This window comes from Paralichthys olivaceus, chromosome 4, assembly GCF_024713975.1.
Source record: "Paralichthys olivaceus isolate ysfri-2021 chromosome 4, ASM2471397v2, whole genome shotgun sequence".
Classification (NCBI taxonomy): domain Eukaryota; kingdom Metazoa; phylum Chordata; class Actinopteri; order Pleuronectiformes; family Paralichthyidae; genus Paralichthys; species Paralichthys olivaceus.
Window position 1 is genome coordinate 13,172,707 of NC_091096.1, and position 231,045 is coordinate 13,403,751.

Sequence of the window (231,045 nt, forward strand, 5' to 3'; positions counted from 1 at the left end):
ATGAAGCCAATATAGCCACACTGTCATCGGTAGCGAGGTCACACGATACATGCGCTCGACCAATCACGGTTCAGTCTTGATGTTTAACCCAGTTTTTATAGCATCAAATAACTAATTAAAACCTAATTTACCAGGATACTGAGCACTTTTATCAGTGTGATAATAACTACCTAAAATGACAGGAAGCATCTTTAAGGAAACGTTATCTGACAGGTACATTAACTGTTTATTTTCGCACCATATCCCATCCACTAACATGGGGAAGGCAAGGTTAATGACCTGGTCATTAACCTTGGGGGGGGGGGGGGGGGGGGCTGTCATGGCGACCACAACTTGACAGCTGCTGGTGAACCGTGCCTGTGTGGCTCCGCCCCTCGTCCCTGCAGCGCTCAGTTGTTTCTGTGGCAGACTTCAACAGCTCGTGCACCTGAACGCGACTCTGGAGGTAAAGTCTCAACTCTTTACTTACACAGATCCACTTTAGAGCCGCTGATCCGTGAAGCGTCTGCGTCTGATCTGTGTTTTCATGCAGCACTTCCACAGAGTCAGAAGTTTTCCAGCTCAGCGATCTGTGAGGCGGTGATTCGCTGGACTGAGATGAACTTTTTTCAGACATGCTGCCGCCGTTACATAATCCGCAGCTCTCCTCTAACATCCTGTCGTCATATCGTTCATGTTTACGAGTTGAACTCAAGCTCTTCAGATTGTTAAAGTTATACAAAGTTGTTATTGCAGGATGCTGCCAAACCTAAAACCACTGTGAGATAGTTGTCCAGCAGGTTTGATGATGGTGATGTATTTTTTCATTCACGTCATAAACACGTTAACATTTCTGTTTCAGGGACTAATTGGTTGGGTTTGCTCTTTGTTTTGGTGAAACCAAACTCGCCTTTCCACTTATCTTCTTATTTATTTATTTCAACTCTAGTGTTTTATCATATAAGACAATGTTTTGTCTCATAATATCTAATCTGGTCTATCAGAAGACAAAACAGTATAATTAGGATTCTGATAGTCATGTCCTCAAAAAAATCAGTTAGCATAAAGTTGACATAGACTGCCTTCATCATGCCTTATCTGTTGTATGACACTGTAACTGCTCTCCTATAGTTAATGTTTAGGCACAGAACTGAAGCTCTGCAAAGTCATTTGAAGGTTATGCAGTGTTGTTTGTGCCTGAATCAGTCAACCCTGCAAATGGTCTGAGATAGTTAATTTAACTTTACTTTCATCAATGTGATCAACACGCCCACATTTCTGTTATAGTCCCTGGTTGGTTGTTTGTGACTTCTTGTGTCTTCTTCCCACTCTAATCAATACCCCTCTAATAAAAATCACCCAATACACTGTTTATGGAAGAAAATGTTTCATCTAATACTATCTTATCTGGTGTATCTGTGATACTGTGATGATTAAGACTGGGATATCCTCCTGCAGTCACTTTACATGTAGGTGTGTTGTGTTAACGCAGACATGCGGGTGGCAGTGATCGGAGCCGGGGTCATTGGTCTATCAACAGCTCAGAGCATCTATGAGCGGTATCACTCAAGCGTTTCCCCGCTGACCATCGAGGTGTATGCAGACCGTTTCACTCCACTGACCACTAGTGATGGAGCCGCTGGCTTCTGGCAGCCCTACCTGTACGATAAGGGCAACGTCCAGGAGACGTGAGTGCATTGTCTTCCAGCATCTTTGAGCTGCCTTTGAATTTCTCTTTAATTTAGGCCACAAAAATTAAGCATCACTTTAACGGCGTATTTGTCCTGACCCTCAGGAAATGGAATAAAGAGACATTTGACTACTTGCTGAGCTGCCTCAGCTCATCAGAGTCTGTAAATATGGGTATATTCCTTCAGTCTGGCTACAACCTCTGCACCGAAGCTGCCCCAGTGAGTAGTACTTGGTTTGTTTACTTCACAGAGATGACCTTATTCACAAAACATTTTACAACTAATAACAAAGATTTAAAAAATGACATACGACAATGTCACTTCAAAGACTCATTCATACGTCTATCAATATCTGTCATATGCAACATCTGACATTAACACTTTCTAGTGTTCAGCTGTTAGTAGAACTTCAGCTGCACAAAGCATTGTGTCCTGCAGTGGACTGAAAACACCAGCAGAGCTGAGGGTTGGGTTCATGCTACCATTCAGGGGTTATCTGGGCTTCTGCATCCTGAGTGCTGTCATAATAAGTGATGTGTTCTTGAATTGCAGGATCCCTCCTTCAAAGATATTGTCCTGGGCTTCAGACAGCTCACAGAACGAGAGCTTCAGATGTTCCCTGGATACAAGTAGGTTCTCGTCGGCCACCCTATTACCCATCTCACAGTCTTCAAATGTTTGAATGTAAATATCCAACTAATATCTAGCACATTACTGGGGTTTAAAACATAATTCTACTAAGTGTAGATCCCATGCTTCCCAATAAAAGATACAAATATTTACATTTGTATGGGTAATGGATAAGTAAGTACAAGTATGGATCATTTTGTGTTTGTGACTTTTCATCTTTTTATTTGTGTGTTGTGATATTTCCAGGTTTGGGTGGTTTAACACTGCTCTCATGGTGGAAGGTAAAACATATTTACCTTGGCTCATGGACTGGTGAGTAATTAGCGTATTTCTGAAGTGTTTGTTGTGTCGGCATTTTCTTTTAACTTAATTTAACAACTCTGAAGTGAACTCTGGTCATCTTCATGTGGCGCCTGTTTGCAGTAACATTTATTACCCAATAAAAAGATAAAAGCAAACAACTGACTGCTGGTTTTACAAACGTCGTATTGATTTTATTACAAATTCTTGGTGTACCATTCGAGACTAACAAAGTCTTATCTTACACATTTAATGCATGATAGTGCACATGGACATATACTATACACTAATCTGCCAGATGTCTTTTTATCTTGAGGAGAACTGGTTCTTTACTCAAAAAGTGTATTTTTCAGAAGTACATTGTCCAATGCTCCAAATAAAGTTTTTGTTATTTTCAGGTTGCAAAAACGGGGGGTCAAATTTTACCAGAGAGAAATTGAGTCCTTCAAGGAGGTTAGTGACTGCTTTTCAATATTATACCTACATCTACAGTATTTTTCATTAAATACGGTTTCCACTGGGTTTTAGAAAGTCTAAAAAAGTTAAATTCAATCATTTAAGTCCTTATAAAGTCGTAAATATGTGAAGTATTATGTACTAAATATATTTAGGTAAGACCCAGTTATGTTAACATTTATTTATTCATGTAACTTCCTTTGTGTTTTAAAATGATTCTTTTTCTTTTGCTTTTAAAAAGAAATGTTTCTGCATAGTTTGTATTGCCCTCATGTATTGGAGTTCTTTGCAATGATACAGATATTAACAGATATACTGTAAGTCATTCTGGGAATAGGATATTACTTCATATCTGTCACACTGGAAATTGGTCTTAACTTTTATTCCTTATGATCTCAAACACGTCTTAAAGTCTTAATTAATTTAGCTGGAAACCCGCAGGAATGCTGATAAAGTTTACAGCAGTCACTCAATGTTATCTCTTGTCAAATTGTTCTCTCGTATCTTCGTTAGTTGGCAGAAACTGGGGCAGACGTTATCATAAACTGCACTGGCATGAGATCAGGAGCGCTGCAGCCTGACCTGGACCTGAAACCAGGCCGTGGTCAGATAGTGAAGGTGAGAGTGAACAGCAATCAAGTGTCTTGTTTATAGTTTTTATAGCCAACTATAAAGGCAGAGGGGAAATATCAGATGAACCGTGTTGTTCCCTTTGGTTTCAGGTGGACGCTCCGTGGTTAAAACATTGGATTCTGACCCACAACTTCAAGGCGGGAGTCTACAATTCACCGTACATCATTCCAGGGTACAATGCTCGTGACAACGTACTGACCGCAAGCAGCAGACATTCATGTTTCCAACAGTTTCCATAGGCTTGGCTGCCAATACTGGATTTTTCTTGGGAAGTTTCAGTGGCTTAAACATAATGCTCATTGCTTTGCAGTTTTAGTCTATTTCAACTTTGCCCCATGTGAAATTTGGCTAAATTACAGTGTATATTATTTAACACATTCATTCCAGCGGTGGTTGCAGAGGTCGGACCGTTGTCCTGTTACTATCGTGATGCATGCTGTCACACATCTTTATGGTAATGACCAGAAAAAACCCCAAAGAGTGTCTGTGTCTGCAGGAGTCGTCTTGTGACTGTCGGTGGGGTTTTCCAGTTAGGAAACTGGAGTGAAAATAACAACTCTGCTGACCATAAGAAAATCTGGGAAGATGCTTGCCGGCTCGAGCCCAGTCTCAAGGTGAGGCGATGTCAGAAGTTTTGCAGTTTTTAATCCGTGTTATACACATCATCAACTCACTTATTCGTTCGCTGTGAACATTCCTGCCGTGTTCTCAAATGTGCTCACGCCGATCATATTTGTAACATTTTACTGCAGGACTGTCAGGAAATGTTCTGGAAAATGTCCAGAGAATCTGAATCAGACACTCCAAATTTAAAAATTTTCAGTTTATAAATTTTAAATGATTGTTCTATTAAACATTTTAGTAAAAAGTGCCATTTCGGTTTTTGAGATAATAACTAAATTCTTTCAACACATGTTAAAGGTTCACATGTTAGAGAGCTTATACTGTATGTTGTTGTGGTGTAACCGCAGCATGCCAGGATAGTGGAGGACTGGTCCGGCCTCAGGCCTGTTCGCAGTAAAGTCCGACTGGAGAGGGAGAACGTACAGGCTGGTGCTAGGACAATAGAGGTAAACCACAACTGTTGATCAGGACTCAACACAGGAATATGATCACATGAAGCTCTTAAACACTGTGGCTCTCTCTCAGGTGATACACAACTATGGCCATGGAGGTTTTGGACTCACCATTCACAGAGGCTGTGCCCAGGAGGCAGCGAGGCTCTTCGGTCAGATCGTGGAACAAAAAGGCCAAGGTCTAAAAGCTCGCTTGTAATCTTGTGTCCCAGAGTAATGAAAAAAGGAATAAAAGATACACCCATCACACATCAGTGCCTTTACCCAGATGTTGTCTACCCCAACATCGAAATCCAACAGATGTTCCGAATGATTTATCTTTGGTGTAATAACTTAAAGCAATATAATGTGAATGTGAAAAAAGACACACTACTATTGGTGTTCTCATCCAGTATTAATTAAGAGATGGCTCATGCACATGTAGTAAAATTGTGCGTCTATCTATGAAGTCTGAGCAATTAAAAAAAACTGATACAAAGTGCTTATGAAAATGTAAATACAGACAATAGTAGAGAAACCTACTGATAATGATTCTAAAGTATAAAATCACTAGATTTTAAAGATATTAAAATGGTGATAAAAATAAAATCATGACTGTTGACTCTCTGAAATGGTGAAACAAGCTCCCCATTGACATCAGGACAGAAGAGGCTACACATCTTCTACCTTGGCTAAGAAGATGGTCTTAGTCCAGTTGAACTAATATGTTGCACTTACTTGTAGTAATTTGCAGTTAATGTACTTACATGATTCTTGCTGTTTTGAGTTTGTACCCCCATGGCTGATTGCACTTTTTGGAAGTCGCTTTGCATATAGCTAAATGATGTGTAATGTTAAAGAACAACATGATAACACTGCACTTTTACAAAGATTATTTACTATGGTGTCATACACATTTACACTCAGTGTGTTGACATGAATCTGTGCACACAGACATTTACTGCAGCTCTCTATCTCAAACACTGGCTCAGCTTTACTGTGCCAGTTAATATCCTTTCTTTTTTCTTTTTTAACAAAACGTTGATCAGTGTGATACTGGTAGAATCAGACTGGGAACAATCCGTCTCCACATCATCCTTTGTCACAAACAAAAGCAAAGACAACAACTAAACCAGATATTAATACAATATATACAGAAAGACAGAAAGTAACATCCTGGTAGATGGTTGTTAAGGTCAATGTGTACAGTTTATTGATCGTAACACCAATTTCTCCTCTATTTTAACTAGAGCTGAGGAATCTTTGGGATGTTTAAATACTCTGATTCCAATTGCTTAATACTTTAATGTTGACTTACGTAATGTTTAGGACCTGCAGACTCGTTTCATTTGTGCTACTGTTATGAAATGCTGTCGGCTGAATGATGTCAGGGATGTTATTTTGCTCTGTTGGAGATTTGTCCACTTGCTGTAAATAAATGGCCACATAACGATGAAGACTTTTGGTTATTACCAGGATAATAACTACAGTCATCACGGCCTTTTCCTAATTTCTTCAGCAGCAAACAAATATCATCCACGTTAAAGAGTGAAATAACACTGACTCAAGCAAAGAACATATTCATCACAGGAGTGTAAAAAGGATTCTGTACTGTCAGTGACTTACTCTACTGTACGTCCTCGAACTTGTGAATCTTAAGTAACTTTAATTTAATCTAATCATCTCCTGATTTGTTGGTGGAACTGTTTTTCAATCCAACGATAAACTTTTGATAAAGCCGAGTTTGTGACTTGTGTTCACAAGATAATTCTCTCCTATCTAAGCATTTATATCCAGTATTGCAGATAGAAGCAGCCTTTTCACAGTTAAGACAAGGTCTCTCAACCACAAACTGAATAGGTACTTTTAAGGGTCTTTGAGAAAAAGATTTGAAGCTAGCTCCTGACACCCTCTGTATTCCCCTGTGCTTCTCGTACATTAGAAAAGCAAGATTCAGTTACTCTGCTCTAACCTCCCATTGTCTCCACCATTTGTTTTTGCACTTGTTCAGGTCATCTGGTCTTCCCAGTCACCCTGTGTGCAGTCATACAGTGGTGAGATTGTGACAGCAATGGCGGTTGAAGACTATTAGTACAGTGACATGTAAAAATATTGTGCTGCCTGACTCGTAGGATCATGGGGTGACACTGGAGATGGACTCGGAGAGCTTGTTTAGTTCCCTCACCCCTCCTTGCCTCTTTTCTCCTCTGCGGTCACCATTCGGTCACAGCTCCGGCCGGGACGTCCTCAGCCCTGGGAGCCAGAGCTTGAGTTGGGGTTTCCCTCTGAGTTGTGGGAGGAGGAGGAGGCCCTGCCCATCATCTCCTGGCCCCACTCACGGTGGCTGGACTCCTGCAGGCCGCGGCCTGTGGTCTCAATCGGCAGTGCACAGGAGGCGACGGCAGCAACGAGGCAGCAGCAGCAGTACACTGAGAGAGCCAGGTACACGGAGGACTCCAGCATCACCTGCAGGATGAGGACAAACAGGCATCTTTACTCTTCCTCATTCTGTTCTGTACTAAAAGTAGAACATGGGAGCTGGGTGTTACCTGTGCAACAAAGGGAGTGATGAGGGCACCGACTCTGGCCATTCCACTGCTTGTTCCCAGGCCTAAAGCCCTGGTTGCTGTTGGGTAAACCTGCAGAGTAACAAAAAAACCACTGAGGAGGGAGCCTTACTCAGGTCCTGGCTCTATTTACTCAGCTATGCATCGATATCCAATAATTGTTGTATTTTACGCAATAAAGCAAAGAAACTGCACACGTATTGGACCTCTAACCTCTGGAGTGTACACATAAGCAGCCTGGAATCCTCCTGCAATAAAGGCTCTGGCGATGAATATCAACACTGTCATGGATACCCTGCAAGAGACCAACCAATACAAATCAGAGTAGAGTCCAGAATGAATCAAATGTTTTATAAAGCAGAGCCCACGTTACCTCCCAACACAACCATAGAGTGGAATGATGCACAGAGAGAAGACGAGGAAGCACAACGCCATCGTCTTCCTCCGTCCCAGTCGATCGATAGCCCACAGTGTCACCAGCAGTCCTACACAACACAAACACAATCAGTTAACTTACCTTACTTTAATTTTTACCAAATGTAAAAACAATTTTTACCTTTAATTTATGTAAGTGATTAATGTTGTGTTTTGTTAATATGTGGCTTCGATATGCCCCCAAGCCCTCGGTACACCGACATGGAAGCCACCAGATATGATTGTGTGTTCTCTGTCAGAAAGACCTATCCACATTAATGTGTATTGTTATATATATTTTTCTTATATTAGCATCATCTTTCTTTTTAATTGTCTCAGTACATCTAAAGAAGTATGAAATAATGCAGTAACAGGTATATTATTAAAGAAAAAACATTTCTTAGGGTCAAAAACAGTATAAAAATAGTAAAACAGTGTTGTAAAACAGTGATACATAAGTGCACCTATCAAGAATTTAATTCCATATTATCACTGTAATTACTGTACAGTAAAAAAAAAACAGCCACCAAACACATTATTTAATAAAAAATTTACTGGATATATTTTGAAGAGTAACATTTACCTGGGAATTCAGACAGCGTCGTCCACAGTAGATCTTTATAGTCATCGGAGTTCAGATATTTACACTCCAAGTTGCATCGGAGCTCCATCTTATTACCTTTGGACACTAGAGGGAGGCACAAAACCAAACTCAAACACATGGCCGCACGACAACACCAGCACATGAACCTCACAGCATGCATTTGTCCCATCAGCAGCAGTGCAGGCGGAACTGAAAACATTAAAGATAGCACAGTTCCATTAACTGTCCCTGTCAGCTGTTGTTGATGTGATCAGCTGCATGTCAAAATGCCTTCAATATTGTATTTCCACTGATTTCTTAAAGGATGATTTATTTGATGTTTATTTGTCCCAAATTCTGTGTTAGTAAATGTAAAGGTTTTAAGTAACACAATTATTTAAACTGTGTGTGTGTGTGTGTGTGTGTGTCTTTTAAGGTTAATTTTAGGGTTACGGTTGGTAAGTAGCATCTATTGTAAGATTAGAATCTCCAGGAAATCAATGTAAATCAATTTAATCTCCTCTGAAATTATGGAGACACAACAGTGTGTTTGTGTGTGTGTGTGACTCACTTCCACATGCGCCTCCTTCCTGAAACAGCTCTGTGGTCAGAAGCACCAGTCCATAGTAAGAGAAGGCATTGGCAAACCTGAGGAGAGAGAGACAATGAAACAATGAAAATTCACAGAGTGATGTCTACTGTACTAGAATGTACACTTTTGGAGATTAAGAAAAAAAAGGAAACCAGTGAATGAAGATAATGACTTCATGCCATTTTCTGTTATTCCATTTACCAAATAAACCACAGCAGAACTGTGGTCCAGCGGAAGTGAGAGGAAAATAAGTCTTGAATCTTCCCACGATCCTCCTGGATAAAAAAAAAACGACACATGAAATAACTTGAATTCAAAGATTAACACATAATTACTGACACACCATAATGTCTGAATTATAAAATAAGAGGACGTGCGGTCTGCAGAGACAAACTGCACCTGTCTGTCAGCAATTAGCTTTCCCAGGGGCATCGGTGCTCCGTTCTCTGTGGCGATGCGCTTCAGCGTGGCCAGAGCTTTTTCCTGGTTTCCTGTCAGCACGTCGTATCGAGCGCTCTCAGGTAGCCACTGATCCCACCACACCCCCAAAAAACAGGCACGTCAGTTGAAGGACCTGTAATCTGCTGTGCTTTTATGTTTTAGACTGATCACACCGTACTCACAAAAGACAGGATCGCAAAGATGAAGAGAGGAATGGTGGAGAGGCCGAGCAGCCAGCGCCAGCCCAGAGTGGGCATCACCAGGATCGCCAAGAGGACCTCAAACACAGTGCCCAGCGCCCAAAATATCTGCAAAGCAACCGCAGGAAGCACAAGTTGCAAAAGAAAAATTGATCTAGTGTCAAAAATGGACAAAAATGCTGGTTACAGAGAATTTCAGTGCAGTGCAGTTACAGCTGCATGTTTCCTGGACGCCATTAACACTATGGTGAGCTGATGATAGTTGTGTGTGCCGTACCTCAATCAGTAAGATGCACGTGGCTCTAGACTTCATAGGCAGAAATTCAGCGTACAGTGTCACCCTGATAAGGAGAAACACTCTGCTGTTAATCCAAACTTAAAATCATTCATCTGATGTATCAGATTAGAGAGATAAAGTGAAGTTACTCACGACTGTGGGGCTCCTCCGATGCCAAAGCCTACCAGCGCTCGGATGACAAGGATCCAACCGTAAGTAGGTGCAAATGCACTCATCAGGCCGTAGAACATTGTCCACAACACACTCATCTTCAGACCCTGCGTGTGCACGTAAAGAAAACAAACCAAGCTGCCTGATAAACTGTGGTGATCTGGCAAGGTTCACATGTCTACATCACTTTCTCTCAGAAACACAAAAGCTAAACTTCTCACAGTGACAAAGCCAGATTGAAGTTTGTCCTAAAGGAAACAGATGTCAACTCTATGACAAATAGTAAGTTATTAGAACTTACTGTTTTTCTGCCGTATTTGTCGGATATGTTTCCCCACAAAGAAGAACTGATCATCATCCCGATAAATACGGCCTGCAGCAATGAAAAGAAATGATCATGGAATTGGTCTAAAACATTTCAAGATCCAAGTTTTAAACACAGGGTCAACTGTACATTGAACGGGCTAGCTCTGGAATAAGAGCAATGTCATAGAAAATATGTTTAATAAAAAAGGAAGGTGGATGTTAGGTATAGATGGATAATGAACAGGAATTGAATTGCAAAGCCTGTCATAATATTTTCATACTGCAAACAGAACTGTAGCTTTTTGTTTTGGTGTGATCCACTAAAGTTTGCTGAATGGGAAATTTTCATTCAAATATCTTCTGGTGAAAAGGTTCAAGGTTGAATGTCTCAGTCATGGATTTGGTTAGAAAAGGCCTTTTCTGTTATCTGTATAGTTCATCTGCTCTCATGTTGTTTGATATTATACTAAAAGTAAATATGGCTTTGCAAAACATTTCTAAAGGCTTTAAATAACCATTGGTCTGCTGCCACATGGTCATCACTGCTCAATACAGGCACTTATTTCTAACCAATCCCAAAGCACTTAATCAATAAGTAGCAGGGCAGTCACATGGCACTGCAGGCAAGAGCACTTTACAACATCAGAGAGCCATTACCGATGTCAGCAGCGCCACCTCCAGGCTGGGCAGTCTCCACTCACAGTGGAGTTGTGGGGCTAAGATGCTGAGGATCATCATCTCCATGGCATCTGCCATCTAAACAAACAAACAATAATAAATATATAACTAAATAATCCTCGCAGACAATTCATTGTATGTTCTTTTAACAACACAGCAGGGCTTACCCAGGCGAGACCAGTGAGGATGGAGAGTTTCCACTGAAACGTCCCAAAGCCGATGGCCTCCACAGCATCTTCTACCATGAATGTGTCTGGAGGAAGGAGACATGCGTGAGTCTAATGTGTGAGTCTAAAGGAGTAAATAAGTTGTCTGAGATAAAGTGGAACTGTGCTCTACTGCACCATCAGTCGGATTGGCGAACTCCCGAGGTACTGGAGCTCCATCTGCAAGAGCCACAGACTCCAGATCAGTCTGCTCTGCGATCCTGATAACCTGCTCTTTATTGTCGCCATCGTCCTCGGAGCGTGTGCTCTCACCTGTGCGACGGAAACGGATGACACTGCAAACAAACAGACGAAAAATCAAACATGGACAAGAGAGTAACATGGGGTTGAACATTGGGAAGAGGTTGAGGTCAAATGCTCTGGAGAAATTCTAAATTATAATTTCTTACTAATAAGTAATAGCTTGATTATTTCTATTTATGGGTTAAACTTGCAAGATGATAGCTACATTCACAGCCAAAGTAGCTACAATAAAATTGCCATGAAAAAAAGTTATTCTTTGTTTGTGCTACGAAATAAATTGAATCAAGAAAACCAACCACTTTATCATGTTTCATAATGGTCATAAATTTTCATTCAGAATGATGTTATGATCATGGGAGGGTTGTACGGGCCAGTTTTGATTATTGGTGGGATACTCTCTCTCTATCTGCCCCATTAATTACTCCCTAGAGGGCGTGAGGATGAACATAGCTACAGTTTGACTGAGGAGTTTCAGAGGTCTGGTGCCTTCCAGTTGAGTAAAACTGAGAGTCGGAGGCTGTTGCCTAGGTGATGTGAGATTTTTCTGGCAGTGAGTTTATGAATGGGTGTCAATGTCATCCCATGGGTAAACCATGTTAGGCCAACTGACAGCACTGCATGCTCTCCTCTGCTAACCTTGTAACAGCTAATTACCCAGAGAATTGCATGTTTGCTACAGACAGAAGGTGTAATCTTCTCCCACATGTAGATAATGGTTCGTTTCTACAGGATGAAAGTCTGTACGAGAACTTGAGGAGAGGCAGTGATGTCTGAACACTGTAATTACATAACACTGCCCACGTGCTATGGGAAGTAATGGTGCTGCAGAAATATTTTATTTAAAATCTAGACTGAAAACAAAACCTTTCAATAAACTATTTTATCTGTATAGCATGGCTGTATTCTATCCTGTTTCATTTGTTTACTCCTTCAACTTATCTATAATTTTATATGGATTGTTCTTTCTTTTACCTCTTTCAATCTCTTTACTCCTTTTATTCTGCTGTTTTTAATCATTCTTATTTTGTTTGATTTTTGATTTTGAATTGATTCATTTTAATTTTGTCTCTTTGTTGTTTCTAATGTCCTTGTAAAACACCTTGAATCAACCTCTGTGTATGAAATGTGCTGTATAAATAAAACAGCCTTGCCTGGCAGATGAGTTTATAACATGTCTGGTTAAATCTCTTTTACTGTAAACTACTCTCACTTTCACTATCAAGCTCTTGAGACAAAAATCTGAAGAAGTGAATGTATAAATATCCAGCTACATAGTAAAAAAAAAACCCTTTATGTATCAACATTCATTTTCTTTATAGCATTTTAGACATTTAAATGATAAACAATTTTGAAACCTTTTTGAAAATCATTGCCATCATCCCCTTATTATTCTTCGTGGTGATTAGAAATCATCGTTGAGATGAGAAACTACTGAGCAATGTTGAGTAGACTTGCATGGGCCCACCTTGAACTGAATGTGTGTGCAGCAGGGTTGGGAATAGATCATGTTATCTGCACTGACATGACAGCAAACACAATTACAAGTTAGGATGGAAAAGTTATCAGGCAAAAATCACAATAAAGCAGCTTCCTGAGAATTAATGGTCTCCTGAGGGGAAACGCCAGGATTGTAAATAAACTGCACCACAAGGAACATGCCAGGTTTGATTCTGCTTATATTTCCTCAGGCTGAGAACATGTCTCAGGTCATATGAGTGGATACACGTTGTGATGATGGGACTGGTGCTTCTGGGGAATGTCAGGCTGTTTGAGCTGAAGGGACAAACACGACGCGAGGCTGACAGAGGGCGTCGCGTCGGACAAACACGCTGAGAACAGAAGGAACAACAACAGACAGAACAGACGAAGGCATCGACGCGCAGGCTGAGGCGTGTGATACTCACGGCAGCTGTCTCAGTTGGAACAGATCATCGTCCATGTTGCTGTGTGTTGTCTTGACGCTCCGTTTGGCCTCATCGCCGTTTACATGATCACGACGAGCTGCGATTTCAGCACCGAGGAGAGCGACAGACCTGCTACGGTGTCCGCCCCGATCAGCCAATCAGAGGCCGCCGTGCGCAGCGCGGCACAGCACGAGACCGACGCGGCGAGAGCGAGAGAGCGTGGATCAGGATGATGAGCTGGCGAGGATCCGTGGTCCACACATGATCCATCAACACACACACACACACACACACACACACAGTTCTGTCCCTAACCCTAAAACCAAGGCTTAACCCCCAGAATGTTCTCTCATTGATGGTACTGAAACAAAATTGGCCCTCATAACTATAGATAGACACAAACACACACACACACAAACAGTCAGTGATGGGACTTTACCACAATGGGCTCTTAAATAAAATCATTGATGAAACAATTTTCATGTCACTAAAAATTCACTTTTATAAAATAGCAAGAAAGATTTGTTTCGTTTCCTGCTGGTTTGACCGAAGTCCTTGCTCACTTCCCTTTTCTCTTTCTTTTCATTATAAATTATGCCAAATATTTTACAGTGACTGATACATCTATAAATCTATTTTCACAATATCCCCTGTGTCTATTTTCTGCTTAAATGTTTTACAATGACTGGCTGAATACACACTTATATGTTTTTTTTCACAATGTCTCCCGTGTCTATTTTCGGTTTAAATTGATATAGTACTGTTTACATGTAAACACACACATATCATTTTCATTATATTAACACATTATGTGTTTTTTCTGTTATACTGTTTCAGATCAACAGTGCGCATCAACCGTTCAGTCTGGATACGACACACACTTGGATGTCGGAGTGTTTTCTGTGAACACATCCGCCCCCGCCTCTTCCGCATGTCCGTGCTGAAACAAACCGCGGCGGGCCACAGTTCCGCCATGAGAGCAGGATGTTGCGCTGCAGACCTGAATCCTCTGATAAGCTCGTCGGGGAGTTTCTTGGCTCTGGACCCGTCGTCAGGTAAAATCTCTCCATCTGGCAAACAACCACTACCGGAGCTTAGCCGGTGCTCTGACCGGGGCAGGAGGAGCAGGCGGGTCGCGACGTCACAGTGCGTTGGAGCTAAAGTGTAACATGCGCAGACAGACACACACACACACACACACACACACGGGGACTGTCTGGTTTAACGCGAACTGTCGGTAAACCTGCTCACGGTGAAACGTGGCTACGATCTGTGTTTCCTGTTTGTCAAGATGGCAGCTTGAATAGTTATCAATGGAAGCGACGTAGTTGACTGAGGGCAGCCTGACCTCGGTGTGGTGGGTAAGCTAACCTGATGCTAACACGGTGCTTCATGGCCACTCAGCTGTTGGAAGGGGGTGGTGTGAGTGGGTGTGGGTGTTTTATTTTTTTTTCGGGGGGGGGGGGGGGGGATATGATCACGTATCTGGTCTGTTGATCACACATGATCAACAGACCAGTTCATGTTTTCCTAACCTGGCCACTAGGTCGTGTTGTTCTGTCAAAGGCTTTTGTTTCTCCGCAGATAAACTAATTGGATGACGAGTCATTAATTCATTTAGTTAGCTTCAAGTCACGTGTTGTTATTCCGTGTTTTCACTGCATTCAATAAAAACATAGAAGAAGAAAACAGTGGTTTTGACCCACATGGGTTTCCTAACAATTCAAACCAATCGTCCAAAACTACCGACCAACTCCATATAACAATATTCTGCACATGCAAATGACATAGATGCACAATACTTGTTATGTTGATTGAATGTTAAGTCGTTTCTATTTATATAGTACTTTACTAGTCTTGATGACCACTCAGTGCACTTTAGAGTTCAGTTTTACCACTCACCACATTCACACAGTGCATCTATGTGCTGCCCGTTCTCACTCAAACATCACTCTCATGAAACCTGCACAGACATCAGGGGCTATTTGGTTTTGGTATCTTGCCCAATGACACTTCAGCACAGGCCATGAGGGAGATGAGATCATTCCTTCAACCTGCTCCTGCTTGACCACAGCCCACCCCTAAATCAGTTGATGAAGTTAGTTTCATTTTTATAGCTCATTATTGTAAATGCTCCTTTGTCATTTGTTGAGTAAAGAACAACTTCTAATGACCCTACAAGTTAAATACCTGGGACTCCCTGCAGTCAGTTAGAACTGAACAAGCCTCTTGGATGAGAAGTGAAACTCCACTAAGTCCAGTTCACCTGTTATAAGCACCTGGCTATAACCTGACCTGGATGACTGAGACTCTCCACATACATACATACTAAACTAATAATGTAGATGACAAATCACAGACATGTTGTAAAACTCAATTTGTGATTTTGTCTGTATATAATTTTTTCAGAAACAAGATGATTAAAAACTGGGGTGTCATCGGTGGAATAGCTGCTGCGATTGCGGCTGGAGTCTATGTTTTGTGGGGCCCAATAACAGAGAGAAAGAAGAGAAAGAAAGGTGAGATTTGGTTTGCCTTCCTAAATGAAAAGATCAGCTTTATAACAGTGGTTGTGAAGCAGTAACTTACAATGACTTGTGTTTTCTTTCAGGTATGGTTCCTGGTCTGTTGAACTTGAGCAACACCTGCTTCCTCAACTCTTTGCTTCAGGGTTTGGCAGCATGTCCGTCTTTCGTCCGGTGGCTGGAGAAGTTTTCCGGTTCGCCTATGATCCAGCCGTGCAAAGACAACCAGCTGTCTAACACGCTGCTTCAGCTACTCAAAGGTATGTAAAAGCAGTCTGTCAGATGAATCTTTAGAGAGGAGTGGACACCCGGTGTTCTTTCATATTTTTGACATTTGTGCACCAACAGCTCTGTCCTGTGATGAACCAGGGGAGGACGTACTCGATGCCGGAAGCCTCCTGGATGTTCTCAGACTGTACCGCTGGCACATTAGTTCATTTGAAGAGCAGGTCGGTCATTATGCTGTTCAGTTGTATTATGTTTACATTTCTGTGTACAATATATGAAGCAGTGCTTATTAACATCTTCTCTGTTTGTGTTGCTTTATTCCCCCAAGGACGCACATGAACTTTTTCATGTCCTCACATCTTCTCTGGAGGAGGAACGGGATCGTCAACCCAAAGTCACTCACTTGTTCGACATGCAGTCCCTCGAGGCAAGTTATCATCTCCTGACTTTACCCCCAAAACCGCACACGTGTCACATATCTCCCATATTTCTTTATCGTACATGTGTGGTATCGAGGTGGATATTTACATAATCTTAACACTAAATCTGCATCTTATGTCTCTCTGTCTCTTAATGTGAACCATAGACAGTGTTAGAGAGTTGTAACAAATGAGGTACAGCCCTCCTAACTGTTCTGTGTGTACGTCTTCATTTCATACCAGAGTCTCCCTGATCAAGATGACAATTCTATGACCTGCAGAAGTCGAGGTAAGACAATAAAGCAATTCTTTATAATAGCCTATCAAACTAAACATGATAATAATATTAACTGTTTTAATTTCTTGTTTTGCAGCCCCACTCCATCCAATACCAAGTCCTTGGAAGTCCCATCATCCTTTTCATGGCCGGTTAACGAGCAACATGTCATGCAAGCGCTGTGAGCAACAAGTAAGAGTGTTTGTTTTTAGCCAGTAAAGTGAATAACACGTTAGTTTGTGTTATTTGACTTTTTACCTTCGTTTTTACAGAGTCCAGTGCGGTATGACTCCTTTGAGAGTCTCTCCCTGTCCATTCCTTTACCTCAGTGGGTGAGCAAAGACCTCAGAAACACATGCATATTAAATGTTGTTATACTATCACTTCTCACTCTGCTTTTGTTGTTGCTCTGATTGTCATAATTCGATCTGTGTTTGTCCTCAGGGTCGACCTATCTCTCTAGATCAGTGTCTTCAGCATTTCATCTCCTCAGAAACCATCAAAGAAGTGGAGTGTGAAAACTGCACAAAGGTACATTAACCACAGTGTCAATTGAATAAGTAATTCACTGAAAACCAAAGACAGGAATATTGTGGTATGTGCATTTAAATTCATGTGACTGGTTTATTTAGCATGTTAATGGTTTAACGACGTTTTTATTGAGGATTTTGTTTAATTTCGGTTTTGGATCATTTGTCCTCAGCTTCAACGAGAGTCCACAGCAAACGGACAAGTTCTGGAAAGTCAGAGAACAACATTCGTTAAACAGCTAAAATTGGGAAAGGTAACTGTCACTTCACAATATTTATTTATGTATTTATATTTTGTTATTTTTGCAAACGTGTCTGTGTCTGATGTTTTCCTCCCCCCTCCAGCTCCCCCAGTGCCTCTGCATCCATTTACAAAGACTGACATGGTCCAGTGAAGGAACCCCCATCAAAAGACAGGAGCATGTGCAGTTCACAGAGTATCTATCGATGGACCGCTACAAACACAACGTTCCCATGCAGAGAACCAAGCGGCTCACATGTGCACCAAAGCCCAAGAAAGCAGAAAATACAGATGATGTCACCCTCAATGGCACAGGTATGTTGAATTTGTCGGCTCTGTAATATCATTCTACTTCATATCACGTTTGTTTTTGTAATACATCGTATGTTTATTGTCTTTTGATTTCCAGATGCAGAACATCATAACAACAACAACAAATCTTTTTCCAATGGAACCTGTTCATCTTTATTTCTTCACTCTCCTGGTGTGAACCCACAACTCGGCCTCATGTATGACTACAGGTAACCTCGACGAAAGCAAATGATCACGGTGCAACAATAGAAGGAACTCACACATATCAGGTTATTAAGTGTTGTGGAGGTGATCAAAAGCCTTTTTGAGACGTGCAGTGAGGACCGATGCTGCCTTCATCCGTCTGTTCAAGGGATTTTTCAGAAAGACTGGACTTTTATGTTAGTGTTCTTTGTGGCTTCAGATTATAATTTTGTTAGAGAATGTGCCAAACCAGTTCTGAATAATCCATAATTATTTTTCATTCAGCATAGCACAATGTTGTGTCATGTGTCTGATCTGAACTGAAGAACCAGATTAATACAAATAAAGGCCAGGGCTGTATTCTGTGATACCATGTCACAACAAATGAACAAGAGGAACTGAACAACATCTTTCCCAACAGCTTGCTACTATGTGCACTGGGTCTTTTTACCTCTTTCCCCAACACTCTCTTCAACTCTCAGCCAGAAGTTCTCAGACCATGAAAGAATCCTGATATGCAAAAGTATAATTAATCAAGAACAACACGTGTATGATTCAACACATCAAATGTGGCACAGGAGAAGACTGAATGGTTTAAATGCGGTTCACGTGTTGTGGCCTTCACAGTCCCATGAAGTCAACTGCTGGCTCTATCTTGGCGCAACACTTTACTATTTTACTTCAATTTATCACCAGTCTGTGTATGTTTGTGACCACACTGTCTCTTCCTCCAGTTCTACAGAATACCTTTTCCAGCTCGTGGCCGTGCTGGTTCACCACGGTGACATGCACTCAGGACATTTCGTCACGTACCGACGCAGCCCTTCCTCGCATCACAGCTCCTCGCCCCTCAGCTCCCAGTGGCTCTGGGTGTCGGACGACTCGGTGCGAAAAGCCAGCCTGCACGAGGTGCTGTCATCCAACGCTTACATGCTCTTCTACGAGAGAGTGCGAAGGCTGGACCTCGCTCTGCGCTCTGAGTAACTGGACGTACTCCAGTCAAACTGTCACAGGTGTATGTGCCAGTTAAACGTTGTTATCGACGGGCAGATTATGACTCAGAGAGCAGAGAGGAAAGGAATCATGGAGTTGTAGAAACAGCTTTTTTACTTCCTGGATCACAGCAACATGTTGAAGATCACTCTATGATGTTTTCTGACATGAATTCCATGAACGGACATTTTGCCATCTGCTCTGAAAGTAGGATGCTCTAAATCCGAATGAGGACGGACCTGCTGGATATTTGACACGTGTAACTGTTTCTGTCAATGTGGCTGGTACAAAAAAACTTGACAACACTTGACAATATTGTGGATTCTATGGTAAGAGTCCTGTGTTATTTTGGCTGAGGCTGTCAGAGGTGTTGATGCAGCTCAACAGAGGTAACTCATCAGGACTCTATGGAGATGATGCTACTTGTTACATACTCTAAAAAAGACAAATTGGTCAAATTCTTTAACTCTGGTTCTCCATTGTCTAATCTAATCTGCTTAATCATTCTCAGCAGTGAACATTGTCTGAAATAGATCATGAGATATTGAATTTGATATTTTTTGTTTCCAGTAATCCTTACACTGTCCTGTTTTGCAGAGCTGCACAGTTGAGGTTAAAGTGCCATGTTGTCTTTATTGCGCAGGATTTTTTAACACTGAAACCATGTCTGCTGCAGCTGATGTGAACATAACATAAGATCTCTTAGTGAAAGCATGGTGTACCCGAGCTGTTTGACATCGTCTTTAACAAATTCATAATCTGCTTGTGGTTGAGACAGCCAGAAGAAAACTGCAGGTGTTTTGGGCAAGTAATTCTGAATATTTTTAAATTCTGCATAATTGATGACTGCCTTGTTTGCTCCAACCAATCAGTAAGAAAAACAGCCTAGTGGGAAGCTCCTGGTAATGTTTGCGATTTGCACAAATGTATATTCATGTGGGATTGTGTGTATCTGTGTATGATCTTTGAAGGTGATTGTTTTCAGGTATTAAAAAACAAAGCTAATGTGCATTCTAGATTTATTTAAGCATCTGTCAGCCTAGAATCAAGCACCACATTTTCTGAAGTGTCATTGAACACAACACTGACTCTCTTCCAAGTCGAAGAATTTTCTTTAAACCGACTGAATATGCACCGAAGAAACAAACGAGCAGTAGTTTTCAAAAGAAAAATAAATACATCATTTCACAGAGTGAACGTAACAAAGGCAGACACAGATAATAACTAGGACACAGCACAAAGCTTCACCAAGGCCCAACACTCCCCTTATATTCAATCAAGCTGCACCAAATTTCACACACATTAGTTTCCGAAAATGTTCCTTTGTTTTTCCATCAAGATGCATGAAAAACCTCCATCTCCTTCAATGTTAAAGAAAGTGTAAAAAAATCCTGGCTCATTTGCATTTTCACCAAAGGTTATTTCTTCTTCCTTCCAGTTTCAGGTTATCCATCCAGGTTATTATATTTTTGCATAATCTTGCTTACAAACAAAAGGACTGGGGTGAAAACATAACTTCCAAGGCAGAGGTAATAATCTTATATAAGATGGGGTTTAAAGCTCTGGACAAGACGAGTACACTGACTCAAAAATGAACTGCGATTCTCACAAACTTGTTGAAATTAGATCCGGGGTCATATCAGAGTACTGTCACTTCACTGTAATCACATTTAAATTTCTGAGTCTGATCAATATGAGCCTATATTTGGGATAGTCAACATCTTTCCTTCTACCACCACACATGTTAAAGGCCTAATCTAAAATCAGGGCACCATTGGTTGACTGCTCTGTCAAAATAAAGCCTGCCTGCTCTAATCAACGATGATAGTTACTGAAGAAGTTTGAGTTGGAACTTGAATGAGACAGAAATTTGACCAAAGATTCACAGAGTCCCAGCTGAGCATCCTCACCTTCACTGTGCGCTGCCATTTAATGGCTCAGCTTCAGCCACTACAATGAGAAACAAATTTTAGATCTGTGATATTGTCTATATCCTCAGGCAGTATTGACCAGTGAGGGCCTTGCCCCCACCATGGCTCCTTCTCATTTCTTGCTGTCCAGTACGATGCGTCTGAAAGTGAGGTTGATGCGAGGCAGTAGGACCCTCTTACGCACAGGAAGGCTGTGGTACCAGAAAGTGTTGGTGGGTGGGTTCATAAGGAGCAGGCTCCCGGGAGCGAGCTCCAGCTTCACGGGTTCTATCTGCCGGCAGCTCTGTTTTCCTCGAGTGTCTCTGTGCCTGAAGATGAAGTCTCGTGCTGCTCCCAGAGAGACAGAGGCAATGGGACAAAATGGGTCCAGCTCCTTTTCATCGTCCCGATGCTCACCCATGTGATCCTGCCCGTCTTTGTACCTGGTGGAGAGAGGAGCACTTTCATCAGGGTGATGCAGCAAACTGTGACCTTTGCAACTTGTGTTCAGTCATTTCTCACCTGTTTACCAAGACAAAGTTAAACGTCTGTCCTGTTGTTTTAGTGACAGCGTCCCGGATGGATTCCAAGGTTGGAGTCCAAGGACAGGCTGAACGTTTCACCCCAGAATAAGTGTAGGTTACACCTGCATCTCCGTATGTCGCCTGCTTTCTGGGTATATTGTACAGCTTTCCAAACACGTGGACCTTTGCTTCTTCCCCTTGAAAAGAAACAACCACAACTGCTCAACAGCAGCTTCAACAATATTACAAAAAAAGAGGGGTTGATGTTGTACCTGTTGAGTACTCCACCTCCTCCTCCAACTGTTTAAACAGCTGGTCTGCTTCCTCTCTGGAGAACAGTAAAGCATAATCACAGTCTAGTCCCTCTGCCTCTATTTTCTGCCATGGAACAGGATGAGAGAACTCTGCTAAAGCTGCATCTTCATCTTCATCTTCCTCATCCTTCACCCTCGCAGCTTCCAACAGTTTGATCTTCTTCCTTGGACTTCTTCTTGTTACGGCATCACAGGTGCAGGAGCGTTTATTCTGTGTCTGAGTCACAAACGTATCCATTGTAGGAACCTGTTTTCCGTCTGAGGAGCTTAATTTTACTTTTCGAGATCTGGAAGATGTAAAGAAGAATCAAACATTAACACAGATTTCAGATTAAATGTGATAAGAGCATATTCTCTGTTGGTTGGAGTCATAGACTGTATATAAAGATGGACAATATGACTTCACCCCAAGCCTCTCGATCACCACCTGGTGACCCAGCCATCTCCACGTTAGTTGACAGGACATGCACCCAATTAAATATGTTCAATGTCCATGGCTCCATCCACCATCACTACTGCGAAAACTCCAAATGGGCAATATGGTGGTATCGAATCTTGGATAAAATGGCTTTGTTTCTGTGTAGTGGGAGGAAGTGGAGATATATCATCCATCTTGATAAGTCTAAGTCTGAGTTAAGTGCATATATCACCTGTAAAGTGTATTGCATAAATGCCTCATGTATATTCTTTAAAAATGTTAACAATCTACCCAGCTACCCAGCACAATTAACTGTTTTCTTTATCAATCAGTCGGTTGAACTCTTTTGATATATCTTGATTGGTGTTATTTCGTATCTATCTATATGGAATCCAGAAAATACCCATCACATTGTCCTTGAGCTCAATGTTATGAACAAAGTTTCAATTCAACATCATGAGACTGAATAACGCATTAAAACGTGTGTAGGTAAGAGGCAGGAACCAATACAAACCTATTCTACAAAACAGACTCAACCACAGAGACTCGAACACATTCACTACATCTATATAACCGTGAAACCACCGTGGTTGTCGTACAGTTCTCTTCATGCTGAGTACCTCAAACAGTGGAGAACATGTTTCACAGCAGTTGGTCTTGAACAGAGCCCTGCTCATTATCATAATCCTAATGACGTCACTCACTGTTGGCGCGAACTACGTACCTCCCGGTCAGTGAAGAGAGTTTTTTCCAGAGGAGCCTGCAGCCGTTTGTTTTGATTAATTAGCCTCTAGTGACGTCCATTATTTTACTGCGTCTCAACAAGATGATTGGACAGAAAACGATTCATTCTTTTTTTTCGCCCGTCTCCAAAAAGCGGATTTCTAAGGATTTAAATGAAACCGAGGAGGAAGCTACAGACGCGGTGAGTGACGCTTCTGATTCTGTAGCTAACATGATAACACGCGCCACGTTGGCACAGTTAAACCATGACCATGTTCACTTTTTAAGCTAACCTAATTTACTGCAGTGTTTAGTTTCCCGCGACGCGATCAGCGTCATCCAGGCCGCGTTCACAACCACTCGTTGCAAACAGTGAGGCTTCGTCCGCGTGACGATGTGTTTCCTCCGCTTTGGACGGTTTCTAAAGCCGCCCTCACCTCCTCTGTGTTTTATCCAACACATTCAAACTATGCAGAGGAAGCGCAAAGCCTCGGAGGTGGACTCAGACCCACCCAGTCCTCCTGCTGCTGCAGCCTCCTCCGCTCAGAAGCCCCTGTCTCCGGCGCAGCAGGAGCGGATCGCCCGCAACAAGAGAGCCGCGCTGGAGAGACTCTCCTCGGCCTACACGCTTACTGGTTTCGGGGAGAGCTGGAAAGAGGAACTCTCCGCAGAGTTTGGAAAAGCGTACTTCAAGCAAGTGAGTAATGGAGTCTCCACACTGCTGCACACTGTTGCTCCCTGTGGTTCTCGATAGTTGACATCTCTTATCTCTGTCACAGCTGATGGACTTTGTCTCCGGGGAGAGGAAACGTCACACTGTGTTCCCACCCGCTGATCAGGTCTTCACCTGGACTCAGATGTGTGGCATCCGAGATGTGAGTGAAACCCTGACATTTTAGTATGAAACACTTTATTCTGGTCAGTTTTATAAATAAGGCCTACGTGACTCATCATATAACTTCCAAGGCCAAAGCAAATCATCAACAATAATCAAAGAAAGTATATTAGTATGAATATATATATATCAGCTCATAACTACTGAGGTATCCATAGGCTTATGTTCATTTCTATATTTTATGGAAAAATGAATTTAAAATCTCTGTCTCTCACTCCAGGTCAAGGTGGTGATTCTTGGCCAGGATCCATATCATGGTCCAAACCAAGCCCACGGACTGTGCTTTAGTGTCAAGAGACCAGTTTCTCCTCCACCCAGGTGAGAAGCCTCCTCAGTCTCTCTCAGTACATAGGTCATAAGTAATGTCCGAGTGAGAGTACAGTAGTCAAATTTAGTGGCGTTTCTAACAAGAGACAGATACAAAACTTAACTCAAATAATATAAACATCTCAGACGGATTTATATGTAGGAGGAGAAAGAGGTACAACACGTGTATAGGATGCAGACAAAGATGGTAACTTGGAAAGATAATGAGATTTGAGAGGCTATTGAGAGGGTCAACGCTGGTGTCAATTGCTTCAAACAAAAACATGATATACACACTACAATTTATGACATGTCCTTATCCGTTCTTCATATGTTTTTCATGTCTGAAAAAGGCTTTAGTCATTTTTGTTAAATTTGTCATTTGCAGTTTGGAGAACATGTATAAAGAACTGATTACAGACATTGACGGCTTCCAGCACCCGAGACACGGAGATCTTACTGGATGGGCCCAACAAGGTAGTTAAAAAAAACAATAGCAGCTTTAATGTTTACACAGTTACACAACAAGAGAGCTGTCATTGATTGACAGAGCTGCCATCTTTTTTCCCTCTGTGACCTCAAACTTCAGGTGTGTTGTTGCTCAACGCTGTGTTGACCGTCCAAGCGCATCAGGCCAACTCCCACAAAGACAAGGGCTGGGAGACTTTCACTGACGCTGTGGTGCAGTGGCTCAGCAATAACCTGGAGGGCCTCGTCTTCATGCTGTGGGGGTCATACGCTCACAAGAAGGGAGCTGCTATTAACAGGGTGGGTCAACACTTTACTTTTCTTACAAACAATTTACACAGAAGCTTTTTATTATGTTCAAGCATCTAAGTTTTTACACTGTTACAGAAACGCCACCATGTGCTGCAGGCCGTGCATCCCTCTCCCTTGTCTGCTCATCGTGGATTCTTCGGGTGTAAACATTTCTCAAAGGCCAACGAGCTGCTGAAGAAATCCGGGAAGACTCCGATAGACTGGACGGCACTTTAAGTTGTAATGCATGTGTATGTCTTTCTTTTGTATGTATGTATGTTTTTCTAACATGTGTTACCATTAACTACAGACCCTAACCCATACATAAGCTTCCACAATTTCCTGTTTCAGCAAAAAAAAAATGTTTTCAATGAAAGAGTTTGTTTTTTCTGAGCACCTTCTTTTCTTAAAAGCCTTATTGTTATTGTTGTGGTACAGAGTTGTATCATTTGCGTTTGTCAGTCTCCACATTGTTAATGTGTTTGTGCATACTTATTGAGTTCTTAGTTCAGCCATTAAAGTTTGCTTTTACTCAAGAGTTGGTTCCATTAAACCTCTTCTAAAACTGGAAGTAGTGTTGTCACTTGTACACAATAATTAATATCCTCTACTTGTTCTTGAGTTTTTGTTCTTTGTCCCAGACAATCAAGTGCATGACCTTAGAACGCCTTCGTACAAGGATTAGTTTTATTTACCTTACTCCTGAGCATAACAGCATCATCCTTACATAGCTGGAAGATTTAATGTGCAGGCTGACATTTTCTTTCAGTGTCTTTTTTCTCAACACATTATTCTTTGTGAAAATGTCACTGTTCAGCCTTGTGCATCTGATCGTCTCTGTTACTACTCATATCTATGCTGCTCCACATGTAAGCTTGTTAAACTGGTTGTGAAGCAGGAAAACGCTTTTAAACCTAAAGGTCCAGTGAGTAAGATTTAGGTGAAAGGAAACTATTGGCAGAATAATCCTCATGATGTTTTCACTAGTTTGTTTAATCTAATTGTATGAATCGTAGTTTTCTTTACCCCAGAAAAGACCCTTTATATTTAAATAATTTATATTTACATAGAGGGGGTCGTCTCTGCGGAGGCCGCCATGTTTTTTACATTAGTCCAGACTGGACAAACTAAACACCTTTTGAGTTTTTATGACAACTGAAGCTACCACAGGTTCTTTTTCATGTTTGGAAGGAGAGGGTGAGGTGAGGGGTGTTCAGCTGCAACATGTGATTCCAACACTAGATATCACTAAATTCTACACACTGTACCTTTAATAAAACAAAAACAAACCGTAACAGAATGGGACGTCGCCGCGTGGGCGTGGCTCCGCCGATGACGCAATGACGCAAACAGGAAGCCGAGGAAGGCGTTACTCTGTAACTTGGCCCCTGAGACTTTTGTTTGTCGGGGTAATGTTTGCTCGCTTTGCTCCGGGAAACAAGAAGAAGTGACGATGCCTGTGCAGAGTCGACCTGTCCGGGACGCGTCCTTACATTTCCGCCTGCTCCAGCAGTACCTGGTTCTCCTGAAGAAATACCCCATCCTCACCAAGTCTGTGACCAGGTCTGAAGCTCTGTCTGTCGGACTGTTCTCTCTGCAGAGCTGCCTGCTGCTGGTTCTCTGCCCAGTTTCTTCTGTGTTGCTCTTAACAATTAAAGAATCCAGTTTACCTAAGACTTTCAAAGTTAAAACAGTGCAGTTATGTTTACTTAATAACTGTTTTCACTTGTGTAGATCACTTTGTTTGCACTGCTCACGTGTGTGTGTGCACCCTGGCTTCAGCCAATCAGCATCTGCCCGGAGAACCTCCCCTAATACTGACCCATGATACATTTTTATTTCAGTGCCATGTTCTGAATTCACCTGCTGCACACTAACAGGTGTATGTGTGTGTGTGTGTGTGTGTGTGTGTGTGTGTGTGTGTGTCCTTGATATTTTTAGTGGCATCCTCTCAGCTCTAGGAAATCTCCTGTCTCAGATTTTGGAGGCAAGAAAAAAGGTCAAGCATGGAGACCCGCTCAGTGAGATTGACACAGCTGGAGCTGCACGCTACGCCATTTATGGGTAAGACTTTATACAGACACACGTCATACAAGCATATTGATGTTCCAGAGACTAAAATACTTTTTAAGGTTTAAATGTAATGTCATACTGCACTTAAATATACTGTTGTTGTCGTAAGCCAGACGCTATAAGGTGACGAGTGACGACATCATCAGCGCACATCTCCCAGCCACTTACTTTTATAACTTCTAAGAACGATCTTGTACATATTAAATATGTAGATAAGATACAATTGAGGTACAGATAAATTGTGTTTCACCAGTTATATAATATTACATTTGTTGATACATAGTTTAATGTCAATGATAGAAGATAGAATTGTTCCCAAATTAAATGAACCATATATTTTCTTTCTTAAAATTCACTCCGCCCCTACATCCATGTATTTTTATACATTATAAAATAATGTATGTATTATATGTCTTTTTATGCCTGTTGCAGGTTGATTATAACAGGACCCGTGAGCCACTACTTCTACCAGCTGATGGAGGTGTGGATGCCCACCACCGACCCGTACTGTATAGTCAAACGACTGCTACTGGATCGCCTTATATTCGCCCCCGGCTTCCTGCTCCTTTTCTACTTTGTTATGAACATTCTGGAGGTGAGTCATCTCAAAAACGCTTCCTCACAATTCTCTAAAAGAAGGTACACCCAATATTAGTCAATCTTTGTGCAAATTTGCAAAAGGACATAATGATATGGTGTTCCACTCTGTTTTCAGGCTAAAGGATGGGAGGAATTTGAAAAGAAGATGCGGGGAAGTTACTTGACCGCTCTGAAGATGAACTGGAAAGTGTGGACTCCCTTTCAGTTCATCAATATCAACTTTGTGCCTGTTCAGGTCTGTATTTCACCAGGGCCATTGTGACAGACAACCTGTTACAGTGGTTTACTCACTTCTTATTGTCAAGATTTCAAGGGTTTTAGTCAAATTCAACACCATTGTTTACTGAGGATAATCCAGTTGTTGAAACAAGACGGTCTCACACTGACACCACTTGTAATGCTTTTCTGTTTTCCTCTACTGTTTGTGCTCCTGCGTCTGTTTGTGCTCTCAGTTCAGAGTGCTGTTTGCCAACATCATCGCCTTATTTTGGTATGCCTACCTCGCATCGGTGAGGAAATGATGCTTCTGAAGATTTCTTCACAGAAAAACAAAGCAGGAGGAAACGGCTCCTTCACAGAGACTCTGTGGCTTTCAATTAACTAAAACAACTTAACCAGGCTGTTTAATGTACGACTGTTAACCTGATCCTAATCTGGATTATACATTTCACATGGTGAAGATCTTCTGAGGAACTCCTAACAAACCTTTGCAATGATGCATTTAATCTATTACAGGCTTCTGTGATATTTTGGAAAGATGACTGTAATAACAGACAATTTTAAATGTTGTTTATAATTAATTTATTCTTTTACAAAAGACTGAAATATCGATCTTGTAAGAAGAAATATTGTCTATAACTGTATGATCAAGATAGGTTGTTTGAAATCCTAAATTTGGTCTTTCTTGTCTATTGTCTGTGCAAGAAAGATTCAGGAAATGTTAGGAGAGATGTCAGTTCATATTCAGGACTTAATGTCACTCTTCTCAAAGCCCAGTTAACAGAGTTGTACTAAGTTTTTTGTCAGTTTCAAATTGTAACGATTCTCTTCGTATAGTCAGAATACAAATACCAAACTAAAGCAACGTGTTTTAAACACAACACAATTATGTGATATTGATTGCCTAAATAAAGTTTTTGAAATAACAATAAAAACTGATAATTTACACAACACACAAGTGTTACAACGTCATGAGATCTTTGTGGCAGCTTATTCAGCCTCCTCTCACATGGAGAGATATCTTATATACAGTCTGTGGGAGAGGCATGTCTATTTGTTTTGTGACTTCAACCTTCGTCTCTGTCAGGATCCTGTAGTATGATGACTGAGTCATGGATCTATTATGCTCTTGTTTTTCAGTCATCTGATTGGTTTGTAGTTGTAGACGGGTGTAGTTTGAGCTCATCACAGTTTATACTCAGGCTGACTCCGCTGATCAACACAGTTTTTGTTTCCTGACTTGTTAGTTTCCTGACTTGTTAGTTTCCTGACTTGTTAGTTTCCTGACTTGTTAGTTTTCAGTTTCTGTTCTCTCAACGTCACTCAGATGAGACAAGGCCTTGTGTTGTTAACTCATTGACATGTTGAGGCTTGTTTGGAATTAACCAGATAGTGATCCAGGTTTAACAAGCAGGTGAGGCAGAGATTTAATAGATACTGAAACAAAGAAATACTTTGTTTTATTAATTACAATAATTATCACACTGACTGTCATCCTCTTGACACTTCCAGCGTTAGAAACACAGTACAGGAAATAAAGAGACATTTAAATTGAAATTTAAACTCACTTTATTAAATTATTTACAACAGGCATAATAAAACAGAACAAATACTTATGTCATTCTTTGTGTAAGACAAAGTTGTATTGCCACAAGAAAAATAATAAATTAAACGTTCAGATCTAGTGCAAGTGTGAACATCAATTATCCTAAATACTCAAAAGACCTTCTTTAGAGCTAGTGTTTGGTTTGTCCACTGGGTCACTGATGATGGTGCAACATGACATGATGTACAATACCTAAAGGCCTAACCCAGTAAATCCCTCGAACCCAAATCTTAATAATAACTTTCTGAAGAGTTTGAATCTATTTAGGCCTCTGGTTAAATGGGCAGGCATTTTTTTTTTCAACACTTTAAACAAGATACATGTTTTAACATTTTCCTCAATATCCTTCCAAAATAACGAATGAATTCTCACGTACAAGAAACATAAATTATGTATGAGTTCGAGATCTATGAGTTTGTATGGTTAGCTGCAGATTACATGGAGGAATGTTGTAGAAATATAAAACACTGTGATTAAGGCTGTGTGATGATCAGGCCATGATCAGATAGTGATCACCTTCCTCCTCTCAGACGCAGTGACAGGTCGATGGTGCTCAGTGCTTCAACGTGGTAGTCCGACAGTCTGCCGCTGGTCATCTCCCGGCCCTGGTACACCAGCCTCTGCTGACTCTCCGGCACACCCTCCCTGCACTGGACCCTGCGCTTGAAGTCGCTCACGGTCTCGTCAGGTGTGATGTCGTAGGTGGTCAGCTGGCCCTTCTCATTCCTCAGGAAGACCTGGATGGGAGCCGGCGGGCTCGGCTCGATCACCAGCAGAGACAGCCTGGAGCCGGCATGCAGCCCGTAGGAGCCCACGGGCCGCAAGTCGTCGCTCAGGTCGGTCCGCTGACCGTTGTCATACAGCAGCCTCTGCCTCTCAGCGGGCACCGCCAGCTTCTGCTGGATGAGCTGCTTCAGCCAGCCCACCGTGTCCTGGGGTTTCACCGTCAGTGTGACGGATCTCCCGTTCAGCATAGTGATGATTATATCCATGTCTGAAACACAATTCAAACTTTTAATCATAAGTTTGGTTTAAACTTTTTGGAATAAACCTTCACAGTGTGAATGAGTTCCCTCACCCCTTGACTCGAAATAGAAACTCCTCAGGAAATCAGGAAATGTTGGTCTTCAGTGATCAGCAGGCGAACAGATGAAGCTCAGCAACAACAACACCCGCTGAAGTTTCAACTCATCACTTTATAGAGGCTGATCAGCTCCGCCCCTTTTTCATAAGATTCGTTTTCCTCTCTCCGTCTCTTACTTTCAGTTTCCATTCTCCTCCCTGTTGGGGGATGATGCAGGGACTGTGTGTGTGTGTGTGTGTGTGTGTGTGTGTGTGTGTGTGTGTGTGTGTGTGTGTGTGTGTGTGTGTGTGTGTGTGTGTGTGTGTGTGTGCTGATAGGACAAAAGCCTGGTCCTAATGAGGCCACACGTCATTGCAGGTGAGGAAGAGATTTAACAGATACTGAAACAAAGAAATACTTTGGTCTATTAATTACAATATTTATTACACTGACTTTCAGTTTTATTAACTTTTTCTTTGCCTTGCAGCTAGAGCCTCTTGCCAATAGGGGTGCTGCAACCCCCTGAACACTTCCAGCGTTAGAAACACAGTACAGGAAGTAAAGAGACATGTAAATTGACATTTAAACTCACTATTAAATTATTTACAACAGGCATAATAAAACAGAACAAATACAGCAAATCTATAGGCCCATTTATCAAAAATAAAATTTTAACATGTCATTCTTTGTTTAGTATATATAATGTGCCTGTGCAAAAAATGGATTCCTAAAATAATTCTAATTATTCATTTTTGTGTCCAACCATTCAAATGTGATTGTGATTCCATCTTTATTTTACCTAATGACACAAACTGTCCAACATGAAACTCATTGCAACCAAGTTGAACTGGAACACAGAAAGCAGAATATGGGTGGAGTAAACCTCAGGGTTCTAGAAATGTCCAGAAACTCCCGCCTCCAGCATAGCAGGAACATAGTTCAATGGTTGTGATGATGCAATCATCACAAGCCCCAAGGCAAGTTTAAGAGTTTACCATCTGATAAAGGAGTTTTAAAGGGTGGGGCTTCATAAATCATAGCAGGGGGTTTTCCAAGACATCTACAACACCCTCCTCACCCACAGAGCCCTCTGCCATGCAGATGACTCCACCCACCCGTCACACAGCCTTGTCAGCCTGCTACCCTCAGGGAGGAGACTGTGGAGTCTCCGGCCGGACCAGCAGGCTGAGAGTCAACTTCATCCACCAGGCTGTCAGGATGCTCAACACCCTCTCTGCCCTTCACACTGCAGGGCTGAGTGAAACAAACATCATTTAACATGGAAGTTGGACCCCCATAGCAACATTTACCCAACCTTTGATACATTTGACTGTACAATTTCATCACACAGTTGGTTTACATTTTTTAGCAACAGACCAGATAAAAATAGATTTTTTAAAATTCAAGTTAAAGAACATTACAACGTAAACAACACACATGAAAATAATATAAATCAATCATAACAAATAAATAGAATCAAATTAATGAATATCATCACTACACCCTTTGGCCACACATACTGCTCACTCACCTTTTTTTAAAAATATATGTTTATTGCACATTTTGTTAGTTTACAAACGGTGAACAACACAGAACAAGAAGGCACATACAAGAAACAACAATAATAATAGCAGTAATAATAATGATGAAAATAAAATGAATGATGAATAAAAAAATAACAATAATAACAGAAAAGGTAAAGGGAAAAAACAAACAAAAGAATATTAACTGAATAAGATTCTATTGAAACCCACGCTGGGGGATGGTCCTTCACAAAATAAAATATTCCTGCTCTGATTTGAGCTGCCCAATAATACCATGTAAGATTTGATAGCTGTAATCCACCTCTATGGTATGGTAGATATATCAATGAGAGCCTGAGCCTTAGACGCCTGTTGTTCCAAATAAAGGAGGAGAAGAGCTTTTCAAGAGAATGGAAAAAGGAAAGTGGGGGAGCAAGTGGAATAGATTGGAAAAGATACAAATACTTAGGTAAAATTGATATTTTCAAAACATTGATGCACCCGATCATAGACATATGTAATCTTGTCCACCTGTTTATAAGCTCTGTAACTCTATCTGTTAAGGGACTGTAGTTCATTTGGACAATTTTGTCAATGGTAGGAGTGATCTTCACACCCAAATACACAAAGCCTTCTAATGATACCAGAAAAGGAGAATGAATTGGAGAGTTGAGTCTCTAATTTTCATTCATAAATAATATTACTGATTTGGTGCTATTTATTTTGTAAAGATTCCAAAAGTGTTTATGAGATCAAGTCAAGTAGGTAGAGTGTGTTTCAAGTTAGAACAAAACAGAATTACATCATCTGCATATAAAGCTATGAGATGTTCAATATCTCCTATCTTTCGTCAGGGTCACTGGTGCTGGCAAGAGAGAACCCAAAAGCACGATGATAGGCAGGCAAGTTGCAAGGGAAGATCCGTTTATTCAGTCCAAAAACAAGCAGAGTCAAAACCAGGAGATCAAAATCAGGCAAACAAATCCGTCAAGGGGCAGGCAGGTATCCGAAGTCCAAGAAGGCAAAACAGGGTCAGAACAAGAAGGCAACACAGAGTCAGAACAAGAAGGCAACACAGAGTCAGAACAAGAAGGCAACACAGAGTCAGAACAAGAAGGCAACACAGGGTCAGAACAAGAAGGCAAAAGTGTAAATACTGGAGAACTTGGCAAAATACAACACAAGACAATCTGGCAGAGATCAAGTGAAAATGACTGGAATATATACTGAGGAACTAATGAGCAAATGGACTGCAGGTGAGGAGGTGGGCGGGGACAACCAGGTGAGGGGAATGAGATATTTGCATGGCAGGGAAGAAAAGCAGGCTCTGAAATGACAGGAGAGTTAGTGATGAGACATGGAACCAAAAGAAAAATAAGAGTTAGTGTGACTACGTCACATCTTTATTCCATTCAGGTTGATGTTTTTACGAATTGCCATAGCAAGTGGCTCGATAGCTAGGGTAAATAATAGCGGCGACAGACTCACCATTTTGATGAATGAAGAGTGAAACTAAAAAATATTAATCCCAAGTGTAAAAATAATAGTAAATGACCAGCAGCTTTTCATTTTCCTTAATATGTTTTTAATAGTTAATTTATTCTTTTACAGAAGATTGAAAAATCGATCTTGTAAGAAGTTATATTGTCGATAACTGTATGATCAAGATAGGTTGTTTTAATAATATGTTTTAAATGTGAAATCCTAAATTTGGTCTTTCTTGTTTATTGTCTGTGCAAGAAAGATTCAGGAAATGTTCGGAGAGATGTCAGTTCATATTCAGGACTTAATGTCACTCTTCACAAAGCCCAGTTAACAGAGTTCTACTTTGTTTTTTGTCAGTTTCAAATTGTAACGATTCTCTTCGTATAGTCAGAATACAAATACCAAACCTTTGTCCATGTCAGGATCCTGTAGTATGATGACTGAGTCATGGATCTATTATGCTCTTGTTTTCCAGTCATCTGATTGGTTCGTAGTTGGGCTGACAACGGGTGTAGTTTGAGCTCATCACAGTTTATACTCAGGCTGACTCAGCTGATCAACACAGTTTTTGTTTCCTGACTTGTTAGTTTTCAGTTTCTGTTCTCTCAACGTCACTCAGATGAGACAAGGCCTTGTGTTGTTAACTCATTGACATGTTGAGGCTTGTTTGGAATTAACCAGATAGTGATCCAGGTTTAACAAGCAGGTGAGGCAGAGATTTAATATACTGAAACAAAGAAATACTTGGTTTAATTAATTACAATAATTATTACACTGACTCTCATCTTCTGTCCCAACACACTAACCATTTTTATAAACTGTTGCAGACACCACATAAATAACCATTGGTGTCTATAAAGCTAATGAATAAATATAAATCATGGCTATTTGATCTGGTTTTCAATTTTCTCCTCAGAAAAACAGTGATGTGTAAATCTGGCAACCAATTCATCTTTTTGAGTTAGTAATTTAAATTTTACAAAGCCCTGTCAGCATCTTGAATTATTTCATATTAAGTCTTGAATTATATATATAATGTCAGTGTGGTGAAAATCTGACATGAAGACCATAAACTTTTTCATCAAGAGTTCAACTTCACACTGTTCAGGAGCCCACGAAGAAGAAGAAGTGTTTGGTTTTGTATGAGTGTGTGTGCTGGGAGTGTATCCACTCAGGGTCAGACAGTTAATGAAAGAGTTGGTAGGGAGGTGAGATTACAGTAAGGTCCACCAGTCCCATACAACAGATATGAAGACAGTTGTGAGGTGGTGAGAAACAGACCTGATTACTACAAAGGAACAATTGTATCACAGTCAGTTTTAGCAGTGCCACAGTGGGTCAGTGGTTTGTTCCAGGGATGCAGGAGGTGCTGCGAAAAGCTCTATCTTATAAAATCATATCAGTGCTGCAGCCAAATTCATGATTTCTGTATTAATTTGAATGGCCAATCACATTTCATATCAATGGAAATTAAAAAAAAACCATCTGTGCCACTTTTACCTCCACTGAAGGTTATTTTGTGCATTAGATATATACACTACAACTATGAATTTTAAAATGTTAGACCTACTGCTATGCTACTCTCAAGATGTTACTCAAAAAGGCTGATTTTTTAATTGATTTGTTTTATCAACTTTTTCTTTGCCTTGCAGCTACAGCCTCTTGCCAATAGGGGTGCTGCAACCCCCTGAACACTTCCAGCGTTAGAAACACAGTACAGGAAATAAAGAGACATGTAAATTGACATTTAAAATCACTTTATTCAATTATTTACAACAGGCATAATAAAACAGAACAAATACTTATGTCATTCTTTGTGTAAGACAAAGTTGTATTGCCACAAGAAAAATAATAAATTAAACGTTCAGATCTAGTGCAAGTGTGAACATCAATTATCCTAAATACTCAAAAGACCTTCTTTAGAGCTAGTGTTTGGTTTGTCCACTGGGTCACTGATGATGGTGCAACATGACATGATGTACAATACCTAAAGGCCTAACCCAGTAAATCCCTCGAACCCAAATCTTAATAATAACTTTCTGAAGAGTTTGAATCTATTTAGGCCTCTGGTTAAATGGGCAGGCATTTTTTTTTCAACACTTTAAACAAGATACATGTTTTAACATTTTCCTCAATATCCTTCCAAAATAACGAATGAATTCTCACGTACAAGAAACATAAATTATGTATGAGTTCGAGATCTATGAGTTTGTATGGTTTGCTGCAGATTACATGGAGGAATGTTGTAGAAATATAAAACACTGTGATTAAGGCTGTGTGATGATCAGGCCATGATCAGATAGTGATCACCTTCCTCCTCTCAGACGCAGTAACAGGTCGATGGTGCTCAGTGCCTCAACGTGGTAGTCCGACAGTCTGCCGCTGGTCATCTCCCGGCCCTGGTACACCAGCCTCTGCTGACTCTCCGGCACACCCTCCCTGCACTGGACCCTGCGCTTGAAGTCGCTCACGGTCTCGTCAGGTGTGATGTCGTAGGTGGTCAGCTGGCCCTTCTCATTCCTCAGGAAGACCTGGATGGGAGCCGGCGGGCTCGGCTCGATCACCAGCAGAGACAGCCTGGAGCCGGCATGCAGCCCGTAGGAGCCCACGGGCCTCGAGTCGTCGCTCAGGTCGGTCCGCTGACCGTTGTCATACAGCAGCCTCTGCCTCTCAGCGGGCACCGCCAGCTTCTGCTGGATGAGCTGCTTCAGGTAGCCCACCGTGTCCTGGGGTTTCACCGTCAGTGTGACGGATCTCCCGTTCAGCATAGTGATGATTATATCCATGTCTGAAACACAAATCAAACTTTTAATCATAAGTTTGGTTTAAACTGTTTGGAATAAACCTTCACAGTGTGAATGAGTTCCCTCACCCCTTGACTCGAAATAGAAACTCCTCAGGAAATCAGGAAATGTTGGTCTTCAGTGATCAGCAGGCGAACAGATGAAGCTCAGCAACAACAACACCCGCTGAAGTTTCAACTCATCACTTTATAGAGGCTGATCAGCTGATCAGCTCCGCCCCTTTTTCATAAGATTCGTTTTCCTCTCTCCGTCTCTTACTTTCAGTTTCCATTCTCCTCCCTGTTGGGGGATGATGCAGGGACTGTGTGTGTGTGTGTGTGTGCTGATAGGACAAAAGCCTGGTCCTAATGAGGCCACACGTCATTGCAGGTGAGGCAGAGATTTAACAGATACTGAAACAAAGAAATACTTTGGTCTATTAATTACAATATTTATTACACTGACTTTCAGTTTTATTAACTTTTTCTTTGCCTTGCAGCTACAGCCTCTTGCCAATAGGGGTGCTGCAACCCCCTGAACACTTCCAGCGTTAGAAACACAGTACAGGAAGTAAAGAGACATGTAAATTGACATTTAAACTCACTATTAAATTATTTACAACATGCATAATAAAACAGAACAAATACAGCAAATCTATAGGCCCATTTATCAAAAATAAAATGTTAACATGTCATTCTTTGTTTAGTATATATAATGTGCCTGTGCAAAAAATGGATTCCTAAAATAATTCTAATTATTCATTTTTGTGTCCAACCATTCAAATGTGATTGTGATTCCATCTTTATTTTACCTAATGACACAAACTGTCCAACATGAAACTCATTGCAACCAAGTTGAACTGGAACACAGAAAGCAGAATATGGGTGGAGTAAACCTCAGGGTTCTAGAAATGTCCAGAAACTCCCCCCTCCAGCATAGCAGGAACATAGTTCAATGGTTGTGATGATGCAATCATCACAAGCCCCAAGGCAAGTTTAAGAGTTTACCATCTGATAAAGGAGTTTTAAAGGGTGGGGCTTCATAAATCATAGCAGGGGTTTTTCCAAGACATCTACAACACCCTCCTCACCCACAGAGCCCTATGCCATGCAGATGACTCCCCCCCTCCTATTTTCTTCCTACCTGGACAGTCACCATTTTGATGAATGGAAAGTGAAAGAAAAAAATATTAATCCCAAGTGTCAAAATAATAGTAAATGACCAGCAGCTTTTTTACTTTTCCATAATATGTTTTCTATAGTTAATTTATTCTTTTACAGAAGATTGAAAAATCGATCTTGTAAGAAGTTATATTGTCGATAACTGTATGATCAAGATAGGTTGTTTTAATAATATGTTTTTAATGTGAAATCCTAAATTTGGACTTTCTTGTTTATTGTCTGTGCAAGAAAGATTCAGGAAATGTTAGGAGAGATGTCAGTTCATATTCAGGACTTAATGTCACTCTTCACAAAGCCCAGTTAACAGAGTTCTACTTTGTTTTTTGTCAGTTTCAAATTGTAACGATTCTCTTCGTATAGTCAGAATACAAATATCAAACTAAAGCAACGTGTTTTAAATTCCACACAATTATACTTGATATTGAATGCCTATATAAAGTTTTTGAAATAACAATAAAAACTGATAATTAACACTTAACTAAGTGTGATAACGTCATGAGATCTTTGTGGCAGCTTATTCAGCCTCCTCTCACACGGAGAGATATCTTATATACAGTCTGTGGGAGAGGCATGTCTATTTGTTTTGTGACTTCAACCTTCGTCTCTGTCAGGATCCTGTAGTATGATGACTGAGTCATGGATCTATTATGCTCTTGTTTTCCAGTCATCTGATTGGTTTGTAGTTGGGCTGACGACAGGTGTAGTTTGAGGTCATCACAGTTTATACTCGAGCTGACTCAGCTGATCAACACAGTTTCTGTTTCCTGACTTGTTAGTTTTCAGTTTCTGTTCTCTCAACATCACTCAGATGAGACAAGGCCTTGTGTTGTTAACGTCATTGACATGTTGAGGCATGTTTGGAATCACTGTACTATGTATCTGACAAAGCTGTTATCAGTCTTTTCTCAGCAAAAAAAACCAATGTCAAAAATGCTGGAAAAATAGATCAGAACTCTGAGTGTTTCAGTAATGAGGACCTCTCTTCCCGCTTTGGCAAAGGAATATTTCCTGTGGGAAAAAAAAAGTTCTTAATTCCTCCAATAACAAGCAAAACATGACAAATTATCTTTCAATGACCTGAATTATAATCTCAACAATTTAAAAGAAATCACAGAATCAACTCTGATGTTTTCAGGTTTATTCTCACCTGGAGGTGCCACGAAATATTCTTCCACTGTGCTTTTGGATAGATGAAGAAGTTCCTCAGCACAGTCCCCTTCTGTCACTGTGTCGTTCCTCAGGTATAAAGCCCTGAATTTTTCATGAATAAAACATAAACACAATTATGCAGTGGGCTTCAGAAGAGGTTACATTTGAGCTGTGGTTGTTGCTCATTTCTTATGCAATTTGGATGAAACAATGAGAGGGCCCACATGACCTGTCATACCTGTCCTCCAGGACTGAATCCATGGGCTCAATCCCCGACGTGTCAACCACATGAAGCTGATCTGCAAACCTTATGGCTTTCTCCAAACAGGCCAGACCCTGTTTGGTCCGGAAATCCACCAAGGCCAGTCGCTCCAGTTTGTCCACGAGGTCTGCAGGAATTTGTGTGGGCTGCAAAATCCAAGAGGTGTTGGTGAGAAATGTGTACAATTCACAATCACTTCAAAAAATGTAAGCTGTAAATAACCTTTGAATAAAACCGTTAAAGGTTCAGTGTGTAAGATTTAAGTGAAAGGGATGTTTGGCAGAAATTTAATATAAAATAATCTTAGTGATGTTTTCGCTGGTGTGTCTCATCTAAATTGTATGAGTTGTTGTTTTCTTACCATAGAACAGGCGCTTTATATTTAAATACTTTATATTTACTTCCTCTCTGTGGAGGCCGCCATGTTTTTTACTGTCATCCCAACTGGACAAACTAAAACTGATTGAGTTTTCATGACAACTGAAGTTCACCACAGGTTCTCTTCCATGTTGGGAAGGGGAGGCTGAGATGGGGGGTATTCAGCTCTAGATATCACTAAATTCTACACACTGAAGCTTTAAATCAATAAATAATATCTAATCACCAAACCCTTCCTTGACTCATGACCCAGCCTGTCTGACCTTTGGTAATCTCTGCTGTTTTATTACATGCACATTAATTTTATGAACACGTTTAATTTTTATGAGTTTCTATAAATAAGTTTCATTTAGACATTGTCATGAGTAACTAAGTCATTATTTTGAGTTTCTAAGATAATATTTTGAGTCATTTAAACACTATTTTGAGTTACTAAGTAATTATTTTGAGTTGGTGAGTCATATTTTTGAGAGTCTCTCATTATAATAACTAACAGGACTTTTTAACAGTGGCAGAAATGGGCTTCCATACAGTTTGTATCGCACATTTCTCACGTTAGCTACAGATAAACTGCTGAATACATGCTTGTACATCTTGAGGACAGATTTTGTCCCCAATCACTTATATTGAAATTAAAATGTAACATTTTCATTACAAACCTGTGTGATCATGACTGATAACAGCAAGCAAAACCTGGGCTTTTAAACTAAATGTGCATGAATTTCAAAGTCATCACAATCACCCAGTAATGAGGACATTACCGGGGGTAGTTGGTCCTCTGGTACTGGTTCCCACGTGGCAAACTCAGGCACCTGAAGTAGAGACAAACAACCAGGTAACAAGACCAACAGTAAAAGATCGTTAAAGGTTTAGTGTGTGGAATGTAGTGACCTCTAGTGGTGATGGATCATGATGGCAGCTGATTGTTGACTGCTTGACATACACATGCCTGCTCACATACTCTACCATTACTGAAGGTAACTCCTCATTGCTGCTCCCTTCATCTCTATCAGACATTTTCTTATGTACAAATACTTTAAACATTGACACACATTTCCATTATGTTACAAACTGTTTCTTCTTATCAATGTTGTAAATACTGTTATTTTGCTGATGTGTTCAGTGACATGCTGCATCTATTTCACTTCAGTCCGTCCTGGGAGAGTGATCCCTCACAGGTGGCTCTCCCTTTCTATTTTATTCTCTGTTAATATGTTATTTTGTGGTAGTTCTTCCTCACTCTTGTTGAGGGTTGAGGACAGAGGATGTCACACTTTGTTAAAGCCTGTACAAATATAATTTGATTTGAAGATTCAGCTGAATACCCCTCACCTCACCCTCCCCTTCTAAACATGAACTAGAACCTGTGGCAGCCTTCAGTTGTTATTGACTGTCAAAAAAAAACATGGCGGCCTCCACAGAGAGGACCCACTCCTACGTAAATATAAAGTATTTAAATATAAAGGGCCCGTTCTAGCTTAAAGAAAACAACAATTCATACAGTTTAAGTTGTTTACACACTAATGACGACAGCACGAGGATAATTTTATATATATTTCACCGTAATCCTACACACTGGACCTTTAACTGCTGAATAAACTAGCATGGACTGACCTTTGGGTTGTGGGGTGCAGAGCTGAACACACGTGTCCCAGTGGAGATGTGGCTCTGCCGGTTCGAGCGTCCGTACTTTGCTGTTTCAGTCGAGCTTGTTAGCTTCGGTGGAGGCCTGATGTTTTTTAGTGACAAACCACGGCATGTGCGCGTAGCAGCGAGGCTAAACACGGACATGTTAAACACAATTCCCTTCACGACTGCGATGAAGATGTAGAAAAATACAAGATGTCACATCTCCTCAGTCTTCACTAACCTAATCAGGAAGGGTTAAACCAGCTTCACATGGCGGATGCTAACGAGCCCGATGCTAGTTAGCCCAAGAGAGACAAGAGCGTTAACCTCCACGTACTTCCTTCTTCGTGTAAGCTCCACTCCAGACACGCGTCGTCGTCTTAGTTTAATACAAAGAGCGTTTGTTGAACATGTAGCAACATTACCACGTTGATTATAACATACATATATCAGCAGATGTTCGTCAAGTCTACTGAACCAATATTGTGATATCATGAACTGCCATAAAAGTGCCTCCACTATCTGATCGTCACACAGCCTAAAACACAGTGCTTCCTGTTTTGTTTTATATTCAAACACTCCTCCATATAATCTGCATCAAATCATACGAACTCATAACAAATATGTTTCCTGATGTGGTCTCTTTAAGACGCATTCCTCACCACGACATGCTAGAGCGCCCGGATAGCTCAGTCGGTAGAGCATCAGACTTTTAATCTGAGGGTCCAGGGTTCAAGTCCCTGTTCGGGCGAAAAGCTCATTTTTAAATTCTGTATGTTTTACAGTTTGAAACAGTTTCACTACAGACACCAGGCCAGGGACATGCATTTTATTTCTATATCCTCTCTTTTATAAAGCTAATGCACCCTCATCTGCTGCTCTGCTCTTCCTTTACAATGATTGTTTCTGAAAACTCACCACCGTCTGATTCAGTCCAGTTAAATTCTCACTACAATGAACATATACGTATATATATATGTATTTATATATATATATATATATATATATATATATATATATATATATATATATATATGTCTCTCTTAGTGTATAATTTGTACAATTTTATAATTATACTAATAAACTTTATTTTTAGCAGTACAATCAGGAGAAAGACACAAATAAAAGTCAACAAATACAAAAAAAGACATGAAAGCTTAATATTAAACCGTACCCTAGAATTAAATGGCATTTTATTCATAGATTGGCCCCTGGACCACCTTAACTTCCTGATAGCTGTCCACATGTCCTCCCAAGTAGCACCAGCCTTCCATCACTCCTGCTGCAGCTCAACAACTGCTGTTTCTTTTTGTATGATTTATCTAAATCTGTATTACACGTGGTGTGATGTGGAATTTTTTATTTCTATCCTATTTCTTTTTGTTTCCCAGGCTTTAGGTTTACTGTATTACCTAACAACATACAAACACCAGACCGCTAATGTGCATATCCTTTGTTAAACTAATATACACTCATCTCTTGTACTCCTCTTCTCTGCTTCTTCCCTGATTGTTTCTGAAAACTCTCACCATCATCTGATTCAGTCCAGTAAAATTCACACAACAATATATTTTTGGAAAAATAATGATGATTCCATTTTTATTTTTATTATAAGAACATATACCATATGTATATATGTATATTCATCTATATATTGAACTCTTAGTGTAGAATTTGATTGTTTTACAATACACATGTTGAGCTGGCCCCCAAATTTAAATATTAGCTACAAACAAGGCAGCATTTGGAAGAAGAAAAAAGATGTAAATAAATACATAAATAAATAAATACTTTGGAAAAAAAATGTTACAACAAATAAAATAAAACGTTTCCTACAGTAGTTAGCGTTGAGAAAAACAACAAACAATCAACAAAATTAAATGCAATTCACCATACCACATCCATGAAACAACACTTGAAGAACCACTGAGTGACGTTTCAATGGATCACAAGCATGAATATCTGAGACCAATATTAGTATTAATTTAAAACATGTATTTTGCACATCCTCTAATCCGTCCAACCATTAAAACGGTCTTATTTTTAAAATCTGTCATACTTAACCTTTCATTTTCACGCCTCTGGTTAAGTCACTCTCACACTAAAATAACAGGAAAACGCTTCATTTGATCCCTGCGATTACATTGTACCACCGCCTCGTCTGAGCTTCCATAGTCATAGCCTCCATAGTCATAGCCATAATTAAGCTGCAATTAACATTAGATTCAACAAACAGCAGCCAGACAGTACAAGACAATACAAAAATCAAGATGAGTAAACTGCACAACTTACAAAATAAAGATACAGTGGTTCACTGGATAAAATAATTTAAAAGGACTATTAAATCAGGCATGTTTTCTCATATATAAATCTCTGCCCACACATCCATAGGTCACTTAGATAATCAGATTATGATTTAACAACGGTTTAACATAATATAATCCTTATAATTCAACAACAATCTAACACAGTTTTCTCTGAGTACAGTACGATTCACACATAACAAATTAAGACATACTATTTGGTAGACAAGGCAGTTTAAGAACATTGAAAACACTGTTAGATGCTAAATCACTGGCATGGTGCTAAAAGCTAAAATATTCTTAATGTTGTGTGTTAAACATAACTGTAGTTATCAGTGGAGAATAATTGGATTTGTGTGTGCTACTTAATAAAATCAAAACCCTGTGTACATTCTTTCCATCTTCAAGGTTGGGAATATATCTAAAAATGTAAACTTGTAGGCTTTGTTAAAATAATTAATATTATAAATTATTATCACAACATACTTTTCTCATAAATATAGTCTCTGGTTAATCATCTCTGCATTTTGGTTTGAAATGTGCAACTAAACTCTCTTTCCTCGAAATATTAAGTGCACTCAGACTAAGATCAACACTTGAGGGATGTCGGACAAAAATATTTGGAAATTACAGAGATTTTCTGTTACATTTGTTTTCAGTTGAACATACTGACACATATTAAGCGTAATATTCCCATACAACTGTTGACAACACAAACAACATAGTGGATACAGTCAATAAGGCTCATAGCAGCAAGCTGTGATTGTAAGGCTTTGTGTAGTGTGTGTGTGTGTGTGTGTGTGTGTGTCAGAGCCTGTGTATGCTCACGTGTGTTTTACTCTTGTGCTGCTACAGCCACCGCTCAGGCTTTACTTGGATGGAAAAGAAGAAGAACAGCGCCATCACTTGTTTTCAATCAGCATCTGCACCTTGTACACCAGATCTCTGGCCAGGGTCAAAATCTGCTTTATGTTGTGGTGCTCAGCCATTTCTGAAAGACAGAGGAAGACTCAAAAATACATTCAGCTAATTTCAAAAGGCAGAACATGTTCACTCAAAAGAAGAAGACAGTGAGGTTTCCTGACTTTAATGAGCAAACAGGAGCAAACAGGAGCAAACAGTGGGGTGACCGATCATTTGCAGTAGCAGGTCCCAAACTTTGGGATGCACTGCCCTCTGAGCTACGCACCACCACTGACCTGCCTCTGTTCAAAACCAAGCTAAAAACATACTTGTTTGAGCAAGCCTTCAAATGAAACTGTTGTTCTTGTCTCGTGTTTGCTGTTTGTGTATGTTGGATTTGCAATTGTGAAGCACTTTGGTCAACCCTTGTTTGTTGTAAGGTGCTATATAAATAAATGTTGATTGATTGATTGATTGATTGATTAATGAGTCCAGGACTCAAATTCTGGATTCCCATATTTCCATAAAAATGTTTATTGTCAGAGTTAATGAATGTGAAGTGGTCCGTCTTACCATTGAAGAACTTGATGATGTCAGTGAAGTCCATGTTGTTCTCCAGGATGATGTCCCTGTAGATCTCCACCAACGCCAGAGCAATGAAGAGGACAAAGTGACTAGAGGAGGCATACTTAGCCGCCCAGATGGTTTCCCAGACTGAGAACACGTCTTCATACACCAGCTCTTAAAGAATCACAACAAAAAAGAAGTGGATATATTGAGAAAGGCTCTGAGACGAAACAGGGATTTACTATGACAGCCTTTGGTTAAACCTTTAGCATAAAGCAAAGTGAATTATAAAAAGAGTTTTACGCAGTCACACTTCATGATAATTATTTCATCAGCATCTCTCGAGGACAGTAATCCAAAAATAAAGCCAACTTTCAAATTTCCAAGTGCAAGTAACTGCAAGTGATATTAACAAGCTGCCAAGTGGTTTGGCATTTTATCTGCAAACACGACAAAGAGAGCGTCTCTGCTTCGTCTAATTGGCACAAAGTCTGTCACGCCGTTTCTGCCAATTTACCTCGCTTGAAGTCCAGGAGAAACCAGCGGTAGCAGAAGTAGAAGTGGGTGTAGTCTCCGTTTTGGTGCATTAGCTCAAACAGCTCAGAATCCAGGATCTACTCAGAGAGGGGATCAGAGGAGATTCAGGAAAAGGAATAATGAGTCTGGTGGTGGGAGAAAAGTGAGTAATAAAAGGATTTAGTGGTAGTGGGCCACTACAGTGTGCGTAGAGACTTTACTGTGGCTGCGTCACCTGGATGAGAGAGCGCATGTTGGCAAAGTGAGTGTCCATAGCGCCTCCGTGAGGAAAGTTTTGATTCATTCTCTTCATGAGCTCAGTGAAGCAGCTGAAGGCCATGGCCTCTGAAAGCAGCAAACAGAGAGAGGAAGTGAGTGGGAAAACTCTTTTCTGTCATTCCGTCAATATGTGTAAAAATACACCACGTGTCAGGGGAGAACAGGAAGTGAGTCATCGGTGTGTTGAGTCACCATCGTCCAGAATGACGAGAAGTGGAGCCAGCAGATCACACATGCCCTGAACGTAGCCGATGTCAAGGTGCCTCCAGATATAACTGCAAACAGAGAGAGCGAGGTTTATATCTGGCATCTGCGAGAGGTAAATGCTAATTTTTATGATATGGTTTTCAAAATATATCATTATGTAAGTTTATAATTATTTTTCTCGTGGGTGTAAATGTGGCGCAGTGGTTTGCTCTGTTGCCTCACTCCAGCCACCGTTTCACAATGAATCAAACAAAGTTTCTCAGAATATGAATATGTTGATTTGTTTGTGGTCACAGTATAAACACTGACCTCAGAGACCCTAAAGTCCAAACAGGTGTTATTTTCTCCCTTTATTCATTTTTAGAAAATATTCTTGTGTACACAAGACCATAAAATAAATGAATATGACTTCTGAGGCACACAGCCACCGTGAAGGAGAGAACTCAGCTCATCAAGTTTTAATCTCCCCTTGGAACGTGATGCAATGAAATTCTCAGCAGGAATCATTTGCTGCACATAAATGAACTTGTCCCCATAAGGAAATCACCTTGTGTGCACAAGATAACGTTATCGGACACATCTATACAGAGATTTGGTCTTAACGGACACAAATGAAGTTTTTGATTATTTGCAGGGAAGTGACACTGAAGTGGTCACAGGAGACATATTTGAATTCCAGATGTGAACAGATGAAGTTAATGCTGACACGTTGTGATTGGATCTCTCAGGACTCTATCGACCGAAGGTACGAATGTGGTTGTTATTGGTTGTTTGTCTCTGTGTGTCGGCCCTGTGATTAATGTTTTATCTACACTAACAAACCAACACCATCAACTTCAAAAAGCAGATGAATAATCTTCTGCTGATAAAAAAAAAGCTGTGCGTGTTTTGCTTGGTAATACAACTCATTACCTTCCAGCTGCCGTCAGTGTTTTACCTGCACATGATGTTACGCAGTTTCTCCAGGTTGGCAGGAGTGAAGTACCAGTAGTTCCTGTCGCAGCGCTGGACGTCCTTTTCAATGCGGTGCAGATTCAATGTGTACAAATCCAGCAGCTCTTGCTAAAACAAACAAAGTGATGACAATGAATAAAGCAAGCTCAAAATAGAAATGATTTGCATGAATGTACATGAATATAAAAATATATACATGTGAGCTTACAGAGAAGGTACCAGCAGATCCATCAGAGGTCACTTTGCTCTTGGTGTCTCCAGACCCGGGCAGAGAATCAAAGTGAGGGTACAGACTGTCCATCTCCGGCTCCTCGGACAGGATGGACTCTGTCCCCTCCGGACTGGGCTTTCCTTGCTCCTCCTCCGCGTGAGGGGCTGAGTCCTCAAAGGAAGACGAGGGCTCGCATCGTCCCTTCCTGCTCCAAGGCACCATGGAAACTTTGGCTTTGGGGATCTCCTCCATCTCTATAGCTGAGGGAGACTCATCAGATTCAGTCATGGGCTCCTCTTTCTGAGAGGCGCAGTACGTTTCTCTTGTTCTCGACACTCTGGTGTCTGCTGAGAATAGGAGGTTGTTCTCCACGTCAGCAGCCACAGGATGTTGGATCATTTTTTCTTTCCCCTCAGTCAAACAAAGTTCTTGCGCTTCACTTGTGTTTGATTCGTCCATTTCCTTCATCTTTTCGACAATCCTTTCTTCGTGCTTTGTTGTTTCTTCGATCCGGACTTCTACGTCTTTCTTGAGACTATGATCCACCAGTTCTTCTTTGGATTCTGTAGCAGCTGCTGATACCATCACAGTATCCTGACCAGATACATCTCTTCCCATTTCTCCTGAATCTAAAGATTGAATCCCTTGAATGTCTGTATCTTCAGACTTGGTTCCCTCTGTTTTAGTAGCTTCTAGCTCCTCAACATTTTCCTGGGTTTTAGTTTGCAAACACGTGTCTTTGTTGGTCATCACCTGCTCCTCTTCCAGCGGTGGAATCATGTCATCATCGTTCACCTCAATCTTGGTATCTTCTGCAGTTTTGGTCTCCTCTTCGTCCTTCACTTTGGTTTTCTCCTGGCTGACTTTTCCCTCAGTTTCACCTTCACCCTCTACTCCTACAGGTTTGACAGAGCTCTGTGATGCTGGGGTGACAGTTGCAGATCTCGGGGCTGCGTCAGGTGCAGCGGTGTCGTCTGTGCTGAGCGAAGTGTCTGACAGGCCAGAGGTGACTGAGAAGTTGCGGGAAGAGGGGTGTCCAGAGTCGGGAGAGCAGGTCCCGTTCTGCAGAGCTCCATTGGGCATCTTTGGCGCCTGCTTGGCCTCTTCGGTCTTGGGCTCCGTCTCAATCTGGTCCACCTCCTCTACGGACTCAAACACCTGAAAGAACAAGTGAAAGGGAAGCAGGCTACTCCAGGGGAAGGGATGGGAAGAAGTGAAGAACTAGCAAGGTAGATAATGCAGGGATGAGGAATATTGTGATCACATACAATAAATACATTTTCTCGTGTGTTAAGAAACTGTGGTGCGAAGGATGATGATTTCAAAAGTGATCGGTTGTAGTAAATTCATTTTGCCAGACAAAGTGAATGAAAGTGAGTTGTTGATACCTGTGTGCTGCTGCTTGAGTCGCTCTGCAGGCGAGCCAGACTCTGTCTGTCTGAGCTCTGGGAGGACTGGGACTGGATAATAAAACACAATCATACATAACCAACTTTTATTGATACACACATCTTACTTTATGCTGCCTTTACATTAAAGAGACACTAAGGTGATTTAGTTTTGCACTTAGCAGACCACACCAAGACTGTATATAAACATAGATGATGTGTCTCCACTTCCTCCTACTGTCCAGAAATGAAGCCAAAATATCCTCGATACGAGATACGAACACCGCCCCTTTTGCTCCGAAGATGTTATTTGGAGCCAGATTAGAGTGATGAAAACTAGAACTACGGAAAACACATTTTTAGGTTGGTCCATGACTCATCTGCTAACATGGAGGAGGTGGAGTTTCACTTTTGGTGAGCTTTCATGTCGTCCATCTTTATATACAATCAATGGTCCTATGATGGGTCAGGTTTCAAAAATGCAAACAAAAGCTTTTCTTTAGACCTTCTATAGTAAATGTCCATGTCTTCGACACTGTACTGGCCAGAACTAAATAGAACTTTTATTTTTCACTGCTTTACCTCATTGCTCACAGTGGAGTCGTGATGGATCATCTTCTGACTGGAACTGTCACTTGCTACCGAGGAGCACTTTGCCAAAGCTGCAGCGTGCTGCTCCTTCTCCCTCTGGCGGACGATCTCCTCACAGCCGAGCCACTCACGCATGGTCTGTTGGTAGCACACTCGGACCTGTTCGTCCACCTGGGGGGGGGCGTTAAGCATCAAGGGTCAGTGGTTCCTGTGAAAATGCTTTTTGAAGCAAAACCAAAAACAGAATCGCAGAAACGACAAACCTCCTTCCTCTCAGATTCTGACATCCCAAACTGGTAGTGACCCAGCAGGAAAGGCCACACCTCTTTACGCAGCGAGGGCTCCACACCACCAAAGTAGACCAGACGCAGCAGCTCCTGCTCCTTGTAGGCCTGAAGACACAAGACAGGTCCCACATGTAGCTGCTTTCTGATCAATCTTTGGATTTTTACTTCCACCAAGGGGGTGGGATGGGGGGGTGTTACACTTTCATCTGTTACATTTGTCTGTTTGTTTGGTACTTAGCAGGATTATGCAAAGACAATGTCTTTTTTCTTTCTTTAACATTTTTTCAACATTGTTTTTAAATGTTGATTCCTCAAAAAATAATTTATGGATCTTGAATAAAATGACGAATGTTTGGTGCAGATCCAATTTAAAATCTGGATTTAGTGAATATAAATATGGTTTCATAAGGAGACTGTTGGGCCTTGGCGGAGTTAATTACTTAAGCATTTGAAAACACTGTTCTCTCACTATATCTAATATTCAATTGGACCTTAAATCATCAGAATGAACACTAACTCTACTACATAAAAAGAAAATGTTTAAGAATCACTATTATTATTTTTATGATAACAACCAGTCTGACAGATCTTAAATATGACACCCAAGTGTTCCCCGTCTCCCCCCCCCCTTCCCTTTTTGACACCCACCTCTTCATAAATGATTAGCATAGCTGTTTATAACAATTAATAAAGTTGTCTTAATTAACCACTGGTCTTTTTTGCTTTAGAACATGTTATATCAACAGAGTCATCTCAATGGTGAAAATCTTCATTTACGTCAAACTACCATTTTAAAAGACAGAAGAGTGATGTATATGTATTATATATTATATATTATATCTTAGCTACCACCACGGTAAAGGTGTTGTGAAATATTTGTTATAGAGTCATGTGATTAATGTCCATATAAACTGTGGACGTGGACTCTGACGGGTCATTAGTTGCACTTCATGCAAACTGTTGTGAAACTAATGGTGTGAGTCGTTTGATTAGCAGACGATGAATATGGATGAGACAGAGGAGTGAAAGAGAGATGCCAGGAGTGGACAAGCATGTGTGTGTGTGCGTGCGTTTGTCTACAGCATAATGTGAAGTGTTGCAGTGCGTTGACAACACTGATGCTTACTGTGCAGTCCTGAAGGAACGTCTGCCACACTTCTGCAGTGAGCCCTTTGTAGGCATCGCACGGCGTGTCGGGCGCCACGATGGTGTGATTTACGAGGGCAGAGAGATGTGTGCGCACAGTGGACAGGTGACGGCAGTATGCCAACCCTAGTTCACAGAACAGTTCATTCATTAGTGTCTCTGCAGAAGCTAAAGCTCATTAAATTCTGATATTTAAGACTTTTCAGGAAGAAATCACGTACAGCCGTAAAATGCCCGAGAGATGATCTGATACTTCATGCTGTCGCACAGCAGCTTCAGAGGAGCCCTGCAGGAAGATAAAGCACAGATCATTTTACTGTGGTGCTACTATACTATTCTCTTTTTTCTGAAAAGAGAATTAAACTATTATTAAACAAAAAATCTAGTTCATGATTGTAGTTATTCATATTGTGTTGAATATATGAGATACTCTATCTAATGTGGACTTAACAATGGTGCTGGGGCTAACCTTTTATTATTCAAATTTTAACCGGCCTTTTTAAAAGCCTTCACCCACTTTATCTGTCTCATCACCTCATTTCCTCCACACATTCTCATGCCAGTGAGGTAAATGTCACATAATTGTATTCTGGGTAATTGCTGGCTTCTTGCATCTTTGCTACGGTTTCTTCGTTACTCTGGGCCCGTCTCTGCAGGCTTCAGCAGTTTTCCTCATTCGAGTTAGTGTGTTTATCTCTCACCTCTCATGGTTACACCCCTTGGGTGTCCCTCCATCAGAGAAGCTCCCCTGAGAACAAGAGGAACACGAGGCCTTCCTGAGAGTGGGATGCCACATTGTAGCTCCCTGATCCATCAAGTCTGGAGGAGTGACTGCAACACCAGCACACACACACACACACACACACACACACACACCAGCATTATCATCTTAAGTCATTAGGCTGCACAGGCTTTCAAAAAAACAATTACAAATGATTGGAACTCAGCTGGAAACATTATGCATGAGCAGAATTATGCTGAAAGCTCTTCAATTTGTATGAGTTTGATTCCTTAGAGCAAAGATGAAGCACATAAAAGACAATGATGCATCATGGAATTAACATGGAATCAATCTGACAGCCTGAAGTCATCATTCAATTACAGAATTACAGAGAGAACGATCAAGTGAGCAATAGCCTCTCTCAATTCAGGAGCCACATTCGATTAATCAGCTGTCCGCCCATCGCCCATTCAAAGGTTACTGTGTCGTAAAAAAAGGTTTGACACAAGGTGGCGGGACACGTCAATAAACGTTTCCGGAGGTGCAGGGCCAGGAGGATATTAGAAGCAAGGGAATTAAAACAACGCAAGCCGACAGACAAGCCGAGGTGTGACAGTGTTACAGCTTCTTCCTGTGAGCGAGGCGGATTCTTCAGGACAGCTGCAGGACCTCTTGGGGACAACCAGGGTCCCCACTTTGGAGGGGGCCTGTCCGCTCGGTTGGAGGGAGTGGGAGGAAGTCAGGTGAGGAGGATGAGTTACAGTCACTGTAACAAACAACGAGCAACATTTTCATGAACACAAACAAATCTGGAGACAGCCATGTACAGTGGCTGAGACAAACCCTCAATGGAAGTGAGTAACAACAGATGTTGGCCATGAAACGAGCAGAGTTACTTACTGTGGTCAAGTGAGCCGTCTTTTGTGAAAACCCAGACAAGCCAGTTGCTGCTTAGAATGTGATGCTATATGAGGTGTTACAGTACAGGTGTGTTCTTCCTCTTTGGACGCTCCAAGATGGCTTACTTGCCTGATGCATCCACGACTGGACCACAGTAAGTACCTGAGCTTGTTCCATTGTCACCCCGCTGCCACTCACTTCCATTGTTATTGTTCTAGTTGTGGCTGTTGCATGTTGTGATGTAGTTTCTGGATCTGTATTTTCTATTAATTGCACTTGTGTGAGACGGTTAGGCCTCCGTACCCATGGGGGCTGCTTCTGTGTTAATTTGCTTTTTTCATGGAGCGATACTCACCAAACTCTGACTGGCTGTTTGGAAAGAGGATGCGGAAGACATAGTCCGTGGCCTCGTCCTCCTCCTTATCCGAGACGGATTCTGAGGATCCCTGAGGAACTCTCTTCCGCAGCTTCGGAAACACCTTCCCCTGCAACGAGAAAAATAATGAGTTATTAAAATAACGCTAGCAAGAAAAAATTGCTAAACCCTTCCAGCCCAGCTAAACCATCCATGTGAATTAAAGATGATAAGTGTCTGTATGCTGGAGACTATTAATATTGGCTGAGCGTATGTGGGTGGTTTTAATTATTCAGCTTAGCTGCAGATACACTATTAACAGTCTGACAAAAACATCCATTCGTTTAAATAGACACTTTGTGTGGTGGAGCAGAGAGAACACTAAGCCGCACATTCATCAGCATCCCTCAAACCCATATTGCAACTAGTCAGCATTTATGTTCTAATACTAATGTCGTTTTTAGATGGATTTATTGATTTCATTGTGCTCTGGATGTGAAGCCATAACAAAGACCTCCTGCTCTGACCTTTCCCCTCTGGGACCAGAGCGGAGGGTCCAGCTGGCCGTGGGGAAGGAGGCCATTCTCCAGGCAGGAGAGGAACTGGAGCAAGTGTCCTCCCCTGGGGAAGCGCAGCGGAGGTCTCTGGATTCCATCCTGACTGACCAGCACCACAGTCCCGCCACTGTCCACTACAGCAGGCGCACAGGAAATGAATCCTTTATTATCAAATTACTCATGGGGATGTATCGCTGGACAATGATTACATTTGTGTGTAAAATGCTGGATTTCAGACTAAAGGCTGGAGTGGACCCACCTTGTTGATGACAGTGCAAGTAAACTATCTCCTCGAGAGGAATTGTCATGGCATAGTCCCAAAATACACTAAAAGACATGAAAAGAAATCAGTCAGTAAAACTAGAATGGTTCTCAGTAAAGTACTTACTTATGTCACAGCCCCAACACTCCCCTTATGAAACCATATTTAAATTCACTAGATCTGGCTTTTTATTCGTATTCCATGTTTATTTATAATTACTTCACTGTTGTCAATCTTTGACTGCCCCCTTGCTGTTCTAACATTGAAAATGTCCCCATTGTGGGACTAATAAAGGATTACCTTATTTTATCTTATCTTAAATATATATATATATAGAAAAATATCAGTCCTCTAAACATTCCTGATCCATGAATTATCCTCTAAGAAATCAACACAAAAGTCGCCTCACAATCAATTGGGATTGTTTATGTATTATCTTCAAGAATCAAAATCTCAAGTGACACTAATTTCATGGCTAACAAAGAAAGTTTTGGAGAGCGTGCATACAGATGAGCAGGCGCAGAGTTGCTATCTGCAACAATCCCTTTTTTGGTGAGGTAAACCATGCATGAGCACAGGAACATAACATGGTTGAGCGATGTTTGAAAGTGCCTCAGTCAATAAACCTTCTGCTGCCGCTGTTTAAAAGATGCTTCATCAGATCAGCAGCATCTTCTCTACACACACGAGCCCCCGGGCCACACGCAAACACACTGCATTATTCAGTAATACTCGAGTGTTACACAAGTGTTTTCTTTGTCTTTGAGGAAGCACATCACATGTTAGATATTCCTGGCATGAGGAGGATAACTGATATTATCAAGTGCAGGCTCCACTGCCACAGCTATCACTGCAATCATAATAATTCTGCACCTGCGCTCGTAGTCCAAGTCTCCAACAGAGCCGTTCATGAGCTGGTTGGGAGTCCACTTCAGTGTCATGATGTCAGCGGTCTGGTGCAGGGAGAGGTAACCTGGGACAGCCTCCATGTCGTCCCTCTGAAACAACAATGAGGATGGATGTTTTTCATTTGATGCAAACACCAGTAAAGTCAGTATTTGTAAGCCTGAAGCAGTGAGGATTGTGTACTAATACAAACAAACTAAGATATAGCTTGTTTTGTAGTAAAAAAAAAAAGAAAATAAAAGGAAAAGAAGATTTTAAGGATTAGCATGTCCTTGTATTGTTATTTGAGAGCAGGCATGGGAAGTCTTGGATGTGCAAGATTTCTTTTTTGACATGAATTAAAAAGAGTTTAACAGACATGTGATGCAGTTTGAACAAGGTCTAATTAAATACTTGCTGCCACATATACAACTAGAAAAGCACACAGGAGAGGGCATACGTCTACCAAGGCCCAACAGTCCACTTTTGAAACCACATTTAAATTCACTAGACCTGGATTTTTATTTGGATCTGAACCAAATTTGCATAAATAAAAGTCTCCCAAACATGTCTGTCTTTTTTTCATTGAAATCCATTAATTATCATCTGATAAATCAACTAAATCCTATCAGACAAAGTACAAAAAAATGATTTGAAGAAGATTTGCTGCTGAAATGGATCCAAACCAAAAGTTATTTTTTGGTTCATGCCCAACCCCTCCACAAAATGTCATGGAAATGAGTTGAGTATAAAATGAGTTCAAAATGAGATATTATTTATGATGAGAGTCACAGTTATGCATGTCTGAGTGTTAAAAAGAACTGAAGCCAGTTACCGGTTGTACGAGCACGTTGTTTTTGCCGAACAGTAGGGTCGCCCTGTTGTTCTGATGCAGCGACTCCACATATTCTCGAGCTGACGGCGAGGGGGAGGGGCGTTCATCCATGCTGCTGCTGGAGTGCCGCTTCTGGAACTTCCCCAAACGCAGACACACAACACATACATATCAGATCACCAACATCGTGAGCCAGCGGTAAACTGGTGAATGCACTGCACTATGTATTACAGCTGGCAAATCACAACACAGAAGATTTTACATGAATAAAGAGAATCTATCATTCAAATGACTGAACAAGAGATGGATATAACATTCATTCATATGCACCAGTGATTCCTCATTTCTTCTTCATTTTGTGGGTAAATACCCCATCATCACACAGCTGTAAGAAGTACCGTGGGTAATGCGGCAGGTCCATTTATTATCAGACACACAAACACACACAAAGATACACGACGAAAACTCTGCCTACTTCCCACTAATCTGCTACGACACATACACATGGGGTTAAATAAAAAGAGCGTGCACCGTGGAGTACTGCGTGACCGGATCATGACTTACACACAGTGCAGGCCTCTTGGTGGGAGAGTCCTGCCTGCAGTGGCCACCGTGGATGCGATGTCTCTGCACCAGCTCGTCAGCGGACGGGTCGGTCCAGAAGTGGTCAGCCGTCTTCATCTTGGTGTACTCCAAAGCACAAGGTCCGACTGTCGGAACAAAAGAAGACAGTCAGTTTCTGCAGTCATCAGCTGATGGTTTTACTAACCAATGATCATCACTTTATTACCTTTACCAAGGATATAAAGAGTATGATTTTGGAGGTAGAACCTGCTTTCTAGTCTTGATGACCACTCAAAGTGCCCTCACACACACATTCTCACAGTGCATCTATGTGCAGCACTTTCACTATCACACATCTCACACAGCCGTGAGGGGCAATTTGGGGTTCAGCATCTTGTCTCAGGAAACTTCTGCACGTGAAATGGGCAAAACAGCAGTTCGCCTTATGTTTCTAGGATAACTATGATATTACTGATTACTGTAATAACATCTCTGTGTTTCAGTTGATCTCACATAGTGGGACGGAGGAAATGTATATAAACAACATAAGTCTTTGGCATGGCAGGATATTTGAGTTGAAATACTTCCTATGAGGCACAGCCTGCAGAAATGGGCGGCATGACACAAGCTTGACTTGTGTTGCTCATCTCGCTCCTTCTCTATGCATCCAGTTTCAATAAACTGTTTTTGATGAAGACATCTGGGTCTCACATAACTCTAGCTCCACTGAAACTAAATGTCATTTTTCAATAGTGGGAAGCCAGTGAGGGTGATCACTTGCTCCTACCGGTAAGCCTGTTAGCACTTATTACTTCTGTCCTTCTTTTTACTTCAAGATTTACAGTGAACCAATAACACTAAATAAACAAACATTTCTTGACTGGAAATGACAAAGTGAAGGGAACCAAGGTGCCTTGAAATAAAGTACAGAGTAGAATAATGTCCTTGTACAGGCTAGAGTATGTCCTGAAAAAAGCTAAAGTCTGCTTTAGACTACCAAGATCTTACATTTTGAGCCCAAAGCAGGGTGTAGCACGATGCTCGATGACTGCAATAAATCACACAAATACTTACTCAATGTGGCACATAATTACCTAACAAAGAGGCAAGGATAGGTCCATCTACAGGGTCCATTAGAACAGCCTCTTTCTCATAGTATTTACTGGAAGACACATGTGAGAGGGGGAATTTGAAGGGACATAGTGTTCTTATAAGACATACAGCTGGATAGAATCACTGGCTCCTCTCACTGTACCTGCTGTTCTCCACCAGGTAGAGAACGATCTTGTCCAGCACCTTTTCAAAAAGCGCTGCCCGGATCCACAGGTTCTTGGCCCCCTGTGGCGTGAGGCTGGGCAGCCGGGGCATCTTACGAAGGCTGTCCTGACTTTGCAGGCTTTGACTTCGTCTGCAGAGCCAGAGAGAAAAACACGTGCAGCATGTTTTTTAAAAATTTCCATTAAGTAAAACTGCATGTGCTTGAAGCTAATGGCATCAGCGAGTCGTGAGTCATAAAAGATTATAAACATGAATTATTTAGAAGCATTTCACAATAAGAAATAGTCCTTCGGGTATATGCGGACAGCCGCTTGCTTTCAATGCTTTCGCTGGTACAAGCTTTGAAGTCTGGTGCGATGTGTGAGAAGGAACTGGGATGTGTGAGTCCCTCACTTTGTCTCGATGATCTGCTCGAGCTCCTGGGCCTTCCTACACAGCTCCTCAGCAGGGGTGAAGCTTTTCCCCACCTTCATGAAGAGTGCCGCTATCTTGTTGCTACGCAGAAAACCTGCTGCTCGTCGCTTCAGCCCATGCAGAACACACGCCTCCACTGCAGCTGTTTGGAAACAACAAACATTGGTTGGAAAATCAAAACTCTTTTTTTTGGTGGTTTTGATGCAATTTTTTGGGGGGGAAATTAATATAGTAATATAGTGTAATTCCAATATAATTTCTATATTATTCCAAAATAAGATAGCACATTTTTGGTCGTCTGGGGGCAAACACAACACTGACATGTTGCGTACATGTTTGTAAGAAACAGCTTATTTACACATCCACCAGAGACAGAGCACCGTTAGCGTGCATTAGTTTTAGCTCAGTTTCCACCAGGAAAAGAGAATGTCTCTTAACAATGTACGCATAGACAACATAGAACAAAAGCAATGACAAATTGCTAAAGTTTTCCATTGACCTTTTGTGGTCAAAATTATATACATACATAAATAAGAACAGCTTTTATTCTATCACTTGAGGTCAACCTGTCATCTAGTAATAGTCCAAAAAGACAATCACATTTATGTAGCTCCATCAGGACATTCCACTCAGTGACAATGTCCAGGGAGTTAACAGTAAATGTTTGATTCACTTTTCTGCTTGACAGTATTTAAAAAAAAAAATAGTATTAATTTTTTTATTAATCTATTATCTTTTTAATAAAATTCTCTGAATGATGTCTCAATGTGCATGATAGCATTACATCAAATTACATTAGCCATTTTTTTATGAGGTCGTACCATTACGTAATAATGTTTACGTTGAGCTTGGTTTATCCAGTAAGTCTGTGACAGGATGACACACATTTGCACAATCACCGGACTGTGCAGAAAAACAGTCGCCCTTCTGCTTTCCTCGCTCTCAGGCCTACGTGGCAGGGCCTGGAGCTGTGTTGACATTTGAGTTCTCTTTCAGGACTAATCCTGCGGCTCTGCTCACATGGGGTCAGGGGGAAGGCTGGGGTTGCCATGGTAACCCCCGTTGATGGAGAGCTCGGGCTCTGGGAGAGCTGAGCGGAGGGAGGGATGGCGGCGACTCATCAGCATCACAATCTCTTTCCCTCATCCATACTCCCTCAAACACAGCTTTCCTTCTCTCCAGCCTCCATCACCGCTCTGTAAACCTGCTCTCACTATCATCTCTGTTTAACTTCAAGCTAGACGAGAAAAGTGTCACCACCATCTTTCAGGTGTTGCTTTATTTATTTATTTATTTTTTAAATATGTACACACATCATCTTTTCTACTTTTCAGCTCATCGTTCCTCCTTTCTTTACCTCCCTGAGGTTTTTGCTCATTATCTGCCTGTGCTGCTTTTTTTCTCCACATCGTGTAAGAGCAGGAGGCTAAACGTCAGAACAAAGCGTAACATTAAAAGGTCTCAGATATAGCTCATCCTCATTGCTCTGTCATTGTTACCACTAACTAGTCTCAGATGGCCGAGAAAGATGCAGATAAAGCGGCTCCCAAACCTTCACACCTTTTTCACAGCTAATGTCTCGGCTCTAAGACACAGATAACAACTTTAATTCCCAGAGTGCCACAGTGTTTGCACAAACAACCTTCATACGAAGTGAACAGCAGCATCACTGGTTATCTAAAGACAATAATTAGCGTATCGCACAGCCGTGAAATTTGTTTAATCGCCACGGACAACGTATAGATAAAAACATGATGGTGTGAGAGACGCGGGCCGGAGTCGCCCACATACGAGACCATCAACATATTAACATCAAATGTTTTATCTATTGCAAACAGCAGCAAGCGAAAATGCTCATCATACCAGCGGGATCAGCCCTTTGTGCAGTCGCTCCTTGTAAAAACAGCTAACACAGTAAATTATCTCTAATCATCCTGTATCTGTGGCAACTAAGTGCATAAACACAAAGCCACAGTCGCTCCACTTCACTGAGACCAACAAAGAGGCACAGACACAAGGTCCTAATATGGACACTTCTGAAATGATTCATCAAACTTAAATAAGTCAATAAGTTACTGATCAATTCAGTATTTGTATTATTCATCAGATGTGATAACATCATACAGCTTCTGCTATACTTTAATGTAGTTGGATATTGTTCACTATATGGATCATTAATTGATGATGTAAACACGTATAAATCATTTATAGAAACTTTTATTAAGTTTGATACTCTATAATAATCTTATATCATATTATTCGACTTTCATGTGTTCGCGCCTACAAAAGAAGGTGAGGAGAATTGTTCTGACGTGTCATGGCTCATATACCATAAGAAGCGAGGGCTAGCAATTCAATGAACAGAGTTTCATCAATAAAACTGTAGCTCTAAATTCGACAGCGGCGATCTGATTTCCCTCCACAGCGTCTGCATTTTCTCATTTACTCTTCCCGGGCAGCTTATCAAAGTATCCAAGATGGTGGAGGCTAATTGCTCCCTGGTGAGCTGGCCGAGCTCATCCCCCATCCTCCACTCTCTCAATCACTCAGTCACTCTGGGCTGTGAACAGACCACAGCTGAAAGAGGACGTGAAGTAACAAGAGCCACTGCAGCGATCACAGGGAGAGTCAGGTGGAGGAGGAAGCTGCGGCTGTCCACAAAGCAGAGAGATGAGAGGGTCCTCCTGAGCTGAGCTGCAACGTGTCCACTGGGAGGTACGATAGTGGTAGAGGAAAAGATATGGCCCAGTATCACACTGTAATAAGAAATAAAGTCTGTGTTCTGTGACAAATTATTTTCATAACCCTCACAGAGAACAATAAAAGTATAAAGAGAGGTTTGCCTAAGCTGATTATTGGGTGGGATGGATGTGCAACGTCGTTCTCTTGCGCTGGTTTAATAAGGTTTTCAAGCTGCGCCGCAAATTCTCCGCACACTGTGAAAAGCAGATTAGCTCTGCTTGGATGGGAGGAGATCGTGATCTTACCTCCACGAAGCACAAAACATACGTGTGTACTGTACATTATATTGACTGGGAGACTGTTTTCTCTTTATAATATTTAGTTTTATTGCCTCCCCCAAGAGATTATGTTTTCATTGTGGTTTGTCTCTGAGGATGATTACACAAAAATCATACATTTTGGCGTGAATCTGGACAAAGGGGTGGATCCAGGATTTCTGTCTTACTTTCTTTAATATTGCATTATTTTTAAAGTTTTCACAGTTTTCCCATTGAATAATTCATGGATTTTGAAAGAAAAAAATCTGACATAGGGAACTGATATCTATGAAATTATGTGCAACTTGATTGAATTTAATGAGACTGTCAGACTTTAGCAGAGGTTTCCGCTCTAATTGTCTTTTACCTTTATTGACCTCATATGAGTCTGGGCATATACTGAATACCCACTACATCTTACTGTTGTCAGTCTTTCTATTTGTATAAATGTATAAAATTGTAAATTAAGTCAGAATACTCCCCGTCTACAATTGAATATTGCTTACTGGGTTAAAGTAATCAGAAAATGCTGTTTACATTACAGTTTCTTGTCCAGACTATTGTCTTGATAAAGTTCATTCAGCATATGGGTGAAACATCAAACATTTCCTTTGACTCTGAGTGGGTATGTGAGCAAACCTCACCTCCTGATATGGACATGTACTAGAACAGAATATATGGCTGTAACAATAGTAAGGACTAAACTAAATTGGAAATGCAGTGGCCTCATTGGAAATTAAAATTGACCACTACAGTTCCATAATTATGACGATTTCTTTTTTCTGTATGTATTACTCTGCTTCATCGTGTTTTTCCATGTTAGATTTCTGTCATTTGTGACGAAGGTTACATAGACGACAACATGGTGAAGGTTAAAATGAATCAGTCACGTATATGAGGTAACTGACAGATGGTAGCACAAGGTTAGACATTCAGCTCCACAGATGAAGCTTCACATGAAATTTCACAGTAACTTTCATCAAACAAAAGAGACAACATCAGTGTTCCAGAGTTGTTGAATTTGAAAAAACAAATGAAAGGGATTCATTTGTATTTTTGTTGACTCACCACAAAAAGACACAATATGACTGCTGTCTTCGTGAACAAATTTCCTGGTGACGGCTTCTTCCATAATCTGCTTCACCTGTCAATGACATAGCAGATGCTGGATGAGTCACTCATTAATATGCGACTGTCATCTCACACAGACACACACACACACACAACATGTGTATGAGAGAATAATTATGAGAGTTTATAAAACTAAAGCACGTCTGGGAATCAGGGGAGGACTGGGGGTAAAAAGTTAATAGGCAGAAGAACACAGCAGAGTGGGGGGAACGTGCATGTTAAGTTGCTGGATGAGTCACCAGCTCTACTGGGAAATGAGGTGGTACATTTGAGGGTGCTTGTGGGGGGGCTTCTCCACTGTGATCTGACAGCAGGGACAACCAAAATCAATAGTTAGGATGACTGATTAATCAATCCTTCCAGTGGCTTTGGAGACGCCCCCCATGTGTGGGCACCGCTCTGGATCTGCATGGGGACTATCAACCTCCGGACAGAGTCGTGCAGACGTCTCTAATTTCCTGCTGAGCTGTGCCTCTCCACGGTGGCCACGCCACACTGCCAACTTCATCCTCTTCCCTGTGAGCCAGCTCAGTGTTCATGATGCACCAGCTGTCAAGCAGTATCAGTTTTCACGGTTTGATATTTACACCTTCATCATAAAATTTTCCAGGAGATAAAATTCTGTCTAATTTCCCACAACGGCTCAATTTTATGGACCAATAATTTTAATATCTGGTTTACTTGCTGATCACAGATGGATTATAATACCTGTAAATTTCAATGAATGTATTACATAAATGTTTACAGTGATAAACAAATGGAATATGAGTTTAAGCATTCATTCTTAACAGGGTCATTAGAATTACAATGTATTTTAAAATGTTGTAGTAATCATTAGTCAGAAGGATGGGCTCTGTAACAGTGTCACACAAGATTGGATTGTTTTCATTGGTGCACTGCTATGCTGCATTTCAATGTTAACCTAATAGCTGCTGAGCAAATGTAGCTACAGTACAGAGGTTCTCTGAGAAATGTAGAAGAATATAACAATATGACCTTAAAACTTACTTGAGCAAAGGTAGATTCTACCACTTATAACTTAATTGATAAATGTGTCACTGATGAATGAATGAATATGAATATCTGTTTCTGGATGATCCAAAGAGTAATCCAAAGAATGAAAGGGGAAGAAAGAAAGAAAGAAAGAAAGAAAGAAAGAGAGGGAGGCAGGGAGGAGTCATGGGAAATGGAAAGAGAGGAGAGAAAGAAAGAGTTCTTCTAACTGACATTAAAACCTTGTTAAACCAGAGATTTTGAAATAATAGATATCGTGCCTCAGTATAAATAGTATTATATCACAATATATACAACATCAACTTCCCTCATCCTGACTCAAATTAACAAATGTGGCTTTTTCACACCACCATCAACAGAAATGATTCTGCAGAAACAACAGAGACTCTGTCGTGATGTGCTCATGGACAGACCTATACCAAAGCCTGCGTGCACACACACACACACACACACACACACACACACACACACACACACACACACACACACACACACACACACACACACACACACACACACACACACACACACACACACACACACACACAGGGGAAGTATATGAACATGGTTTTCTGACGCAGAGGGCTGACTGCCAACTTGAAGCCTCAGACTACAGATGTTTTTTCATCTGGGCGACAGATCAGGTCTCTGAGGAATTCATATGGTGAAGTGTCTGAGCACTGACAACCTGTGGGTTTCCATGGAGACGGCACGTGTAGCACAGCAGATCACTTCCGCCTAAGAGGATGCGACAACATTCATTCAACTCTGAAATAAACAAAAACAACCGTGGCTCCTTTAACTCCACCAACTCCATAATTTCCATCTCCAGCCTCATATAGAGACCTAATGTATATATGATATCGTTAAAATACAAAAAGATACAAATCCATAATGGTCAATTTCACCAGACTTTGTCGATGTGCATGACGTGACAACAGTCATTAAATGTCTGTGCCGCAGCAGCGAAGCCTGATGAATCTACTCTAACTAAGCAATGCAGCTTGGAGGCATCACAGAGTGATAAAAGATCTTCAGATTATTTCCAATTAACTCCTGCAACAGCAGATGCAAGGAATAAGAGGCAGAGAGAAAGCCACATCCATTAACACCCACCCTTCATTATTCATCGTCTTTGTGGCCACTGATGAATGAAGGGTGGAGGATACAGCGCGGAAAAAAAGAAGAGAAATCTTCGTCACTGTTATTCATGTTAATCCAGGCGCACACGTGGAGCTACAGCTCTGATGTGAGGCTATCTATTTGAATTACGATTCCATTGTTTGAATGATGATTTAATAATGAACGAGCAGACTATTACATGGCAAGAAGCACAAAATCAATGCAACCACTACACAGGGTCTATTCAGGAGCTCTTCTGGAGCTTTTGATTGTATCACATTATCTTCCTCTGCACATGAAGTAGCCTGTTTGTCATGGAAATGCAGACATTCAAAATGTACAGTATCTCTGAGCACTTGATGGAATTCTTATTGTAGGAGCCAAAGTTAATATTAAGCCCTTGTTGGTTCTTGTTTATTCAGGCTGCAGATGATTGTTTTATAATAACATCTGGGTAAGGTGGACAAGGGATGTGTTGTTTTTTTTACCTGTGGCTGGTTACGCACAAAGACGAGTGCTACTATATGTTTTGTTGAATGTTACATTTTGCTTTAAGTTTAACAGCAGCAAAATGCATCTTGGACACATGCATCCTTTTTTGAACTTGTCACAGTTAAGCTTAACAGCATCTTTTTTTTTTCCCATGGACAATAGTAAGTAGCTACACTAGTTTCTGTTGGTGGTATATGTGTGCAGTGGTTAGCCTCATAGCAACAAGTTTGAATCCCAGTGCTCCGGCTTTCTCCCACAGTCCAAAAACGTGCAGGTTAGCGACAGAGTAATAAAGGATAACACATTTTACATTGGCATTTGTTCGGGATATACTGGCAACCTGCAGGGTGCGCTCTCTACCAAGGACAGCTTTACAGGATGAGGAGGCAACGTTTGCCACTGAAACATTCACATGTGTACGACCAGGAACTAAGCAGCAGATGAAGGATGGATGGAACTGGAAAGGGAAAGAGTAAAGTACGAGTATCGAACAGAAATATTTTTTTTACGCTTGAGGTGGACCATAAAGCTGAGTTTCTGAGGTAAACACATTTCCCTCACACCACATTGATCTTATCCTGCAATGTGCATCAACCCTGTTTTCTCTCAATGACCATGAATGCGGAAAGTAGAAAACACAGAACAAGACTGGAGGATTACCTCCGTCTCCTCTGTCTGAAACCTTGTCAGACTGGAAAGTAAATGCTTTGTGTTTTCTAGCAGCCCCCCCCCCCCCCACTCCTTTGGCAAACACAGATGTGTATTTGCGTTCGAGTGCATGAGTGATATACACAAAGACAGAGGGAGGAGCACAATCAAAGCAAGATAGAGAGAGTGAGGCAGACGGAGATGGGTTCTGTATCAAAGCCGAGACAAATAAGGGTTTTCATCTAAACCAATTTTGAGCCAGAAGGTAATTCTGCTGCTACAGACCTTTCGCTCTCTGGATACTGAGCTATATCCAAGTATATTTGAGCAGACAGGTGGCACATAACCAGCTGGACCAGGAGAGCGTGAGAACACAGAGCATAGAGACGCCATATGGTGGAACCCACGCAAAGTTATAATAGTTATAATAATCATAAACTAATGGGAAACCAGCACAAACAACATCTTTCCTCTTTGGGGAAGAGATATCTCTGAAAAAGAGCTTTCAGTAAAATTATCAAACTAAAAGATAAATGTGGATTTTCATGAAGCTGCGGGGACGAAGTGAGTCCATGTCCAGAGTCCATCAGCAGGCTGCAATTGTGGAAAACAGTGAAACAGCCACTGGTGAATGAATCTCAGCGAGGCCGTACCAGCACACAGGAAGCAGGTTTAATCATGGGGAGGGTCTGGTCTCTGCTGATAAGACTGCAAACCAGACTCAGAGGAAAATAAATCAGGACAAAGTCTCTACTTTCCTCTTTTCACGAGATCCAGGATGTGATTTTTATCTGTGTGTTTGGCAGAATTAAAGTCATATTACTTACGAGGCAATCAGAGGTGAAACTAATAAAAAAAAGAAAAGAGGCAGAAACAGGTTAGAAAAATGAGGGGAATCAGGAAAAAAAATGAGTATAACCCTGTCTGAGAACATTGATGTTCCTCTGCTTCAATGAGCTTTTGACTCAGACCAACAGCAGTGGAAGAGGAAAGCTGTGATTACTGTGAATGTAAATGTTAAATGAAGTGTTGGTTATATTGAGAAAACCTTCCTTGAACAAACAGTGAGAAACAAAAACCTCACGTGACAAGGTTCACGTCACTGTGGAACAACGGAGACACACAATCTGATGCTCATCTATCATTTCACAATGAATGAACTATTATCTAATTTATTGCTTCAACTTTAAATATTCAATGTCTTAATCACTATGGAAACTTGAATGTGTTTTACTGCACCAGTTATAACTTCCAATCATATCACAGCAAACATAAACCATCAGAATCAAACTTTTGTTTCATTAAATGTACAATATGTAACTTCTGCCGCTAAGCGTCTCTCGATCAGAACAATGACAAAAGACCTAGTTTGATGATGTCCTGAAGCAGCAAGGGATCATGGGAGTTGTCTGTATTCATGTTTTATTCACAATACAAACTGTGTATAGCTCCTATAGGTGAATTAATTCCCTTAGTCTTAATGTTGGATTTTATGTTTTCTTTCCAGATCCAATGCAATCAGACATTAGAAGTTAACAAATGACTCCTCAGCCATTCTTCTTCCCCATATCAGATGTTAGCATCAACACCTTGTTCCTTCACGTGAAACGATGACAGGCTCTGTGTGACCTTTCCAAACAGTCAGTGATGTGTCAGAGATCTTTGTCACTAATTGTGTGTCATTTTGCAAACAAAGGACCATGAACACCTCCTGTACAAAGCTCCTGCTGGCAGATCATCCATGAAGAGCTCTTCATTAAAGGTAGTGATCTTTGATTCAATCTCTGCTGAACTCAGCTCATCTCGTGTGTGCGAAATAGTGAAGTGTTGAAAACACAAATGAAGACCTCCAGAGCAGCTTCCACACACACACACACACACACACGAATAGTTCATACTTCTATCTTAGTGAGGACACTCACCCTAACCCTATTGACATAATACATTCCCTAGCCCCTTACCCTAACCTTAACCATCCAAACTAAAGGCCTAACCATATACCTGTAACCTAATTCTAACCCTACAACCAAGTCTTAACCCTCAAACAGCCCATTGAAAGAGTGAGGACAGAAATGTCCTCTCTCTGTAGGGTCTATGCTTTAAATGGTCCTCTCAAAGAAGTACAGAAACACACACACACACACACACACACACACACACACACACACACAAATTGTGTATCCATGACTTCAGAGGACATTACTTTGACTTACACTGATATCATGGAGACTTACTCTAACCTTAGTTATAGTTACTATTTACTGAAACCTAACCTTAACCTAACCCTAACCAAACCCTAATCTAACCAAACCCTAACCTAACTTAACCAAACCTAACCTTAACCTAAAACTAACCCTAACCTAACCAAACCAAACCTAACCTTAACCTAAAACTAACCCTAACCTAACCAAACCAAACCTAACCTAACCAAACCTAACCTTAACCCTAACCCTAACCTAACCAAACCAAACCTAACCTAACCAAACCTAACCTTAACCCTAACCCTAACCTAACCAAACCTAACCTAACCCTAACCTTAACCAAACCTCACCTAACCTCAAAACATGTATCCACCTGATGTGCATGATGGGGACTTGCTTCCCGTCCACATAAGGAAGACAGGACCCGATAATGTGAGTGTGTAAACAGGTTTGGGTCCCTACAACATGAGTAATACCTGAGCCACGCACAGTCTGTGTTGGCAGAGAGATGATGGTGGTTTGCTCTGGTGCCGTAAACACCACAAACACAGACAATCTGTTTCCTTCTCCATCATCATCATGACTGAGCTGCTGCACCAACACTCACTGACAACAAAGAACATACAAAACACATTGTAACCTAGACTCCAACATATCCAGCTGCCCTGAACCTCTGCTGTTCTGCTTGTGTTCACTGCAGCCTTGTGTTCTGGTCTTTGTGGCACAGACGAGCTCTCAGCCATGTTACAGTTCGTGTGAAACTAGCGTGTGCGTGTGCACGGTGAACTGCGCTGGTTTAATGTTTGTTTTTCCAACTCGATAAAAACACCCACCTCCTTCTTGACGGTGCGCAGCAGCTTCTGACGAGTCTCTGCCTCTGGAACACAGTCACACACAGTTGTTAACAGTCTCGCTGCGTCGGATCGCCACAACACAAACACACGTTAACGATGTTACATGTTTGAAGACGTGTTTCTGTTCCCACCTGCCATGATTGTTGCCATGGATCCTGTCTCCAGCCTGCGAGCAGCTCCCCTCCCATCAGCTGAGTGGCGCTTGTTCACAGAGATGTGGCTCACGACTACACCTCAGCTTTACACACGCCCCTTAAAGACACACACACACACACACACACACACACACACACACACACACACACACACACACACACACACGCACGCAAACACACACTTTCATAGCATTCATATATACACTTTCAACCACAACAAGCTAAATAAATTACTGCAACGATACAGCAATGATATATCCTCACATACGCTCATACCTCACATGCTATTCAATTAAAATATAACAAATAATAAAACATTTAATGTAACACAGTAATAACTTATATATATAATATATATATACTGTATATATATTTATATTCCTGATCTGAAAACAAGCATGGGCTCATAAGAGGTGGATGTCAGAGCCTGTGAATTTCACTGCCATGGAAACGTTTTGTCTTCACGCCACCTTGTGGTCAAGATACAGAATCACTCGTGAGGATGAATCTCAAGACCTGCCAGATAATGTGTCTGCAAATACAATAACATTTCTTTATTTTTCTGACCTTCACTTTGGTTGAGATAAGATGAGAAGAGAAGAGAAGAGATGAGGTAACCTTTGTTAAAGAAAACTGTATAAAAGAGTAAAATTATAATTCTACGATAACATTTAATGGTTTTCCTTTCTGACACACATGATTCATCTAATACACAATAATAACTGAGTCATTTTTGATTTCATAATGCCCATAGACACACAAACAATCAACATGTCCATGGATTATAATGTTTTTAGTTGTGTGAGTGTGATTATGTTCAGGAAAAACAGTGTGAGTCAGAAAACCAGCTGGAGGAAGTCGGGCTTCAGTGCACCAGAGTCCTGGGGCTGTAAGTCCAGCTCTGCCTGGAGGACGGAGCTGTCAGGTAGATCAGGTGGAGAGAGTGATAACACAAGATGACAGACTGAGAGGAGCAGGGCTCCATGAAACTCTCATCATGTCTTCCTTTTTAATACGGGTAACATTCTCAAGTTGTCAAGACACGATTCTTGATTCTTGACCCAAACAATGTCAATATGTAAATTCTGTAATCACACATTAAGTCCTGTAATCTTATAATTTTACTAGATAGAATCCCCCTCTCTATATATTTGTATATATGTGCCAAATAACTCTACACATGATTGTCTAGCTCTTACAGAAGAAATCATTCATTGTAAATATTATTATGACATTTTCTATGACGTGTATATTTTGTATTGCTGATAACTTGTGATACATCACGTGGGTTGGTCTAAATGGATTGTGGGTATTTAAGATGGTGACTGAGTTTGAGTTTCTCCTTTTTTCAAAATGTTCTTATGGTTAAAATGTAAAAGAAAAAAGGGAGTGGAATGATTTGTTGTCATAAAATATTCTTAAATAAAGTTTAAAAAAATCCTTTCTTCATCTGCACCAAAATTAAATGGGTTCTTCTCAGTACCAGGGCCCAGACATGATTATTCAAAGTGATGCTGTCAAATGTAAGAAAGGCGTCATTCAGGAGAATCAGAATGAGATGATCATTATTATATTGTATTATCATTGTTACATCTCATTTGTTTATCAGTTTGCAACACAAATGAAACATTTTTAATTTAAATTGTCTATTTCATTATGGTGACAATGCAAATGACAACAATTGAACTGGGTCAATAAAATGCATAGAAAATATTCCTCAATAAAAAATGTTCAAAGGTGCTTCAAATGAAACCAGTCACCAGTTAAGAAATAATAATCCTGTGTCATATCTGTGTCTGTTTGCCTGTCAGCAGAGTCTGTGTGCAGGGCCACATGCACATGTCCGTGTGTGATTAGAGTCGACGTGCTCCATCAGGCACCAGGGCATGTGATGGAGGCTCCTGTCAGTCTGATGTTCTTCTGCCTGTGTGTGCCAATGCAGATTGACAGGATTGTATGTTGGAGAAGGCCAGTGCTATATGGTTTGTTGTTTTGTTGTCATGCTTTTGGCCCCTGGGGGCCCCCCACTGCACCTCAGCAGAGCAACCGCAACCTTTCTCCCATGGCTGGTTGTTTACTCTGCACCAGCTCCGAGAATGAGAAGACATGTTGAATGAGGAGGAATCCGGAGAATGAAAAGAAGAGAGATCCATCATGCACATGTACAATCATTGTTTCAGTGAAGGAGGTGAGCAATAACAGAAAGTTGCTGAAGTTATCAAACAAACCATCAGCATTTCAACATTTCCCAGCTTCAGTCAGACGACAAGTCATGTGACACCGGGCCAGACAGTTTGGCTGCTTTTAAGAGACTGTCCTGTGATGGTGCTGGATGTCTCATGTCCCATCTCTGTGTCATATCCATTTCCCAGAGTAACTTCATTTGATGCACTCTCTCCGCTCACAGACCTGCACCAACGCTGCTCTCTCACTCTCCAGTTAGCTAACTTTTCAAACTGCCACGCTCTAAAAGCCGTGGATTTGATTACAAAGTCTTTTTATTAGGTTTTCTTAATGAGTGCAGTTATGCTGCTGTGATTTTATTCAGCTGTCTTCGCCAAACTATATTAACATAGAACCAGGAAGTCAAGAGGACTCAAGGTGCTATTTATAAATGTGTGTGTCAAACGTCTGCAAGTTTAAACTGACTCTCTTTGAACAGTGTCTTCACCTTGTGCTTGTTTTCGATTTCCTGTTCATCACCTTAACATCAGTTATTTATTTATCATTACTTTTGCAATGGCTCCACATTTTACATGTGATGTATCATCTAGAAAGATACCATAGAGATAAACGACTTTACTTGATTTAATATAAAAAATAAAAACTGCAAATAAACATACATCTGGAGTTTATAGTTGTATACTTTGTTGGACAACATGTTACTTAAACAGAGCTGAGTTATATTTGTCATAAAGACATAATTTTACTAAAGACATCAGATAGAGAGGACTGGCAGTGTAAGAACTCATTACAAACTCTAACATATTCCAGAATATCATTTTCTTAGTAGAGATTAGCTCAAATCTAATCCACTACTACTTATATACAATTCTTCTTAATATAAATCACAATTATTATAGTAATTTATAATACACCTCACGATATAAATCTGAGGGGTCATGGAATTATTGATGGGGAAGAAGAAAAAAAGAGAAAAAAACAATGAAAGGATCTCCATCAAACAAATCTGTATTTTGGACAGAATTTGTCTTTGTTGAACAGTTATTAAAAATCAACTCACAGAGCTCACTGTTTTGTATAATGCCAAAGAGGTTCAGATCTAAAGGTTTCATTTTCATGTATCACTGTGAAATATGTGTTTTAATGTAGAATTCTTCTACAAACACACAAGAAACAACATGTTTGTGATATTAAAAGTAAACAAATCCTCTAAAATGTAATTGGGCACACCATAAAGTAAATACTCTTGAATGGATCAGATAATACTGATAAAACTGTGTCTAATTTCACGAGAAGGATAAAAAGTTGATTTCAGCAAATGAAGCGCATGACCTGTTTCTCTGGAGTGTGATGAGGAACAGAAATACATCCAGTATTTACTCTGCTGGAGAACCTGTTGCTTCAATGGAGAGAAAACTCAGGATTGTTTGACAAGAAGCTCACAGATGAGGTGATTATAGAATAAACTGTCAATAAGTTGTCTGAGCTGCTGTGAACTCACTGAGAATCTATTCAGTTCAACCACCTGTAAAAACTAGTGCACTCTAAAGAGATCCATGTTAATGATCAGCAGTGACACAATCGATTTAGAGCTTCTCAATCAGCTGGAGCTCAGTGTTAAAAGATGTGTCTCCACTGACAGGTCCACCTTTAATCTTTACTATACCAACTCCTCCCACTGCTCCCTGTCATCTATGCAGGAGCAACCTCCTCCTCCTCCTCCTCCTCCTCCTTGTTCTCCTCTGTGGAGCTGCTCCTCTCTGACTTTTCACAGTCCGATGCCCCAGCAGGACTCAGCGGTCATGGCCGGCGCTCTGACCCACCAGGGCTCCCCTAACCCGGGCTACAGCTCCAACAACAACGCCGTCCCGGTGCCGGCCATCACGCAGACGGACTCCAGGGACAAATGGAGCAAAAAGATGGATTTCCTCTTGTCTGTCATTGGCTTTGCGGTGGACCTGGGGAATGTTTGGAGGTTTCCTTACATATGTTATCAAAACGGTGGTGGTGAGTTGTGACCAGAGCTTCATTCGAAAAGTTAGGATTTGTTCAACCAGGAATCTTCTGTGTGGAGACGTTTGGTTTAAAAAATAAAATCATTGTCAGAGTTTTTAAATCGATCAAATATCAGAAATGATAAAAATGATAAAAATAGATAATAAAAAACTGTCCATGGTGCTGAAATGTGCGTCTGCTCGATGTCACAATCAAAGTTCACTAAAAAGTTCACTTTCCCACTTTTCCTGTGACACAGACTGGATCTATTTGGATCTGATCTCTTTTTAGCAATGGTCTTTAGAAAACAGGAGCTTGTGAGGACGTGTGTTTTTTTTGGTGGAAAAATATTACAATAAATATCTTAACTTTTTTACATTTCTGCATTTATTAGAAGTTGATATATATTATATTGGGATACATTGTACTTTACTTGTACAGCAGCAACTGAGTGGTTACATCACAGCAGCCAATCTGGTTGTAAGAGATGACCACTTAAATTACATAAAAGGGTCAAAGGATAAGATTCAAAAGACAATTAAACGTATGAATATTGGACTGAAAAGCATGAGCAGAAATTAAAAGATTTAAAAACAGAATAAAAAATGTGCAGACTTTATCTTTTAATAGGAAAATACAACTAAATATAAACAACTGTCTGTTGAGTTCATTTCTATTTTTTGAAAAGAAAACATTAATTGTACTATGTCTCTGTTCGATTAGATTCAAGATTCAAGATTCAAGATGTTTATTGTCATGTACACAGCAGATAAACACAGTTTACAGCATATAATGAAATTCTTACTTGTTTTCAATCTCCCAGCATACAAATATTATAAAATAAAAGAGTATTAAAAGAAATAGAAGTTAAAAATGTTAAAAATTTAAATTTTTACTTGTAAATCCCCTATTTGAATTGAAATATCATCTAAATATTTTATGCAACAATTAAATCAAGAAAATAAGGCCAATGAACAGTACATTTTTAAAAACAGATCCGAGAGCTGTGAAATCCTCATTCTTTGCATTTTTTTTATGACAAAGCGTGTAAGCTGATGCATTTCTGTGCAGGTGCTTTCCTCATTCCCTACATTTTGATGGCCATCTTTGGTGGTGTGCCGCTCTTCTACATGGAGCTGGCACTGGGGCAGTTCCACAGGACTGGAGCCATATCCATATGGAAACACATCTGTCCTATTTTCAAAGGTAAGGCCCTGAGCTGCAATGATGCTCAACATGCACATCCATATATCCAGTTACTTAGTTAAATCAAAACCCAACTTGCAGGCTTGTTTTAATCTTTTCTCCCCAATTTTCTGCTCTCTTTCAGGTATTGGATATGCCATCTGCATCATCGCTCTGTACGTGTCCTTCTACTACAACACCATCATTGCCTGGGCCCTCTTCTACTTCTACTCCTCTTTCAGCAGCATCTTGCCTTGGACAAACTGCGACAACGTGTGGAACACCCCAGACTGCACCAATTACTTTGGCATTGACAACGTCACCTGGACAAACTCCTCCAGGTCTCCCGCAGAGGAATTTTACACGTAAGTGCATGTAAGTGTGAGTAACAGACACAGCATATATAAATCGCTTTACAGTAACGCTCTGCACAGATATCGTCCGCTGGGGGTTTTGTAGGAGAAATGTTATTTTGGCCTCTAGACACTTGATGCTTTATGTTTCATCTCAACAGGAGGAATGTTCTTGAGATCCATAAGTCGTCAGGGCTGAGAGACGTCGGGGGTGTTCGCTGGCAGTTGATGCTCTGCCTTTTTCTCATTTTTACCATCGTGTACTTCAGCCTGTGGAAGGGCGTGAAGACATCTGGGAAGGTGGAAGATAGCGGTTGCTAAACAACCATGATTATATAGAAGATCTCATTTCTATAGTCTCTTCATCATTTAACTCTTTCTTCCACATCAGGTTGTGTGGGTGACCGCCACTTTACCCTACATCGTGCTCTTCATCCTCCTGATTCGAGGTGCCACTCTGCCAGGAGCCTGGAGAGGTGTGGTGTTTTACCTGAAGCCACAGTGGGGGAAGCTGTTGGAGACCAGTGTGAGTTGTACCCTGTTGGTTCATCAGAAACAGACACGATTCAATCATTTCTAACAAGACAAATATGACCCATATGAATGTGTAAATACATATAGACTGATACAGATAAAATAATATATTGGTAAATTTACAAAATGAATATCAATAAATTATAGAATTATTTAAAATGATAAATTTGAACAAGCTTGTTTTGCCTCAGGTAAAGAGAAAAAAGTTACTTTCACAACAAAGTTATATATTATTATTTCAATATGTTGTATGTGTAGATGTATTTACTCATGACAGATGTAGAGATGGTTTTGTTGCTTTTATTTTTCGCAGCTACTCCTTAGTAGAAAAATATAATTAACAGACAATATATCTTTTTTCTGATCTATTTCACTCCAAAAGTTAATGAATTTTACACGTAAGTGCATGTAAGTGTGAGTAACAGACACAGCATAGATGTATTTACTCATGACAGATGTAGAGATGGTTTTGTTGCTTTTATTTTTCGCAGCTACTCCTTAGTAGAAAAATATAATTAACAGACAATATATCTTTTTTCTGATCTATTTCACTCAGAGATTTTTCACAAGTGCAGATTTATGATGAATACAAAATTACAATGGAATAATATGCTCAATTTCCCTGCTTATATTTTCCCAAGAGGCAGAAATCTGTAAGACCAAATGAAACAGCCCTTAAAAGACATGGCCCTGAGTTTCTTCACTGTACTTGATGAGTAATAACTTGTTGAATCAACACATCTGGAACTTCCAAGAGTCAGTAGTTTAATATAGTGTACACATTTATTTATCTCTACCCACTTGTCCCTTTATAGTTTTTTTTTTAGATCCATGAAACACCCTCGTCTTCCTCTTGTTTGCTAAACACTGTGAGTGTGTTATGAGAATATGGATGAGATGAAATGAGATGCATAAATAAGCCACAGAGCGGCATAATAAGATGCATAATTGGTTTAGATTTTCTGCCCATTAACAAAGGCCTCCCTTTCTGTCTCACTCACCAACATCCACCGCTGTCCCCTTCTCTTTAATGCCAAGTGCGTGCTGCTCTTCAGATCTCGCTGCGTACAGCTGTGCAGCAACGATGGCTCAGACAACACCTCTCTGTTTGCTAAATTACACTCAAGGGCTCCAAGCACTAATAAGAGAAAAAAGTAGAGGATCACTGGAGGATGTTAAATCACAGAGAGGAAAACAGACATTGATTTGAATCTGTGTAAGAAATGTATATTTCTGTGCTGTTACACATGCAAAGCAATTTCAGTTGCAGTCCCAGACATTGAGGTCTCCGTCTTTTTGCCTTCTCCAGGTGTGGGTGGATGCTGCAGCTCAGATATTCTTCTCTCTGGGACCAGGGTTCGGGGTCCTGCTGGCTCTCTCCAGCTACAACCCTTTCACTAATAACTGCTATCGGTAAGAACTGCGATGCAACGTCCATGGATCTATGACACCTTAACTCATGCAAACCAATGTTTGTTGCTTAAATAGTCCTTGATGAGCAGAGGCCGGTGATTAATTACATTATAAAATCATCAGAAAAGTACATTTCATCTGCAACATGTCCTTGTTAATCATCTTAATGTGAAGTGCTTGAGGAGAAACAGGTAATAGATCCAGTTGTTTGCACCTGGAGAAGGTTTTTCACACACAATTTTCTTTCTCACCATATCGCACATACATGTATTGAGATCAGATCATACACATGAAAATGGTGTGTTAGCAGCTAATTTAAAAAGGTGGCAAAAAAAGAATTATCTGATATACTTTTACAATTAATACTTGTTACGTTACATTAGCTGAATAAAGATCACCCTACTGCCAACCTCAGAAATACACATTGTGCTCACAATATCAGGATCATTATCTGGATCTGCACCTAATCATTTCATCATTTCTATTGAAAATACCCCCAATGTTAAAAACTATTCATCTAGCCTTCAATTTATTGAATCTGCTCCAAAAGTTAATGATTATTTCTTGGCCCAAACATCACCCTTCCACCAAGTTTCTGTGCATCTTTGCGTAATCCCGCCAACAGACACAGAACAATGAAGCACGACCTCCTCTGTGAAGGTAATGACTACTTCTAGAGATAGACACTAATTACTCCATCGCTGTTGAGATTGGTGAGATGTATTTATATCTGGAATAAACAAACATCATACATGCTTCAGTGGCGTGTCGCTCATTAGTGTTGTTGCAGGTTGTCTGTGGTTACTAACAGCATGTTTTCATTTCTTCTCACAAAGATAACAAAGCTGAAGAGAGTCTATAAATGAATCCATTAAACAAAGGTCAGAGAGGTCAGCATGGTACTGACTGGTTTTCACTGCAGACAACACTGGACTACATCTCTGAAAGAAATGAAATGAACCCTAGGAGTACAGTGTTGTGCTGCATGTCCTTTAACAGGGTGTATCTTCCTCCTCAACAGTGACGCCATTGTGACAAGTTTGGTGAATTGTCTGACCAGCTTCGTGTCGGGGTTCGTGATCTTCACAGTGCTGGGCTACATGGCAGAGATGAGGAAGGTGGAGGTCGAGGATGTAGCCAGGGATAAAGGTCAGTGAGAGAAAAAAATCGAATCAATACAAGAAAAGAACTCAATTAATACTCACGCAGATCTTTTCATGCTCTCCAGGACCAAGTTTACTCTTCATCACGTACCCGGAGGCCATCGCAAACATGATGGGCTCAACCTTCTTCGCCATCATCTTTTTCGTGATGATGATCACGCTGGGACTGGATAGCACTGTACGAACTGTCAACTGAGTACATGGTGGACACAGGGTCACTTAATGCCTCACAGAAAATGATCAATAAATATGAATAAATACAACAACCGATTTCATGACATTAAATACAATTTAATTCATTAGGATTTGTTACATATCGGGTCACATATCACATTTACATTACACAGTATTAAATGATCTTCACATCAACAATACAAATAGCCTTTTATTTATCTATATTACAGTAGATTTGAATATTTTATTTCAGTATTTTTAAAAAAATTGCAAAATGACATTGGTAATAACTGTCCCTGTCTGTTCCAGTTTGGTGGGCTGGAGGCGATCATCACCGCCGTGTTGGATGAATACCCGGATCATTTCTCACACAGACGGGAACTTTTTGTTCTGGGCTTGGTCGTGGTCTGCTTTTTGGGCTCTCTGAGCACCCTTACAAATGTACGTTTTCCCACATTTGCAATAAGTTACAATAATTCAACCCCTCAGGATTATATCTACCTGAACCTTTATGTTGATCTGGATACAGTGACACAGTGTAAAAATAAAAAAGCTGAGGTCTGTGGTGTGTTGCTCACCTGGAGAATCGACATGTTATTGACAGGGTGGTGCATATGTGGTGAAGCTGCTGGAGGAGTTTGGAGTCGGATGCTCTATCATTGCTGTGGGTTTCCTTGAGGCCATTGCAGTTTCCTGGTTCTATGGTAAACAAGAGATTATTATTGATTTACAATCAGAAATGTAAATTGATCATCTGCAGAGTCAAATATATTGTTGATTCAAACATTAACAGTTGGTGGCTCATGTTTGCTTGTGCTGGTTTCAGGAATCCAGAGATTCAGCAGTGATGTTGAGGCCATGTTGGGCAAAGCTCCAGGTTTATTCTGGAAGGTGTGCTGGGTCGCCATCAGTCCTGCATTTCTGGCGGTAAGAGGTGAAATGGTCTGAGAATCTCGTCCTCAAATCAAATCAAATCAAATCAAATCAAATCAAAATCAAATGAGTATTATTCATTAAAATCATCCAGAGATAAACCAAGATACAAGAGGAAGCTCTGGACCAGTGACGGTGCAGACAGCTAACAGCTTCTTCTCTATGTAAAATATCCTCCTCAAAACATTTTTCTTCAGAATGTATATTGCAAAACTCTTGGGCAAATGTCAATTTCCCATCTCTACATACAGTCTCATATCCCTGGTTCTTATTTGCATCCGGCTCCCAGGTTGTGTTCCTGTTGACATTTTGCGATATTATATTTCTTTTTTAATATATGCAAGTGTGGCAGATATATTACAAAAGCTACATTAGCACATATTTGAAATGTCATGTGTCCCAACTGTTCTCAGTACATCATAGTGAGCTCCCTGCTGAAGGCTCCGCCGCTCACACTGTTTGATTATAAGTACCCGGACTGGAGCATCACAGTGGGATACTTCATTGGCTTCTCTTCCTTCATGTGGATCCCCATCTACATGGTCTACAAGCTGGTGTGGACCCCTGGATCCCTCAAACAGGTCAGCAGACTGAAGAGAGGGAGGACACTGTTAACTTCCTGAAACATTTTCTTTTAAATCAACCTTTAACCTTGTCCTCCTTGACGCCGTTGTTTTCCACAGAGGTTGGCGGTGTGTCTGAGACCGGAGAGGACCATACCAGACATCCACGCTGACAACCTCAACATGGCCTCTGTGCCATAGGGAGAAAGAAACACCTCAACACATGTAAAACACACACACCCGTTCCCACCACAGTTTTAAATTACAAGCCTGAACAGGGTCGGACATCATCACTGTTACCTGCTTGTCAATGTTCACAGCACACACGCACACTCTGTAAAATGGTAAATGCTGCTAAATTTGTCAGGACTCATATGAGGAAGTGAGATGTTCATATCTGAGCTGTCTGTGTGACTCAGATTTACCTACAGTCTGTCACCACGGTAGTTGACAGCTTTCACATGCAGCCATTTTCACAGTGTTGCATTCTCGTGGTTGTAGGAGTCCATGGTAAACGGTTGAGTGAGTTAACTCTTCCCCTGATCAGCTGTATTTATCTCACGTGAACAAGATGCCAAGGAAAATAAAATGTTTTTCTGTATGTTAATGACACTCAGCATGTTGTTTCTATTGCATGGAGCTGTTTTCTCTTAAGTTCGATCATTTCTGTACATTGTGAAAGATTCAGGAGATCTGCTCTGTGCAGTAACAGTGTTGCTAACGCAGCCACTAAACTAATCATGTGTTTTGTATGTAATTACATGTAATCAAATGTATTCCTCAGTGGGTTGTTTTTCCGAACAGATCATAGCATATTCTACAACATGTCAGCTAATGTTTTTCTTGTCCAATTTGTCTTTTTTCTCTTTTGCTCAGCCCACGAGGACAGATATTAAATGGGACCAAATCGAAACCAGATTATTAGTAAATTAAAGTCCCCTCGTAATTTTCTTTTTGTCAATGCTGTATTTTATATTCATACAGTAGGTCTGTAACACTGTGCTTGCATTTGCATCTCATGCATTTCCATGCTTCTGGATATATCTGCTAAAATGTTCTGTTTTTCCCTTCAAGTGTTTGTAATTGAGGTAAGTGAGGCACTCAGAAAAAGACCACCATCAAATGATAGTCTTCTCATTCTAATTATAGCATATTATTTTACATATAGAAAGTAGATTAATTGCACTTACATGCGATAGTAATTTTTGTGCAACTGTTATGTATTACCATAGTTTTTCAAATTCAATTGTTCTTCATCTGATGCTTCATTTAACTCCAGAGAGACTGTTTTTGCCTTAACTTGCCTAAATATCACACTGTTTGTATGAAACTCGTGAAGCTTGTTGTGATATTTATTGATACTGTGCCTCTCCAGACAATGTTCTCTTTCTAACTGAAGACTGATCAAAGGTTTTTACAGATTTACATTTCAATTTAATATTAGTCACCTACAGTATGTTAACTTAATCTAAACTAGAATGGAACTCACTAGAGTGTAAACCTCCGCCAAGGCTCTACATTCCCCTTATGAGCACATTGTACATTTTAAGTGATATTTATTTGGATAAATATTTTTATCCTTGAGATCAATTAATTATTGTCTGTGAAGTCAAGGAAAGACAAAACGCCTTTTCTCTCAATGCTACACAAAGTGAAAAAAAATCCTTGATTTGCCCCATGATCTGGATCCACACCAAAATGTTCCTATCCTTCCACCCAGTTTGGTGGTAATCCGTCCACTCATTTTTAGCGTAATCTTGCTCACAAGCAAACAAATAAACAGGGGTGAAACCTTAACGTCCTTGGTGGAGGTAAAAAGCGCTTCACACTGTTTATATTCAGAGAATAATGTGGTGAGTGAGGTAATGATTGTTGTGTGAAGTCAGTCCTCTTCAACATGGTGTCTGTGGTGAGATGTGTATAAATTAATTACAGTATAAATTGCCAATTTCATATTTTGTGCTTCATTTCAGTTCCAGTGTTTAAACATGAGTATAAACAAACACACAAAAAGAACAATATTTGAAGCAGATGAATTCCACTATCTATAAAAAAAAGCAGGAAACCAGATATGAGACGTGTTGTTTTAAATCTCCATACAGCGGTTGTCATGTCTTTGTAAAGGTCGTTGGTTGCTGCTGCTCACATCCATTAGATTTTCTAATTAACAAGCTAATTTGCAACATCCAGAATCCATCAACATCCAAGGGGGAGAGAGCAGCCTCTACCTTCAAATGCTCACAGCGCCCTTCAGATCTTTACTTATTCAACTGTGTGTGTGTGTTTTATTCCTGGTTAAGGCCCGACCACTTCAAGGACGACAGGTATGATGAACGTATACGGGAGTAGAGCAGACGGCGGTTTGGAGCATATGATTCCCCGCTGAGCTGCTGGTTGATAGACATCAAAGCTCTTTTGTGTCAGTGACTGCTATTGAAGTAGAGAACAGGCAAACACAGGAACACATAAAAGAGATGCTGATAAATGGAGGACGTGCCCTCTACCTGACAGGAGCAGCTCGCCATACAGGACAGCGCTTTTATTATCAGCCAGTCAATTAGGACCCAAGAGTCCATTTGGAATATACAGAATACAGTGAATGTTGGACAAATTCACATGCTGCTGGTAGAATTACATTTGAGACTTGAGAGCAAAATGTATTTTTGGAACAATATTTGGTTTAATATGAATCCACAGGTTGTTAATCTCTTTCATGTGTGGTATTGACTTTGACACATAATTCATGCTTCACATGATGTGGTGTCCCCCTGATAGAGACACACTAACGACCAATCATTTTCTTCAGTGTCAAATAAAATGGTGACAACACTCAGAGCTTAAACAGTTAGAGCGCTGTCATGTTCTAATAGTTGACATTGCATCTCCCCAACCCTTTGCTCCATTGGCTCCTTGTTCAATATCAAATAGATTTTTTATATTTTACTGATCACTTTTACTGATATATTTATTTATTTCTCATCTATTTATTTATTTTACAATATTTCCTTTCTTAACATCACCTGCATCAACAAAACAAACACTCACAACTAAATGAAAGAAAACTATAAATTATTATTAATATTATCATTATTATTATTATTATTATTACAGGCACTGTTAACACCTTGGCGTTCAGGATATTCTGTGCATACGCCTAGATGAAAAAACACACATTTATATACGTGACTTGAACTTATGACATAACAAATGGAGTAGTTATGCCATGCTTCCTTATGTTTGTTGTCATGACAATGTTCAAATCCATTGATGGATCAATAGGAACAGATGAAAAAATACCGCAGTCAAAGAGTCACATTAAGACATTAAGTTTATTATTAGAGAGGCCATTTTATTAATAAGCTAATCAAGTGTCCATAATCGTCACGACATTTAAAAATGTGTATAACTGATATTCAGATGTCCCATTAAAACAAGATCTCACACTTCATGCGATAATTAAATGCTGTTGTGAGGAAGTTTTAATTTCAGGCCAGCGTGAGTGACATTTCCTGACGCTCATTAAGCTTCTCTGGTATATAATTAAGAGCTATAAGTGTTTGTAATGGTGTGCATACTTAATTACTATAGAGGATAAAGGTAAAGGCCATAAACATCAGTCATGCAGAGGAATTATATAAGGATATAACCCCGAGGAGATTGACCTTTATATCTATTCTTCATTGCTCTTTGACATTTCCGAAATGAGAAATGTGATGGAGGCCTCACACTTGCTTGATGGTTCCCAGTAAAGGAAAATGATTTTACAGCGTGTGTACTTGAAAACACGTGAAGCTTTCTCACCAGTTCTACAACAATCAGCCAGATGAAGCTGTGATGACTGATCCAACTGACTGACAAGTGACCAGCAACAGTTGTGATCATCTGTTTAACTGTGTAAGTCATTTCTTATCAAAGATGTTCCTACTCCTCCATGATTCTAACCTGAAAATCTTTTGTATTTGTACCTGTTACTTTCAAAAAACTATTTTGTAGTTGGCTGCTGAGGATGTAAAGAAAAAAGAGTATAACTAAAAAATGCCAAATGCTTGTAATTATTTTTTTTTTTTAAATCTTTATTTCCTATAAATCATTGATAACGAAAATGTTTCCTAAAAGGACTTGAATGATTCGTCTCGTATCAAATCGATTAATCGAAGTAATTCTCTGTTATTGGAGGCAGCACTTAACAGAATCGGCGTTAGGACCCAGATCCTACAGCGGAAGAAGAAACGCCTTCCTCTCAAACACCACCATCATCATCATCATCATCATCACCACCATCACCATCCTCCTCCTCCTCCTCCTCCATGATGCTGCCTCTCCTCCCTCACATCGCCATGCTGACAGTGTGTGGTAGTGTGTTCGTTGAAGGACACACTGAGGAGTCTGAACTGACCCAGAGAGCCTACGTGGTTCTCCAGAAGCAGGACGTAGGTGAGACAGAGCTGCGGCCACAGAGATGCTGCTTCACATCCTGCAAACTGGTTGAAGTCTTTGTCTCTGCCGGTGAAACGTGTTCATTGCTGCGGTCAGTTGATCCATAATGTCTTTCAGTCCGTGATCGGTCTGTTGTTTCTGTCCTCGCAGTGACTATGAGCTGTGTCCTCTCTGTCCTGCTGCTGCTCATCATCATCATGGCTGTCTGCGTCTACAAGCCGCTGCCTCGACGGTGAAACTGTCCAGAGGAGATGAAGACACCGGGGACAGATGAGCTGTTGTCCCGGTACAACCTGCACCGAGCACCGGGGAGCTCATCGGCTGCTCCCGGTACAACAACAACAACAGACCGGAGCTGCCTGGCTGAGGAGGACACCTGTAAACTGTGCCACCTGCCTGCCATCCCCTGACACACCCAGAGAACACTGTGACACGTCAGCAGTGTTTTAAATGATGATATTATTTATTAAGAAAAAATATATATGTATGTGGGAAACATCTATCTGTTTGAATATGATGTCATTTATTTATTTAATTTGAAATGAGCCTAGTAGATGCACTGAATTATATCACTGTTTGACACTCAGTAACATGGGCTTTTGCAAACATAACACGTGTCATATTTGATTTTATTTATATTTGTTAGGACTTCACATCTGAAGGCTGTGACTAGTTTTATTCATTTGCTTCTCAGGCCAAGAGTTGGTCTCATCAGCTTATTCTGAAGGGAGAATAAAAGCCTTTAAATAAACTAAAGTGGGATTTTTAAAGTGAGAGTTGTCATTACTCAAATCTTCATTAGCTTAGCCAGACTTAACTTGTTTATTTTTTTTCTGTAAATGTGTAAATCTGCTCATGAACTTTCTCAAATTAAGTATTTTCCTATTGATTTACTCATGTGACAGATGATGCATTTATATTGTAAAGAAATGATGTAAATTATTGGATTTTGTTTGCTGTTTCTGCCTTATTAAAAAGACCATTTTAAATCAAAATGGAGTTTTTATATTTACTATTAAAAAACTACAAAAGCAAAACTAGAGCAGGAGAGGTCTTCTTGGTTTTATCTATATCACTGGAAACTGTTGATGAAGGCTTGTGATGAAATGAAATGTTTCAGCTTGGGAAAGGTTTAGGTATAGGGCCATATATTATCATCATATCATTGTGTTCTCACCAATTATTGAGCTCCGCTTGGCGTGTTTCCTGCTTCATGATTTGGAATAAAATTGTTCTCTGAATCCTTTGCAAACTGAACAAGGTTGATTCAACAAACAACGCACAGTAAAACCAGATAAAGATACAATTGGAGTAAATTTAGAAACATTTTCACTGAAACTATCATAGACCAACAACAAAATCATGACTATAACCCCATTTAGCTGCGAGCTAAACATAAAATCATTTCGCTCCTCACAAATCATTAGAAGCTTTTCATGTCTTGGAAAGATTGACCTACTTGACCTGACAATGGAAACCCACTTCAACAAGACCACATGCAGTCCTCATGGAAATAAAGTGCTTTTATTTTAAAAACAACATTTTGAAACCAACACGTTCCTAAAGTTTTAACATTAAAAAACAATTTTGCAGCTTGAGCGGTGCATTAAAGTTCTGCATTACATTAACCAAAGCTAGCCAGTCTACTGTTCAGCAGTTTGGCAATTTGATCATTATGAAAGATTTTCAGCAGAAGCCCCTGAAAGTCAGACACAGACACACAGAGAGACCTTTGATGAGTGGCAAGAAAAAGTGAGTGACCCCTGGGGAATTAGATGATGATCTGGAATTCCTCCTGAATGTTGTGCAGGTCTGATCAGCAGCTACAGAAAACACTTGTTGGAGATTATTGCTGTCAAGACCAGTCATCAAAGCAAAGAGTTCACTTATTTATCCTGCAGCACTGTGAATGTTTGATGTGCATGTTCCATAACGACAATTAACATAATCAATATTTGTGTTTAAGCACATTATGCCTGTCTGTTCTTGTGACTTTGATGAAAATCAGATCACATTTTATGACAAATTACTGCAGAAAATAAGGAGATTCCAAAGGTTTCACATAATTTTTCTTGCCACTTCGAGTGGTTGGCTGTCAGTTAAATCAAGTATAGTGGTTAATGGATGTTACTCAGCAATACCCAACATCTTGTTTCTAAGTTACAAAATTAACTCTTCAGAAAGTTTAGGCCAAGTGGTACTGCATAAAAATTCTGTGAGCAGCTGTCACTCAGAGCCAGCGATTGATTGGCACAGGCTGAAAAGACCTACATGTAGCAGGTATGCTTGACCTTTGACCCTGTGCAATGTTTTCTTCTGCTCAGAGGTCAAAAGTTGTTCATGGCTACAAAAGGCAGGCTGCCTTTAGGAATCAGAAAAAGTCTCTGCAACATTGGTTGTGTGACGCTCCTTAGGCGCGTGACATCCACAGACAGACCGGTCTCAGCTATTGCATTTTGAACAGAGGTGAAAATGCTTGAAGATGCTTGGTGACAGTTAGAAATATTTCCTGTCTGACCACAAAATCAGAGAAAATGTACAAATGGAAGAAAAAAACAAATCAGGTCAGGAAAGTTAAACCCCTATCCTTGTTGCACAAAAGACAATATATAGTTTTCCTCACAGCCATATGATTTTGTTTAACCATCTGCAGAGTGGTCATTCACAAAGTACAAGAAACTAACTCTAACCCCTTAATTATGAATTTTTGACTTTAATAACCAATCTTTCTCACTTAATATTGGTATAACAGAGTGATATTCAGTATACCATTTTGCACCAAAGTAATATTTACCAGGCAACAATTTACACAAGTTTTACAACTGATTAACAAACTACATTTCCGAAGTGAAGGGAAAATGTGTACAATTGGAACCCTGAGATTTCTATTATTCAGTGAGCCTGTGGTCCTCAACTCTGCAGGAGAACTTCCCAGTGAAAACACTGTGAGCTGTCCCTTTAGGGCTACAGTTGGGGACAGGTACTAGGAAACTAAAAACAATGCCACTTTAAGAGCCACATCTGAGTGTCAACACTACATGTAGTTACCTTGAGTGGTCAAATATTTCACTTCACAGAACCAGAATTACACAAAGTCAACTGCACTCAGGACGATGAGTCCATCAACACACCGTGAGTTGCTGATGAGATTCTGAGTAGGAAAAAGAAAATAAATAAATAAAAAGCAGAACTCACTGGAAACTATCTCAAAGAGTCCACAAATTAAGCTCGAGTGAGGAGACAAACTATGCTGAGATAGAAATATTATATAAAATGAGTATGCTCTTACCAAAAATACCTTTTGGAAAATATCAGATATTGGTAGTTTGATATTGCATGTGCAAGAACGACCTCTTACAGAGAGAATTCTGCAGTTGCATAGACAGTGGTTGGGAAGTCAAACTGAGGTGTGGTGGTTGTTTCTGGATCTGGAAAAGTTACAATATTATTATTATTATTCCCTCTTATTCCTTTCACTTCTCAGTGAGCGACAGCTGCAGTATCATCTCCAGCTCCTCTTCTTCTCGCTTCCTCGCCCTCTCCTCTTCCTCCTGAGCCCGGGCGGAGAGCTCCATGGCCAGGCGGAGGTCTGAGTCAGGACTGGAGGCAGAGACGGAGCTGGTAGCGCTAGAGGTGTCTCCAAATTCCACTAGCACCCCCTCTGGGATACTCCTAGAATGACAGTGACAGGGGAAAGTGAGATCCAGTTCTGATCTGTGGCTTTTACTGACACATGCAGGTGGAGGATAAATATACAGAGTCATCTTAATTCATGTGGCACCTGCAAGTATGAGGGACTGCTTTTACCACATGTAATTTTGTAACTGCTATGCTGGCAACCTAAATATGTGTTCCTACCTGTCACTCTGGCTTCTGGGGATTTCATCAGTGAATTCCCCATCTGTATCCTCACAGATCCCCTCCTACACAGACGCAAACATAAAGAGGAGGTAAGTAATGTAATAAACAGCAAAATCAAGGACAGCATGGAAGAATTGTAAGAAGACTTTTGCATGAGATAAGGCATTTACAAGAGAGCTAAGTAATAATTGCTGTGACCTGGCCGGAGACTCTGCGAGACTCCAGGAGACTCTGATGGATGGCATACTGCAAGAGCTCCTCGTCATTATTTGACACGGGTGTGTGGCGGCTGCCTCCTCGGCGGTGGTAACCAACCGGCACCACAAACACTGAGGGGCACACCTTAAACAGAGGGAGTGCTGGAAGGGAGTAAAAAATGAAAAATAAACAAAATATGCAGACTTTAAATTTCTATTTTAATAAAGCAGAGACTGGATTCCTACCTGCTGCTTCTTCATCTTCCCCTGAGGATGTTGGCGTGGCTGCTGGCGTTGTGCTCGCCTCTTCTGACGTACTGCATTTATTTACGTTACCAAATGTAATCTTGGCATTCAGTACATGAAACAGGGGAATCTCTGTAAGAGAAAAGACAAGCTGTAAATAAAATGACAGGAATGAAAAATCCCCTGTAAAGGTCTGCCTTTATAAAAATCTCACTTACCTATTTTAACAGGGAACCCAGGAGGAAACTTTAGGGCTACAAAGTCCCGTAATCGTGCGAAATGGGAACTTGTCCGGGCCATGAGGTCAATTATGGGGGTCACCTGCTCCACCAGGGACAGGGGATGATCCTCACTCATCCACAATGTACCTTTGAACCTGCATGAGAAAAGATTGTGCACAACTTTAGTTCATGATATAGACAGAGCATAGCTGTGAGAAATCACGTATGAGGTTATTTTAAACTTAAAACGGTGGCTCTTACTTCTGGGTTCTAATGCTGAGTTCAATGGGTCGGCCGATGTCTCTGTTCCCGAGGTCAAAGTCGGGATCGAAATATTCCTCTGGAGTGATGGCAGTGGGATTGGTGGCAGTTGCATACTCAAGAGTAAGATCCTATGAAGTCAAAGCAGTCGTATCAGATGAGCCACCAGGTGGGAACAGAATACATCATTTTAAATGAATGAATGCATGTCTCACCCCTTGTGCACTTATGTGCTGCTCCACAGTCCCCAGCAGAGACTCCAGGACGTTCCTCTCACCTTTTATCAGAAAATCCAACTTTAATTCTCTATGACTCTCGAAATGAACCATTAGATATGATCTAACATTAATACAAAAACAGGAAAGTAACACATTAATATTTGCACTCACTCTTTATTCTGGCTTTCTCCTCGTCTGTCAGATGCTCTGTCCTCGTCCTGATTACCACATTTACATTGTTCACACTGAAAACCTGAGCAGACGACCAGAATCTGATGTCAGATACTGCTGTAACTGTTGTGCTGCAAAGCTTTCAGTGAAAAAACTTTAAATATAATTAAAAAAATAAATGTATAGCTTCAGTGACCTTTGCTTCAAATCCATTGACCACTTCTGTTCTGTCAGTTCTCCAGCCCCATATCCCAGACTTGTTCCTGTGAAAAAATAAAATAAAATACATAATTACAGGCAAAATCCACTGATATGTTCTTCAGTTGGTTGTAACAGTGAACACAAATATGAAGTGCAGCATAAGGGGTGTTTTATAAATGCCAGTGTTGGAATCATCTCAGTGAGTGGTTGTATGAAAACAGTAGAAAAACATCAGAAGTATGAATATGATGAGATGTAAACTCTGATGAAATACTGTCAGTGCTGCTGAGTGTGATGCATGTTCTGAGAAAAAGGACAAGAGAAGAACAGATGTGATTCTTGCCTCTCAAAAGCGATATCCTTGGTGTCCAGGAAGGTGTTGACAATGGGAGTCGTCAACCTTTTGGCAACTTCCTGCTCAGCTGGCTGCATTGACTCTAGCGTGACATCCTCAATTTCTTGGGAGATGTTGAAGCGTTCTGTGTCCACCACTTCATCATCGTGATTCACCTCCATCAGCTCGGCACATGAATCTGGACAAAATACAATTAGGGACAGACTTAAATCACTTTTCTGAAATGGTACAAATCAACGACAGCTTTTTTGTGTGGGAGAGTTAAGACACTCACCGTCCCCTCTGAAGATGTAGCTTCTGCGCCCTCTGATCCATGTCATGTTTTCAAAGCCTAAAAGAGTGGCGTCCACTCGTAGGCTGGCGCCACTTTTCCAAATGCGACAAACGTCACTTGGACAAACTCGGGAGACAAGAGGGACTGTGAAGCAACAGTAAATCAATGTTCAACAAAGGGAAGAAAAGTATCCACACATGAAAAACGAGGTCAACTAAAACTAAACCGAAACAAATGCTTCACCTCCCAAGAGGCAAGTATGTCGTTTTTCCTGTATATCCTCATGAAACCTCTTGACTTTGTGCAAATATAATATCTAACCACTGGACTCTGCATTAGAATACACTTGCAGATAACTTTTTTTTTTTACACAGTGAACTGCTGATAACCAGCCTGTACGTCATAAAACACACACAGACACAAACTTACTCCAACTGGTGAATTCCCATTTCATTTCCATGTAGAAGTCTGGAGACTGTGGGAAAAAAATAACAATAGATCAATTATTTATTTTACCAGTAAATGTTTCCATTAATATTAACAGCTGGATGATAGGAGAATAAGAAAATATATGAAATAAAACCTCTCTGATTTTTGCCAGCAGCTCAGGCACTCCTCCCAGTGCAGTGGAGGCTTTGAGGTAGTCTCTGCGTTGAAGCACTAACTGAACCATCTCTGGATCTCCGGTGCTGACCGCCTCCTGCAGCACTGCACAGAGACAGACATGTCTATACAAACCACTAAATGTTTTCCGGCAACAGCATCTGTTTGCCAGGAGAAGCAACTGTCCATTAAAAACCTCTGAGGAGTAGATGGGCGTCGTTTTTTTAAAACCAGAAAGCCCATTAACAGCAGATGATGTGAAGATTAATGAACACAGGGATCTAAGTGATCTAACAACCCATAAATCCTGGAAAAGCATATCTGCGAGGGAAGTGAGTGACACATTGAAAGTGTGATGGCATTCATTGAGTTGTCTGCAGCCAGGTTTATAACTGACCTGTCCAGTTGTAGGCATTTTCTTTTGTCACTTCAGCACCGTGTCTCAGAAGGACTCTCACAGACTCCATGTGCCCCAGTGACACAGCCAAGTGCAGAGGCGTTCGACCTCTGGGATCCGCGGCCTCGATGTCATTCTGAGAAAATAAGAGGAAAAAGTCACGTTTCACCTGCACATTTATAATAATATTTCACACATGATAATAAAATCTAGTCACCTAGTTGTAGAGAATACTGTAGTGAGGGTGCAGCCCGTTTTATGAGGAAAAGCATGTAGTGTGTTGGCTATATAAAACTGCTCTCCTTTATATTATAACTCGTAGGTTTTAATTTAGGTCAACACTGATAATGACACAGGTTGTAGTCAGTGGTCGGACTCTGTACAGTGACAAAACTTGATATCATCTGTGGTCATCATGTGAGTCACAATGCAGTGGTGCAGTGTGTTCTTGATCATCATTATTGGGTACTAACAATTTAAGTGACTGTAATGCAACAACACACATTATTAACTGTGACGGTGTGAGGAAAACAAAAATGTGAGCATTAGTTGCATGTTTGACTGGTGTGCGACTATCATCCATAACAATATAAGAAAAGTCCAATACATAGCAGTATATATATTGTTAAGCACAGTGGGGGGGGGGTGGGGGGGGGGTAGAACACAATTGATCAACCTCATATTTGTCAGATGTTTTGCTGTTTATCAAATGTTTGTCATAAAGAGGAGTTTAAAACCAAAACCTTCACTCAGGAGCAAAAATCAGACTTAAACTTAAACAAAATGTTTATCTAACAATATTTATCCTGATAATTATCGATGTGAGCTGATGTGAACATTTTCATCTTGATATACTTTTCGGCCACATCGCCCAGGTCAGGTGCACAATACACGAGACATGTATAGATTGACTTGGTTAAACAGTTCTTACGTTGTTTCATCTGCTCACAGTGGATGGTTGGTGATTTCTAGGACAGCTGCACTGTCTACGATAAATGTTTTGTTAAACTTCCCAACCTGTTGACCATGGTGCTGTGGCTCTTTGTTTTCACAATGATACTGAGCATCTGTCAACACGACTGGCCTACTTTATCCGGCTCCGCAGATTTAACCGCTCGACCCTGGCTTCAACTAGCTAACGAGCACGTTAGCTAGTTAACATCACGCTCAGTGTGTTTACGAACCTGCGCTATCGTTACTTGTTCCTCCAGTCGCCTGTAGTCGTTCTCCCACACGGCGGAGTGCAGGGGGAACTTCCCACGGATGTCATCGCTAACGTTAGCCGTGGACATCTTCCTCTGTGCGGACACTCTCAGTGCAACGTTGGCCCGCTTCTGGTGGTCACAGCCATATGGGGAACCTGCGCTAGCTGTGCGCTGTTACTGTCAACCTGTGCGACGAGTGTGACCCGTGTTCTTCATGTTTGACAACAGCAGCGTCGAAAAACGTCCAGGACCGGAGACCAACTTCTGTCCAAACCTTCCTCTAAATAAAACTTTTCAACAAGGAAGTGGCGGCGGGATAAACCAATGAGCACAGGGGTGTCTCACAGAGAAACGGACTCACTATCGGATCAATTACATGTAATTAAGGCATCTTACCGGTTCATGTATGATACCTGTTATTTATTTGGTCAACCTGTGATAGAAAAGTGTTTTGTAATCAAACTGTTTCTTTAAAATAAAATAGAAAGAAAAAATAATAATAATCAGTTTCAGTCTGGACGCAACCATTCAACCTGCCCGCACGGGGGTGGACTAACATGTCTGGTTCCTACCTGAATACATTTGATTCCTTCAATTAATTGATTAAATATATGAAGTCACTTAAATTCTTATGTCCTACAAACATTAACAAAACATTATTTAACGTTTGGTCCATGACGTCGAAATGATATTGGCTCATTTCCCACAGGTTGGTTGAGATGAACTGTATTTATTTAAAAGGGACAGTCTACATTGAATAATATGAGCACAATAGAATTAGTCTCTTAGACCCATATTCATCTGCAGTCCCAGACAGGTTAATGTTAAAAAGAGAATAGACAAACAAAGGACACACGTTGAGGCCAAATCCACAATATACAACAGTTAATACAAATTACACAATTCAAGTGAGACACAATTGTGTGAAATGTAACCCCCAGCAATTCATTGTGTACTAGATTGTACAACAAATGGGAGTTTAAAATGTAATATGCTCCATAATGTATACACAAAATAAAGGATTTTAATAAATAGCCCGCAGAGGTCAGTTGTGTACATGTACTGTTGGTGCCTGACACTGTTTTCCTTGTGTATTCTTCCATCCTTTCCAAAGAGTGACATCAGTTGTGTAAAACAATTGAATTGTTGATCGGTGAGATGTGTTGCTCTAACCAAGCTGTAGCCAAGCATGCGACGTCTCCAGCAGCAGCTGTAAATAAAACTTTTATTGACTATCACCGGATTCAAATTGTGAATAAATCAAACTCACCTCCTGCGCCTGTTCTCTGTCTTCTCGCCCCCAGTCTGGTCTGTCAGGTTGTGCTGTTTTCACACCACAGCAAACACTAACACGTGCATTGAAGTGTTAATATTTCAATATTAACTGTAAGTGTGAAAACATGGTCTCACGAGAAAATGAGTGTTATGTCTCTTATTCTATCGATGCTGGGTGTGTGTCACCTGAGAGGCTAAACTCTGGGCACAGTGTAGCCCCTGGGTAACGCTGCAGCTGCATGTAGCCCTGCTGCTTGTCTGACACACACACACACTCACACTCACACTGAAGACTAGCAGGCAAATAGAGACTAGTTAGCTAGTCAGGTGCTAACTCAGCCAAGTGGTAGCATTGTACCTTCCTCCTCTGGGCACAGTAACAATGGTGCTAATGTTAGACGCTAACCTGAAGTTAAACAAGTAGCAGGTCGTCGTTCGGGTTGTTTGAAATAAGCTAACCGAGGTGTTGCTAACGCGGAAGGCGTCCCCACACAGAGTAATCAATGGTTAGCTTAACGGACTGCACAGTCTGCTCATTGTGAAGAGACATTTCCCCCTGAGCCGAGGACAGGATGTCTAAACGTCTGAGAAACACTGAGCTCTGCGCTGACTGTAATGTCCCAGGTAAGCTAACACACGCCATCCCCGCGGGGTTCAGCTGCTAGCCTTTATTTATCCACTGAGGTGTGGGTCCTTAATAAGCCTCCACTGTTCTGACTTAAATCTGATTATCGCTGCTGGTTCAAGCTGTTTTCACACTGTGCAGTAATGTGGATCATGTAGTTGCGTGTTTGGACTGGGCAGGATGTCAGTGTTGTTGACAGATCACTCACTAACGTGGTACCTCCCTGGACTCAGGTTTCAATCAGACCTGTAGCAGCTTTCTTCTTCTTTTCTGTTTCCATCCATGTTGCTTGATTTTAAATGTGTTTTTGTATGTACAGTTGTTAAATCCAGGTTTGTCTCGAACCACAAACAACATGTTCATGAGTGTTTCTTATGCGACGTTCAGAGGTTTCCAGTCGATCTGAAATTGAATCTCCAATTCTGATATCTCCTCCCAGATCAGCAGCAGGAAACTGCTTTGTAAGCTCTGTGTCATGTCTGGAGAACAACTAGGGTGACAGCATCATCCATTTAAAAAGGTAGTGGGTACAGAGTATAACACACAAAGACTGTGGATGCTGATCTAACTTTTCATGAGGGATGCCTCTAAGAAATTACTCATATCCACTTCATCATGAATTAGGGACAGATAACTCTCTTTACAGAATCTTGTTTGGTGCTAATAAGTATAATTATACATCTGGAATCCAAATCTTAGGATTTCCATCAAGAAAATAAAACATTAAAGACAACAAGTAAAATACAGTAACACTATAGCATTTAAAATCAGAAAACAATAAAATACAACATCTGAAAGCAAATACAACAAATAGAAGAATACAAAATAATTCAAAAGTAATGGGAATTGAAATTGATAAAAGAAACAAGTTATAGCAAAACATAGCCATATTAGACTTTAAATTTAAACTCAAATGTAATACTGTGTCCATTATATGGCATCACAGCAACATCAGCACCTTTGAGCAGATATTTTTGGTTTTAAAAAATAGATTGTTAGGAAAGAGAGAAAAGTTTATATAAGTTTCGGCAATTTACTGTTTCTGTGAAAGATGAACAAGTAGTAGCTGCATTGTCTGAGGTGCTTTTAGAAGTTCCATTTATATAGAAGTGACGCGATGTTTTTCAGCAGGCACAGGAAGCAAAACAGGATGCTGAGTGAATCAACCGCATACTTTCAATGCAGATGATTTTTTTTCTTTACATAATGGCACCACAATGTTTTGTGAATATGGCCCAACGTGAGAGATTGTTTTTAGAGAGGGTTAACCATTGTAATTCCATATCAGTTTGCCAAATATTCAGGATTCGTCAAGTTTTCGTACCTTGTTTCTCATCAGGTCATTAAAGCTAGTTAACCCCCCCTTGGTCTCCACAGCAGCTGGCACGGATTGCTCCTCCGTACGACTGTCGCCAGTTGTTGGACGAGAATATTTATAGTTTCAAAGATGTGGTATTAAATTTAGCAGCACTTGTTGAGGAAAGGGTAAAAGAGGCATGTCAGCACTAACACTCATGTCTTGGTGGCGAGTAAGTTCGGAGAAGTCGCTGAAAACTGGGGATCAGGTCAGAATCTGACCAGCAACCCCCGCAGCTGTTCCTCCTACACCTCAGCTGCTGCTAAGACACTTACAGTCTCACTGTCTGTGCTGTCACCGTGCCAGACACTCAATGTGCTCAACAGATAATTGGCTATCAGAGTGGCACATGAATATACCATATTTTTGGAGATGTTTGCTGCCACCAGAGTCTCAGTACAGATGGGAGACAACACAACCCTGAGGCATTTGTAGTACATGAAGTGTTCCAAATAGGTCAAGGTTAAGTACACATATTTATTTTGGGCACAGAGTATTCTGTATCTTCTGCACTCTCAAATTCTAACACCACGCATTGCCTGATAATGCAGCACTAGGATATATATCTTTTTTTTTTAACAATGTATTGAAAGGGGAAGCTGCTTGATTGCTCAACAATAAAGTTGGTGTGCTTCCACCTACAACTGTTAGTCTACACTTCCTTTTTTCACAGTGTGGGGTATGGCCTTGAATCACTATTGTCATAGAGTCTGTACACTACTTTTACTTTGTGTTTACTGTTATGAAAATAATGCTTCCTGTGATCTGAGCCAGGCACTTATTCTCGATTCTTCTCTTTCGTCTCTCTTTCTCATTTTCCCTTCCCTGTCTGTTGCTCTTTGCCCCTTATGATCTTGATTTGCATTTTTTCAATATGTACAGGTCAAAAGTTTGAATATCAATTTGAAAAGGGCTCAGTTAGTCCCTTAAAACAGTGCATTACTCAGGTAGGTGTAAACATTGTATTTGTTGGGGACTGTTTTTAGACATGAATTCATAAACATGAAGGAATATGTCACTAAGTACAATGGTGCGGCTCATTGTTGCCTTTTGATCAATTTTAGATGACAATTGAGGTCTAAGGCACAGAACAATATGTCACGTGAGGATTTGTCTACACAGAAAACACTTGTTAGTTGGATCTTTTAATTGCTGGTTGTGTCCTTTACCATGTAAGTACCACTGTGTAATAGTTGGTTGAGAACATGATAAATAAAAGGTTATTGTCGTCCTACTGTCGTCTTTAAAATCAGCATATCCTCAATGTGAGGAGCAGATGAACTGTTACACATTTCTCATCCCTGTCAGAACCTCGTTGGGCCTCCGTGAACAGGGGCGTGTTGGTTTGTGATGAGTGCTGCAGTGTTCACCGGAGTCTGGGAAGACATAGCTCCCAAGTCCGCCACCTGACGCACACACCGTGGCCTCCTACACAGCTTCAGGTAATAACACCTCAGTGGGAATTTTTAGATTCTGTGGGATCTTTACACTCTCAGAGGTGACGTTTACTGTTGCTGTCAGAGGCTGAACTGTTTCTTAAAACACCTTGAGATCATGTTATCTTTATTACTGTAGTTCTGATTTTAGCTTCCCCAATGCTTTGCCCAAGATAAATCTGTTTGACAACTGAGTTGTATTCATTTCTGTCCAAATATAGAAAGTATTTGTTTGAGAACAGAATTGACAGTCAGCATTCTATAGGTAAAATCAATTGGATGCATTTTACATTTTTCTCTTTGATTTCACTTAGATGGTTCAGACATTATACAGCAACGGTTCCAATTCAATATGGGAGCACTCCCTCCTGGACCCTGCATCTGTGATGAGCGGAAAACGCAAGGCCAACCCTCAGGACAAACTGCAGTGAGTCATATACGTTTGAAATAATTACAGAGCCTTTTGTTCTCTGGTTGTTTATTGGTTGTTAAACTTAAAATGATCATAATTATAATAATAAATAGTGTTAATGTGTGCTGCTTTTTTTTTTCATTGTACTAAAAGCCCAAACAAATCAGAATTTATAAGAGCCAAATATCAAATGCTGGCATTCGTCCATCGCATGCCTTGCCGAGAGGACGACAGCTTGACAGCCAAGGATCTAAGTAAGGTGAGGAGAAATGGCTGCTCACAGTGATTATGAGTAAAGTGTTGTATGTTTTTGTAGGAAACTTTTTTCATACATTTTCCAATTCATACTAATAGTGTTTTTTTTTTTCTTCAGCAACTTCACTCCAGTGTACGCACCGGGAATCTGGAGACTTGTTTGAGGTTGCTATCCCTCGGAGCACAAGCAAATTTTTTTCACCCCGTAAGATTCACCCTCTTTATATAAATTCATATACATTTTCATCTGTTTGCTTTCCTGTTGATTTGAGCTCTTGAATCTGCTTCTACTCCAGGAAAAGGGAAACACTCCCTTGCATGTAGCAGCGAAGGCAGGGCAAGTATCTCAGGCTGAACTGTTAACTGTTTATGGGGCAGATCCTGGAGCCCCTGACAGCAATGGCAAAACTCCCATCGACTATGCAAGGTAAGCTACTTTCAATAAACAAATTTTAATATAAAATATTTAGCAAATTTCAGTCATTTATCCAATTTGAAATGTTCTTTTAAAAATAATTTTTCAGGGAAGCTGGCCAACATGACCTGGCAGACAGACTGGTGGAGATTCAGTATGAACTAACTGATCGACTGGCATTCTACTTGTGTGGGAGGAAACCAGGTGAGAAAGATCTGGAACTGAAATGCATGTATTCAAAAGGAAATAGGCTAAAGAATACATGTATTTATTTCTGTGATTGTTCTGCTTAATCAGAGACAGAGAGGTAGTTTTGATGCTGTACCTGCTTTTAATTTCAGGATGTGAACACAATGTCCCAGTCAGTTTAATTTGTGAATACCAACTATGTAATGTGCTCAAAAAAGTGTTTCAAGTGTCAGCAATGATTCTGGCAGTTCTCCAATTCCCTCTTCTTCCTTTCAGATCATAAAAACAGCCAGCACTTCATTGTTCCACAAATGGCCGACAGGTAAGAGAGCCTGAGCTGTAAATCAGCGTGATGTGAGTCAATATTCAGCGATTTGTCTTTGAATGAACATGTGCATATCTGATATGGTTTGACTTAGATGGAGCATGCAGAGCGAGAGCAGTGAGGCAGTTGTTTATGATTGGATTTTTGCTCTGAGGCCCGTTCTGACATGCTCTTGAGCTCTCTGCAGCATCTGTTATATGAGCTGAAGATAAAAGACCCAGTGAGTTAGTAGAGTCAAACTAAAAGCTCTGTAATTGCTGAAAATATTTCATTAAAACAAAAAGTATTTTCCTCTCAGCTCTAATCCCAAACAAGTATATTGTGGCAGACAAAACACTGTTTAACCTCCTCTGAAATGTTTCATTTGATATTTTTTTATTGCTTTCTTACGATGAATAAGGAACATGTAAGTATTCATCAGATTGAAGTTTAAATCCTGTTGACTTCTCAACAGCTATTAATGATGAGTTATTTTTTGTTCCCAGCAGTTTAGACTTATCAGAATTGGCCAAAGCAGCAAAGAAGAAACTACAGTCTGTAAGTACTGTTGTGGTTTTCAGTTGTAGAATTTCACTGTTCTGAGCTTTTTTCCATCTGGTGACTAATTTGGGACTAAGTTTAATTTCTTGACTTTGATGCAGCTCAGTAATCATTTATTCGAGGAGCTGGCCATGGACGTGTATGATGAGGTGGACCGACGAGAGACAGATGCAGGTACAAGTCTTTTTGTCTTGTATGCTTGTGACCAATGATACACTAGAGTAAAGGTGTTTTTTAGAGATTTAGGTGGTATAAATTGATTATGAAATAATCCTAACATGTGATCATCTAAATTGTACAAATAGTTGTTTTCGTTACCCTAGAATGGACCTTTTATATTTAAATACTTTATATTTACATCAGGAGGGGGTCCTCTCAACAGGGGCTGCCATGTTTTTTTTTACAGTAGCCCAGACTAGACAAACTAACCCTTTGAGTTCTTATGACAACTGAAGAACCACAGGTTCTCTTTTATGTTTGGAAGGGGAGGGTGAGGTGAGGGGTATTCAGCTGCAACATGCAAATTCACCACTAGATGTCACTAAATTCTACACGCTGAACCTTTAAAATGGCAAAAGAGAATCTCTGGTTCCTATCTCTGATAATTTTGACTTGATCTGGACATTACTGATTTCATTCTTCTGTTTCTTGCAGTGTGGTTGGCCACACAGAATCACAGCACACTGGTGACGGAAACAACCGTGGTGCCTTTCCTGCCTGTGAATCCAGAGTACTCATCAACACGAAACCAGGCAAGTAATCTTCACAGAACCCCTTTATTAATATATTATTGTTTTTCTTGATATGTACGGATTAATTTTGAAAATAAATTGGCCTTCTATTTTCATATCAGGGACGACAGAAACTTGCAAGATTTAATGCACATGAATTTGCAACGCTGGTGATCGACATACTAAGTGATGCTAAGCGCAGACAACAAGGGAACTCAGTGGCCTGTCCCAAAGGTCAGTATCTAATGTCTTAGGTCTTACTGGGACTGGACATTTCCCGCTTGACTCTGTCCCTTCATTCTAGACAATATTGAACTCATCCTGAAGAGTGTGGCTGTCAGACACTGTAGTGACAGCCAGGAGGACCAGCCTGACTATGATAGTGTGGCGTCTGACGAGGATACAGATCAAGAGCTCCCCTCGAGCAAAGGAGACAGGACCAAGGTATCATAGCATTACATATTAAAACCATGGCAGACACGTGTCTCTCTCTAGATGTCTTTACAGTTTTTGTTTTTAATCCCACAGAGTCTGGACTCTGACCTCTCAGACAGCCCCATTACTATGCACGAATACTTGGAGGTGAAACACGCGCTCTCTGCCTCTGAAGCCAAGATTCAGCAGCTCATGAAAGCCAATAACAACCTGAGCGATGAGCTGAGGCTGATGCAGAAAAAGGTATCCACCGAGCTCCACCCTTAAGATCACTAACACCGGGGGCCAGCCTGAGGGGGGGGCCACAGCGGTCAGCAGAGCTCTTCTCCTGCCCAGTGTGATCGCTCTCTGGTGTGGAGGCCCAGCCTGTGGGCTATAGTGAGGGCCGAGCTGCTGTGACACCCTGCTGGTCCACCCTCTGTTTTGGCCAGCATGATCAATTTCATAGCTTGAATGTAAACTGCTTTTTTTTTTTTGTGTCGGTTTGTTTTGTAGATATGAGAAGAACAAGTGCACCTTCACTCCAGTTCATAACAAACACAGTTTAGTCACATTTCTTGTTATCTATAAATTATAGTTATAACTATGCTATTTAATGTTACTAACAAGCATGTTTCAAGAGCATGACAGGTTTTATCCATTCATAGTTATAGTCACTAACTCAAATTGTATGTGTGTGCCTTGCTTCATCACATATACTGTGTTTACTGCATAGAATGTTTTTAGATGATTTCTAGCTATTAACATGTGGATTCATTGTTGGACATGTTTTTAACTAGTTACATTTCATAGAAATTTCATAGAAAGCACTCTCCTCAAAGTCTGAAATAGTGTTACTCCACCAAACTGCTGATTTGTGAGATATATTTATACATTATATAATTTTGACCACAGATGTTACATGTTACCGCTACGTGTTTTGTCAGAATGAATCCTTGACAGTGAGGTTACATATTTGTTTGACATGTTAAAAGGGTTTTAATTTGGTTGTTTGGAAGTAGGGTGCAGATAATTTGTCTCTCATTTTTTGGGGGTAGGCCATAGACTGTATATAAAGATGGACGACGCATCCTCCACATCTTAACAAAAAGGAAGATAAAATATCTGGGATATAGTTGCCACCATCTTGTGCTTTTGACATAATTTAGAGCCAGATTCTGCACAATATTGGAGCTGAGCTGCAGTATCGATGTCCTGTTGATACATGCAATCGACCAATGGCAAGTTGGTCTCAGCTGTTAACCACATTTAATCTTTTTTTTATAGCATCAACTAACTTAATAAATCTAAACTCACTGGGGAAATGAACAGTTAAACAAACCTCAGTGTGATAAGAATGACCTAAATGACAGAAACTATCATGGATTATGACCTTTACTGCAGCCAGCCATCGGGGTGATCGAGATGCTTTGGCTTCACTTTTGGGGGAAAGTGTCATGTCCTCAATCTTTATGTACAGTCTATGCATAGATACTAAGGAATGTAAGTGCGAGTCGTTATTTGTGGTTTAACATTTTCTCAACAGAGAACATTCAGATAAAGATGCTGGACAGGACAGATATTGGTTACCATATTTCTAATGCAGGCTTCTCTTATATATATGAACACAGTTTCTGTAACAAATCAGCCCTTAGCAGACACCAGCAGATGTTGATAACTAAGTCCCTCTACATCTCAAGTTTCACCTCCCTACTTTTAAACACCGGTACGCCAGATCATTCTCGGCATTGAATGCAAGTTGTTGCATTAATTAAGGCTAGTATATCTTTGACAAAATCTTCTTGATTTTGTTCTGCTCAATCTCTCTGTACTGTAGCTGCACTTTGACTTAAACTTCACCTTTGTTGCTGACCTGTGCAACAATCTTTTGCTTGCTTGTCACTTGCTTTGCATCTATAGACAAAGGGAAAACCTCTCCCAAAGCCTAAGTCTGGTTATTGCTGTGATATTAGGTGGTTCAGATTAGATCGTTTAAAAATGGCAAGCTGTTTCAGTAACAGTCACAAGGATGATAAACTGTGGATATTGCAGCACAATGGCACAAGTTTATTCTTCGAGGATAATGTACAAGGTAATATTATCATAAGAGACTCCTCAGCTGATAAAACAATTTGTTAATAGATATAGAATAAAAGAATATTTCTCTGAAGCTTAGGCAAGCAATCATTATAATTTAAGCTGCTTCAGGTTATATATATATATATCTACAGTATATATATATGGTGGTGACAAGTCAGAAAGTAGTTTTTTGTTATTTTCTCTCTTTTTTTGAGATCTGTATTCAAATTCACTCCCCCTGGGAATAAATATTTAGAGGAACAATGGGAGAAAAAGGCTGAATTGATCAGGACAGGGAACAAAGCTTGCTTTGCTGAGAGCACCTCTTAGTTTGTTGCTGACCGTCTCTTCCAGCTTCAATCTCTGCAAAGCGACAACACGTCTCTCAGGCGGCAGGTCACACCCAATATCTATCAGATCCCCAGCGGTTCAGACTACCCTGACCCTTCCAGTCCCTCAGCCCTGAAACGCCGGCAGTCTGCACGGGCCAGTCGGCCCATGTCTATGTATGAGACCGGCTCAGGCCTGAAGCCCTATCTCCCTAAAGGGGAAACTTCCTACCCTGAGGAGGGTATCCCCACCCTGCAACCCTTCCCACCTCATGTAAGTAAGAATGTAAGTAAGACCTGTTCCCTGCTCTCCTTTGCCATTTCCTCTCCTCTGCTATGTTTCCATGACTTGCCCTCATGTATTCACCTTGTCTGCAAACCTTTCTCCAAAATGTTTTTCCACTCTCACCTTGGGTAGTTTTCTGCAGCATCAGAGACAGAGTCTTCAAAAAGCACAATTTCATGCATTTCAATTAGAGCCAGTCACATTTCATTACGTCCAGATTTGAAGTATACACAGGACTGTTGTGTGTATATAGCTGTTGTTTACTGGAGTGCTGCTTGTTCCTTAGTCAGAACGTAGCTGTACAAACAAAGAGATGCTGTTATTCTGAGAAACTTTGAAGGTTTTTTGTATTGTGTTTTATGTTGATGAAGCATTAAAACTACCATACAAATACTCTGTGTTTTTGTAATGCATGATGAATCCACACACTCACTAAACTGCCTTCCCCCTCTTTGACCTATCTTTGATTTGTCTTCAGTTATATTTGAGCTGATTTATTGTAGTTCTCTCCCTACAATTAACTCCAATTAACTCCCAGGTTCATATTTCTTCTGGGACACTCTTCACTTCACATGTAGGAGGATGATCTGTGAACACAACCAAGCTCTTTTGTCCACATAACATTAATTACTATGCCTTCTAAAATAACAGGATTTTCTAACCTTGATAATGCTCATATTCATTGCACTGTTTCCATCAGCTTCTTTCTCAATATACAGTATGTGATAAAACCACAAACGACTTGAAGAGGTTTGTGGGACGTCTTAACGTCATCTCGCTACACCTTTCATTTTAAAACTGAAGAAATGTGTCCTTAAAATGTGATTTGAACCCTGTCTTTAGACGGAAAGGGGCGCTTTTGTGACCACCTCTTCATCCCTCCCTTCATTTCCATCAACCATGTCATGGTCGAAGGACGAAAGTGTTCAAAAGGTTAAGTACATCCCCACTCGGTCCACACCTCGTGGGACACGGCAAATCCACTCGGAGCCATATACCATTTCTACCTCTTTCTCGTCCCTCGCCTTCATGTCTCTCCATATGCCGCCCCCTCTCTGCTCTGCTGCATGAGCCCACCCTCCACTGGCTGCCCTTCACCACCAGACACCTTCCTCCGTCAGCATCATCTTCACTTTGCGGCTACACAAGTGGAATTGTGTTGCAAAACCTCAGCCTGAACACAGAGCAGAAAGTTGTGCTTGTGATGCAGCGTCTGATCATTTTAACGCTTTCTGTTTGCTGCAGAATCCTGTGTAGCAGATGATGTTGAATTTTGAATGATTGGACAAAGTTTGTTAGCAGTGTTTGTTTATTTTTGTCACTACCACCTGTAAGAATAAGGAAAATTTAGTATTTTGTGAATTCGATTGTTAAATGTATGTTGTATACATCTTAAGTTCTTCAATTTTCCAATATTTTTTTTTTTTACATTTCAAATCCTCTGCTTATCGAGAAAACGTATTTTACTCTGTCTAACAAAAGCTTGTCCACTTTGCACAGTGAGCTTTCAGCAGCATGCTCTCAACACTGAGGTCATCCATGAGTGTTTACAGTCTTAACAGACCGATCATCTCTTCAGGCAGAACACAGACTAATCTAAACATGTATGAACTAATCGCTTTTCCTCGGGCAAGCTTACACGTGCAGCATTTTATTTTACAAATATTGAAAGGTTATGAACATGTACGTTCAGGCTGTGTGGGGTGAGTGCACTGCTTCCTGTTTATAAGTATAGTTTTCAGTCTGATATTGAATGTGTGTGAGTTAAGCTACAATGAACATATCAGATGACAGTGAACTCTTACTGGTGGAAGACAAAGGTCTCCTGTTCTGTGTCACACATATTTGTGCTGCGTGACATTTAGTTTTATTTATGAACTCATCCGAACACTGACTTCCCCTCATGTGAAAAACCCTCTTGGGTTTACTTCTCTATTATTTGGAGAAAGCTTGTGTGTCATGGTTCAGATGTAGTGTCTAGAGCCATGTGTTTGTTTGATGTTTTTGTCCATCCTTTACTTTAGGTGTTCAACATTTTTCATAGACAAACTCGAATGTCATTCAGTTGAGCACATGCATCTGCCAAGGACCAAGAATCCACTTTAATTCAATTAAACTGCATCAAATTTCCCAAATTCATAGATGTCAGGTTCCTAAATGTGCCTGATTAGTTTTTTTCATCAGGATCTATGAATTATTCCTCGGGAAATTTGTGAAACTGTCAAAAAACAAGCAAACATCCTGTCTTGCAATGTTAAAGGGAAAGACTATCCTGGATTGGCCCCCTTTGTACAGATCTGCCTCAAAACGTAATGATTTCTGTCTTGGCCGATGCCCCATCCAGGTATCTTTGAAATCCATCCAGTAGTTTTTGTGTAATCCTTTTAACAAAGAAGCAAACAGTGTAACACAGTTTTAGTAGCTCTGTCGAACTGACAGGAGGACTTTATCTTAACTCATAATCTGTTTTACTAATATTTGTATAAATGCTGTAAATGTATATGATGTGCTCTTGCTTCACAGCTGTACTGGCTTATTGCAGTCGTCTGCATCACTTTAACATGTTTGTACTCCAGTTTGATGGCGTCACACAGTTTGAAGTTGGCACAACAAACTAAATATAAATGTACATTCTTGCTCATTGTCGATGAATCTGTAGCATTGAAGAATGTGAATTCTATGCCCTCTCTCTTCCGTCTAGGCCTCAAAGTTCGAGAAGCAAAGCAGCATGCCGGAAAGTGACTATGACAACACGTTCTACGACTCTGAGTTGGAAGATTCAGGGTAAGAGTAAATTAGTGGAAGTGGAAGATGATAAATCGCAGAGTAAAACGATAAATGATCTTTCCTCCTGCAGTTTGAGCAGGCGAGGGAGGCTGAGGAGCAGTGGCTGGCTGGGGGAGGGCAGCTCCATCCCTGAGCTGGACAGTCTGGAGATGGAGTCAGACCCCACGCTGCCCAGCACGGAGGATGTCATCCGCAAAACCGAGCAGATCACCAAGAACATCCAGGAGCTGCTGCGAGCTGCTCAGGAGAACAAACACGACAGGTCAGAATCTAAAAAGAAATTCATTACTTTAATCAGTAGAGCTTTCATTTCCTTGCTTTCATTTTTAAACCCCAAGTTCCTCTTCCTGTCATTATGATTCTGTTATTTATTTTCTATAATTTCCTCCCCCCCCCCCCCCCCCCCATTCTACTTCCACTCTGCTGCTGTTGTTATGTTGTTGCGTTGTGGTGTCCCCCCCTCCCTCGCTGCCGTGAGCAGACCATCTGAGCGTGAAGGTGTGCGTCGGCTCAGGCACAGTCTGGGATGTTTCAGCACTCTGGTACCCTGGGCTGACAAGGCCCCCCCTCCCCTGCAGCCGCTCAGCCTCCGGTCCCCTGACCCCACCTCCTGGTACTCTGGCCTCTGTCCCTGCCTCCCAGGCACAGTTTCATTCTCCTCTCCCTCCCTCCTTTTCTTCTCTCACCTGCTAACAAGCTGATGAATCTTTTTCTTCAATGTGCTAATGAACGCTTGATTTTGTTCTGTTTAAAATGGAGCCTGACCAATATATAATAAACTGTATATATACTGTATATCTGACGGCTGATACGAGCCTCTCACAGATACATCGGTATTGTTTACGTTTGCTGATATAAGAACTTTTATTTTACATAATAACAATTCAGAAAAGATGCATTTCTGATTATATTTTACATGTTTTAAAATATATGTACATTTTTTTCACTCCAGCTCCACATGTTTGGTTTTATTTGTGTTTTGTTTTATAGTTTATGAGTAAACTGTTTAAATATCAAGCCTCATTTACATTTCTTTGACATTAGGGTTTGATAACCACACCCCTCAAAAATTCATATTGGCTGGGCTCTAGTTTAAAACTTGATTGATGATATTTTTTCTCACTGACTAACTTGGCTTCAGTTAGTTGATGGAAAGTAAAACATTACAATACATCTGTGCAGTTACTTGCATTCAATAGATATAGACCAAAGTGTGATTCATGTTTTAATATTTTGACATTTTTCAGGTTTGTTTCAGATTTCTATTTTGATGATTTTTTCTATTTATCCATAATTTTTGAATGTAAACTCTTACAGGACTAAAAATGTTTTTCCGAAATGTGTGTTCGATCTTGTCAGCCTGAAGTAGAAGCATGCATGATGTGTTGTGAATATGACAGTTTTTTGCATGAAATAACTTTTGGTGAAATCAATTTTCATTCATTTTTTATAATGTTGAGATTCATGTGGACGTGATATCAATACTTTGAACTCACTGACAAATGTCTTCTCCTCACAGCTTCGTACCCTGTTCAGAAAGAATACATGTGGCTGTAACAGAAATGGCTGCCCTCTTTCCCAAGGTATGAAAAAAACCTTGCACTGTGTGTGTGTGTGTGTGTGTGTGTGTTTAAAGAGAAGTTATTGTTTTCTTTTAAACGCAGTACAAATACCTGAGTTTCAAGTTCAAATAAAATATTTTAAACTGTACCAATAACCAAGGTACTAAATATTATTAGATGTGTGTGTTAAGTGTGGTGAAAGGTAAAGTAGACAAACCAACTTAGGTTTTAGGCCAGCAGAATTCCATCTGGACTCAATTTATCCTACACCTTTAACATCGTTCTGCTGAGTTTTGAAAGGACACAATATAAAGACATTCCCGTGATATTTTCACCTTCCTCTGCAGAGGCCGCGCTCGGACACCGTGAGAAGCTCCCTGCGCTTGTTGACATCCAGCGCGTACCGGCTCCAGAGTGAGTGCAGGAAGGCCGCCCCGTCGGAGGGCTGCCCCGGGCCGGACATGCAGCTGGTCACTCAGCAGGTCATCCAATGTGCTTATGACATCGCCAAGGCTGCCAAGCAGCTAGTCACCATCACCACAAAGGAGAACACCAACTAACAGCACTTACAAGGCTGCAAAGCCCTTTAGCATCTCAGTTCTTTTGTTATATTTTTTAAAATAATTTTGTGGATTTTTGTTTTTGTGGTATATGCATGCCTTTGTTTGTTTTTTAACTTATGAATAGGTATTGACATTATTTAAAGCCAGCTCCGAGTTTCAAGGGAAAAAGTCAGCAGCTGTTTTTAGGGATATTCAGCTGTTATAATAGCACAATTTCTCTTGAGGTAAAGATGACATGCAGCAGGCCAGGGAAATATAGAGGCTTCTAGATTTCTCCCTAAAACTTGCTCTAACTTACAAATAGACTTCAAGCACACTACAGTAAACTTATATGGTGATACAGGTATATGTTATCAGTCTAAAGAAAGGCACAGATGCTAAAAAACCAGGAATGTCATTGAATGCTTGCAAACACTCATACTGTCAAGTTGAATCTTCAGAAACAAACAGATTAATTAGGTAACTTTCATTAAATATTGGGAACTTCATTACTTCACACTTTGTAGCTCTGCAATGCTAATGTTCGTTACATCAAAAAAAGCCATTTATACATTTTGTCCCAGTGTAATCCAGTCTGCTGTGCACTTATGTACACAGTATGTTGATTTGCCATGTCAGTTGGGGGGGGCAGGTTGTGACCCGGATGTTGTAATGATTTGGTGTGTTTCTAACAGGCTATAGACTGCACTGTATTCTGGGGTCCCATGTGCCATTGCAGTGTTGGTGATGTTACAGCATATGTAGAGCTAAGAGCCATACTGAACTAAGTCCATGTGTTTTGTGCTCTGTTCCGTTGCTGCTAGTTTTTGTATTTATGTGCAACATGTGGGATAGAGCTGTAGACACCTCCCCTATTAATGTGCTTCCCAGCATTCATCCCCACCAAGTGTTTCATCGTTTTTTGAAATCTGATCAAGGTAATGTCATTGAATGCAGCTCCAAAGTTGGACTTTGGAAAAATAACTATTTTCTAAATAAACTTAATTTATAACTACAGCCTGTTGTAGTTGGAGATTTTATCATTTTTGATTCCTTGACACAAACACGGGACTGATTTGGTTGGAACATTTTTAGTTTTATTTATCAAAAGTCTAAAAAATTCAGGATACAAAATATGTGTTCCTTACAGAGCTCTGAAATTGCAAATAAAACCACTTCTTCTCTACAGATGCAAACAACCAGCCCTGGATTTTTAACATCAAGATGAACGAATGGCCTCACACTCCAGTTTCACTTCTTAAAAAGACATGGACAAGGAGAGATTCACTTTTTTAAACAAACATGTCCATGTGATTATTAATTACATTACATTTACAGATTGATAAAGTTGTTCATCCATTCTGGTGCTAAGCTTATATGGAAACAATAGGTGTGAACACATTGTGAACACATGCCAATGGTTGTCTCTGTATGTTGGTCCTGTGATTCGCTGGTGAGCTGTTGAGGGTGTACCCCACCTCTCTCCCAATGTCAGCTGGGATTAGCTCTATCTTCTCCATACTCCATACTGAAGAAGACATCCCTTCACAAGGTGTAATGTGGGACAAGATTTATGGTCTTGTCCAATGTGTCCATAAATGTATTTAAAAGAGTAACCAACAATAATATGGAGCTTCAGAAAAATACATTTTTTTAGTATGAAATTATCTCTCTTTCTTCCACAGTGGCTCAGTAAGAAAACTGTTTTTTGGAAAAGCAAAAAGATGGACTTTTCACCAAAAGAAAAAATTGCCACTTGATTGGATTCATTCCGGAGTGTATTTTTACATTGAAAGAGGAATGTGAATGTTGTCCTCATCTGTTATACTGAAATCATGTTGGGAAGGGGTCTCTTACGAGCCAGTATGGACCAGGGTTATTATAGTTAACGAAAACTAAGACTAAAACTTAAACTAGCAATGAAAAAATTATTTAGTTAACTGAAATAAAAATAAAAACGAAAAATACAAAAGAAACTAAAACTAAATAAAAACTACAATGAACAATGCAAAACTAACTTAAACTAAATTGAATTGCAGATAAAATCAGCTTCATTTTCGTTGTCGTTTCGTTTTCTCCCTCGATTCCTGCCTGTCCTGCAGGTGATGGTTCAAGAATGAAATTAAAGGACTTGATAAACCATATTTGGTGTCACACATTGTTTCATCCTTTTTCAGCTTCTACAAGTCAAGGCTTTCTCTTAATACCTGGAAAAACTAAAACTAAAACTGAATAAAAATTAAACTGAAACTAAAAGATCACTTGTTGAACTAACTAAAACTAAACTGAAATAAAAAAGCAAACTGAAAAACTAAATAAAAATAAAAACTAATGAAAATTTCCAAACTATAATAACCTTGGTATGGACAGGAGGCACAATTACAGCAATCAATAATTGTTAGTGTTTTCAATTTGGCATTTGAGTATTGTTTTAAGACACACTTGACACAAAAATGTGAAACCAATCCTTTAAGGATAATCACATCTAGATAAATACATAAATATACAGATCTGTTTTAACTCCACAGTTTTAGGTTCCCCATGTCCAGGCGGAACGAGGTCTGCTGTGAATCTGAAAGGGACAGTTTCAAACCTATTTTAATTCTGATAACTTACAAATTTGGAATATCAACATTCAAAATGATTGTTATATCATTTTTACCTTCTCCTGATACCCTTTCTTGGCCATCCTCAGCGTCTCCAGCCTCAGCTCCTCCTCTTGGATTTGAAGGGCCTCCCTCTCTCCCTCCTCGTCCTGCTCTTTCTGGCACTGCTTCTCCCAATGCTCTTGGCACTGCTGCTCCACCTACAGTGAAAACACACAAACAGCTTTAGGCCTGTATTATTACAAAAAGCATCTTGTCTCACATTGAGCTGTGGGGACTCGAAATTGTTTTAAGTTGTCAATGATAAACGATACCACTGCAGCATGTACCAACCTGAGCATTTAACCCTTGTATATATGCTGTCCTGCGACCCTCTTCTCTCTCCTTCTCCTGACGTCTGATGTCCTTCTCCAGCTCCAGCTCCTGGATCAACTCTTCTCGTCTCCTCAGTGATTCCTCCTGAGCCTTGCGGTTCTTCTGCACCTTCTGCTCCAACTGCTGCTGTCGCTCCACAAGCACCTTTCCAAGAAAAATACAGGAAAGTTAGTCTGTCATTAAATTGTTCAGCGTCAAAGTCTTTTGAAAAAACCTTACCTCACGCATGAGCCGCTCTCTGGCTTTCCTCTCCTTCTCCCACTCTGCCTCTCGTTTCTCCCATACACGCTGAGCTTCTTCTCTAAAATGGATGAAGTGCAGCGGTTTATGTTTGAAGAGAAGCAGGGGTCCCTGCCTGCGGAGTCAGAGGTTTCTTGAGTCTCGGTGCTCACCTGTGCAAAATGTCAAACTCAGCCTCCCGTTCTTGCTCTAACTGAAGTTGCTCTTCAATCACTTGTTTCATCCAGGCAACATCAGCGACAGCCCTTTCCCTTTGTGCGGTCTCCAGCCTCTCGTCCTCCTGCTCTCCTTCCAGCAAAGCTGCCAGGATCTTACGATCGGCCTCCTGGAAGGCAGAGTATTCAAAGAAGATGTCAAAACCCCAAAAATATATACAAATCTTGAGTACATTCACCAGCAGGTGAAGTAAACTTACCAGTTCCTCCTGCACTTTCTGCGCTCTTCTCTTCAACTGAGCTCGATATTGACGGATCAAGAAATATCTGGTGGAACATAAATTTAATTAATCTACCTTTAACTGTATGATCCCAAATGTGATTAGTTATCCAAAGAAAGATCTTCCCTCACCCCATCTCAGAATTCTTTCGTCTTTCCTCCACCTTCCTTCTCTCCTCCTCTATGTTCTCCAGCTCCCACTGCTGCACCAGCAGAGCCTCTTGCTCCTTCTTTAGACGAGTGGCCTGAGAGAGAGAGAAAAAAAGATGATGCTTAAACCTCCAAAATCCCCTTTCACAAAAGAAAAATCTTGCCCAACATCTTTGTACCTCTTCTTCCTTCATCTTCAGTTCTTCCATCTGTTTGCAGAGCTCTTCTCCTAATTTGAGCTCCTCTGCTTTCCTTTTCTTCTCCACCTGTTTAATCCGCTCCAGAGCCTCTTTTCGGGTGCGCTCATATTCATTTTCGAAGCGCGTCGTCTCCTCCTGCACTGCCACTTCTTGCTGCGTGTATAAAAAGAGATGGGTCATTTAGGGTTGGTGTCTAAACTTTCTAAATTATGTAGCAGATTGAGGGGATTAACCTGAGGAGATATCAGACTTGATACTGTGGTCACAGATGACATGAGCGCTGTTTAATTAAAAATTGATTTGTTACCTGCATCAGTCACATAAAAGGATAATGACAGTTTAATGACTTGTGGGTCCTATGTGTCATTGCCGGCCTGGTGAAGGTAATACTTCAGAGAACTGGGGAGCAATTGATCCACTTTTTGGTTTGACTAAAATGTCATATTGTACACAAACTCCTGCAGTTGACAAACACATCTTATCCGTAGACTGTTGTAAAAGAGTTGTGTTTGAATTTCCTACCTGTTTCTTCACAGATATCTGCTCCTGCCATTGGCTGACAACATGATCTTTATGTAATGCTGAGTCGACCTGTGGACAGTTTCAAAGAGCAAGTTCTGACAGAGGCGTGACAGAGATACTGATGAACTTGACCTCTGGCGGAAAGGACACCAGAACATTTTATTCTCCCAAGCCGACACTGCGCTCAAGTTAACAGAAAGTCATGGAATATCTGCATCACAAGACCTATTCGTTTCCAGATCAAATGGACGTCTTGTAAAAAGAAAAGTGTCTGTTTTCTCTACTTGCTGGGTTCTTCAGACATACAGGATGGTCACTAGATTCCTTTAGGCCATTTATCTGTTCATCAACAGTCAGACATCGAGGTAACAAGTTTGGCACGTGTCACTTTTGCATTAATAGTTAAAACTTGACTACCTCTCGCAACTCTGGGTTGTTTTTCTTCCAGTGCTCCCGCAACAGCTCTTGTGCAAGCTAGGGATAAAAAAACATAAGTAACAGGGATTATACACTGTATTGGAAAAGAAATATGCACCTAATACAATGCAGCTACCTTCTTCCTTCTCTCATCTCTGGCTGTGCGAAGCTCCTCAGTTTTTTGCAAATACTGACTTGTCAGTGTTTTCCTGTCAGTTACCAGTTCTCGGAGCTCGGCCTCCAGCTGGTCTTGTTCCTTTTGAAGCATGGCCCTCAGCAGATTCCTGCGCCGCTCCAGATTTGCCGTTTTCTCCTCCTTCATTCTCTGTTTATGGTATGACGACATACTGGGGGAAAAAGAGTTGAAAAACTATTTTCTTTCCATGTCACCTAAAGAATAATCAACAGGAACCCAACTGCTCTCAACGAGGCAATTTCTCTCTATTTTTCTAATCAATCTTGTAAATACTGTTATTTTGTTGATGTGCTCAGTAACACTCAGCATCTATTGCACTGCTGTTCGTCCTGGGAGAGGGATCCATCACATGTGGCTCTCTCTGAGGTTTCTGCGATTTTTTTTTTCTTACTCTTGTTGATGGTAAGGACAGAGGAGACAAATTGTGATTTGTGATGTTTCCTGCGGCTGTTGTTGATATCTCGGTGCAGCTCTGCAGGTGGATGACTTACCTCCGCTGGTAGGACCGACCGGAGCTCCACACCGCCTGTCTCTGGCCGCAGAGGCTCTGCTCTCTGAAGTACCGAGCATGCTGCTCCCACTGCTGCCGCCACCGGGCCTCCTGCTCCCGCTGCCGGGCCAACTGACCGGCCAGCGCCCGGGAGCGGCTGGGTCCATGGGCCGAGAGGTTCGGCAGAGCCATAGATCTGAATCACTGCGATTAAAGAGAACGAGAAGAAGTAACCTCAGCTTTATCCAGACTACTGCATGTTTTATAGAAACATGACCATCGCCAGTGTCTGAACCAAACCTTAGCTCTCACACCAACAATCATTATTCAGTCAATGCTATGTTCCTGCTAATCCTACACGTGCTGTTGTGATGTGACGTGTTTACTGTGATGAAAAATACACGAACACAGCGTCACACCGCTCACTAGCTCGTCCACACGGTCGCAGCTGAGTCAAAGCTTAAAGAACCCGATGAACAACATGTACTCACGCTGCTGGAGGCGAAGTCTGTTTCCTTTACTCGATGTTTGTTCAACTCAGTCGGTGGTTTGAGTTTCCTCTTTCCTCCAGTTTCTCTTAGTTACCGACATCACTTCCTAGTTACTCCCACGCTACGGGATGAAGTTTAGGTCAAAATGAGGAGAAAACCAGGAGGGAAAACGCGAAGTTAATATCTTTCAGACGTCGATACACAGAAAAATATGTTTTTCTTTATGAGAAATCATCAAGTAGAATCTATTAGGACAAATACATAGTTTGAGAGCCCACAAGACGTTTCAAGACAGAAATGTATCTGTTAGGAAAATATGGCAGTGATGAGTATCGATAATGTGCTGTATTTATTTGTTGCACACAAATGTTCTTCCCAATAATAATAATAATATCCCAAAGTTCTTCTTATTAATGATTTATAACTGGTCTATGAGGCTATAGTAGCTTTAATGAGTTATTAATCATTAATCACAGCTTATGGACTGAAGTAGTGACTTATGAAAAAGTTTTGGCACAGCTTCTTTTTCTTTGTGATGTTTTAGATTTAGATAGTATAGACTAATAATAAAAATCCCTTGAGTCATCTTTATAGGCATATTACCAGGTCAATACTGTACTTCCAGACTAGTCCACTAGTTGTCAGTAAAGCACCATGTTCGTGGACATTTCAAACTTAACTTAATCTAACCTAAACATAACATAGTCTAACTTTAACTCAAATATAAGCCTAACCTGACCTACACTTAACCTAACCTACACCTAAACAAAACTTTACCTAACATAATCTACACCAAAACATAGTTTAACCTAAACTTAACCTAATCTACCTAAAAATACATTTACCTTACCTAACGTAATCTAAACCAAAACATAAAAAAGAACTTTGCCTAACATAACCTTTGCCTGACCTAACACTGACCCTAATCTACCCTAACCTACACCTATACATAACCAACAGCTAAACTTTAAACATTAACTTAACATTAACCACTGACCCAAAAATCTGTTTATCCCAACTGAGGGCTCAGCTTTTGTCCCAAGTTGCACAACCCATCAGAACCTATCCTCAATTAATCAGTCTGTAGTCTGAAATTTGTTCCTATAAGTGGCTCATGACAACAACACACCATCTCTCTCTGTGTCTCTCTCTCTCTTTCTCTCTCTCTCTCTCTCTCTCTCTCTCTCTCTCTCACACGTACACAAACACACACACACTCAGAGTTGCCCTCCTCTCCCCTGGTGTCAGTGTAAATCTGCAGTGCGGGGTTGACAGCCTGTTGCTATCATTTCAGAGGTAAAGCGAGTGTCCGGACTAAAGCGATGGCTCTGCTAATGGAGCACCAGTTCAGGCAGCTGCCAGCCGACAGACAGGTGGAAACAAGACCGTTTCTGGAGGCTGTGTCATACCTTCCACCGTTCTTTGGTAAGTAAAGTTTCCACAGTGTGACATGGCAGAGACTATGTAGTGACATTCCTGGATGTGAAGTTGTGTGGAAATAAAATATGAAATCCTTATTCTGAGTTGTCACTGCCTGCAGAGAAATGATGCTCCTGCAGACACAAGTTTATTTCTATTCAGCTTATTATAATGACTGAGTTGTCAGAGGCCTGTAGTTGTATAGGCCAGAAGGATGGCACTGACAAAGTGATAATTATAGTTTTATAGTTGTATAAGCAGTATAGGCACAGAAATGCCTGGAAAAAAGGTCTCTTTTCAAAAGTAGCCCTCTGCAATGGACCCTTTTCCACTATTGTTAAATTTTCACGTGAAATTTGTTTAACTTTTATTAATAGACACAAAACTTGTTGTAAGGCAAATCTGTCACAACACTTCTGTCAGGCCCAACAAGACGATCTTGATCCGTTCGAATGATAATCTTTTTCGGGGAGATCGTATTTCTCTCCATCAAGCTGTTCACAATCCGTTATCATGCATAATTTAATCCACTCGCCAGGATTTTAAGTTGTGAAAATTGATTAGTCTGGTGTTGAGTTCCCGTTGCCCATTCATTGGTGGCATGGTGCACCATGGCATCTTTGTGCGACTTCATTCTGTATTAATATGCCAAAGGTCCTCTATTGAATTTGCCATGTGAAACCCTTGAGAGAAACCAAGTCTGATGGCGACATTAAGCTTTTCCTCCTTGTCACCATTGTTTTTTCTGACCTAGAAATCTCTTGGCCAACTTTCCTACGAGCCATTAAAGTACACACACTCATAGTATTGTACATTCTCACAGGTATTTTAGATGCCTCTTCCTATTGATTTTGTGGGCAATACTGCATTACAACTATATATGTATGATTATCTCATGTGTGGGTGGTCAGCGCTGGTCACAAGCCAAGAACAAATTATGTTACAAAAATATTCTTATCATGATATCTTTTAGCAGCAGCTTGTTTGACTGCCTTTAGCTTCCAGAAGCATCTTATGCACAACAAAAAAATGTATTCTAAAGAGGGTGTCTTTTGATGCTGTTAGTGTTGTGACGATGCATTACATCAGCACAACAGAGTGGATTTCGTCCCGGGTAGTTTCCACTAACGGCTCAGAGGCTGAAGCTGTGTGTTGTGTCAGTGGGTCAACCAGGAGCCGTGTGTGGTCGCCACTCGAGATGTCTCTTTGTTCACAGGCCCGTCACCAAATACTCAGATCTTTCAGCCGCCTAATTAAAAGACACCTAATAATAATACTCTGATGATTAGCCTAATAAGGCATAATAAGGTACATTGGCGTTACCTGCCGGGGTTATTGTCGGCTCCAAGAGTTTTAACTACTCGAGCCAAATGTGCCACATATGTCACTTTGGAATTTACACACAGATTCCATATCTGCTTGGTCCAGATCTTTGCTGCCGTTCATGATGAATATGTGGAACTAAATTAAATTGCACAAACTACATAACTGCAATGCAGCTTTTTAAAAAATAAAAATAACCCTCTAATGAAGCCTGTAATATTTTGGATTTGTTGAAGCTCTGGAATCTCTTATAATGTGTGAGACAGAGGGCAACACTGAAGAAAGAAATACTTGAGATTTTGAGAATTAGGTCGTAATTCATGAGGAAATTCTTAATATTAAACTGGTAATGAAGTTGTAATATAAGGAGAAACAATTTTTAAAAAAGACCTCATTCTCTGATATGATTCTCTCTCACATCCTGTGTAAATATTTCTCCTCAGACTGCCTTGGTTCTACTGTTTTTGCACCAATTAAAGCTGACTTATCTGGCAACATCACAGTAAGTACAATAAATATTTAATGTGACTTGAGTTGAATATGTTGTGTGTATATTACTCATTAATTTTTTACTTTAAAAACTTTTGTTTCTACTACTAGAAAATCAAGGCGGTCTATGATACCAACCCAGGACGGTTCAAGACGCTGCAGCAGATTTTGGAGGCAGAGAAGGAAATGCACGGAGCAGGGTGGCCCAAAGTCGGAGCGACCTTTAATCTCATGTGGCTGAAAAGGTTTGACAAATGTGATATTTGTTAGGGAGGGGGGGTTTGTGTTGTGAAGTGGTGTGCTCATAATCTTGTATTTCAACAGGGGTTTACGATTTATCCAAGTCTTCCTTCAGAGCCTCGTGGACGGTGACAAGGATGAAGACAATCCAAACCTCACCCGAGTCAATATCACCAAAGCCTATGAAATAGCCCTGAAGAGGTACCATAGCTGGTTTGTGCAGCAACTTTTCAAGGTCAGTTTCCTCCTTACATTGTTGGTTAATAGAGACTTGTATAGCCATTTTCAGACATGTTCAGCGAAGGATCTCCGGAGATTTGGATCCGGACTTTCTCTGCAGTTTTCCTTTCACGCATGAACAACGCAGCAGGAGATTCTCTGCTCAGACGTGTTCACAACAGCAACAAATCCTCTGCAGGATTCAGGTGAGGGGAGCTGCAGCAGGCACAGAGGATGTCACATGTTAATTCTGCTGCAGAGATCACTTGATTTTGTTTTCAGCATTGGCGTTGGTCCTCATCACCACAAACTCTCTTGACAACTTTTTCTGTGTCTTCTACGTGTACCACAATCACTTTATCCTCAAGAGTTATTTGTTTTCTTGTAGTTTTTTTCTTTTTTGCGTCTGTCATGTGTCAGAAGCATCACCACAGATCAGACATACACCCCCTCAGTGGATCTGCGGTGTTCAGTGCATGTCTGAAAGCAGCTTATGTTAGAGAGCAGAGAGCTTGTTAGAAAAATACATGTGGTGTATGATTTTGAAATGATTGTTTGATTTACAGGCTGCTCTCTACGCTGCTCCATACAAGTCAGATTTCCTGAAGGCGCTCTCCAAGGGTCGAGACGTCAAGGAAGAGGAATGCTTGGAGAAAATCCGAAAATTCCTCATCAACTTTTCTGCCACTGTCGATGCTATATATGAGATGTACAGTAAGATGAATGCCGACCTTGACTCCTCAGTGTGACGTTCCTCTTCTCTCCAGTGATCCGTGTAGTTTACAAAGTCATTTACATGATGCAGTCAGCACTTGTGCAGTCTACATATTGACTCGGCTCCCTGCAGGCCTTCTGCTGGTTCACTGTGAGAGTGTATTTGTAATACTCGCATCAAATGTTTCTGCACTTTCATCTTTGCTGCCTCTGGCTTTTCTCTTTGTGCCTTTTCCTCACTGTTGTTTTTTGATTCTGGGGCAAAGTTTCCCTCTTAAATGCAGCATTTCATTATTTTTCATTTGAGTCATGTCTCTTCAGACAATTGATCGACATTTATGTTCATGGTCATGATTCCTTAAGATTAAGAGGACATGTGAAGTGTTTGAGATACCACACAACTAATCACAATTCAAAAGTATCATCTGTTACAGTAATTATAGTTATAGAGTTTTGCTTATAACATTTTAACTGCTGTGTATACTGAAAAAAAACTATGTGAAAATTGTTTTAGTTTAAAATCCGTCCACCTAACATATGTATAAGATACAGTATATGTTACATCATAAAGATGAGGCCTGATTTACTGGTAGTGATACAAACAATCAGAGAATGCAATACACACCTCATAATTTGATTAAAGAAGCCATATGTCTCATCTTATGCAATAAAAGCTGTATTGTACAGTCAAGTTTTTACTTTTTAATGAACAGTTTCACACAAAAGTTAATACATTGTCCTAAGTAATTTATTATCTTACTACAAGTCTGGTTTGGTCTGGTCTGCCTCTGTTTATCTTGTCTTTACTGTGCAACTATCTTTGCTACTTTTACCAAAGCACTGCTTCATCAAATGTTACTTTCAGTTCACTCTGTCAGGAACTGAATGTATATTTTCTTTTTACCTAATTATTGAGGAGATATTTGAAAAAAAAAAAGCATTTTGCCTGATACATTGTTTTTAAATAGATGTGAAATTTCAGCCGAAGCTGGGTGTCAAATGTGATGTTTATGGACAGAAAGCTTGGATAGAGTTGGATATGTTGATGGCCTATGGTTCTGAAAATGTCTGTCTGGTTATTGTTTCTGGCTGAAGTAATGTTGCAGTTTGTACTGTGCAAAGCAACAAATTGTGTATTTTCAACTCAAGTGCAATATGCAATAAAAATATGAGCAACAAGTCATGTGGTTTTCATTTTCTTTTCTTGTAGAATTGCTTTCTTTAAGTTTTGATAGGATGTGGAGTAAATAAAGACATTTGCACCAGCTCTGTATGATGAAGTGTTTGTACTCCTTTACATTTATTTGTTGCCACTTTATATTTATACTCCACTATAAGCAAATAAAAAAGTATTTTACTCCACTGCAAATGTTACCATGAATTGTGCCTTAATATATTAAATCATATGGATATTGGTATTAGATATGATGCATTGTTATGAAGTAAATGACCTAATATCATATGATTTAGTAAAAATTATTGTCACCTTGACCAGTGGTGAAATTTTTTATGTAATATATGTTAATGCATCAGTAATATTAACCCAAAAATTATAAGTCTTAACAGTGGCCATCTTGCTTTTTAATGAGTTATTTTAGTTTAAACAAGTACATTTAGCAGATATATATATATATATATATATATACATGTATATATACTTCTGTATCTCTGCCTGATTAAAAAAAAAAGAAAAACTAATCTTAAATTTTTATTGAGTGTTTACAACCAGTCAGTTGGATGCTGTTTTGTGTGCAACATCCCGTCTTGGCAGACTCCACACCCTACTCCAGGCTGAACAGGAATCAGTTTCATTGTGCGATGTAAAATAGCTTGAGATGGTTCAGAATTATTGAAATATTACTGTTAGCTGACAGACTGGGACAGAGAGAGTGAACTGTCACTCAGATATTACATCAGCATGGACAACAAAGTTCTTACATAACTCTGAAAAATTCAAATATAAACATGATTCCGTGATAACTGGGTTCATTCCATCTGCTCCAGAAGTGCCACTAACCTGACCTGGTGAGATATTCTTTTAGACTATACAACCAGAGAAACATCCTCGTCTACAGCCTAACAAATTATTTATGTATTTATATTCTTATCTTTCATTTCCTGAATTGTAACTGTGTGTGTGTATGTTTTTGTACAAGCTGTTCCAAATGAATCGCTCGCGGTGAGATCGATACAATTGTTTGAATTAAATTGAATTGAATCCTGTTGAGACCAATATATCTTTTGAACATGTACGATCTGTACCCACAAACCTGTACTTCCTGGAATAAGCAAACTACACATGGATGTTGCATTTCTTTCCCAATAAACTTTATTATCCAAAATGTACAGAATAAAACTATGATCACAGTTCAATAGAATAAACCTGTAAAACAGATGTACCATTAAATCACACACAGGAGAGCACTCATGGGTAATTCTTCCATGCAGGGTCTTCAGGGAAAGATGAATGAATGAATGAATCTCTGTTGAATCTAAGGGACACGTTGTGGTGACACTTTACTGCCCCTAGCGGCTATAAGAGGAGTTCCTCTTCCGTGAGCTTTCAGCCAAACTCGTCCCACCCAAAGTGTGTGAAAGCATCCGTTGTTCTGGTGGAGCTCAGCGGTCATAGGAGCAACCAACTGTAGTTCAGTCAAACTCTCCAGGCTGGAAACACATTGATCCTGTAGATAAGAGGGAGAAACTCAGTCTGAGGGGTTTTCTGTGGAGCAAACTGCGACCCTAAGAATCTGAGAGAATAGAGTCAACTTGTCACATCAAGGTAAATAACTCCTCTGATTCTTATGGTTCTTTATTCTTCTGCTCACAGGTTTTTCATTCTGTCTCACTCACTGTATTAGTTAGAAAGAAGCCCTAACTTTTTAACAAGTACCCAACTTCAGGAATTTGATTAGTTGATATAGTTTCTTAAGAACATTTTTTAACATTTAATATTTTGGTCAGAACTTTAATAGCATGATCTTTATCAAAAAAGTATTCTCTAGTGATAATTGAATGAATGAATCCGTATGTTGATCAGATATTCCACCATAGTATCTTCTTTTAAAACTCTTTTTAAAAACGTTTCTTTCTTTAGGTTTTGTTTGTTTTTGCTTTATGTTGTTTTTTTAACCATTATATTGCTTTTAACCAGGTGTTTTTTTTGTTTCATTGCTTTATTTTAGCCACTGTCTTGAATTCACTTGTTTAAATTTGTAATTGCATTGTGTATATTTTCAGTTTTTGTGTAAACATGTTTTTTGAAAAGTTTAGAAAGAAAGATTTTGTTAGATTTGTTAGTATTACCTGTAGAGCCCTATATAGGGTTAGGGTCAGGGTTATAACTGTATTTTGAGAAATGCAAAATAAAGTTCATTGTTATACTTTTAAGGAATAGATTCGATCTCTAGATTTCTCTGTAAAGCTGTTGTGCTCCATGCAGAGCCTCCAGCCTCTGCTGTTGCTCTGGAAAACGTCACATCAGCAGCGACAGTGCAGGAAGTCCTGTGGCTCTGAGGGGAATTTAGAAACCTTCACTAGTGGATTGTCCCCTTACTCACCCAACAAGCGGGAAATATGTGAGCTTTGGCTCTACTTGATATTTCATGATCCCAGTCTGTCCCTCTGACAGGCTTAATACACAACAGGTCCTCACTCTCACCACTAAGCAACCTAATCCATTGTTCTTGGTCTGTTATAATAGTTTAACGAGGGCAGACTCATCTTTGTTCCTCTGTCTTTTTCACTATCAGATGCCTGCTGAAGTGTAAAGGCATGATAATCCTCATGTGTCAGATGGGGGTATGAATCACCCCTTGCCCTTAGCAGGACCCCAGCTCCTCTGTTTGTGTTGCTCCTTTACAGCTCGCTCTGGACTAGATAAGCTGTCAATGTCATGGACAAACTCAGGAAACAGCCATTCTAAAGGAAGCTGTGGAGAGACGTGAGGAAGTCTTGTTGAACTTAACTGATAGCCTGCTGTGGCTTGTTTTGTGGTTTGTGCTGGTGGGAGGCTGAGAGGCTGGGACATGTAGCACTTGATTTAGTCTTTGCATGTGTCTGGTGTGATTCTGTGTATAAGACGTTCTTCTGACCAGGCACAGGAAACAGACCTATACTGGTTTTAGCCTCAATCATTTGCTGTGTTATCCTCAAGCTTCAGAGATCCTATTATGTTCTTACAACACTGATTGCTTTGGTCTGTTTACTCTGTTTCTTCAGGGTGCCCACATGCTTCAGCATCATTTCCAGTTTCCCCTGAAGAGGAATTTGGCACATCACTGTAAAAGGGATGAATGAGGTACAAAGGGTTTTACTGTCAAGTGTATACTTAAAAATCTGTTTCAAACTTCCAGGGTCCCTTTAGTAATGCTGGATATTTTTAAATGTCTTGTCCATTTTGCTCCTGTCACTATTACTCTGTAGGATTTCCTTCATGAGCAGAGGTGGGCCACAATGACTACAGCAAACATCACACCTTCTCAGATCCCAAAAATGAATAACCTTTTATTAAACAAAACTTAAATGCTTAGGTCAAAGAGCAGAGCATCATTTTGCATGACAAATGCCACATATTCAGCAAGTATCTTTAATGTTTAAAGGCATCTAGTATAAACTATGAGAGGAATTCTGTGAGGATCTGAATGGTTTTTCATCCATACCTCTAAAAATCTTTTTAACTCTGAGATAAACTTCAAGAATTTGGTCTCCATTTATTTCCCTCCTTGAAAAACACACAAATTGAACACAAATAGTGTTGGGTGGGCGGTTGGCTAATTTCTAGTTGTCATTTGATTGCCTCCTCCTCTATATTGTCTTTCTTATTCATCATGTTTGTGAATCCCATATTCTGTATTAACTATCAGGATTTTTTTTTTTCATAAATTCTTTTAATATAAAAATTTGAAACATGAAATTCAAATTACAGTTTGCAACTATTCAAAACAGAATTTACTGCCTGAATGTTGGAGATGACAGAAGATCAACTGTTCTAATCTGACTGTTTCTAAGTAATAAAATATGTACCAATGTAAAAACTATCAAAGATGTCTGATTGAATTTGAACTGACTAAAACATTTTTTCGCATTTGTACCAACTCGTCTGACTAGCTGAAGGCCGTGCAGCTCACTCATTGTGTCGTGGTTTTTATTCCAGGGTCGTTCTGCTCTCTTCAGAAGGTGCCACCTTGCCTTGTCCAAGGCTGACACTCTCACCTCTGCGCCGGCCAAAGCTGATCTCTCTGTGGACGCAGGTGATGGCGAGGCCGCCCAGCCTGAGGCCGATGCAGCATTCCCCCTCTCCGACCTCTCGCACTTGTTCGAGAGTGAAGATGCCCCCCCATCAACTCAGGACACGAGCCAGGATTCAGCTGCTGGAGCTCTGGAGCTGGTTCAGCCCGGCCAGCCTGTGGACAGCAGACAGAACCTGCGGATGAAGTTCCAGGGTGCTTTCAAGAAGGGCATTTCCAACCCCATGGACCTGCTGGAGTCCACCATATATGAGTCTAATGTGGTTCAGGGACCCAAGAAAGCACCCATGGACTCGCTCTTTGACTACGGTACCTACAGCGACATGAGCAACCAAAAGAGACGCAGGAAGAAGCTTCCAAGAGGGTGAGAAGGAGCCTCACTGTCTCAAAACTGTAATTCATGCGTTTCCAGGATTTAATAGTTGTGCATTTTCTTTAAACTTCTTGGTTTTGAGTTTTGATTTTTGTCTGAGCAGCAGCAGTAAACCTTGACTGGACTTTATTTCCACGTACAAAAGGGCTGGGTGGAAAAATGCTGTCATAAAAACAAAAACCTCCCACAACTGCTTCTCTGTAGGAAGTGCACACACACACACACACACACACACACACACACACACACACACACACACACACACACACACACACACGCACACACACACACATGCACACACACACTGCAGTCCTTCATTCAGCCTGTTCACTGATCTAACAGAGAGGATTTTGTTAGTTGGTCTGCAGCCGTTGAGGTAATATTTAGGCTGCTGCCTGTTTTTGGCTACCTGTCCCATACACACAGAGGTCTTTTTATTAAAGCTCTGGAGGGTGCGGCTGATCGAGTAAAAGTAAAAAAAAAGTTATCAATTTTAAGATATCCCAGATTTAATAATTTTATATTCCACAGTAACATCATATTATGTTTTTGTGTGTCCTCAGTAAAACTGAGATGTCCTGTGATGATGGTCAAACAGATCCCCCAAAGGTCATGAAAACATTCAACCGCTCTGTCCTGTTTGACTGTGTGTCACGTGGAGACCCCGGGGCCCTCGACGGCCTGTTAGAGTACCTGCAAAGTCACGGCAAGAGGTTAACTGATGAGGAGTTCAGGGGTAAGACTAAAATTTGTAGATATCTGTGTACTGAGTTTAAACCAATTACCGATCGGGAAGAGAAAAGGTTTAATCTACAGTAGTTTACTTCTCCTCCTCTGTTCCTCAGTTTCTGTTGAATATCTCGACTCTGCCTTTGTTCCAAAGCAGAACCTCGCCTGTTCTACCTTTGACCTTTTGCATGAACTACTCGGCTATTTTTTTGCTCAGAGGATGTGAGAAGGAAAAGGTGGAGTGATGTCAGAGTCTTTGTCCCACTGAAGGCCGGTCCAAACAAAGCTTCTGTCTCAGGAGGTTTTCCGGCTCATAACAAGGAGCAGAGAAAACTAACAGCAAACTGTGGTCTCTCAGAGAGAATTAACAGGAGCCAACAGTCTTTACAAAAAAGACTTAAAACAGCAAATGGCTGCTTTGACCCCTGTCTTTAACAGTTTGTTCTCATGAACCATGAAACCTCCATGTGACAACTCCCAAAACTCTTGGTGGTCTTGTGTGTCTTAATTTCCAGCACAGTCACATTTTACATGGCTGGACATTAGAACCAGGAATTGTTCCATCACCAGGGTTAAGTGGAGGAGCTCAGTTAAACAAAAAAATCATTAAACTGACTCACTTGTGACATGTGAATGCCACAGTTTGCAATTAAGAGTGTATACAAAAACTAATCAACATTAGTAGGCCAGTAGTTAGTAATCAACACACTGGGAACTAATAATACAAAATAATGGATTAGGTGAAATATGTTTGCTGAAAGTGAAAAGAATAAACAGTTTAATACTCTGCAGTTAGCTGAAACCGCTGGATAATTGAGATGCCTAAAATGAATTATCAAATAGTTCAAATAGATAGTAAAATGAAATAGATTACTGTTTGATATTTAGCCAAAAGTGGATAGACAATTTAAATACAGCTGAAATTGATGGATAAATGGTAGAAATGACAAAAATCAGCTATAAATTAAATCTAATACATCAAATGATGGTATAAATAGCTTAAAGTAACACATGGATGGATAGAAAGGTGATGTTGATGAAGGTTTATCTGAGTTCATCTGATTAGACTTTGGGCAATTGACTGGGAGACACTGTATGACATTTACATGGGACTAACCTCTACAAACAACCCTGTCTAAATCCAGAAATATTGTTTGTCCTTTATTAAATGTTTCTAACAGAGCCATCAACAGGTAAGACATGTCTGCCTAAAGCCCTGCTGAACCTTTACGGGGGTCAGAACGACACCATCCCACTGCTGGTCGACATCGCAGAGAAGACTGGAAACCTCAGAGAGTTCATCAACTCACCCTTCAGGGATCTTTACTACAGAGGTAAAACAAAACTGAGAGCATGAACTTCCATGAAATGAAATCATTCTCAGACAAACGTCACTCTTCACACATGAAGAACACAGCAGGAAATTATTGGGGTCAGACGTGTTCACAGCAACAGAAAAATACAGGCGTCTGGGTAGAGCACACAGGAATCACACGTTTGTGTTGTGCATTAACGTTGGGCCTTAGCATCAAAATCAGAATCTCATCTTTCCAAGCTTTTTTTTCATCCTGAGATATTTATATTTTATTATTTATTTTACATGTTAGAAACGTCGTCAACACGCCCACTCCCTTGCTTTGAATTCTCCGGACATTTTCCTGCTGTATTCTCACACGGGCTCCTGAAAATGTCCGGAGCGGCTGAGACACTCCGACGTCTGTGTTTTCCAGACAGTTTATGTCTGAAAGCAGGTTTATTTTAACTGTACAGTTTGTAAGACTCCAGTCTCCTCATCTTCCTCTGAGTTGAAGCTGACAGAGGTTGTTGTTGGTTACTCTGGGTTTGACAGTCTGCTAGGTGAGGCCCAATTAGGGGGGAAAGGAACATTTTTGTAGCGACTGTACAGCTCAGTAACACAGCTTTGTTTGGATTTCACCTTTCCCATTATTAGTTGTGAGAAAACAGTGACAGGAGCCTTTTCACCATCTAACAGCTTGTAATACAAAATCAGATGTTCCCATTCATCATTAACTTTATTTGCGTCTTTACCTAATCTTCTGTACTTTTTAAGTTGGATTCAAAAGTTTTTTCTTTTTCACGCAGGAAATGCTCTTTATTTGAAAACATAAAAATATTTAGGGGCTCCAGTTCTATTGGTGGTGATCCAATAAAAACAACCTGCACATAAATTTAGCACTAACTCCTAACAGTATTTTTTATGACCTTCACTCTCGAGTTCATAGTTGAGCATCAGATTCACAAAAGATCAAAAGAAAAAATTCTTTAGACAAAAAGAAAGTATCAACACTGTTTGTCTTCTGTAACTTTCTTATTTGCCTGTCAACATTATTAAACTCTTGACACTTCAGTTGAGTAATTACTTCACATATAAATTGAGCAAACATGGCATGAGTTAATGTTTGTGTTGTTTTGTTGTGTTGTCAGGACAAACAGCGCTCCACATTGCCATAGAGCGACGCTGTAAACAGTATGTTGAGCTGCTGGTGGAGAATGGTGCTGACGTTTATGCCCAGGCCAGAGGTCGCTTCTTTCAGCCGAGAGATGAGGGGGGCTATTTCTACTTTGGTAATTACCTTTGTATGCTAATTTCAAATGAATGTTTCTGTATTTCTACTTATACCCTGAAACAGTCAGATGTAGAGTTGAGCAAAACTTTATTCGTTCTGTTGATTGTTGAATTATGTGGTGCGTCTGAGATTTCTGTGACTTTACTTCTCACTTTTTCAGTTTCCACGTTAACTCTCAGCTTCTGCTTCCCTTTTCTGTCTCTTACAACCGCGAGTTTGCTTTGTATAAAAGCAGCTGCCAAGATAAAACCGTAAAACCAGTGGTACATTTTCCTGGCAAAAGAAAACCTCCTTTGGCATGCAGACATGAGGTGACATTAGACCCACCCTTTCTTCTTTTTTAACCTTACACCCAAATGTTTTCTGAAGGGTGGCATGTTAAACCACCAGCAGTAAAGCGCCAAAAACACATGAAAAGAAAAGCATTATGTCACATGTTCAAGAGGAGCATCCAGTGAAAGGTGCCTGTGTTCTGCAATGCAGAAAAGTAAACATCCTCTGCTGGTGGGATGGACTTCACTGACCTTTAAGACCAGGAGAATGAATAAATCAGAGCCTGTAAATTAAACTCAACACTGCCCTCTGCTGGCTCCTGCTCAGCCCCTACCACCTCCATCACAGTCTAATGCCCAGAGAGAAAAAAAATTTATTTGTGCCCTTTTGATGATAATTATAGTATATATAATTGATTTTCACATCACTCTTCATAAACATTAAAAGAAAGGTGGCTGTTGTGGCCTTTCGTTTTTTTTTGTTTTTTTTTACAACCTAATTTTAAGAATTGTTTATTTGATTACATTCAAACGTTATGTTCCCCACTCGTCGCAGAGGAGGTGATTTCTATTTGCACTTAGCACGGTTGTCATTCCCAAATCCCAGCGTGTCCGGGCACAGTATGAGTAATTTGCCGCGGAGCTTTGCAGTGAGGTGAACAGGAACCTGGCAGGGCTGATGGCTAATGGGATTTAGACTCACGCTAACACTCTGCATGCACCCGTGCAAATCCATGAAGAGGAGCGTTTCTATGTGAGGTGACAAAGTAATCTGTCACCCATGGCAACGGCTCATTTTCAGCAGCTGCTTTTGGCACTCTGGCCTCATTGCGCCCCTCCCTCCAACAACTGCTAATTGTGCTGTTTTCATAGCGGGGATTTAAGTCACATCTTTGATCCATGTTTAGTATGCTTTGCAAAAACATACAGATGCCAGCTACAGTTCTTAATTAACCCTCCTGTTGATTTGCTTATTTTTAATCTGAGGTGCCATGCTCTCGATCTCCTGTGAATTCACCATGAAGTGACTGCTCCCTCTTTCTCTCTGCGTGTTTGCCCAGGTGAGCTGCCTCTTTCACTGGCTGCATGCACTAACCAGCCTGACATAGTGCACTACCTGACTGAGAACCCACACAAGAAAGCTGACCTGCGGCGCCAGGACTCCCGCGGCAACACAGTGCTGCATGCCCTGGTGCACATCGGAGACAACACCAAGGACAACACACGTTTCCTCACAAAGATGTACGACCTGCTGCTGATCAAGAGCGCTAAGCTCTACCCAGAATGCAGCCTGGAGACAGTGCTCAACAGCGATTGCATGTCACCTCTCATGATGGCGGCCAAACTGGGCAAGATAGGGGTAAGACAGGGACCATGATGCATCACTGTGTCAAGCGGCATCACTATAATAAGGCTTTGTCATCACATTTCTACATCAGGTCAGCTTCTTCATATTCCTCCAGGTTTTTCAACACATTATCCGACGAGAGATCAAAGATGAAGAAGTTCGTCACCTGTCTCGAAAGTTCAAGGACTGGGCGTACGGTCCGGTGTACTCATCCCTCTACGATCTATCATCGCTGGATACATGTGGAGAGGAGCCATCTGTGCTGGAAATCCTCGTCTACAACAGTCGCAACGAGGTTTTATTCAAGTTTACCTTGTTTTTCCAAAAGCAAAAATGAAATGCTGTTTCTCTCCAGATCAATGTGTTATGAGCCACATGGTTAAAGGTCCAGTGTGTAAGATTTAGGTGAAAGGTATGTATTGGCATTATAAAATAATAGACCCTTTATATTTTAATACTTTATATTAACATCAGGCACAGGTCCTCTCAATGGAGGCCGCCATGTTTTTTTTTACAGTAGTCCAAACTGGACCTTTTGAGTTTTTATGACAACTGAAGGCTACCACAGGTTCTCTTTCATGTTTGGAAGGAGAGGGTGAGGTGAGGGTTATTCAGCTGCAACATGCAAATTCACCTCTAGATGTCACTAAGTTCTACACACTGAACCTTTTAAGGCAGGGTGAATACAAAAAAGACAAAACATGAAAATGTCTAAAATGTCTGGTTGCATCAAATACCTGAGTGCAATAAAAATGACGTGTGTTAAGGGATCAGCATTTGATCTGATTGTCATTACGTTGTAGCAGCTTCATGTTTCTGGTCTCTTTGTCAGAACCGTCATGAGATGTTGGCAGTGGAGCCCATCAACGAGCTGCTCAGGGCCAAATGGCAGAAGTTTGGTGCAGTCACCTTTTACATCAGTGTGGTTTCCTACCTCATCACCATGATCATCTTCACACTTGTGGCGTATTACCACCCAACGCAGGGAGAGGTGGGTGTGATCCACATGGAAATGTGGATTGTTCTCACAGCATGGCTTAATATATGTTATAGGTTTCTGCCATAATAGCTTATAGCTAGTTTAATACCGTTTGTGCACAAAATGCTAATCTATCATGTACCAGAGCAGCAAAATTGTTTTCTGAATTTTTTCCAATAAATGAAATGACCATTTATTGCAATTTACTGAAGGAATATTTAAGTATTTGAGTTAAAACACTTACCTGCCCTCTTGCCAAGAGTTTGCTTTCTTACGTGTCTTGACTGATGCTTCTCATTATGTTTCTTTCTCTGCATACTGTATTGAATATGTTTTAGTGCTAAGAAATTCAGATTGAGTTGAATCTAAATGAAAAGAATATCATAGTTTAGTCCTTAATTCCCTTCTTTCTTCCCTGCTTCCCTTCCCTTCCTTCCAGCCTCCCTACCCGTACAAAACCTCTTCTGACTACACGCGGATGGCGGGGGAGGTCGTCACCTTGGCATCAGGAATCTTCTTCTTCCTCACCAATGTGAGTCAGCGAGGCTCTGAAACATATTTACAGATTGGCTATTACTTGTTTCACCATTGTTCCCCAGATCAAGCTCAGCACTGTCACAATAGTGTTGTTGTCGTGATGAATATGTTTCTCCTGCTTTTTGCAGATTAAAGATGTCTTCCTGAAGAAGTGTCCTGGGGTGAAGTCTTTATTTATTGATGGATCCTTTCAGCTGCTGTAGTAAGTCCCCGTCCCCTGTCCCTCCTCCCTCCTCCCTCCTCTCTCCTCTTCCTCATCTGGGCTGCAGCCCTTGCAGACTTTTACCCAAGGCAAATTTTGCATCCTCTTTATGGAGTCATCTAATTAATATCTCAACCTTCTCCCTGGCATGTTTTATAGTTTGCATCTCTAATTAAACCCATGATCCAAACAGAGCAGATAATGTTGAGTGCCTCTGAACTGTGATGCTTTAGATGATTAGCAACATGGCTGTGATGTCTACATTCTCTTGCAGTGCTCAACACCAGCAGTCTTCTTTATTTATTACTGAAAAGTTACGTTTATTTGACACAGTGTTCCTCTGTCTTCTCCAGTTTCATCTACTCTGTGCTGATTGTAGTCACAGCTGCTCTGTACCTGTCGGGCATTAAGGCCTATGTGTCTGTGATGGTGTTTGCACTTGTCCTGGGCTGGATGAACACACTTTACTTCACCAGAGGCCTGAAGCTCACTGGCACCTACAGTATAATGATACAGAAGGTTAGATACGGAACAGACAATTAATTCACTGTAAATATCACAGTGTGTTTTAACTTTCTTTTTTTCGTTCTCAGATTCTTTTCAAAGACCTTTTCAGGTTTCTGTTGGTGTATGTGCTCTTCATGATTGGATATGCATCAGGTAGGCTTATGTTCCTCTGATTTTAACAGTATGTCAGTTTTAACTACTACAGATAGAGGGGAATTTGCTTGTCAAAATACACCAAAATGCATTTTAAATGAGATTTAGAGACGTTCAAGCAAAAGCATCAATGTCTTTGTAAGTCCAAGGTTAAAATATAATACAACCAACACATGCAGCGTTATTGTCATTTCTAAATGGAAACACAACAACTGGTATGCACTAGGTGTTGCCTCCATTGTTGGCCAGATATTCTCCTGAACTGTCTGGTGTGCACACAAATGTTTCTTGTGCACACCAGCAATTAAAAAGTAAATTAATCTGACAAGGCCCAATATTCCTCTTATGAAACCACATTTTCAATCAGCACCACATACTCATAAATCACTAAACATAGATCAAACAGGGGGTTTAGAGCATTTCCACTACTGTGGTACCTAAAGCTGATAGGTGTACTCAACATGTCTCCTGACTGTGTTTTATATATTTAATGGAAAAAAACAAGAGTTGTGTGGATTAAGTGTATTTCTCAGAATGTTGAACTATTCCTTGTATCACATTTAAGTGCTCACACTGATCTATAACCCAACCTCCTCTGTTCCCACCCCACAGCCCTGGTGTCCCTGCTGACCGTGTGTCCTCCACCAGGAACTAAGTGTGATGATGGCTGCCCCACGTACCCAAAGTGCAGGGACCCTGACACGTTCAGCACCTTCCTACTGGACCTTTTCAAGCTGACCATCGGGATGGGAGAACTGGACATGATCCACAGTGCACAGTATCCCGCTGTCTTCCTCATCCTGCTGGTTACTTACATCATCCTCACGTTCGTGCTGCTGCTCAACATGTTGATTGCTTTGATGGGGGAGACGGTGGGACAGGTGTCCAAGGAAAGCAAGAAGATCTGGAAGCTTCAGGTGAGCTGCTTGTTGGTGGTATTTGATCATAAATCACATTGAAAATTTGACCTGTTAATGGGCGAGATAAAAAAGACCTAGGGAAATTATCGAATTAGTTTTCATAATCACCTCCACCAAAGAGGTTTCCTTTTGTTTGTTGGTTTGTATGTTTGTAACCAAGATTACACAAAAACAACTGAATGAATCTAAATGGAATTTTTGTAAAAGGATGTAGTATGTGTCAGGATAATACACATTCAATTTTGGTGTGGATCTGGATAATTATGGGAAATTATATTGATGTGTGTGTGCAAATTGGTGATAAAATAAAAGAGGTATCCACTACTCTAACTCACACTGTGGCTGCTGTGAATGTTTGCACCAAATTTCATGCTAATTTATCAAATAGATGTTGAGATATTTCCCTCAAAACCACAAATGTCAATCTTAGGCATGAGCAGAGGTTCACCAAAATCACACATTCCATAAATTTTGTTCAAACTGAGTCAACCTATGGTTTATTCATGACTTGTTTGTGTAGTTTGAGTGGAATAAATACATGTTTAAATAATATATACTCACAGTGGGCAACGACCATCTTGGACATCGAGCGCTCATTCCCAGTTTGCCTGCGCAAATCTTTTCGAGCCGGGGAGATGGTGACTGTGGGGAAGAACTGGGATGGCACACCTGACCGACGCTGGTGCTTCAGGTATTTTGCATGATTTATTTTCACTATCACTCTGCAGTGCCAATGCCACTTCAAAGAAAACTGTCAACCCCAGCACTGTCCTCATGTATCAGAGTGGACGAGGTTCGCTGGTGTCACTGGAATCAAAACATGGCGATAATCAGCGAGGACCCAGGCCAAGTCAACGTGCAGCAGCAGGGCGTTGGAGTCTTGAGGAGAGGTGAGATTCACACTGCACTCTCATGAATAAATGCACAGACAAACACAGTGTGAGCAACACATATATTCATTCACACAGATGAAATAAATTCTTCCTTCTTCTTTTTTATTCCCATCCAGACCGCTGGTCCACAGTAGTCCCACGAGTGGTGGAGTTAAATAAGGGTCGTGAGGCAGTGGTAGAGATGGAGCCTCTGACACGCAGGCGCTGACACCAGCAGAGTTCTAGTACTGTCCCTCTTCTGAAGAGACAGCGGAGAGCCATCAGCGTCAGTGACACGACTCTGCAGGGGACACTTTGGCCAATAAGTGCTTCGAATTTGCACAAATCTCATGTGCCTTTTGTTCAGACAGAGTAAAGTAAATATTACAGTGAGACAGTCAGTATTGGACAGAGGACTGAGAGCACAGAGACACTGGATGTAAAATGTCCTAAAATAACTCAAGTATGATTAAGAGAACACTCATTTTTAATTTTAGTCATGATCGATAGTTATCATGATGAATGTCACATTATTATTTCTATAATTTTAAAGACACATTTTTGCTCTTGAGTGAAGGTTGTGGCTTTATTTATGAGTAGACAATAGCAAACTATACAAATCCAAGGTAGAACAAATATGTGTTATACCTCCTCACTGTGCTTACATGATGCATAAGAATCACATTCATATAGTGGACTTTTGTAATGTTGCTATTGATGAAAATATTCTCGATAATTATTGATATTGTTTTATCATCCAGCTCTACCCTGAGATAAAAAAACAAGGAAAATGTGATATTAACGACAAAGTGAGCTGTAAACTATGATTTTTTATTCACAAAAAAACCCCATGAAAATGTAGATGTACTGTATCTCCACATGTTAGAGATGAAAACCTGAACACTCAGGGATTTAAAAGTTAAAATATTTCAGCATTTTCAGTCTCATTATATTGTTTTAGAAAACAGTCTCACAGGGTCCAGAGCGGCAAGAAGTATAATTTATGTATCATTGTATTAGCAGTGTAAATGAAGGTTTTGAACCATTTACACATGAGAAATATTTTTTCAAGACAACATTGCAGTAAATATTTATAAATGTATACAATAGAATTCAGCTTTTAGTTGCTTGTCTTTATTATATATATATATATATATATATATATATATATATGATATGTGCATAAATAATTCAATGTATATGCTAGTTTGTATAGAAAGAGGGTGTTTTATACAATATATTGTCTTTTCTATATTGTATCAGTCAAATAGTTTTAAAACTATGAAAGTCTCATGCTTGGACTGGCGGAGCAGGCAGCTCTCATTTGAACTGAAACAATGCACTGTGCCAATTTCTGATGTGTCCATTATTATATGAATACAAAGACATTGTTCCGAACAAGATGGGCATGATGAGCAGGTTGTACTTGTCAAGCAAATGTGCAAATATGAGACAATAGCCTTCCGTGTTACGGTTTGTCTTTGAATTTCCAGAGTTATTGTTCCTTTGCAGCTGGGGTATTTGCATAATCAACTCTCAGGCCTAGCCATTATGTACTTTCCTCTATTTGCTGCAGTGTTTTCGTTGCTCTTGGCTCAATGCCCTATACAGCAGCTCTCTCTTTCTGTGTCTCTCCTGAATGTATGTATCCATACGTGTTAATGCACATTGATGAGGAGCAGAGAGACAATACACTTCATTTAGACCAATTCATTACTGTTGAAGGTCACAGGTCATTGTTCACTATGTTTACTTTGAGATATGTCTATGCATTTCTTTTGGTTTGTACATTGCTGCACAGAACAATAAACACTGAATTTATTTATACATGCACACGGTAGTCTGTCTTGCAATTTCTGCATGCAAGGATTTGAGATTTTCTAATCAGTACTTGAATCATTCATATAATTATTTAATCCCAGAACATGTGCTGCTGATCAAAATCAACCAGACATGGAAGTTCAGTGCATGATCATACTACAATGATTTATGTAGAATGAAAGAGGATTGAAATAAAGAATGGTTTCATATGAGATTTTTATTTTAATCTGGTTTTGTACTTGGCTTCCATTTATGTTTTAACAGTTTTGTTCATAGAACTATAATCACTCTCTTGTTCTGTAATTCTTTGGATGAAAAAAAAATCATTGATCAACATACTGAATGTCAAAAATGACATTGTTGTTAGGCAACCACCTTCATAATCTGTTCCAGAAGGTTGTGGTGCCATTACGGATGTAAATTGTATTTTTTCGATTATGTCTCAATTATTGTGGATTGTTGATGACCTAGGGAAGTGCTGTGTCCAGTGTGAAGTTTAACCCTGACCTCCTTAACTACTTTAAACAGCACTTTTTCTGATGTTGCAGAGTATTGACACACTCATTTTAACCCAACTCTCATTTACTCATAGCAAAGATTTCGATTCCTGATCAGTCTTCCTCCTCAAATGATCAACTGTAGTTCCTCGTCTGGCCTGCTGATGGCTGCAGAGGTTTAAATTCCTCTGCTGTGTCTTACACATCCCAGATGAGGGTCTTCTCCTGCAGGCACTGTTGGGCACATTTTCAGTTTTTTACTACCGCTGCATGTATTGTATTGTCAGAGTTAACTGTTATTACCATAATAGGTTATAGTTTGTAGAAAGCCGTCCACTTATATTTTCTCTCCTGTGGATCTCAGGTCTCGTTGACCTCGCTCTAACACCTGCTACATAATTATGGGCTTTTGCCTTCGTAATGAAACCACAAGCTAGCAGCAATTTATGAAGTGCTTCCCTGCTTTTCACCTTCCGTCATTATGCCTCACCTTCGGTTTTCCTTTTAAAACGTGGTGATTCTCCCTCAAATTAACTAGGGCCTCCCCTCGCTTCCCACCCTCCTCCTCCTCCCCCTCCCACTCATCTCTCTCTCTGAGGCCAGCAGCACTGAAGGACACAGGGAATCTCTCGCCACCTCAGAGAAGAGGCTAATCCTCTTTGCCCCAACTTTAACTGGGCCACTAATCCTCCAGGTTTATCTAAGCAGTGAGCACCTAGCGCTGCTGACAACTTGGCCTGCCCTCCTCCCTGCAGCCTGTTAAGTAGGGCAGGGCTCGGTCCTGCAAGTGACACTGTCAGCAACTCTGGAACCCCACACTCGAGCTGTTAACAAAAAGGCCCACTTGCTTGCTTGCTCGCTTGCAGCATGTATGTGACTGCTTGCCACCATAAATGTGTCTCAACAAACTGAAGCGAAGGCCAAGCAGGATCATGTGGTAACGACCCTCATTTAGCAACTGCACATGAGGGAAAGTTGAGGTCTTAAAGGAAACGAACTAGCTTAGATATTGGCGGCACAAATTTTTCAACTATTGACCAGCCAGTTAAGCTTCAAGGTGTTTAAGCAGATGAGACTCAAGTGGATACTGGGCTGGACTTGGGCCAACTCATTCTTTATTCACTAAACAACACTTCAAACTGTCTGATGGCTTCAATTGCAACATTCATTGTCTTCCTGAGGTCCAGCAGCCAGATGCAGGGGCGGAAACCATATTGGTCTCAATCTCACTAATCATTCCACGAGCAAAATATTGCAAAGACGTTGATAGGTAAAAAGATCACTGAATTATTCTGCGGGCTCAAAGATAAAATCAGGCTCAGACCTTAATGAAAAATCCAGTAGCATATTTCTCACAGTTTAAAGTCAGCGCTAATTCTCCTCCTTGAAATAATTCCTTGAAATCCCGTCCATGAGCCCTGCATGTGAAATATTTCACTGAGGTGCGGTATTTCTAAATGGAATGAGCAATCACTGGAAGCACTGGGAGATGAGGCGCCAGAGACATATTGGTTAGGTGGTGTGTGAGATGACCTTTCAGTTCATCTAAGATGAAACGAGGCTGATGAACCCGAAATGATTCAGAGTGTCTAAACTGACAGCCGAGGGCACAGCCGCGGCAGAGCGTCAGCCTGCTGCCCCGGCCTCCGTAGGCATCTCTCATGATTTATTGTGAAATTGCCAGGGACTCAATGTGGCGTGCAGGTGAATGAGTTTTGCTAATAAGAGAAGCATTTCTGCTCCACAGAGCTCTTTTTCTGTCTGAGCGAGCGTGTATGAAATCAGTGTGCAGTCTCCCAGTACCACACGCTCTGATGGAGGCGGCTGGCTCATCAGTCTACGGCTTATCTGATGTTTTAGGTGGGTGGAGAGGTTGGGAGTGAGGAGAGAAAAAAAAAGAAGGGAAAGCGTCAGTCTCATATTCTTTACGGTAACATTGTTGTTAAACATTTATATTAGGTGTATGTTGTGTTCCTTTTCTTAAGCAACTTTGTAGTAAGACTGCACTATGCTGGCAAAACAACTACAAATAAATAGACAAACAAAGAATATAGAAGATATCAATAATTAAATTAAAAATGTTTTACTCCTTAAGATGTATGAATTACTCTCTGAGATCGTGGTGGCAGCTGATACATCACCTACTCACATTCTCTACCATTACTGACGATTACTCCTCAATCAGTCATTGCTGCTCCCTTCATCTCTATCAGACATTTTCCTGTGTATAAATACTTAAAACATTGACACACTTTGTGTTACAAACATGTTACAAACTGTTTCTTGTAATCAATGTTGTAAAAACTGTTCTTAGTTACACGCTGCATCTATTGCACTTCTGTCCGTCCTGGGAGAGGGATCCCTCACATGTGGCTCTCCCTGAGGTTTCTATGTTTTCTTCCCTGTTAAGATGTTTTGGTCTTTTTGGTAGTTCTTCCTAATCCCTTATTGAGGATTAAGGTCAGAGAATGTCGCACCTTGTCAAGCCTCATGATACAACTTGTGATTTGTGAACATGGGCTGTACAAATATAATTGATTGATTGATTGAAATCGAAGAAAATGTCGAAAAACACCCCATCTCTCAATGTTAAAGAAAGTGAAATAAATTCCCGGATCAACATCAAAATTCAATGGGTTCTTCTTTGGGCCATGCTCCATCCCTACAAAATTTGATGGAAATAGGTTGTCTGGTTTAGAGGCATATGGAGCAAAAGGAGTGTGATCTGCTGGAAGTGATAAAGATCAGTGTCTGTGTGATGATTTGTAACAAACGAGGTTCAGAAAAATGACTGACGTTCCAGTTTATTGTGTGGCTGAATTATCAATGCTTCACAGGAGGACACCTTGTCTTGGCCACTTTGGTAAATTGTGTGTAAAGAGTCTTAGCTTGCCTTTGCCTCTGCGCTTAAGAGCAAATCCTCATCCTGGAAAAATGTCAATCATTCCCATGGTATATTTTCTTTCTTTCTCGAGCGTTTGATCATCCAAGGTGAGGTTGTTTTTTCCAGTGATGACACAAAAACACTGTTAGTTCTATGAGGCCTTACAGTGATGTCACAATGTACCGCTGCGCAAGGTGAAAAAGGTCAAGTGAACAACAGGATTGAAGAGGGCCAGCATATGGTGGTGATGTGCAAGGTGAATCCTAAGACTAATATGCTTACCATCATTACAGTGAGGTCTTAAAAAAGTGCCTGCGAAGGTGTGTGCAGCAGGGAAGACGAAAAGAAAGAAAGAAAGAAAACAAATAAACAAAAAACAAGTTTACTTTGGAGAAGTATATCACCAGGACAGGTGTGGATGAGCTATAAAAGGTAGTTATTAGAAAGAAAGAAAGAAGATTTGTTTACTGCCTGTGTTTATACAGTTTCCAACATGAGCAATACAAAGTAGAGTTAAAGGATAGAAAGAAATAAAGAGAGAAAGAAAGACAGAAAGGAAATGAGAAAGAAACCAACCAACAAACAAGAATACTATGGATGAGTATATAGCACTAGGACAGGTGTAGAAGTCATCTGCTTTATTTACTTATTTCAAACCATAATACATAAGAGAGGAGAGGTCAAATGAAAACCAACCATCTACATTAAAATAAAAAAATTTCAGTCCTGAGATTGACAAAAAGGAGGAACAGACAAAATATCTACTGTGGTCGTCAGGATGGAGGAGGGACAGTGGCAGTTTCAGCAAATTGAAGATGATGGTTGTGGGGAGATTAGGGGGAGATTGCAGAAGTGGAGAGAGAGTAGAAGGTATAAGCAATCACTGGGATGCTTGGCTGTAGGCACATTCAAAGTTGAAAACCCCACGACTAAAGGATTTTACAGCTTTTTTTTTCAATATTCAGACTTCTTATTTCGAAATCTAAGACTCATATAATCTCATTTTTTTTCTGAAAAAAAAAGCAAGGTATCTTTTACATTTTTTCATCCTGAGGAGACAAAATCTTTTTTGAACATAAATACAACACTGCAGGGAGAACAATAAGAGAGATGCTTTATAGATTTCCCATTTCCATATATATTATTTTCTCAAGGTTGCAGCACCCTCAGACTTTGGCAGCGTCGGTGCATTTGAGATCATTCGGGGGGGGGGGGGGGCCCTGTTTGTCCACAGGAACATTCTGAGAGCCACACAAACAGTGAAAGGAAACACGAAGAAGAAAAGCAAAATCCCCAGACTTTTGTGTTTGGATTGGATACAGCGATATACCCACCACGTAAACTAAATGAATATTTGGAGGCCATAAGCTTTTTCAGCTGAACATACATGGTTTCGATGCTGAGGAAATAAAACTCTGTAAGCTCGTGGAATTACGACCTGCTGCATTGCCTGTTTAGAAAAGAGCTCGAAAAAAAGATCCTGATTTATTGTGTTATCTGTGCTGATTGTTTACTTTGTGTTGCTTTAAATTAAAGTTATTTTAATTACAACAATATATACATTATGAAATGTCGACAATTAACTCATCCAGGTTTTATTCAGTAGCACTCATAAGCTAGCGATGTGCTCGAACTGTGGCAAAACACAGCAAATCTTCCAATGATATTGTGCAACACAGCTATAAGGCTCACGGGTTAACTATACAAGTGTCCTCATGACCATGTGAATTATTGATTAAAGTATTTTCTTGCTAGGTAGGAGCCAAATGTAGAGGACTGGCCTCTTGAGTTTTTTTCTTCTATTTGACGCTAAGGAGGGCTGCTGGGAAGAACTCTGAGACGAGGGCCCCAAGGGTCCAAGGGCAGCCAGGGGACATGGTGGAGGATGACCAAAGCAGCGTGGAGGGGATGTCCACCCCCACGCCGCAAACCCCCCTCCCCTGTCATCTGTAGGTTAGAGCAGCAGCGCCAAGACTCCACAGAGCGAGCAGCTGCCTTTATTTTCTCTCACCCTTCCTCCCCTCCCGTCCCCTCTGTTTTGAGAGTGAAAGAGCCGACCCTGCTTTGAACAGGTCCATCCTTCTCTCCTTTCCCCTCAGAAGTATTTAAGGTCCATAATATACAACCAGACCTTTGCACCGGGTTAAGGTCTTCATGGACTTATTGGGATTTACTAAGGGATTTTTACAAACGGCCCAAGTCAGCTCCCCCTCCACTTTTCCCTCAGGCCGTCCTTGTCAGTGTCTCATTGCCCTTGAAAACACGTTAACAGTCAATAGTCTGTAATCTGAGACCCCAGAGTGATAGATCTGAATGTCCTCATTCACATCGTATTTGAATGGTGTAATTTATCATTTACATGGGCAACACAGCTTCAAATATTTTCCCAAGCATTAAAAACTTAATTACAAATGAGGATCTTACTGGCTAAGATTTTCATAAATGGAGGCACAATACGTCTTTGAGTGAGAAGGTGATTTCTTCTGAGCTTGAATCTAAATGTGTGGCAGCAGAGCCAAAGAGGGGAGGCTAAAACCAGCACCAGGAACATGGCAATTATCCTGATTACTGATGCTTCGAGGCTTGTCTGACCCCAAAATCCCTCCCTGTATCTTTTTCGCTCTTTCTTTCTTTCTTTTTTTCTTTCTTTTACTGAGATCTGTCACATTGCACAGGGCCCCTCCGCCAGGCAGGGAGCAACCATGTATAATCCAACAGAAAACAAATCCCCTCGATCAAACACAACCCAGCTTTTAAAGCAGGCCTCTGAGCTCGGGCGCCATGGTGTGGTGCTGAGGCCCTCTGAGATGCTGCGGAGGCTGTGATTTTGCAACCCCCACTACGCCACCCCTCCACCACCACCGCCTACAAACCCTGCTGTCCTCCCCTTCCACACCAGCCAGCCCGTCCTAACCTTCAGTTTGTTTAAGCACTGCTGAACCCTGTTGGCCCCGGACGGAGGGGGAGTGGGCTTAGATAATGACATGCCATATGCCACTCTGCCTCTGCAGCTGAGTGAGCCACGCACGGATCAGCTCAGGCACAAATCTATTTGAAATTTAATTCTATTATCCTAATATGGGCTAAGCGTCCATTGTCCAAAATGAGAATAGTGGAATGGAGCAGAGATACAGGGGCTAAGATGCATCCCATCAATAGGAGCTCAATTAATGTGTGTTAAGGACCAGGAGGGACAGACAGTTCGGAGCCAGTACAGTAGAAACTGTGGCCATACCGCGAAGATGTCAAAAATATCCAAACACCACCTGGTATTTACTAAATCTGACATTTTTCTTTAATAAGTAACATTATCTTCTTTATTTTGTGTCACCTTTTTGAACGTGTTATTCAGTTGAACTTTGCTCAAAAGGGCCAGATTCCTCTCTGTGCTGAATAGGAAATCCCTTGCTATTTAAAAAGGGTTTGATTTCAACCCTTAGAGTGAATGATTACTCTCCACTGGCTGTGTCCAGCAGCAGGCGTCACCCAATAGTCCCATTAGCAGCAAGGCCTGGTGCCTCAGACGTCCACCGGTGGGAAAGGCCAGACACCAGAAACTCCACCGGCTCAAGTGTCTCCTCTTCACTTCAACATCATGTGACAGGGTTTAATGCTCTGATGCAGAAGCCAAGCGGTGGGGATTTAGGGATGGGATGTATCTGTAAATCTGTCAAAATATTTCTACAAGACAGAAAATATGCTGGAATCAGACTGTGGCTGGGGTATTAAGCTGTTGAAACAACATGAGAAATTTTCAGTGGAATGTTAAGGAGGCTTACTGTGCAAATTTAAGCCAAGGGGCTTGGTTTTCTTTAGACTGCAATCTTTGTCAGCCTTCAAAGACAGTGGCGTGTCTAGAAATACCAGTAGCCCAGAAAATTTAAGGCTCATAGTTAAGACTAAGTGAGAGTTGTCTTCAGGGGGAAGAGAAATATTAAATTGCATCTCATTAAAAATAATCTTTAATATTGATGGATTAATCATTTTTAAGATTTTGACAATGCTGTTTGCCCTTATCTTTGGGTGGCCAAAGTGTAAACATTAAAATATGATCAATTAAAAAAGTATTTATCGGTGCTATATAAAACAGCACCTACGTCCCACATCACATCCACTCTGGAACAAGGGGCCCAATTTCCCACTTTCTTCTAGAGGACATAAGTTAAAAAATAATGACAGACTTCAAAGCCAAGATATGGCCTTCTGAATATATTCTTAAAGAATTTATTTTACACCTCAAAACAAAAATAAAAAGAATAGGGATTAGGGATGTGGTACATTGGGAATGTATTGACAACTGTAGTTTACATTTTTTTGGTGTAAGCTCAGAGAAAAAAATGTTAATACAGTCATAATAATTGCACTTCATAAATCTAGACTGATGCCAGTGTTTCCCAACAACAAAGCGGCGTCTCTCTCGCTCTCTCTCTCTCTCTCTCCAGTTAATAAATTCAATTTACCATAGAAATGTGACTGACAAAAGAAATGCTAATTTAAGACCAGAGGACTGCTGCACTGATCCAATTTTTCTCTTTCACTTGAGTCCCACAAGGCAATGAAACATCGCAGTAATTTAAGTGCAGTACATTCAAGGGAATCTCACAGTCATTATAAATATTTCACTGCTCTGAATCATCAAGTTAAGACTGGCCCAGGCTAAATGCATCCCTACCGTGGGGCTGAAATGGACAAGGAGGAGCAAGTGGGCATCATCTCATTTCATCTGACACCAGAGGGTAGGGCATGATTGTTTTCATTTTGTTCTCCTTTGCAAGATTGAGGGTAGAAGAAGAGTAGGATTTTACATTTGTGTCTGCCTCTCTCTGTCATTATGATAACACCTGACGGAGGAAGGGCCTACAGTACTACAGATATAAAGGAGTCAGGTGAGAACTTGATTTTCTACTTCCTCCGATGAATTTCAAAAGCCTCCAATAAAAAGGGAGTGAGACTTGCAAAAGATCTCCTGTACATTACTCAGATATGATGTTCATCGGACTGGTGAATCGTTTTGTTTCAGTCATGGTGGTAAAAAAAATTGTAATGACCTGATAAAAATAAAGTAAGTCTGAGGATTTTGAAGAACACAAACTAAAATGAACATACGCGCATGCACTCAGCCACATACACGCATTAACATACATATAAGGTTATGTTGATAACCCCCCGATCACATTCTTCATTGTAACATTTCTTTTTTTGTAGGTTTTTGTGACATTTTCCATTTAAATAAGTATTTCAAGATTTATTGTAGATTCCAGTGTTGGTTAGGAAAAAACAGAAGAGCTCTCCGACCAGGTTCTTACAGAACCAATGCAGTGACTATGTCTCACACCAGGACATAAGAAACTGCACATCAGCTCAAAGAGGAATTATTAAATCATAAAACAAAGAAAAAAAGAAAAAAAAAGAAGCATTTGAGACACTTTCCCCATAGCAGCCAATGCATATAATATACCTACAAATATATAAAACAACAAAAATAGGTTCAAGTTTTTCAAGTTTCTTAAATATATCATATCCAAACTACCCAATTCCAAACTTCAAAGTTAACAAGATTCAAGCAGTGCAATTTATGTATCAATTATAACAGCAATAATAACTAATATTGTACTAATTCAACCTTATGATCCTTGTACACAACACCCGAGTACTGCCTATAATCTTATTCTTCTTGCGTATAGGTAAATGTATGCGTGTGTGTGTGTGTGTGTGTGTGTGTGAGAGCACTGCTACAGAGTTTTGGATTTTGAGAGCAGCCCTAAACGTTGGCCCTTTTAAGACCATTTCAGTGACAACCTACACAGTAGCTTCATCCTTAGTATTTGGAAGGGGGGTACAAGTGGCGTATGCACTTCATGTCAAGCTATGATTCTTGTCAAAAATGTTCAGGTAAGTTAAACAACCAAATAATAATAAAAAAAAACACAAAAAACAAGAAAAATAAAAGAATCAATCCAAAATTCCTATTGGCAAACCACACAATGGAACATCTGGAGAATCTTGAAATCCCTTTTCTCTCCCACTGGCAATCACTATCACCTCTTTATATTTGGGATTCCCACTGCCTGCTTTGAAACCACCAAACCATAGGGTCACACAGCACAACTGCTCTCGTCTAAGCTCCCACACTTGTTAAAGCCGAGCCACTCGTAATAACTCCATACCCCTCCAAAAAAACATCTAGTTTTTTTTTTTTAAACTTTGATTTCTTCACAAATTCATAACTCTTGATTCGTCTCCTCTCCTTCTTCCCCCTCTATCTGTAAACAGGGAGGCGGATGTGTGCATGCTGGTGGTCCAACAGACGCGGCACAGACACAGTCTCGTAGCCTTTGCCGAGCATCTGCTCCTTGATGCAGGGTGGGTGGATATCGTTGATCAGGTACTCCAGAGACTGCAAGCTGCTGCTCAGCACAGATGTGTTGCACATGCTCTTGCTGGGCAGGCTGCAGCACAAGCCTCCCCCGCTGTCCACAGCAGGATGGTGGTGGTAGTGGTGATGGTGGTGGGGGTAGCCCATCTCTCTGTGCCCTGTGACAGGACCTCCAGTAGAGGTGCCCAAAAGCTCCTGGGGGTTGTAGCAGTCACTGTCAGGTGTCACCAGCACACTGTTCCATGGCGGGGCAAAGTATTGACCCACTGAGAAATTTCCATGCATACCCACGCAGTTCAAAGGGGAAGAGCTGACTTTGTCCAGCCCGCCTCCTCCACTGGCACTGGCTGTCATGTGATAAGGTCTGGAGGAAGAGGAGGACACTTGGCCGGCCATAATCCCTCCTCCTGGAACACAAGTTTCGGGGGACTTGCTGATGGCGCCCCCTCCTCCACTTCCTCCACTGTACATGCGGAGCACAGCCTGTTGTTGTTGCTGCTGCTGCTGCTGCTGCTGCTGTTGTTGTTGATGATGTTGTTGTTGCTGTTTCTGCCAAAGGATGTAGTCCATACCCTCTGCGTACACACCAGTCTTGATGGCCTCAGCATTTTGGGCTGGCAGTCCTGTCCCTGTGTACACCATGTTAGCCTGGGGACCCATTCCTACCACATAGCCTCCACTTGAGGAGCTAGAAGAGATCCCCATGACGGTTGTTCCCTGCTTGGAGGGGCTGGAGTTTGATGGTGCAGCGGCAGCCCCTTGGCACACCTGCTGCAGAGCTTGGGCCTGGCAATGCTGGTTGATCTGGTAAATGATGCTCTGGATGGAGGGGAGGTTGGACTGTGTGGACAGGGCCAGGCCTCGGCCTCCAGTTACTGGAATCACTGAGCCAGCTACAGTGACATTTGGAGGAACTGACAGTCCAGGTCCTTCTGGAGGCTTCGAGGGCCCAGTGTGGTAGACCATTTGGCCGTGGCCACTGGCTAAAGTGCTATTATTAGGGGGTGGGTATGGAGCAATAGCTATGTGGGCTGGAGAGAGTTTAGTCCGTCTGCCTTCAGAGTTCTTGAGAACGCCTTTTGAAGGGATAAAGGTGGAAGTTGATGAGGATGAGGAGGAGGCCTTGACGATGGCAAGCAGGCCATGGTAGCCCCCTGTGTGGATATGAGGGTAGGGACTGTAGCGTTGCCCTGTGGTGTCATATCCATTCACAGTCCGGTTAAGGTGCTTGTGCTGGGGAACCCTGATGTTGGTGGGGAAGATCTTGATGGACAGAGGGTTGTTGGCTGTCCTCTGAGCGTAGGCATCAAGTTCTGCCGCAGTGGGGTAGCGAGGGGAATGCGTGGGCATCAAAAGCTCACCTACGAGACAAACAGAGAGAAAAGCATGAGTGAAATGGATGAATAAGATGTCTAGAAGAAGAGAACAGCAGACCAGGAGTTTAATTACCAAAAACATCTAAGGAGCTGGCAGCAACGGCAGCCACAGAGTCAGATCAATCAATCAATTGCAATAATCCTGACTTCACTGCAGCGTTAAAACCTGGCAACATCCCAGTGTCTTCATATAAAGCCCACTGAAAAATGTCAGTGTTTCTACAATAGCAGGTGAATAAAACCATTTGTAAACAGCTGGCTTGTGCGAACAACCCAAACAAGACTTTGCAAAGTGTAAGTCAGGACTGACATTCATTTCTGTTCCATCACTCCCCTCCTCCATGTGAGCTTTCCCCCTCATCTCATTTTCACACCCTCCTGTGGAAGTTCATCCCTAGACAAATGGATCTTTTTAAAAACTCATTCTGTCAAAGCCTGGTACCTTAGGCGCTGTTAAATCAGTGCATTGTGAAATTAATTCAGACTCTCTTTAGCATTGAATTGGGTTAGCCTTGGATACCAGGCAAGAAGGGATGAAGGGGAGGGGATAAAAGCCTGTTTAATTGCAGTGGCACAGTTGAGATTTATAAGTGGTATCACTTACTGGGTCTTACCCTTGGCCACAGAATTCAATCCAGGAGACCCTCGCAAAAAAAACAATTAAACATCTACAGGGAATTACTAGCCTGGTTAAGGTGAACTATATCAGAACAGAGCCAAGTCAAAAATGTGCTGCAATTTGCAAACCTGCAGGGATAACATCAAAAACGGATTGGAGATTACATTAAACAGGACAGAAACATAACTGTTCAAATAATATACAAATTATTTAAGAAATGCTTATGGTGTGTTATTGTTTCTATGAATAAATGTATACATGATGGATCAGACAAATGGCAGGTGCATGCTATTAACATACATATAAATGCGCTGTTTGCCTCATAAAACCACCCTAGTTCCAAAATTCAATTCAGCAGTGCACACGTGGCAACTGAGACTAGCTATAGCCTTCGCTCAATGAACCAGGGCTTCACCATTGTGAATTGAGGTGGCAAACAGGAAAATGGCCATTTCTAAAAACCCTGCCATGTGTCATTGTTTGGGGGCTGGGCATAGAGGTGAGGGGCTGTGGTGAGATTGGATTTAAACAACATTATTCAGGCAATTTCATGGGTACTTAGCTCAGTGCAACAAAAAGGGTGGGGGGTTTGGAAAAAAACTCAATTTACAAGCAATATATCAGCTGCCACAAATGACTTGCAACCCCTTCAAAAATGACATTTTTATGCAAAAGCTGACAAAATGCACAAAAATTAACTGCCATAACTCTGCCGTCAGCAAATGTTCTGGCAGCCAAGGAGTCTGCAGGGTGCAGCCTGTGACTAGGACTCACTCCATTCCCATTGCAAAATCACTTTTAAAGAGACTCCACAGCAAAGAAGTCACAACTCTAATTTCAAGAGAGGTGTTCATTTCAACAACCCTATGGGTCTTCCACTGTACAACTGATTAAATCTACAAGATCCATATCATAAAAGAAATAAATTGGGTATTTAACACCTGAGAACTGTGAATTTCCCCAACCAGATTTAGTGCAAGACCTATTCCAGTCATTTTGGCTACTTCTGCAGATAACATACTTTCTAATTAGACATTTCATCTCAAATTATTTCTCAAATAAATCAATGACTAGCCTGAATTGAATGTCTTAGTCTTTAAAACAGTCAGTGAACCTAGTGCCATCCTAATGGTTTAGGCAGTGAGTGCCAGGCCAGCCTATCTGAGATCTAACCAACCTTACTGAGGCAAAGCTGCTTCCCTGGTGACAGCAGTGCCATTCGCTTTGATGTTCTGACTCGCACTGGAAAACTGACAGAAGACTTATTTCATTTGCTCAAAAGAGAAAAACATGCTCATTTCAAAGCACATTGCTGGTCCACATGCAAATGGAATGGCACATTTTTTTCTGATCTTCTTTACATGGGGGCAAAAAAACATCTTTGATCATCACATGGTCTAAATGAGGAAAGATAGTTGGCTTTCAGGCATATCAAGGGCCTCTGCCCTGCCGCCCCTACATGCTTGCAGCTGCAATATGCCCATCATTCCACCTAATTACTGCCACATGATGAAAAAAAAACCTATAAAAACAGCCTGAAAATTCATTAAAGGGTGGCTAATTCTATTCCTTCTCACTGACTGAGTCCATATTTTCCATGCCTGAGCCTGCATTTCTTCTGAGAAAGAGGAGGAAGCCCTCGCCCTCCGTCTTTTCCCAGCTTGGCCCTTGTTTGTCAATAGGCAGAGCCTTTGGCACACCAACCTGGCATCAAAGGGTTTCACACTTCACAGGCCACAGGGATTAGAGGCCTTTCAGGCCTACAAAACCCATCTCAGCTCCACAAAAGCTTCCGGTTATTAGAACCCACAGGCATAAAGGAAGAAGAGGAGGAGGAGGAGGCAAATGAGCATCTGGATGCTTCTGATTCCAGCTTCTTCTTTAAAAAGTTCCATGGTATAAATTTTTATAGCAAAGTTGATTACAGTAAGTAAGGCCACAGACCGGGGCGTAAATTCACTCTCAAACACACTGTGTGTTTGATGTGCAGGGGTCTCCACATCTCTCTCCTCCAGAGCAGTAAGTCTATAAGTGAGGACATGGAGGTTAAAGGAAAGAGTCTCTTTTGGGCTGACGCTCTGTGACTTATTGCTCTAGGCTGCAGTAGATCATAGCTATGAGCAGCAGCATACAGATGGTGCTGGCTGATAAACACCCTCTGAGGCAGCCAGCTCTGCCCCCTTTGTGTGAGCCCTCACCTTCTCATAAGGTAGGGGGTTTCCTGCACCTCTGCACACTCTCCAGCGTGCATCATGCATGCAAACACAATGTCTGAAAACAGAAAATAAGGCAGGCAGGCAGGCAGGCATGCATGCACACACACATACACGCACATGTGCATGCACATGCTCACACACACACTGACAGACAGACAGACACACAAAACCTGCATCTGCAGATGTGTGTCTCATTTGCCATCAGTGAAGCATGTTGTTATCCTCTGCTCAGCGCTCTCTCATGAAATGTAGGGCAGGGACAACAACAGGTGCCTGTGCGGGCGACAGCCTGCAATGCCTCCTGGGCTAAATGCTTCACACTCGCTTCATTTCGACATACGACAGCCTTGTAAGGATTAATTATTTCCCCTGGGGATGGAAGAATATGCTTTTTTCCTTCCTGAGAGCAGGAGGCTATGTGCACTCACAAGCACATGAAACAGCTTATAGTAAATGAACAGGGAAACCTGGAAGAGCACTGCTTGTGCAATAAGTGAGAAAAGAAAACTTTCAACATGAAAGGAATGTAAACAAACCAAGCATATGATTGAAGCGCATTAGAGATGAGATAAAAGCTCAGGCAAACACATGCATTAGGTCTGGGAGATCACGCGCCAGGGAGCGGAGATGGCAGGGAGGCAATTAATGGGTTGACCTTCGTCCTTAATCACCCAGTGCCTGGCACACAATGCCCATGTGTCAGAGCAGCACATCTCTAAATGCCACCCCTCATTAGCACGATGCACGCAGTGAGAGAGGCTATCTGTGGAGTGTTACACTCTCCAGCGGCCAGACAGAGATAGCGGGGCTGGGATAGGATAACATGGCAGCACAGACCCAGACTGAGCTGCAGCAGGCCATGATATGATCTAGAAATCCCATTTCACTCGGAGGATGGGCACTCTCCTTTCTCTCCATTTTTGATTGGCATGAAACTCCCCAAGCGCAACGTCCTTGGTGTACCCGGTGCTGTCACTGTGATTGTGTGTGTGTGATCGCATGTGTGTATCTGTGTGCATTTAGTGTTGAAGGGGGTGCCCAATTCTGAACACTCAATTAACACTCCTTTAATTAGCCAGCAGTACACTTTGAATTCTGATGAACTAATTTTCTTGGTGTGCATGTGCGTGTGTGTGTGTGTGTGTGTGTGTGTGTGTGTGAAGGGGGGTTTCTGGTAAAGATGAGGTCCACTGGGTACAAAACAGCAATAAAGAGGGAACTGGTTAGATTAGACTGTAAAAAAATTCATTAAATTTTCTGCACTTCTTCCAAGTGAGAGGTCAAATTGTGTTGATCACTAAAAGCCAAGGCAGACGAGAAAGGGAGTGTGAGAGCAGGGAGTGAGGTGGGGAGTGAGGTGAGGGGGGGTGGGGGAGATGGCGAGTCAGAGGCTGTGCGAGAGTACGGCACAGAGTCCAGAAGACCCTGAGAATGCTTTGCATTTTAATTTGAGGTTTAAATGAATAAGGAGAGCAAAAAGTCTGGGAGAACTGCCTGAAATGCCCGTTTATTAGTGTTTCGAGTGTTAAAATTATGAGCAGGTTGGAGAAGTTTTCTTCTTATTAGTGTAGAAAACGCTCCGACACATCAAAAAGACCCTCAGCCTTTCCTCACTCACTCCTGTAAGGCTGGATCCCTATTTACCGCACGCTTTGATCCCCTCAGACCATGTTCGCCGGCAAGCAGGGGAAACGAGTGCATGTTTAGATGAAGGGAGAGGAGTGTTTGGTTGAACTGCAATTAAGTTTTCAGAACAACGTGTGCATAATAAACACAAACTTTGGCCAAACAAAGAGAGCAATATGTGTTGAAGTTAGAGCTAAAAAAAAAAAAGACAGGATTTGAGATTACAAGAAAGATGAAGGAAAATAATGAGCTTCAGTCTAACATCAGTCTCTGAAAGACGTTTCCCCTAAGTATGAAGCGGTTTTCAGACATGAACTCTGGACATTATCCATAGTTTTCCTTTTACATATGGAATGCACCAGGTAAGATGCATTAAGCATGCAAGAGACAGGACATGTCATATTAATTCCGCTGTGTAACTTTCTCATCCTTCGCATTCTTTTGTTTTTTCAGTTTTGCATCTGCCGCCTTTTTGAAACAACAGCGACATGCCTAATCGCTCGCTGTGAATTTAAGGACAATATTCTGCTGTTTTCTCAAATGTGATCACTCATTAGAGTTTCTACAAGTGGGCTGACAGGAATAAGTCCAGAGAGTGTCCAGAGCAACTGACTCAAACATTTGAGTTCTTATGTAAAGCGCTTGTCTGAAAGCAGCTTGACAGTCCGTGTTAACATGTGTGAGCAAAGGGACATGTGCTGCCACACACCGTATGTCCTTTCACATGCAACTATACTGGGTCTGCTTTTAATCTTTACTATTTAAAAGTTGGAGATTCTTCATAGTGTGTTTCAGACATATCTCGTCTTGTGCCACATTCCACCACTAAAGGACACTATGACCCTCCCCTCATTGTAATGAAGTTAATCAGATTAATAATTCATGGCTCTGGCAGACTTCAAATCCTTCACATCAGAATCCCTCGGCTTGGAAACAGTTTGACCTGTCAAATGCGTTGCAGCTTAAGATTCGACGGCATTGTTCCCTGGAGGAACCCTTGACCTGTGGCTATTGTTTAGCTCTTAGCAGATAGGATCAAGGTCTATGACGTCCTCTCCCCACTTCTGTTAGTCTGCCGTCAAAAGGATGGGCAGGCTGGGAGATGGGGTGCAGAGGGGTGGGGGGCCGAAGCAGCTCCGCGTCCCGAACAATACCTGCCTTGTGCTAATGGAGGTGTCATCTGGCACAGGGCTGATTAGTCAGCGATTACAGCCAGGCCTCAATTGCCGTGACAACTGCTGCAAACACAATGGGCCCTGATAGAGCCAGCTGTTTGGTCCTCTGCAATTAACCCTGCATCCCACTCGTCTCCGGCAGTGCGCTGCCTCTAATTGACTATCGGGCTCACAAAGCAGGGGCTGTCGGCCAGGCCCCCTGGACATAGCCCCCCGCCCCTCTGCCAAGGTAGAGATGATAATAATAGAGGCATCCCGTGGACTCGGCTGCCACTCAATCAAAGTCTTGCTACCCCACAGGAGCTTCCTGAGGAGAGAGCGAGCAGAGGAAGCACATGTATGAGCCAGCGATCAACAGGGTAGAGCAGCCTTGCAGGGGGCAGACATGTTGAATATGCCCTCAGCCAGAGTACTAATCAATTCAAGTGCACGTGAGGGGAAAGGGAACCCTGCTGCTTGCTTGATATCAGAAAAGCCATTTTTAGGAACACTCATCTCCCTCTGTTCATCTCAGGGCTGATTTTCTGTGCAACAACACAGGGAGGGAGGGAAAAAAAATCAAGGCAATTATTTGTCAGGCCTTCGCTATCTATAATTGCAAAGATAAAAATCAAACTGCAATGATTTCTCCGAGGATAGAGCTGTCTGGATTCGCGGCTGCTTGTGTCATCATAATCATCAAACAAATGCATATTCTAAGGCAGCTGAAAAGAAAATGTGCTGCTGCCCAACTTCTCTGTCGCTCATAATTCTTCATGTTTATTATTAATCAGTTGGCTTATTGATCGCAATTTTTAATACTTCTTAAACCAAACTAGATCCGCAAATAAACCTTAAACAAGTTTTATTCAACAGTTGCAAATGGTTACATTTGAATCAAGATCAGACACTGAATAACAAGAAAATTAAATAAATGAATCGCTGTGTAAATAAAGGCTGTGGTTTTTCAACAGGGGGAGCCATACTGCAACCACCTATTGGGCTTTTAACCTGCCAACAGCAAAGAGGATAATGAGAACATTAAAGATATCTGCAGACTGATCCTCCATACAGACGCAGACGCTGTGTCCAAAAATGGATTTAATTGTTAAAAGAGATTTTAACAGAAAAACTTCTAACTCTAATCCTTCATTTTATTAAAGCTAATCTTATCTGTGATTTAATCTCCCTATTTCCTGCATAAGCAGATAGAAGAAATAGCAAATTAAGAGCCTAATTCTGGCATCCTCTTCGCACAGACTGCAGCGGGAGGTCACAGAGTGATGCTGCAATGAGGCGATACATGCGTGTGTTATAATACAGTATGAGATAAGGTCCGCAGCTCCAGATGACACTGGGAAGGATCTGAAGAAAAACAAGATTCACTTTCTGCTGTTTACAGCCTCACATGTGTATAACTTGAGGCTGGACAATGGCTCCAATCAGAAACTGCTAATTAGGTTTCAAGTATGAAGGTTTTCTCCCAAGAAATGTGAAATACTGCACCAGCAGAACACTGTCATGTTTACATTTCTCGTTAGAATGTATCTCTAAAGCCAGATGTTACTGAATCAGCCATGAAAATTAATTAGCTGGTCCGATGTGGCAACCTCGTGCCCTTCCAGACAGACCTGGCTTTTATGGGCTGTAGGGGAAATTACTGAGAATTGATTGATCCTGAAGGACTCCTCTGTACACATGGCCTAGCAGACACACACACACGGAAACACACATTGTAACACACACACACACACACACACACACACACACACACACACACACACACACACACGCACACACGCACAGAAACACACGCACACACACAGAAACACGTGCACACACCCGCAGATCCTGCTAACAACAGCCGATTCAAACATTTTACCCTCCACATGAGCCTGACATCCTTAATCTTCCAGTATCTACCACATCAATAACCAAGAAATGGTTCAAATTCATAAATCTAAAACAAACTGCAAAAACGTCCTTTGTTTCATCTTTTTTCCTATTATTTTAAAAAGCAAGTGGATTATCACTTAAAATCAGGTCGAAGGACAAATCTCTGACCTCTAACATGCACCATTCTCTCAGACAACAGTTGCACCCTCTGACCCAAAAAGCATGGAAATTACAAATGGCTGAATTCCCTCTGCATGCCTCCTTGATCTGTTTTTGCCGCTCTCTCTCTTATTCATCCTCTTCACCTCATCTCCCTTTTTTCCCTTTGTGCTCTTCCTTTGCTACATAACCCTTTCTGTCTCTTCATCCCCCCCTCTCTGTCTCTTCCGTCTCCCTCTCTGAGTAAGTGAGTTTCATCTGGGGTGCTTGCCGGGCGAAATCACCTCAGGGCGAACACTTTATTATCTGTAGTCAAAGCGTCACCACAAATACCATTCTACACACACAAGTGTCACTTTCCATTTGTCTGCACTCTGGCTGCATTAGCAGAGCCTCGCCGGCCCAGAGCCTCGTCTCAAACACGCCCGGCAGAGGAAAACTAACAGCGTGGGAAAGCACTCGTCCTGCATTCCTCGCCCATTAACACCACTGGCACCACCGGAGCAGACCCACTGCCTGCCTGGGGAATTAAAAAGATTATCATCACCAATAACCTTGGTGAAGATGATCGCTTATGAAACGGCAAAAAGAGGAAGATATTTAGGCAGATATCTTGCAATCTTTTGTGTTATGTCACTTGCAAAATATCACAATCGAACCAAACATACGTAGGATCGCACTTTAATTCAAATCAGAACACGTGTTAATTACTGATGATGCATCTGAGGGTCCAGCAGACACAACACCAGCGGGTAGATTATGTCCCCTCTGAGCAACAAAGGAATGCAGGCCAGCAGCACCCATGTCTTTTGTGGGACACCCCGGCACCAAACAAACACAGAACTGGGGCAACATGTTTAACATCAGCAAACAAAAAGGGCCAAAACCAAGAACCAGCTTTAAGTTTGCTCCCATGACAGCCAACCCCACCAGGATATTTCACTATAAAAATATAAAATCGCAAAAATGGCATACTGCGATCAGAGCCGCCCTCACGGCCACAACCTCATTTCAGAGTTTCACTAAAGCACTTTCCATTTCTAATAATTTATCGGCCTGGATGGGCGACATAAAAAATTACTATATTCATCACAAAACTGCTCTCTGTTTAATAATCAAGTTTGGCTAAAGGGCTTTAGAGGAGTGCATGGTGGTGTATAGATGAGGGGAGCGGGGCCTGGTTTGTGGGCTGCCTGTGATGAGCCAGCCCTCGGGCCTGCCTGGGCCACCCTCATTGTGCATACAGCATGGTCTAGAAAGCAGAGCTTTATCAGCAAATACCCCGAGTCAGCACAAGCAGCGGGGTGGTTATGCGTTGCGACTGGCACACCAGCTGATATTGTCATGTGCGATTAGGCCCGTGCTCATGAGCCTGTGAACTCATTCCTATGGCATCAAAGTCAACCCCACCCCCTACTACCCTCCATTTATATCCCTGCCTCTCCGCTGCCCTCTCCTCCTCCTTCTCCAGCCTTTTTTCTATTTTACACTCGGCCCCGTCACTTCACAGCATACCCTCACCGAACCCTGTGAAAAGCCGTGCTCCGCTGCAAACACCTACCAAGTTAAAATATAACAACAAGCTAGACTGGTTTTTATTTCCAAAACAAATCTCTGCAGCTTAATTTATTCCATTCAGAAGGGCCATCCACGAGTTAGGGCCCAGCCAGTTCACCAAGGAGCAGCCGGTGCCAGACTTGTTTTGTCTCGGTGCACCTCTGCAGATGACAAGGCTGATAGAGAGGAACAAAGACAGGGCCGTGGAAGAGAGAAAGACAAACTGTGACGCTGGTTATGGGGGAAGATCACAGAGGAAAGCAGAGATTAAACCATTCAGAAATTCTAAGAGCAACACAGGACACAGAGCCAAGAGAAAGAAACACAACAAGCTGAAATCCTGACCTGAAAGATTTATGTCAGGCCTTCCCTTTTGTGTCTTTAAGAGAAGATGTTGTGCTGTGACACTATTTCATAAAGGGCTACATGGGCAGCTGAGAGCCAGCAGCATTCACAGTCATGCATAAACTCAAATGGACGGGGTAACAACACAAACACACACACGGGTTTAAAGTAAAGGACCCCAGAGGTAGAGATTGTGAGCGCACACAGAGATAAGAGAAGGAACCAGAGCGGAGGAAAAAAAGAGAGAGCGAGGGAGAGATGAGGAGAGGCTGGAGGCGCCTGGGCAGGCCTGTCAGACCGGAGGAAGCGCTGGTGCACAGGCCTGCAGGTAAATGGAAGAAGAAAGGCGCCTGCAGGCTGCCTGAGGCAAGCCTGGGCCCTTCTGTTCTATCATTTAGGAGACAAGTCCTCCACTGATTCCCAATTAATATTTAACACAGCACAGACAACAAGGCACTCCTCTGCACTACACATGCCAATGAGAGGAGGGGAGAGGAGAGGACGAGGAGAGGAGTAGAGGAGAGAAGGAGAGGAGGAGGAGGACAGGAGGAGGAGGAGAGAGAGGAGGAGAGGAGGAGGAGGAGGAGAGAAGGAGAGGAAGAGGAGAGGAGAAATACATAAATGGGTAAATTTGAAACATTTATATTTCAGTGGTGTTTTTTGGATGCAGGGATTTACCTCTTTCAGTTGGAACCTGACATTTTATTTAAAACATGAATAATATTTAACAATTCTTAATTAAAATGTCTAAAAAGGGCTTGACCTATGTTATATATTTTGTTGACTTATGTGTACTTACATTACATAACTGACAGAACACAATCCCAAATCAAGGTAGCAGGACTTTTCAACTTGGTTGCCTTTTAATTACATCATATCCACTTTACCTTTTAAGTGGCTTTGCCTGTATCTGCTCTTGGTAATGATCACACAGGCATGAGCCAAGTTGCCTCACAACATCATCAAACTGGTTCTTTTGTTCTCGTTTTGATGCAGAGACAAGTTACATATTGTAGGTTTAATCAACATATTATCATTGTATATATCTATTAGACTGTGTTGAAACAGTGCATTTATTGTGTGGCTGTGAGTTGTTTTGGGTTTATTGGGTCACACCTCACTCACTTAATCAAGCAAAACTTTATTTTCAAGTTCAAAGCTTGGCAGTAAAATTAAGTTTTCAACAACTTCACAAATAAGATGCTTGATGCTCCATGGTGGAGTTTACAGTCTCAGACTTGGGTTTGAAGCATTTCCTCTGGGGTTAGGGTTAGTAAGAACTGGTTGCTGGAAATCTGTTCAAAGGTCTTGAGGTCCAGATAAAATGAGCATGTCAGAGTTGGAAATTGTAGCCAGAGGTCATCAAAAGAAAAAACCCCACCCCAACTCCTAACGCTACAACCCAGCAAATAAAACTCAAATTAAACCATTTCTGTAATCTAAAATGACGATGCCCTCAAAGCGTGTGAACATGGTCTTCATGAGAATGAGCCTGAAGAGGAAAAACCACAGAAACTGTACTTAAATGTCCCACAGGAGCGATGATTTGACCATTGTGCTGTGGCCAGCATCCTCTGCCAAACCCTCTTTTAGAGCAGACTCAAGAACCACGTTCAAATTTGGTTCAAGTTTATGACTGCTTTGGACCAAAATGCCAAACTATTCTGCTGTCGGGCTCTTTGGTTTAATTGATTTTTTTGGGATTTTTTTCTATGACAGATGTGATGTATGTATCAAAAGACTGTTCACAAAGTTGTAAGCATCTTTTACCACAAAGGAAATATGTCAGAATATTCTCTGAGACACCAGACTTTTTGTAAACTTCAAAATCACCATTATGCAATATTTAGATATAATAAAATAGATATGTGCTATCACTTCTGAGTGATTTGAAAGGACTGAGTGGCCAGAAATAGAACTACCTGTCTTCCTTTTACATTTGTGAGTCCAAATGTTGGACCACGAATACGTTTTCATTTTGAGTTTCATAATGAAGAGCCCACTCAAAAGCTCCCCTTGTATCCTGCTGGGAGTTTCCATCTCTTCCTGAATGCTTCTGTTGGTCAGTGTGTGGTGGGCTCAGCTCTGAGATGGCACAGGCTGTGTCATTTCCTGAGGGACAGCAAGGGACTGCGGACACTCTGTATCCCGGCTCACATCCCCCATCCCTCCCCCAGTCTCTGGCAGGCGAAGACAGAGGGTGTCCGTGGCTTGCACCTGGGATGCCCAAATGCCAACTCAGAGGCTTTGGAAGCAGGAACCTGTTTTTCAACCCAAGTCCCGCTGCGACCAAAACTAAAGCAGAGTCCCTCTTCCTCAAGCTCACCACCCAAGGCAATAAGATTGCTTCGCCCCCCGTGTTCACAGCAGAAGGCAGAGGGCAGAGGGAAGGCATGGCTCTGTGGGACGCCACCAGCCGGAAATGATCCTCTGTGTGCCAGTGCTGAGACGCCAACGTGACAGAAGAGGCTGCGTGAGGTAAGAATTGTACAACCAATAACACATGGCTGCCTCTCTGGAATACACTGAAACTCTTTTAATACTCTGGATTTTGCAATATAGCAATGTGATAAAAGCAGGAATCATATATATCTCATGGGGCTATGCAAACCCAGCGATCTCCAAAATTAGATTGCATAAGTAGACACACAGGAGGAGGTATGAGAGGCATGGATAGCTGTCAATCACCTTTCACCATGAAAAATACCCAGTGACCCCTGCTTCCCTGCTGCAGACTGTGGAATAATGACAATCTCTGTGGGCACTTTGTGGAATTCCAAATGGGAGTCACAAAAGAGGTAGTTCAATCAGTGGGAAAAGGTCAAGTGCATGCAGATTCCCTCTCTCTCGCTCTGGCTCCATTCCTTTTCCCCCCAGTTCCACTTTACGCCCCCCACCTCCAGGGTACTGAGGCAATCAGGCTAAAGGTTGTTATTCCTGCTGCTGCTGCTCATGGCCACATTTAAATATTCCACTGAAAACGCCCCCCTTTTCTTTTCCCACATAACAGCCATTGGAATATTGTACTGCAGTTTGATATGGCAGGCTAACTCCACTGTAACGTCTAACACCTCCTCAGACAACAATGTAGGAGAGGTGGCTAGAGGTCATTATCTGAGCATATTCCCTCTTGCTGGGGCTGCAGCTTAGGAAAAAAAAGCCTGGCTGCTAAAAGCAAAGCCAACTAATGGCACTGCCAGCTCTGTCTGCAGAGGCACAGGGCTATTAGGAAAACCACAATCCTCAGGTGAACCTCCATGTCATGTCCCAAGGCTGCGTGTGACAAGGCCAGGTTGTCTCTGTCGATCAAGCAGGAAGAGGGCTGAACTGGGGCCGACATAGTATCAACCGGGGATATCAGGCCTTCTGGGAACTTCTCATCTACACCTGGCTGATTGGCACCTCGGGCCTCCTGGGTGGTGTCACAGAGGGTTACGGCTGCAGGTGTACTCATATATGTGTGTGCACATGTGTGCTTGTCTCTGCCACAAGGCAGATTTGGGTACAAATACGAGACTACACACCAGCTGACTCAAGGCATTTAACTCGAGCCTAAACTGGTTTCCCAAGTTTGATTTTTCTGCAGTTGCATTAATCATGATGTGAAATTGTTCCTGTCTCAATTAGGCTTTCATAAATCATTGAGATGCAACCAAAAGTATTTTATATTACTATGGGTGTTTCATGCACTGCTGGGGTTGCAGACGTGGGAATGCCCAAGTTAAGCCCAAAGTCCGCTCCAATTACAGGTGTCAGAGGTTTAGTAAGGTACCTGCAGCAGGTCTAAACAACACAAACATGACGCTCAGTGTGACAATCACATACTTAACGAATGTCATGCTGGCACAAATGTAACTGCTAAGTCACGAATAAACAAATGGAAACCTGCTGAAATCTGATCTTATGTTGGAAAGCAGCCAGATGGAAACATCCGCATGAAATAGACTTTAGCTGATAAATGGCAAAGGAAATAGTTCTCTGAACCAGGGAGGAGGCAGGATAGTGGTGAGGGCTGCTGGGCCTCCTGTCCAGCCATCTCAGTGCTACTCATAACAGGACTGGCACACCTCCCTCTCCCCTCCAGGAGCAGGACGGCTATGCTCACCCCTGCTCCCTGAACCTTCAGGCACACAGCGGAGGACGGCGATGAAGGAGAGTGATGGGTAGGGAGGGAGGTCGCTGCTTGCCGAAGGTGGCCAGGGTCAGTGGCATCCATTCACCCCCCTACCCCTGCAGGGCCTTTCTCTCTCATCTGTCTGGATGGGTGCCCTCTCTATGGGGAACAACACGATGAGAGGCCCTGGCTCCGCTGCCATTTCTGCCTTTCATGTCTCCATCTAGGGCAGTGGTAGAGAGACGTGAAGGGGAGGACTGAGGCAAGGGGGGGAGGCAAGCTACAAATGTCACCCATAAGGGGGGATTTAATTAAAAATGACAGGGGCTGGCGCTGGAGAGTGCAGCCACATATGCGCAGAATTTGGGCGCAGTGAAAGCAAGTGCCTATGATTTATAATTCAAGTAATGCACTGCACTCCTTTTAATTCTACGGCCAAAGAAAAAAAATATCAAAAGGCCGCCCCTGTGAGGCTAATCCAATATGATATTTTTAAGGGCAGGCGGTCAATGGCTTTTTGAAAAGCCAGCTTCTCTGTCTCCCTTTCTGCCTCCCTCTCTCTCTCTCTTCTCCACTTGTCTGTGTCTCCCCATCTCCCTCTCTGCCGCTCCCTCCTTTCTCTCCCCTTGCACTCCCCGCTCTACAGTACCCTCACCCCACCCCCTCGAGCCCAGACACAGAGAGGGCTGTGATAATGGAAACATCCCGCTCTCCGCCTCCCGTTTCTCCCGCTAAGCTCTGTGCGCTTGGGGGAAATTGATTGTCTGGCGAGCCGATCTCAACGCTTCCAGCTGATGGTAGAGCCAGTTAAGTCCTTTTTTATTGAGGGTATGAGGGATTTTTAATGAGAGTCGCATCAATGAACTGTGCAGCCACTCTGCATCTGCATGTAGGGGCTTTTTCTAAAACCCTCCTTGCCCTCTCATCTACTCTGCCACCCCATTCCTCCCTCTCACGCGCGCACACACAGTCACTCACTCACTTTTGTGTAAAGGACAGCACATGCAAATAACACAGCTTGCCTCTACCTCTCTCCCAGGTGGGCTCTCACTCACTCTGTCTCTTTGACGGGAGAATTGTGGTATTCAGCCTCCTGTTGAGAGACCAGGTCACCTTACCCACAGACCCCTTCCATGTTGGCTCAAACTGGGCCATGAACACTAAATCATGGGGACCTGCTCGGCACAGCGACCTGAGTATGCCCACCTCAGCCGCCAGACCCACTGTCTGCCTCTCTGTACCCCTTCTGGGCCTGTGCGAACAATTGCCTTATTGAGGCCAAGAGTTGCGCAGTGGTAGAAATCCAACACTTGCCCCCCCCCTCCGCTTCCAAGGACAGAAAGGAGGCTATTATGTTCAAACATCCTCATTATGAACGTTAAGCCAGTCACTGTGGTAGTCTTTCAATCAAAGGTTTAACAGGTGGAGAGGGGGAGTCAGACAGAGAGGGTCAGTGAGAAGAAGGGCAAGGGGGAGACTGGAGACTGTCCTTTTTATCTATTGATTTGAGTCCTGACTCCCACTGGCTGCTCCTCAATAAAAGGATCCTGAGAGGAAGTGGGCTAATCCTGCGAAATTGGAAGGAGGGAATCGATTAAGACTGTTGAGGACTCCCTCCATTTCTCTCCCTTTCCTCTCCTCTCCATCTTTACCTTCTCTAATTCTATTTTGCACAGTTTCTCTTTGTCCTCCCATTCACTCTGGATCCTCTAAGAATCCTCATTAGTGAGCTCAGTTGAACCCACTCAGCTGAAGTGCTGCCCCTTTTCCACATGCACCTGGAGCTCTGTTTTTCCCCTCTCTTTCACAAACACCTATAAGCTTCATATGAAACATCCATACAGACCAGAAAAAAATACTCCAGATCTGAGAACTGAGTGAGCACCCGGTCACCTTGCTGTTCCTGACTCTTCTCTGCTTTGTAGGAGGTAATTGGAGTGTGATGTTGAGCTGAGAAGCAACTAATTGGCCAGTGAGGAGCTGAGAGAGAGATTGCAGGCATTGTTTCATTTCTTCGCCCAGAGCCAATCCTTCTCTTCAAAGCCTTGTGGTGGGCTGGTTATAGGCCTGCATCAATGTCCCACTGACTAAGAAGCACAGTGCTATTCCCAGTAAGCTTATCTAAGCTGAGGTAAAACTGATAGGTAAGTGCTTCCCTGCTCTCCATCCGCCAGTCCTTTTAATCGGCTTGTAGCTCATAGGCTGCATGTAAACAAAGGTCACTAAAGAATGATGAGCATTCACTGAGGAGAGACCTTCAATGTAAGAGTAAAAAGTTGATTCGAAAGCTTCAATAAAATAAGAGAGAAGTTCACCTTCCATTTTCCTGACTCCTGCAGCTCTCTCTAATCCCAAACTGGTCAGAACTAGTTTTGTCAGCTCTGCAACAGTTTTTCAACCCTGGCTCATCTCTGTCCCTTTACACCGTTTTGTGAGTGGACAGAGGGAGGTGCTCAGGGAGCAAACAGAGCAGCTGTCATGCTTTACAGGCGGCCGGCACAGCCAGGGCCAGACACTGTAAATGTTTACAGACCCTCAGGGTCACCCAGGGCCAGCGAGGCACGTTAAACACTGTCTGCTCGGCCCTGTTGCCACGACTGCACAATCAGCACAGCTAAACAGCCTCCTCTCAATGAGTAGCTAAACAACATGGCAATCCAAAGTCTAGAGCGAATGAGACTGTTTAGAATTCCTCAGAGCAGCGAGGGAACACAGCGACAAACAGAAACCGGAAAGTCTATTTTCCTTCACTTATTCACAGTCAGAGTTAACTACCCATTTCCATCATTCACCATGACCAATAGATTAAATGCAAACACAAACCCCTCTCATTTCTTCACTTAAAGAGTGCTTGCCCCCTTCGCTACCTGTCACTTTGTTAACTTACATTTCCGTCCGAGGGCTTGCGGTGGCTCCAGGGTCTTGCTGGCACACACCGGGTGCTGGGGTGGAGGGTTTTGCCTCCTCTGCAGACAAGCCAGCATGGCGAGGTGGGCACAGTACTACAGCCGGGGGAGTTCTGCGGCCAACCTGGAGCAGAAAAAGAGCAAGAAAAGGGGAAAGAGAGGGGTGTTGAGTGAGTTAAGCAGTATGATTCGAGGTCAAAGCTCCATGGCCGTGTCCGGTAAGCTGGCAGGAGCTGGCTCGTAGCTAGATGGGCTAGGTTTCTCACCCAGGATTTAATTGGGAAAGCATGCCTACAGCTGCCTGCCTCTCAGCTCTGTGTGCTGAATGATAAACACACACCTGCACCGGGGCTGCACAGTTGACACGGGTTCAGAGCACAGTCCAGGCCAGTCACTCTGCAGCTTCAAACAGCGCATCCACACAGCCATTCAACCACATCTCCTGTCTATGAAACCGTCCTCAAAACAAACACACAGGCGCACACAGAGAGTAGCCGGCACATTCCTTCCAGGGCAGTGTGTACTTGGTGATTGATGGCATTATCTATGGATAGCAAAAAAAAATGGTAATGCTGAGAAAACAGCCGTCTGTCTGCTCCAACTTAACATGCAGCAGCTCTGGGGGACTGTCAGGAAAGGCCTGGGGGACTGTGCAGTGTCTGGATGTATGTGTAGCTACGTGTTTAACTGCGTGGTTGTGTGTGTGAGCAAATGCGATGGGTTGGGAGGGGGAGACTGCCAACCGTACATCAGGACTAGTGACGGCACTAATCAATCTCCCTCTAGGCCATAAATCTCCAGCTCTACACTCCCCCTTTTCCACCTTCACTCAGGAACAGGGAGGCAGTTGCTGTTAGTTTCCTCTCAAAAAGCCCATCATAGCCCCTGTGGAAACACAGGACATACACACAAGTTTAGATATATATATATATATATATGTATGGGCCAGCATGGGGACACATGGAGCTCTCTTACTAAGAACCTTCAGCAGTCGAGGAGCATGGAGGAAATCATTCATCAGCAACATACCAATGTCACATAGCACAATGATGACTGATTACAAACTCTTCTACTTGGATTATGTGCCAGATGAGAGAAGCTAAAGCAAACCATTTAGGTCCAGACCAGAAACTGCATTTACATGATAAGGATCAAGATTCACTCGTCTATAGTTCACTTCGCGGTTATTGTTTGGTTTCCAGGAGCATGCGTTGTAACTGTGTTATAGGCTGAAACACTGCAGAAGACCACACTCACCTAAAATGCATTGGCTGTCTCTGTAAAGCACTGCAACCTGAATCTTAGCCCTGCATGTGTTTGAGCCTCTCGTCCAAAATGCATTGATATAAAATGCCATCATTTCCATCTGGGCCTCCTCCCATATTAAAACAAAGAACAGAAGCAAATATTTCATCTATGCTGTCAGCGCCTGCGTCTCTTGCCATGATGCGTGGCAGATTATTGAAAAATGATTTCTCTTGTGCCTGTCACAGACTCGTCCCCTGTTATTTATTTTCTCAGTGAATCACTAAATGAACATTTAGCCACCTGCCATCAGTCCATTACTTAGTTTTATAGATTATCATTTTAATATGAAAGAAAGCAATTACAATGATTACAACGTGAATTAATGGCAGTTCATAAAACGGCAGGTCCTGTTCTCCCTCATTTTAGGAATAGAGCAAAATATATATCATGATTGGAGAATCATCAAAATATTAAATCACTAATTCGAGTATTCCATCATAACAACCTTTGCAAATGACAATGTTCCTATTGTATTCACTGAGAGTGAAAACAGTGATGTTAAAGCATGAAAAGTTAAAAACTACAATAAAGTTAACTTTGTGTTTTTGTTCAATTTCAATACTGAAAACAAATTACAGCAAATCAAATGATCAGGATGAGAATTAATTAAATTTCTCATATTTAATTTAATTCACCTACTTTTCAGATAATATTAAACCATTTGACCTTCAATCTTATGAAAAAAAAAATACAATAAAATCTTTGGTTTGGGAAGAAGAGTTAGATTGTTGACAAATATCTTTCCACGAGTTCACGTCCTGCTGTCACTAAATACTTTGACTATTTTGAGTACCATAACTTTATAATTGAAACCAGAGCAATAGGTCAGTTTATATAAACTTTACCAAACGTCCTCATTCACAAATAGAGTTTAGAGCAGTCTGTGTCAGTGAATGACACTATTTAAAAAAAATTAAATAAAATTTCTTCACAGATCAAGCTTCAACCTGATAAAAAGCCTGGATTGGAAAAATGGAGGAAGGAGGGAAACATGATAACCCGTCTTGCTGCCTATAATCATAAGGATGAATGAGTTTTCTGGTCTGAATAGTTAAAGATCAGAAGCAGGTGTTACAGAAAAATGCATCATCCCTGAGAAGAATTCAGTCTCTCACCCACTTTAAAAAACGTGTTTTAATAAAACATTTTTCACAAGACGTTAAATGTGACCTCAGACCCTGAGGCTTGAACAACACACCTAATACTTGAAGTCTAACGTGTATTTTTAAACCCTTTTGAGAGCGACACAAAACGACACATTCAGTGCAAAACCTGACGTGTGAAAATGTTCACAAAAATAAAATGTTCTTTCCCATAAATGAGAATAAATTAAAATGTCAAGCTGAATTTCTTGTTAATTTCCTGTACCCCACCCCCCACCCCACACACACACACCCACACACACACACACACACACACACACACACGCTTACACACAAATCTGCACGTTGCAGATGGGAGAGAGGGGCCACTCTTTTTCTCGCCAGGTGCTTGAGCAAAAAAAAAAAAAGGTCGCTCATGGTGCCATTTCCTCTCACACACAGGCAGGCCTGGCCCAAACACACTGCCACTTTGAGCTCATTACTGGCTATTCACATAATCCTTTCTCTGTGTCCTCTCTGTGAGGATACTAATTTCACAACAAGTCCGTCCTCACAGCCCATTTGTTAAAAGATAGTGGTGGAGAGAGAGAGGACGGGGCCACATGGTGTAGATCGAGACTAAAAGCTAGTCTTAAGGGGGCATACCTCTGCAGTTTTCCCCCGCTCTGAAATGAAAGACAATCGTGTAACTACCCTCCATTTTTCTCCATTTGCTGCTCACCAAATGTATTCTGAGGCATTATACTTTGCAGAGAGAGAGACCCGCTTTTTTCAATTCAATTTCAAGAACCAATTTTCTCCTATTATTACCTTTAAGAGCGAGGCAGAAGGAGCAAGTCTTTGACTTGTTTGTCATGTTGCCCCTTTCCCCTCATCTCCTCCTATTAGGTTATTGTTCTACTTAGCAGATGTCCATCAATGGCAGGAAATTATCTCCAAAATCAGAAGCCTGTGACCCGTCATCCAGCTGCCCCTAAAACAGCCTGTCGTACCCGGGTCAATCCCCATGAAGGTGCTGTAGCGTGGGTTAGGAGACACACACACACACCCTACATGCTGCTTGAAAAAAAAACACCTGCACTTCACTCACTCATCAAATCCACTCACAGGTCTCCTATTACACCAGTGCGGGGATATCTCAAAAGCCAGGATGGCTATCGGCTCTTTCTGCAAACGCTGCTGCAGGGTTTGCAACGGGGGCGGAAGATCAGTCCCATGAGATGAGGGAATAAGCCAGAATCAAGAGGCGGTGGGCTTGGCAGAGGGCTATTTCTTAGTTAAAAGGTTCTTAAACTCCAGAGGAGATCAGAGGAGATGGCTCCCTGCACCCAAAGCTGTCTGTCCAGATAAGCATCCTGCCAAGTGCCGGGTGCAGCAGCGAGGTCATGGGTGAATAAGCGTGTGTGTGTGTGTGTGTGTGTGTTTTGAGCTATACGTGGTTTAGGTGCAAAAAAAAAGCAGCTCAGACTGGGTACATTTTGGTACAGGAGGTATCATAAATTGTTTAATACCAAAAGATGGTATTGAATGTTTGAGACATTTTTTAAACTAATTCACATATCAGATTTTAGGTGTTTCTAAGTAACTTTCCGATCACAACCTGAAATCGGACTTTTTTCAATTAACTGTAATAATATGGTCATGTCATTCCAAAACCCAAACCACAATTTGCAGTAACCATGAGCTTTATCTTAACATTCACCTTTAATCTTTAACAAACTGTTGTTTGGATGCACAAATGCAATAAATGATAAACACCAATGAGCTCATGTACCCCCCGTTTGTTTGTTGGATGGTTTGTATGTTGTGTATGTGTTTGTTTGTTTGTATGTAAAAAATATTACACAAAAATAATAAAATGGATCTTGATGACAAACACAGGCACATTTATAGAGCTGATTTCTATGATTGTGTGAAATCTGGTGAATTAAGGGGACTGCGTTGGCGGAGAACATTACAGGATGGAAATAAATATAATCGTCCAATATTAATGGTCGTGTCTGGCACGAGGAACATGCTAATATTTCTTAGGGTAAGGTATCTCTGATCATTTGGCATCAAACTTGAATTGTGTTGCTTTAGCAATAATAGCATAACAACTTGCAGCACTAATATTATCTGTCAGGGCTTTTCACAGTAAATCACTCACTAAGCATCTACACAGATTCACGTGTCTCAGTTAAAAGTGTCTCCTGTGAAACTCCCCCTCACAGTGTGGGACCAGCCGGGTCCGGGAGCCTGGCAGACTGCCTCAACAATGAACAGGGGTGGGGCTACGGCCTAATTGAATGGTGACCCTGCCGTCTCACTGTGGGACACCCCATGCAGTGCTTTTAACAAGCTGCTGTGTCTCCCCTCTTAATAAGCCCAAACAAGTTAATCCAATCGACACACTCAAACCCTTTCTTTTTCTTTAACAAGGCACTGCTTCTACCCCCTTAATCCCCAGCTCCCCCTTCTCCGTCACCATACCGTCACATGAATGGAAGGAGAGTGAAAAGCTCCATTAGGAAGGACTGGCAGTAAACCCCTTCGGCTCGGCACTTTCCACACATCTGCACTAAATAATTTGCACCCATACAGTATATTCAAAACACACACACACACTAACACTCGCATGTGCCTGATAGAAAACTGGTCTCTTTGGACGTGACACACAATGAGAGGGTTATGTTTGCCTCACACACACACACACACACACACACACACACACACACACACACACACACACACACACACACACACACACACACACACACACACACACACACACACACACACACACACACACACACACACACACACACACACAACAACAACAACAAAACAACACACAAACAAAAATTCTGAGGGGACGTTTGTCGACAGGCACGCCACTCTGGGACATAAAAAAGGCATTGTTAACAAACCCTCCCAGCTCCACAAACAACAGCCACTGATTCCCTAACAATACAAGCCCCTGGATGCACTCACCCACCAGCTCTGCACAACCTCACACCAGCACAATAAATAACCTCCTCAACAAAAGGCCATTGTGTGTAAAAGCCTACAGTTTAGGCATTATTGCCATGATATACAGTGTTGGAATAACATATTGGCAGCTGAGCCTTATATATACGATGCATCATGCCGCCGTTATTGGGGCTTATACAGCCTCGTATGCAGTCACATTTATAAGAGGTTTCTGTGCAGATGAAAGGCATCTTGGCAAAAACACTCAGCTGTTAGCTTTCCATATTCCAGTCAGCTTCAATAGCTTCACCCATGGGATGAAGGGTGAGGAATGTCTGGCAGTCCAATAGCAGCGAGTCGTCTGTCATCTCTAATCAAAACAAGCCTGCCTAGACTAATGTCAACCCTGTAATAGCAATAAGGACTAATTGACTTCCCAGCCAACTGCTGCATCTTTGTGTTGGGCTAGGTTTCATCAATGGCAAATAACAGGCCCACAAAGCACTTAGCCATCATGGCTATGTGGCAACTGCATGCAACACGTAGAGAATGCAATGAGCTGAGGTCCAGCACATATGAAATTTAGATATAAATCTATACAGAGGCAGGTCTGAGTTTGAACCTTGGATGGATGTGTTACAAATGCTGGAGGGATGTTGAAGTTCCTATGAATAATTGAGGATTATATGCTAGATTAAACCATATGTTTTCAGCAACTACATGAGCTGTATTCTAACAGTGAATTTTAGGTGGGCTGGAGATGAACTGTCAGGTAGAATTTAGTTAACACTGTTAGATACAAGTCTACAGGTGGTTAAAGTGCCCACAATGACCATTTACAGGGTCATAACTTTGATTTGGGGGTCTGCAAGAATAAGGTTACCTGCAATGTAATGTTCAAAATATGCATTTGTCTCACACAGTATGTCACTGCTGCAACTCTTCACACCTTCTGGCTGAAATACTTTGTTTGGGTATCAGCCTGCCTCCCCTCTGCTCTCATTAATAAGCCGCCCAACTCCTCTGTGATTGGTCCATCGCTCGGAGCATGTGTAACCTAGAGGCTCCATGATAAGCTGTAAACACAGCTGTAGCCATGGTAATAATGGCGTTGGTTCTGCTGTTCAAATTCTGGCCAAACTAGCCGGAAGGCTGTGTGTTCACTGGTGACGCAGAATCAGCACGGAAAAAAGTCAGGAATGCAAACAAGCCATTTCAGGCACTTCAGGAGGAGTTGGAGAGAAGGACTCCCTGTGCCTCTGACTTTTTTCTGACACACAACAGAAAAGGAGGAAACAGAATAAAATGGGCACTTTAGGGTGGATTGTGTCCTTAGGTGCATTTAGAGTCTGTGTTTGTCTGTTCTGGTGAGAGAGACAGGATCATTCCTGCAGTTCGGCTCTCACCTGGTTCCGCGCTTTGCACAAGCACCTGGGAATCATAACCCACTCTGCTCCCTTGTACGATTTAGGAATAAAAGAAATGCCCTCAAATACTTGAAACACTGTAGGGGGCTTGTAACTTTACTACCACGGCCACCCAGGCCAGTGAGGAAAACAATGCACCGTCCACTGCAATTCTAGGAAACAACCAGAGCCTCCAATTCTCAGAAGCATTGGTTATGTAAGGCTCTAAATTCTGCTCTCTTTACACCTACACTACAGGTGAACACTGCACACAGGATAACAGTGAGCTGAGGCTTGACTTATGATTTTCGACACCACTTGGTCACATGACATTTACGTGAGTTTCTGATGTGGTACTTTGTTTTAAAAGTCATTAAACTGAACATTTTTTACTAAGTTAACTTTCTCAACTATATCACAGAGTCAATCAGAAAAGTTTGGAGCAGAGGCTTTGAGTACTGAGTTTATTGAAATGTAGCTGTGGCATGTTTAATTAAAAACTACTTTACAGTCATTAAGATTTAATAGCAACAAAACTATACAGCAAGATGTCTGTGTGGCAACCACATGTCTACAGCCAATATCAAACAAGAACTCAGGGAAATGTCCAGACAATGGGGTCCCGCCTTTCTCATGAATGAAGAGATGAAGATTATTGCAGCAGGAGATTCTCCGGGTTAGACACGCTCCCAACAAGAAGACATGGGGCTTTCAGATGAGAGGTGGCGTCTTGGTAGAGCATGCAGGAGGCAGGACATACTGAATAAATTCTGTTTGAGCGAAATTGTGTGTTTTTGTTAACAGTACCTTGACAAGGACGTCGACCCTTATCCTCAAAAGCTCTCAAATCTTTCTAGATTTCTAAGTTGGCATCTTCATCTGCATCTTCTACATGTACTGCTCCTCTTCCTCCAACCTGAGTTATTTATATTATTTTTGTTTTTTTGCAGTTTTGCGGTGGTTACATGTGCCTCCTGTGAACTAACCTGAAACCTTTCTCATGCCTGCGTTCACACACTGGGAGTCCCTCGGTTCAATCTGTTTGTTTCCTGCACTGTACTGTACAACCAAGGTGCTCTGACAACACGACTGAGTCTTTGTGCTCCTGCTGATGCCAGCGAGGGACTGTGAGCAATGAGAGTCTGGCTTAAGATTGTCAGACAAACCACAGGGGAAACACATCCTCTCCTCTTATTGCCACAGCCTTTGTTGTATTGTTTTGCACAGTAGCAGCATCAGTTGTCATCTAATACTTTCACACAGAAACCCCTGCGAACACTGTGACATGCTGAACAGATGTGACGGATATAGCTGTGGAGTTCAACACAGATGTTGATCACAGATACACAGCCAAATTAAAAACTAAATTCCCCTCTTTAATAAAAAAAAGGATTATTTTTGCAGCAGCAGCAGCAGCGGATGCCGCATCGGCAGGCAGGACTTCCAAACATAAATCACAAACCCTCCACACTCACTTCAGCCAAATGTGAAAAATTAGCGGTGCTTTCTTGGTTTTCATGCTAGGGTTTATATTTTCTAAGTAAACCTTATTACACACCATTTGTTAAGCATTGTTGATATTGCAGAAATTCTTATCCCAATGTGACACAATCCTTTATTGTCCTCGACAGGTCCATTCACAGCTTAACGCAACAACAATAAAACAAGGGCTCCTTTTTCCTCTACCCATCCTATGGTGGCTCACTTGAATATTCAAACAGTGTTCATTGTCTTTTTGTGTTTTGTTCATTGTTTGTTGTGCTGTCATTCCTCAGCTTGGCTCCTGAACTTCAAAGAAAGGCTTATGTCAATTTATGATGAAATGGAGTGAGCAGGCGAGGGAGAAAAGAGGGAGAGAGAGAGCGAGCAGGAGAAAACCTTCACGCTAAATGGCCCTGCCTCGAAATGTATGCTTATTAATGGATGTTCAATAAATCAATGGAATATAATTAAATTCAAACAATGTGATTTCTTCTCTCACTTGCCAAAGCCCGACTCCAAGCATCGCTCTCTGCGGGGCCTAAGGTGACCCCAATTCCCATGGTCCAAAGGACAACGCTGCCGTCTCTCACTGGAGGGTGTCACAGATCCAATAGTCAGTCATGCATAACATTAGTGTGTTGTGAAGCCCACAAGGCAATCAAATAGTGCACCGTCGAAATGTTGACACTGATCTCATTTGATATATTTGAAGTGTGACAAAGCCATTTTTGCTCTGCTGGATGTTAAAAAGTATAAAAACGAGGATGACACAACTGCTCACAGCTAAGCTAGCTGGGGAGGAAGCAGATATTTCTCTCTGCATACTTTCTCCTTGTTGCAGTTTCCATCAGCCTCTCTTCTCCCTCCGTACTGTGTGCTATCCAGCTGTTGTCTACCCGCTCCCTCTTGAAGCTGGCCCTGACCGTGCCAGCACAGGGACTCCAGTTGGACGGAGTGGGAGGTGAGCCTGCGGTTGGTAATCACCTGCTGGCTAAAGGCACAGATGGCACAAACACCAGCAAGATGTTTGTGCAGCAGCAATCCAAGAAGTCTTCCTGACAGGCTGACAGACAAAAACACAGAAACCTGAGAAGCCAACAGCGAGCAGAGGGATTACCACATGCAGATTTTGGATGCAGGAACCCTGGCAACCCGGCAGCGAGCGAGCTACCCAAAGTGCAAAGAGTTAAAGCATCTGTAATGATTTAAAATGGTCGAGGCTTTCCATGACAAAAGCCAACCTGATAAGGGCTCCTGTTATCAGTCAGCCAGTCCAGCCATGGAGAAAGAGGTGAGGTCATCGTGAAGATAACGGTAAATGCAGAGCTTTGATTATCTCTTTCTCATCAAGGATTTTTGATAACTTTTCGACGCTCCTATGATTTATTTGGTAGAACAAAGACTTGCGAGCTGTTTCTGGTCTCAGATGTATGCTTCAAGGAGAACACGGCTGGTGTACACCTGTTAAGATTTATTCTTGAGCCGCTATGACTTTAAATCTCCTGACACACCGACGGAGAAGGTCGATTCAAGTTTTCACCAGGATTAAAAGAAGATAGATGCTGATATACATGTATTTAACAACAGTTTGAGTGAATGTGCTCGGAAATCAGGTGCACAGCCTGTTCGCTTCTCTCTCTGAGCTCCAGATGAAGGAAGTTGGGCAAAAGTCATTTAGTGTATTGATGTTGCTCGCAGAGATTCTTTTTTTAATGTTCGTCAAGGCTCCCGACACTTCAACCATATCAGAGTAAAAAATACCCCGGAGACATCCCTCTTCCTGAAGACCCCCCAACAGATGAGCTCCTTCTGCTGCGTGTTACTGCTTGGTGCCTTGGTTTGTCCTTCACAAGAGACAGGTAATACTGCCAAGACCCAGTAATTAGTGCAGATGGAGACTGTAATACTCTCTTCCCCTCCCTGCAGAAATGCCAAGAGAGGCAATCTATAAATTCCTGCATATTAATGCAATTTAAAACCACTCCAGACACCTTGCTGAAGGCAGGTGATAAAAAGGTGAAAGGCAAACAGCTGCTGATATGTCAGTGACATCAGTCCTGTCTCAGCAACTTGCTCATCAGACACACACATAGACACACAGACACACACACCGAAATAACTTGATAATCCATCTCTTTTCCAGTAAATGCTATCCAAATCCATACCTTAGGCCGTACAACTGGGCCTCTATCAATAATTAAATGGTAATCTAAAAACCCATTTTAGTTGGGTCATCTTTCTGCGCCATTGTCCCTGCTTCTCCTCTTCCTCTATCTATTTTTCCCCCTCTTTCTGTAAGATCTAGTTAGAGATCCCATTAGCATGAGAAAGCAGGCTGGTAATTGTCTTCACCCTACTGAGTGATCCCTGGATAGAGGATTAGGCAGAGAGAAAGCCCCGTTTCAACTCGGAGCACAGATGCTGCCCATAGCTATACCCACTCCAGATTAGATTAGACTGCACAGGGATGAAACTGACTGGTAACTTCAAGCCACATTAAACATAAAGTGCGGACAGGAGATTAAAAACAATAAACTTTTGTTCACCTTTCACCAACAACTGTGACCCCCTTTGTTTTCCTCTTTTCCTGAAAAAATTCTTTTAAATCTACTAATATGCTTTCCTGCTGAAATCAGGTCTAGGGGGAGGCAGCTTACATTTTTTCTCTCTCTCTCTGAAATACACAAAGTATTTAGAGCTGATTCTCCCTAAATCATCCCCCTGGGCCACCCTGTCCGTCACTAATCTGCACGCCACCGCCCCCTCATAAGGAGGTGTCACATTTCTGGCACTCCTCCATGGGATAAGCACTTCAAACACAACAGCTTCTCCTCTTGACCTTTCCACGATGATGATCGATTAAGCTCATTGGATTAATTCCATAAACAGGCAACCATTACATCAAAAAGGCAAGGAATATACCTCCGAGGCAGAACTTGGAATCCACATAAGCTTCAAGAGGGTTTTGCTTTTTCAATCCCCTTCTTGCAGCACATTAATAGGCACAGACCTTTTTCAGAAGCTGTTTAGGTATCCGAATCACCTCGGTTCTCTACCAGTAATTATCGAGGTGAATTGAAGTGAAGTGAAGTGAAGAGCAATGACAACAGAGAGAAATTCAACCGCTATCAGTACTCCATAAAACATGCCATGCAGAAAAACTGTTTAGCTCGCTCCTCTGCCTGGGTGTAGCATAAAACTGGCAACGAAACAAGCAGAAAGTTTTAAAGTTAAACAAAGCAAATATAGTGGTTTATGCTAAAAAAAAAACCACTAAAAAAAAACAGAACACACTGCGGAGAGTCAGACAGGGATGACTCGACTCTTCATCTGTTCAGGAAGCTCTGTGGGGTAAAGCAGGGAGCACTGAGGCCAAGGTCTGCGTCTTGCTTGCTGCATGAGCCATTAAGTTACAACAGCAGGCTTCCTGTTTTCATGCTTGAACACCTTCTACATGCTTTCAGCAAGGACAAGACTAAATAATCTCAAGTGAAACACCAGGGAGCAGAAACCCAAGAGGACAACAGAGTATTTCAATGATGGAGCGCTTTTAAAACACAACAAATCACATGCCACTTCCAATCCCATATGTGAAAGTTAAAACAGGAAATCTAAAACCAGTTTCATTTCACTGGTAAAAAGGAGAGATTTCCCTTAAGGGAGCCCAACTAGACTCCTCCTGTTTGTGATCACAGTGGCCAGCGAGCTCTGCTACAGCTCTGAGGGACTCCTGCTCTATGGTAATCATATCCTATTTGAATAATGAGGCAGTACCACCACTCCTGCTGCCCGTTCCCCCAGCATCCTTGACTGGAGTCTTTGATAGACACTAATTCCAGCTCCATCTATAAAGCTCCTCTCATGCATTTTTAATAGAATCTATTACTTTAGGATTAAATTATAAAAGACTGTCCTCCTTAAATTTTTAATAGTTTGCATAATTGGCATCAGGGCCTGAATGCGAACCATAAAAACCCAGTTTGTACTGGACTGAGAAAGACAAAAACCACAGGACGGCAAAAATGACACACGAGGAACGACGTTATCGCAGAAAAGCACACCTCCATACATGCTCATGTTTTGCTCCATTGCTGTGAAGAATAAGGTGGTGTGACCTCACTGCTGTGAATGAAGGGGACAATAAGGTCAGGGACCATGAGAGCTGCTTTTCACTGCTGAGCTACTGGAGGAGACAGAGGCAGGACGAGTCACCTGATGGAAACAGGAGACATGAACCAGGTGTCCTCAGACACCTGCTGCCACTGATGCCACAACAGTCACCGGGGCAAACAGCAAAAACTACTTAGTGGATGTACAGCTTCCACAGTCACTGATAACTGTGTTCAGTCAGCTTAAATGGAAATGTATTTCCCCTCTGTGTTCACACTTCCTGGCAGATCAGCCATGAGTTAAATGTCATCTGCACCCGCTCACTCTCTCTGCATCTCCCGTTCGGTTCTTTCCAATAACAGACAGAGCGTACAGGAGAGCAAATGTGTCTGAGGCATCTCCTGTAAACTAGAACCCCCTTAGAAATCTATGCACGTCACCATCCCCCAAATTAGCACCGCAGGGACACCCCCCTCACCGCCCCCGCCTGCTGGCGGCAGCTCTTTGGCATATCTGTACCGGGGAAAATATTTCACACTGTATGAATTATTAAGTGTGGGGCCAGTGCTAAGCAGTGTGGAGATAGACCAGTTATTCACAGCTCTATTGGGACGGATGCGTTGGGAACTCGGGCCGCTCGCCTATCAGATCGTTTGTCATGAGCGATAGACAATTTACAATGAGAGAATTTTTCAATTTATTCATTCTGCTGTCACTGCAGTTTTCTACCTCCACTCATTCCACTCAACAACCCCCCTCCTCCTTTAACTCTGTCTCGTCTGGTGAGGGGGCTCCACACCCGCACCATCCGCCTGCTTCTCTGTCTGATACTGACTGACTTTTCTTCAGCCTAGGAGAAAGGTGGCGGTGAAATACATGTGCAGGAGACATGAGGAGAGCAATCCAGTGGCTTTAATCATCTTCACTTCTGTAAAGGTGCATGTGTTGGGGACAACCTGTCACAGCTGAGGAGTTCAGGCCCCGGTAGTGACTGTGGCTCTGCGATAAAGGGAAGGAACAGGAAACGAGGGGATGAGGGTGCTTGATTGTGCCTCTTCAGGACTAAGCTCCTGGCAAGAGTGTGACCCCCCATTAGTTTCAAACAAAAGAACAATAACTGAATTAAACTGCAGCCGACTTTATACTGTTAGAGGCAGAGAGAAAAGAAGAGTCTAAAAGCCTAAACATGGTAAATATCGTATGTACAACTTCTTTGACCTGCACTGGGATAAAATAATGGATTTCCACAAGAAAAATCATCTTTTAGTTGATAATTATTCAGGGATGGATTATTTTCACCCAAGAAAAAATAATAAATAACAACAAGTGTGTAGATAGCAAAAATGCCAGGCAGACTGGAATGGAATTTCAACATTAATGAAGGCGAAGCAGAAGATTTAGTTTTTTCACCTACCTCTGTTTAATCAGACGATCCACGGAACAGACTAGTCTCAAAAACCCAAAGCAGAGCTCCACCACCATTTCAAGAGACGAGGAATCAAGATTCATAAGAGACCAAATGTGGATTGTGTCATAGAGATTTTTTGATTCTAAAACATAGAATGACATTGGCAGCTTTGTTGCTCTGAATGCTCAGTGACAGCAGTTTGACCTGTACAGCAGCCCAAAGTGTTTCTCTATCGGTTGTGTCTTAAAAGCAGGATGCAGAAGGATTGCACTGAATAGGCCTTGATGTGAAAGGCAGAGATGTTAGATAAATGTCCTCACAGCCAAGGCCTCTGCCCTCTTCCTGATGATGCATTCTTATACTCAAATACCCACAGCCCCTACACACACACACACACACACACACACACACACACACACACACACACACAGTGCCAACAATCCCACTGAGGGCAGCATTTGTTTGGGGACAAGGTGACCCTGTTGCCTAGGGGCCTGTGAACAGGCACAATGAAAGCCTCTCATCCTGCACAAACCCAGCCGGCTGTGTTGGGCTGATGACGGGTGGAGGGGAGAGGGGAGAAGGGTGGGCTGTGAGGGGCATCACAACGCCCTGCCACTGCAGTTTTAAAACCCTATTCAGGAAGCCCCCTGAGATAGCTCCTTTCACACCCTGCACAGACGGAGCAAAATCCCCGCTTGTAACCCAGAGTCACGCAGTCAACAGATGGAGCCGCTATTGAGTGAAGGATCGCGCCGACTGGGGCGGCTCCCCATCCATCCCCGCTGGAAACAATGGGGCAGCAGGTCAAGAGTGCTGTCTCTCAGAGGAGGGGTCAGGGAGGAGGGGCGTGCTCCGACACAGTCGAGCTATGCGAGTGCTTTGAAAGCAAAGGAACTGGGAGAGAATCTGTTTTGGATGACGGGCGGAGGGAGGGGGGCCTCGTGGCTGGTTGCAGGGGATCACGCTCAGGTGGAGGGGGCTCGTGTGTGAATCTGGGGCAGCGGTGCACTGAGAAGAAACACATTGCAGTTTAGCAGATGTTTGAAGGACCAACTGTTGCAGAGTCTCACTCATCTTTGTGCACAGAAAAACTGCAGAAAGCACAGAGAACTTCACTGTTGATATACAGCACTGCAGCGAGGCTATATACACAGAGAGCAGAGAAAACCTTCGCCACTGCAAAACAGATGCAGCGCCCTGAGGACATTTTTTCATATAATACTGAAGTGGATAAACTTAAAACTGGTGTCAACTATTAGAAAACTAGGCCACAATTCTTTCAAGTTAATGAAACACATGATTACAAAAACAAATGCTTCACCTCAAAATGTCTTTATTGTTCAAACTATCAATATTCTCCGAGCAGCAGCAGCAGCGTGAGAGATTACAGTGGAGTGCCAGACTAAAGCCAATATAAAAAGTGGAGTTATATTGTTCTGAAGTCCTTATTAATGGATTGGTTTCCTGGGTTTTCAACTGTGCGTCACAGAGGATGAACAACTGTGAATAGCTACATGCACACAGGGTTGTGTGCATGCATCGGGTGTGTGATCGCGCAGATGATCACAAAGCGGTCTTTGCTCCCTGTTGGAGAACATATATCCATTTCCATTGACCAGAAGTCTTGCGATCATGTGACCCTGACCTGGGAAACAATTAGTCATCTGAGTTGCCCGGCCTCACTGGGTTTCCATGACCAGAGAGCAGACAAAGACACGAGGAGGGTAAAGCCAAGATCCCATAACTTCTATCTTTATATGGTGTGAACGCCCCTACTGCTGAAACACCACATACCATCACCACGTGTTCCCTGTCCTTGAAAAGTTTGGTTTATGGGGCTGTTCAGCACAGGCAGGCACTCATTACAAAGCAGGAGGTGTCAGGAGCATTGCAGTAATTCTCTATTAACAACTACTTAAAAAGGAAGTACAGAGACTGAAAAAAGACTTCCGGCCACTTGGGATATCTTCCCAAATCACACCTAATTAAAGGCAAAAGCCGAGTCCATGAAACCAGAGTTCAGAAAGCCATTTAAACACAGAGGCCAGGTCGATTTTTTTCTGGGTTGTAAGAAAGTTTGCGTCTCTTTCAAACAAATTGTCAGATAAGTACAGAGGGACAAAGGCTTGAGTTGTTATTCTTCTTTATTCTGCTATTTGAGACCAGAAATAGAACAAAATAAAGCCTATTCCAATCACGCCAAAGGGATCAATAAGTGCACAAAACAAGAAAATGGCCATAAACACAGAGGCTTTTATTCAGAGTGCTGTGATGCAGATGAAAGCGCCGAACGCACCTGCAGAGCAGAGCGGCGGAAGACAAGAAGGCCCACAGCGTTAACAGGTGGGGCCAGAATGTGCTGGTTATATTCAGACCTCAGCACCATCCATCTCCACAGCCGCTAAAGCACAGCAGATTTATAATATTGTTGGTTTTACAGCGGCTCGACTTTCCTGCCACAAAGAGACAGATTCAGGCCCAGTTGCCCCCTTTTTTCTTTTCAGTGTGGTCTTACAAAGTCTTCTCACTTTTCTGCTACAACACCGCTGGGCTGCAGCCCTTATTTAAAAGATTAATAGGATGCTGTCTTGGCAGAGGGGCAATCAGCGAGGTTTCTGTAGCCCCCATTATAGGGAGATCCCGCTATCTTGGTGTTAAGGAGACCCCTCGTTATGCCACCTTTGCTTGTTTACACTGAAGCAGACAAGCTGGTATAAAGCGCTCCCCCATGTGTGATTTTACAAAGCATGCCTGAGGCGTGACGTGGATCATAACAGCGTTGGCATCAGTCCCACTGTCTCTTGTACACAGACATCAATTTAGCTCTGCGACGACCTCGCTGCCAGCATTAAGGTGAAACAACGACCCCCATTTCATGTTTATGCCCTTTATACAGAGCAGCAAAGGAGGATAAAGGCACAACATTGAACAGGCGGCGTAAGAGGGGCTTGTGACGGCAGAAAAAGCGTGACAACAAGGCAAAGAGGAGAAACCATTGTCACAGTTACCAACTGGCTCTGCAGCTCAGCTGAGATGTCTGTGGCTTTCAAGCCCAGCTGTCAATCACAGCAGCGAGCATCAATGGGGTAAATTTGAATGATAAAACGATAAGTCATGAGCAGGCGATTTCCCTGTCATCAGGACAGAGGCTGTTTGAGAGTAACTCAATATGGGTGGAGGGATTTCACCGCAGCCATATGGAATTTGGTTTTTGCCTCGAGTTGCTAGCTTCACCCCTCAATCATGACAGAATGTGTAATCACCAAATGTCTTCCTCTCAAACCCTGTTACAATTGGCAGCACAGCGCTGTCACGGAAGACGGGGGAACAAAATGGAAAGCTGACTAAAAGACAAGCTTTAAGTGACACTTAATTTGAGATACCCAGGCATTCTCTCAGCTCCAGTAAACAGGATCCATCAAACTTTGCCCAGAGCCTGTGTAAGTCTGCAGCTGTCTGTGGGGAGCGGAGCAGTATGCCTGAGAGGCCCCTTAGTTATCAGGAGGACTGATGAAAAAATGAACTCCTTTAATAGTTCCTAAAAACATTGAAGAAGACAAGGCACGGAATGATTTTAACAAGTCCAAATTTCATCTCTCTACTGCTACTGAAAAAGAGTTTCCTCCTTTAAAGACAAACCCACCAAAAAAATGAAAAGCATGAAGGAAGCTAATGACGGCCTCAGAGAAGAGACGGAGAGAGAGAGAGTAAAAACAACACGAGTGGGTTGGTGAAGGAGTGTATACGAGGAAACTGAACAGCTGCTTTCTCCGCTCCTCTCTTTGCTCGTCCCGGGAGAGAGTCCCTTGCGATCTCCCTGATCCTAGTTTGTGGCTGACAGAGGGGACCGCAGCTCACACGGCTCTGTGCCCCCCCCAACCCAACGCCGCCGCTCGCCTCACTGTCGCTCCACTGCCAGGAGGAAAAGATGGTGGAGAGGAGGAGAGGGAGTGGGGGGCTACATCAAGGAGAGACTCTCCCAGTGGGTTCTCGTCAGTTCCAGGCCATTGCACCTTGCTCGCTGGGATTTTGTTTACACACACACAAGCATGCAGACACACACACACACACTCAAACATATCCATACAGAGGCAGATGGCTATTAATGGATACGATAATGTGCTGGAGTTTTTTTGTTTTTTTGGGGCTGTTCAGTCACATGTTTTGTTTTTATGAACTGTTGTGATAATGAGAATCGCTTCAGTAACAGATCGCTGGGAGTTGGTGACAAAAAGATAACACAAAGTAACAGTCCGATACCTCTCGGAGCTTATTTAAGTGGCACAGGAGCAGATCACGTTCGATCAGAACGCAGTGATACGGTTGATGTGGTCAGTCATAATGTGCAGCCAAAAGGCCTGACACACTTCCCCGGTCTTTGGGGACGAGAAGAGAATGGCAGGCTGCCCTTGTGCGTTCAGTCTGTACAGATGTTGCCTTGGAGAGCGGCTGACTGGCTGGCTGCGGTGACAGCTGGACAGCTGTTCCTATAGATGCAGCCACGGAAGCATGCCATGGAGATGGGGGAGGTGGGGGGATAGCTCTGTATGCTTAGTTTATCTGTATGAAGTTCCCAGGACGTGCAAAGCTGTCACTCTTTAGTGATGGTGCATGAGCCCGGATAAGGAAAGATGGCACCGAACAGGATACGGAGAGAGAGCACAGATGGGTAAATATCAAACACGACTGACGTTATTTAAAGAAGCTCCAATAACAAAACAGATTTTCTGTAAACTGTAATTTGTCAATCCAAAAGTGAGCAGTCTAATGCAATAACCAACTGGCTACACTGGCAGGAGTCAAAACATTTAATTTGATCTGTGAGCTCTGTGACTTTTTATCAGCAAAACAAATAAAAGTTTAATATGAACTTCAGAGGGAATTTCAAGTTAATTTTTTACTTCTTCTTTGAAAAAAAAGGAGGGGTATGGGTTGTCTATTTTCAAAAGCAGAGAGGATAATTGGCTGAGAGTTAAAACCACTCTGGACTTTGTGCCAACATCAGTGACTGCTGGTGATGAAAGGCAGTTTAAATTGGGGTCATGTTCTGATATCATACTTTTATTCTGCCACTTAAAAACACAGTTGCCTAAAATTATAGAGACCTGCAGGAGAAGGGTGTGATTAAAGACAGCGTATAGATTAACGTCTTAACTCAGGGATGAGATTTGGAATTAGAAAAAAAAGGAACTGCTGGGAAAAAAATGAATTTAAATGTTGGAAAACACTCAGCTGTATGAAATGTTTTCACCTGCTGAATAAACACGCAGCAAATCATGAGTTAAACAGCTTGGATTGACGCCAGTCACTTCTGCCAAAACGCTCATTTTTCCTAAGCGAGCCAGGCTATTCATTATGCCACAAAAGGTCAGCAATTTGTTCAACTCAATAAAAATGTTAATAAAACTAAGAGCTCACAAAATCAAGCACTCAAAGGCTCTGCTTCACCCCAACATAAAGTGAATATGTGAAAGTGTGTGCATGTGTGGCTGCGTCTCTTTAAGCATGATGTTGCCACTGCAGCGTGACGTAGGTCAAAGGTTGTACAGCAGCAGCTATCGAGCAGGAAATATAGCTTTGGCCTGGTCGTAATCCCGGTCAAACTCCAACAACTGCTCAACGCAAAGCAGATATACACACATGCTGACAGACACACACACACACACACATGCACAGTTCTGTAACCTACAATAACCTGGACTTTGCACCCCCGCATCAAAATCTCCAATTCCAGCTCGTACCCTCAACCCACTCCTCTTAATAAATGAAAAGACCCATTAGGCAGATTTCAAAGGCCGCCAGTGAGCTTATAATTACGTACAAAGTCTTTTAGAGGAAAAAAGTGATTACTCTGGATGCAAGTCTGGAAATAGGTGGGGGTGGGTTATTGCTAAGCAACCAGTCATTATCCTCCAGACTGGAGCACGGTGACCGGCCATCCGTCTAACTCCGGTGGCTCGCCTGGCTCCTGTGCAAAACCCCCCCCTCCCTCCTTCCCCTCCGCCACTCTCTCTCCCCTATTCCTCGCTCTGCCTCTCTGCCGTCTCCCCGTCCAAATACAAACAGAGATAAAGAACGCTGCAATCGCTCTTGACACACAAATAGGTTAACACAATAAAGCCGGCTTTGCCTGGCTCACTCGAGGGAGGAAAGCAATTCCAGCAGCAGGCAGGAGGTAATAAAACAGGGCTAGGAGTGTGTGTGTGTTTGAGTGTGTGAGCGTGTGTGTGTATGTGTGTGTGTGTGTGTGTGTGTCCATACATGTCCTCATGTCAGTCTTCCTATGTTTTTGTATGTGAGTGGAGGCAGGCGCACAGAAGCTCTTTGGCCTCGGGGCCTAATATCCCACGGATTTTCAACCTTTCCTTGACACAAATAATAACAGGCAGGAAAATGACGGAAATTCCAGGCTACTCCTCCATTTGGATTAAGGAAATGGTGGCTTTACATTAATAATATAGCTGACCCGCACCCTACACATACACATAAACATTTCCCTATGGGTCACATGACGACAGGCTCTCTTGTAAACGGTCTACAGCGTGGTTAAAATTCAACAAGTCAATTTAATGAGTTTTATCTGTGCACACCTCAGCTTACGCTCCCTGATGCGGCTGCCAGTCCCCGCAATAAATGATAAAAATCTCCAGAGTTATATTAAATCGTGTTGCATTCACGCTGAACTCAGGAAAATGGCAAAGTGGCTTCTGCAATTACAATCCGGACCAGACAACATTGTTTTCTCCAGTCAGTGGAAATTTCATTACCTTATACAGCAACTGCCTCAGAATTAGGAAATAGCGTCTTTTTGTCAGAGACACAAACCGTCTGTGGGAGGTGTGACACCCTGCGAGTCTTATCCGTTTTCCAACAATATGCAGCCACTGCCAGTCACAGTCCAGATGCTGGTCAGCATAATGTGCAGTGTTATTCAGCGAGAAAGTGAATGGAGAAAATAGCAGTCAATAGCTAATTCCTGGATTGACTGTAGTGTAATCAAACGCATTGAACCTTGATACATCCATGGAGCTAACGTATCTCTCCTCAGGCTATTATAGACTGATGACGTGGGTCACATGCGGCCCCATCTCTCGCATGTCAATAAACAGAGGGCGAGGCGAGAACATTTTCCTGTGGAAAGACTGAACTTTGAAGAAACCCCAATTAATGCTTCTGGGAAAGTTTGGCGTGTTTAGGTCGCACAGGATGGCCATTTGTATGTGTCAATCAATTTCCACTGCTCTTACCCGCTGTTCCTTCCACCAGGTAATCAAACAGCGCAGATGTAAAGTGGTGGCCATTGTCAACAGGGAATAAATTACCAAAGCATGAAGAGAAAACATCTTATCTGTCTGATGTATTTCCTGCTTCTGCGGAAAGCTACAAAGCCCGAGGGAGAGCAGTCAACCAAAATGCAGGGGGATGGAGATTAGGATGATGTGCAGTTCCTTGTTCCATTAAAGTTTGATCTTCCTCAATAGCCGAGGAGAATCAGATATCTCCCATTCAAGATTAAAGTACACCAGCATAGAGGGAGAGATTAATCAGAGGCCTGCATGAGATAAAAACAGCCTTGCTTCTGGCATGGAAAACAGTGGCAATAAAGAGTTCAGCTGATAATGTGAAACATGGTGAGGCACAATAGCAAATCAAACAGCATGTATGGGCCTGCAAAACAAATCAAAGCACCGACTAGACTGCGATACAGAGGCTGGAGAAGTGCAGCAGGGGCTGATCTGATAGTAACCGAGGCCTTCATTTTATTACTGGTTAAGGTTGGCGAGGGCGCACTGAGAATTTTCCCATGTTGCTCACTGTCGCCAGGCTCTCATTCCCTCTCCTCCTCCTCTCCTTGAGATCAATGGCGCTGGGGTGATTTCACAGCAGCCTGCACTGTCACCCAGAACAAATCAATGTGACCATGAGGAAGGCAAGAGCGGCATTGTTTTTAAGGAGAGCAAATTCGCTGTTGGAGAGCTTGTCAGATTTGCTTTATTCTCTTTCTTCCCCCAAGAACACTTTGGAAGGAGCATGCCTCCACTCACTTTTTTTTTGACTGCATGGGTTATGGAGCAAACTATGAACTGCGCAGCACTCAGGTTCTCCACACTTAGAGCACTCAATCGCCACACATAAACAGACAGTTTCTGCAGACTATATTTCACCTGTTAGAGAGCATTTTCAAACAAATAAGAAAAATGGACTAACCGCCGTAACCTTTCCAAATTAAAGGCTGTACATTAACCTCAAGGCCTGGTGAGATGTGACTTCCATTCAACCTGACAGAGGGCGAGGGGGGGAGAGCGAGGGAGGGGAGGTCGGAAGATTATTGCTGTCCGTCATGCACTAAGTAGCTGCAGATAACCCCGGTGAAGAGCTGCCAATGTCTGCCATCGCGGTTGATCAGATCACATGAGCAGAGCAGTGGTCAGGTAAACCTTTTACTGCAGCCAGAATAAGAGGAAATCATCTGCAGATTAACCAGCAGAGAGCCACGTGTAGCCATCATCACACACACTGCAGGGGTGCATCTGTGCAATCACATGCTTCGGAGTTTATTTTCGTGGAGCCAAACTGTATTATTATACAGTATAAGTGGAATCTCATCCAGGCATCACACCACTAAACCTGTATTCATGACCGTGTGGTGATTTAATTCATGTGCACAAGGTCAGAATCATGTGAAGAGCAGCTATTTTCATCGCATATAGAAAATAAGAAACTGAATCCATAGAATTGGCCGTGTGCCGCGAGTGACCCTGAAACATTTGTGTTTGAGTATTTGACCCCAAAGTGGTGCAAAGATCAGGTGGCCGGGGAGAAGGTGATAGCTGGTCCTCTGACACTGTCAGCACACTTAATAAGACTGAGGGGCAATGATTCTCTACTATATGCAGTTTGATGAATTGAAGCATAGAGCTAGAAATCTGAAGCATTAAATCCTGGTTGTGTTTCCTGTAAAAACGAATAAAATCAACTCCCTCTGTACAAATGATGTCAAATCTCATCAACAACACCATCTTCATTGGAAACTAAACGTCTCCTTCACTTCACTTAATTCCCACTGACTGTCTGAAGGCTGTGTTTGTTTCCCACACTCATCCGTGTGCTGCTTCTGTTTTATGTTGCTTTTTTCATGCTCTGTCTCCACATCCCGGACACTGATGTGCGAGACAAATCTCGCTGCAGGGACAAGGGTTTATACTAAATCATGTAGTATTGCAAAGTACAAGAAAGGCGTGTCATTTTTGTTTGCCTGCACATGAAAAGTGTTAAAATAAAGACGAGATAAAGAGACTTTTCCAGACATGAGACACTTTGATCAGGTACCTAATGAGCCGCTGTTGACACGGCTTTGAGAGAAAACGCTCCCGTTCGTTAAAAGTGTCCGATGAAATTTCCAAGTATAAGAATCGTGCATTTCAGAATTATTTACAGCTGCAGTCCATCTTTCTATAATTGGAGTCTGAACGGTAAATCTGTTCATTTGTGTGAATAAAAAGCAGCACATTCAGTAATAAAGTCCACAGAAGAACAGACCTGCATAGGACACTTCTGATGCGGGGGCAGATCTTCAGTAACACACACACGTACTCATACACATGTGTGTATCTACTATTTTAGTCATCTTAAGTGCCAAAATGAGTTTTGCTGCCTCTGGGTAAGTGTTGAGACAATCAAGCCATGCAGGGATTAAAAAAGATTAATACACAGTGCAGGAAATTAAACTTCAGTGACTTTAACGATATTCATGAGTCAAGCTCCCTGATTCACTTCAGGCAGGCACTTTAATAAGCAAAGAATACAGTAAGGGGCCCAAACGCTATCAATCAATCACACTGATAGGCAATTTGAGTTGCAAATTGATAAAATGCCATGCTTCTCTTAGTGTATTACTTTTGTTAATGCGATGCTAAAATATGTTCCAACTGTTGGCAGCCTGAATGAGTCCATGCGGCAGCAGGATTTTTACTTTAGTCATTAAGGTTTTTCATAATTTCATCAGTAAGGAAAGGAAGAGTAGAGTAAACAAGTGGCTGGTGTGAGCAACATTTAGGAAACACAAGTTTATGCTGGCCCCAACTTATATCTTATTGGGCCCCTGATGTGCCCCTGCCCTGTCAGCAGACGTTTTCAAAGCTAGTCACTGCCTAACAATATTACATTTTTTTGAAGTACAATGGAAATTACTCATTGTACTTGAACAATGAGTAATTTTCTAAATATCCAATGATGCTCAAAGTTATAGAGCTAAAAGTAAAACTGAATGATATAAATGTGCACCTTACTATATCAGGAATTATGCATGGATGTTGGATATATACTTGGCCCCTCAGTGTAAATTGTGGCCCCTACCTGGCTCCCAATTGAGAAAAATCATTGATCCACCTCTGAGGTTTAAACATTTTTAAGATACACTGTGGACATTTGTCAGTTTTGTCCAGAGAAAAAGGAAACATGGTGAAAGTGAGAGGAATGCAGTGAAAGAAGTCTTGAGCCTGCAGCGGGACACTTTCAAGGTCCAGTGTAGCAGAATAAAGGAAGATCTAACATCTAAGCCAGAAAATAAAGAGGCAAAACAAGAGCTACAAACTCCAAAAGGTAATTCAGTGACCTAGATATTAAAGCTTTTCTGCCGTTTCCTTCTCCCCTGCCTTGTCCAACCATCATGTTGAGTTAAGGCGAGCATTATGCTGGGGAGACTATTTGTTTAGGTGAGGAGCAGCCGCAGAGCTAATATGAGCACAATTTGCTCAGCAGGTCATAGGCGCAGAGTGGAGGAAGTAAATGAGGCAGTTCTGCCCCCTCGGGTGCAGCCCCTGCCTCATACATCACTGGATGTTTTATTCAATACAGCCAGGAAGGCTCCATGGCAGGTGCCCTGACTGTGGGGGCGCCTGCCCTGCTGCTGCTGCTGCTGCTGTAGGGGCCCGGATTACATTCAGCCAGCAGCCTGTCTGAACAGGACCGGAGCTGGTGAGGAAGATCAATTTTGAGGATGCTTGTAGTCTAATGATAAAACATTCCGTGTGCAGCTTTTTCTCTCACTGCACAGTCAGCATAAGGCGCAGGGCTCATTTAGGTGCGGTGTCAGCGATGGAGCGCTGCAAAGCAAACCACAGCACAACCCCGGAGAGGTTCAAAGTTCACTGTGGTCGGAAACAGCCCCAACTTTTATGAGCCCACACACTCGCATTTAAATAAAACATGAATTTCGCTTTTACTCGAAGATATTCCGACATGGTTGTATTTGCATTCACTTGAGATTCACAGGACACTGACAAATTGCCTCCAGAGCTCAATGCAGCATCATCAACATGTCGCCGAGCGCAAAGTGAAAAGTTTTACAGCGTTACGCACACGTCCCCGTGAATTTTACGAGTCTTCTGATAAAAGCCACTCACGATATGTAGGCGCCTAATAAAAAGAGAATGTATATCATTAACATCCGGGGTGGAAAAATCACTAATTGCAACAGACACTAAAGTCATCCTGCCCGAACTCGCACGCACATGCACAGTGACGTACGGGGGCCCGCGGAGGCGACATTCGCACCTTTTGCTCTGACTCCCCCAGTGGCACACATCCCTGTGTGTGCGGTGCCTGCGGTGCACTGCCCCTCACAATACACTTAATTGCCAGCCATACTTGAAAAGACCAGTATCACACATCAAAGCGGCTCCTGGAGCCATTCGGGAGTGGCTCCCTAACAAGTCGATTTTTACAACACTTCCTTTATTGTGGGTCACGCATGGAAACAAAGGCTTTAAATCGGAGACGTCGTTCTGTGAACAGCATCCTGCGAGAAAAAACGGAGCATTTACAAACAGTCATTATTTTCCGCTGCGCCTCCGCTTACCATCCCAAAACGATTCTGACCGCAGCCACGTTAATGGTCACAGACCGACCCGAGACATTCAACACATCTGCAGCACTCAGAGAGAAATGTAGATGAATATTTACCATAAATTGCTCCGTGGTGCAGACTAGAACTCCATGCAGATCGTAGTGTTCACTGAGCAATTGCCTGACACCTCTCCGGTCCAAATTAAAAAGGATTCATTCTGTTCTCCAAAATCCAGCAGCCGCTTCGTCGATGTCAGACGCTGATTAAGTTTATCCTCCTCCGATGGGATGCAAATATGCCGGTAACCCTGCGAATTAGATTCCACCCTCTAGCTTCTGGCATGCAAAGTTAATAAGCTTCGCCTTTTCCTCTCTCTCTCGACTCGGCTGCCAATTTTTGCCGAGTGCAAAAGCGCAGGTCGACAATTTCAGGAGCGTCCTCGGAAGGATTGCGCACCAATAAGTGCGCTTCTGGGTTTCTCGGTTTATCCTCCGGAACAGAATAAAAGGTCCTGGTTCCTCCTCTTTTATCTCCAAATAACAGAGGTGTCAGTAGAAACACTGGAGGGTCGCAAAGCTACGCAGTATTCCAAAATGCTCCGGCGTTACGCATGGGTTTAAAGTGGTCCACCCGCTCACCATGCACGACCTTATGGGAATTGTATCATGCAAATGTTAGTAATTTGTTGTTATACAGGCAATAGAGACCCTGAAACAAATCAATGCTGGGCCAAAGCAGCTGCCTGAAATATCCGAAACTGCTGCGATGCGATGTAAAAAAAAGAAATCCCGGCGATCGGGCTCTGCTCCGTCCGTCACTTTCTCCGCGGTGTCGGCAGCCTCTCTGAGCCCTTTCCCCACGATTCACACTCAGATTCCCCGCTGAGGATGTGGACTGACCCTGGCAGCAGTGCTCCGGGATGCTCTCTTTGGTGTAGTAACCAAATAAGAAATGGTTAAGAAAGGATAACGAGCTGGCTGCTGCGACCAGCTCCGGGATGCGGTCCTGCCCTTGTGCTGAGCTGCCGAGACTGACAATAACCCGGAACGCTGCAGACTGTCAGGCAGCACAGACCGCCCACCGACCAATCACTGCACTCAGGGAATAGAAACATTCCCACGGGTTGGCCAATCATCGGTAATTGAGGACTGTTTCCATAGAGATGCGTCCAAGCGTCTGAAACCACGTTGTTTATTCGCGGAAAAAGAAAGAAGCTGATCTGAATCGCGCTGGGAGGATGCAGATTGAGATCTTTAATCATTCTTTTATCCTTTAGAGCGTCTCAGCCTCTTTCTCCCCCCCCCCAGCTGCCTTGTTAAAGGTTAAAGACACCGTCCTTTAATGAGAAGACCTGGGTTAAAACCTGCAGGAGGAGAAGTGCCCTTGAGCAACACACGGAATTACACTCCAAGCTGCAGGAATTCTGCTCCTTTGCCAGCTGCTCTGCGGGGAGAAATAAAGTATAATTATGCAACCTGAATAAAATTAACGTGATTAGCATGCGGAATGAATCTACTGTTTATGAATTGGTGACTTGAATATGCTATTTAACTTAATTGGTTTGAAACTCCTATAGGACAAATATTCCATTCGTATAATAAGGCTGGCAATAATCAGTTTATAATATCAGAAGTCGGAGAGCTGGGTGATCATCAGGGAGCTACCTCAGAGACACGCAGATTTATTCAGGGATCTATTAGGATGCATTATTGGGCCATTTGTCTTAAACTATGACGGGTGCAGCGTCTATATCAACTACCTCCAATGTTAGTTTAGCAATATAGATATGTAGATGCAGGTCAGACATTATTTGTTGCCATCTATACTCACATTAAAAGCTCACATTAGAGGACAGTTGTGCTAATGATCCCCTGAGTCACCAACAGCCCTCTGTTTACTAAAAAGACACACATTTATGGAGCAAGACAAAAAGGACAAATCATTGCAGCAAGACAATCTTTGAAGAAGTATGACAGATCTGTGGCCACTTAACTCTGCAGGATTCTGTCAGTGACGCCCTCAGCTCATGTAAGTCACAGGAAATCTTGCAAAACATGTGCGCTCTTTTGCAAATGTCATTTCAACAGTGAGGAAGTGGAGGGTTCACTTTGACTGAGGCCTCCTCCTTCTTCTTCTTCTTCTTCTTCTTCTTCTTGCAAACTGTGTCCAGCGCACACAGCACACAGACCCCGCAACACACAAAAGCCGTACAAGCAATCACACATCATGGACTCTCATAATAAGCTGACGCTGGGAAGTGGGTGATGCAGCACTCAGCTTATGCCAGTGCTGATAAGAGCCTGAAAGTATTACCTCAGTCTGGCAGCTCGCTCCAAGAAATCCATCCTGAGCCAGGTCATCAATTCTGCCCTATCTGATTGCTCACCAATCCCTGGCAGCTCCATGTCGCTGTCCTGGCTTCTGCCTTTGAAATACTCTCTATGACTTGCACTTTCATACTAGTCCCTTTCACAGAAATATAGGTACAATCTGTATGTGCATGTAGGATCTTTTATGAGGCCTTGCACCAACATGACAAATAACAGTTGCTCTCAGAGAGGTAAAATTTCCAGAACAAAGGAGCGCAGGGCTTAATCAATCGCTTAAATGTATTAGCTCCCTTCACATATCCCCCACAGTGCTGCAGTGGACCTAAAGAGCATACATTAAAGTCTGTGGAGTTCAATCATATCACCTACGCCACGTGGCTGCATAGTCAATCACACAGATGAACAATTAATTGGAAAATACTCAACCAGAGCTCTGTTGTGCTCCTGCGAGGCAGGCAGGCGGGCAAATAAGCCATTTGATTAGCTGATAACCAGATGACTCAACAAACATTCAAGGCATGTTTACTGTGGTTTGATTAGAGCACGCCCAATACGCAGAAGATTGGACACAAATACTTTGTGAAAACACTCAGCTGTTCCAATCCCCAAGGCAGCGCGAGGGCACATAAAAACAATGAATTATTTATGGGGGAGACTAGCGAAATATCACAGTGGATAATTTTCTGTGGGCTATATTAAATGCAGTTTTCAAAATGATATGTCTGAGTCTGTGCATTTCCCAGGAATCATTCCCAATGACAGGATCCAGAGGCTGGAGATTGGATATGAAATCATAGCAGGGATATTTCCCTGCCAATAAAGCTCTGAGCATTTAACTGAAACACCAAAGCAAGGTTTATTCACATGGTAATTGAGCCTCCTTCTTTCTTCGTAAACATGATCAGAGGATATTTGCTTTGTCTCTGTTCAAGGTATTAGCTTTATTTCAAAATGAAAGACCTTGATATCAAGGCAAGTCTTTGGCATGTCTCATCTGAAAGAGGGTTCACAATACCAATAAATCCAGGTTCGGTTTCAGGGAAAAAAAAACCAACACTGCAGTCTCTGTTTGAATGGGGCACCTCATAAATAAAGCTCTGGTTCTCCACCTCCAGAGCGACATTAGTGACTGTCTCCAAACTGAAAGCCTGATGCTGTTACAATTTGTTCCTGAAAGTGGACTCAGTTTAATTGAGCAAAGTTTAAGTCTCCACAAACAGCAAAGTAACAGAAAAAAAAAATCAATGGCAGCAGAGGCATGGAAAAAAGAGATAGCATTGATTTATCTGCCATTGATCGGTGAGGATCGCTGCATTGTGCCCTGCGGGTGAAATGCACGCTGTCTGCCAACTGATGGGGATGAATCTGAAAAGGTGTCAAGTGGTTAGAGGACACAGAGGTGGAGGATGAGATCGGGGGCAGCCAGAGGTGGCAGGGGAGGCAGAGTAGACTGGAGAGGGAGCGAGGGCACGAAGTATCAAACAGAAGAAAGGCAGGAGACAAAAGGCTTGATAAGAGAGGATGATGTTACACGCATGACACCAGCACTATGCAGGGTTGAGTCTCTATAGTGTTCCGCTAACCGTATTTGACAGAAGCGAGAACAGATCGACATGAAAGCAGAAAGCTTAGTGAGAGAGCAAAAGGCCTGAAGCGAAAACCATCATATAAACCAAGGCATCAGTTAAAACCAAGACCTTCTCTGTGTTGTTGACAATATCAGCATTTGAATGAATGTAACTCTGCTGACCCCAGTTTTAACTGCTGTAAGCACAACAGTGTGGACCATCCTCGATTTATTCACAGTGAAGTCAAAGGCGGTTGGCTACAATAATACTGTGAGTAAGCATATATCAAATCCCACTGTTGCAAGTGCTTGACAAGACAAGCATCTTTTGCAATATTTTAAGTCTCAGCAATTGGCAAATGGATGTTTCCCCAGAGACGTTATACTGACAGCCAAATGTTGTGGAGGAGAGGGGATGCCAGGACAGAGATCAGAGGCCAGAACAGACCCAGACGAAGAAGTGTTAGTCCTGAACTTTGGACCCCCCCCCCCCCCCCCAGGGTTTGAGAAGTTGTTAAACTCACCACACAAAGGCACAAACTCCTGTCCCATTAGAGTCATTTTTGATGTAATCTCTATTAACAGATTCAGGATGTGAACATGCAGAATCTGTTGTGGGGGGGTAAGATTTTGGAGCTGGAAGACATATGGAAATGCATCATAGGCTCTCCATGCAGATGGATTTAAATAAAGAATAGCCTCAATGTGGTCTGGACATATAGGCCAGAAAATATTGCATTTGACTCCCGTGGATTCTCACTGGAATGTAAACAGCGTGCGGCGAAGTAAGTAAGAGTATTTGTCGGGATACGAACAGACTACATCAAAAGTTCCATAAATACTGGCTGTTAACACCAGAAGCAAATTCATTTTCAGATGATAAATGATTGGATCCGAGATTGTGTTGGAGGTAACATCACGCCAGAATGCAACACTGTCTTGCCAGTGTTGCATCTTACACAATACACTGAAAAAAAAACACATTCCCAAAGTTGAAATTGTTTACACACCAATGCCTGGAAGTTTCTGGTATGTCATAACATCGTGCTGGAAAGGTGCCGAGTCAATGTGTAGACAAAATAAAGAAGAAGAAGAAATTAACATCCTCCCCCAGGTAATGTTTCCGTCACTGCCAATCAGAGCCGGAGCTGAGCTCCACATCCACTGCAGAGTCATCTGACCCAGGAGTGGATGCAGATTGTTCCATTCCCATTACAGGCTAAATATCTTAGCACATGGGTATCAGTGGGTTTTTTGACCAGTGGAAAAGGAGAACAACATGTTTGCTGTCGTGACTCCAGCTGTGCAGAAACCTTCAAAAGTGAAAAGTGCATGGTTGTCTTTTAGAAACAGCAAGACCCATTTTTATCCTGTGACCTTACTATTGTGAAAACAGTGTTATTTGACTTTTTCTTTGTCGTCTATTTTTTCGTGATTTTTATTCCTTCTTTACTTTAACTTTCTGGTGTTCTTTATATGAGTGTTTGCTGTTCAAGGTGTAATTAAATGTAGTGACTGTCACTTGTTTTTTTTGAGCTTCAAAAGGACATGCTGTTCCTTTACAGTTTTGGTTGAGAGTGACTCTGTGCTTCTTAACCTTGTTTTTTTCATTCAAGGTGCAGTTCGAGCGAAGCTGACTTCACCACACTAAGATTGTCACTTGTTTATGTCTTAGAAGGCTGTTTTTTTGCGGTGTTTTGGTTCAACCCTCTGAAGCATCTGGTTTCCTGCGTGTGACCAGTCACAGACGTTTTCATGAGACAACCATGAGTTCACACAGAAAGCTGTTTGCAGACAGGTTGAGTTGAGGTTATGTTGTGAACATAAATGTTTAGGATGGATGTGCCTTTAGGTGGTGACTGTTATTTCTAATCACAGACTGAAAAAAGTCCTTAATAAACTGCTAAATGTAGCACAATGGTGTGAAATAGCAGAAGATGAGCTGGTAAGTTCTTATTATAACTATTTGAATTTGCTGCATCTAATGTGAGGAATCACATTTCAGTACAAAAACATTTTAAGACACCTTTCATAAGGTGTGTTGTGTGAGCTGCAGCTCGAATAAAAAGACATACTTACCCATATTATTGTATTTATTTAAGATATATGGATCAAAATACAGAAATTTTGTAAAACTACTCAACCTATGTTAAATATTCTGTTGACTTGTGTAATTAAATTATCCAAAATATATCCAACAATGTTCAAACCCAGAGAAATCCACAATTTTTTGAGAGGCAACCAGACGTTTTGTTTTGGTGTCATATCCACTTCACCTGTGGCTTTGTTCATCTCTGCTGTAATTTCCGCGGTAATTACACATGGCGAAGGGAAAACACATTGCTAGCCAGTTAACTGTTTTTTTACTTCCCTTTCTGTACTCGTAATGGATCACATTGTCGTTTGCTGCATATTGTGAATAAAACATTAAAACATTACCTCATCTGTGAACATGATTTGCACCTCCCATCATCCTTCACTGCTTCACGAATTCATCAAACCATAAATTTTATTATTGTTTTGATTGAGAAACCTTGCTACACCCGAAGTTATGTATAGTTAAGTTGCATTCTACAGATAAATCATATATTACACCGAATTAAAGTGTTAAAGTGTGCATTATAATCTAACAACAAAATATTGCCCCTAATATTAACAACCGATGCTGCTGTCTATCAGAGAAGTTCTGGTGATGACACGCCTACAGCGCACATTGTGTATCGATGCTGTTGTGTTCCTCTGAGCAGCAGCTGGTTCAGGCAGGTCTGCCAAGAACACAGGTATCCTTCCTGTTGTCTGAGAGCTTCACATGTTACATCTCTGCTCTCTTTATACAATGCAGCCTCAGCTCAGCACTGGTGTCCCTGACAGGTGAGGGGCCACTCTGTTTAGTTAAGATCTACTTTAAAGAGATGCACCTCAGAGAACAGCCAGGCTATCAGATACAATCAATATGTGTGAAACAACTGTGATGTGAGGGAAGTCCATTTTAGATCAGATTTGTACCTTCGCTCTGCTCAGTGATGTTGATCTCCTCTCTAATTGCACTTTAATCTTGTTAAAAAGTGACTGTAATTTCAACAGACCTAATTAGTCCTATTTCTCTAGCCTACTACATACTAACCACATTTCAAGTGTGCAGTGTGTTCAGGAAATCATGCATAATCAAAACATAGCAAAGCACACTGCTCATACACAAAATGAATACAATGATTTTGTAGCACTGAAGAACACTTGTCTCACAATGTAACACAAACTGGAAACACTGAGAGACGAACAGTGAGAGAGCTGCTGGAGTGTTAAGAAAGAAATATTAAAGCTGAGGGAAAAGAGTTGGACTATACCACTTAACTCAAAAACCATTTGAGAATTTTCAATCATATCAAATCATTTTGACATGGAAATCCCAAATCAAGATACAGCTGCTAGCTTCTATTGCTTTTTCACTATAGTTCATGTTCATTTTACACAATTTCCAGATAATACTTTTTAAATTATATGATAGAGTTGCATCGTATTATACTATAATTTTACAATATAAATTTAAACATTATTCTACCATCATTTTTGTTGTACACCGTGTGGTATTAGGTAATTATTTGAAATTACAACCTGATTGCTAAAAATCCATTAACAAGACATTTTAAAGGAGCAGTTAGACATTTTGGGAAAAGTGTTCTCCTGCAAAGACTTATCATAAAATCTGGAGACAGGAAAAAAAAAACTAGGTCGGCTCTGCTTCAAGGAAACGAAACCTGCCTACAACTTTGAAGCTCACTTTTTAACACGTTACATCAGGTATGAAAACAAATGAAGTGTGAAAACAAGCTGTGGTTTTATGGGGGGCGGAGCTGTCTCGTGGTCTGTTATGTCTTTGATGTCAGACTATCAGTCTTTTAATGTGCAACACTTTCTGGCTAAATCAGCGTAATGAACTGAGAGTGGAATCTAACCCTCTAACTAAAAGAAGATTTCTTAATACTGTTTAAATGTTAAAGGTCCTGTTGTAAAGTAGTGGAGGAGATATTCTTTCCCTCATCATTCACTGAGTGGATCCTGGATTTCTTTTAAACCTTCTTTAACATGGCAAGATAGGGTGTGAGCACTGGTGGAGGTAAACACTCTCCTAGCCCCTTTTAGTTTCTGAGCATTTGACAAAGAAACATGACAGAGTCACTCTATTAAACTTGGACAGTTTGTACTGCATCTCCCATGCCTGCTGGAATGAGTTGCTTTCTCAGCATTGCCTGGTGTATTTGATGAACTCGGTACTGAAACAAAAAGCACCACATGTCTGAGTAAAGTATTTTAAAACATTCAGTGGGATTTTGTCTTCCCTGTTGTCAGTAATTGTAATTTAAATTCCTCTTGTTGCATTTTAAATAGCTTCTGCTTGTTCATTTCAAGTTGTGAAGGCAGCTGGTTGAACACTTTCCATGTCTCCCCATCTCAGTCAGTCAGGCTCCAGTGGACAGAGGGACGATCAGCCTCTGCTTTGCGCAGCGCTCAGCTCTGCCCAATTCTGCACCTCCATTCGCGAGTGATAGAGCACTATCAATTGTGACAGCTCCCCAGAGCCACTGAGAGTTGAGTGATCCCTCCTTTCACCCACCCCGCAACCCCACAATACACACACACACACACGCACACACACACACACACACACACACACACACACACACACACACACACACACACACACAAGTACAGTACACAATCACACGCATCCACCTCTTCCTTACTGTCTGTCTCTTAAAAGGACGAGGGCTGGAAATGAAAGGCGGAACAAAAGCTGTCAAAGTAAAGAAAGAAGGGGAGAAGTGAGGATATCTGCAGGGATGCTGAGGACAATGAGATACTTTGTCCCTAGTTACATTATTGGCTTGTGTTTAATTTGAAACAGACAGCTAATCACATTACAGACAACACTTGAGTACCGCTGTCTACTGTAAACAATCACCACTCTGAAAGTCTCATTGAATACTCTGTCCAATTACTTAACTCCATACAAATCGTCCTCCATGCAACTGAATTAAGAGGCTGAAATGATTACAGCATTAATTTAAAATGAGGAGTTTTAACTACAGGAGGTAATGACTATGATGACATTAATAGATAACAATTATGAGGATGGTGATGAGGACAGTGATGACGTCCCAGCTTGTTAGATTTAGCCTTTATTCATACATCTTCCATTTTTACAAGAATTGTTTGTCCTCTCACTGGGAAAATATCAAATATAGAGAAAATTGTTAATTATTATTATATCATATATTTATTATGAGTGAGAAGAAATAATATAGTTAATAAAACATTAAAAACAATCTAGTTCATTTCATTTTTTAATTTTCCTTTTGTCTGGTGTGACCAGTATCTTAAGCTAGCTAAAGTTAGTTACTATTAGCAATCTTAATATTATATGGAAATTACTAAATTGTAGGTTTGGTGAGTAATGACTTTACTCTTTCACTTTTATTAAATGTTTTGAGTTGAACCCATTCCTGTTCCCACATCAGCAGTTCCATTAAGGCCAGGTTATGTATCTCTCTACTTGTGCAGGTCAGTGCAGGTCCAGCATTTCCTCTCCTTTTAGCTCTGGTTTGGTTTCCACCAACTCCTCCAGTGATATCTGGCTCTTCAGCTGCTGAATGCTCGGCTATGTTCACCAGCTGGCTGCTAACTTTGTCTGGTGCTAGGCATGTTATTGCAAAGTAGGTTTTTAGGGGGGGGTTAGGTCTTTTGCCTGCTAGTGAGGTAATTGAACAAAAACAGTAAACTTTTGCGTTGTTGAGTAAATTCAAAGAAAGAGTTGAAAGACAAAAGACAATTGATATATTTAAAGGAGCAGCAGATTTTGATGAAAAGTATCAATGGCCTCATCATTACGATCAACACCTTTCAAGTCATTGTGTGATCCTTTAATATAAAAAATATTGATGCTTTGCAGTTTTGTTGAGGAGGTACTTCACAGAGAGCGAAGAATCACATTGCTGTGTGATCAAATTAAGAGCTGAAAGAAAATAAATTGTAGAAAATGAAGGGTTTGAAAACTATGACTGACAGAGCAGGTTAAAAGTCTTTGTTGAAAGCTAGTTAACAATACAAGCAGGACATCTCAGCTCCAAACACAAAGAATGAATGAGATCAGAGAAAAATCTCAAACTGAGGTCCCGGGTTCAGGAAGGTGCAGTGAGTGAAAGAAACATTCTGTCAACTCACGAATGAAGAGAAACCAACCGGAACAAGCTGCACGCAATTAGCCAGAGGTGGAGTTTGCTTTGTAAAAATTAAAAAGTCAATTTCTCATTTTACCGTGTTATAATTGACTCGTGAAGTGGTGCGTATTTGTTCAGATAAAATTCCTATGTAAGAATCTGGATCCAAAGGAGCTCACAGGAATCCAGGTGTTCATTTACATGTGTGTTTACAGCCTGGCGCCTACGTGTCAGCTGTGGGTTAAAAAGGTGCTCAGGCAGAGGTGAATGCCCAAAGCTTGATGGCTGGTGTCGGATGTGGATTAGAATAACACCTTGACCCCTGTCCAGCAGCGAAAATCTTCTTTCTCCAGCTGTTCTGTCTCCACTACGCTTCACTTCCCTCACAGATTCTTTTTTCCTACACCCACCTGACTCCTTTCTATCCTTCTCCACAACTGCTTCTAGCCTTTGACTCTTTCCACCACTCTTAATCCTTTTTTTTGTTCCAGGGAAGGATCACGGCTGCATTATTCAGCATTCATATTTCCATCTTCATCATTCCTCCCCACTCAACTCTGACCTCAAAAAGGCTGCCTTTCTTTTGCTTGGTGAATTATTATCCCATCTTCTGTGAGACCATGCCAATCTATTAATCTAACTTGCCATTTACTGTCTTTTCTATCCAGCTCTGCTAAAGGTTGGCTGCCTCTCCTCTCACTCTATCTGTCAGTCAGTCTTTGTGTGCAAATCCCACATCTTTCTCCCCCAGACTGAATTATTCAATTTAGATGCCATTTGTTTCACAGTTGGCAATGGGGACTGCGTGCACTCTCCTCTACACAAACTGTGGCTCTAATCACCAACTGCAAGCACCCACCTCGCCCCTCCGACTGTTAATATTCTCTCACAACGCAACCCCATTTCTAGTTCACATTCATTTTCTGTCCTTTTCCTCTGAATTAGCAGCATATGCAATATGTGTGAAGAGGGTTTTAGGAGCTGTTGTCACCAGGGACAACTCTCTGTTTCACACATGGAAATCAATTTGTCGAGATGAACGTTTCACTGAAAGGTGCCATTAGGATTTGCTAATATCAGCGGGGAGGGGGATGAGGTGTCTGCATCCATGACTTTACGCTATGTAAATGGTTTCCTCCAAAGAGTGGATTTTTATGATGAACAGAATGGCTTATATGACATGCCCAATAAAATAAAAGTATTACTGTTGATAGAATAAAAAAGAATTAAAACTAAATGAACAAGATCCTACACCAAGGTTCCATAATCCCCTTGAATTTAAACAAGCTGTACCAAATTGCACACACTCATCAGTTCCCTTAATGTGCTTGGTTGATTTTTGTCTTTTATCAAGCACCAGGAATTGTTCTGTGGGAAATCTGAAAATGTAAAAAAAAATTCTTATGTAACAATATAACAGAAAATGAAAAAACAAAAAATCTTGAATCTGGCCCCTGATCCTGATCCACACCAAGACTTAATGTGATCTTAACTGACCCACACACCATCCTTCCAACATGTTTCCTAGTAATCTGCTCAGTTGTTTCTGCATGACAAACTAACTAACAAATAAACAAATGTAGATAAAACATGGTGGAGGTATTAAACAAGGTCAAGTAAAAGAACAGAGACAAAAACGCAATGCAAATGTGGGCTTACTGTATGTAAAGATTTCTTCCCCCTAGTTTTCGTACATATATCATTACTATTCATAACTCGGAAACTCCCTTATGTTCTTCTCAGATATTTGTGTATGTACGTGTGTGTATATATATATACATATATGCAGTTGTACAAAGTTGTACCTGTTCTTGCTCAGGGAAAAAAAAACTAAATATAGTAAAATGAAATTTAAAAAAATCCTAAAAGGGTTATAATTGTGGCCACTCTAAGTCCATTACAGCTCTTTATGGCTCCAAACAGGAATTTAAATGCGAGCGCCATTTGAACACCCCGTCTCGTCCTGTCCGTATCACATACAACTCCATCAACAATCATCCCAAGGTGTAAGGAAATGTAAAAAATATAGAAAATTCAGTCTGAATCACTGACAGTGGCACTTTCTGGTGCCGGTAATGCACTCGACTACCTGAGCTCTGACAAACGTGTATCCTTTGGGGCCCATCTAATCTCCACCAGTAACACCTCTGCTCCAGCTGCAAATGGAGGCAATCCGTTGCCAGGGCAACAAACTTCTCTCCTGGCTTCTGTCATGCAAATCCCCCGCCCGAAGAAAGGGCAAAAAGTTAAGGAAGCCAATCCAGCCACTTTGCAGAGTGGTATTACAGAGACAGGATTCAGTGCAGGTAGAGAGACTCCTCTCTCGACAGAGCTGCAGGGTTGTCTCGCTTTTAATTTTTTTTCTCTCATCTCCAATGTTCGCTTCTCTTCTGGAAACACAGTCAAAATGGCATGGAAATATCACCAGTCTAAATTGCTTATTGGCTAACACAGACATGTGAATTCAAAAATTCACTTTTGTGTGGAACATTTAAAAATGTTCTAAAAAACAAACAGCATTGTTCTTTCATTAGAAAGGAGAAATATAAAGAGGAAGAAGATAACAACATTCAAAGCGGTGATGATAAACACAGTTAAAGGGAATGAGTAGTCTGGCAAATTAAATCTTTGAGAGCTCCTGTGTACCCAGAGACCCTCGCAGGGGCATTTTCTCCTCGGTGGCCTTAGAGCACCCTTCCTCCTAATGGAAGGGAAGCAGAACAGATGGGACACAAATTGCACTTTCATACACCTCAAGGTTCAAGGCAATTTCCCCTCTGTGCCTGTGAAGTTCTCGGATTGCCTCTCCATCCTTTGAGCCTTTCACTCTTCAAAGGGGTTTGAGTTTGTTCAGTGCCATGACTCATACACACACACACACACACACTAAAACACAGCCTCCTCCAACACGGACATCCGAACTAACACACCCACACACAGACATAAAAGTACTGGTCACCTCATATGTTTCATCAGAACCCAGTAATTTGTGTGAGCCATTTTAATGAATACACTGATTCTATCAGTAAATATTAAGATCACTGATCAGAGTACATGTCGACATAATTTAAAGTGTAGCAGACTTTTTTTTTTTAAGTAATTACTCGTGGCAGGGGGGTTTGCAATGTGTAATGGCTTTGATATTGTTATATGTGTTACGATATCATCATGTTAGGTCGCTATCAGCAACCAAAAGAAAAGCAGTAGACTTCCTCTCTTTCATTTGATGTTGGGCGTACAGTGTGCACCGCTGAATGGCCCAGGTGCTGGCGGAGCCGCTGAGGAGGTAATAAAAGACTTCAAGCAGTATTGTTTACTGCCCCATTAACAAACAAACATTAGGGCCCATTTGGCTAAATACTGCTGACAGAGAATATGGTGATCAATCACCATGGCAACCATCCCCATTAATTAATATTGCACTAGGAGATTCAGCAACGCTTGGAGGAAGAGGACAGTGCATGTGCACAGATTTTTGATTGGGGTTTTTTTGTCTTATGGAGCGAGGGTGGGGATGGGTGTTGGGGGGGTTGGATTTTCTGTGGACAGAGTTTCCACGGCACCATCTTTCATTTCTGGCCTTTGTCCGACGACGCCGGCAGAAGTAGCCTTGCTCTGCATACCAACCAAGGGGTTAAATGTGTCCCCAAAGCAATTACAGCCAATTGTGGAGCTAGTTACCAATTAGTGGATTAAACATAATGAGTCTACCGTCACCATGGTGACGGAATTTTTCAATGATACTTGTCAAGATGAAGAGCCCTTTTAAAAAAAAAAGGTAGTGGTTTTAACAGATGGAGGCAGAGAGGTCCAGTCCATTTAGAACAATCATCACTTTAGTTATTGAATGTAATTAGTTGTTTTCATGTGAACTTTGAAATGGGGAAAAAAAGAAATAATATGGCAATTAACCTGCAGAAACAATGCAACCAGTAGACGAGGCAGAGCCTGAGCTTTTTAAAGCAACTGCAAACTCATTTTCAAGGTCTCCAACTGTTTTATTGTGTTTTTAGCTTGTTTTTAAGAACTGCACTAAGACAAACATTGGCTTACAGTAAGACTAATATGGAGGCAGGATTGTATTTTGAACAAGTTGTGTGTTCTCAGCTCGCATGTTGTTCACTCAGCTGTCAGCCATAGTTATTAGACTGTTCAGTCATATGCATATTGCACATATACAGTACCATCTGTGCTTTTGTCCCTCTAGGGCCAGAGCTGACATATTACAGTGGGAAGACTCTTATTGAGTAGTATAATGGATTCCAAACTACAGCATTTCATATCCCGTGTAATTTGATCGCTATTTAGGCTGGATATTTGATGCCCATTCCTCTCCCTTTATGAAACCGTCTGTGCAAACGGGGCCAGAATCCAAAAATGATTTATGACAGATTCATGAAGAGAGGCCAAGGGGAGAGAAACAGATTAGGTAGAAATCTGGAGAGATAAAGATGAGACGTCTGTCTGCTGCTGAGGGCAGCGAGACAAGCCCTGTCTGTATCAAGCTCAGGGAAATGTGCTCAGGGCCCTGACAGACAGCATCGAACCATCTCAGAGCTGACACAGACATCATCTTTCTTTTCTTTTCCTAGGGCAAGGGGAGAACTGTGACATTGCCAATTATAGTCCTTAGGCGGCCATCTTGTACTTTATTTAGCTGTTTCTTTGAATGTATACAACCCTGATGAAGTATCGTGGAGACTTTTCTTCTCTATAAACATGTCATCATATTTCCACACAGGCAGTGACACAGGAGAATGGTTTAACATGCCCAGAAGTGTGTGTAGTTAAAGCATCTGATAGCAGCTGGAGAAAAGAGGTCTGATCCTCATAAGGAGTTGCAAGGACAGTATGATTTTCCCAGGATTCTCCTCTACAAGACTCAGCTGTGAGCGCCGTGGCAGCAACTGGATAGATAGATTCAGATATTTTACAGACACCCCTGTTAAAACAGCAAACATCCAAAAACCCTTATCATTCAGCAACTGTCTGTTCAAGTCATATCACCATTACATCACCCAGGGCACAAGGGTCGGGAGGACTTTGACATGTGATCGCAGAGAAAGTGTTGATGTTTTCTCACTGTGTAAACTGGCATTTGTGCTGACAAATCAACAACAGAACTGGGCTGATTCAGCCCATTTCTACAGTTTTCAGCTTCCATCTCCTTTTCATTTCTCCTCCTCTCAGGTATGATGACTGTCAGCCATAATGCTGGTCAGCATGAGCCCGGCTGCAGTTGAGCAGAGTGCTGGAAAGGCTGTGCGATTACCTCTGCCCCCCCTGCTGCGAGCACTGCAGCGGTGGAGGGACTGAGAGGTAAGAGTGGTGAGCTTTTAATACCAAGCACAATAGGGCACCTCAACCCCAGACAGGCACCATATTTACATTGGGCTAAGGCTCTCCCTGAGCCTTATGACAGAGCAGGCGGAATGATCACCCCTCGCCTTGCAGCCAGGGATCCATAATTCATGAGAAGAGGTGGATGGGGTGCAAACAGGGCATGCTTACAGAGAGAGGGGGGCCGCCGCCTGAGGAGTGTGTCCTGAGCCCTGTGTGTCTAAGTAATTAAATGGGATTAGGTATGCGCTGAACCCATTTTCAGAGAGATTGGCTGGCAATGCCATTATTATTGGAAAGGATCAGAGGAGCTTATAGGCATCGGGGAGAAAGGTAAGTGAAGAGAGAGGTTTGAGGAGATTTATTAAAAGAAAAACTACTCTCTCAAATGTGGGTGGCAGATTGGAGACAATCATCTTTTACGTTGCCTTTCCCCTTTAGGAGAGGAAATGGTGAGAGTGATTTGGTCTCATGGTTGAGTTTCCTGTGGAGAGAGACGCAAATATGTCCAAGAAACCAAGGCTGACTTTGTCCACAGACTCTGCACCTCTGCTCTACCCAAAACATCCGTTTCTAATTTGTGTGACAATGCCACTGCGGATGGCACCTGATTTGCAAGAGGGTGCCCGGAGCAGAACTCATTTGAATAAGCACACATCCGAGTTATCAGGGATCAGGAGGAAGAGCTCACAGACAGACAGGGTGCTACCTCTTCCTTCAGTAGCTCAACAACTCGATGTACTCGGCTAACAATGTGTCTCCGTGTGCACCTGGATGGTAATCCTACCAACACGGCTAACAGAAAGGTCCATACACAGGCGTGCATTGTAAACCAAACATCTTATTCCTAATCTGAATGGATGGTAAATCCCAGCTAGTGTGCCCTACCGATGGTAGATTTCTTCTTGCCAGAAGAGCTGAAGCTACTTCTTGTTTGTGCCTCCTTTTTCCCTTAACAGAGGGAACCTTTTGGCGACAGCAACCCTGGGAGATATGCAGAAAGCATGTCCCCTGGGGAGAAAAGCTGCCTCAGGCTTCAGAGAGCCTATTTACAACAAGCTGTGCTTGTTACTTTCATCAAAATAGAGCACTGAGCTTTCTCCTGCCTTGTTTTTTTGTGCTTTTGGCAGGAGGTTGTTATTGTAAAGCACTGACTCCATTGTGCTCAGCAGTGCGTTGAGAGTCTAGCTGTCCACTACCATGGAGAAGACAAGAGAGGAGAGATGGTTGGACGAAAGGAAGACACCTTTTTTTTTCCCTTCCGGAGCCGCCGGTGGGTTTTATAGACTGAGGAAGAGTCTTTGGGAGGTTTACAGAAACCTGCTCTGTCACCGAATTTTCCCAACCTTTGAACCTCAGCTGTACTCCATCAAGTTCAATTAGAGGATCGGTGGTCTCTGGCGGGCACGTTTGTCATAATCTATTGGGTACGGTGCATTCCAGATATTGAAGGAGAGGACAGAAAATCAATAAACTGGATTGGGCTGCCAGGCCCAGAGGGAGGTCTCCTTACCCTGGCTTGTGTGGCTCAGGCTCAACTCTCCTCCATCAAGCTTCTCTTTTTTACTGCTGTTTGGGCCATCAAATTGAATTTCATCAAAAGGTCTCAACAAAAAAGGGAAGATATATAGCATACGGCTTTTGTGTTCCACAGACTCTCCATTTGTCCTCCAGACAAATATGCAATCACACACAGTCGATGGTCAGGAATGGTTGATGTTTGCTTCTGATTTTTTATTAAAAAAAAGGCAAATACTGTCCAACTTATCAATCTTGTAGACTTTACACAGACTCACACGTCTGTTAGTCATTAGATAGAGAATTCATGCATTGGTAAAATTCTGAAATATTTCAAACATGTGTAACATGTCAGATGTGTGTAATGAGCCGTGTCGATCTGACAGATCTTTTGATCCTGCGTGTTTCTGTTTGTTCTTATCAACCATGAGCAGAGAACAGAAAGGAACACAGGAAGGAATCAAGGTCAATGACTCCTTGACAAGCGTTCCATCTGTGAGGTATTATCATTTCATTACCTGCCCACGTCAATAGCCACTGCTGTTTTCGTTTTGACTCCATTTCCATAGTAACAACCGATTTATTGTTTGTAAGGGGCCAATCATTCTTGGACAATTGCCTCCTAATAGTGCAATATCTGTGGCAGTGTTCAGCTGTTGAAAACTGTCTCTTTCTCTCTGTGTATGTGTGTGTGCATTCGGAGGACAAGGCTAAAGGTGATGCATGTTGTGTATTGTTCCTGAGAGGTAATAATCATTGAAACTGCCAGAGATTTTCATATACATGACTGTGGAGCTGATCTGGGTATTGTCACCGTCAGCCCCTGCGCTCGCACCCACTCTCACGTCTCTCCACCCTTTCCCTCTTTTACCTCAAGTATGTAGAACAAAAGAGAAAAGAATTATCACCCAAAGGAGGTGGTCCACCTAAAAAATCTATAAAGTCCTCCATCAAAATCAGCTCCCTCGTTTTATGAGGACATTAATCTGCCGCTGCAGAGCTCTGCTCTTCAAAGCACCTTGACAGTGTGATTGCCCCTTTTTTTTTTCCTCGTGGCTGCTGTTTCTTGTGTGCTTTGTTATACAAAATCTCAAAAGTTTATCAAACGGAGGGGAGGCTGTAAGGAAGCGACAGTGCCTCAGAGAGAAATAAAGGATGGAGATGAAGAGAGGACAGAGATAGATAGAGAGGAAGAGAGGAGGGAGGAAAGAGCAGCACTTCTGAGTAACAGACCTGCCAAAATAAATTCTCCATGGGAAAAACAAAACATCCTGTGAAATAAAACTCTAGCATCCTCTTCCAAAAATGCTGCAACCTTCATCTATTACTCTCAAGTGTCAGATAAATGTCTGGGAGAGATGGAGAAGTCGTCCTTGCAGCTGTGCTTTCTCCAACTCTGCATCTGCCCTCTCCACCACCACCAACACACACACACACACACACACACACACACACACACACACACACACACACACACACACACACACACACACACACACACACACACACACACACACACACACACACACACACACATTCACCTGCATACGAGCTGGGTCAGTCCAGTGAGAGCATCTGGGTTAGACTGTACACCAATTTAATTGTCTGTCTGTAGGTGGGGATTGAGTGATATCTGTCAAAGTACTGAGCACGAAGAAAAGGAGACAAAGTTAAAGATCCATCTGTCCTGCAGGATTCTAGTGTGTTCCCATTGGTCATGATAAATGCAGCTCACGGAAGCTCCCCATCCGATATTACAATCTGATTCATCCCTTGCTGTGCTCAGTGTGCCCAGCAAAGTCTGCCGTGGAGATTATTTATGACACAGCTCTGTTCTATTCTTTAACAGCACTGTGGCGTGGAGAGTGTTCCTGGGGACATGAGCGACACCGCTCTTCTCAGTGAATGAATTAAAAGAGTAAATGAGAGCAGTAAGCAGCGAGAATCACGAGTATGACTCCACTACTCTTAATTTTGGCCTATTGGCCATAGCGCGGGGTGATAAGCTGTTTTCAACTGTGGAAAATGTGTATACTTTCACGTTTGAAGAACACAGCAGGAGATTATCCATGTGCAAGAACATTTTTGGAACATTCAGGTGAGGGATGTCGTCTGGGTAGAACATGCAAGAGGCAGGACATGATGGATTAATTCTGCTGCAGAAATCAAAGCACATTGACACAGGCGCAGGCCTCTACCGCCAAAAGCTCTTGAATCTCATTGTCTTTCCAAGTTGACATCTTCGTCTGCATCATCATTTATGTGGGACCTCATCCTGAAATATTTGTTTTCCTCCAGTTCAGTCACGTGTTAGAAATGTCATTAACGTGCCTCCTCACTCAATGTGACTTTCCAATGCTTTACTAGGGGGACGGCAGGAAAAGTTCCAGAATATATCTAGAGCAAGTGAGTCGGACATTTGGGATCACACATACAACCTGTGTTGTCTGTCGTACAGGGAGTGTTGGGGTCTTCAAAAGGATCTCAGGCTCAAGTTATGTGCTGTTGATGGAGAGAAGGCAAATAAAATGTGTGCAGAATAATCTTCGCTAAGGAGGCTCCACTCCAGTCGTTTCATTTAATAGCCTGTGCTTTTTTTTTAAGATTCACTTCGTAATCACAGATGAGAGATGTGCACATCAAACAAGACGAGCGACTTTGGTCTACACAGCTGCCTTATAAAAAGCAAACAAGCTATAAATAAAAGAGAATTTTATAGAGGGGCGTCTGTCGGGCATCAGGGGTTGAAATAGGGAGAGAGGAGTAGAAAGGAGGAGGAGAGGAGAGGGGAGGAGAGAAGAGAAGAGGAGAGGAGAGGAGAGGAGAGGAGAGGAGAGGAGAGGAGAGGAAAAGAAAGGAAACAGGGAAGCCGGGATCCAAGACATCAGAGAGCACAGTGCATGACATTACCTATTATGAACACAACGTCATGCTATTTAAATGTGATGGCAGGAACAGGTTGGCTCAGGGTGGGGCTGGTGTCACAGCTTGTAATGAGATCTTTTGATGTGGCAGATAAGGGGGGACTGAATTGGGGAGAGGGCCCTGTGGAGGGAAGAGGACACCCGACCACCGCAGCCACAGCAGAGCAGAGGAAGAGGGGAATAAAGGAGAGAAGTGTGGGTGGAGGCAGGAAGCAGCCAGACAGAACACAAAGGGTTTTTTATAAAGCCTGTTTTATACTTCTTTCACACCAAAATTAGCAGGTGTGTGTGGATAAACTCATTTAAAAAGGCAAATGACTTCTTTCCCAGAGGAATTTGCCTTTTAATTGGCTGTTTATCCATTTTCAACATGAATGTGCTGTAAACTTAGAAAAAATTTGCTGTTGCATGTTGTTGAGAACAAAAGTATACACATATTCATGGCTGTTTGTGCGCCAACATATTCAAGTTCAATGCCGTGCTATGACAAAGGTGCAGCATCAGCGTCTGAACTGCCCAAATAAAGAAGAAAGTAGCGCAGTGTCCCTGGTCCCTCAGGGCCGGATAAAACATCAAGCTTTTGTCTACAATACAACAATTTGAATCTGCTCTGGCTCAAGTCGGCACTAATTTAGCGAGAGTAAGGTGAGAGAGAGCCTCTGTTTTTGGCGTGTTCGTGCTGTTGAACATGACGCAATGAGGAAAAAAAGCTGAAAGACAAACTCCTCTACTGGCAAGGGGTAGAAAACATGTATACCTGCTAATTTTGGTGTAAAAGATGTATCATTTGACCTTGGAGTGAATGCTGATGTATCCATTCCCTTTGCAGACAGATGTTATTGGGTATTTTTGACCAGTGAAAAATAGGTTTTATACTTCTGTGTATCATCTTAATTTTATTTAACAAATGTGAACAAAGAAACATGTATCAAACATCATATTATGCTCTAGCAACTGTTTTGTGTGTGTGTGTTCAACATTTAGAATACACACACATGCACACACTTTGTCGCTGACCTTAGGAGTGCTTCACTCACTCCAGGTGTCTGTGTGGAGTCTCGCTGGGCCACTCTGCCATTAACAGAAATCTCCACCTGCTGTCTCTGTGCAGCCTTGGCTTTCTTTATTTCAGACAGAAATCAATCAGGGCGTCACATCAGCCATCAGCAGCTTTACTATGTGTTTGAGTGCACACCCACTGTGCATGTGAAACGCACACGCTCACACAGTCGCATATACCAACACAAACAAAAGCTTGAAAACAGCAAACAGACGCTGCTTGATGTTTGTTTTTTTTTTGATGGAAAACAAAGTGCAAAGACAGAGAGGAATAATTTGACAGAAAGCAGGAATGTGGCGGCGTGTGTTCCGAGGCCTTGTACTTTTGACACCTGCGAGCGAGGCAGTGTTATTGAAGCTTACTTTGAAGGCAAGGGCAGAACAATAATCAAGGCCTGTTTCTGAAAACACAGAGGAATCTCAGCGTGAGATGTTTTTTCTGATTGAAAACAAATTGGTTTTATTAGCGATGTCACCTCACATGATCTTACATACCGAGAAGCATAGGTGGTCTTTGATTTTTTGAGAACGCACAGAGATAGACCACTTTCATCTTTAAGAAGTTTGTTGGTTTTAAACTGGGGAATCTTGAGCTGATCAAGGCTCCTTTTGTTTCTATCTCACCATCAGGCCAGGTGTGGGGTTATCGTGAAGCCGGTTGCCCAGCACAGCTTGTAATCTACTGGGCCGCTGCAGACGAAGCTCGAATATCGTAATCAATTATCAGCGCCCTCAAAATAATCAGGGGAGATCTCCTCCTCCCATTGTTCCACACAGACGGTCCAGAGTGCACAAAACAAAGGATAATAATCTCCTGAGCTGTTGCTTTGAAAAGCAGCAAAAACAAGGAAAGTTCTCAGGAAGAAGCTGTGAATAACACATAAGGTGAAAAAAAACATGCAAGGGCGTGAAGAGAAAGTCAAACCCCTACTTGTGTGGTGTTGACAACACGAGGATATTTACAGTCAACGTCTGGGACAAGGAGCTGCGTCTCACCTGGAGACCCATAAGCTTGCAGGATCATCAAAGCAACAACTGCCACAACCTGGTGTGTGTGGGCCCGCGTGTTACACCTCATTTCCCCCGAGTCGTCGTGTCTGTTGGCAGGAAAATGACTGGGGGCACATTCACATTTACACACCAGAGGTTACAGGTCTTTCCTTATGTCACATCAGCAGCGCTCCATATGGAAATCTCACTCACACTGCATCTCTGATTTACAAACTGTATTGATGACATCATCATAATATACTGTATATGATATATGATTGTGAATATTTAAATTAAACCAGCTCAGTCAGTTTCTCCAGACTCGATTCAATCCAACATTATTTGACGATAATGAATCTACATTAAAGGGATATTAATGTTTCCCATAGGGCTTTGTTTCTTTTGTCTTAATTATCAAGGATTTCATTGAGCTTGTTCATAAAACGACACGTACCAGTCCTTGTTTGTCTTGTTAAAGAAAAGTGCTTTTTGTGAACATGCTTATTCGCCCACACTGAGATGTGAACCTTGATATCAGTGTCATGTCTGTGTTTTAAGTGCAGGCCTACACTTATTTACTTTATTTTCCAGAGTTAGATGAGGAAATCGAGACTGTTTGGAAATAAACTATACTAAGATATGCTAAAGACCAGACTCCAGAATTTATGCATTAATCTATGTATGCTATATATCTATTATCTTTTCATCTTACTATCGAGAACTGCAGAAACATATTTTTCAGAATTATAAAGCAAGGTGAAAAACATTCATCCAAAATGTTCCATCATTATCAGGCACTGTGCAAACACTTACAGTATCTCTTTACAGAACCTTTTCCTCGGTTTTCATCTCAGTCGATGGCTGCTCATGCAAGTTGTTTTCATGCTTTCTGAACACCATAGAAACCTGCAGCAGGAGTCAGTGGGTCACAGCGGGGGAGGGCGGGGTCCTCCAGCTGTGAAGCTCAATTTACCCACAGGCCTTTGCCACGGCCTCTGCTTTGGTACAAGTTTCACTTCCTGCCCTCCATCGTGACAGCAGGAGAGATTCTTTAAATCTTCCCTTCTACAAAAACTCTTCTCTCAGGCCCAGGTTTCCACCCGGCCTGCCCTGACATCCCCCGCATGCACGCTGCAGCTGTGACCTCAGAGCTCTCTGCACCACATGGTGGGAGGAGGTTACAGCGAATGGAGAGCATGGCATGCAGAGCTGATTTCTAACTAGTGAAGACTATTTTTGTACATTTACTCTGTATTTTTCAGAAATGTCACTGATACGATCCTCTGATGTTTCTGAAACTTAGAAAAGTTCAAATTCAACATCTTATGTTCCTATTGTTTTGGAATACATGCAACGTGTGAAAGTGGTTATCTACATATCCACATAACTCCAATATATCAAATGACAGTATGTTTTCAGTATGAGCTGTACAACTAACTCAGAGCTTGACTAAAAACATGCATAATTGTTTAACATCTTTCTAAGAGTTGAAATTCAGATGATAACAATATAATAGGCTTGTGTTTTCTTTTCATACGGCAAAATATCTATTGAAGCTTTGGCAAATGCTTGACACCACCTTTCATTTCAGTGGAATGTACTTGTTTTGCTATAATTGTACTGTAACAACATTAAGACATAATTTTTAGCAACCTACTAAAATTGGTTTGTCTTATTATATTACTTAATTTGTCAAGGAATGATTAAATACACTTAGTATAATTCATAGTAACAGAAATGGCCAATGCTTTGTTTCTTCAAACATGTATATTTATATGTGTAACTAGTGCAGCTTGTCAAAAGTTTAGAGGGAGAAAGTAGAAACCTGTCTGCTCCTCTTTCCGTGACAGCGTCTCTTACGACCTCTGCTACTTAATTTACTGTGTTGAAGTGAAAACAAGCTCCTCCAATTCCCAGCGACCACCCGAGGGCAGAGCTCGCTCCTCTTTGGTCTGCAGGGTCGTAACCCCTGTATTTTTGAGGTTCATACGTGGAAGTGCACAGAGGGAAAAAAACAGACATTTCATCAAAATGATTGTTTTAAGGTTTTGTATGCAGAACAAAGGGCTCTGTAAATCATTACTAATCAGACACCGGGAAGAAAATTAAATCGGCGGAGGAATCAATGGACTCAGATCGATCGGTGCAAAGGACAACTGATTTGGCCCAGAGAGCTGTGGAATTCCAGAGGCCATGCAGAGGGCCACGGACCGGTTTCCACTTTATAGCCACAGCTGTCAGAGCTCATTCCCATCAAGACGGACCACCGTTTCTGAAGGTAGCTCAATTTGGCTTAACTAAAACAAAACCTTAGAGGGCAGAGTAATCTGGGGCAGAAAGCAGTCTGATGGAATCTGACTGGATAGACAGAAGATTAAGGTGAGATCCCCCCCTGCCTGTCTCAGCCTCTCCGCTCTGCTCCTCCTGTGGATGGATCTACAGTCTGCAGATGTGCAACAGATGGCTTCAAGTTCACTGATGGCTCATTTCCACATCTTTAAAAGGTCAGAGGCAACCGCTCTACCAACACCAAGTGCAAACATTTAGCACCATGAACGATCCCATAATGGTAATCAAACATAATTTAGACCGACTGGTCTGGTTTTCTGGCCATGCACAAGCATAACATAAAGATCCAACAAAAATAAGTAGAAAAATAAACATATATTTGTGTTTTGGTTGTTCATTTTTCTTTTTTTAAGTCAGATATTGGCCAAAAATATTGTCAGAGATCTTTCACATCAAAAGCCTGTTTTGTCTTTCCCTGTAAAAAAGATTTCAACTGTTTGACGACTCATCCTATACTTATTGGTGTTTACATCCTCCGCTTGACTATAAATTCTCTCAGTTACTGACTGGAACACGTGAAACTTTACAATCCAATTCATCTGTTGTGATAGCTTTACTGTACATGTTAAATTCTTCCCTATTAGCTACTGCAAAGAACAGTCAATATCCATGAGAATTCTCTTAGCTTTGTGTTTTTACCACAAACACATAAATACTCTGAAATTAAAAAACACCCTGCCACACCCTCCTTAACGTTAAAATCTTTAGCAATGCTAGCAGTGAGCCTCTAGACGCTCTGTCCAGTGGTAAATTCACAGACAGAAATATGTCACATATCATTAGAGAAGGATTTCGATCATTCGTGGTCATTTAAGAATGAAAACTAATGATTGTGGTGAATAGCTAGTGCTATAAGGCTGACAGGTTAATTTTTTAGTTAGTCTTATTAAATACTGGATGCAAGGCCTTGAAACTTGATACAGATATCCATGTTCCCCAGAGGAGGAACCCTTATGACTTTAGTGATTATCAGATTTTTATTCTGAAGCTACCATGCGTTTAATTTTTAAATGTGTGCAATACTTTGAAATTCCAAATGTCCTCAGTTGTAATTTGTGTTAGAAATGTTTAGAAATACGGCCTCAGAACTGTTAGCATGGCTGTAGACAGCTTTTTATAGTTGATCAATGAGACATCTTATATTTTGTATATGTTTCTGTAATGTCTACGATATGTGGGGTAAATTATATATTTTATAAACATAAACATTGTATGTTACAATAGCTTTTAGCAGTAATAGCAATAGAACAGCAAAATATATATAATATTTGCATATATAAAAAATACATTGACACCCAGTGTTGAAAAGTAAAAGTAAAATTTAAAGTAAAACAAACTGAAAATAATCACCTTCTTTCATCTAAGACCTGTGTGGGTGTTAACTATAGAACGTGTGTTTACCCTCACATACACACTTCTCATACAGTGCTGCCCTCTATGCATGTTTTGTAGAAAACATAGTTGTGAATTCCACTAATGTTTCACCTTGTTAGAAGTTTACAATTACTGCACAGACCCATGAGGCAAACCTAATCTCAAAGTGAGGGGAAATCTTCTATCATATCAAGTGAAATTACTGTGAGCTTTTCTCAGCCTATTCCGATAAGATACCGATCAGCCAAATAGATTGGCTTTTCCATTATCTGCACAGAGATCTTGGAAGGCATCGGGTAGATAATTTGCTAATGTTTCCTGTGACCTCCCCGGATTTAAATTATGTCTTTGGCTACATGTCAACTCAATCCTTCTGTTTACCAGGGAGCAAGCTCTCAAAGAGCCATTAATATTCACTGCAACATATCTGTCTTTTCACATATTTCTTTGCAGTGTTTACAGACTCAAAAGGAGAGTGGTGTCCGTGCTACTTGGAGGGTTTGGATTGAGCTGGCCGAGTGCTTTGAAGACCTTGTGGGTGTTCAGAAAAGAAATGACAGAGCCAGAGAAAAGAGGGGAAATAGGAAGAGCATAGAGGTTAGGAACAGGGGAATAATAACATAATTTAAAATGGGGAAAATCACCTTCAGCTGCCTCAGATGTTGAGGGAAACTAGGCTACTGAAGTCCAATCCATATTTCAATGAACAACAGAAATCTACTCTCGTATTCCTGCATTTTGAAGTGAGATTCAATTATTCTAGGTCTAATTAACAAAATGTAATGAGATGCTTTGATGTGGGAATTTACTGAAATGAACGTGGTACAATAATTTTAATAATAGAGTTACATTGTCTTTTCTCATTAAAACAGTCACTTAATTCCGTCCCATCCCGTTTTTATCATGAATCCACGGCAGCGCTCTGTGAGCAAGGAGAAAGGTTAGCAGCTTAAATGTTGCTCATAAACAATTCAGCTTCATTAAAATATGCAAACATGTACACATAAAAAGCCTGGATTTCTTGTTTTGTTGTGTTTAATTGCTGCATTGCACCTCCCTCAATATCAGACTGCAGATGATTAAATTAAACTCTGCAAGCAGTTGGAAATATTTACACCACACGGATCAGTTGTCTGTTGTAAGAACAGTGTGACCTGCTCATTGTTATGAGTTGTAAATAGTGTTGCAGCAGCTCAGCACCACTGGGAGTGAATGTCCTGGCCCTGCAGAGCATGTTCTCTGCTCCTGGAAAGACACATTTTCTACCTCCAAACAAATCAGCCTTGATTATAACAAAACCTTCCCGAGTGGAAACTTGTCAGAAACATCAGTGCGGTCATTAAAAGAGGATTTTAATTCCCATCAGGCCCGGCAGGAGCAAAGAAAGACAGATCTTACGATGAGAACATCCAGTGCTGCATTGTCACAAACCTTATCAAATCTGGCCTGACAATGATGGAGTGACAGCTCGGACTACGCTGACTTGTATCACACAGCAAAGAACAGGAACACCAGAAGCAAAGAGAAATGAGGGCAGCCGTAATTTCATTCTGCAATCATATATTCTAAAAAACCTCGCTCAAATTTTCATTTAGCCCAGCACCACCCCCTCCTTCTGGAGTTATTAAATCAGCTGGAAGCAGTGCGGCTCTGTCACACACAGTATTAGAACGCCATCCCCCCTCCTATTACCAGGTGCAGCCCTGTGATTTAAAGCTTTGATTCTGTTCAAATGACAACAAAGGTGAGCCCAGAGCTGACACTCCTAATTCATCATTCTCTGCTTGATAAGAGCGGGATTAATGCTTTTAATGCGACGGTCGCAGGCAATCATCCATTTTAAAGCTCGCTCCCTGGAGGATGCAGCTAAAAAGGGAATACACCTGAAACACAGGGTGGGGGTGAGGGCACATCACAGGGATGTGCTGACTTCTATAAGGCCTCTTTATAGATGGTGCTGCCTGGCTTCCTCCGTTATACCAGAACCCTGCCCTGTGGCCTTGGCCCGCATCCCAGGAGCAGATGGTTGCAAGACCCATGGTAAAGTTTGACCTAAATGCTGAAATCCCAAATTTAAAATGCAACCAGAATTGCCCTCCTCATAAGCCATCCTCCCCATATCCTCTCTCTTGCCAGGACCACTGCAGGGGTGAGGCTTTCAGATAGACTCCTGTGACCATTTGGGATGTGTGTGCAGAATTCAGCCATATTTAGTACATGTTTTCCTGCCTTAATAGCTCATTATGTATTCACTCCATGCCTAATTTAACATCTGCTGACTTCCACACCCTTGCTCTATACCCCCTAACTTGTGCAAACACATGGGAGTTGGAATGAAAATGATCCATTATCCACATGTGTCTGGACAAAGTGAACCTTAGCCCAGCTGCTTCTTTCTCTAGCTGCAAGCTTTGCCTTAATATGATCTGAGCTGTTTCCATACCAAAGCACTCATGATGAGCAGGCAACTGTTGATCTTGACAGAAATATATTCAGTGAAACCTGCCATTGTCTCTCCTGCCATCCCCTTTCACACTCTTTAGACCTGTGGAAACCAAAGTGTGATGTTTTGAGAAACGTCTGGCTGGGTCTGACTTTAAAGAAATCATCTGTGCAACACATGATAACACCCACATGGACTTAATATTATATGTTGAGTTGTATATATAAGACAATATATCGTCGTCCTCACTCATGAGATACAATTATTAATATTTTGGCACCAAATATCGATATTAAGTTATAGGTTGGACTTTTGCCAGTTTATGTTGCTTTACATTGGAATGAAGGCACATTGACAAGTTACAGTGTTTGTTAAAGACTAAAGAGACTCTAAGATAAGACTTTGCTATTTTTGTACATTGTTTCATCTTAGTTTGTGTCAAACTGTGAAACTGATGCCAAATTGCAGTGAATAAATACACAAATCCTGCACTTAATCTCTTCAGGGGTATTTTGTATTCTTCATCAGTTTGACAGATATTGTGATGTATTGTTATACGATTGTCTTCATGTTGATTAATGCAGAATCTATGTATCTGGATCTTATTGTTTTCATTGTGGGACATGTATGGTGTATCATGAGTTATGTTGCAATGCCCACCCCTATTTTTAATGGCTGTAATGTTTTTATGGGTTGAGGGAAAGTTTTCAGTGGAGGACCCACAGATTATGTGACCCACGGTAATGTGCAGAGAGGAAACAGGAGAGAGCAGATGTTTGGGCGACACCACAACTCAGAGCCTGGACGTTATGTGTAAGTCAACCACCCATTATACTCCATTCTGTATCCAAGAAACTCTTCCTTGAGCCCTGCCCACAGGCAGGCTTCAAGATACGAGCAGTAGCAAGTTGGGGATTGCCACAAGAAGATAAGAGGAGACAGGAGATGAGGATGACGCACAGATTTAACACAGTTTTGTACATAACTGGCCGGTGAGGAAATTGTGACCTTAGATTCTTGTTATAGTCCATTTCTACTAATGTCCTCTCAGCTTAAACATAATTGGATGAGCCAGCCAGTCGGAGCCGGAGGCATTTTCTGATCAAAAATGTAAATGTAACGAGAATAAATAGCAGAATAAGAGCCACTCCATCTACTTTTGATTAAAAGTAATTCACTGCAAAATCATAATTAAAACCTTTGAAAGCAGTTGCACATTAGTTTGTGTTTGAGTATTAAGTATTTGAGTCTAGGAACAACCTACATAGTGAGTCTACTCCTATAAGCCAATGTAAGGTGCTGCAGGCCTCGACTCTGTGAGTTGTGATGTTTCATTACTATCCCCCTTCAGCTACATCGACAACACAGTAGGCTGCTTTAATTACTCTCCATCAGTAGGGGAGTCAAAGCCACTTCAGAGACACACTCTAATCCCCCCCTCCCTTCTTTTTTTCTCTGCAGGGCACTCATTGTCTCCTAAATATCATTTCCCTGAGCTCTGTGCACACTATTGGATTAAAAATGTGGAAGTTTTGCTGAAGGGGTGAGGGGGAGGGATGGGCGGGTGAGTGAGGGGTGGGGGGTGGCATTTGGGTATTTGAGCTTAGCCCCGAGGACCAGGCTTTCTCTCTGTTAGCAGCGTTTTTAGTTGCATCTGCTCAGCAGCCACACAGAGGACTGCTGACCTGCGTCACAGCTCCGCAGTTAGCCACACAAACACAGATAATGGCCCTTTACAACACTCAAGGCTATTAGGCTCTTCACATTTTAACCTCAGTTAAGTCTTGATCAATAGTGTATTTCACTCAGTATAATCAATACACATATTAGTATTTATATGCATACACATGGATAAACTGTACTAATACTAATACTATTCTGTTAAGGAAAAATTGGAAATATCAGGATATGACATAAAAATTCACAGAATGGAGGCAGTGACCTTATATGTGATTTTGTTTAGGGGGATGTGCAGGAATAAAGGTTGGTGTAGTAGGATATTATAAATGTGCATGATAAACGGTTCAGTCAGCTCTCAGCCAAGTTTTACAGGTAATTTAGTTTGTATGTTAGTATAGTTACGTTAGTGCCAATTATCAACGTGTCTCGCATCATCAAGCACTTAAGCTTCACAAGTGAATCTTTGAGAGTTTAAAGAAATACTCAGTCCAAACACTGATCCCCCTCGAGGTTTGAAAGGTGGCTCTAAAAATTTAGTTGGCTCCTTCAAAGATTACTGCCACCTTTCAAACCTGCAGGGGGTGAGTGTTTGATACTCAAAAAAACTCAGGCACATTTTAGGCGGATTATCTCTTTAGTTTTGCATCAATTTCTGCTGTTAATCCTCAAACTTAGTAGGACCGTTAAGGCACTAAATACAGTAACTATAAACTGTACATTAGTAACTCTATACAAGGGCATCTAATTAAAAAGCGAACTACGTGCTTCAGATCTCTTCAAGTCTTGTCTGTCGAGGCACCACCAACCCAGAGATTAGAGGAGAACCCACTCTACCTCCTGAACTGGAGCCGCCCACTGATGTACCATCTCCATGCACAGGGTCTCTCGTTTCGGTTAAAGTGCTCCCTTCTGCAGGGTGAGGCTCTATGCACATTTCTCATCATGCATGTTTCAGTATGGGTGAGGTGGGATGAAAAACAACAAAAGTAGATATTTCTATACAGGGCAAGAGGAATCACAGACTGGTTTTATAAATACTACAGTTATGAATATCATATGCTGCACCCTGTGGAGTCATTAGATCTCAACCCAAGTGAAGGCCTATGGATGATTTCATAAAAAATCAGTTAGATAGTATCCTTCTCAAAGAATGGTGTCCATGGATGTTGTAACTGGTTCCTAGCACTCAGTCATCAGCTGATTTTAAATATACAAATATACCTGGACAGTCATTTGAGTCTCCAGAGTTTACAGAAAGTTTAAAACTGTAGATAAAGCAGCTCAAAATATTTTATGCTGGAAGGCTGAAGACATGTCATCATTGGAAAAGCACATATAAATAATAAAATGAAATGATTGATGTCTGAATTCCATTTAGCTGCCTCAGATTTAAGGCCCTGGCATTGTTTGTGCTAACTTACCATCTGCCATGCAGTAATAATAATATTATTAGAAACACCTCAAAATGTTAGAAGTGACATTTTGCTTATCAGGATGAATAAAATGAAAGTTAACATTTAGACAGTTTATTAGACAGTAATTGGTTCCTGTGTAAAAGTGTGAAAGATAATTTTCTTCTCAGTAAAGTGGGACTGTTGTATGGTGCGTCTCGGGATAACACAAAACATCGCGCTGCTCCACTATGGTGACTGATTTCCATTGGAGCTATCAGAACTGAAACACATACACTATGCATTCATGCCATTGAAAACCACTTTGGAAAGAAAAAAAATGGCCTCTCTGTGAAATGACTTACAGGGAGTGTCTCTCTACAGAAGATAGGGATGTGAGTGTTCACTATAAGCCAGTTCAGAGGGGACAGCTTGTATTGTCTTCTTTTACTGCCCATGATAAAGCAGTATTAGAATTCCCACTTCCTGCTCCTGTATGCATGCCAAGGCTCTTTGTTAGACTGAATGCGGAGCCTATTCATCTCCGAGCGCACAACAGAACACAGTAATAACACAGTCATGAGTTGTGACTGATGTCAGTGAGGCGCGGGGCTGCTTCTGCAAGCAGGAACCAGAGCTGGCGTGCAGGCCCCCTTACCTTCTCCTACTCGCTCGGTTGACCACTGAGGCCCGCTGACCTCTTCTTGGCCCCACTCGAACCCCACGCTTCTGCGTCTTTTACAGACTGAGAGGACCCAACAATAACAGGCAGGCTGTTTAATGCCAAACCCAAGTTAACCTCCTGGCCCCCTTTGTCCCAAGCCTTCTGAGGCCTAAAGAGGACCAGGGTTGATGTTTCTTGGAGCTGTTCTTCACAGTTAATGACGTGGAATAATATTAGGATAAGTAGCTGTGTGAGGCATTAGCAAATTCCTTTTTCATTTGGTAGTGTTGATTGCCATGTGCAAATACAGAAATTACTGTTGCCCCAGTTCCCCCTCATATACCCTGCGTGCATTGTATTCTACTGTGTTTTGCTGCATAAATATGATTGTATGGCTGCACGGTAGCAGATGCTGTGAGCATCAAACAATGCAGAATGGGTTTGGAGCTGTCATTACATGGGAACTAGGTCACCATTCAAGCCCACTCGCTTGCATTGACTGTTTCGAGTGACTATTGATTTTCTGACTAAAGCAATGACTTCATTAATATCACCATTAGTCTGCCATCTGACACAAATGGGTAGCTTGGCTGCTGGGTCAGACAATAATTCAAGTGGATCAGAGATTGGATGAATTAAACATACAGCGCGTTTCACAGCAAATGTGCATTACACATTGTAAAATTGGAAAAGGTTGTCGAGTGCCTCCACTCAACCGTGTTCAAACAAACACCAGAAAAAGAAAAAAAAAACAAAGTCAACGTTACCTCTGCTTCAGTACGCACGGCCATAAACAAGCATTACCAGCAAATTCTCCTTTCACCGTTCAATTTAAACTTAATCTGTTAAAGATGAGAGAAAAATCAACAGATCGCTTTTCAGCAGGTTTTCAAAACAAAAAACAAAAAAAAACAATGAGAGAAGGATTATTTTCCCTTTAATCCGAGGGCACCGGCTTAGCTAAAACAAAAGCAAAGACCATGGGAACACATGGAGGAATGAGAAGGCGCGCTCTATACACACCAAAACCCAGCTCTCCAGCAAAACCACAAAAGAAGAACAATGAGCGAGTGTGTGTGTACGAGAGGACGAGAAACGGGATTTGAGATCTATATTAAAACTGCAAATAGCTTTTAAAGATTAGTGACGGGCAGAAGGAGGTGACAGCAATGGGATATGTGAAAAGTGGATTGCCCCTCCCCACTGTGACTATTTTGATAGCAGTGGCGTTGACAAGCATCGACTTGATTGTGAGAAGGCAATGTGCACTGAAAAGCCCTGACAAGTTTCTTTGAGGCATGTACAGATCTTTTGGTGACTGAAAGGAACACAAATCAGGATTATGTATTACATAGCCATATTCAAACAGCTGGCATTAGGAGCACTGAAGTGTCTGGCAAGATACTGTTGTTCAAGGATGTGCCTCCCTCTCTGTGTGCACTGTAATTACCCAGATCGGAGCTTTTAGAAAATCATTTCTCATGAAACCATGCAACCATGGCCTGGATAGTTATATTCTGTACAACCTCAATGCTTTGCTGACCGTTTAGTGACTCAAATATCCTGCTTTTGGCCATTTTTATTCTATTAATGTAGACGTTTTCATTTATTCTATGTTGTGAATATATGAGAGTATATGTCTCGACTCCAACATGTATTTAAACTGATCGCCATGGTCATCACAGGCTCTGTAGTTGCTCTGTTGTCAGAGATGTGTCTCACTCTGCAGCATTTGTCAGGATTAGACAGGAGTAATCCCTAACCAAACTCCAGAGGATGTAATTTGGAGATATGTGCTAGAACTGAAGCTGTGTTGGCTTACTCCCACAAACCCCATCTTCCATCTGAGCCATCTCATACCTCCTAGCCAGGCCTCGGCCCCATATTTTTGAAATGGTAGAAAATGCAAAATATGGACAAGAGAAAAAAGAAAACATGTGGAAGAAGTGGAGCAGCCACGTGCCCTTCAACTCACTTTCTTTCCACTCCTGCAGAAACCCTCCTCCAGGCAGGTGGGCTGCTCTTAATGTCTGGCCCTATTGCTGTTATCTGTCCTAATATTCCTTTAACACTTGGCTGTCGCATCACCACCCACCATTAAGTCATCGCTTGTGTCCGACACAGGGGCCGATCTGTGCGCAGTGGCCCACTCCCGGCCCTGTGCCTTTATCACACCCCAACCTCTCTGTGACAGACAGGACTGATCTCCCCTGGAGCAGCCTTCCACCCTGCCAGTAAAAGGACAGCAGTGGAAAAAGCCCCCCAGGGCCCACTGAGGATGGACTCATGAATCAAACATGCACCCGAAGCTTCCTTCTTATCACTGAGGTCAGCCCGGGCATTAATACGCCATGGCTCGAGGGAGCTACCTACTGTGACCTCCCCCGGTTTCCCTGAACAGAAGGGCACAGTCCTCAGGAGCCGGTCCAGTGAGAGAGGACCTCCCTCAAACACAGTCACTTCACATTACGTCCACACACTGAGAGAGGGAGCGACAGAGAACAAAAAGAGGTGTAGAAATGAAGCATGAAAGATCAAATAGACAAAGAAGGAGAGGAAAAGAAAAACAATATTCCTCTGTGCAATGCTGGGCAGGGAGTAACATGTGGGTAAAATCGACTGTGTATACAGAGCCTTTCAAACACCACCAATCTTCATTGGCCAGACGGGGGTGTGATATATGTGAATGTCTGCCAGCGTAAATTAGGCAGTCCAGCCCGCTGTGTGGTAAAGCATGACGGGGCCGGACAGTGCACTAACTCAGGCGGCCTGGTGCCATGCACACCAGCTTCTCTCTGCTTTGCCGTGCCATAAATCACCAGCTGGGGGAAATGAATCGCTGTCCGTCCGAGCTGGATGCACCAGCTGGCACCACCATCACCTGACCAGCAGGAGCCCAGGCCGACACTGGAGCGGCTGAAATCAAGAAAAATGAGGCATGGAGGCAGACGGAGCCATACCCCTGCACTCTCTCATTAGTCTCCTCTGGGCTTCCTCCACACTGAGCTCGTCTGAAGTGAAAGGGCAGACAAAATATATTTCAGTGTCACCTGAGGGGAGAAAAAAGGGGGAAGAAATGATCACCCATGGTCTCCTCACAAATCTATGTAGAACTGAACTGGCAGACAGTATGAGTGCTTCTGAACCCAGAGCGGCAGGAGCTAGCAGGAGGGACTGCGGCTCGGGGAAGAGTCGAGGCTGCATGTGAGTTATTTTACTGAAAGTAATGACTCAACTCAATTGGGGATTCCACTTTGCATTCAGATGTAGTTAACGGAAAAACATGTTGATGAATAGATTTTCACTTTTCAATAGTGCTGAGTTGCGGGTGGAGAGCCCACTTATATGCTGACCGCTGTGATTATGAGAAGCTGTGTGGGCGTCAGAACTGAGGCACTCATCAGGAAAATGGGTTGAAACTACATCAATACAGCCACACAGAAAGTTGGAGAGATCTAAAATAATACATACTTGATCTTCTACTGTGGACACAGGGCTGCTGTTTACCTCCAATGCCCCGAATTGTGGATTCAAAACATTTCTGCATTCGTCTCAACATCACTTGAGGAGAGCAGCAACCCATCAGCGAGAGGGCAATCTAAACCAGAGATGGATATATTTGTATTATGGAAATAGGGCAGTGTAAATGAACAGATGCGGGTCTGGATTGACATTAAATTTAAAGCTTGTGCTACAACACTGGGGTTGCTGCATATGATTGGCAAGGCCAATTTCCTGTGAACCCCCCCACAGCAGTTTTAGCCTAATTTCATTGGTCCTGCAGCCGTCGTGTGTAACAACAAGTCTATCACTGTCTCACACACAGAGGATCAGCTCCTCTTTCCTGCTCAGATGAATTTGCCTGTCATGGTGTGGTGATGAATGACAGGAAGGCTGAGGAAATGTACTGTTGGCTCATTGGAGGTGGCAAGGTGAAGTCTGGCCTGGCAGTCTGCCCCGGGCTCGTGCCCCATCGCGGCCGTGAAACACCCCCCCCACCCCCTGCAGATGTCCAGGTGTACGTTCACATATCTGCAGCCAGCTCATCAGTCGGCTGGCCGGTCAGTAATAGACCACAGCATCAGTTTGACATCTGTTTTGACAAGGTATCCGATTGCATCAGAGTGTATCAAGGTCCCAGGATAGAGGAGACAGTGTCCACTGCTTCTCCTCCATCCATATGAAAAGGGTATGTTTAAAGGTCACACATAGTTAAAGCTCCTGCACCTGCCTCCAGCTCAAAACCTACACATTGGATTTTTCAGCAGATAACAATCTATTAATATAAAGTTCAGTTCAACTTCATATTTATTAAAACTGAGTCTTAATGAGGAGCAAGGAGGTTACAAGTTATGGAAATGTAATTACATCAGTCTCAGCTTTATTTCATGCACACTGGTATCAGCTCTGTCTCATCAAAACATTCCCATCATGCCTCTGTGGATGTGGCTCGATGGCAACACAAACAACTGCTCTCCATTTCCTGTCCCCTTCTCTGCAGCTGTTACTGTCACCACCTTCCACCCCCAGCCCGACCCTCACCACACCTCCTCCATTTCAGCTGTAATCATGTAGCCATGCAAATGCTGTGCACAGAGAGGTTCACGCTGCTCTCTCCGGGACATCATTCCCAGCTGCCTGAGCCCTTGAGTTGACCACCCAGGGGAGGGAGAAGAGGAAGTCATTACTGCTATCACAGGCACAGTCCCTCCACTGCCAGACAGCCCCTCCAACTCAAAGTCCTTGACGACTTCACTAAAACATCCAATTTCAGTCGGACCCCATTTATAATGACAAATAGAAATCAATCACTCCAACCACTGCACACTCCTCCTGAATCTGTCTTCTTATTTGGCTGCACAAAATGGCACAGAGAGAGAGAGAAAAAAAAAGATTGAAATCCTTTTCCCCTTACGCTGGTATCCTATCCACATCTCCGGGATATTCATAATTCATCATCTTCGATTCCTGACATCTGCCACTGATTGTGCCGACGGGCTGGCTGGAATTAGCCACTCCTGGGAGCAGCGTTAATGTGCTGGTGGGCCAGCACATGCACCCCGGCTGGGGAGGGGGTGGAGGACTGAGGCCGGAGCGGCAGGAGCCTTTCACACTCCTAATGTGTAATTAGGAGCCATTTTGGAGCGCTGCCTTCCTCTACTGAAATTAGCTGCCTTTTATTAATCAGGCAGACCAGTTAAATGGCACGATGGGTCTCCCTATAATCTAACACAAAATGTTGTTCTTAATTACAGAAGGGGGGGGGGACGGCACAAAGAGGGGCTGCAGCTTCGCACCATCTCCTGGGGTTCAATTTCTGAGCAGCAGAACACAGGCAAATTCAACTTCTACTGTAGCATGACGGTCCATACGCTGGGTTCACAATAAAAGTCAATATTTTGACAATCATTCCTCAAAGCTGAGCATTACGGCCTGAGTTTAGCATGCTGTACATAACGGCCGTATACTGTGCATCATATCAAGCACGCAGAGAGCAAAACCTTCACACAGTCCATGAAATCCATTTGCATTTGCCAAATGTCAGCTCCACTTGAATGAGAGATCATACATATTATGTGATTACAAGCACTGGTCCTCCTTTAGAGAGTTAAGTGCTGTGACCCTGACCACGCTCATCAGAGCTGATGCCCTCATGACTACAGATGAAGACTAAATAGTTTAGTGTTCATCCTCACTGGTTGTGATTTTTTTTCCTTCCCTTTCTTCTCACTTCACATCTAATGGAAAAAAATCACAAGGACATGAAAAGCAGAGCAGGCAGGGAAAAGTAATCACTGGATGCCTGTTATGTATAATGTACGCTTGGTTAGAACATACTATAAAATGAATTCAGCCGACGTTAAATCATTTTCTGCTTAGAACAGAAATCAGTGACAATCTCCTGAAAGCTTGAAGTGATTTTGGATTCATTATTACATCCTCGAAAATGGATGTTTAACGGCTAAATACATTGCAGAGAAAGAAACATTGAATATGACATTTCAATGTGGTGCATTAAAAGATTTTAAGACACAACTGTGACATATTAAATAAAGTGGTTGTTGGATGTTGGTTTGTTTGTGAGCAGGAGTACAGAGAAACTACCAGACAGATTTTCACAAAACTTGGTGGAAGGATGGGACATTAGTCAAGATGGAACCCATTCAGCTTGGATGGATCCGCCCATCTTTTTTTTTTTTTATATTTTCACCAATTTCCCAGGGAATCATTGATGGAGCTTGATGAAAACAATCAGGCACATTTGAGGAACTGATATGAATGTGTGCAATTTGGTGCATTGATATTGGATGTTTACAATCTATTAATAATTAACAGGACATTTATTATTATCACAATCAAAATGCTTTCAGGAAAAAAAAGATCAGTTTGAAAATCATCTGATTTGCCACCATTTGATTCACATTGTATAATAGCATTATTATTTGCATATAATCCATAAGCTACTATCTGAACACACAACATCATACCAATCCTCTGCAATGATAAGCATCCTCTGTCAGTAACATTCCTGTATTTGCTGGTTCAAAAAGTGTCTTGTTTGTTTACAGTCCGATATAAATCCTTTCCTTCACAACAGTCACAGATTTTGTTTGCTAATCAAAGCGCTTTAAAACAGCTTCCCGCACAATATGATCCTCCTGTAAGTCAAAGTAATCATGCAAAATGGTCACTTTTCTGTTTCTGGTGATTAACAAAAGCCCAATGCATATTTATGAATGTTGTTGTCGTGCCATCTATCCCTGTAATCCTCGATAAAATGTAGGAAATAAAACATGACAATATCTTGAAAATATAGTTTGTTTGACGACTAACGGCTGAATAACAAACACCCATCACACACAAAGAGAGAGGGCAAACCAGAAATTTGCAGTTGACGATCGACCTCTTCTCGCCTCCTGATGACAGTGCAACAGGACAATCTCAACACTGAGGTCGGCCCACTTTAACATTCAACAGAGCCGCGGTTAAGAGGTTAACCTGCCACTCAAGTCTTATAGATGCAATCCAGAACAAAACAAATCTGATAATGGTTCAGTGAGTGAAGGCCTATATCTGGTCTCCACCGGTGGAACAGCCGCTGTCACAAAGTGCTCACACAAGCACAGCAGTTCATAGAAATGGGGAAATGTCAACACAATTTATGCAAGACCTGAAGGCCAAACTGTGTCTGAATTATAAATCACTCCTCTAAACAGATGTAAGCACACACAGAGAGACACACTTTACAGAAATGTCAATCTGAATAAGAGGAAACAAAAATACATACTTTACAAAAACTACTAATTACTTTTAATAATGAGCCGTTTTCCTAATGGATGTCATTAGGACAGAGTGATATCGTTGTAACTATTTCAGACATGTAAAATGATTAAACTGATTGAAATCAAAGCACTATTATGAGCAAGTCGCTTTCATTAAATAAAAGTATGACACCACATATCATCACACACGTGAGTCATAATAGTATATTAGTGGAGTGTTATTACTGATCATAAGTAGCATTTAGATTTGATGGAACATTGACAATCAAATAATTATAAAAATGTAATACTCAGATGGGAGGTTTTAACAAAACATCAAATTTTATAACATTTTGTTTCAACAAAAAATTCTTATGTGCAAAGCAACTAGTTACTTTAACAGTTTGGAAGTAAATGTAATGACGTACAATGTACAAATTTAATTTTGTGAGTGGTAAAAATAAAAGTAAAATTTTCTAAAAGTAGTAGAAAATGCTGAGGTCAAAGTTGCAATGTACCTGTGTAAATGTACTTTCTACCACTGTGATGCATGAGACTGGAGTCTTAGTATGTAGAACATGTACTAATAACAGTTTTTTTAATTACAACTTTAAAATAACCATTTGGACAAAATATATTAGTAAAATAATAAGATCATTGTCAGTAAAGGTAAGAAGAGACTTTTTACTCAACTTAAGATCCTTAAATTCCTCATATAATCTCACTCATCTAAGATTAAGAAAAGTTGCCCGTCTTTTAAAATGACAATCTAACTGACTCTAGGTTTTTCTAGATCAACTTCACATGCTGATGCTTAAACCTGCAATGCAGGTTTGTTTTATAAGCAGCTTGCACAAGTAGGTCTAACATTCAGTCATCTTTTAGCTCTGCTTTTGGTTTCCCCTAATTAAAAAAGGGAAATGTCTCTCAAGCTGATAAACATTTAAACATGTTTATTAGTGAACCACTAACTCTGTCTGTCAGCTGTCTCAGGTAAACAGCGTTCTAAGAGTGATGAAAAATAAATCTGAGCAGTTGGGGACCCTGAAGCCAAAACAATGAGCTATTTGAGCCACTGTTAGAAAATATTGATCAGTGCAGCTTTAACTTCCTTCACCCATAATTATCTTAACAACACAACATTTCAATTCTCATCCACAGAAATCAACTTTCACAGTCTTATGCTAAAATCTTTCGACCTCAGCAACACCAATCACTAAATTGATCTTTCTCTCATTCAGAGAGAAGCAGCAGAAATAGTTATAATAGTGATGGAAGTAGCTTAACTAATTAGCATTCAGAGTGAAAGCAGGATCATGTGACCGTTGGCAGAGTTTCTTAAGTTCTGGCCCAATGGACAGGGAGTAAACTCCACAGGGGATTCCCCCGGGGAGCGAGACATGCTGGGTTATTGGACTGTGCTGTCTCTCTGACTGTGAGCCACTGGGGACCAGAGCAGAGGTGCCTGATGGTGCACTGAAGCCTGAGTGTGACACCTGGGCTGCCTGTCACGGCCACAAACACAGACAATGTGACACTTGACGGGATAGGAGTTGAGGCAGCAACACCACAAGTCAAGACCCGGCTGACAGTAAGGATGAGAGGCGTGCAGTTCAACTCAATAATTTCCCTGACACACTTAAATCCGAGCCTGTTTGTCTCTGTTCTCTTTCCTCCCCTCTCTCCGGTGTTCATGGCCCTTTAAATAAATGAGGGTCCTGAGGAGGCTGAACCCATCAATTAGAGTCGTCTGATGAGACTGTGTGTGTATTAATCAACAGTGTGAGGCGTGTGACAGGCTGAGAAGAGACAGGATGAAGGCTGCAGTGCCAGGGAGCTTTAAGAGGCGCTCTGACGAACAGGCTCTTAAGATGAATTTCCTAGTCTGCATCGCTAAACTGAACTGATATCCAATTATGTTCCCCACATCGACAAGCTAAGGGAGCAGCTGTGAGCAGCACGGGCTCGCAGTGTCAGAATTGGCCTGGTGCGAGGCAGAGAAACCCAGGACCTTGAAGGAGATGTCACAAGGAGGCCGGAGTCAGCCGCCTGAGTGAGCGATGGTCCACACGCTTGCCTGAAAGCATGACATTGCCGAAGGGGGAAAAACACCATTTTATCATTCAGTGCGATTCGCACCCTCTCTCCCTGTCAAACATGCCATATGTCCTCGTCACAGGTCGTCTTGCTGGCTTATCGAGTGTGACAGGGCTATTCACACACTGCTCCCAATCAGACACCATCTCCTGCAGAAAAAAAATTCTCCACCACGGTACAGTGACAGGCTGTCAGGCAGAGGGCACCAACCTCCACAGGGCCTTGGCTGAGAGTCTGTCCATCTGGGGGAGGGGGCAAAGGCCAGGGGTTACGATGGGAGACACTGCGCAGGCATCCACACATGCACACACCTCAGTCACACCCGTACTTTTCCTCCATGGTGCTACAAGGTTGAGCTCAAATTCAGTCCATACACATCAGGGCATCAAAAAAAGCTTTAACTAAAGAAATATCATCTATGTGTGAGAACTTTGAGGTTTGTGATTTCATGTTGAGTCTATTCACTCACACTGTTTACAGAACTCTCTGAGACATGCATGTGACTTGACAATGATGTGAAACAGGTTATTTGCCTGACAGGAAACAAAAGTGATATGTAAACCTCACCTGGGACTTCACACTGGGACCCAGCCACCGGCCTATTTTCCTAACCACTAGACCATACGAGGCCCTTATGTGTTATGCCGATCTGCGGCTGCAAGTCGAGACAAGCAGAGGTCACTGAAATCCTAATGTAGGGCACACAATCTGAGAGCTTTGTAGATTTGCTTTTCTCACTGCACTTCTGAGTCTGCAAATGTTTACTCTGACAACAGAGAAACTCAGTGGTATTTAACCACTTGGCTCCAAACACAATAACACTGCAGATGCACTATATATTCGCAAAGTGAGCAATCATTGGTAAAGTCAGGCTGAAATGTAAACCCCCCTCACCCATGATAATACACGTTACATGTGGAGAAATAAATCAGAGTGAGAAAAGAAGCATGGGGCAAAAGGGAGGTGGTATCACCTGATCTGTCTTATCTTAAAAAGCGGCAGGATGTGTCACCTCGACTCTTCAGAAAAAGAGATAGAAGCCTCTTGGCACATTTTTATATGAAAGATTTCTGCAAAATGATTGCTAATCTATGCAAAAAGCAATCAGTGACTCATTCATAATGCATGAGCGACGAGATACCAATTTTGCAATGCTTTCAGATTATTAGATGTTATCCTGAATTCAGTAGATGAAATATGAACACTCCTACCTGTCCCACTGTAATTACATGACTGCAGAGGTCCAGAGATACACTGACTGAGGAAAACGGGAGAAATAAACATACAGAGAGACAGACGAGCAGATAGAACATCCATTACTTTCTGACTGCAGATAGGTCATGATGGGAATATTTGTTTCTAACAGCTTTATGTATCCATTTCTACCATAATTTATCAACCTAAAAGCTGTGGTTTTAAGTACATCTGGCTGACATTTTAATGGTCCATCAATCAAACAGTGTCATGTGATAACATTTTGAGATCATCCTCCTCCCCAAGCCTCGGAGGGAAAAAAAAACTGAATCCAATAAATTGGCTGCAATCCCAGAGAAATGATGAGAACCTATTTCTAATTCAAAGCAAGTTCAAAGTATGAATGTTAGATAAGCTGCTTCTCAAATTAATGCAAATCAAATTTCTTTTAGGATATTTTTGTTCAAATGTGCTGAATATTTTTTGTGCCGCAGTTTCTAAACTGCATTTTAAAGCCTGACAAAAAGAATTAACGATCCTGTTTGGATTATTGGTTTCAGATTATTTGATGCAATGTACTTAATCATCATCACTAACTGTTTTGTGTCTCTTCAAAACTAATTCTTCTCAGATTTATCCCAAAATATTGGAAATATCTTTTCATATTTTTCTCCTTTAGCAGAGCTGAAGTGATGAACTTTAGACCTACCAGTCTGTTCAGGGTGTTTCCAGTACAACCTCACATTAAACTGGTCCCAGATGATAGAGGGAGACAGAATGCAACACAGGCTCTCCTCTTCCGTATTCTCCCTCTTCTGTGTAAATGTTCGTAAAATTAGCAATAATAATCAAAACAGAAGCCTGACTTTTTTAACGTCAGTGTTACCATGTCTGGGTTGCACCTGGAAGCTGTGAAACGAGCTGACAGATTTCATACTTTTACATTCTGGGCAACTTCGACACAAGGGATTTGCTCTTAAAACGGAGCACAGCGAGGATGAAGGGTGGTATAAAAATCAATGAGGCTTTTCAAAGGCAACAAGAAAAACCAGCACCTTAGCCTGCAATTAAATAAGAGCGCTCCTGGCACTGAGGGATGACAGAGTACGTTGCAGGTGCCCTCGACTTCACAGGATCAATTACAGGATCAATACAATGACATGATACAAATCCATGATGGGAAATGGGACAAGGGTGGGAGCCGCCATGTTTCATGTGTTTCAGTTGTTTACAGTAACGCAGTTCAAGCAGGGCAAGTCACTGTGGGCCTGTTTCATAAACATGAAAGAGGCCCTGTTCTAGACCAAACAGTTCCTCCAGGTGGAAACCTCATTTGAAATATTTTGTCTAGGACTTAGGAAGATGTGGGGAGCCCCACGAGGGGTTGCAAAATAAATCTGAGGTGTCACAAGATGATCAACTGAGAAGGAAAAACAAACAAAAATCTCTGCCACAAAATCTTTTTTAGAGACCCCCCACTACTATGATTCAGTCAGTCCACAACTGTGATCCAAACTGAAATGTCTCAGAGGACATTTATGTTTCCCTCAGTATGAAAACTGTGTCTTTTAAAATTTGTTTATTTCAATTCCGTCTTTGTGTTATCGCTAATTAGCAAATGTTGGCATAGTGAGATGCTAAGCTATGATTGTATAATACCATAGACTCCAATATAACAAATCTCTACGTCCTCCCACTATAAGTTTGCACATTTGTAGACAAAGTATGCACAGAAGTGATCAGGGGGTGGAGCTGGGGTAATGAAGTTCCGCCCATACATGCACGAGTTAGTCTCAGCTATCAATCGTGACATTTCCCCTTGTCTTTCTAGCATCAAATTGAAACCAAACTTACCGGAAGAAATTGCACTTGAACAAACATCATTGGGATAATACCTCCCAAAAATGACAGAAACCAAATGAGAAACATT

General features: G+C 41.8%; 17 protein-coding genes, 1 long non-coding RNA gene and 1 other non-coding gene across 47 annotated transcripts; 10 read left to right on the forward strand and 9 right to left on the reverse strand.

Annotated features, from left to right (window-relative positions):
- The first annotated feature begins 315 nt into the window (after positions 1–315).
- Positions 316–5,353, forward strand: LOC109638130 (D-amino-acid oxidase). Of its 2 annotated transcripts, none has more exons than XM_020100951.2 (11): positions 316–445; positions 1,472–1,667; positions 1,775–1,889; positions 2,223–2,299; positions 2,547–2,612; positions 2,999–3,053; positions 3,570–3,674; positions 3,779–3,861; positions 4,186–4,303; positions 4,661–4,759; positions 4,839–5,353. In XM_020100951.2, exons 2-11 carry the CDS (start codon positions 1,474–1,476, stop codon positions 4,962–4,964), a joined length of 1,038 nt encoding a protein of 345 aa, XP_019956510.2. In that variant the 5' UTR covers positions 316–445; positions 1,472–1,473; the 3' UTR covers positions 4,965–5,353. The 2 variants fall into 2 exon arrangements, with proteins under 2 accessions (XP_019956510.2, XP_069379165.1); XM_069523064.1 differs by lacking the exon at positions 316–445 and adding an exon at positions 665–790.
- A 406-nt stretch (positions 5,354–5,759) lies between these two features.
- svopa (SV2 related protein a) lies at positions 5,760–14,140 on the reverse strand. The gene is made up of 16 exons (XM_020100950.2): positions 13,348–14,140; positions 11,318–11,475; positions 11,141–11,226; positions 10,953–11,051; positions 10,291–10,362; positions 9,972–10,096; positions 9,819–9,882; positions 9,524–9,649; positions 9,300–9,428; positions 9,102–9,175; positions 8,880–8,956; positions 8,309–8,413; positions 7,685–7,796; positions 7,525–7,606; positions 7,294–7,383; positions 5,760–7,210 (listed from the first exon to the last, which is right to left on the reverse strand). Exons 1-16 carry the CDS (start codon positions 13,380–13,382, stop codon positions 6,992–6,994), a joined length of 1,653 nt encoding a protein of 550 aa, XP_019956509.2. The 5' UTR covers positions 13,383–14,140; the 3' UTR covers positions 5,760–6,991.
- Positions 14,141–14,247: 107 nt separating this feature from the next.
- usp30 (ubiquitin specific peptidase 30) lies at positions 14,248–20,064 on the forward strand. 5 transcript variants are annotated; one of them, XM_020100948.2, is made up of 13 exons: positions 14,248–14,511; positions 15,757–15,866; positions 15,959–16,132; positions 16,221–16,321; positions 16,429–16,527; positions 16,763–16,808; positions 16,894–16,988; positions 17,069–17,128; positions 17,241–17,327; positions 17,500–17,580; positions 17,672–17,882; positions 17,977–18,088; positions 18,797–20,064. In XM_020100948.2, the coding sequence occupies exons 1-13, from the start codon at positions 14,279–14,281 to the stop codon at positions 19,044–19,046; spliced, it is 1,659 nt and encodes a 552-aa protein (XP_019956507.2). In that variant the 5' UTR covers positions 14,248–14,278; the 3' UTR covers positions 19,047–20,064. The 5 variants fall into 5 exon arrangements, with proteins under 5 accessions (XP_019956507.2, XP_019956505.2, XP_019956506.2 ...); XM_020100946.2 differs by having other exon boundaries at positions 14,249–14,493; XM_020100947.2 differs by having other exon boundaries at positions 14,270–14,402.
- Positions 20,058–23,421, reverse strand: alkbh2 (alkB homolog 2, alpha-ketoglutarate dependent dioxygenase). Of its 4 annotated transcripts, none has more exons than XM_020100953.2 (4): positions 23,247–23,421; positions 21,762–22,050; positions 21,488–21,686; positions 20,058–21,408 (listed from the first exon to the last, which is right to left on the reverse strand). In XM_020100953.2, the coding sequence occupies exons 2-4, from the start codon at positions 22,039–22,041 to the stop codon at positions 21,099–21,101; spliced, it is 789 nt and encodes a 262-aa protein (XP_019956512.2). In that variant the 5' UTR covers positions 22,042–22,050; positions 23,247–23,421; the 3' UTR covers positions 20,058–21,098. The 4 variants fall into 4 exon arrangements, with proteins under 4 accessions (XP_019956512.2, XP_069379167.1, XP_069379166.1 ...); XM_069523066.1 differs by having other exon boundaries at positions 21,762–22,090; positions 23,238–23,379; XM_069523065.1 differs by lacking the exon at positions 23,247–23,421 and adding an exon at positions 22,946–23,083 and having other exon boundaries at positions 21,762–22,090.
- unga (uracil DNA glycosylase a) lies at positions 23,010–25,475 on the forward strand. The gene is made up of 7 exons (XM_020100952.2): positions 23,010–23,146; positions 23,420–23,641; positions 23,724–23,819; positions 24,060–24,157; positions 24,534–24,622; positions 24,735–24,913; positions 25,001–25,475. The coding sequence occupies exons 1-7, from the start codon at positions 23,048–23,050 to the stop codon at positions 25,139–25,141; spliced, it is 924 nt and encodes a 307-aa protein (XP_019956511.1). The 5' UTR covers positions 23,010–23,047; the 3' UTR covers positions 25,142–25,475.
- Positions 25,476–26,235: 760 nt separating this feature from the next.
- On the forward strand, positions 26,236–28,749 carry pxmp2 (peroxisomal membrane protein 2). Its single transcript, XM_020101012.2, has 5 exons — positions 26,236–26,467; positions 26,846–26,968; positions 27,410–27,572; positions 27,693–27,812; positions 28,030–28,749. Exons 1-5 carry the CDS (start codon positions 26,358–26,360, stop codon positions 28,096–28,098), a joined length of 585 nt encoding a protein of 194 aa, XP_019956571.2. The 5' UTR covers positions 26,236–26,357; the 3' UTR covers positions 28,099–28,749.
- A 598-nt stretch (positions 28,750–29,347) lies between these two features.
- On the reverse strand, positions 29,348–30,649 carry LOC138407396 (uncharacterized). Its single transcript, XM_069523069.1, has 2 exons — positions 30,481–30,649; positions 29,348–30,396 (listed from the first exon to the last, which is right to left on the reverse strand). Exon 2 carries the CDS (start codon positions 30,392–30,394, stop codon positions 29,915–29,917), a length of 480 nt encoding a protein of 159 aa, XP_069379170.1. The 5' UTR covers positions 30,395–30,396; positions 30,481–30,649; the 3' UTR covers positions 29,348–29,914.
- Positions 30,650–35,213: 4,564 nt separating this feature from the next.
- On the reverse strand, positions 35,214–37,957 carry LOC109638166 (polyubiquitin-like). Its single transcript, XM_069523068.1, has 2 exons — positions 36,346–37,957; positions 35,214–36,261 (listed from the first exon to the last, which is right to left on the reverse strand). Exon 2 carries the CDS (start codon positions 36,257–36,259, stop codon positions 35,780–35,782), a length of 480 nt encoding a protein of 159 aa, XP_069379169.1. The 5' UTR covers positions 36,260–36,261; positions 36,346–37,957; the 3' UTR covers positions 35,214–35,779.
- gatc (glutamyl-tRNA amidotransferase subunit C) lies at positions 36,687–41,561 on the reverse strand. 2 transcript variants are annotated; one of them, XM_020101013.2, is made up of 5 exons: positions 40,841–41,561; positions 39,988–40,038; positions 38,825–38,994; positions 38,585–38,688; positions 36,687–38,445 (listed from the first exon to the last, which is right to left on the reverse strand). In XM_020101013.2, the coding sequence occupies exons 1-5, from the start codon at positions 41,015–41,017 to the stop codon at positions 38,384–38,386; spliced, it is 564 nt and encodes a 187-aa protein (XP_019956572.2). In that variant the 5' UTR covers positions 41,018–41,561; the 3' UTR covers positions 36,687–38,383. The 2 variants fall into 2 exon arrangements, with proteins under 2 accessions (XP_019956572.2, XP_069379168.1); XM_069523067.1 differs by lacking the exon at positions 39,988–40,038 and having other exon boundaries at positions 40,841–41,417.
- Positions 41,534–41,606, forward strand: trnak-uuu (transfer RNA lysine (anticodon UUU)). Its single transcript has one exon. It is a non-coding gene; the product is annotated as a tRNA-Lys (tRNA).
- Positions 41,607–42,423: 817 nt separating this feature from the next.
- On the reverse strand, positions 42,424–67,683 carry sgsm1a (small G protein signaling modulator 1a). 3 transcript variants are annotated; one of them, XM_069523071.1, is made up of 25 exons: positions 67,571–67,683; positions 67,419–67,462; positions 61,046–61,121; positions 56,958–57,120; positions 56,542–56,694; positions 56,381–56,448; positions 55,287–55,432; positions 54,723–54,854; positions 53,876–54,000; positions 53,000–53,067; positions 52,711–52,874; positions 52,184–52,313; positions 50,909–51,038; positions 50,429–50,493; positions 50,188–50,333; positions 49,038–49,166; positions 48,766–48,945; positions 48,184–48,255; positions 46,793–48,016; positions 46,568–46,692; positions 45,616–45,698; positions 45,380–45,489; positions 45,146–45,242; positions 44,635–44,802; positions 42,424–44,149 (listed from the first exon to the last, which is right to left on the reverse strand). In XM_069523071.1, exons 1-25 carry the CDS (start codon positions 67,587–67,589, stop codon positions 44,061–44,063), a joined length of 3,906 nt encoding a protein of 1,301 aa, XP_069379172.1. In that variant the 5' UTR covers positions 67,590–67,683; the 3' UTR covers positions 42,424–44,060. The 3 variants fall into 3 exon arrangements, with proteins under 3 accessions (XP_069379172.1, XP_019956352.2, XP_069379171.1); XM_020100793.2 differs by having other exon boundaries at positions 46,793–47,953; positions 54,723–54,860; XM_069523070.1 differs by having other exon boundaries at positions 54,723–54,860.
- A 3,834-nt stretch (positions 67,684–71,517) lies between these two features.
- On the forward strand, positions 71,518–80,725 carry slc6a4b (solute carrier family 6 member 4b). Its single transcript, XM_020101021.2, has 13 exons — positions 71,518–71,785; positions 72,845–72,979; positions 73,104–73,323; positions 73,473–73,611; positions 73,703–73,837; positions 75,155–75,258; positions 76,280–76,407; positions 76,487–76,599; positions 76,905–77,036; positions 77,200–77,299; positions 77,422–77,522; positions 77,942–78,109; positions 78,212–80,725. Exons 1-13 carry the CDS (start codon positions 71,557–71,559, stop codon positions 78,290–78,292), a joined length of 1,785 nt encoding a protein of 594 aa, XP_019956580.1. The 5' UTR covers positions 71,518–71,556; the 3' UTR covers positions 78,293–80,725.
- A 1,613-nt stretch (positions 80,726–82,338) lies between these two features.
- Positions 82,339–83,523, forward strand: LOC138407483 (uncharacterized). The gene is made up of 2 exons (XR_011240900.1): positions 82,339–82,525; positions 82,679–83,523. It is a non-coding gene; the product is annotated as an uncharacterized lncRNA (long non-coding RNA).
- Positions 83,524–84,036: 513 nt separating this feature from the next.
- Positions 84,037–91,226, reverse strand: ankrd13a (ankyrin repeat domain 13A). The gene is made up of 15 exons (XM_020101020.2): positions 90,718–91,226; positions 89,534–89,669; positions 89,117–89,241; positions 88,963–89,008; positions 88,534–88,677; positions 88,248–88,437; positions 87,900–87,966; positions 87,704–87,785; positions 87,530–87,591; positions 87,315–87,445; positions 87,051–87,208; positions 86,833–86,964; positions 86,588–86,748; positions 86,387–86,451; positions 84,037–86,200 (listed from the first exon to the last, which is right to left on the reverse strand). Exons 1-15 carry the CDS (start codon positions 90,823–90,825, stop codon positions 86,002–86,004), a joined length of 1,806 nt encoding a protein of 601 aa, XP_019956579.2. The 5' UTR covers positions 90,826–91,226; the 3' UTR covers positions 84,037–86,001.
- Positions 91,227–92,257: 1,031 nt separating this feature from the next.
- git2a (G protein-coupled receptor kinase interacting ArfGAP 2a) lies at positions 92,258–107,314 on the forward strand. 17 transcript variants are annotated; one of them, XM_069523805.1, is made up of 22 exons: positions 92,279–92,637; positions 95,060–95,167; positions 95,304–95,437; positions 95,746–95,858; positions 95,997–96,102; positions 96,217–96,303; positions 96,395–96,525; positions 96,623–96,717; positions 96,979–97,024; positions 97,513–97,564; positions 97,669–97,741; positions 98,222–98,319; positions 98,421–98,532; positions 98,603–98,742; positions 98,827–98,976; positions 101,146–101,406; positions 102,250–102,339; positions 104,108–104,190; positions 104,264–104,455; positions 104,675–104,806; positions 105,713–105,776; positions 106,103–107,314. In XM_069523805.1, exons 4-22 carry the CDS (start codon positions 95,746–95,748, stop codon positions 106,313–106,315), a joined length of 2,238 nt encoding a protein of 745 aa, XP_069379906.1. In that variant the 5' UTR covers positions 92,279–92,637; positions 95,060–95,167; positions 95,304–95,437; the 3' UTR covers positions 106,316–107,314. The 17 variants fall into 17 exon arrangements, with proteins under 17 accessions (XP_069379900.1, XP_069379902.1, XP_069379901.1 ...); XM_069523806.1 differs by lacking the exon at positions 92,279–92,637 and adding an exon at positions 94,800–94,942; XM_069523799.1 differs by lacking the exon at positions 95,060–95,167 and having other exon boundaries at positions 92,258–92,637.
- Positions 107,315–107,372: 58 nt separating this feature from the next.
- On the reverse strand, positions 107,373–112,553 carry tchp (trichoplein, keratin filament binding). The gene is made up of 13 exons (XM_020100992.2): positions 112,420–112,553; positions 111,930–112,132; positions 111,379–111,589; positions 111,243–111,299; positions 110,826–110,894; positions 110,283–110,456; positions 110,086–110,198; positions 109,934–110,000; positions 109,671–109,843; positions 109,498–109,579; positions 109,237–109,422; positions 108,960–109,103; positions 107,373–108,869 (listed from the first exon to the last, which is right to left on the reverse strand). The coding sequence occupies exons 2-13, from the start codon at positions 112,118–112,120 to the stop codon at positions 108,828–108,830; spliced, it is 1,509 nt and encodes a 502-aa protein (XP_019956551.2). The 5' UTR covers positions 112,121–112,132; positions 112,420–112,553; the 3' UTR covers positions 107,373–108,827.
- Positions 112,554–113,622: 1,069 nt separating this feature from the next.
- Positions 113,623–116,998, forward strand: gltpa (glycolipid transfer protein a). Its single transcript, XM_020100890.2, has 5 exons — positions 113,623–113,844; positions 115,605–115,663; positions 115,762–115,895; positions 115,975–116,125; positions 116,676–116,998. Exons 1-5 carry the CDS (start codon positions 113,742–113,744, stop codon positions 116,856–116,858), a joined length of 630 nt encoding a protein of 209 aa, XP_019956449.2. The 5' UTR covers positions 113,623–113,741; the 3' UTR covers positions 116,859–116,998.
- Positions 116,999–119,441: 2,443 nt separating this feature from the next.
- On the forward strand, positions 119,442–133,385 carry trpv4 (transient receptor potential cation channel, subfamily V, member 4). The gene is made up of 17 exons (XM_020100862.2): positions 119,442–119,605; positions 121,045–121,123; positions 121,979–122,436; positions 123,009–123,181; positions 124,356–124,508; positions 125,620–125,760; positions 127,096–127,394; positions 127,498–127,677; positions 128,215–128,373; positions 128,801–128,893; positions 129,027–129,100; positions 129,454–129,619; positions 129,694–129,760; positions 130,373–130,677; positions 131,244–131,371; positions 131,464–131,570; positions 131,690–133,385. The coding sequence occupies exons 2-17, from the start codon at positions 121,115–121,117 to the stop codon at positions 131,779–131,781; spliced, it is 2,604 nt and encodes an 867-aa protein (XP_019956421.2). The 5' UTR covers positions 119,442–119,605; positions 121,045–121,114; the 3' UTR covers positions 131,782–133,385.
- Positions 133,386–140,962: 7,577 nt separating this feature from the next.
- Positions 140,963–187,756, reverse strand: fam222aa (family with sequence similarity 222 member Aa). 2 transcript variants are annotated; one of them, XM_020101081.2, is made up of 3 exons: positions 186,835–187,756; positions 161,080–161,222; positions 140,963–144,491 (listed from the first exon to the last, which is right to left on the reverse strand). In XM_020101081.2, the coding sequence occupies exons 2-3, from the start codon at positions 161,174–161,176 to the stop codon at positions 143,014–143,016; spliced, it is 1,575 nt and encodes a 524-aa protein (XP_019956640.2). In that variant the 5' UTR covers positions 161,177–161,222; positions 186,835–187,756; the 3' UTR covers positions 140,963–143,013. The 2 variants fall into 2 exon arrangements, with proteins under 2 accessions (XP_019956640.2, XP_069379915.1); XM_069523814.1 differs by lacking the exon at positions 186,835–187,756 and adding an exon at positions 174,874–175,180.
- Between the last annotated feature and the right edge of the window lie 43,289 nt (positions 187,757–231,045).

What these genes read in the sequence shown, in the direction of transcription:
- gltpa (XM_020100890.2), top strand. Translation starts at nt 113,742, where the DNA reads ATGGCTCTGCTAATGGAGCACCAGTTCAGGCAGCTGCCAGCCGACAGA. An exon ending in ATACCTTCCACCGTTCTTTG is followed by an intron (nt 113,845 to 115,604) that starts GTAAGTAAAGTT and finishes ATTTCTCCTCAG; the next exon opens with ACTGCCTTGGTTCTACTGTT. An exon ending in AATCTCATGTGGCTGAAAAG is followed by an intron (nt 115,896 to 115,974) that starts GTTTGACAAATG and finishes GTATTTCAACAG; the next exon opens with GGGTTTACGATTTATCCAAG.
- alkbh2 (XM_020100953.2), bottom strand. Translation starts at nt 22,041, where the DNA reads ATGGATACGTTTGTGACTCAGACACAGAATAAACGCTCCTGCACCTGT. An exon ending in GGAGGTGGAGTACTCAACAG is followed by an intron (nt 21,687 to 21,761) that starts GTACAACATCAA and finishes TTTCTTTTCAAG; the next exon opens with GGGAAGAAGCAAAGGTCCAC. An exon ending in AACTTTGTCTTGGTAAACAG is followed by an intron (nt 21,409 to 21,487) that starts GTGAGAAATGAC and finishes TCTCTCCACCAG; the next exon opens with GTACAAAGACGGGCAGGATC.
- gatc (XM_020101013.2), bottom strand. Translation starts at nt 41,017, where the DNA reads ATGTCCGTGTTTAGCCTCGCTGCTACGCGCACATGCCGTGGTTTGTCA. An exon ending in CTGCACCCCACAACCCAAAG is followed by an intron (nt 40,039 to 40,840) that starts GTCAGTCCATGC and finishes TCTCTACTTCAG; the next exon opens with GTGCCTGAGTTTGCCACGTG. An exon ending in ATATTTCGTGGCACCTCCAG is followed by an intron (nt 38,446 to 38,584) that starts GTGAGAATAAAC and finishes TTTTTCCCACAG; the next exon opens with GAAATATTCCTTTGCCAAAG.
- git2a (XM_069523799.1), top strand. Translation starts at nt 92,586, where the DNA reads ATGTCTAAACGTCTGAGAAACACTGAGCTCTGCGCTGACTGTAATGTC. An exon ending in GTTCCACAAATGGCCGACAG is followed by an intron (nt 97,025 to 97,512) that starts GTAAGAGAGCCT and finishes TTTTGTTCCCAG; the next exon opens with CAGTTTAGACTTATCAGAAT. An exon ending in GCAAAGGAGACAGGACCAAG is followed by an intron (nt 98,743 to 98,826) that starts GTATCATAGCAT and finishes TTAATCCCACAG; the next exon opens with AGTCTGGACTCTGACCTCTC.
- usp30 (XM_020100948.2), top strand. Translation starts at nt 14,279, where the DNA reads ATGTCCGTGCTGAAACAAACCGCGGCGGGCCACAGTTCCGCCATGAGA. An exon ending in TCGACATGCAGTCCCTCGAG is followed by an intron (nt 16,528 to 16,762) that starts GCAAGTTATCAT and finishes ATTTCATACCAG; the next exon opens with AGTCTCCCTGATCAAGATGA. An exon ending in TATGACCTGCAGAAGTCGAG is followed by an intron (nt 16,809 to 16,893) that starts GTAAGACAATAA and finishes CTTGTTTTGCAG; the next exon opens with CCCCACTCCATCCAATACCA.
- tchp (XM_020100992.2), bottom strand. Translation starts at nt 112,120, where the DNA reads ATGGCTCTGCCGAACCTCTCGGCCCATGGACCCAGCCGCTCCCGGGCG. An exon ending in AGATATCTGTGAAGAAACAG is followed by an intron (nt 110,457 to 110,825) that starts GTAGGAAATTCA and finishes TTATACACGCAG; the next exon opens with CAAGAAGTGGCAGTGCAGGA. An exon ending in GAGAGCGGCTCATGCGTGAG is followed by an intron (nt 109,423 to 109,497) that starts GTAAGGTTTTTT and finishes TTTCTTGGAAAG; the next exon opens with GTGCTTGTGGAGCGACAGCA.
- LOC138407396 (XM_069523069.1), bottom strand. Translation starts at nt 30,394, where the DNA reads ATGGATATAATCATCACTATGCTGAACGGGAGATCCGTCACACTGACG.
- ankrd13a (XM_020101020.2), bottom strand. Translation starts at nt 90,825, where the DNA reads ATGTCCACGGCTAACGTTAGCGATGACATCCGTGGGAAGTTCCCCCTG. An exon ending in AGCACATAAGTGCACAAGGG is followed by an intron (nt 87,446 to 87,529) that starts GTGAGACATGCA and finishes TTGACTTCATAG; the next exon opens with GATCTTACTCTTGAGTATGC. An exon ending in TGGGTTCCCTGTTAAAATAG is followed by an intron (nt 86,965 to 87,050) that starts GTAAGTGAGATT and finishes TTTCTCTTACAG; the next exon opens with AGATTCCCCTGTTTCATGTA.
- pxmp2 (XM_020101012.2), top strand. Translation starts at nt 26,358, where the DNA reads ATGCCTGTGCAGAGTCGACCTGTCCGGGACGCGTCCTTACATTTCCGC. An exon ending in GCACGCTACGCCATTTATGG is followed by an intron (nt 26,969 to 27,409) that starts GTAAGACTTTAT and finishes TGCCTGTTGCAG; the next exon opens with GTTGATTATAACAGGACCCG. An exon ending in TTGTTATGAACATTCTGGAG is followed by an intron (nt 27,573 to 27,692) that starts GTGAGTCATCTC and finishes CTCTGTTTTCAG; the next exon opens with GCTAAAGGATGGGAGGAATT.
- unga (XM_020100952.2), top strand. Translation starts at nt 23,048, where the DNA reads ATGATTGGACAGAAAACGATTCATTCTTTTTTTTCGCCCGTCTCCAAA. An exon ending in AGATGTGTGGCATCCGAGAT is followed by an intron (nt 23,820 to 24,059) that starts GTGAGTGAAACC and finishes CTCTCACTCCAG; the next exon opens with GTCAAGGTGGTGATTCTTGG. An exon ending in CCAGTTTCTCCTCCACCCAG is followed by an intron (nt 24,158 to 24,533) that starts GTGAGAAGCCTC and finishes TGTCATTTGCAG; the next exon opens with TTTGGAGAACATGTATAAAG.
- trpv4 (XM_020100862.2), top strand. An exon ending in CCAAACTGGGCAAGATAGGG is followed by an intron (nt 127,395 to 127,497) that starts GTAAGACAGGGA and finishes ATATTCCTCCAG; the next exon opens with GTTTTTCAACACATTATCCG. An exon ending in ACAGTATAATGATACAGAAG is followed by an intron (nt 129,620 to 129,693) that starts GTTAGATACGGA and finishes TTTCGTTCTCAG; the next exon opens with ATTCTTTTCAAAGACCTTTT.
- sgsm1a (XM_069523070.1), bottom strand. An exon ending in TGCGCACCGTCAAGAAGGAG is followed by an intron (nt 61,122 to 67,418) that starts GTGGGTGTTTTT and finishes TGTCATTGACAG; the next exon opens with GTGAAGCAGATTATGGAAGA. An exon ending in TACCTGGTGGAGAACAGCAG is followed by an intron (nt 56,449 to 56,541) that starts GTACAGTGAGAG and finishes TGTGTCTTCCAG; the next exon opens with TAAATACTATGAGAAAGAGG.
- slc6a4b (XM_020101021.2), top strand. Translation starts at nt 71,557, where the DNA reads ATGCCCCAGCAGGACTCAGCGGTCATGGCCGGCGCTCTGACCCACCAG. An exon ending in ATGTTATCAAAACGGTGGTG is followed by an intron (nt 71,786 to 72,844) that starts GTGAGTTGTGAC and finishes ATTTCTGTGCAG; the next exon opens with GTGCTTTCCTCATTCCCTAC. An exon ending in TGCAGTTTCCTGGTTCTATG is followed by an intron (nt 77,300 to 77,421) that starts GTAAACAAGAGA and finishes TGCTGGTTTCAG; the next exon opens with GAATCCAGAGATTCAGCAGT.
- fam222aa (XM_020101081.2), bottom strand. Translation starts at nt 161,176, where the DNA reads ATGCTGGCTTGTCTGCAGAGGAGGCAAAACCCTCCACCCCAGCACCCG. An exon ending in GCAAGCCCTCGGACGGAAAT is followed by an intron (nt 144,492 to 161,079) that starts GTAAGTTAACAA and finishes TTTGTCTCGTAG; the next exon opens with GTGAGCTTTTGATGCCCACG.
- LOC109638130 (XM_020100951.2), top strand. Translation starts at nt 1,474, where the DNA reads ATGCGGGTGGCAGTGATCGGAGCCGGGGTCATTGGTCTATCAACAGCT. An exon ending in GCCGTGGTCAGATAGTGAAG is followed by an intron (nt 3,675 to 3,778) that starts GTGAGAGTGAAC and finishes CTTTGGTTTCAG; the next exon opens with GTGGACGCTCCGTGGTTAAA. An exon ending in TCACCGTACATCATTCCAGG is followed by an intron (nt 3,862 to 4,185) that starts GTACAATGCTCG and finishes CTGTGTCTGCAG; the next exon opens with GAGTCGTCTTGTGACTGTCG.
- LOC109638166 (XM_069523068.1), bottom strand. Translation starts at nt 36,259, where the DNA reads ATGGATATAATCATCACTATGCTGAACGGGAGATCCGTCACACTGACG.
- svopa (XM_020100950.2), bottom strand. Translation starts at nt 13,382, where the DNA reads ATGGACGATGATCTGTTCCAACTGAGACAGCTGCC. An exon ending in GTTCGCCAATCCGACTGATG is followed by an intron (nt 11,227 to 11,317) that starts GTGCAGTAGAGC and finishes TCCTTCCTCCAG; the next exon opens with ACACATTCATGGTAGAAGAT. An exon ending in GTTCTGCTGTGGTTTATTTG is followed by an intron (nt 8,957 to 9,101) that starts GTAAATGGAATA and finishes CTCTCTCCTCAG; the next exon opens with GTTTGCCAATGCCTTCTCTT.